The sequence below is a fragment of the Kogia breviceps genome, chromosome 14, assembly GCF_026419965.1.
Source record: "Kogia breviceps isolate mKogBre1 chromosome 14, mKogBre1 haplotype 1, whole genome shotgun sequence".
NCBI lineage: Eukaryota > Metazoa > Chordata > Mammalia > Artiodactyla > Physeteridae > Kogia > Kogia breviceps.
In genome coordinates this window covers 69,758,556-70,029,868 of record NC_081323.1, presented here as the reverse complement: position 1 = coordinate 70,029,868, position 271,313 = coordinate 69,758,556, and the positions used below count along the sequence as shown (strand labels likewise).

Below are 271,313 nucleotides of genomic sequence, written 5' to 3'. Positions count from 1 at the left end.
GGTTTTTAAAAATTCCCTTTATTGGCATTATAATGTTGATCTTGCTATAAATTTTTTTAAAGGGCTTCAGCAAAACAGAAATGCTTTAGCTCCCAAATGACGCTGCCTGTAAACACAGTTTATAAGCTTGTTTCCCGTAACATTCTTTGAATGAACTAGCTGAGTACTGCAGCCCAAATGAGCTGTTTGCACGTTCAGGTTTTCTTTGACACGGAGCATAGCATATCTGTGTGTGTGGAATGTACAGCTGTCACATGGAGGCTATGACAGAGAGCTACTTGGCATTGTTTCCTGTGTTAATCCACTTGTTAAATATTCATGCAGAACAAAACTGATCTTGGCTGGCTCCATGTTGTCCAAAGTTCAAAGTGTGGACTAAACGGCTTTTGCAACAGACCTAAAATCTTTCCTGTGTCCCTTCCTACAACTCCCATTTCCTCCATCACGCTCTCCTCCTGCACTCCAGCTCACTCTAGATCCTTGCCGCTCTGGACAGCAAGCACTTCCCAGCCTCCAGGACTTTGCCTATGCAGCCTCCTCTGCCTAGTGATCTCTTCTTTCAAGGACTAAGTAAAAAGCAGTGTCTACTGCTCAGCCGAGTGACACTGTCCCCAGCCCAAGCTGGTTCCCTGAGCTTTTCTTCTGTGGAGCTTTAGACTCTGTTACTGTCACCTGCCCCACTCCCTGAAGGCTGCCTGATGAATGGGAACCTCAGAGCTCTCCTTTTCTGTGCTGCCCCAAAGGTAAGCACTTACTCATTCATTCATTCATTTTGCAAATCTTCACCTATGGTTTCACAGGCACTGTGCTAAGCATTAGAAATACCACAGTGAGCAAGATGCTTGAGGCACAGTCTCATGGGAAACGTGGACCGCAAAACAAGAAAGGACAACAGTGTCATGGGTCCTTGAATAGAGGATGCACAATGTGCTGAGAGAGTATATGAAGATGACTAAATGGGCAGCAGAGAGAGTTGAAAGGAAGTGACATTTTCCTGGTACCTCAAGTGTGTCTCAGCAGAGAGAACAGCATGTGCAGGGGTCCAGGATGGTCGGGGGAGGGTGGGTGCATGGCTGGTGTGGCACAGGCGTGAAGGGCAGGGGACAGCAGAGGACAAAGAGGTAGGCAAAGCCAGCTCATCGAAGGCCTTGTAAATCTGCTTAGGGAATTTGGACTTGATTCTAAAGCAATAGGGAGCTATGGAAGGATTCTAAGCAGGGAAGTGATGTGATCAAAGTTGTGCTTTCTCATTATTACTATTTTAAGGGCTTTACTATAAATACCAAACGAAAATAGGAAACAAAAAAAGACAACATATATGAAGAGTTTAAAGTTGTAAAATCTTATAAAATGTTTCCAGAGATGTTTCCTGACCTGTATGCTTTTTCTGACATCCTTGTAGGTATTCATATTTAAATAATTTTCATTACAAAGTAACATGTAGATATAACATCATGTACATATAACAATACAATGTAGATATAATAGAATATAGATATAATAAACATGTAATGCAAATATAATAAATACAATGTAGATATAGTCACAGAAATTTTTATTAATTAAAAAAATTATTACATTAATTATAGTTATTATATATTTCTATATATTTATTATATATTTCTGTTATTATTATAACAGAAAATACAGAAAAAAAGCATATAAAAATCATCCCTAGGCTCACCGACTAGAGATAACCACTTTTTTTTCCTGTGCACAGACACAAAAACTGCTATAAACATGGTATCATTCCACATATAACCAATTTTACAACCTACTTTTTTCACGTAACAAATATCATCATCATTTTCTGTGTTATTCAGCATGTTATTCAAAACTTCATATTGGGAACATTCATACTGAATTATATTTATTGTGTTGTTTTTATTACTCAAGTAATAATTCTTCATGCAGACACCCCAGAAAGTGTAACCAGGTAAACATTTTAGTCAACGCCCTTGCAATCTTTTATTTTCTATACATCTGTTTATTTCTAAGAAAAACTCATTTTTGTAGAAAGGGAAAGAAAAACACATTTTTCTTATAAATAAACACTGTACATATCATTTTCTAGCCTGATTTTCATTTAGCAATATGTTGTGAACATTTTTCCACATTTGATAAATACTTCTATGTGGAGCTAGAAGCCCCTTTGGACTTCTGACCTTATTCATTTCAATAAAATGAAATTCTTTTCATTTTATTAAGAGTGGGACTTACCAGACTTCTCTCATTGTTATTACTTACCTCAAGAGCTCTTACTGTTAAGTACTTGGGCCTGAAATAAGTAGGAAAAAAATGCCCTTTAGTTTTAGCGTCTTAAGAACTTCAAAATAGTTACCTTTTCCCCTTGGTCCTGCCTAATGTTAAGGTTTTCTGTCCATCTCCCTGTGAAACCTTAATAATGCCCCTTCCAGGGCTTCCCTGGTGGCGCAGTGGTTGAGAGTCCGCCTGCCGATGCAGGGGTCACGGGTTCGTGCCCCGGTCTGGGAAGATCCCACGTGCCGCGGAGCGGCTGGGCCCGTGGGCCGCGGCCTCTGAGCCTGTGCGTCCGGAGCCTGTGCTCCGCAACGGGAGAGGCCACGGCAGTGAGAGGCCCGCGTACCACACACACACACCAAAAAAATGCCCCTTCCAGGAATAACCTATTTCTTCCTCCACCCTACATGCACTTAGATTCCTGCATTTCTCAAGTCTTATTATACTGTACAGAAGTTAGTTTTCTCTCTTTCCTTAGTTATCACTATTAAAATTTTTTTATTAACACCCTACTATCAACACTACTAAGACTACTGTGCAGGCTGATATAAAAGTAATCAAGTTATAGTCTCAGCACCCTACAGACACAAGGAGGATACAGAGAAGTGCAAACATGACATCACTGTCCATTCTGGAACCTGTGACATCTGGCCTCTGACAGGGCTTGTGTGATAACACTCCACAACCCTGGGGGTTGCCATTCACAGAGTCTACAATGTGAATGAGACCCTCTACCACTGAACAGTACACAACCTATACAACCGTACATGGCAGCTTCCACTGGACTCCATGTGGGGCTGAGAAAGTGATAGGCTGGAACTGACTGTCAGCCCTGATGGCTACCTTTGGTGGTTTCCCTGGTGGTCATTCTCTGTTTGGGTCAATGGGTTGGACATGCATTATATTTCCCCACTTTGACCATAGAGTCCTTTAGGAGCCAAGTTCTGAAAATACCAGTCTCCTCCCAATAAGAAAAGAGAAACAAAGACCCATAGTTTTGGGACCCAATACTTAATCTTCCTTCTTTTTGTGAGGGTCCCCAGTAGATGTAAATCACTGAGATAAAAGAATTTCTTCACTTCACAGTCTAGACCCACGGTTGCAAGCAGATGGGCTACAGCATTTATGTCCTGTGTGACCTGCAGAGGTATTGTGAATTCAGCTGCTAATTCCACATAAAAATCCAGATGTTCAGTCTCTTTTGAAAAAGCTGGAAGACTGGGCAACACTGAGCCCATATTCTGACGTGGCAGAAGTCAGCCAGAGGTGAGTAGCAGCAGCCCCCATAGATGGGGACCTGGTTTTCCAATTCTCCTCAGCCCCACCCCTGCCTATTGCCTCCCTGCCCTGGCTAGCCTCCTCCTGTCACCTGCCTGACCCCTTAGTCAGTCACATTAATTTCAATTTTAAAAACTCTTGGGACTTCCCTGGTGGCGCAGTGGTTAAGAATCTGCCTGTCAATGCAGGGGACACGGGTTCAAGCCCTGGTCCGGGAAGATCCCACATGCCCTGGAGCAACTAAGCCTGTGTGCCACAACTACTGAGCCTGCACTCTAGAGCCCAAGAGCCACAACTGCTGAAGCTCGCGCGCCTAGAGCCCGTGCTCCACAACAAAGAGTAGCCCCCGCCTGCCGCAACTAGAGAAAGCCCAAGGGCAGTAACGAAGACCCAATGCAGCCAAAAGTAAAGTAATTAACAAATTTTTAAAAATAAATAAAAACTCTTTTCATCCAGATGACCTACTAGTCATTTTACTGATTTGCAGAGTACATGCATTTATTGAATTTTCTAGTGATAACAAATCTTGGCTATAGAATAAATAATAAAAACCTAGAACAGATTCCAAGAGCTATTTTTCTCATTGCACACAAACAACCAATTAGTCCTGAGGAAGCACCATCCCCTCCCTCACTTCTCCCACAAAAGCCACGCAGCAATGAATACATTTTCAGAAATCATCTCTGATCTACCTTGAAATGAGCTCGGAGATCTCCCAGAGCCAGTGTAATTAGTTGTATCTCCAAGGTAGGGCTCCCCTCTGGGGGGGATCAGGCCATTTTAAATTAACCCTTTGTGACCTGAGCAGACATCAATGAAAGAGGAAATGCAAACCATAAGAGAGCTCACAAAAGACTAGCAAATCCTCACTGCATTTTCCTCCAAAAAAGTAGCAGACATTTTTTAAAATACCCAGTGAAGGAACAGTGAAGGCATGCTTGTTTCCTGTTTTGAGCCATGTAAACTGGTTTACCTTTTAGGAAAGGCTATTTAGAGGCGTGTTTCAAGAGGAATATTTTTTGTGTGTTCATAATTCTCAATGTTGTGAGCACAGATTTCCAGCACCTCCACTCACTGGTGCCTAAGAGAGGATACAGATGGGGTGCAACTGACATGTCAGGAGCTTCAAGAAATTTCTGCCCAGTGCAGCATGGACAGGACCAGATGAAAAGATGTCGTTGAAGTCTGATATGGTACTACCCTCCTTGGAGAGGTGCTCTGTTAGAGCAATCAAGAGGAGAACCTGGTAGAACCTCCCCACTGTGTCCCCTAAGTGAAAGGAGTGTGGTAGGTTGAGAGGCTGGGCTCCTGTTCCCTTCCTGGAGGCCCGGGGAGGCCCTGAAACAGCCTGCAGGACTGGCTTCCTTGGGCCATGACCAAGCCCGTGGACTCAACTCCATAGATTTCACCGGTGGAGGTCATCCTCCCACACGTTATGAAGGAAGGACAGATAAACAAGCCCAAATAAGTACCTAATTTTCCCCCATCTAGCCCCACACACACGCTGGGACAAACCACCCTACATAAGTAGCTGGTTTTCACACAGGAAAAACAAACACAAAAACCACCGTTCCCTTCAACAGCGGGCACACCTGCAGGTGAACAGTGGGGTCACCTCTCAGGTCCTGGTGGATCTTTAATCTATCCCTCCCCCTCCCCCTCCCCCTCCCCCTCCCCCTCCCCCAGCCTGGAGATTCTCTGCTTCCAGAGTTACTTTTCCAAAAGGCAAATCTGATCCTGCCATTACCTCTTCCAGCTCCGTCCTTTAAAGAAACACTCCCAGGGCTCCCCTTGCCCTTAACTGTGACCCAGCCAACTCTTCTGACCTCAGCTGGTACCACGCCCCAGTCCCCAGGCCCTCCACTCACACTCCAACCACAGAAGCGGTTTTCATTCAGCTTCCTCAGAGAGTCCAGGCTTCCTCCCACGCAAAGCTTTGCGCATGCTCCCCTCTGCCTGGCCTGCGCCTCCAGCTGCGCCCACTTTGCTTTGCTTCATCCCCATTCATCCTTCACAGCACAGCTCAAATGCCACTTCCTCCAGGAAACAGCCCCTGTTCCCCTCCCCATGCCCACGTACACGCTCTCAGTTTGTGATTACTCTCCCCTTGCATTTATTAGTAATGCCTGTTGGATTAACATATGTCTACCACCCTACAGCCCTAGAGGTTACAAATCCCATAAGAGCAAAGACTATGTCTGTTTTCCTCACCGTTGCAACCCAGCACCCAGAACAGTGTAACTGAACCTATTTTCAAGGTGTAAATCAAGGGAAGACTAAGTTTAGAAGCAGCCTCCCTAGTTAAGGTAGGGATGGGAGGGTATATTTAAAAACTCAAACTCAGAACTTCTTAGCCAAACCAACTCTCAACTGGTGATTGACAGAGTGAAACCTTTTACTTGCAGATAAATATTTGGTGAGATCGTACATTGGTGGAAATAACCTCTGCTTTCCAGCTGTATCGTACAGCTGAGTCCTAGGTGTGCCAGACAGTCCCTGGGTTTTGTTTCTAGTGTCTGTGACAAAGCCCCCAGGGGAGGCTACCAGAGACTCTGCTTCTCCCATTACACACACACACACACACACACACACACACAAGCTTCTGGATCCCTAAACTTGGCCATGACTGATAATCTTTCGGCTTTTCTTTACTTTTTCTCTTAAAGTGTGGACCTGTAAGTCCTTCTTTATAAAAATTTGGGCAAATAGGACAAGCAACACGAGGTGTATGCAAATCGTCTGCGGTTCAAAGGAAGGAGCCTCACTCCAGAGTCAGGGGAAATTTGTTTACAGCCAGACAAAAAAGAAGAAAAAGAAGGAAGAGGAAAAGGAGAAAGATGAGGGGGAGGAAGAAAGGGAGAAAAATGTTTCTAAAATACCTGATCTCTGATCTCAGCAAGATCCCCAAATTCTTTTTAATCTATAAAACGGGAACAAGTGGTCACAATAAGATATTAATTTTTTATTAAGAGGGATTATCTAAAGATGAAAAACACAATAATTAAATTAAAAGGCACTTTGGAGGTGGCACATAGGAGATAAGGCCACGCGGAGGAAAGAATTGCAAAGTGGAAGATAATCTTGGAAAAATTTGCTTCCCTCCCCCACCAAACTCAGAGGAAATGGTAAATGATTAAAAAAATCGTGAGAGGAAACAAAAACAAAGAGTAGAAATCTCCAAAGGAGCAGACACACTATTGAATAATAGAAGAAAAATTTTGGATCTAAATAAAGATACTTTAAAAATGGAGACTGGACTTTTGTTTAGACAAATAAGATCCACACATAGAAATACTGAGGCAAACTTTTTTAAAAAATTCCTGTAAGTATCTGGGGGAAATATCATGTTGGCTTCAGACTTTGCACTTTACAACACTAAATGATAGCAAACAGTAGAACATCATTTACAAAGCAGTAAGAGTCTACATCCAGCCAAGCTATCAGACAGATTTTCTCAAACACGCAAAGACCCATCCTGAATAAAATACTTGAAGACTCATGCCAGAAAAATGAAATAGCAATCAGAGGTCAATGCTCAAGAATAAGGGAACAGTGGCTAGTGATCATGTGTTTGTCTATTGAAGCCAGTTAAATAGAATAGAGATAATAACTCTAAAACATTGTTTTAGTATGGATACAAGGTTGATTGTACCCCCAAAGGTCTTTATCATTAAAAAATGATGGGGCTAAATTCACATGGAAAGAATCCCCAAATGAAATTCTCACCTTCCACAAAAAGGAGCACCCCAAAATTGCATTTCTGTGGTGGATTTTGATCATTTAATATAGATATAAGAACTTCTTTTAGGACATATATTTATATATGTATCTGAATCACTTAGCTGTACACGAGAAACTAACACAACATTGGAAATCAACTATCCTTCAATTTTTAAAAAGAATTTCCTTTAAAATCTTTAAGGTAGCTACTAATAGAATTTAAATCAAAGTGTCCGGGCTTCCCTGGTGGCGCAGTGGTTGAGAATCCGCCTGCGGATGCAGGGGACACAGGTTCGTGCCCCGGTCCGGGAAGATCCCACGTGCCGCGGAGCGGCTGGGCCCGTGAGCCATGGCCGCTGAGCCTGCACGTCCGGAGCCTGTGCTCCGCAAAGGGAGAGGCCACAGCGGTGAGAGGCCCGCGTACCACCAAAAAAAAAAAAAAAACCACAAAGTGCCTGCCTTCCCAGTTTTCACAAAAGATCCCAGAAATCCAAACTATTCGTAGAGGAAAAAATAAAATTAAAAAGAAAGGAAACAAAAGCAAGGTGACAAAAACCAAGCAGGATCACCAGTCAGAAAGTGGCTGCTACAATATCACAGAATCGTCTGAGGACGTCACTAGGGTGGTAGCAGCATGGAGGCAGCCAGGGCCATGTCTGAGGACCTTTTAAGAAATAGCACCTGATGACTTGATGGCCAGTTGGACATGAGTGTGGGGACTAAAAGAGGGAAGAAATGGAAGATCCCAGGTCCGTAGTCTGGGTGACCAGAAGGATGCTGGTGCCACTAACTGAAAAAGAAGACTCAGAAAAAGTATCAGTCTGGCTTTGGACATATTAATCTGATGTGCTTGAGACACCTCAGTGGCTCTATGAAGAAGTAGGCTGTTTAGATATACGGCCTGGGCAACAGAATTTTCACTGCAGTTACAGGGTAGACTTCACCCTGCAGGTTTTCTGCAATTACTACACCTAGAGGGACTTTTGAAGCTCAAGACTTTATGAAGACCACAAAAAGATTTATTTAGAATTATATAGCCCCCACCAAGGAATGGGAACTATATACATTTCACTCCAAATGGAGGAATAACTAGAATCAACAAAGCATGAATGATTTACACCTGCAGTTCTGATTTTAGTTTCTATCAAGGAGAGCAACAGTGGCATCCTCAGTCTCAGGCTTATTTCAGTTGTGACTCTGCCACCTATCAGCTATCGTGCTTCGGTTTCCTCGTTGATACGATGGGGACAACATTATACTTGTGTCGTTGGGTTGTTATGAGGCTGACAGGGCTCATACGTTAAAGGCTTATATGGTGCCTGGCTCTCAATATTACCTATTGTTGTTATAACTGAGGTCCAATCTAAATTCTGTTTGTTGCATGGTCCAGGTTTCCTGCATCCTCAACTTTGCTGTTTAAGGTGGGCGCCACTTTTGTTTTTAATTCAGGCTTTATTGCTATTTGCAACATTTTTGTTTCTTGTCCATGCACTTACTTAAAGATCTGATGAAGGACCAAGCTTATTAATGGTATTGTAATGAAGTGTTACCTCCCTCCCAAAGGATACCAGAAAGTTTTAACAAAATACTTAACATACTTGACTTAAAAACGTGTTGATCAAAATATCTAATTATAGCCTCTTGCAAGAGCACCGGAAACACAACTAACTGCTGAACAATCATTGACAGGAAGACACTGCAACTCACCAAAAAAGATACCCCACATCCAAAGACAGAGGAGAAGCCACAATGAGACGGTAGGAAGGGCACAATCACAATAAAATCAAATCCCATAACTGCTATCCAGAAGTTTGTCACCCACCCAGGTGACTCACAAACTGGAGAACACTTATACCACAGAAGTCCACCCACTGGAGTGAAGGTTCTGTTGCCGGACCCCCAACCTGGGGGTCTGGCAACAGGAGGAGGAATTCCCAGAGAATCAGACTTTGAAGGCTAGTGGGATTTGATTGCAGGACTTCAACAGGACTGGGGGAAACAGAGACTCCACTCTTGGAGGGCACACACAAAGCAGTGTGCACATTGGGACCCAGGGGAAGGAGCAGTGACCCCATAGGAGACTGAACCAGACCTACCTGCTAATGTTGGAGGGTCTCCTGCAGAGGCGGGGTGTGGCTGTGTCTCACCGTGAGGATAGGACACTGGCAGCAGAAGTTCTGGGAAGTACTCCTTGGCGTGAGCCCTCCCAGAGACTGCCATTAGCCCCACCAAAGAGCCAGGGTAGGCTCCAGTGTTGGGTCACCTCAGGCCAAACAACCAACAGGGAGGGAATCCAGCCCCACCCATCAGCAGACAATCGGATTAAAGTTTTACTGAGCTCCACCCACCAGAGCAATAGCCAACTCTACCCACCACCAGTCCCTCCCATCAGGAAACTTGCACAAGCCTCTGAGATAGCCTCCTCCACCAAAGGGCAGACAGCAGAAGCAAGAAGAACTACAATCCTGCAGCCTGTGGAACAAAAACCACATTCACAGAAAGACAGACAAGATGAAAAGGCAGAGGGCTATGTACCAGATGAAGGAACAAGATAAAACCCCAGAAAAACAACTAAATGAAGTAGAGATAGGCAACCTTGCAGAAAAAGAATTCAGAATAATGATAGTGAAGATAATTCAGAATCCTGGAAAAAGAACGGAGGCGAAGATTGAGAGGATGCAATCAATGTTTAACAAAGACCTAGAAGAATTAAAGAACAAACAAACAGAAATGAACAATAAAATAACTGAAAAGAAAAATACACTAGAAGGAATCAATAGCAGAATAACTGAGGGAGAAGAACAGATAAGTGACCTGGAAGACAGAATGGTGGAATTCACTGCCACAGAACACAATAAAGAAAAAAGAATGAAAAGAAATGAAGACAGCCTAAGAGACCTCTGGGACAACATTAAATGCAAGAACATTCGCATTATAGTGGTCCCAGAAAGAGAAGAGAGAGAGAAAGGACCCGAGAAAATATTTGAAGAGACTATAGTTGAAAACTTCCCTAACATGGGAAAGGAAATAGCCACCCAAGTCCAGGAAGTGCAGAGAGTTTATCCATACAGTATAAACCCAAGCAGAAACATGCCAAGATACATAGTAATCAAGTTGGCAAAAATTAAAGACAAAGAAAAATTATTGAAAGCAGCAAGGGAAAAACGACAAATAACATACAAGGGAACTCCCATAAGGTTAACAGCTGATTTCTCAGCAGAAACTCTACAAGCCAGAAGGGTGTGGCATGACATATTTAAAGTGATGAAAGGGAAGAACCTACAACCAAGATTATTCTAGCCGGCAAGGATCTCATTCAGATGCAATGGAGAAATCAAAAGCTTTACAGACAAGCAAAAGCTAAAAGAATTCAGCACCACCAAACCAGCTCTACAACAAATGCTAAAGGAACTTCTCTAAGTGGGAAACACAAGAGAAGAAAAGGACATACAAAAACAAACTCAAAACAATCAAGAAAATGGAAATAGGAACATACACATCAATAATTACCTGAAATGTGAGTGGATTAAAGGCTCCAACCAAAAGACACAGGCTTGCTGAATGGATACAAAAACAAGACCCATATATGTACTGGCTACAAGAGACCCACTTCAGACCTAGGGACACATACAGACTGAAAGTGAGGGGACGGAAAAAGATATTCCATGCAAATGGAAATCAAAAGAAAGCTGGAGCAGCAATACTTGTATCAGATAAAATAGACTTTAAAATAAAGACTGTTACAAGAGATAAGGAAGGACACTACTAATGATCAAGGGATCAATCCAAGAAGACATAACAATTATAAATGTTTATGCACCCAACATAGGAGCACCTCAATATATAAGGCAACTGCTAACAGCTATAAAAGAGGAAATCGACAGGAACACAATAATAGTGGGGGACTTTAACACCTCACTTACACCAATGGACAGATCATGCAAACAGAAAATTAATAAGGAAACAGAAGCTTTAAATGACACAATAGACCAGATAGATTTGATTGATATTTATAAGACATTCCATCCAAAAAGAGCAGATTACACTTTCTTCTCAAGTGCACACAGAACATTCTCCAGGATAGATCACATCTTGGGTCACAAATCAAGCCTCAGTAAATTTAAGAAAATTGAAATCATATCAAGCATCTTTTCTGACCACAACGCTATGAGATTAGAAATCAGTTACAGGGAAAAAGAACGTAAAAAACGCAAACACATGGAGGCTAAACAATAGGTTACTAAATAACCAAGAGATCACTGAAGAAATCAAAGAGGAAATCAAAAAATACCTAGAGACAAATGACAGTGAAAACACGATGATCCAAAACCTATGAGATGCAGCAAAAAGCAGTTCTAAGAGGGAAGTTTATAGCAATACAATCCTACCTCAAGAAACAACAAACATCTCAAAAAAACAATCTAACCTTACACCTAAAGGATCTAGAGAAAGAAGAACAAACAAAACCCAAAGTTAGTGGAAGGAAAGAAATCATAAAGATCAGAGCAGAAATAAATGAAATAGAAACAAAGAAAACAATTGCAAAGATCAATAAAACTTAAAGATGGTTCTTTGAGAAGATAAACAAAATTGATAAACCATTAGCCAGACTCATCAAGAAAAAGAGGGAGAGGACTCAAATCGATAAAATTGGAAATGAAAAAGGAGAAGTTACAACACACACTGCAGAAATACAAAGCATCCTAAGAGACTACTACAGCAACTCTATGCCAATAAAATGGACAACCTGGAGGAAATGGAGAAATTCTTAGAAAGGTATAACCTGCCAAGACTGAACCAGGAAGAAACAGAAAATATGAACAGACCGATCACAAGTAATGAAATTGAAACTGTGGTTAAAAATCTTCCAGCAAACAAAAGTCCAGGACCAGATGGCTTCACAGGTGAATTCTATCAAACATTTAGAGAAGAGCTAAAACCCATACGTCTCAAACTCTTCCAAAAAATTGCAGAGCAAGGAACACTCCCAAACTCTTTCTATGAGGCCACCATCACCCTGATACTGAAACCAGATAAAGATACTAGAAAAAAAGAAAATTACAGACCAATATCACTCATGAATATAGATGCAAAAATCCCCAACAAAATACCAGCAAACAGAATCCAAAAGCACATTAAAAGGATCATACACCATGATCAAGTGGGATTTATCCCAGGGATGCAAAGATTCTTCAATATATACAAATCAATCAATGTGATACACCATATTAACAAACTGAAGAAGAAAAACCATATGATCATCTCAATAGAGGCAGAAAAAGTTTTGAAAAAATTCAACACCCATTTATGATAAAAACTCTCCAGAAAGTGGGCATAGAGGGAAACTACCTCCACATAATAAAGGCCATATATGACAAACCCACAGCAAACATCATTCTCAATGGTGAAAACCTGAAAGCATTTCCTCTAAGATCAGGGACAAGACAAGGTTGCCCACTCTCACCACTGATATTCAACCTAGTTTTAGAAGTCCAAGCCATGGCAATCAGGGAAGAAAAAGAAATACAAATTGCAAAAGAAGAAGTAAAACTGTCACTGTTTGCAGATGACATGATACTACTATACAGAGAGAATCCTAAAGATGCCACCTGAAAACTACTAGAGCTAATCAATGAATTTGGTAAAGTAGCAGGATACAAAATTAATGCACAGAAATCTCTTGCATTCCTATACACGAATGATGAAAAATCTGAAAGGGAAATTAAGAAAACACTCACATTTACCACTGCAACAAAAAGAATAAAATACCTAGGAATAAACCTAGCTAAGGAGACAAAAGACCTGTATGCAGAAAACTATAAGACACTGATGAAAGAAATGAAAGATGATACAAACAAATGGAGAGATATACCATGTTCTTGGATTGGAAGAATCAATATTGTGAAAATGATTATACTACCCAAAACAATCTACAGATTCAATGCAATCCCTATCAAATTACCAATGGCATTTTTTATGGAACTAGAACAAAATAATCTTAAAATTTGTATGGAGACACAAAAGACCCCAAATAGCCAAAGCAGTCTTGAGGGGAAAAAAACGGAGCTGGAGGAATCAGACTCCCTGACTTCAGACTATACTACAAAGCTACAGTAATCAAGACAATATGGTACTGGCACAAAAACAGAAATATAGATCAATGGAACAGGATAGAAAGCCCAGAGATAAACCCACACACCTATGGTCAACTAACTTATGACAAAGGAGGCAAGGATATACAATGGAGAAAAGACAGTGTCTTCAATAAGTGGTGCTGGGAAAACTGGACAGCTACATGTAAAAGAATAAAATTAGAACACTCCCTAACACCATACACAAAAATAAACTCAAAATGGATTAGAGACCTAAATGTAAGACTGGACACTATAAAACTTTTAGAGGAAAACATAGGAAGAACATTCTTTGACATAAATCACAGCAAGATCTTTTATGATCCACCTCCTAAAGTAATGGAAATAAAAACAAAAATAAACAAATGGGACCTAATGAAACTTAAAAGTTTTTGCCCAGAAAAGGAAACTACAAACAAGACGAAAAGGCAGCCCTCAAAATGGGAGAAAATATTTGCAAACGAATCAACAAAGGATTGATCTCCAAAATATATAAACAGCTCATGCGGCTCAATATTAAAAAAACAAACAACCCAATCCAAAAATGGGCAGAAGACCTAAACAGACATTTCTCCAAAGAAGACATACAGATGACCAAGAGGCACGTGAAAAGATGCTCAACATCACTAATTATTAGAGAAATGCAAATCAAAACTACAGTGAGGTATCACCTTGCACCAGTTAGAACGGGCATCATCAGAAAATCTACAAACAACAAATGCTGGAGAGGGTGTGGAGAAAAGGGAACTCTCTTACTCTGTTGGTGGGAATGTAAATTGATACAGCCACTATGGTGAACAATATGGAGGTTCCTTAAAAAACTAAAAATAGAATTACCATATGACCCAGCAATCCCACTACTGGGCATATACCCAGAGAAAACCATAATTCAAAAAGACACATGCACCCCAATGTTCATTGAAGCACTATTTACAATAGCCAGGACATGGAAGCAACCTAAATGCCCATTGACAGATGAATGGTTAAAGAAAATGTGGTACATATATACAACGCAATATTACTCAATGGTAAAAAGGAACGAAATTGGGTCATTTGTAGAGATGTGGATGGATCTAGAGACTGTCATACAGAGTGAAGTAAGTCAGAAAGAGAAAAACAAATATCGTATATTAATGCATATATGTGGAACCTAGAAAAATGGTACAGGTGAACAACTTTCAGGGCAGAAACTGAGACACAGATGTAGAGGACAAACGTATGGACACCAAGGGGGGAATGTGGCGGGGGGCTGGTGGTGTTGTGATGACTTGGGAAATTGGGATTGACATATATACACTAATATGTATAAAATGGGTAACTAATAAGAACCTGCTGTATAAAAAAATAAATAAAATTCAAAAATTCAAAAAAAATCTAGTTACACATTTATGTATGTGTCTCTCTGTGTGTGTATATATTGGGTTGGCCCAAAAGTTCATTCGCATTTTTTCCATAAGATGGTACAAAAAATCAGAACGAAATATTTGGCCAACCCAATATGTGCATGTGTGTGTGTGTGTGTGTGTGTGTGTGTGTGTGTGTATAGACTCACAATATATGTGTGTATATATGTGTAAAAAATATATGTGTAAATATATGTAAAAAATATATGTGTAAAACCTGACACCAGTAAGGCTGCCCTCCAAGATATTCTACAGAATGCTACCACCTGCTTTATCCTTTAGTTTGCAAATGACTCTACCAGGTTACAGCTTCCAGACACCACTCCTAGCCTATAGGTTAAGTGTTCTTGTCAACTCTTTTGCTACACAGAAGCAGTGTCCACAGATTTGGGTTGGATGAGACACTTCCCAATGAAATCTGGGTAGATAATGAACTTCCCCCACTGGAATCCAATTCTGACACTAACTACCCAGAGTTAGTGCAGACCCCACAGGTCAAGGTCTTAGTCACACAAGTCTGCCCCCCACTTCACATGCCAATCACAAGTAGTGGGTTCCCACGTTACCCATATTTTTGTTCAATTTGGCTACAAATCAAGGTTTCCCGTGCCTCCCTCCTTGGGTTCAATATTCTGCTATAATGTTTCATTGAACCCAGGGAAACACTATTTACAGTTTATTATAAGGATATTACAAAGGATACAAATGAACAGCTAGATGAAGAGGTACACAGGACAAAGTCCAGAAGTCCTGATCCTGGTCCAAGCACAGGAGTTTCTGTTCCCATGGAATTAGGGTGCACCACGCTTCCAGCCTGTGGATGTGTTCACCAATCTGAAAGCCCATCAAGTGAAGTCAGTCAAAAGGAGAAAAACAAATACCGTATGCTAATACATATATATGGAATCTAAGAAAAAAAAATGTCATGATGAGCCTAGGCGCAGGACAGGAATAAAACACAGATCTACTAGAGCATGGCCTTGAGGATATGGGGAGGGGGGAAGGATAAGCTGTGACGAAGTGAAAGAGTGGCATGGACATATATGCACTACCAAACGTAGGGTGGATAGCTAGTGGGAAGCAGCTGCATGGCACAGGGAGATCAGCTCGGTGCTTTGTGACCACCTAGAGGGGTGGGATAGGGAGGGTGGGAGGGAGGGAGATGCAAGAGGGAAGAGATATGGGAACATATGTATATGTATAACTGATTCACTTTGCTGTAAAGCAGAAACTAACACACCATTGTAAAGCAATTATACTCCAATAAAGATGTTAAAAGAGTAAAAAAAAAAAAAGTTTTTATAGATCTGAATCTCTGGCCCCTCCCACATAGACACACATAGTCCTCTTCTCGGAGGTCAGTGGATGGAACGGAAAGTGCCAGCCTTCTAATCGCTTGGTCTTCTTGGTGACCAGCCCCTCCCTATGTCACCTCATTAGCGAAAGATCAGGGGCTATCTAAGGGGAATCCTTATGAATAACAAAAGACACTCTTCCCACTCGGGCAATTCCAAGGGTTTTAGGAGCTCTGTGCCAGGAGCCCGGGACAAAGACCAAATATATTTATTATACAACATTTATTATTTAGCATAAGCTAAATACTTCTTACATACGGATTATTGGCCCTAATAGAGTTCCCTCTTCTAATATTATAGATTTTCCTTCTGATCAATATACCCACGGGGTAGTCATGATACTTCCCGCAAAGCAGTCACCATGCCCTGGGCTGCAGAACCTCACGGGATTTCCTACTCCATCCCCATCCAGCAGCCTCTGATCCTTCCACTTCTCTCCATCTTCTCAGGGTGAAAATGAGATCCTGGATCCCTTTTTGTCGGTTTCCTTTTTTAGCTAAAATTCATCGAGCAAGAGCACATTGCCAGACACTTGCACTTCTAACGGTTTAATCTTCAATGACAACCCGCAAATTAGATGTTATTATTAAGCTCCATTTTCAAGTTGGTAAAACTAAGACAAGGGGGATCAAGTAACTTGTCCAAGGTCACACAGCGGTAATCAGTGGAGCCAGGATTCAAAGCCAGTTGGCCTGCTCCATCATCAATATCAGTATACTCACCCTCCACCCTCCCTGCCATCAGACCTGTAAACCCACCTCAACTTTTCAGAGGGCCCTCTTCCACCTTGCAAAACAAGATGCACATCGCACCCCTGACACAGTAACACTTAAGGAACCCAGCTAACACTGCCTGAGCTCTGCTGGCTTCCTCTGACATCCTGATTGATTGCAGTTAGGCATTCCTCAGTGGGCCTGTCTTACACACGGTTGGAATGATGGAGACTTTCTATTTAGGGTTTCTCCAGTGCCGAACCCAGGGCTCTTAATCATTTCCATAGTATTTGGAGGTGAGGACGAGTTCTAAATCAGCCCTGGTGTGAAGTTTGGGCTGGAGATCGTCTGGCAGGACGCTGAGGAGGAGTGGGGCTATGGATGCAGGTGTTCACACACTGGGAACGCACGTCGGGGCACCTGGCTACCTGACATGCCTGACTTATAGGGTCACTGAATCAGAGTCAACAGAGACCTTGCAGGCAAGGGCTCGCCCTTGCCACGAGCTCTGCTGGGAACCTCCCTGTTTACTAATCGCTGAACTGGAGGCCTTACCTGTAACTTATCTGAACCCTTCTGTGACAAGCGGTCACCAAAAGCAGGTGTTTGCCAAGCAGCAGTGTCCATCCTGCAGTCCCCTCACACGGGACAGAGACCCCTAGGCATCAAAACCAAAGCAGTTATTTTTCAATGTGTTCTTGGCTCTAACTGGGCATTGCACAACAGGGGCCCAGAGTGGCATCTTTAACAGATGACTCAAGTGCTCTGTTTCAATCTGTTCCAAGTTCTGCAGTGACAGTCGATTTTTTTAAGCCTTGTCATCTTTCAGAGCCATTAAGTCAGCCGGCACTGTTGTCTGGCACTGAGACTCAGCTACCGCTTCACAAGGTTTAGCAGACGATCCATAAAAGGCATTTTTCTCCACTTTGCACCCACCTACCTCCCACGCCCACTGCTTCACACACACAAAAAAGAAAAAACAGTATTGCCACCCAAAAAATAAAGAAAGAAAAAGTATGCCTTCGATGCCCTGAATGTGTTACTGCACAAAGAATCTGCAAAGATATCCAAGTTCTTCTTAGGGTTTTAATTCAAAGGAGCAGTAGATGGTAATGTTTCAGCGTGTGCACTGTGGTGTTAAATTGCCTGGGTCCAAGTCCCAGCCCTTCCTCCTGTAAGCAACGTGATCTCAGGAAGTTAGTTGGCTCCTGAGAGCCTCACTTTCCTCATCTGTGACATTCATGGTATCAGCAGTACCTACCTCTGTACATTTTCAATTAAATGAGTTGATGCATGTAGAGTGTCTGGCTGTTATTAGGGAAAAGCAGAGAGAGAGATTAACTGAATGAAAATCCTCAGCGGAAGTCCAAATTATCAAAAGGAAGAAAGTGGAGTCAAGGTTAAGGATCTGGAATAGAGTGAAGGGTGCAGCTTCTGACAGCTGGATTCCCCAAGGTTGCTGGGAAAACTTTGGTGTAATTTCGTGCATGTTTGAAAAAATAAAAATGAAAAGGGAGTGGGTTTCCTGCCTACTTCACAGCAAGGCGAGAAGATCAAACTCTTTGCTGTGGAGTTGAGTGAGTTCTCTAGAGAAAGGTATTGCCTAAAAAAAAAGTTACTTTTTAATCTTTTTATAGGCAGTGAAGGTGAAAGACTTTCTTTGAAATTAATTACAGAGTCAGAACTGGCCCTGTTTCCAAGTCCCTCTTTCGCCTTGTAAAAATGGAAGTCAGATTTCCCAGCAGGGCAGGAGAAAGAAATGTTTCTTTAGCAGGGGACCTCGGGCCATTTCTCATTCAGCTTCCTTTGGGCAAAAATCCCAGGTACTCAGACCTCCATTTAGAAAGCCTCAAAGGGGAAATAATAATAATATGTTCCTGTTCCTCCAAGATTTTTGAGTGTCATGCAGATATTAACTAATTAATTCTCCTAAATCAGCAGAGAAAATTGCTTCCAAAGATTTCTGAGCACTCTTGAAATGTAAATGAAGTCTCCACCCAGACTGTCCCTCCCAAGCTCAGAGCGGTCCAACAGCAACCGGGCACCTGGAGGAAGAGCTCTCCACAGGCTCTGGCTGCTACTCACTCTTCTCTCATCTGATTGCCTCCCAGCTCTTCCCACCTTGAGGCCTTTGCACCTGCCGTTCCCTCTACCTGGAACTCTCTTCCCCTACCTTTGTGCCTGCCTCTCCTCACCCTGCAGGTTCCATCTCAGATGCTGCATTCTCAGAGAGGCCTTCCCGACCACTCGAGCACACTTGCCCCATCTCTATTTTATTTTCCATTAAATTCTCTTATGTGTTTACTTGTTTATTTGTTTACCCCAGCTAGAATGTGAGCTCCAGGAGGACTTATGTTCCCTGCTGTGTTGCCAGTATCTTTCACCACGCATCACAAAATAGGCACTCAGTCATTTTCTGGTGAACAAATAAATGAAGGTAAGAGCAATCTGATTCATTTACCCGTGCCCAAATTTAGAGTAATAATATGCCATTTTATGAATAGAAGGCCCGTCCCTAAGATGCTTAAAACTCTTAAAGACATCATCCCAGTGTTGATTCTGCCCCCAAGCCTTCTTCCTTTGGCTTGACTAGACTCAGGATGTCAAATCCCTACCCTCTATCCACCCCCCAACACACACACACACACACAATGGAATAGTAGTCATAAAAAAGAACGAAATTCTGCCATTTGCAGCAACATGGATGTACCCTGAGAGTATTCTGCTTAGCGGTATCAGTCAGACAGAGAAAGACAAATGCTGTATGATATCCCTTATATGTGGAATCTAAAAAAGAATACAAATGAATGTATATGCAAAACAGAAAGAGACTCACAGATATAGAAAACACACTAGTGGTTACCAAAGGGTAGAAGGAGGAGGGCAGGGGCAAATTAGGGGTATGAGATTAAGCGATACAAACTACTATGTACAAAATAGATAAGCAACAAGGATACATTGTATAGCACAGGAAAATATAGCCATTATCTGTAATAACTTTTAATGGAGTATAATCTGTAAAACTACTGAATCACTGTGCTGTAGACCCGAAACTGAGATAATGTTGTCAATCAACTATACTTCAATTTTAAAAAGAAAGTTGGGGATGTGAAATCATGGGCTGCCAGGTTTTCAGGGCTGGAGACTTGGAGGTCTATTCCAACTCCCTTGATGGTGAAGAACCAAGGTAGCGGGTAGAAGGGGCTCACAAAAAGACAAATCCCAGGGAACCACAATTAGAGCCCATGTTCCTCTTATTCCATTGGTCCAAGAGACTCCCCAGGGAAGGAAACACAACAGCTACAGACCACCTAACTCCGTGCCATGCACCAAGCAAGGCACCACATACCTCACCTTGTTTAATCCTCTCCACACCCAAGCAAGGCATTATTGTGCCCATTTTACAAATGAATAAACCAAGGCTCAGAGAGTTTAAGTTCATTTATTCCACGTCACCGAGATGTCAAGAGACCGTATTTTGAATTCAAGTCTATCAACCTTTAAACATTCTGTGATTTCAACTCTTACGCCTCCTCCCTCTCTCAGTGATATGTTAACATTACCTTAAACATAGTGTGGGGCGAAATTGCTCTCACAAGCGAACATGTTTTCGACAATAATATTACACCAAAATATGATTACTTTATGTCAGACTCTGTGTTATATTATATATCACCTCCACTAACGTTCTCAACAGGAGGTTGTGGCAGAGGCTGGAGCGAGGCTGCCTGGATTTACATCAGAGGGTTTACAAGTTCAGTGAGCCTAGTCAGGCACTATGTTTCTCTCCCTCAGTTTCATCAGTAAAATGGGGGTAACAATCATAAGCGCGTTGTGAGGATAAATTAGTTACTATATATAAAGTACTTAGAGCCACGCCTGCCACATAGTAAGCATCAGTAAATGTTATCTATTATTACTCACCATCTTTAAGCAGAGAATGAACCTGAGAGGGCACGCAAGGTCTCCGTGTGGGTGACCTGGGGACCCTCAAACTCGGGACTTTGAAATGGAGTTCCTCATTCTTACTCCTTCTCAGCCCGCCCCCCGCCTGGGGGGCTGCACAGTTGCCCCAAATCGAAACCTCCAATATCCTCTCTTCCTCTTCCCTCTCACTCCTTACATTCCAGTGGTCACCTAGACCTTGGCATGTCCTTTGAACCCACCCCTTCTCTCCATCTCCACTGCCTTTGCCCGAGTTCAGATTCTCATCATGGACTCTTTAGGATCTCGTGGTAATTTCCTAATTGGCCTCCCTAACACCAGCCTGGCATTCCTCAACACTGATGCTACTGCAATCTTTCTAGAAAATAGATTTGGTCGTGTGGCCAATCATGTCCTGTTTGCCCACAGATCCATTCTTGAGCTTCTACAAGCTGTGTTTCTCAGGCTTCCTTGCCAGCTGACTTCTGATCAGGTCTGGCCAATGGGAGGCGCTGATGGGAGATCTAGGATGGGAAAGAAAGAAGTCAGGCATTTCTCTCTCAGCCCCTGCCTCAGGCAGTGACTCTGGCAGCATCTGCATCTCTCCTGTGGCTTGAGCTTGGCTGCACCGCATCCATGGTGGATCTGCTTCCTACAGGGCAGCTCCAGCTTCTGCATTATGGTACCACCACCTCCTCTCGATGTCCCCCAGCCCAGAGAGTGGAACTGGCTTCTGGTGTTGATAAGCTGTGAGATGCTGTATCATCCCTTGGTTGCTTTCTTAGCACTTCCCTGTGTTAAATTACTTCTGTTTGAAATACCTAGAAAGGTTTATGTTTTACTGGTTGGATCTCAACTGAAGCTTTCTATCATTCTCCTGCTTAAATATCTTTCCAGAATCTTTCTCCATGATAAAGTCTAAACACTCTGGAATGTGCTTTGGGCCTTCAGAATCTGGGACCCAGTCACATTTGCAGATGCTTCTTCCTCCAAGCACACTAGGTTCCCGTTACCCTGAAATTTTTCTCTTCCCCAAAACAAACTATGTTATTCCCAACTCAGGGCCCTTGGCTGCCACTTCCTCCCCGTGAAACGCCCTCTTTGCCTGGCATATTCTGTTCACATTTCCAATCTCGTCCCCTACAGATCATTCTCCATATAGTGGTTAAAGTGACCCTTTTATTTATTGATTTATTGATTTTTTGATTTTATTTTTTATTAAGATATAACTGACATATGGCATTTTATTACTTTTAGGTGTACAACAGAATAATTTTATATATGCACGTATTGTGAAATGATCACCACAATAAGTCTAGTTCACATCCATCACCACATAGAGTTACAAATTTGTTTTCTTGTGACGAGAACTTATACAATCTACTCTTAGCAACTTTCAAATATACAATACAGCATTGTTAACTATAGGCACCATGCTGTACATTACATCCCAGAACTTATTTGTCTTATAACTGGAAGTCTGTACTTTTTGACCACCTTCACCCATTTTGCCCTCCTCCCCACCCCACCTCCCACCTCTGGCAATGACAAATCTGTTCACTGTATCTATGAGTCTGGTTTTTATTTTTCTTGTTGTTTTCTTTTTTTATATATATATAGCTGAAAAATATTCCAGTGTGTGTGTGTGTGTGTGTGTGTGTGTGTGTGTGTGTGTGTGTGTGTCTTCTTTATGCATTCATCCATCAATAAACACTTAGGTTGTTTCCACATCTTGGCTATTGTAAATAATGCTGTAACACACATGAGGGTGTAGATATCTTTTCAAGGCAATGATTTCATTTTCTTTGGATAAACACCCAGAATTGCTAAATCATAAGAGAGTTCTATTTTTAATTTTTTGAGGAAACCCCATACTGCTTTCCATACAGTGACCCTTTCAAAATCAGATCAGTCCCTTCTTAAAATCCTCCAACAACTCTATTACTAGTACTATTATTATCCCCATTTCACAGAAGGTGAAACTGAGGCACAGAGAAGCAGGTGATGCATCCATGGCCACTCAGCTGGTGATTAGCAAACCTACAGGATTGTGAACATCCCAAGGATAGGGAACATGACCTCATTCCTTCCCTGTCAACTATTTTTTGAGTACCAGTAGTGTACTCTATGCTAAGCACAAGGGATACAGTGGCAAAAAACCCAGAATGGCCTCTGCTCACATGGAACTAGATTCTAAGAGGGGAACAGCCAGTAAGCCATAGTTACCTACATTATTTAATTACATTTGAGCTACATGCTGGGAAGAAGAGATACAGGGTGCCAAGGGGAAAGCCTGACTGAGGAAGAGGCCTGGATGAGGTAGGAGAAAGGAAAGGGCTTTCCAAGCAACGAGAACCTCTCCATGCAAAGGCCTTGGGAAAAAGGACCTAAGTGCTTGGAGGAACTCAAAGGAGGCCAATGTAACCCCAGAGGGAAGGGGTGGGAGACAGAAGGCTGAAGGGAAAAGTCATACGTGATTACAGGCCTGTCAAGAGCTCTGGGTTCAGCCATCTCTGTAACCCTAGCACATGGAACACAGTGAGCACTCCACAATGGTTTGTGTTGCTGTTACTGTTTTAAATGAACGAACAAACGATTGAAAGAATGAAGTGGTTCTGTATGTTCTGGCTGCCAGCAGGTGTTCTGCCTACCAATTTTCCAAGTCAGAAATATTTAAAAGAGAAAAAGACAGTTACCATTAGACTTGGTGAAGAAAAATCCCACTGGGGAGAAATCGGATTCTGAAGCAAAAGAGACTGGTCTCTTTGCACTGGGAAGGGTTTATACTTTCATTTTTGGTGTTTGGACAATGCTTATTAAAAGCATAGGAAGAGCTAGCATGAATCTATAGCTATGGGGCGTTTTATTTTTGCTTTTTACTGAGCCTAAGCTCAAGAGATTGACGTTCATTACAAGCAGGAGTCTACGGTTGGGGGGAATCTTTTATTTATCGTTATCTAATATCCAAAATAGGTTATGTGATTTGTGGGACAGTTGTTTAAAGAAATAATTGCATGGGTGCTAGAGAACAGACCAAATTGTATAGTTTGGGGCCCCAGAAAATGATGGGGATTAAGTACGACAGCATGTCTCCCAGTATAGGAAGCTCTATTTCTGGGATGCAGATGCAGGGCAGAAGCCCAGGTAGCCAGGGGACTCCCCACCCAGCAGGAACAGGGGAACCTCCACCCCAGATACCAGCCAAGTCCCCCTTGGCCACACATCTTACCCATCCCTATACCCTTCAGAGTCAAGCTACTGTCATTAGTACTCTCATCTATAGAAAGGAGAAGGCTCATAAATACAAAGATAATGCTAACATAAATAACATAATAGTTATCACTTAGTGAATGTTTTCCAAAGACCTAAACCAGCCTAAGTGTTATCATTTTCACAACCACCTGTAGGCAAGTGCTCATAACAACCCCCATTTCATGTAGACGAGAAAACTGAGGCACCACGAGGCGCCCAAGAACACACAACTGATAGAAGGGGATCTGAGATTCTGAACCCGGGTAGTCTGGTTCGGGAGCAGGGCTCTGGAACTCCAGAGCCCTGTTCTTAGGCAAGAATCATAAAACAAAAAGAAAATTTACATGAAATGGAGGACACACTCAGAAGTAACAAAATCCATCTAGTGGGAGTCCCAGAGGGGAGAAGAGAGAAATGACTGGAGGCCGTAATCAACATTATAGAAGGAAAGTTCCCAGACTGAATTCAGAGTCTTCAGATTGAAAGGGCCCACTGAATGATAAGCAGCATAAATTGTAAGGTGAATTTTCAGAATATCTGAATACCAAGGATAACCAGAAAAAACACAAAGGCCAGGGGAATGGGACGGGCAGAATAATGTCCCCCCTTACAAAAATGTTCACATCCTCATCCCCAGAACGTGTGAATATGTTATGTTACTCGGCAAAGGGCATTTAAGGTCACAGGTGGAATGAAGTCTGCTAATCAGCTGACCTTAAAGGAAAAAGCTCATCCTGGATTATCCAGGTGCATCGAGTGTAATCACAAGCATACTTTTAAAGAGGCAGAAAGAGATCTGACCAGAGAGGAAGAAGTTGAAGGGGTGCAGTAGAAGGAAGACTCATACTGCTGTCTTTGAAGACAAAGGAAGAGGGTCATGAGCCAAGGAATGTGGGCAGCCTCTAGAAGCTATTGTGAAGATTCATGAGTTTGTACATATAAAGTGCTTAGAACAACGGTTGGTACATAGCAGGCCCATGTGTATATGTTTGATATTATTACCTTTCTGAAATTAGAATCACCTTATTTAAATCTAATAAGGAAAACATAAAAGATAAAAGCAATGCACAAACTCACTTATAAATACAGATGCACAATTTTAAATGAATTATCAGAAAATCAGGACTTCCCTGTGGTCCAGTGGTTAAGAATCTGCACAGGTTCAATCCCTGGTCCGGGAAGATTCCCACATGCTGTGAAGCAACTAAGTCCGTGCGCCACAACGACTGAGCCTGCGCTCTAGAGCTCGCAAGCTGCACCTACTGAACCCACATGCTGCAACTACTGAAGACCGTGCGCCTAAAGCCCGTGCTCTGCAACAAGAGAAGCCTCCACAATGAGAAGCCTGCACACCGCAAGGAAGAGTAGCCCCCACTCGCCGTAACTAGAGAAAGCCCGCACACAGCAATGAAGACCCAATGCCGCCAAAAATAAATAAATAAATAAATATTTTTTAAAAAAAGAAAATTAAATCCATCGGTTTATCATAAGACTAATACACCCACATTAGGAACACAAGGATGGCTTAACAATATCTCTTACTGTCATCCATTACAACAACCAATTAAAGAGGAAACTGCATGTTGTGTGTTTATAAGATAAATCTACAAAAATCAAGAGGTTTTTTTTTCTGTACTGGTAATTACCAAGGATTACTTTAAATAATAATTTTTAAACCCTAGAAAAGTGAGTTTGGGGAATATGAGAAGATCATGGAATGCCAGAGTCCAAAAAATCTGGTATTTATTCGGTATACGGTAGAGAAAACTCAAACTGGAAAATAACATAAATGGGTCTATTTTTGTGGAGATGGGGAACAATGGGGCTACCAAAGGCAGAGAGACCTTACCAGTCAACAGGGGATGAGAAACTGAGCTGGAACAGGGGTCTTTCCAGAGGAATTAGCTATATTTTAGAGAAACCAATAGAATTTGGTAACAACTAATTTTGGTAACTAAAGTCCAGACTGGGTAGATGGTCCTTCTGCTAGGCTATGTAGTGAAGGATGATGGAAGTATTTCGGGAAACATGACATTGAGTTTAGTCAAGCTGATTTTGAAGTACCTCCCAAATGCCCAAGTGGTGGGAAATACGGATCAGAAGCTTCAAGTAAAAAGTAGAGCCTAGGGGCTTCCCTGGTGGCGCAGTGGTTGAGAGTCCGCCTGCCGATGCGAGGGACACGGGTTCGTGCCCCGGTCCGGGAAGATCCCACGTGCCGCGGAGCGGCTGGGCCCGTGAGCCATGGTCGCTGAGCCTGCGCGTCCGGAGCCTGTGCTCCGCAACGGGAGAGGCCACAACAGTGAGAGGCCCGCGTACCGCAAAAAAACAAAAACAAACAAAAACTAGAGTCTGAAACATTAATAGAGAAATCATTCGAAGAGGGAGGATAGTTGGAGCTACAAGAGTCAATGAGATCACCTAGGGGGAAGGAGGGCCAAGACAGAACTTTAGCAAATGCTGACATTTAAGGGACAGAATGAGGACAAGAATCCAGTAAGAAGCTTAAGTAGTTGTTGGAGAGCAAGGAGTGTGCAGAGCTACACAAGCCAGGGATGAGTTCTAAAAAGGATTACTTGCCTGCAGTCTGGGATGCTAGAAGGGTCACGTGGGAGGAGCATTCTGCAACAGGGCCTCCAATTCTTTGGGGGAAACAAGTTCAGTGAAGTGCTGGGGTTGAGAGGAGGCATCTCGCAGTCTACTGGTCACGCAGACATAAGGAGCAGGTAGAATCAAGAATCTAAACCACTTTTCAATGAAAGTGAGTAAAGATCTTAAACTTGGGGATCGGACTAACATGAACTCAAAGCCCAACTCTGTGCTTAACTTTTCTTATATGTTAAAAAGGGACAGTACTAGCACCAGCTTAATAGGAGTTATTGTGATACTTGAGACAATTGATTTCAGAGGCTTAAGCGGCACCTAGCCCATGATAAGTGGTCAATAAATTCGGGGTATTATTGTTATTTCAATAAAATAGATGAGACCATCTGCTGAGAAGAGTCAGGATGCAGGAGTAAAAGCAGAAACAACTATTATGTGTATTTAAATAGACCACTGCCCATACTTCCAGAAATAGAAAAAAATGACCAGGAGGCAGTAAGCGGCCAGTTGAATTAGGCTGAGATGAACTTGTAATAGACCCAACCAACCCACACAGTCAGGCCAGTCGTCCCTGCGACACTCCACATTGAACAATGGGGTGGGAGTGGAACAAATGAATTGTCAGGAGCATTGCAGTTCGAGGAACGGCAAAGGTTGAAACAGTCTAGTGTGGGAAAGGGATAAGATCTGAGCAAAGTAGGGAGGTCCCGCTAGACTTGGAGGATGGGGCAGAGTTATGGGAGTGGGAGGTCAGATTAGGACAAAGATTAAGTTAACTGGTAGTGAGGAGGGAAAAAGGTCTAGAAATAAGTAACTTAATTCAAAGGGAGAGATTCAGAGACCTGGGCATCTCACCAGCCAATTTCTTCTATTTTTATGTTGTTTCTTCTATTTCTCCTATGTTCCCTCCCTTACCTATGTACCTCTAGGACGTTCAATAATCATTTCTAAATAACAATGCTAATTATAACTAACATTTTTAGAGTCAGGCAGATGCTGTGTTAAGCACAGTTTCCAAAATACTTCTATGGATCAGAACGCCTTTGATGCCCATTCCTGTTGACTAAACTTGCTCAGAGTAAGTGGCAGAACTGGGATTTGAACCTGGATAATCTGAATCTCAAGGCTGAGCAAGTAAGCACAGCACATACTTCAACTTGAGCATCACACAGGCAGCCTCCACAACGATGGCCCCAGTAAGCCCTGCCTCCTGCTAGTCTCACCCTTGAATAATTCCCTCCCCTTGTATGTGGGCTGTATTTAGTGGCTGGCTTCTAGCAAATAGAATGCAGCAGAGGTGAGGAGAGGTCACTTCTGGGATCAGGTTACAAAGAGGCTGTCTTCTGTCTGGACCGCTCTCTCTCTCACTCACCGTGTTGTGAGCTGTCCATGAGAGACTCATGTGGCAAAGAACTGAGGAAGTCCTCTGGCCAACAGTCAGCAAGGAATTGAGACCCCCAGTTCCAGAAGCCTACAAATAACTGAATCCTGCCAACAACCACGTAAGTGAGCTTAGAAGCAGATTCTCCCATGAAGCCTTCACATGAGACCACAGCCCCAGCCTACACTCTGACCACAACTTCGTGAGAGACCTTGAGCCAGAGGCACTCAATTAAGCCATGCCCAGATTCCTGACCACAGAAATTAAGAGATAAAAAGTGGTCATTTTTACAAGCTGCTGAGTTTTGGAGTAAGTTATTATGCTACAATAGGTAACTAATGCAAGCATCTACTCTGTGCCTGACACTTCATAGATGTTGGGAATACAGAACTACATAAGATTCAGTCTCTGACATCTGAGCACTTATAGGGGAAACAAGGATATGAACAAGTGATTCCAACAGAACATGTTCCGGGCATGGGGGCAGGTAGACTAGAGCTCAGCTCTAATTGAGAGGAACCAGAAAACCTTCACAGAGGAGGCGAAGCTTGATTTGGGTCTTAGGATGATGCTAAATTAGTCAGATGGATAGTTAGGGAATGAATAGTTTTATACAGACAGAACAGATACGTACATGCCAAGTATTGACAATGAAACAGCAATTAACTACTTGTGGTTCAATGTGGCTGGCATTACAGACAACTAAATAATGGAAAGTCTTGTGTGCCTTGCAAGAATTTGCAAACATTCAAAAGACCATCATATATAATACATATTTGATTCATTCAAGAACCTGGACTATCTTGAAGTCATTTTTAGGTTAAAGGTCACAAATGGCATCCCATTAGGAATATGGCCTGCACACATGCCTGTCTGTCCCTCAACATTATTGTATTGGTTTGAATTCGTTGTTAATATTTAACAAATAGGAGGTTTCAGATAAATATCCGATGCCCAGCTTTGATTAACACGTCAGAGATCTTGCATTCCCATTTAACAACAATTGGCTGGACTGAGGTGGCAACTGCCCCCTTTAGACAGAGCACATACACTCCAGTTTACCACAGTTCCCACCTGGCCCACTGAAGACCTTTAACTTTGCGTCTCCTGCTCTGGGAAGATAAATGTGTACTCAGTATAAACATCACAGCCGTCAGGAAATGTATTGGTGAACCCCCATCACCTCATCAACTGAGCAACCACTCGGAAAGATCAAGCAGACAAAGTATTGATTTAAGACAGTGTTTCTTATACTTTAATGTGCACACGAATCACCTGAGTCTTGTTAAAATACAAATTCTGATTCAGTAGGTCTGTTGCGGAGCCTGAGATTCTGCATTTCTAACTCACAAGCTCCCAGATGATACTGATGCTGCTGGTCTAAGGACCACACTTTGAGTGGCAAGGGGCAAGGGGACCATGGCATTGCCCTTCTAGCCTTGAGAGTCAGAGTTCTACTGGGATTGTGGCTTGTCCTCTCTGCTGAAAGAGCCTCTTCTAATTGGAGACCTGGATTTGAGCTGGATTGGGGATGGAAGCTGAGAGAAAACAAAAAAATAAGTGTGTTGAAAAGATTTTTCCTTCCAGAGTTTTGTAGAACTTGTGGAAACTAAAGTAGCACTTATTGACATCTTCCATGTGCCCCAGGTTATCTCATTTAATCCTCACCCAAAACACCCACAACTACAAATTTTAAGGCATACGTGTAGGGTAGGGGGTAAGAAAGTAGGCTCTGGAGCCAGGCTGCCTAGGTTCATATCCCAGTTCTGCCACTTACTAGGTGTATGACTCTGGGCAAGTTACTAACCTCTCTCTGCGTCAGTTTCCCATCAGTAAAATCGGGGATTATAACAGTACTACCTCACAAGATGCTGTGAGGATTAAATGAGTGAATACATGGATTGTGCTCAAGACAGTGTGTGGCATATAGAATTATTTGCTATTATTAATGTCTCTTCTTTATAGATGAGGAAATGAAGGCTATACAAAGTTGATTTGGTCACAGACCAAATGATGGGCCCAGCTTTCTTTCCAATGACTTTAGGGAGTAAAGGAGGAGAAAAAGGCCCAGGTGAGTGAAGCCATGTCTGGGGAGAAAAATGGTCCATGCCCTCCCCCTTGGTCCTTTTCTATCCTACTCCACAGTTCATTCTTGTCCAGGAGACATAGACACATGGCAATAATAAGTAAAATGTACTGAATATGTACATCATCTCATTTAATCCTCATGACAATCTTATGATGTAGGTACCATTGCATTGTTATTCCTTCACTTTGCAGATGGATGTTAGGAGACTTGCCCAAGTTCACATACTTAGTAAGTTTTAGAACTAGGATTCAAACCAAGGCAGTCTGGCTTCAAAATCTAGAGCGTTATACTGACTGAATAAAAATTGCATATATAAATGGTCTCATGATGAATTCAAAAAACATCTTAGAAACACACAATACCAGTTTTGTATAAACTCTTTTGGAAAACAGAAAAGGGAGATACACTTCCCAATTGACTTTATAAGACCAACATTACCGTACTACCAAGATCAGAGGAAGATATTACAAGAAAACTGCAGACCAATATTCCTCATGATTATACATGCAAAAATGCGAAATAAAATATTAGCAGATTGAATCTAACAACATATAAAAAGGATAATATATTATGACATCTAAGGTTTTACCCCAGGCATGTAAGGTTGGTTTAACATTCAAAATAAACCAGGTAGGGAATTCCCTGGTGGTCCAGTGGTAAGGACTCGGCACTTTCACTGCCATGGGCCTGGGTTCAATCCCTGGTAGGGGAACTAAGATCCCACAAACCATGCTGTGTAGAAGGAAACACACACACACACACACACACACACACAAGATAAATCAGGTAATTCATCATATTAACAAACTAAAAAAGAAAAAAATATATGATCATCTCAATAGATGAAAAGAAAAAGCTCATTTATAAAAATGCAACAACATTCATTTCCAATAAATACTCCTAGCACTGTAGGACGAGAAGGGAATTTCTTCAACCTGGTAAAGAGCATATACAAATAAACTACAGCAAACTTCATGATGAAAGAATGAATGCTTTTCCCCTAGGATAAGAAACAAGACAAGAATGCCCTATCCAGATAGAAACAAAAGAAGTAAAACTGTTTATTTGCAGATGACATTATTGTCTATGCTGAAGATCTGATGGAATCAACAAAAAAGCTACTAGAACCAATAAACTAGTTCAGCAAAGTTGCAGGATACAATTTTAATATACAAAGATCAACTAGATGTCTATATAATAGCAGTGAACAATCAGAAATTTAAATTAATATGACAATACCATTCACAATAACATCAAAAATATGAAATACTTAGAGATAAATCTGACAAAAGATGTGAAAGACTTACAGGCTAAAAATAAAACATTGCTAAAAGAAGTCTTAAAAAGGCCTAAATAAAGGGAGAGATATACTATGTTCATGGGTTCATGAAGATTCAATATTATTAAGATGATGCAAATTCTCCCAACTTAATCCGTAGATCCCATGAAATCCAAATAGAAATCCCCAGCGGGCTTTTTTGTGGAAATTGAAAAACTGATTCTAAAATGTATGTGGAAATACAAAGGGCCAAAAATAGCCAAAATACCTTTGAAAGAAAAAGAACAAAGTAAACTACTAATACTATCTGATTTCAAGACTTATTATAAAGCTATAGTAACAGGACAGTGTGGATTGGCACAAAGACAGACAAATAGATCAATGAAACAGAATATAGAGTCTATAAATAGACCCACATATGTACAGATAAATGATTTTTAAGAAAGGCACGAAGGCAATTCAGTAGAGAAAAGATAATCCCTTCAATAAATGGTACTGAAACAATTAGACAGCCATCTGCAAAAAGAAAAATGAACTTCTATCCATACCTCACATCATATATAAAAATTAACTCAAAATGTATCATAGATCTAAATATAAAGCTTAAAACTATAAAACTTTTAGAACATAGGAGAAAACCTTTGTAACCTTGATCTAGACAAAGATTTTTTAGATTCCTCATCAAAAGCATGATCCAACAAAAACAACAAACTGATAAGCTGGACTTTATCAAATCAAAACCTTTTGCTCTTCAAAAGATATTGTTAAGAGAATGAAAAACAAGGTGCAGACTGAGAGAATCATGTAACTGACAAATCATATAGTTGATAAAGGACTTGTATCCTGAACATATTAAGAACTCTCAAAACTCAATAATATGAAAACAAAGAAGCCAATAAAAATGGTCAAAATATTTCATAGAACAGACCCACACTAAAGAAGGCATACAATTGGCAAATAAGCACATGAAAAAAGATTTAGTCATTAGTCTTTAGAGAAAGGTGAATTAAAATCACACCACTACAATACCTAATAGAATGGTTAAAACTTAAAAGGTTGGCTATACCAAGTGTTGATGAGGATGTGGTGAAAATAGAACCCTCATACACTGCTGGCGAGAATGTAAAATTGCACAATCACTTTGCAAAACAGTTTGTTAGTTTCTTAAAAAGTTTAAAATGTACCTACCATATGAACCTACCATTCTTCTCCTAGGGGTTTCCCCAAAACAAATAAAAGTATATATCCATACAAAAATATGTATGTGAATATTCATAGCAACTTTATTTTTAATAGCTAAAAACTGTAAATAACCCAAATATCCATCAACAGGTGAATTAAACTAACTGTGGTATGTCCATACAATGGAATACTACTCAGCAATAAGAAAGAATAAAATATTGATACATGCTACAACATGGATAAATCTCAAAATTATTATGCTGAGTGAAAGAAACCAGACCACTCCCCCAAAAGTGCTTACTGTATTATTCCATTTTTATAAAATTGTAGGAAATGCAAACTAATGTACACTGACAGAAGAAAGATCAGTGGCTGTCTGGGAAGGTGGATGGGAAGACCAACAAGGAGGCACAGAAAACTTTTGAGGGTGATGGACACGTCCATTATCTCAATTGTGATGATTTCACTGGTGTAATCCCAGGTCAAAACTTATCAAATTACACACTTTAAGTATGTGCAGTTTGTTGTATGTCAATTATATCTCAAAAGGTTAAGTATAATAACAATTTTTAACTGGATGGATAGATGGGTAGGCAGATGGGTAGATGGGGTCATCTTTTCTTCTTGAAGCCTAAGAAACAGGACATTTCCCACTGAATTTTTTTAACATGTTTTTCCTATCCCATTAGGGGCTTTATCTGTCTCCCTGTTCATACCACATTGCCTGTCCTAACTCCTGCCGCCTCTAAGGACCAAACCCTTGATCACTAATCACATAGTCGTTAGTCTCCCCTCTGGGACTGTACAAGCTTTATTAGTTCAGAGCTTTTATTTCCTCATCTCACCACAATCCCAGGACTGGCCTTAGCACACAAAAAAGGCACTCAAAGATTTTCTGGTTAGTTGATTTACTGATTAATTAATTGGAAAAACTATAAATTCTATAAGGTGTTAATTGTTTTCCAAATTCAATGAGATTTGAGAAATTGGGTTTTTACCAGACTGCTTACCTTCAAAAAAAAAAAAATTATGGGATCTTTGACATCCAAATTTTCCATAATTGCCACATAATGCTTTGATAATCAGAAAACTGACTCTAAAAATAACTAAATGAGTACACATACCACTTAAATTTTAAAAACAACAGGCCCATCAGATTCATTGGCAACTCTAGCCAAATTAGACTGGTCCTTTCACTGTCTGTGTTATGCTGGATTTGGCATCCCAACCTCCTCTCCTCTTTAAGCTTAAAGTGGTTCTGGAAGATTCCAGGAGAAACCACAGCTTGAACTGAAATAATGGATTCATGGAACAGGGTGATCAGAAAAGGAGCCAAGGCCAACCAAAGTGGTCTGCGTAGACAAAAGCCCTGATCTAGCAAATTTCTCCGAAAGAAGTATTTACAGCTTTGGAAAGCTTTGAGGAACACTGAACACTCAGGTTGGTGGAATCCTGGCTCTAAGAGGTAGAGGGAACAAAGCATTCCCTCCTGGCTTGGATTCAAGAGAGCCAGGCACTGGGTTTCTGAGTCCTTCCTGACCTCAGAGGAGACACCTGGCCTCTTTTTGCCTCTGTTTGTTCCTTTGTTTAGTGAAATTTATTTTGCCCTACTTGACTCATAGAGCACACAGTAATAACAGCCACCATTTACTTAGAACTTGTGTTTGAGGCACTGGACTAAGAGTCATTTCATTTTCATAAACAGCACTGTTTAAATGCCCATTCTACAGATGATGTAACTGAAGTACATGGAGTTTAAGTAATTTACCCAAGGTTCATACTGCCAGATAAGTGGTGGATCAAGGATTTGAACTTGGGTCTACCTGGCTCAAGAGCCCTAGGTCTCAACCTCTGAACTGATGTGGGGCTCAGATTAAATGTGATAAAGCATACACAGGAGATTGGAGGGAGCACTTACTGAGCCTCTATTATGAGCCAAGCACTTTACAGAAATCACAAATATGAATTGCTCTCAAGTTGAAGGGTGAAAGTAGTATTATGTTTCTTTGTCTAGACCCAATATAATTCCACTCAAATCCCACCCCACCCCCAAAGAATACAGGATTATCAAGAAGTTGAGTTCACAGCCACCCCTTAGGCCCTCCCCTCCATCACTTTTCCAGCCCCTCTTCTTTCTGGGGACCTGGAAAGCCCCAAGGCACAGCAGTGGCTGGCCTCCCACTGAGCATCCAGTGGTTCCATCTGCACTGCTTCCTGGAAGAGGGGGGGCACTGGCCACCACACACCACTTCCCACCTCACCCCTTGGAGCCTGGCCTCAGGGTATCCTCCCCACGACTCCCAGGCCCTGCCATAGTGCCAGCTCTTCAGAGACAACCTCCAGGCACTGCTTTTGAGCAAAGCTCTCTGAAGACCCACATTTTCTTCCCAGATAACTGAGATCTGACAGCCTAAGGAGCAGTACAGCAATACTTCAGAGGTATCATGGGTTCGGTCCAGACTGCCACAAGAAAGCAGATATCTCAATAAAGCGAGTCACACAATGTTTTTGGTTTCCCAGTGCATATAAAAATTATGTTTACACTATACTGAAGTCTATTAAGTGTGCCATAGCATTAGTCTAAAGAAACAATGTACATACCTAAAGTTAAAATGCTTTATTGGCTCTAGACTCCCAGCTTTGGGAAATTTTCACATCAATGACCATTTTAAAATTAAATAAAACTATTTTACCGGTATGGCCTAAAAAAATGCATTATCTCTAAAAATGCTAACCATCATCTGAGCCTTCTGCAAATTGGGGTCACTGATCACAGATTACCATGACAAACATAATAATAATGCAAAAGTTTCACATTTTGAGGGAATTACCAAAATGTGACACAGAGACACAAAGTGAGCAAATGTGTTGGGAAAATGGTGTCAATAGACCTGCTCAACACAGGGTCACCACAAACCTTCAATTTGCAAAAAGTGCACTATTTGCAAAAATTGCACTATCTGCAAAGTGCAATAAAGCGAAGCACAATAAAATGAGGTCTGCCTGTAGCCTGTATAAACTTAAACTTTAAGGACACAAAGACCCACTTATCCTCCAGGGCAAGAGAAGAAAAAAAATCCCAACCTTTTCTGATGAACCCCCAGGTGAGAAAAGAAGACACAATTCATTCTTGGACAGGCTATTCTGCCATATTAAATTCCTAATGAATTGCTCTGCTGCACCTACATCATCTCATGTAATCCTCACACCAGCTCCAGGGAGGTTTTTCTTTGGAGGTCTGAGTAGGGTCGCACCGCTTTGCTACACTCCATCCAAGAGGGCTCCTCCCCAGGGTGGGAATCGGTGTGGGAAGCTCATCAGCTAGGGGCAGCTACAGCTTTAAGAGGAAAATACATACAAGAGAGAAGAAGGAAGGGGAGTCTTTCCCCAGCACCATCCAGATCTACCTAAACCCCTCAGGTTATCAGGGGTGGTGAGAGGCCTCATATCTTAGGTAGGAGCTATGGTCACTGTTAATATTTATTAAGCACCTATTATATCCAGGTAAATGTGCTAAACCCCTTAAGCACACTATTCCATCCCTTCTCACAACAACCAAGAAATAGAAGTCTTGTTATTCCACTTTTGCAAGTAAGAAAACTAAAGCCAACAGACATTGTGGGTTTTTTTTCCCAAAAAAATCAGAGCCAGCAAGTGCTAGGGGTAAGATTTGAACCCAGGCAATCAGATTCCAGAGACTGTACTAGCTCTCATAGCACCTTTACAACTAAATCCACGAGGCAGCTGTTATTACCCTCTTTTTACAGCTGAGCAAGCAAAGAGTTGAAAAGGTGAAATAATATCCTCAAATTAGTAGGCAACAGAGGCAGAATCTCACCCTTTACCAAGGTCAGCTTGCTAGAATCTCTGCCCACACCAAAGGAGAGTACTTGAAAAGCTAAAGAAAACATGCAAACCTAAACCTCATTTTTCTCCAAACTTTGAGTTTATCCTCACCCCTAGGGTAGAGATAGTAAGTCTTTCCTTAGGCTGTTGTATCACGGGATCTGGAAAGAAAGAAAGGCTTGTGGTTCCTCAGGGGGCTCCACTCATACACCCTTTAATCTTTGCTAGAAATTTCTGTAAAAACCTATGAAAAAGTAATAGCAAAGTTTTATGTGGTGCTTACTATGTGCCAGGCCCTGTTCGAAGCAATTATAAACATATTAACTATTTAATCCTCCAAACAACTTTATTAGGTCAATACTAGTGGTGTGCTCTGAAAAGCTTAATAACCAGCTCCCAGGGGGAACATTTTGCCCACGTCCTCGGTATAAACATTCCCACTATGGCCAGTTGCAGGATACCAGTGTGATGTCGTGGACCTCGGCGTTGGGAAGAGATGCCCAGTAGCGCGTCCTATCATTGCCACCAACCAAATGAGACACACAGAAATAGCCTCAAGAGCATACATAACAGTAAAACGGAGTCAAATGATTAGGAACTGATGAGTTTTAAGGACTTATTACTTTGGTTTTACTGTAAGTTATTTACCTACAAGTTTATAAAATTTAATTTTTAATAGTGGCTGTTTTTAACAACCAGCTCACAACATTCCTGATTATTAAACAGTTGGCTTTCATGAGATTGCTCTGGCTTCAGCATGTATCTGGTCAGTATTATTACTGCTATTTGGGGGAAAGAGGCACAGAAAGGCTGGGTAATTTACAGAAGAGCGCACAGCTTGGAAATGCCAAAGCCAGAATTCAAACCCCGGGCAGTCTGCCTTCAGTATCTGGGCCCTTCACCTTCTCACCTACTGCTTCTCTTGCAAAACTGGGTGTCTTTCTATCCAGACCATCAGCCCATAGGCTTTCTTTTCTGCTTCTCGGTACAAACGTCCACTGCATTTAGCCGGCGACTCACAGAAGGGCTCTGGGTTGAAGTGCAGCTTCTTCCCAGCACCTCGGAAAAGGGCTAAGGCCTTCCTCTGCCTCCGCGGCGAAGGGTCTCGGGCGCGGCGATTGGCTGCGCAGGACCACACCTGGATGTGCTCGGCGTCCCGTCCCGCCGGGTGAGGCCCTGCCCTCGAGGCCCGACCGCGCCTGCGTCCAACCGCACAGCCATTAAGGAAAGGAGGGTCCCTTTTAATATAGCGCAAATTATAGCTGGAACACAAGCAAATTGCCGGCTTTTACAAGCGCATACATTGAGCGGAACCTTTGAGATGGATCCGCATAACCCTAAAGGCATCCATAATTCATACCTGCAGTAGAAATGCTTCCCAATCGGAGGCCCGGAGCCGATCTATTATTGATGGGCCCCTTAGAAGGCCGCGACAGAGCTTTTCTCCTGCTCCAGCCATCTAACGGCGTGGTCAATTCCTCAGGCGGCGGCAGCACATTTATTCATCAGAATCAACTCCCTATTAGTTTCCTAGCAGGACCCCCCCCGGGGGGGGGGACTTATTTGAGGAATCAAAGTGAGTGTTTCTAGAACAGTACCCCCATTCCGACCCCCGAGACGCTAATCAATACACACAGAACCAACGAACAGCAGGCAAGCTTTCGTTTTCACTCAGAAATGCTGCTGCCTTTGGAAATCACAGGGAGCAACACCAAGAAGCAATATTCCTTCCTTCCCGCGGAGGGATTGGATGGCTATGGGCTTCTTGCCGTCTATAGGGAGGTCCCTGATTGTCAGAGCATAGATATCTGGGTGATTTTTCCGTCACTCAGGCTATGAAGTGCCAATTATATTCTAGCCTCTTTGTAAAAGCTTTGTAACAACTCCATGAGATGGGTACTTATCCCCCACTCCCATTTTATTATAGACGGGGAAATTGAGGTTAAATAACTCGCCCAAGGTAAAGCAGCTAGTAGGTGGCAGTGCCAGGATTTGAGTCCAGAAAATCTGATTCCAAAATCCATGGGTTTAACCACTACTCCATGCTGCCACCTAGAGGAAGAGGGAAGGGAACCCACAAGCTGTTCCCCGTGGGTCACAAATCCCTACTGAAACTTGGTCATTTAGCTACAGTAACCCTACAATAGGCTGACAGAAACCAATCAACCAGTTGAGTAAGTAAATGCTGGGGTTTTTTATGTTCCTGCTAGTTCATGATGTGATTTATTGTTTTATTGAATGCCCCACTAATTTTTAAATGGCTAAATTAATTAATGGCTATTAATAAATAGATGGTTTAAAAAGACTAAATCTTTTAAGTGAGGATTGGGGAGGGGGTATGGAGGATGATCATGAAAGGGGCACCCAGAATATAAAAGGTTGAGATCCACTGGACAAAGATAAAACCATCAGGGTTTAGAGCTGAAAGGAAATATTCATCGAATACTCAGATCCATTAAACACCTGCCCAGGTACCAGGCTCTGTGTCTGGCTCTGGGGACACAAGAATCAATAAGATGTGTATTCTAATGTCCCCAACAGATTAGTCAGATAGAGAAGCAAGTAAATACCTGTAACATGTGGCAGAATAACACAGGGCTGGATATAAACAAGTCTCCCCACAACCATGCCTTGTCCTTCCCTCCCCAGGACAGGCTGAGCGTGGTGGAGGAAATCACACCACAGTGTGGACTGCTGAGACTCTATGTGCAAACCCTCCAACCTCTGCATGGCTCTCACCCTGCTAGGCTATCCTTTTAATTGTCCCTGATCAGCTCTCTCTTCCACATCTTCAAGGCCAGTTCCTAAAACCCCATGTCTTCCTTCTAGAAAATGGTGGCCAGCACTAGGAAGAGCTTAAAGTGTCTACCACTCCACCAGCAAACTTCTCTACATCTGTATCTCCCAACCTTTATGTCTCATCTCCATCCCTCTCCAAGAGGGGCAAAAACCACAGAGACAGTCCAGTTGGCGTAAAGTCCATGATGGGCCCAAGGCCACGGAGCTGCCCCTGAATAGAAACCAAGATGGCGTGCAGAGCTGAGAGTGGAAAAGGGGAGAATGTGGAGCCAACAGGAAGCTTTGCATAACTAAGGGAGGTCAACTGCAAGGTCCAAATCAGTTGCCCAAATCACAAGGCCTCCCAGCATATGGAACCAGGGGGAAAAACCAAAGACAGGGGAGCAGGATGGTAGGTCAAGCAGGCTAGTGACTGATTAGAATACTTCAATGCCCCTATCTCCCATGACCTATAGGAGAAAACCCAAAGTGGGAAAGAATGGTATGAAGGTGGGGACATAGAAAATGTTGGAAATATCCCAAGACCCCAAATATATATCCCTATATATTTCCCCACTGCTTTTTAACTGCCAGATCAATTATAAATAGCAGTGACTGCAGATGGTGAGAGGTAGTGAGAGTGAGGTGCTGCCATGTTGATTGTGTCTGGCCCGGCCTGCTCAGGAGGCCAGCACCCCATCATTCCCCAGCAAATCAGTAGGTCATTTTTCACTGAACTGAAGCTCAATACTCCCATCGTTTTCTCTCCTAACCAGCCCCGAGATTGCTCTGTGCTCTTTATTACCTTTCAATGACTTAAGCCCCTGAACTGAATAACTTCATCAAGGTGTCAACCTAAACAGATTTTCCCCATAATGGCCTAACTCTCACAGGTTCTTAATGAAAAATATTGATTCCCAAGGATTAGTTGCAGATTTATGTTTTGGGATGCTGATCTCTCTATCACCTGGCACCTTATCAGTAGATGAAAGGACCTAGTTTCCCTTCGTGGTTTCAAAAAAAGCAATCACTGGCTATGTCAAGGGGCAGCTTAGGTCCAGAAAAACAAATAAAATTCTGTGTCTGGATCCCATGGAATACTTAACAGATAGTGAAGGGAGTGGGAGAGGATGACGCCGACTCACCTGCCTGTTTTTCTTCATTTGGCATCTTCACTGGTTGGGTTCTGGGGAGACCAGGCACTCAGAAGCTGGGAGCAAACGTGACCAGCAGCCCTCCTGGTCTGACCGATCTGTGGGACACAGTCTGGGGAAAAGCATGCTGTGTACACCCTGTCTGGGTCTGGAGACACCAACTGGAAGGAATTCAGCAGCTGCAGGTGCTGACTGAAGTGGCATTCAATCAGCACCAACCAGCCTAAGTTGGCCCTGGCCAACTCACTCTGTTAAATACGGTTCTGCAGGGATGAAGTTGAGACTCTAGCACCTAAAACCTCAATAGGCTGCAGAGCAGAATCTCTCCCATCACCCAGAGGTGGCTGGGATGGAATAAGATTCATTCTTTATCTATCTGATAACAATTCATTGAGGATCTGCTATGTGCCAGGCACCCCCATGCAAGGCATTGGGGCCATTGGTCAGCGAGGTCAGATATGGGGTCCTCCTCTCGTGGAAAATGCAGACCCCTCCAAAAAAACCTCACACAGATAAATGTAGAGCTGCAGCTGTGACAGACAAGGTGCCACAGGGCGGTGGGGACAGGGCTGCAGGAGCCTGTTAATGAGGGGATCTACATAGTGAGAGAGGTCAAGGGAGATTCTCCGAGGAAGTGATGGTCAAGGTAACACCAGAAGAATGGAGAGTGTTTTGGAAAAGTATGGAGCACTTGGGCAGAGAAGTAGTGTCTGCAAAACCCGTGTTTTGGAGGGAGCACAGCTCCCCCTGTGTGGCCACATTGCAGAGAGAGTTGGGGAGCCAGGCTCCAGAGGGCTCCAGAGAGGCAGGCAGAGGCCAGACTGTGGATTTGGGTATTATCCTAAGAACGGTAGGAAGCCATTGCAGGATTTTAAGCAGGGGGGTGACCTGATCGGATCTTCACTTTACAAAGATCGCTTTGGCTGCTCTGTGATGAACAGATGGAAGCAGCTTTGGAGCAAAAACAGGAAGAAGATGAAGGCTTAGGAGGGTGGTCCAGGCAAGAGATGAAGCAATGATGCTGCTGGAGATGGAGAGAGTGGACAGAATGGAGGAAAAATCAACGGGCATGATGCTGAATTGAATGTGGGGCGGGGGTAGGCTGAGGGGAAGGGGGGACCAGGATGATGCCCACACTTCCTGAGCTGCTGCTTTTCTGAAGTGATGGCCTCTCACTGGAGGCACCGCGGGGTTCCCTCACCACTGAGAAGCACTGCAGGGCAGCATGCTCATGACCTTCTCAGCTCCTAGAGCAGGGCTGGCAAAAGCCTTCTGTAAAGAGCTAGAGAGAAAATATGTGTGGTTTTGAACAAATGACCAATAGGATTGGCCCTTCAGGCTGTAGTTTGCTGACCCCTGCCCAAGAGAACCTAGAGGAATGTGAAAACTAGACTGACCTCCTGGATTCCCCAGTCCCAGTGAGCTGGAGTATTCCGGTGAAACAAGATGTTCGGGTCAGGGGGAGACTCCCAGAGCTGAAGCTGGGCTGATAAGATAGACCTCCAGCTTCCCCAGGCCTCCTCAGGGCCCCAAATACCTTCCAGAAAGGAAACCTGGACAAGACCTTACTATAAATATTCATCTGTATTTGTAGCAGAATTTTTTTTTAAACACCAAAAGGGTACACAAGAAACTAGTAAGTGCTTATCTATAGGCCTGGGAGTGGGAATGAGACTTTCACATGTATACATTTTTATATCACTTTGGTTTGTGAACCATAGAAATATATTACTCAAGTATTAGCTACTTGAAAAAATTAGTAAACATATTTCTTCATAAAGCACCCTCTGTTTCTCTACAGATAGAAATGTATCTAGTTGCCTTCCATTAGGATTTTTTTTTTGTTATTTAAAAGTACCGATATTTATCCTAAAATCACAACCTAAAATTAGCCATGGGACAGATTTTAAGCACAGCTCCATTGCACAGAGAACTGCAGATTTATCTGGTGAAAAGTTCACAGAAGTACCCTTTTCTGGTTTGGTTCTCAGGCTTGCTCTCAGTCTGCTTCCAACTCCTCCTCAGGTGTTTTCAACAACTCCCCATCTTCGGGTAACAGCACTCACTTTTACTTGGGGACCCACCCCTGGTGCATTGGAGACCGTCAGCTGGGACTGTCAATCGAGAGGTCCCGCCCCACCATATGTTGGTCATGTGACCCAGGCTAAGCCAATCAGATTACTCCTCTCCAGAATGCGGCAGGAGCGGGTCCTGCAGACAAGGAAAAATAGTGAAGGTGCCTTGATCGGGTTTTCTGTTAGTACCTGTTGTCTAGCTTTTTGGGGCAACTCTTTCAAAGGTATGATTATTTGACCTCTGTTTCGATTTTAATTGATTTTTTTTACCCTAAGTTGGCCAGAATCCACTTTTGTGACTTGATACTGATGAAGGGATCCTGCTTAAACATCTCCACTATCTCCCTGTGGCCTACAATACAAAGAGCAGACAGGACATATAAGTCCCAACAACCTCTAGGCCGGCAACCCCTCACTCCCACCCTTCGTCCCCACCAGGCACTCTCTGCTTCAGCACCGCTAGAATTTCTGCTCTTTCTCCAAATGCATCCGTATACACCTCTGTGCTGTGTTCTCACCGTGTCACCTGAAAAAGTCCCTACTGATCATTTGGGGCAGCAGATTGTGGTGTATCAGGGTGCCAGTCCTGATGAAGACAGGCTCGTTATCCGGCAGTTGCTTTTAGATAAACCCTGCTCTCCAAGTGTGAGATTAGCCAGGCTCTTTGCCCTTGAGAAACACACCAGAATCTACCACAACTCTGGGATCCCCTGAGCCCATTTCAAAGATCCAAAATGATAATGTTGTGGATATGACAGCACTGAATTAAAGCGTTTCTGCCAGCTGACCTCTATTCCTTCAAGGTCTTGATTTTCTCATCTGTAAAGTGAGGATATGAATTCTGCCAGCATCACAGGGAGGATTTATTCATATATTTAACAAACACTCTAGACTGGACACTGTTCTAAATGCTTTACATATATTAATTCATTTAATTCTCATAATAACACTATAAGGCAAGTACTATTATTATCCCCATTTTGCAGATGAAGAAACTGAGGCATGGAGAGTTTAAGTTAGTCATCCAAGGTTGAAATGGTATGGGGATGAAATGAAAGACTGCATGGGAGTTACTTAGCACAGGGCCCAGGAGATAATACATGTTTTGTAAAATGGTAGCTATTTGTTATGGACTGAATTGTGCAACCATCCCCCCAATTCATATGTTGAAATCTTAGCCCCCAATGTGATTGTATCAATATTTGGAGTTAGGGCCTTAAAGAGGTAACTAAGGTTAAATGAGGTCATAAAGGAGGGGTCCTAATCCAATATGACTGGTGTCCTTATAAGGAGAAAGAGAGGCACCAGGGATGGGTACACTCAGAAAAAAGGCCAGGTGAGGGCACAGCAGGGTGGCCATCTGCAATCCAAGGAGAGAGACCTCAGGAGAAACCAAACCTGTCAACAACTTGGTCTTGGACTTCCAGTCTCCAGAACTGTGAGAGGTATATTTCTGTTGTTTAGGCCACCTCATCTGTGGTATTTTGTTATGGGAGACCTAGTGGACGAATACACTATTGAAGAAGACCCCACCTTGTGGTGGAAATCACAGCTGCTTTTTCAGTGCTCATGTGACAACATCACCCCAGGATGTAATCTCCTTTAGGGAGTCCCTGTCCCATTAGGATAGAGTCAAACATCCTTTGCAAGATATACTGGGCCCTCCAAAATAACACTCCAAATTCATCTTCTGTCACCCCATCCACTCTCACCCTCTGTCCAACCACAACAAACTTCACACTTCCCTAAACATGCCAGGCCTTTGTATATACTATTGCAACCACTTATGTCCTCCTCCTGCCATGCTCTCACCCATCCCACTTTGCTGGTGAACTCCTCTGCATGCTGCAAGACCCAGCCTTGGTATTTCCTCTGAAGCTTTCATTGAACTGCCCAGGCAGAGTTGGATATTTCCTTCCCTGTGCCACTACCACACCTTGTACACAGTTCTGTTATATTACATTCTAATTGTTTGCCCTCATGTCTCTCTCATTAGAATTTTGAACTCCTTGAGGTCAGACTATGTGCCTAATTTACTTAGGGGTCTCTAGCATAGTGCCTGACACAGGGTAGATGTTCAGTGGATGTTTAATGATGCAGTAAGTGAAAGAGCACCTGAATCCAGGTTAGTTTATTCTCCCTCCCATGAAAAACTATAAAGCCAATCTTGATCCATCTCAAATAAGATTACTGCTGGGAAGGCTCTAAGAAATTCTGCCAGATTAAAGAGAGTAGACATCTCTCTAAGGAATTCTACTCAAACTAATTCTCAAGCTCTTTCTTTTGGCTTCCTTGGGTGGTATATTCTCACCTAACTCTGGTTCCTGCAAGGCTGTCACTATGGCATATACAGCCTCTAAGAGAGCCCCCAGTGTTCCCCCCTCCCAGTAGTCATGACCTTCTTTAATCCCTTCCCTTTGAGTGTGGGCTGTATTTACTGATTCACTTCTTATGAACAGAATTGCATAAGTGATGCCATGTTGCTTCTGAGATTAAGTTATAGAAAGACTGAGGTTTCCATCTTGGGCATTCCCTCCTGCTCTCTCTTGGATCACTTGCCCTGGGGAAAGCCAACTGCCATGTCACACAGCATTCTGTGGAAAAGCCCAGGTGCCAAGGGCCTGAGGCTTGCCAACAGCCACATTAGTGAGTTTGGAAGCAGATCCATATTCCCTCCCAGTCTAGCCTTCAGATAAGACCAAAGCCCAAGTCAACAGTTTGACTTCAGGCTCATGAGAGACCTGGAGCCAGAGGCACCTACCCAAGCTGCACATGGATTCCTGACCCACAGATGCTGTGAGATAGATGTTTGTTCCATTAAGTTGATAATTTGGGGGATAATTTGTTGTATACCAATAGATAATGAATACAGCCACCAAATGGACCCTCCCACAAGGGCAAGTGCAAGTTAGACATCCTCTCTCTTGCTTTTCAGCCCTGGATTTGGATCCCTAGGCTTAGGGCTTGATGAGACATAGATTTTTATAGACATCATTTTCTCCATCATCATTGCCATCTTCATCATCATCGTCTCTAAGATCTATTGATGTGCTATGTCCCAGGTGCTGCACTTAGTGATTGACATGCATCATCTTCCTTAAATCCTCACAATGACCTTGTGAATTGAACTTATAAGGAATGGTACTTTGGTTGCAAGAAACAAAAACTGACTGTAGGTAACTTAAGCCACAGGGAATTTCCTGGAAGTAAATGGGGACCAGACCCTCTAAGGTAGACTCTAGACTATAACTAGGGCTGGAAGTAGGCAGGGACCAAGGTACCTCCACAGCCTAGGAAAGAGGAAGCACAACTAAGATAGTATAGCCTGATGTTTAAAAGCATGGGCTCTGGGGGCTTCCCTGGTGGCACAGTAGTTGAGAGTCCGCCTGCCGACACAGGGGACACGGGTTCGTGCCCCGGTCCGGGAAGATCCCACATGCCACGGAGCAGCTCGGCCCGTGAGCCATGGCCGCTGAGGCTGCGCGTCCGGAGCCTGCACTCCACAACGGGAGAGGCCACAACAGTGAGAGGCCCGTGAACTGCAAAAATAATAATAATAATAATAAATAAATAAAAGCATGGGCTCTGGAATCAGACTCACTGGGTTCAAATCATAGCCCTGCTGCTTACTACTTTTGAGTTTGGGCAATCTACTTAGAGTCTGCATGCTCTGGTTTTCCCGCCTGTAAAATGAGGATAATAATAGTATGTGTCTGATGGCTTTGTTGTATGTATTATATGAGTTCCTATAATTAGTGTTTAGCACAGTGCTGGGCACTTAGTAAGTGCTCCATGGGTGTTAGTTCTTTTTATTGAGAGTCTTGTGGAGTGAGTCTGGGTAGGAAACCACCATTATAACTAAATCTAACTCCACCCATTATCAGTCACTTTGTCTTGCTGCTCAGGATTCAAATCCTAGGTAGAAAGCATCAGAAGACCCCAGCTTGTTTCCTGTGCCCACTCTATTACTGTCCCATGAATATGCATTAAATGAGAGAAAGGTTAGTCCTCAAAAGAAAACTAAGAGAGTCTAGAAATAAATCCACATATAAATAGTCAAATGATTTTCAACAAGGGGCCAAAGTAATTCAATGAGGATAAGATAATTTTCCAATAAATGGTGCAAGAACAATTGGATATCCTTGTGTAAAAAAATGAACTTAGACCCTTACCTCATACCACACACAAATATTAACTCAAAATGGATCATGAGCTAAAATTTCTAGAAGAAAACATAAAAGATAGCTTTTGTGACCTTGGGTTAGGCAAATATTTCTTAGATATGACATTAAAAGTACAATCCATAAAAAAAAAATTAACAAATGACACTGCGTCAACATTTTAAACTTTTGCTCTTTAAAAGATACCACTATGAAAAATGAAAAGGTAAGCCACAGACTGGAAGAAAATATTTGCAAAACACATAACCGATAAAGGACCTGTATCCAGAATAATGAATGCCTATAACTCAGTAGGAAGAAGACAAGCCAATTTTTTTTAATTGGCAAAAGATCTGAATAAACACTTCACCAAAAAAAGATATACCAATGGATAATCAGAGTATGAAAAGGTGCTCAACACCTTTAGCCATAACAGAGATGCAAATTTAAACCACAACATACCCTTTAGAATGGCTAAATTAAAAAGTCTGACAAATCAAGTGTTAGTAAGAATATAAAGCAACCGCAATCCACATGTTGATGGTGGGAATGTAAAATGGTACAACCACTTTGGAAAATGATTTGGAAGTTTCTTTAAAAGTTACTTACCGTACAACCCAGCAATTCCACTCCTAGGTATCTACTCGAGAGAAATGAAAATATGTGCCCACACAAAGACATCCACACAATTGCTCACAGCAGTTCATAACAGCCCAAAACTAGACAATCCAAATTACTTATGAATAGGTAAACAAAATGTGCTATTTCCATACCAGCAATAAAAGGGAACAAACTATTGCTACATGCAACGACATAGACCTCAAAAAGAGTATGCTAAGTGAAAGAAGTCAGACACGTAGACTACATACTACATGATTCTATTTACATGAAATTGCTAGAATAGACAAACCACAGAGATGGAAAACATGTCGGTGGTTGCTAGAGCTGGAGGTAGCAACTGGGACCGACTATAAATGGGAATGAGGAAACTTAGGGGAGTGATGGAAGTATTCTGAAACCAGTTTGTGGAGATAATTGTGCAGTTATATAAATTTGCTAAAAACTCATTGAACTGTACATTTAAAATGGCTGAATTTTAATGTATGTAAATCATACCTCAATGAAGCCTTTAAAAAATTAGTGATAAACTCTGAAAAAAAGAAAGAAGATTAAACTAATGTGGGAAGAGAAGGACGCTTGGCTGGGAGAGAAAAACACACACGTATTATCCCATTAGGAAAATCAGGAACAGCAACTTGCCTGATGTCATACAGCTAGTAAGTGACAGAACCCACATGCAAACCTCAACTCTTTGACCCCAAACCATGCTCCTTACCCCTCCACTAAGCCAACCTTCTCGCCTTATCACACAACTTGTCTCCAGTCAGCTCCCACTCACATCCCCACGTGACCAGAATATTCGTCCAAATAGTTTGTAAGCAAGAGGCACTCCAAGGTCTGATGTCCTCAGACAGTTCATTTAAGTTGCAGTTGTTACTTTTCCATGAGCTTGGAGTGCTAGGGTTGATTTGGTGCTTTTTGTATATTGCTCATCTGGCAGAGAATTACTACTCTGCTCTACAAGTTCCCACAGATGGCTTTATTTTCCATTGCTATTAAATTGGTTTTGAACAAGACATAATTCTTCAAGTGCCTAGTGAGTTCTCTGGGTTTGCTCAGGCAAGATTCCATAAAAATGTAAATAATCAGAACACTTCTGGGATTATTTATCACAACTGACTCGTGGCTGTAAATTTATGTATTAATTTCAGCTGTGAGCTTCAGTGGGAAAAAGATGAACAGTTGAAAATAGACTCTCCCACCTAACACCCTCTTTATGTCCCCATTTCCCTTTGGCTTCCAGGGAACATACTGTAGAATGGGCCACAGATCTGAGTCTGAAAGATATTGGACAGAACTGAAAAGAAACCAGGTAGGAAAGAATCATCCATAGGCCACAGGCTCGTCTCTTACAACTCTCCCCCTTGCTCTTGGAACTCTTGTCACACTAGACTTTTTTCAGTTCCTCCTGCTGATTCCTGCCTCAGGACACTTGCACATGCTCCCTCGGCTTATAATGGTCTTTCCTCCCTTTTTTGCCTGGTTCAATCTTATCATCCTTCAGCTCTTAGCTTAGCATAACTTGTTCAGACAAGCCTTCCATGCCCACCCATTCACCAGACTTAAAGTCTGTCTCACCTACTCGACTGTAAACTTCTATAAACTTCATGAGAGTTGGGACCATGTCTTTATCACCTACATCCCCAGAGTCTGGCCCAGAGTGGAAGATGGATGAATATGAGTTGAATTAACTAATGGGTCCACTTGGAGTGGGAGAACATAGCAGTGCTCTCAGTGCCCTGCCCACATGCCATTTCTGCACATAAGCACAAGTGTGCAGCCCCAGATCCCTTCACCACTGTCTGCACACAAGCACAGGTGTGCAGCCCCAGGTGTGCTTTCACTTAGCCAAGACCTGCATCTCATTGTCAAGGACTGGTCTCACTTTGTCTGTGTGTGCCAAGAGCTTGCAGTGCCTAGGAATTTATGTTCCTTTTAGGGGAAAACCCTTAACCAATTAGTGATGGGTACAGGCTTATAAACTTGCCTGCTCTCTTGTCTTAATGGGACAACCATGAGGGGTAATCTTGCTGCCCCCAGGGCTCCCCTGTGGGACAGAGCCACACCGACCTTCCATGGGTCCTGGCTTGATGACACCACACTCTCCTGGCCTCTGCCTGTCCCCACCCCACTTACTCACTCTTACCAGTGTTCCCCGAGAACTCCTCCTAATAAATCACTTGTACACACAGCCTCATCTCAGGGTCTGCTTCTGGGAAACCCACCCTAAAACAGAGACCCTTCTGCTGGAAAAGTTTCTCGCTGAGCTGTGATTAATATCATAAATTTTAGCGCATGAAGCACTCCAAGCAGCCAGACCATTTGCTGATTCACATGAGGATAGGTCTTGCCAATAACTCTCTAACTGGCGAGGGGGAGTCATGTCCATAGAGGGGGGAATGCTAACCCCCTTCATGTTTGAACCTTCACCCCCATAACCCAGTACCCCATTGAAAAGGGATCAGGAAGCTGGACCCCTGGCATCCCAACCAATCTGGGCAGGGGAGCCTGTTGGCTAGACTGATTTCTGGGGAAACAAGATCATCTCTACCCGCTCCTTCTCCAGGATTTCAGCTGAGGCCAAGGCAGGGGGAGACCAGGCTTATATATGGGGAGGAGGGAGGGTCCCTCTGGCTAGAGGATCTTAGGGGGACGCGGGTACAGGCTGTTAAGGTCTATGCAGTAAGAATGCCTTCAGCTTTAAGGAACAGAATATCCAATTAAACGAGGCTTAAAAAATAGGGGCATATTTATTGAGGAATTTGCTACAAAGAGAAGTAAGAGGGTGTTATGAGAGAGAAAATTTGAGGAAACCTATATAGATGGGGTGGGCAGAAAGTCCTCTCTGAGGAGGTACATTAAATTCAAGGCCAGAGATGAAAAGAAGTCATCTCCATCAGGAGGAGTAGCATGGTTGGCTAGATATAACAAAGATGTCCATGTCCTAATCCCCAGACCCTCTGAATCTGTTACCTTGCATGGCAGAAGGCAGTTGTGATTAAGTCCGGGACAGTGAAGTGGGGAGATTATCCCGCACATTCACTGGACCCACTGTAATCACAGTCCTTATAAGGGAAAGTGGGAGGCAGTAGAACCAGAGAAGATGTGACAATGGAAGCAGAGGTCAGAGTGATCCGCCCATGAGCCAAGGAATGCAGGCAACCTCTACTTCTGGAAAAGGCAAGGAAACAGATTCTCCCCTGGAGCCTCCAGAAGGAATACACCTTGATTTTAGCCCTGTGAGACCTATTTTGGACTCATGGCCTCCAGAACTGTTAGATAAGAGATGTGTGTCATTTTAAGCCACTAAGTTTGTGTAATTTGTTACAGCAGCAAGAGGAAACTAATACAGACTTTGTCTTAGAGGGAAGTTGTGTACAAAATCCTGAGGCAGGAGGGATTTTAGTGTATTTGAGAAATATGAAGGTGACCAGTGTGGCTGAGCCCCGTAATAAGGTGAGAGAGGTGGGTGGAGCCTTGTAGACCACCAGAAGAAGTTTGCATTTTATTCTAAGATTGATGGGAAGCCTTGTAGACCACCAGAAGAAGCTTGCATTTTACTCTAAGATTGATGGGAAGTCATTAAAAAGTTGTATTATAATCTACTCTCCATTTTTCCGAGATCACTCTGGCTGATAAGTGTAGAAACAGGTGGGGGTGCTGCGGTGAGGACTGGTTAAGAGCAGAGGCATGGAGACCAGTCAGGAAGCGGTCCCGTAATCCAGGAGTGAGATGGTGATGGCCTCCACCAAGGCAGTAGGGTTGCAGATAGGAGATGGCTGCAAGATATATTTCAGACACTGATTTATGGGCTCTGAAAAAATCAAATAAAATAATTTGGACTTCTTAATGCCAGAGGTCCTCTGATCAAATTAAAGCCAGCTTTTCAGAGACCACATGTTGGCTCCTGACAGTGACAAAACAAGGTCGCCACAGAAGTAGTCCCCAGAGGAGGGACTCGAGGATGCTCTGATACAGCAGAAGGGTTAGAAAGAAAATGTATGTCTTCCTAAAGGTCCAGAGCAACAAATGACTACCTAGCGAGAAAGAAATTTAGCCAAAGTGCAAAAGGATGGTCTGGCCACATTATGGACACTTGCAAAGTCAGAATTCTATTCATGGGGACAATGACTTATTCTCCTAAACAATGAAAAAGTCCTGACCTGTCTGAGTTCCATGAAAACCTCTAGCTCACCCCCAATTTGAAGTTACAAAAATGAGCATGGATCCTTCAGGAATTCAGATTTGATGTGAAGTATTATATATCCAAAGACCTGCCAACAGATGTCACAGAGTTTTGGAAATGTTAAAGACTCATGCCTACTGACAGAAGTGTTAAGTAGAATCGGAATTCTGATTTTATTTTTAGGCCAGGAGGGAGACAGTGTTGTCCTGGGGTGACCTTCCTGAGTGACTTTTTCTCCTCACAAGAAACAATATTTATAATGATGGCTCTAACAACAAAGCAACAAGAAAGCTCACATTTCTGGGCTTCTCTGGTGGCACAGTGGTTGGGAATCCACCTGCCAATGCAGGGGACACGGGTTCGAGCCCTGGCCCGGGAAGATCCCACATGCTGCAGAGCAACTAAGCCCGTGCACAACTACTGAGGCTGTGCTCTAGAGCCCATGAGTCACAACTACTGAGCCCGCGTGCTGCAACTACTCAAGCCCACAGACCTAGGACCCGTGATCTGCAACAAGAGAAGCCACCACAATGAGAAGACAGCGCACCACAAGAAAGAGTAGCCCCTGCTTGCTTCAACTAGAGAAAGCCTGTGCGCAGCAATGAAGACCCAACGCAGCCAAAAATAAAGCTCACATTTCTTGAGCACTTACTATGTACAACAATCCTAGAGACCTATTATTACCCCCCATGTTAGACATCAGGAAACAATCCTAAGAAGTAACATAATTTGCCAATGTCATGCAAGAAGGCTGTGGAGATGGGTTTAACTACCAAATCAAGTTCTAAATCAGGGATCTGTGAACCAAGGCCTAAGGGCCAAACCTCGCCTGCCACTTGTTTTTGTAAATTAAGTTTTATTGGAACACACCCACACCCATTTGCTTCCCTATGGCTGCTTTTGCAGTCCAAAGGCAGAGCTGAGTAGTTGCAACCACATGTCCCACAGAGCCTAAAGTATTCACTATCTGTCCCCTTACAGAAAACGTTTTCCAGTCCCTATTCTAGATCCTGCATGACACTGGGAGCATTTCCTCATAACTCACCCTCTTCCACACCATCCACCCCACCCACAAGCTAGAGGCTGTTTCAGATCATTGAATGAGACAGCCGGCATCCTTCCACTTCCCGGCTGCCTCCCACTCCCACAGTTAGCCAGGTAAAATCCCTGCCATCCCTCCTCCTCAGCCTGCTCCGTGGTTTCAGGGACAGGAGAAGAGGTGGGGTGAGTGCCCTGCACCTCCAAGGCCAGTGCTACACCTGAGAGAATGAGCCAGAGACTCACTTGGGGGAACACACCCCCCGGACATGATTTACTCTTCCAGCCAACCATAAAGACCTGACCCGAGTAAGTTGGGTGAAACACCCATCCCAGGCATGATTTCTATTACATGAAGCCTTTCCACTGGGGGTCCTCATAGAAACTCCACACAGCCAGGGGGATGGGGAAACAAGGACAGGGTGACTAGCGTGATTCTGACCATCTTGCAGCCCTGCCCCAAAGCCAACAGGAAGAGATGCAAAGGAAAGATGGTGGTCCGAGTCAGGCAACTGTACTCACGCCCTGTTCTCGCCTTACTTGTTCCGTGTTGTTCCTTCACTCCAGCTTCCACACTCCTCTTTGATTTTTTAAAGATTATCTTTGCATCATTTGTTTTCCGCTTACCACTTTTGCTGACTGTTAAAGTTATACGTGGTTAAGTATCAGATCCACTTACCTGGTTCTGAATTCTTGTTCTGTTTTGTTCTGGTTTGGGTTTTTTGGGCCGCACAGCGTGGCAGTGTGCAGGATCTTAGCTCCCCGACCAGGGATTGAACCCAAGCCCCCTTCAGTGGAAACGCAGTCTTAACCACTGGACCGCCAGGGAAGTCCACCGGTTCTGAATTCTTGAGCCATGACATCCTGGTTCATTACTAGGGCTTTGTAATAAGTTATTTATATCTGGAGTTTCAAGTCCCCTGTTATGACTCTTTTCTCACACTGTCCTAATTGAACCATAGAATTATTTTATTAAGCTACTAAAAAATGTAAATTCCAGGGATTAAGTCTGTAAGCTAATTTTGGAGGAATTTAAATCTTTAAATGCTTTAGGTTCTCATTCAAGGAATTAATACAATTCTTTATTTTAACCATCTGTATTGCTCAGCACATTTTTACAGTTTTCTTCATGCCCAGCTCTGGTTACAAACAGTCTGGTTATTTTATATTTTGTTGCTACTGAAAGTAAGACATTTAATGATAGTTTTCTTACTGGTTATTGAGTTTTAGATGTTTATATGATATCAACTGTGCTCCTAAACTGTCCTATTGAAGTTGTTAAAGTTCTTATCTTATATCACTTATAAATGATACATTGGTCTCTTTCTTTCTCATAGCTGTGTCTCTTATTTCTCTGTACACCATATGGTCATTGGTCAAGTATGTCACAACACACTTGACCAATGCAGAGTTGAGTGTATTAGCTTGCTAGGACTGCCATAACAAAATACCACAGACTGGGTGGCTTAAACAACAGAAAATTGTTTTCTAACAATTCTGGAGGCTTAGAGTCCAAGATCCAGGTGTTCACAGAGTTGGTTTATTCTGAGGTCTCTCTCCTTGGCTTGTAGATAGCTGTCTTCTCCCTGTGTCTTCACATGGTCATTCCTCTGTGTCCTAATGTCCCCTTCTTATAAGAACATCAGTCATATTGGATTAGAGCCCATCCTAGTGACCTTATTTTAACTTAATTACCTCTTTAAAGACTGTATCTCCAGATACAGTCACATTCTGAGGTAATGGGGCTTAGGATGTCAACATATGAATTTGGGGGACACAATTCACCCCATAACAGTGAGCAACCTTATCTCTAATGGGAATGCATCTGATGTTTCAACAGCAAGTCTGATGTGCACCTTGTTTAAAACAGATACTTTTTGGTTTTTTTTTTTTTTTTTTTTTTTTGCGGTACGCGGGCCTCTCACTGTTGTGGCCTCTCCTGTTGCGGAGCACAGGCTCCGGACGCGCAGGCCTAACGGCCATGGCTCACGGGCTTAGTTGCTCCGCGGCATGTGGGATCTTCCCGGACCAGGGCACGAACCCGTGTCTCCTGCATCGGCAGGCGGATTCTCAACCACTGCGCCACCAGGGAAGGGAAGCCCCTAAAACAGATACTTTTATCATGCTTTTATTCCTAAATTTTCAAAGAGCTTTTTATCAGGAATGAATCTCAAATTCTATTGAAAATGTCTTTTTGGTATCTATTGACATGGGGTGTTTTTGACCTATTTCTGTGATGTAATGTGTTAATAGATTCCCTGTTATGAAATAGTTCTTGATCAGCATTCAGAATATATAAAGAAATCCTACAAATCAGTAGGAAAAGGATTCTTTAAATCTAGTATAAATTAGATAAAAGCATATAAACAGACAATTCAGAAAAAAGAATACACTTCTGATCAATGAACATTGAAAAATCTCCACCTCGCTAATAATCAGGGAGATGCAAATTCAAAGGGGAAAGAAATCCCATTCTACACAAGGGTTAGCAAGGATGCAGAAGACAGAACTCACACCCTGCTGATAGGAGAGGAGGCTGCTACAACAAGCAAGCGGCGAAAGGTACACAATGCTTGCTGTAATACTGTTTATATAACCACCAAAAAGAAGGAAATAACCTGAATGTCCATGTGTAAAAAATAATAGATAAATAAAATATGGTGCATTTATACAATGAATGAGCTAGATCTGCTTGTATCAACGTGAATAAATCTTAAGAAAGTAATGCCAAGAGAACAAAAGCAAGTTCTGGAAGGACACATTTAGAATAAAAGAAGTTATGGAATTTTGAGGACGTACAAAATAATGTGTAGCTAAATATTTATGGACACATAAAAGTTGTAGAGATACCAGATTCAGATTAGGAGGATAAATACCAACTTCAAATAGTTGTTATCACTGGTGTTTGCAAGGGGTGAGGAGGGATTCAAGAAGGACGGGAGGAAGGGAGGGAGAGGATGGAGTCCAGAAGCACAAAAAGGGCACCTCAACTAATCTATATGATTTTATTTTATTTCTTTTTAAATAAAATGATCTGAAAAACAAAAGTCTGTGCATTCTGGCTGAATCCGACTTGGTCATGGTGAATGATTCTATTAATGTATTATTGAATTCTGTTTGCTATTACTTTATTTATAGTTTTTCGTCTAGTTCCTTGGTCTGCTGTTCTCTCCTTTTTTTCTACTATATTCTTCAAGATTGGATTTCAGGGTTGTTTTATCCTCATAAAATGAATTAGAGAGTTTTCCATGCTTTTTAATAATCTGGAACCATTTGTCAATTATAGGTATAATCTGTTACCGGAAAGTGTGAAAAAAACACATTAGAAAAATTTCTGTTCAAGGAGGTTATTTTAGAGCTACCATTTAGTAACACTTTAACTTTTTTATTTTTATATGGTTATTTTTCTCTTTGGGCTTATTACTTTTTCATGAGTCAATTTTTGTAATTCATATTTCACAAAAGAATCTGCATCGAGATTTTTTTCATTTCTTTACAAAGAGTTGTACATAGTAATATCTTGGTTTTTAAATCTCTCACATGCCTTCTAGAGTTCCTCATCATTTTAAATTTTATTTGTTTTGGTTTTTTTCCCCTCTTCAGTCAGTTTGCCAGAGGTTTATCCATATTATTGGCTTTCTTCCAAGAGTCACCTCTTGGATGCATTTATCATAGCTTGAGCTGGTGTGTTTTCAAATCCATGGATTTCTGCTTTGTTCTTGAAAAGATTTATTTTTCTTTACTTCCTTAAGATTTGTTGCCAATTTTCATACTTCTTGATTTTAAAGCTAACTTTATTCATTTTTATTTTCAACAATAAAAGCAAATGAAGGGCTTTGGTTATATCCTATAAGTTTTCATATGTATTATTCACATTCTCATTATTCTCTAAATGGTCTTTGATTGTATATTTTATTTCTCCTTTGACTCAATAATTACTTAGGAGATTGTTCTTTTTTTCCCACATTGCCATATAGTAGTAGCTGTTCAGTATTAATGTGAAAAACACAGATCACAAGGCCAGTGACGTGCCTGGCACAGTGCCCGACATGCCAGGAATATTTGCTAGATGGATATGCTGACTGATCATGACACAAACATAAACCCCCAAAAAATGTCAACTCCCTAGTTATGTCTCAAAATGTTACTGTTATATTATTCTTTCAATAATAACAATGAAGCGAAAGGGAAAATAAGCAGAGTCAAAAGTCCTCTGCCCTTTAGTCCATTACACAGTTTGAATATTAGGCCTCCATGCATGATCTATAGACAACATTAACCAACAATAGGAGGCTTCACACAACCAAATGAAACCACAAGGCTCAGACCTAATGAACAACAAAGACCTTTTGGCAACCAGGGCCCAACCTCAGGCTCTAAAGCTCCACAAGAGAACCTACGAATTGCAGGCATGGCATATATCACATTTGCTGAAATGTAAGATGCAGGCCCCCCATGCATCCAATGTGTCCATTCTTCAGATGGAAGGTCCAGCATGACCAAGGTCAATGGATGACACATCCATAAGCCAAGAATGGCCAACTTTCCATGAAAAGACCCTTGACAAGACATGCATACGCCCATATGCCCACCCTAAGATTTAATGCCACTCTGTACCTGTCCTTTGTTGTAATGTGTTTCAGGGACATGGGAACACTTTGTCCTTTTTTGTATATACTTTAACGATTTTTTTCAAACTACAATAGTAATATATGCTCACAAGACCCCTTCCCTTCAAAGTAACTAATGTCAACTATTTGGTATGTATCTTTCCATATTTTTCCTGAGCTCATGCAAACATTCATACGTAAAAAGTCACTGGAATGGATTTTCTTCTTTTTTTTTTTTTTTTTTTTTTCAAAAATGGGATCATACTATACCAATTTGCTGTTTTTACTTAAAAAGAGATTATAGGTGTATCTCCATATACTGTTTTTTAGTAGCTGCATAAAACTCCAGAATATGAAATAATATAATTTTTTCAATAATTCCCTATTTTTGGACATTCAGATTGTTTCCAGATTTTTGCAAGTATCAGATATGTTGTAATAAACATTTTTCTACTGATCTGGTATTTTTATTTCTGTTTACACAAGTTAAATGGCTGGGTCAAAGAGTATGTATATTTTAAATTTCAGTAGCTCCTTCCAGATTTCTTTTGTGAATGGTTAAAGCAATCTTACTCATTCCAGCAAAGTATGAGAGCCCTTATTTACCCCACACAATCACAAGCCATGGATTATGAATCATAAGCCAAACTGATGAATTTCTAACATGATCTTATTGTCATTTTTATTTACATTTTCCTTCCCCCATAAGAATGAGCATAATTTAGTTTGCTTATTAGCCATCTGCATTTCCTCTTCTGAAAATTGCCTAATCCTATCCTTTGCCTATTTCTTTATTGGATTTTAAAAATCTTTTCAATTTGCAGAAGTTCTTTGTAGATTAGAAAAATTAACCCCAGAGCCCTCCTCAGCACTTTTCGTGGAACTATCAAAAAAGAGGCACAGTATTTTTGCTGGGATCATTGGCATAAGAGAAATGAAAGTCTAGAGGTGCTGATGCCATCTTTGTCACTATGTGAAAGAGTGATGAAAAGAAAATAAATACCGAGAAAGTAAGTCAGGGTGGGGCATGAGAAAGAGATAATGTCCTCATTTGAATACCCAGATACAGCCATACTTGAAGCTGGAGCATTTGGCCATTGCAATTTCTCAGTGAAGAGAGCCAGTAACTTTCCTTTTTGGTTTGTGCTGGGTTTCTGTCGCTTGCAGCCAAAACATTCCTGATTGTAGTGAGTTTGCACACACTGGGACCACAGTCTGATTCTGGAACAAGAACTTACCATCCAGAAGAACTGAACATTCTAAATTCTGGGTCCAGGTAATATTTGAAATGGTCTGATCATTGTTCCCGGGTGTCCCTCAGGTTTCCTACTACATGGCAACCTATAAAGGTTTTCTGGAACAATAGCATACCAAGCCCATGGGAAGAGTTCACAGTGCACACCTGTTTATTGGTCACCAATGGAATTCAAGTCTCTTGGTTTATATCTGTACATAGATTGGACACACTTAGATGAGACCCAGTCCAGAAAAGGTGCAGAAGAAATCACTAGTTACTCTTAGAACTGCTGGATATTTGTGGAAAAGGAGTCCTTGAATCAACAGATGTGTCAGAAGGCCTATGCAGGCTAGGTCTCCAGCTGCTCATTGAAAACACAGTGCCTCCCTAAATGTGCTGTCATCATAAGGTTGATTTTTTTTTTGTCCTTTCTTAAACTATATATTGTGGGATTACTAGAGAGTGATGCAGGGAGAAGAGGAAGTAAATAAGACCATGCCTTATAAGGCTTTCTCTACTCTGGAAACCATTTTAACAGAGGGGAATCAAGAGTACCTGATGTGGGAATTCTGATTAGGTGGGAGGGCAAGATACCAAAATGCTAATAGTTTAAATAAACTTTGAACATACTATCACAGTATCACAAATGGGGTCATTTAGGCATAATATATAGGCATCCCCAATTATAACAACAATAATAGCAAGCAGTGAGAAGCAGCCACATAGCACAGGGGGGTCAGCTCGGTGCTTTGTGTCCCCCTAGAGGGGTGGGATAGGGAGGATGGAAGGGAGACACAAGAAGGAGGGGATATATGTATACATATAGCTGATTCATTTTGTTATACAGCAGAAACTAACACACCATTGTAACGCAATTATGCTCCAATAAAGATGTTTAAAAAAATAATAATAGCAAGCACTGACATTTTTAAAGTACCTGCTGTGTGCCAGACATTGAGTGAAACACTTTTTGTGAATTACTCCATTTTTTTCCCCATATAACAACCCAGTGAGGTAGGCACCAAAGCTTAGAAGAAATCAAAGCTTAGAGAGGGTCTATCAGGCATGTTCGGCTAAAGCAGCGAAACTCATTCTCAGCGGTTAACAAAATAAAAGCTTACTTATTGCTCCTGCTACGTAACCAGTGCAGGTTGGCAGGGAGGACCCTGCCCATCTTGGGCTGGTGGATGCTCTATATGAACCATGTTTCCATGATTACTGCAGCAGGAGGCAGAAACCATGGCGAATTGTGTGCTACCTCTTACACGGAACAGATGCCCATCACTTCTCCTTGCATTTCATTGACCAAACAAGTCTCACGCCCTGATCCAAGGTGGAAGGAGAGGTGGACTGCAATCCTACTTGTGCTAAGAAAAAAGAGAACTTGAAATATATTATACTGCTTTGAACTGGTCTCACCGAATACAACCAGAGAGCACAGCTGGTCTGGCCTCTTCCAGGAGCAGAGATGATTCAATAACTGCGATGCCTTCTCCTTTCTTCTCTCTCTGCGACTGCTCCAGATTAACACTGTAAAGCTGAAAGTCTCTACCTCGACCACACACACCTGACTACATCTCTATTGCTTTTGTTGTTCTTATAGCTAATGGCACTTAGATCAATCTACATCCAGCCAGAGTTTCAGAAGGAAAATGTTTTGATGTGTTCCCACCAAGTATAATCATTCTACCAGTGCAGGTCCTTTACACCTACTTGGGGAGGAGTTTTGTAGAACTCATGGTTAGGGGTGGGAGAATGGATTACGCTTTAGATTGCCTGGCGTCTGAAGGACTCCTGGAGCTACAGCAAAATGTCTATTAGTAACAAAATGTTGCAATACATGTGGCTATGTGTTCACATATTTTCTAAAAGTGTGCAAATAGAAAATGCAAGTTTCTTGAAACTCCTCCCAGAGGTCAGCTTTATTCACAATTTGGGCTACCTCTCTTTCCCCTCACTATTCCCATTTTCTGTCTATAACACCTTTCTACAGGAATTCTCATCCTTTCACTTTATTTTAATAGAACTCTTAGCCTCTTGGGCATAAAACTCTTTAAAGTGCATATTCGGTTCAGCAGGGTTGTGGGGTTTTTTTTTCCAAAGGAAGTTTAAAAACCTTCATTTCGTATTCACGAATAAATGAGAAGTGGTGTTATTTATAATTGGCTCCCTCTAATTCAGACTAAATGTAGATTAATCCTAATTGATAACACCTAAAATTTAATTAAACCTTAATAAAGAACCTGGGAAAGAGTTCTCAATAGGTGATATCAATGGTAATGTTGCACGTCGCTGCAGTCCTTGAGATAAAAGCACAATTTGTAGAAGTATTTTCGGGACTTTGTGCAAGTCCAGATACTGGTCATTATTCAAATACGACATTCATTAAAGTTGTTGATAAATCTGAGAGATGTAGTACTCCCTACAGCTCACTGATGAGAAATTTGGACCACGAGAGCTCCCAGCGACCTCTTCAACCCTCCTTCTTCTCCCCAGCCTGTTGGTCAGATGGCTGCCCAGTTCCCTGACCATGAAGCCACCCCAAGTCATTGCCAGGAGCTGCTGTCACAACCCACATTTCATCAGATAGACCCCAACAAACAGAACATCTCACTGTAGAAATCCAATTAACAATGCTACATAAACATCACCCTTTCGATCGATGCTCCCAGCACAGTCACAGTTTTATTTCATGTCCTCACGATACTTTTTTAAAGATTTATTATTTATTTATTTTATTTATCTTTGGCTGCGTTGGGTCTTAGCTGTGGCACACGGGATCTTCATTGAGGCATGCAAGATCATTGGTTGCAGTGCACAGGCTTCTCTCTAGTTGTGGTGAGCAGGTTTTCTCTTCTATAGTTATGGTGCGCAGGTTCCAGGGCACGTGGGCTCTGTAACTTGCAGCACGCGGGCTCTAGTTGAGGTACGTGAGCTCAGTAGTTGTGGCACGTGGGTTTAGTTGCCCCGCCGCATGTGGAATCTTAGTTTTCTGACCAGGGAGCGAACCCGCATCCCCTGCATTGTAAGCTGGATTCTTTACCACTGGACCACCAGGGAAGTCCCTTCATGAATATTTTATGTGTTCAGGAGTGATTGAGAACTTGATCCAAGTGTTTAACAATTGAGGCTGTTAAGTCTGACCATACATCACTGTGACAGAATGTGGGCTTTTTCAAGGGCGAAGATACAAGTCTTAACCACAGTGTAACTTACAGTTTCCTTAAATAAAAAAAAAAAAAGTAAACCTGACAGCTATGGAATACGCTATGTGCATTTATAATAGCTATTTTATATATTGTAGGGTCAACATGTTTAAACTAAATGTTTTACATTCACATGTGGTAGGGAGTCTTGTCATTAAGGTGTGTGTGATATAGAGTCCGGTTGGTTTTCTCCTAACTAGACTGCACTTGTTTTTCATACGTAGTAAACTGCTTTGTGCATTATACCTTGCATAAGTCCTCATTCTACCACATGTTAACTAACCCTCTAGCTGATAATGCAGACACTTAACAGGGAGATTTATTTATAAGGGCTGTAGAATATAATACAAGTTATACACACCAGCATCATCTGTTACTAATATAGTAGTTAGTGCAGCTTTTCTTTGTGTTGTGCTTGGTCTCATATTTTTCTCTACCAAGAGGGAACAATACTGAACTTCTTTTCCTGGTGGAGTTTGTATTATAATAATCCTTAGGGTAAATTTGCTATGGTGGAGGGACACACAGCTTCAGCTCATGGAACCTCTGACAGTTAAAATGGTGTCATCTGGTATAAGGTCCTGGGAAAAAAATCACTTCATAGAGACGGCTTTCCAAGTGGTTTTAAAATTTATCCTTCGGGCTTCCCTGGTGGCGCAGTGGTTGAGAGTCCGCTTGCCGATACAAGGGACGTGGGTTCGTGCCCCGGTCCGGGAGGATCCCACATGCCGCGGAGCGGCTGGGCCCGTGAGCCATGGCCGCTGAGCCTGCGCGTCCGGAGCCTGTGCTCCGCAACGGGAGAGGCCACAGCAGTGAGAGGCCCGCGTACCACAAAAAAAAAAAAAAAAAAATCATCCTTCTATTGACGTTTTTAGGTCAATTATGTATGTTGATAAACTTGTTTATCCAACTAAGTGTCAAAAACCTAAAAAAAAAAAAAAAAAGAAAAAAAGAAAGCATAAGACACAGACTTTGCTCTTAGGGGGTGGGACTCCCCTGGGAAGATGACGGGTTGGTCACAGTCAGTTAATGTCATTATGTCTCAGGATGTGCATTCCTTCAGCAGGCAGTCCCCCTTCCTCTACCCACTCCCCAGTGTACAGCGGGCTCACTCCATGCCACACTCTTACTAGACACTGAGGATAGAAAAATGGACCAGAGGAAGCTCCTACAAAATCATCCATGGGCGATTAAGAATTTTTGAGGCATCTGCATTTCTGTAAATGATTTGCAAGGCTTATTTAAATACATCATAACTGCCACTGAGCCATCTATCCCCAGTTCTTTTCCTTAAATGTTAAAGTCGAAAGACAGCACTCACCATCTGCTATAGCTTGAGACCTGCTCCTTCTCCCAAGGTCTCCTGACATGGCAGGCCGTGCCTGGCAGCCCCATCTGACACCAGCAACATCTAGAAGCAGCCAGAACATCTGCTGGCCTTTCCTTTGCAATAGGCAGCTGTTGTAGACTTGTCACTCTCACCTCTTAGGTCACTTCAGCCTGTGGACAATCAGGATCCTGAGTCCTAGGACATTCAGCTCAGTTTTCATCCAGTCTGGGTCCTTTTCCTTCTGGTTGTTTATTCAGATGTTTACTAAGCACCTGCCATGTGCCAGGTGTGGTTATGGTGATACCATGGAGAACAGGAAAGATGTAGCTTCTTCCCTGTGAAATAAAATCTATAAGGGAAACAAACTTTTAGTAAGTTCAGTGGATATTGGGAAGATGTACAGAGTACTTCGGGAACATAAAATAGGTAGATCCTCTCCCTTTACTTACAGCGTGGAACCCAAACAGCGCAATCTTGAATTTAAAGTTTTCTACCCACCATCTGACTCCTGGGTGAGAGGCCACGAGACTGGCTATTGGAGAAAGAGGGGCAGGAGATCCAGGAGGATCTTTCCAGCATCTGGCAGGGTACTGAGGAAAGAACACTAGGACAAGGAAAGTATGAAGGGAGAGAAAAGTACAAGAAACTGACTAAGAAATTACACACACAATGGATCCTTCCAAAGACTAAAGTTCACTTAGGAGGTCAAGATAAGAGTGAGCCCTGCAGGGTATGGAATAAGAGAGATTAGAAAAACAACCGGGGAAGATAATGGGGGGAAAGTAGCTGCAGGAGGGGACCCTTGCTATGGCTTCCGCAACACCCACCAAGAACAATGCACACATAAAATGCTGCATGAGTTGAGCCTGCAGCTTGGGAGGGTCTCAAAACACTTCAAGAATGGTATTGATTTAGGTCAGCAACTTCTCATCAGGAGATAAAGAAAAAGCAAGAACATAGGTAATTCTTCATGTGATCACACAACACAGTGCTCACGATATATTCTTTTTAAAAAAAATTTATTTTATTATTTATTTTTATTTTGGGGTGCGTTGGGTCTTTGTTGCTGCATGTGGGTTTTTCTGTAGTTGCGGCCAGCAGGGGCTACTCTTCGGTGCAGTGCGCGGGCTTCTCATTGTGGCGGCTTCTCTTGTTGTGGGGCACAGGCTCCAGTAGTTGTGGCACACAGGGTCAGTAATTGTGGCTCGCGGGCGCTAGAGTGCAGGCTCAGTAGTTGTGGTGCACGGGCTCAGCCGCTCCGCAGCATGTGGGATCTTCCTGGACCAGGGCTCAAACCCGTGTCCCCTGCATTGGCAGGCAGATTCCCTACCACTGCGCCACTAGGGAAGCCCTATATTCTTTTTTTTGAGAGGGGAGAAAAGAACAGCTTGTGGTACAGAATGCATAGTATGATGTTGGATCCTCTTCCCTGGTTACTGCCAGAACTGTCTCTGCAGGGTTAGTGCAGTGGAAGATACAAAGCCTATTATCAGAGGTTTAAAACAGGATGAGGGTAGGAAATATGTTTCCATCTTAAGGGCAAAAATCTTTCATCTGCCTGCCTATCCCAATGGGTATCACTTTTACAGTCTTTTTCATCCTTAATATCTTTTTCTATTCATACCATTATCTGGTAACAAATATTCTCTTTTCTCTTAGAATGGTTGTCACAGAATAAAAATTCTTTACTGATCTCAGATGTTCCATGCTGGACATTAAAAGGAGTCATTGCTCTTATCAGCATTCCTGTGTTGGGAGGTCAACGTGCCTTCAACTAGTGAAGGTCTTCAGCACCCTGCTGATCAGTATAGTTAATGAGCAAACCTCAAACTCCAGTAGTTCAGCATACTGAGAACTTACTTCTCATTCACATGAAAGCCCAGTGATGGTATTTCTAGTCAGCAGGCAACTTTCTTCCATGCAGTGATTCAGGGATCGAGCCTCTTTCCATGTTATGATTCCACTCCCCCCCAAGACTTTGGAATTATCTGCACCCTGTTGGTAGAGAAAGAGAAATGGAAAAGGTGCCCACTTCTTTTTTTTTTTTTTTTTAAAGTGACACACATCACTTCTTTTTTTTTTTAATTTTTTTTAACATCCTTATTTGAGTATAACTGTTTTACAATAGTGTGTTCGTTTCTCCTTTACAACAAAGTGAATCAGTTATACGTATACATATGTTGCCATAACTCTTCCCTCTTGTGTCACCCTCCCTCCCACCCTCCCTATCCCACCCCTCTAGGTGGTCACAAAGCACAGAGGTGAACTCCCTGTGCTACGCTGCAGCTTCCCACTAGCTATCTAATTTACATTTGGTAGGACACACATCACTTCTGCTCATATCCATTGGTCAGGACTAAACAGAGAGACCACACACTGAGGCACAGGATGCTGCATCATGTGGTCCCTGGATGGGAAGTTGCCTCCCAGTAAAACTTCATGCTACAGAAAGGGGATCATGAGGTTTGGGTGGATAGCCGGCCATCTGCCATAACAAATGAATTTCAAAGGCTTAGAAGATCATCTAACGAGACTCTTAAAGAAAACCATCTCCAAATGGAGGCAAAGGAAACATTTTCAGGTTTATATCTCCCAAGGCTTTTAATAACACTCCTGCTACTTGTCACAGGATGTGAGTTTTTATAGTAATGGGGAAAGGTTTTGAATTGGGAGGGGATTACACAATGTGACAAGGGTACCAGCCACATAAACCCTCAAATGAGGCTTATCTCATTGCATGGCTACTTCCATAAAGCTTGTGGACATCAGGAACTCAATAAAACATCCTGTAATTCTTTGAGCCAAATTGGTCTCCATACTCTATATTACCACTGCCCTCCAGGGCATCCTGGTGCTGCACCCATCCACATTTCCTGTCCTCGAGGCAAGAATCAGGCTTGGGAGGAAAACCTGAAGTAAACTCACAAAACATGTGTCTAATAAAGCTATTTCTTTTAAAAATATAAGCAACTGCTACTGGTCCATATGAGTACTTTTATTTTTAAAGTATTTTCGTTCAGAGGGAAGAAATGTAATTCATTCTTTTCCCCAAAATAATAAAGAAAATTGCTACTGGGAACAGTTTGGCGTTTGAAACCTAGTAGGAGATTTCACCAGCAGATGGTTTAGTGGCAAAAAGCTTTTAAGAATTTCTGACTGCTAGAAAAAAAATATATGAGAGAGACACAGAGAGAGAGGTTGACTTAATGTGATAAAGAAAAGGTGTATCCAAAGAAAGCAATCCTTATTCAAGGTCTGATGACTCAAATGATCCATTCGACTAGATCACAGACTCCAATATCTGGCTGTGCATCAGAATAGCAAGGAAAGCTTGTTTAAAATACCTATGAAATCAGAATACCTGTGGGTGGTGACCAGACATGCTTATTTTTCAGAGCTCCATAGATGATTCTGTTGAAAACCAGCAGCCTGATTATTTTTCAGTTCTGTAGTAGTTATGGAGCTAGGCAGTATCATTAGCTTAACAAATATTCTGCAGTCTTGGTCACTTGGCTATCATTTGCTACACGCTCAAGTCCGCCAGCAGCCAGCTTTTCACCAGGCCCCTCATCTTTCCACACAAAGCATTTGGATGATGTTCTTGAGAACCCCACAGGCAAAGATGCCAGTGCATCTGATTAGTTTATTTGGAAGCAAGGCAGGCAGAGTTCACAGCCAATCCACACAGCACTATCTGCAGAGAATCAGAGCTATGTCACAGCCAGTGGCTCTGTCGAATACCATTGGCCACATCCTCTGGGAAGGCAGAGTGGTATCCTGAGAGCAGCACATGCTTTGGCAGATGAGATTTAACTCCCAGCACAGCCACCTGCCAGCTGGGAGCCCAGGACAAGTCCCTCCAACTCAGTTTGCTTTTTTGTAAAATAAGAATTGATAATCCTGACCTCATATTGTTATGCATTGCAAATGGGGAAAAGGGGGGGAAGCATCTGGAAAAGAACCTGCCATAGAAAAGGAGCTTGATTGATGGTACTTTCCTTACCACATTTCTTTTAACCTCCTTCCCCCTGGAAAAATGATCGAAGGCCAACAGAATGCATTCATGTTTTCCCAATACTCTATGAAGTGTCTACAGGCGGGTTATCCAAGATAGAATTACAGAGGGTTATCCAGGATAGAATGATAGAGGGTTATTCAGGATAGGATCACAGAGGATTATTCAGGATAGAATTTGGAGACAGGTGTCCCTCTCTACTCTTGTTTAAGTGAGATGGCTACCACTGAACGGGACTCTTACCCCTAGTCCCAGGTGTCACACCAACCAGAAATCATCTCCGAGAACCTGAGGCCAATAGCAGGAAATCCCAGATATGGTTTTTGCAGCTGTAACTTGGGTTATGAGCATGATCTCTGTGAGTCCCACACGGTCAAGTACTAAACTACATGAGATTCAAATTAATCACACTGTCGTAAAACACCAGACTCTATTATTTACCCAGCACCAAGCAGATGTTTGCTTCCAAAGCTACAATCTCCTCTAATTGGCTGACACTGTGCTGCATAAACTCCAACGCAAGCTTATGTTCTATAATGAATGGCAAATGCCTAGAAGAATTCTCTGTGAACTGGCAGCCTCCCCCTCCAGCATGCAAATTACGTCGAAATTCCATCGGCAGACGCAGATAAGCTCATCTGCATGATTGGGCGATGAGTGGATAAACACACCCATGAATTCATTGTCCAAATTCAATTTTGTTGGTTCGTCTCTGTTTTTAGTGATCACTTATCTGTTAATTTATTCATTCAGTCAACTTTTATTGAGCAACTATTCCACAACAGACACTGTCTTAGGCTTCAGGAATAAAAGATGAATGAAGATGTGGTCTCATCCTTCAAGAAGTCCACCACCAAGGAAGGGAGACAAGACTGGGAAAGAAAAAAAGTGAACAATGTGAGAAGTGCAAAAATAGAGATGTGGGCAAGTGTCCAAGAGAGGGAATGATCAACTCTACCACAGGGGTTTATAGCTTCACAGATTTTCAAGTCAAAACTTAGAGGAAGATTTTAGAGTCAGCTAGACTGACAAGGTGTAGAAAGGGAGGTTCCAACAAAGAGAATAGTAAGGACACACGACAAAACATGTCATGCTCTGGGAACTGCTGGAGCTTAAGGTACAAGCAAGTGTCTGCTCTGTTTTGGCTCCTTAAAAAGGGGCCCAGGTAGACGTGCAAACTGCACAGCCCCTTTAAAGGGCAACATGGCTACATCTATTGACACTTAAAATGTTCATGTCTTGTAGTCACAAAAGAAAGGAAAAAAGTGAGCCTCTATAAGGGACAAGTTAAATAAACTAGGGTACATCAATGGAGGGAAATACTACCCAGACCAAATGCTATATTAAAAAGGCATGAGCACACATTCTATATACTGATATGAGAAGATTTACAGTTATGGGAAGATCTCCAGAATATATTGTCAAGCGAGAAAATAGTGAAATAAAGAAGAATATATATAGTATGCTAACTTTTGGGTAAGAAAGAAGAGAAAATAGAAATACATATTCTTCTTTGCTTTGCTTTAATAAAGAAACCCTAAAACGATGTATAAGAAACTAATACTTATAGGGGTGGCAGATGGTGAAATCGATTAGAAAAGAGGGAGAAGTGAGGCTTTGCAATGTATATCTTGTATATCATTTTTAATTTTTGAATCACTTAAATACACAGCCTATTCAAAAAGTAGGACTAAATTTTAAAATGTATCTGCATCATAGCCCAGCAATTCCAGTATTAATCACAGAGAATCGCTCAAACACATGTGTAAGGAGGTGTATATAGGTATGTGTTGTAGCATTGTTTATTGTAGAAAAAGCTGGAAACAACCACAATATCCATTAATAAAATCATGGAATAAACCATGGTATGTCATACTTTGGAATATTATGCAGCAGTTAAAATAATGAACTATGTCTGCCAACGTGGACAAATCTCCAAGGCTTATTGTTGTCTGAAAAAGAAGGTACAGAAAGAGATGATACAATGACTGTAGCACACACACACACACACACACAAACACACACACACCGCAAATAATACAGTGCTATATAAGCAGAAAGAATTCACACCAACTAGTAATAGTGCTTATTTCTGGACATGGTCTAGAGCAGTGGTCAGCAGTATTGCTTTGTAAAGGCCAGACAATTGATATTTTAGGCCTATGAGGTCTTACTAATCAGCTCTTCTTATGGAGTACAAATGCAGACAATATATAAATGAATGAGCTGTGTTCCAATAAAACTTTATTTCAAAAACAGATAGAGAGCCAGATTGGGCCTATGGGCCATAGTTTGCAACTCCTGGTCTAGGGAATCAAGATGGGAGGTGTTGGTTAAAGACTCTTTAATGTTTAATTTTTTTTACAAGGAGAGTGGATGTATGCCTTACTTATAGAACTAAAATTAATTACAACAATATGGGTATGTTAGTCTGCTGAGGCTCCATAACAAAATACGATAGACTGGGGGGCTTAAACTACAAACATTTATTTTCTCATGGTTCTGGAGGTTAGAACTCCAAGATCAAGGTGCCAGGGTCAGTTTCTTGTGTGGACTCTCTTCCTGGCTTGCAGACAGCTGCCTCTTGCTCTGTTCTCACATGGCCCTTCCTCCATGGTCATGGAGAGAGAGAGAGAGTTCACTGGTGTCACATTTGAAGGGAAAATGAGGAAAAACTACCATTTATATTTTCTGGTACATGTGTACCTCTAGAAGGAGTCATAAGAGACCAGCAGTGATCTCTGATGAAGGAAGGAACTAGGCAGATGCAAGACCAAGAAGGAAGGAAGAATTTATACTGACTGTTTATACTGTCTCAGTTTTAACTACGAAAATGTAGAACCTGGTCATAAAGACTGTAAAGAACTGAGAAGGAAAGAACAAGTGTCAGGCACCTGGGAAGGTACAGTTTGGAATTATCAGCACACAGCCAGCCGCAAGTCAAAGCCACGAAGAAGGTGAGGTTGTCCAGGCAGGTGTGGAGAGAAGGAAATGGTGTGGAAGACAGACCCGGGGAACCGGGTGGGCGAAGGGGAGGAGGTGCAGTACAGTCAGGAAGAGAACAGGGGAAGCCAGTGGCCTCAGAGGGCATATACAGTCTCCCCCACTTGTCTGAAGTTTCACTGTCTGCAGTTTCAGTTACCAGCGATCAACTACAGTCCAAAAATATTAAATGGAAAATTCCAGAAATAAACAATTCATACGTTTTAAATTGTGGGCTGTTCTGAGTAGCGTGATGAAATCTCACGCCTTCCGGCTCCATCCCAAGAAAGTCCCTTCGCCCAGCGTATCCTGCCCGTTAATCACCTGGAAGCGCTCTTGGTTATCAGATTGCCTGTCTTGGTATCTCAGTGCTTGTGTTCCTGTAACCCTTACTTTACTTAATAACAGCCCCAAAGCACAAGAGTAGTGATGTTGGCAATTCGGATATGCCAAAGGGAACCTGTAAAGTGCTCCCTTTAAGTGAAAAGGTGAAAGTTCTTGACTTGACAAGGAAAAAAAATCATATACTAAGTTCGCTTATGGTAAGAACAAATCTTCTATCCTGAAACTGTGAGAAAGAAAAAGAAATCTACGCTGGTTTTCCTATTGCACCCCAACAGACTGCAAAAGGTGCGGCTACAAATAATGATACGTGCTTAGTTAAGAAAGGCATTAAATTTGTACAGTAAGATATTTTGAGAGAGACCACATTCACATAACTTTTATTATGGTATATTGTTATAATTGTATTTTATTATTAGTTATTATTGTTAATCTCTTACTGTGCCTAATTTATAAATTAAAATGTATCATAATACCTATGTATGTATGTATAGGAAAAAACAGTATATAGGGTTGGGTACCATCCACAGTTTCAGGCATCCACGGGGAGTCTTGGAACATATCCCCTGTGGCTAAGGGGGGGACCGCTTTAATGATCTCTCAGCAAGAAATACAAAGTGCAGACTTAAGCTTTCGGCAGTTGGATCGTTTCTGGGATGATATATTTAACCAGATAGTCTGTATCGTGTTTGCACTTTCTGTAGGAAATATATCATGTCGTTACATTTCTTCCCTGGAATTCCTTTCACTCCTTGTCAGCGCAACCTGATTTGAGATGTAAATAAACAGCAGAGATCATGCCCGGATCTCAGAAGTCTCCAGTTCTGCCACCAGCCCCGGACGACGGCCATGATGGATGGAGTGAGGGCCGCTGCATAATCGCTTCTGTTTTCATGTTCATTATCGTGCCCCTTATCTTCCCACAACCGAGACTCAACACATTAAAATCTCTTTGTTCCTTCCACAATGCTTGTATCTCCACTGCATCTCCAGCCTCCTTTAATATTGTTCATTATTGATATGAACACAGAAAACCAATTACCCAGGTGGCAGCAGGTCATGTGCCCACCCAGCCACACTGAGAGCCTGATTCCCTGTTGAGATAAACAAGAATCCCCACCAACTGCCAAGCCCCTCACCTGTCCTTGGGCTCCTGGGAGCCACCCGACACAGCCATGGGGCTTTCCACATGTTCAGCTAAATTCAGTGCGTGTTTGTTGTCACCAGATTCTGCAGGTGAGCTGAGTGTCTGAAGTGCCAGGTCGGGCAGCTCTGCAGGCAAAGCAGTTGTTGACACAGTGGTTCAGGGCACAGCCTCCCAGAATATCTGAGTTCAAATCCTGGCTCCGCTAATAAAGCTGTGTGACTTCGGATAGATTCTTAACCTCTCAGTACCTTGGACCCCCCCATATTGTGAAATGGAAATAATAATAGTACCTACCTGTTGTGGGTTGAATTGTATCCCTCAAAGTTGAAGTCCTAACCCCCCGGGGCCTGTGAATGTGACCTTTTTTGGAAATAAGGTCTTTGCAGATGTGATTAAGATGAGGCCCTCCCAGATTAGCGTGGCCCTAAACGCAATGACTGCTGTCCTTATGAGGAGAGAGAGAGAGAGAGAGAGAGAGAGAGAGAGAGAGAGAGATTCGGAGCCATGGAGACAGACTCACAGGGAGGAGTGCCGTGTGAAAGAGGCAAAGGAAGGATTCTCCCCTAGAGCCTTCGGAGGGAACGTGGCCCAGCTGACATCTTGATTTCAGATTTCTGGCCTCCAGAGCTATGAGAGAGTAAATTTCTGTTGTTTTAAGCCCCCTAGTTTGCAGCAATTTGTTATGGCAGCCCCAGGAATCTAACACACACCCTCAAAGCATCGTTATGGGGATTAATTAGATACACAAGCCATGCAAGGTACTCACAAGAGTGTCTAATGTCTAGCAAGTCATACAGAAGCATAGCATCATTCTCATTACTAATTATTATTATTACGATTATTATCGCTGTGGTTGCTTTTTCCCCTAAGCAGGCAAGCGTCCCTCACCATATTTGGGTAACAGCTGACACATGGGCAGACTGGGTACCGCCCATCTTCACAGAACCTGGAGCTTCCAGTTGGTAAGTCCTATGTCCACCTCTGGGGCAGGTGAAGAGACCCAGCTCTCCCATCCCCGTTGCCTGAGTCCCCTCTGCAGGGGGGATTGCGAGCAGGGGGACACCAAGGGCATTTGTGTACGTTGACAACTTTCCAAAGACTGGGCTGGTTTCTGTCACACAGAATCATCCGAGGGGAGGAACCAATTCCTTCATCTAGGTAATTGGGGCCTGGGTAGCATTGTGGTTAAGCACAAGGGTCTTGGAGTCAGACTGTCTGGTTCAAATCCCACTCCCTCCCCTTACCAGCTCTGTGACCTTCAGCAATCTTATAACCTCTCTGAACCTGTTTCCTCCTCTGTAAAATGGGCACAGGCTGGCATAAATTATTGAATAATGTATGAAGGAATAGTCTGGGGAAGAAGAGAAAGGGCAGTTTTTTCAGACCAACACAGCCCCTCTTCTTCCTCCTAAATACACACACACACACCCCTAGTGGCACTTCTGAGGTCACTCTCACAGCCTACTGTAACTATCTGTCCTTTTGTCTGTCTCTCTGTGTAGACTAAGCTCTTTAAAGAGAGGGGATGTGTGTCCCCAGCATTCTGAATGGACAGAGTAGTTGTGAAAAAGAACACATATTGAACAAAGTGACAGCTTAAACCAAAGTGTCTCAGTCTTAAGGCATTTACATGCCAGCTTTATGATTTCTACTGTATCTACTTACTCCCTGAATTCTTGTTTTCATAAAAATTTTCTTCCAATCAGGGGTCAGCAAACAAATCCTACAGGCCACACCCATTCGCAGGCACAATGTCTGTCAGTGGCTGCTTTCAAGCTACAACAGCAGACATGAGTAGTTGCAATGGAGATATTTGCCTGCAAAACTGAAAATATTTACTATTTGGCCCTTTACAGAAAAAGTGTGTTGACCTCTGCTTTCAATCAACTCATTTTTAATCTAAATGCATTTTAAAACAGGAAACGTCTTATAACTAATGTAACTGGAAACCAATATTCCTTGCCATAGATGGATGCCAACAATCAAATAAATATGTAACTATTAAAACAAACCACATACCACCACCTAAAAATACCTGCCACGCCTCAGGAAGCCAGGTTGTAGTGGAGAGAGCAGAAGGCTAGGTCCAGGCGGAGGTGAAGGATGGTGGAAACGTGGTAGCCGAATTCTCTACAGTAAAAATCGTAGAGAGATTAAAGCAAAAGGGTTAGCACTGAATCTTGAAGGATGCCCATGTAATCCTGTGGAAGGAAGGAGAATACGCCAGTAAATGAGTCAAAGCAGACACACTCTGGGCGGAAGGGGAACGGGCATTTATAAGAGCAGAGACTCAGAGGGGACACAGGTAGAGGGACCACTGGGAAATGCAGGGAAATCTCCTCACGAATGAACAGAATAAATTAAAGGCGTAAGGCAAAAAGGATTCTGGGAACCAAAACAATTCTTTTCTTTTCAACACCTCAAAGTAATGAGCATAACTTATAAACTAGATTAGAAAACATCTCAGCACTTTTATAATGAAAACAGTTGACGTTAATGAGAGTGATAACATTTAAATAGAAATCTGTTTACCTTTGGGAAATTCATGCATAACTTCAGTGATGTACTGATTGATTTAAGGTCCACAGACCGACCCCCGACTGATTAACCTTCCTGGTTTGTTTTCCGTGGTTTTTTTTTTTTAACATCTTTATTGGAGTATAATTGCTTTACAATGGTGCGTTAGTTTCCGCTGTATAACAAAGTGAATCAGCTATTCATATACATATATCCCCATATCCCTTCCCTCTTGCGTCTCCCTCCCTCCCACCCTCCCTATCCCACCCCTCTAGGTGGTCACAAAGCACCGAGCTGATCTCCCTGTGCTATGCGGCTGCTTCCCACTAGCTATCTATTTTACGTTTGGTAGTGTATACATGTCCATGTCACTCTCTCACTTCGTCACAGCTTACCCTTCCCCCTCCCCATATCCTCAAGTCCATTCTCTAGTAGGTCCTGGTTTGTTTTTAAAGGGTAGCTTGGCTGGGGTGCAAAGGCGTGCTGAGAATTCAACAGCCTGACCAATGATTGGGAGTAATGGAAACCAGGTGGAACAGAGGCCAGAGCTCCCAACCTGGCCGTATGCTACAGTGCTTTCCTTTCTGAGCGTACAGACTTCCTGGAAAAGCTGAAGAAAGCTATGCCCCTCCTTCGCAGAAAAATGCACGGAAATACATACACCAAAACTTTTGCATTTAAATTTTTTCTACATTGGAAATGTATTCCTACACGTGAAGAGAAGTTAAAAGCAATCTTTAAAAAAAAAGTCTTGGTCTCTTTTTTTTTATAACTTATGTTAAGATTCAGGGTCTATTTGAGTGGTATAGAGGGAATAGATCTAAAATTGCACATAAAACAGAAATTTTCAATTCTTCTCCAAATCACATGTATGAGATTGCTATGATTTCTTGGCTGGAATAAAAAGTTGGAATTGTGGAGTGGTCTTCGGTATCTATACCAAATCAATTCCAATTTTTCATTTAAGTGGCACCTGAATGATCAAACATCCTGAAACCAAAAAATCCATAAGAAAAGAAAAGATTAGGGACTTCCCTGGTGGTCCAGTGGTAAAGAATCCTCCTTACAATGCAAGGGACTCGGGTTTGATCCCTGTTCAGGGAACTAAGATTCCACTTGCCACGGGGCAACTAAGCCACACACCACAACTACTGACCTCGCCCGCCTCAACTAGAGCCCGCGTGCCGCAAACTACAGACCCCACGTGCCCTGGAACCCCCGCGCCACAAGTAGAGAGAGAAAACCCATACTCCACGACTAAAGAGAAACCCTCACGCCTCAACGAAGATCCCGCGTGCCGCAACTAAGACCCAATGTCGCCAAAAATAAAAAATATATATATAAATAAATAATAAATAAATCTTAAACAAAAAGAAAACATTAACATTTCTAAATGTTTCTCTGAGCTTTGTGAGCCACTCCAGCAAATTAATCCAACCCAAGGTGGGGGTCGTGGGAACCTCTGATTTATAGCCAGTCCGTTAGAAGCTTGGTGACAACCTGGACTTCAGAGGCCACTGGCCTCTGAAGTAACTGGGTGGGGAGCAGTCTTGTAGGACCGAGCCCTTACCCGGTGGAATCTGATACTGTCTCCAGGTGGACAGTGTCAGAATTGAGTTAACTGTAGGACACCCAGCTGGTATCTGGAGAATTGCGTTTTGATGTGGGGAACACCCCCTCCACATTGGAATTGGTACCAGAGTGTAATTAGTTCCTCCACGTCTTCAGGTTCTAACACACCAAGAAATGGATAAGGCTCTATCATTCTCAACTCTAGTCTGCGGAAGCTCTTTTCTTTCAACTTTGTTACGTTTGGAGAGTTGTCCACCTGCAGGGTAACTGACCAAAGAGCTCAGGGTTTTTCTGCAACATTCATCATGGTAGGACCTTGAATGGAAACATCTGCTTCATTCAGATGCCTAATAAGTTCCTCCAAGCAAGCCCAGTGGTGAAAGAATTTGCTGCCAAATTATTGTGCAAGGGGGCTTTTCCTTCCCTTTTAAAAGTGAAAATTCTGTCCAGTGTTCAATCAAGAGCTTGGGGGTTTGTTTTCTGCAAAGGCCACGCATTTGTGCTTAAATAAAAACGTAATCTTATGCATCCATATTGTGACAAAAACTCCTTCAAAGACCAGCTTTTATGCCACTGGACAAGACTCCTTTAAAGATTTTGTTGGAGTCTTTGATGTCAACGTAGACAGCAATGAAGCATGCAGCATCTCCACCCAAGCAAGGAAGCCATGGGTTGTCAAGCATGCCAGATGCTCCCTTCCATGCCCAGATGTTTTTTCCAGTTAAAGTCGTGCCACAAAAAAAATAGTTTCCAGCCATTAATGTTTCCAAAGGGACCCATTGAAAGAAAACCTTTCTTCTGATTACACTAGTATACACATAATGAAAGAAGCATCATAGATCCACACTGAAAAGTACAGGCAGTTTCGATCAATTGCAGACTGAAGGGAAGAGGAATAATTGTAATTCCTGCCGGAAGACGTCAAGAAGTAGTGTTCATCTCTTAGAGTAGGTGAGGTTATTTGATAGAGGCATTTGATTGGCATCTCTGCTCCAAGTCATAATGCAGCCTGGTCATTGCTAGGGCACAGGTCTTCTCTAAGACATCCCTTATTGCACAGATGCTCTGTTGTTTGGCAATGTGGGAGATAAAGTTGTGGGGTGTTCCAAGATACAACTTCAGGGCAGAGGCAAAGGCACATACAGGAGAAGTTCCATCCTTTCCAAATCTAACCTTCTCCTCAGGAAACACACCTGTACTGCAGGATGCTATGTGGGGTTGCTGGGCTGGAAGGTGCTCCTTCAGCGTTGTGTATTTTATGGGCCCCTTGACAAGAAATTCACATTCCAAGACATTGTGGCTTTGGTGACCGACCCATTATGTTCAGTAATGAAAGTGAAACCGAGGTATACATAAATTTCTCTGTGCTTTTATTTCTCAAAACTTCCCAAACTAGCTAAGCTGAAGATTTCCTTAAGCATTATAACAAGGTGTACCTTCTTTAATTTCTATCAATGAGAAATTAATCCAGGCATTGACATGTAACAAACATAAACTTTGTATATTGTCTTACGAAGCAAGCATCCCATTCCACAGCACAATTTTTTGGAATGAAACAGCAACTAAATTCGATAGCAATTTTTTTTTCAGAGATGTCTTCTATTACTTCAAAGTAACAGAAAGAAAGCTGGGAGAAAAGCATTGTGTGCATATGTGCGTGCGTGTGTGTGTGTGTGTATGTGTGTGTGTGTCTCATTCATAGAACACTTGACACTCATCCACTGGCCCCATATCTGTCCCCCTTCCCCACACCAGATTAAGAAGCTCTGCAGTTAATATTGACTAATCCACCTGTGCTTGTACGGTCTATGGGGACATGCACTTCAAGTGGGGATAATCAAATGGAGTTGCAGTGAGCTGTTCTGGGCAACCAGACTGAGGGACGGACATCTACAGTCGACATATATTTCAAGCCCAAACTGGTCCATATTTCCCACCATTTTATACTCTAGTATTGTCCAACTCCCTATTTATAGGTTTCTCCACTGATAACTGCGATTCCCTTTGGGATACTGAGGAGTCCGGGTCGTTAGAGCTGGAACTCTTCCCTTTCCTCCTGAGAGGCAGTGTTGCCTCATGGTCAAGTGAACAGGTTTGGAAGTCAGATGGGCTTGGGTTTGACTCCCATTTCCACTATATATTTTATTTCTTTAATAGTTATACGGCCCATTTAGTCCTTCTAAGGCTGTTACCTCATCTGTAAAATGGGAATTAAAGGAGACAATATATCTGTAATAAAGAGTCTGACTCCATTTTTTATTTTTGACCGCAAACAGCTTTCAAGCCCTGCTCCTTCCCCTCTCCCTTTGGCCCCACAGCTGAGCAAGCTGATAAGAAAGCCTGGGTGTTCTTTCTTTTGGGGATGGTAAGAAGTTGAAACCACACCAGCCCTGACGTATGGACAGGAACACGTAGCCCAGCCCTACCCTCAAACTACCATAAAAGCCAAAGCAGTCTCCTTTCCTTGCTGTCAAGGATCTCTTTGGGAAGGCTGCCCCTCTCCCCAGAAAGCCTCATCATATGAGTGATAAACCTTGTCAGACCTCTTGGGGTGTGTGTGACATATGCACCAAATTTGGGGTGATGGAGCTCATCCCACTTCTTCAGGGTGACACAGGATGTCTAGGCAGTGACCACCACTGCAGACACCACCAAAGCAGGGTCTATCTTCACCTGCTTTGGCTTGTTCACTGGCTTGGCTGCCTGCTGGAAGGCATGCTTTACGAACTGCTCCTGTGGCTAGCGTGCTCCTGAGTTGTGCTGCAGCCTACTGGCTAGCTCGTACTTGGAGCTGAGCTGCTTTGTGCCTCTTTGCTGAGTTGTTTCAAGCCTCTGTTATATTTAACCAACCTAAATCAGAAATTTCATTGGCATTTAGGAACAGGAGTATGGGATTGGGGCCCTTCCTAAAGCAGCCCTGGGTCATGTATCTTGGCCTGCACCCATCTGCATGTCTCAGGTTGAATTGTGTGTCTCAATCCCAGCATAAAACATGACTGCCACTAGGCCGCAAGGAATGGCTCTTACCCTGTGACCACTGTATATGTCTCCACCAGGCTTTAGTTCCCATTAAATGGAGGGCTCAGGGGAAAGATTGATACCCTATGCAATGTGTATGCTCATAGGGTGATCACTCATATGGAGTTACGGTCATACTCCTAAAAGTAAACAGCCCACTAGGACCCTCAAAATGCCTTTGCTGCTGTCTATGCCTTCATCATAACAAAAATTTTTATCCTCATAGTTATAGGAAAAAACACTCATGGCTCCCCATGCCACAGCCAAAGGGTTAATTCAAACATGACTTAAGCCATGGACCCTAAAACCCAATAAAGCAACCATTTCCATGGGGGAGACCCCTAAACCTGATGATACTAATTTGAGATTCTCTGGAGGAAGAAATTTCTAAATATGAGGAGGATAGAGAGGACCCCCTCCCAAAGTAGCTAGTAACCACCACCAAATAATAATAACAACAACACCTGGAGAGGAGGGAACAAAGAAACTAAAACAGAGATCCACAATTTGGCTCAATTGGAATTCCAAAATTCACTACAAGAATTTGTACAATGAAAAGATAAACGTGGGCAGGTTGGCTTTTGCAGCCCTACAGCATAGGTTCTGAATTAACTATAACACCTACTGAGATACGCTGGTCGGCAGACTTTCATGGCCTTAATCGATACTGAGACTCAAATTATAGTTATACCTGGGAATCCCACTTCATTGAAACAAGGTACCCCTATAATCTTAGGGTAGTTACTGAACATAAAATAGAAGACAAAATGGTGTGCCTCTCCTTAACCCATCAGAAATACTGCCTTGCCTAATTTCCTAATAAACAAAGTACCATCGCCCTAAAATATCCCATAGTGGACATGGACGCTCTGACTCAATGTGTAATAAAGTTAAACTAAGTCTTAAGCATACAATCAGCTTAACAAAAATGGAACCCCATGGACCTCTCTGCACCTGGTTTAAATATTTAATAAGACCCAGTATATATCAAAACAGGACATTTGAGACTGAAACCCATTATACAAGACCTATGTAGAGAAGGGGGTGATTATCCCCACTACTGCTCCATTTAATGGCCCAATTTGGCTTTTTCTTAACCCAGGAAGGAATGAGTGACACTTCACCATGGATACTGCAATCTTAATGCCATGATCCCACCCATTGAGGCCCCTACACCCAGTATTATTTCAATTACTGACTTCGTCCAATGAGCAGCTGGTAAATACTTTGCAGTCATAGATTTGGCTAAGTCGCTTCTATTCAGCGCCTGTTCTAACAGCCTCTCAGTCACAGTTTGTCAGCACCATCAAAGGAACGCAATACAGCTTTACCTGTCTACACGTGGGGTATCACAAAGCCCTGTCACTGTGCACAATCTTTGCAGGCAAGGTCATAATCACATGTGTGATGGAACATGCTAGAAAGCTGCTGGTCTCCATCCCTAACCAGGATATCCCTGAAAAAGAATGGGACCCAAGGTCAGTACAACTGGTTGAACTTCAGCACTGAAAGCCCCATCTGCACACTTCTACAGACTCGTGGACCACTGCCAATGGTCTGGCCCATCTGGTCTTACCCATGGCAGAAACAATGATTCCTTATCCATATTTGCCCCCTTTGGGGTAAAAAAACTCCGTGAATCTCTTGCCTCACAGATCCCCAAAATATAAGTCCCATATGTCTGTGTACCTACTAAAGCCAGAGTACAAGGCCTCAGCAAGAAACTTATTTCCTTCAGAATTTGACCAAAACTCTCATTTCACTTCTCAACATACACAATGCTGGGCTCTTTAATGAGTCATTCAATGTAAGTTTCATCTCCCTTACTGATCTCAAGATACAGGCTCATAGACAGCCACAATCGCTGAATTAAACTAGTTCAAATACAATTAAATGAAATATAACACATTTCAGTCATTAGTCAAACATCAAGGATGAACTATAATAAAGAATCTGCCTCCATTTTTTTTTTTTTTTTTTTTTTTTTTTGCAGTACGCGGGCCTCTCACTGTCTTGGCCTCTCCCGTTGCAGAGCGCAGGCTCCGGACGTGCAGGCTCAGCGGCCATGGCTCACGGGCGCAGCCGCTCTGCGGCATGTGGGATCTTCCCAGACTGGGGCATGAACCCGTGTCCCCTGCATCGTCAGGCGGACTCCCAACCACTGCGCCACCAGGGAAGCCCCTGCCTCCATTTTTGATGTCTGATTGCTGACGTCTTCCCAACCCACCCCTCCTTCTTCACCTTCGGCCCCATATCTGAGCAGGCTGATAAGAAAGCCTAGATGCTCTCTCCTTGGGAGCCGGCACAGGCTCAGCCCTCACGCAAGATCCCTCGCTCCAGTCCCAGCCCTGAACCACCATAAGCACTGTCAGTCTCCTTTCCTCGCTCTCAAGCCATTTTTGAACCTGCTTGGGAGTCTGCCCTGCTCTCCCTAGAAAGCCTCATTCTGTGTGAGCAATAAACTTTTTCATCAATCTTGATATCTGAACTAAATTGGGGGTGGGGGGAGTCCCTGTCCTCTTTACAGAGTGACCACAATAGTACCTGGCACGTTATGTGTTTAGTAAATGGAAATTAGTGTTACTTTTATTTCCCCATTTAAATGGATGGATATATGTAAACCTGATAGTTATCATAATTATGCTTGGCTACAAGAGAGGCAATGTATTAATCTAAGTGTTATCCTTGATGCCAAAGATGTTAGAGACTTCCCGTGCCAATGGCAGACACTTCATGTCACAGGATCCTGAGAACCCACAATAAAAAACACTGAATGAAAACTTAAAGGATAAACATCTCCAGATTGAGGGAAAAGGCTGCACATATTGAGTGTTCAATAAACATTTGTTGAGTGAATGGATGGCCCCAGTAAGCGGGATTTGAGAACTGATTAGACATAAGGCAGAGAAAAGGAACAAGTCAAAAATATTTCAGAAATCAGGAATGAGAAAGTTGCCCTGATGCTCTTTGTCCTTGCACTTGGCAAACTTTAGTGATTAAGAGAACAATGCTTTTTTAAAAAGCTTTGGTAGTGAGACATTCAGGAAAACCTATCAATAAATAGCAAGCCTGATCCTTTTTAAGACACTGTGTCTTAAAATGTGTAGAAATAATTCCAAAAAGATTAAAAGCAGTGCAGAAACCAAGGAACCATTTTTTTCTATATCATATTGATCATTCCAAGTGGAACCGTTAGCTATCTTAGAAAAATTGTGGTTCTGAATTGCTTTTACCTCTAACTCTGGACCTCTACTGCTAAAGGATTGTTTCCTAAAGGAAAACATTCAACCAGAAAATTTTAGCACATCAGAATCTCTCTAAAGATTAAGAAGTCACTGGAAAATACTGAATGTCTAAATTGAAAAGATTTTGCTGTCACATTCCGGTATAAGTGAAATAGTTCTTCATATCCCTTTCCCTTTCTGTCTGTAGTTCACCTATGACAACTTTCCTCTCAGAAGTGAAATAAAATTAAAGTCCCTGACACTGAGTGTCAGTCATGAAGGGACACGTGCCCACGTCTGCCTTTGCTGAAGTGTTTCCAGAGACACCTGTCTGACGTCAAGCCTCCACTGTGCTTCTTTTCTACTCACTTTCACATAATCCAAAAGTCACATTTCAGATACACAGTTTCCACTGCGGTGACCTCATTAGGCCTAGACACCTCTGTAATTCATTGAGAAGTCTCTTATTTAAAGGTTTATTCCCCGTCTCCAGACTGTGTGGGTTGAGTTTCTCTCCATCTGGGCTGCTTGGAACAAAAATAACTACCTCGACTCCTTGTCACTGAAGCAAGAGGAGATGGCATCAGTTTCTCAGAACAGGATGTCGTTCCCTTGTTAGCAGGTAGGACATTGGAGTGGCCCTCCTGCTGGCCTTGCTACACAGTGTTCCCACATCTGGCATTTGACCTCCAGAATGCCAGCAAAAAAGGGACTCTGAGTCCAGCAACTTCATGATGCTAGAACACAGGAATCTGAGGCCCAGCTTAAATGATTCCATTGGTTTGTTTAGTGCAGGTCTGCTTCCACATAACCAAGGGACGGCCTTTCCAACTGGCAGCCAAACTTCTCAATCATTGGTTGATCTGAATATGTAAACCTCATCCTCTAGACCCAACAAAAAGTCACCTATTGGCTGTACTTCAAGGGAAAGGTCAGGTTTGGCTGCTACCTTTGGAACCCAACACACATGGGACTGTTAAGAGATGCAGGAAATCTGACTTGATGGCTTTTCTAATCTTCCCTCTATCTTGATTCTTCTTTGGCACCAAGGTAATCTTTCTGCTTAAAGAGTTATTTTATTAGGGCAATGGGCATGGTGCACATGCCTTAACTCAGTGCTTTCAAACTTCCATTAAACCACCTTCACTATTTTGACTATGTATCCTTTACTCTATTATGTTCTTAGCCTTGTTTCTTAAGTCATTTGCAACTTATATTTTTAATCTTAAGCAATAATATCTAAGAGCTAATGAGTTTGGTGTGTTATATATTTCTTTTCCTAATATACAGTACACTAAAAACCCATTCAAATATTTTTTAAAAGTTCAACTTGGTACCATTTAAGATAATCTTACATACCATATGTAACAGTCAAGATTCAGGCAGGACAACAAAAACTGAACAAGTTTATTTTATCAGAATTTTTTAAGCAGAGAACTAAAAATGCAAAAAGGGAACACTTGAGTTAATACAGAAATAGTAACTGCATGAAGCAGCTACCATCCCAAAGGAACAGAGGGAAGTGTATGGGGTTATTAGTATCTAGAAGCTTGAGGGGCTTCCCTGGTGGTCCAGTGGCTAAGACTCTGCCCTCCCAATGCAGGGGGACTGGGTTCCATCCTTAGTCAAGGAACTAGATCCCACATGCCACAACTAAGAGTTCTCATGCCGCAACTAAAAGATCCTGCAGGCCGCAACTAAGACCTGGCGCAGCCGAATGAATGAATTAATTAAATTTTTTTAAAAAGAAGAAGAACCTAGAAGCTTGGGAGCAGAGACCCTGGGAGCTGAGACTCAGACCTCTGAGAAGGAGTTGATGCCCAGACAGTGCTGGTGTCTGTGAAGGGCCTCCCGAGGCTGGTTCTGGGAGCGTGGGTGACGAAACTGGAAACTGGAACACCTGCTAGTGTAATCAACTGCCACTGCCAAGGTATAGAATCATTACTGGAGTGATACTGGCGGGAAAAGGAAACAAATAAGAAGGAAGGCATCCTTTCTCCTTCCTCCTTCCTCCTTCCTCCTTCCTCCTTCCTTCCAGTTTCCCTATTCACAGAGCATCCAGCTGGCAAAGGAGAAATGTGGTTCCCAGATTCCCAGCCCCAGAATCGCTGAGTGGAGTCTAGAAGGAAGGGTTAATTGAGAGACAATAGCTTCACAACCAGCATGCCTCACTCGGCAAAATAAAATAATTCCATTACAAACGCTCAGAAGATAAATGCCTGTTTGGGCAAATGTGCTTGTGTGTTGTGAGAGAGAGAAGTTGGAACACGCTTTCCAGACCCCTTCAAGGCCCAACAAACAAATTATAATTTAGACAAGTCTGGGATTCTTGGCAGCTCAGCTTGTGGTGAGGGTATTAGCTTTGCAACTCCAAACAAGCTAAGCTGTCTGTACAAAACCCGGCAGCACTTTGCCGGAAAGCCTGGAGCTGCTGAGAACACAAAGCTTTTTATTCCTGTTTCCAGCCACGGGGGTTGAGCTGGCAGATGGGTGCTGTGTCCAGCCCTGGGAAAGGATACCACAGACCCTTTGCCTCCAAGGAACCCATCACCAATATGGTGAGGCAAGACAAACTCTCAAGTTTCCACAGCGCAGCACAAATCACCTTGGCCATGTGCCCTGTTATTGCTAGCTCCTGCTTTGAACTCTCCTGTGCCTTCCAATCACACAAATTCCGTACTTGGCTGCAAATATGCCCTTAATTGTGCTCCCCACCCTGTATCCCACCCTGTACAGTGTGGCTTTGGTGGCTTTGCAGCTCCTCCCATCAAGAGCCGATTTCCTCAGCCCTTGTTTGGGGGTGGCTGTGTGACTTGCTTTGGCCCACAGAATGTGGCAGAAATGGTGGAGTACCAGTTCTGAACATGGGTCTCAAGAGGTCTTGCATGCTTCCAACTTCTCTTAGAACCCTGCCACCTTGTGAACAAGCCTGCCCGAGCTAGCCTAGTGCAAGATGAGAGACCACATGGAGGAAAGCCCAGGTGTCCCAGGCAACAGCCAACCTACCCCTAGAAGCAGAGGCACCTACTGATACACAGCTGACCGCAGATGCAAAAGGGACCACAGCCTAGATCACAAAAACTACCCAGCTGAGTCCAGCCTAAATTTCCAAGCTGCTGAATCATGAACCATAAATTACTGCCATTTCAAGCCACTACATTTTGGAGTAGTTTGATATGCAGCATACGGCTACACATGGCCAACAAAGCTGTAGGAGAACTTTCTCTGCTCTCTCCAGCCACGTATTTCATTTCTCTCCCCCTCATTCACTATTCTAATCTCTCTACCTGATCACTCTTTCCCCTCCCTCATCCACCAGCCAACTCTAACACAACTATTTTTAGATCTCAGCTTAACTACTCCTTCCACCAAGACCTCCCTCAATCTCTAATATAAATTAGATCCATATCTTATACTCTTGCACAGAATATTCTACTTTTCCCTTCAAGGAATGCATCATAATTTGTCATTGTACATCTACCTGTGGGATTCTTTGTATAATGTCTACATCCTCCAGTCTCCAGGAAGCTCCATGAGGACCTCTCTGTACCCAGCACCTAGGCAATGCCTGGCACATAGCAGGTGCTCCACTAATTATCTGATGAATGACTGATGGCTTCCAAGTTCGACAACTGGGCATCCTTAATACCAGATCCTTAAGGAAAGAAATAAAAGCCTATTTGAAGGATCAAAGAAGAAAGTGGTGCCTCCTCTTCTTTCTTACTATTATTTTACCCATTCCTGGCACCAGTACAGGATGCTTGGAATGGACGTGACTGATGACAGATACAGAATTATTGCCTTCCCTGGACCATGATTCTGCCAGGCTCTGAACCCATGTAGCAGAGAAAGCTAACTGTCCACAAACATCTATCCCTCCTCCTTCCTTTTATATTCCCCCATGGGGTTTTAACAGGGTACCTGGCCACCCTTTTGGAATCTCACTTCTCAGCAACTGAGTATGACCACATGACTAAATTCTCACCCAGGAAATGTGAGTGCAAATGATGTAACAGCATCTTCATCACTTTCCTTAAAAGGAAATTACTGGTCCTCAATTTCCTCTCACCTTTCCTATGAGCTGGAACTAGGATGCGGTGCTGGTGAGTCAACTTTAATCACAAGGATAAAGGTGAACCCCCGGGGTTGCAGAGCAATAAGACAGAAGGAACTTGAGACCCTGGATGAGTTCATGGAACCAAGCTGCCTACTCAACCCTGGACCAACCTCGACCTGAACATGGAAAACAAATAAGCTTTAATCATGTTTTTGAGGCATTGTATTTTAGGGCTTCTTTGTTACAGCAGCTCAGCCTGTGGTCTAACCAATACACCTCACCAAGTCTCCTGTTCCTGGGAGAGTCAGGAAAGAGATGGATATAGAAGATCAACTCCAGCAGTCTTGGTCAGTGACCAGAGCGCAGAATCTTACAATGTTCCTTCTCCACATCCCCCCACCTATTTCCTGTCATCAGATGACAAATTTCCAGTGGTTCTTTTCCCTTGCAGCTTTTACATTAGAATGAGAGCTTAGCCTTTACTGCCCTGGGTCCTCCTAAAACTCACTCAAGAAAGTAGGACACATAATCATTTTTGGTATAACCCTTTATCTTGCTGAGGCTGACAGAGTTTACCAGTGGTAGGAATTAGAACATTCTAATCACCAACTCATGACGACTCATACCAAAAAAAATATTTAACTCATTATACATTTTAAATTGAAACATACTTAATGTCTTAACCCAAACAGAGTCTGTACCCGGGAGATTCCTTACACAGGTGGACAGCTGGTCTCCTGAACTTTAAGAAACGCTCTTTTTACACCAACGTGCAGGATTTCTCAAACTTTTCTAACACAGTTTCCTTAACTGGTCAGGAAAGAAAATTTGTTCCCAAAGATGGTTAGGGATTTAACACAGAGTAGCCCTCCACAAGCAGGGCATTTCTTTAAAGTGTTATATTTTATCTGTAAAATTCCAATGCAAATTGTTTACATAGTGTGCTTGTTTTAATGTGAAATAATGTTTTCATTTGTTTGCCATAATTTTTAAGCCATTAAAATATGTTCGGCCTCACTCATAAGAAGAAGAAAAGCAAATTAAAACTACGATGACATAATATTTTTCACCTATAAAATTGGGAACATTTTTAAACATGATCCTACACTCTGTTGACAAGGGTGTGAGAAAACAATTCTCTCCTCCCCGCCTGGTGGGACTGTAAGCTGGCACAGCCTGGTGGGAGGAGAGGGTGGTTAGACAATAGGTATCGAAAGTTTAAATGCAAAATTTAAATTCAACCTCTGGGAATTCGTTCTCCAGATATTCCTGGACATGCGTACAAAGACACGTGAGCAAGGATTGCATTCAGCGCTACCTGTAATAGCAAATGACTGGAAGCAGCCTCTGTGTCAATCAATAGAAGACCGGATACATGAGATGTACCGGATACATACTTGCCATCAGGAAAAACCAATAAAAAAATTCCCCACAAGATTATTATTAGCAAGACACCATTACACTGATCTTTCCATTTCAGAAAATGTGGCTCTGTCCAGGTGCAGGGCCATCACAGGTTCAGTGCTGTCCTTTCTCTCAGGGTCAGAGGACTCCAGGAACACAGACACAGTACATTTCTGAGCCACATGGCAAGTATCGATACTTGCTAGAAAAGGAGAAAAATTATATCTTGATGAAAAGTGTTCACCCACTGCTATCCCATTCAGCCTGAGCAAATTAGCATGTCGTCATGGACTTCATTATTTTAAAGATGGTGAAACGGCAGAGCCACTGACATTTCCCCTTTAATCACCATGTAAAGGACTGGTTGCCCCTGGGTCTCTCCACCAATTGCCCAAGTGTGTCTTTTGAACCCATTTGATGGTGTCACTCAATAAGGGCACTTTTTTCATCTTGGCTGCCTCTTTGACCCAAAATAATTTCAACCATCTCTACAGCTTCAGGCTCCACTAGGTTTTCTATTATTACATGTTCCTTTCACAGCAATTCCAAACTGACCTTGAATGAAGAGACAATTTTTTTTATCTGTTTGTTTGATTGTACTCCTCATTGTACTGCTCCAAGCCAAGACATTTCTTTTCCGTTACAAAAAAACACGAGTGCTTGCTTTGCCTCCAAAGTCACACAAGTGGTTTTTCAATGGCTCTGCTAGCGTTTTGTTTCATGCAATCAGTCCTCAGACTTTTCTCGATGGAGACATATGGTTTGGGCCCATTTTAGCAACTCCATAATATAACCAATTATAAAAATAAGCATCTAAGAATATCTCATGTTTCTAAGATTGACACCAGCGCCCACTACTCGATTGCTGATTGTGGCTGGCAGAGCACTCAGTGTCTTTGTGGTCAAGTTCACTGGCAAACTCAGAAGCAAAGTCATATCCCAGGTCAGAAACAAACTTTGGGTTGTGTGGACATCCATCCTTCCAAGTTACAAGTCACTGATTTTGAGATTTTGCTTCAAACTCTTATACCTTCTAGCTGAAAGTATAACTTTAAAATATTGCTGTTTAAGAAAGTAAATGAAAAATGACACTGAAATCCAAAAGCTAGAATTGTCAGCAATCCTACATATCTTTGTTCATTCATTCACTCATTTATTCAACAAATATTTATCGAGTGCCTCTTTACATGCCAGGCACTGCCTGGGGCCCTGGAAATAAATTCAATGCTGGGCAATAAGAACAAGGCCCTGATCCTATGGAGCTTATGATCTAATGGGGAGATACAGATGTTAAACAAATCATCACAAAAAACAAATAATTACATATTGTGAAAAGTGTTCTGAGAAAAATGTATCAGTCTTACATGAGAATAGGAGGCCTGCTTTAATTTGGCAAGTTAGAGAACTGATATTTTAAGGTGAGAGTGAGACCATGTCTTAGTCTGTTTGGGTTGATAAAAGACCAGACATTGGCTTATAAACAACAGAAATTTATTTCTCATAGTTCTGGAGGCTGGAAATCCAAGATCAGGGTACCAGCATGGTTGAATTCTCATGAGGGTCCTCTTCTGGGTTATGGATGGCTGACTTCTTGCTGTGTCCTCACACGGCAGAGAGCAGGGAGAAAGAGCAAGCTCTCTTGTGACACTTATAGGGGCACTAATGCCATTCATGATGACTCCACCCTCCTGACCTCATCTAATTCTAGTTACCTCCCAAAGGCCCCACCTCCTTATATCCTCACAGTGGAGGGTAAGGTCTCATATGAATTTGAGGGGGACACAGACATTTAGTCCACAACAGACTTGAAAGATAAGTCATTTCACTAGTCCAAAGTGGAAGGAAAAGTGTTGAAGCAGAAGGAAACACTTTTGAAAACACATGGTTGGCTGGGACCAGACCATGCTGGGCTTCATAGGCCACGATTAGAGTTTGGGATTTTACGGTAACGTTAAGGGAGCCTTTGATGGTTAAAATGAAGGGAATCACTTTAGCAGATACGTATTTGTTTGAGGTTTCTCTGGCTTTTGTTGAAAGAATAGCCCAGGCAGGAGACGAAATAGAAAGTGGAGGGATCAGCTGAGAGGCTGCTGCCATGGACAGTTGAGACATGATGGTAGCCTGGAGTGATGACAGAGGAGACAGAAAGAAGTGGGTGAATTAAAGGTAGGTTTTGAAGGGACAATAGACAATACTTGGAAAGACAGCGTTTGTTCGGAAGCAGAGGAGTGAGAGAGGCGGAGTGTCGTGAATGACAGCAGAGCATATGACGCATCCCCTTTGGAAACCAGTCTTCCAGACCCTCTCCAACATCATATCCAAGCCTCAGTTTCCTCCTCTATGAAACGAGGACACCACTACTTACCTCTTCAGGTGGTCGTGCTGATTGAAGAGGATAATGCATGGAGAGCATCAATGGGCAATGCTCGAAAATGGTCTTCTTATGATTATCCCCTTTTTGCCCCATATCGTCGACTTTGCCCTTTGTAATATTGCTATTCTTCAGGTGAGCTAGATTTTGTCCTCTCTTTGCCCGTTCAGTCACCTCCACCCAAGCCTCCTCTCTATATTCCATCTGTGCAATAATGAGGTTACCCCTTCTCGGTCCATAAGCGCCCCCATCATCAACATCCACGTCCAAGGCAATTTCTTCTGGGATGCTGAGCAAAGAGCTGGGTTCTCCTCTACCATCAGCAGGTCCTTTAGGTTCTATGCTCTATTTAACAGTCCCTCATCTTTCATTATTTTTTATGGCAAGTGGGTCAGCTAGACTTGTCCTATCATGGTTGCTAGGGCATTTACTCAAGAAAATGAAGAATAAAATATCCTCCAACAAGGTATTCTAGATATGCTCATGGCCCACACACAGTTCTCAAGGAAGAGTCCTCTCTTCCTCTTGATGAGGAAAATCATATCGGCTCCCTCACAACAAGGGGATGGCATCACGGAAATTTCTGACATGCAAGTTGTTGGCTGTTCTCATAGAGCTTAATTGCAACTCTTTGGGCCAGGAGTTACAGAGTTTGTGGTAGCTGCTTCTGGACAATACCCCAATTAAGTCAATTAAGCAATTAAGAAATAAATAAAGCTTAAAATCAATTGGAATAGCATTATGCCAACATCAATTTCTTGTTTTTGACAATGTAATCGGATTACATAAATATCGTTGGGGAAGCTGCGTGACGAGTATTCGGAACACCTGTAACTCTTGTACATCTTACATTATTTTAAAAGAAGAGGTTATCATTTTAAAAATCAAATGCAGCTTAAAAAATTAATTATCTCAATCTGGTTTTGAAACAATCTGCCATTGTACCTCTGTATGCTCTGAGGAGGAACAAAATGTGTCACAGATCCTCAAAGCTGCAAAAGCATAATGGAAAGTCACATAAAAAATCAGGCATTGGGCTTCCCTGGTGGCGCAGTGGTTGAGAGTCCGCCTGCGGATGCAGGGGACACGGGTTCGTGCCCCGGTCCGGGAGGATCCCACATGCCGCGGAGCGGCTGGGCCCGTGAGCCATGGCCACTGAGCCTGCGCGTCCGGAGCCTGTGCTCCGCAACGGGAGAGGCCACAGCAGTGAGAGGCCCGCGTACCGCAAAAAAAAAAAAAAGAAGAAAAATCAGGCAGACACAAGGCAACAAAAATACCTCATTGACAGAGTCTGAGTTTCAAGCCGATTATCACAGAAGGCTGCCACAGGTCTTGTGGCAAAGTTTATCTCCTATCCTGGGGCTCTCAGGACCCCAATGCAAGAGCCCTCCACCAAGCCAGCCAGCCCCAGCGCCGTCCCCACCTTCCTCAGCCTAAATCCTGAGAAGTTCACTGGGCTGAAATGTCCACCACAAATTCGTTCTCCCATAACCCTTGGTACAGATGTCCCCAGATATGCCTGGTAAACTCACATGAGGGACTGAGAATAAAAACAATAGCTAACACTGGGCACATCCATCATCTTAATTCCCATAACACAACCAAGAGTTAGATAAAGGAATCCACTGTTAAACCAGCAATCCTAAACCAGTGGCTCTTCCACATGGTTTCCAACTCCCTTGGTAATTAGGGCCTGTCTCCCCACCCCACCTTCATCTCTAACCCTTCTGGAAACCTTTGCCTCCTCCTCTGAGGTCAGAGAACTTGTAAGTTAAAAGGCCCCATCTTTTGAGATGTGGAGGGAGAGGAACAATCACTCTTTGCCTTAAACCAAGATTATGAAAAATAAACTCGAGAGAAATTTTAAATGCCTTTGAAAAGATTTACATATTAAATAGCATTTGTCCATCTCCCTGCTCTTTAAAATTATCACGCATGCACCTGAAGTTTAAGCAAAGAAATCCATTAAACAAACAAGCCCCAAATCATACAACACACATTTAGAGGTGTATCCCTTCACTCTAATGAATGTCCAATTCAGAAGACCATTTTGTCTTCAAAGAGCCCTGAAGGTTCTTATCTTTGCTATCTTTCTGTATTGTTAGCAGAAATATTACATCTTTGAAAAGAAGAAAAACATTATTCCCAGAGCTAAAACAGAAAAGGCTTTGAACTATTTAGGGATAAATCAACTCCTAGTTACCAATAAGCTGAAAAGAATGAAAGAGACTATTTCAAACCAAGTAGGCCCCTCTTACATATACAGTATTCAAGTGTTAATTTCCAAATCAGCCTTAGAATATGCACATGTACATTCAAATTCTGCTGAAATGTCACACAAGCCCTGGTTCAATCAGATAAACAATTTAATTCTTTCTCTAAGGAAGGAAAACTCAAGTAAATCTTCTAGACCCTGATGCAGGTAGATATTACCAATCCCATCTAACCTCGTTCACCAGGATGGCATTCCTTATAACTTATACACAAATTTACCTTAACTTCATTTAAATTTTAAAATTCTTTTCTCAGCTGAGTGGCTGAGTTTTGTAAACAGGAGGAATCGAAGGTACCCGCAAGGCCCTCAAGCACAGTTGCACTGTCTTCACAAAGGCACCTGACCAAGGTGATGAATGAGGTCAGAAATCTCCCTCGGATCACTTGTTAAGCCATCTGGCTTGGTCCAAAGAGTTTCAGCCAAAGGAAGGGATGCCTTTTGGTAATTGGTCCACTATCCCCAGAGGAGGAACTTCTTTTCATTCACCTGTACAGAAGTGGCACCTCTTTGTAATTCACCTAAAGAACCATAGGTGCCAGCTGTGGCCCTGGACTCCACACACCTGTAGTCTGCCACCCCCAGGTGATGCACGTTCCACTGCAGGGAGAACCAGGCCTCTGTCCACAGCCCTCCCCAGATCCAGCCCTTCCCTGCTATTGTCTCTCAGCCTTCACCCTTATTTTAAACTTTGAACTTCCAGTTCCATGTATTACAAGACCCATTCTTTCTGATTCTTATTTTACCTAGAAATTCAAGTACAGATATTTTCTGGAATACTCAGCCCTTGACATGTACAGACACAGTAAAGCACACCATACAATTATTTCAGAGATGAAGAAAATGTCACATTACAGATGAACACACAGAGTAGTCTGGTGCCCAGATGAACGCCAAAGAACCTCAGTATCTGGAATTTAAGTCTCTGTCTTATAGGAACATATGAAAATAGCTGGACAGATTGCCAGCAAAGTTAGGGGCTATGTTTGTGATAGGTTCGATTTAAAATATAGGACACAGGGCACATGGGGAATTCACCTCAGGGGCTGCTGGAGAATCTCAAAGAGATAGATTGTTATGCTCTAGAGTTTTATGACAGGCCTCTCTGATCAGGAGACACATGCATATGCATCAAGATGCTGTCAATACAGAAAATCAGCAGGGTTTCAAATAGAAGCCCCAATCTGTTGACTAGTCAGCCAGTCTTTTTTTTTTTTTTTTCCTTTTTTTGTAAAACTTCTTTCCAGCTTTATTAGGGTATAAATGGAAAATAAAAATTGTATGTATTTAAGGTGCACAATGTGATGTTTTCATAGATGTATACACTGTGAAATGGTTACCACAATCAAGCTACTTAACATAACCAGCTCCTCATATAGTCATCTCTTTTGTAGTGAAAACACTCAAGACCTACTCTCAGCAAATTTCAAATATACCATATAGTATTATTAACTGCAGCCACCATGCTGTCCATTAGATCCCCAGGACTTACTCATCGTACATAACTGAAACTTTGAACCCTTTGACTAACATCTCCCCATTTTCCCCAACCCTTAGCCCCTGGAAAACACATTTCTACTCTCTGGTTCTGTAAGTTCAACTTTTTCAGATTCCACATATGTGAGATCATACAGTATTTGTCTTTCTGTGTTTGGTTTACTTCACTTAGCATAATACCCTCCAGGTTCATCCATGTTGTTGCAAACAGCAGGATTTCCTTTATTGTTTAAATTGAATAATATTCCGTTGTATGTATATACCATATTTTCTTTTTTAAAATTTATTTATTTTATTTATTTTTGGCTACATTGGGTCTTCCTTGAGGTGTGCGGGCTTCTCATTGTGGTGGTTTCTCTTGTCGTGGAGCACAGGCTCTAGACACACGGACTTCAGTAGTCACGGCATGCAGGCTCAGTAGTTGTGGCACACGGGCGTAGTTGCTCCGCGGCATGTGAGATCTTCCCGGACCAGGACTCGAACCCGTGTCCCCTGCATTGGCAGGCAGATTCTTAACCACTGCACCACCAGGGAAGCCCTATATATACCATATTTTCTTTATCCATTCATCCATCAGTGGACACTTAGATTGTTTAGATTGTTAGATTGTTTCCATATCTTGCCTCTTGTAAATAATGCTGCAGTGAAAGTGGGAGTGCAGATCTCTTCAAGATACTGATTTCATTTCCTTTGGATATATATATACCCAGAAGTGGGATTGTTGGATCATATGGTCGTTCTATTTTTAACCTTTTGAGAAATATCCATACTGTTTTCCGTAGTAGCTGAACCAATTTCCATTCCCACCAACAGTGAACTAGGGTTCCCTTTTCTCCAGTCTCACCAGAATTTGTTATCTCTTGTCTTTTTGACAATAGCCATTCCGACAGATGTGAGATGATATTTCACTGTGGTTTTGATTTGCATTTCCCTAATGATCGGTGATGTTGAGCACCTTTTCATGTGCCTGTTGGTCATTTGTGTCTCCTTTCGAGAAATATCTTTCCAGGTCCTTAGGGCAGCCACTCTTAATTGCAGGTGCTGATTTGGGGTTTAGCTGCTTCTCACATGGGCAACTATTCCTGGGAGAAGAATAGCAAAGATTCACTTCTTAAATGATAGCTAATGATTCTCCAGGAAATTGCCTGAGAGGTAGAGTGAAAAATAAGGGGACTTGGAAGCAACCTAACTGTCCACCAACAGAGGACTGGATAAAGAAGATGTGGTACATATATACAATGGAATATTAACCATAAAAAAAGAACAAAATAATGCCATTTGCAGCAATATGGTTGGACCTAGAGATTGTCATACTGAGTGAAGTAAGTCAGACAGAGGAGGACAAATATCATATGGTATCACTTATCTGTGGAATCTAAAAAAAGGGTACAAGTGAACTTACCTACAAAACAGAAATGGAATTGCAGGTGTAGAAAACAAACTTATGGTTACCAGGGGGGAAAGCAGGGGAGGGATAAATTGGGAGATTGGGACTGACATATACACATTACTATATACAAAATAGACAACTAATAAGAACCTACTGTATAGCACAGGAAGCTCTATCCAATACTCTGTAATGACCTATATTGGAAAAGAATCTTAAAAAGAGTGGCTATATGTAACTGTATAAGTGATTCACTTTGCTGTACAGCAGAAGCTAACACACCATTGTAAAGCAATTATACTCCAATAAAGATGTTAAAAAAAAAGAAAAATAAGGAGAAATTGTACAAATAAGGGGATGTTTGCCTTTATATGTGTAAGTTACCCTCAAGAGTCTGCAATTTTAAAAGAACACTTGAACCAATTCAGCAACTTGTGTGGCATCTCCCTGTACTCTTTGTAGGATGCTGGGGTCTCCTTCCCAGCTGCTATTTTCCTATGAACATACAATGAGTTCTTGAACACATGGTAGCATTTCATCCCTTCATTCAACAAAATTTATTAAGTACCTACTACATGCCACACTCTGTTCAAGGTCCTGAGGATACTGCAGTTAGCAAAACAGACAAAAATCCCTGCCTTGGGCAATTCTCTGGTGGCCTAGTGGTTAGGACTCCGTGCTTCCACTGCACGGGGCACAGGCTTGATTTCTGGTAGGGAACTAAGATTCCGCATGCCACGCAGCGTGGCAAAAAAAAAAAAAAAAAATCCCTGTCCCATAGAGCTTAGATTCTGGAGTAGGCATGGGGAGACAGACAGCAAACCCAAACACGAGTAAACGTGTAATAGGTCAGATGTGCTACAGAGAAGAATGAAGCATGGAAGAGACACTGAAAATGTCAGCAGTGTGCTTTTATATGGGCTGGTCACGGAGGTAGCCAAGAGGTGACATTTAAGCAAGTGAACAAGCATAGAGGCAGTGGTGTAAGCCCCTTGCTGGTAGGAGAACAGCCAGTACAAAGCCTTCAGGCAGGAGCTGGTCTGGGAATTGGAGAGACCACGAGGAAGCTGGAGTGGACAAAGGAAGGACAGGGAGCTCAGACAAGTCGGGGATGGGAGACCGCCCTGTGCCTTGCAGACAATATTAAGAACTTTAGTTTTGCCTTACATGGAAAGACATTGGAAGGTTTTGAGCAGAGGAATGTCTTGATCTGACTTACTTTTTTTTTTCATCCCTCCCTGAAACAACCACCTTTTGACGCCATTAGGCTCTCTGTCTTTGGAAAAGCTATGATGCGTTGCTGGATGTTGAGAATTGTTCATTCTTCAATGTCCAGTCACCAAACTGAATTTATTCTTACTTAAGACTGGACAAGGCCAGGCTAATTAAGGACTCTCCAAATTCAAGTTTTTCTTACATGTCTTCTTCTTTCAACAACTGTCATGGAGACGTAATTCATACACAAGTTCTTTTTTTGTGATATCTTTTTTCTGGTTTTGGTATGAGGATGATGGTGGCTTCCTAGAATGAATTTGGGAGTGTTCCTCCCTCTGCAATTTTTTGGAAGAGTTTGAGAAGGGTGGGTGTTAGCTCCTCTCTAAGTGTTTGATAGAATTCGCCTGTGAAGCCATCTGGTCCTGGACTTTTGTTTGCTGGAAGATTTTTAAATACAGTTTCAGTTTCATTACTTGTGCTTGGTCTGTTTATATTTTCTAATTCTTCCTGGTTTAGTCTCGGAAAATTGTACCTTTCCAAGAATTTGTCCATTTCTTCATGGTTGTCCATTTTATTGGCATATAGTTGTTTGCGGTAGTCTCTTATAATCCTTTATATTTCTGCAGTGTCGGTTGTGTTTCTCCTTTTTCATATCCAATTTTATTGATTTGCATCCTCTCCCTTTTTTTCTTGTTGAGGCTAAGGGTTTATCAATTTTGTTTATCTTCTCAAAGAACCACCTTTTAGTTTTATTGATCTTTGCTATTGTTTTCTTTGTCTCTATTTCATTTATTTCTGCTCTGATCTTTATGATTTCTTTCCTTCTACAGACTTGGGGTTTTCTTTGTTCTTCTTTCTGTAGTTGCTTTAGGTGTAGGGTTAGATTGTTTATTTGAGATTTTTCTTGTTTCTTGAGGGGAGATTGTATTGCTATAAACTTCCCTCTTAGAACTGTTTTTGCTGCATCCCATAGGTTTTGAGTCGTCGTGTTTTTGTTGTCCTTTGTTTCTATATTTTTTTTTATTTCTTCTTTGATTTTTTCAGTGATCTCCTGGTTATTTAGTAGCACACTGTTTAGCCTCCATGTATTTGTGGGTTTTTTTCAGTTTTTTTCCTGTAGTTGATTTCCAATCTCATAGTGTTGCTGCCTCATAGCTTGATATGATTTCAATTTTCTTAAATTTTCTGAGGCTTGATTTGTGACCCAAGGTGTGATCTATCCTGGACAATGTTCCATGTGCACTTGAGAAGAAAGTGTATTCTGCCACATTTGGGTGAATTGTTCTATAAATATCAATTAAAGCTATCTGGTCTATTGTGTCATTTAAAGCTTGTGTTTCCTTATTTATTTTCTGTTTGGATGATCTGTCCATTGGCGTAAGTGGGGTGTTAAAGTCCCCTACTATTATTGTGTTACTGTCAATTTTTTCCCCTTTCATGGTTGTTAGCATTTGCCTTATGTATTGAGGAGCTCCTATGTTGGGTGCATAAACATTTATAATTGTTATATCTTCTTGGATTGATCCCTTGATCATTATGTAGTGTCCTTCCTTATCTCTGTAACAGTCCTTATTTTAAAGTCTATTTTATCTGATACAAGTATTGCTACTCCAGCTTTCTTTTGATTTCCATTTGCATGGAATATCTTTTTCCATCCCTTCACTTTCAGTCTGTATGTGTCCCTAGGTCTGAAGTGGGTCTCTTGTAGACAGCATATATATGGGTCTTGTTTTTGTATCCATTCAGCCAGTCTGTGTCTTTTGGTTGGGGCATTTAATCTGTTTACATTCAAGGTTATTATTGATATGTATGTTCCTATTACCATTTTCTTGATTGTTTTGAGTTTGTTTTTGTGTGTCTTTTTGTTCTCTTGTGTCTCCCACCTAGTTTCTTTAGCGTTTGTTGTAAAGCTGGTTTGATGGTGCTGAATTATCTTAGCTTTTGCTTGTCTGAAAAGCTTTTGATTACTCCGTCGAATCTGAATGAGATCCTTGCTGGGTAGAGTAATCTTTGTTGTAGGGTTTTCTCTTTCATCACTTTAAGTATATCCTGCTACTCCCTTCTGGCCTGCAGAGTCTCTGTTGAAAAATCAGCTGATAAACTTATGGGATTTCCTTTGTATGTTATTTTTTGTTTTTCCCTTGCTGCTTTTAATATTTTTCTTTGAATTTAATTTTAGTTAGTTTGATTAATACATGTCTTGGTGTGTTTCTCCTAGGGTTTATTCTGTATGGAACTCTCTGAGCTTCCAGGACTTGGGTGACTATTTCTTTTCCCATGTTGGGGAATTTTTCCACTATAATCTCTTCAAATATTTTCTCAGACCCTTTCTTTTTCTCTTCTTCTTCTGGGACCCCTATAATTCAAATATTGGTGCATTTAGTGTTGTCCCAGAGGTCTCAGAGATTGCCTTCAATTCTTTTCATTCTTTTTTCTTTATTCTGGTCCTTGGCAGTTTTTTCCACCATTTTGTCTTCCAGCTCACTTATTTGTCCTTCTGCCTCAGTTAATCTGTATTTGCTTCCTTCTAGTGTATTTTTCATTTCAGTTATTGTGTTGTTCATCTCTGTTTGTTTGTCCTTTAGTTCTTCTAGATATTTGTGAAACATTTCTTGTATTTTCTCAGTCCATGCCTCCATTCTATTTCTGAGATTCTGGATCATCTTTGCTAGCATTACTCTGAATTCTTTCTCAGGTAGCTTGCCTATTTCCTCTTCATTTATTTGGTCTTGTAGGTTTCTACCTTGCTCCTTCATCTGTGACATATTTTTTTGCCATCTCGTGTTTTTGTTGTTTTTTTGTTTTTTTGATGGTTGGGATTGTGTTCCTGTCTTACTGGTTGTTTGGCCTGAGGCTTCCAACACTGGAGTTTGTAGGCTATTGGGTAGAGCTGGGTCTTGGTGCTGAGATTAGGACTTCTGGGAGACCTCACTTTGATGAATATTGCCTGGGGTCTGAGGTTCTCTGTTAGTCCAGTGGTTCAGACTCAGAGCTCCCACCACAGGAGCTTCGGCCTGACCCCCAGCTCATGAACCAAGATCCCACAAGGTGCACGGGGTGGCAAAAAACAAAAGGAGAACAATAACAAAGAGTAATTAGACTAGGAAACTAACAGATATGTTAGAAAAAATATAAAAATAAAAATATAGATGAAACAACAACAGGAGGGTAAAACAAACCACAATAGTAAAAGAGAGGAGGAGAACAAAAAACTAGTGGAAAGGGCCTTGGTTGTGGAGGGCATGGCCTAAGCAGGGGTGGCGTTTGGGTGGTGGGCGTGGCCTATGCCTAGGACCCACAGGGCTGGAATAGGCCCTTGGGGGGTGGGGGGTGGGGCTTAGGCTCAACAGAACAGAAGGGGCCCAGGCAGTGCCTCTGGTCTCAGAGGGCTCCTCTGGTCCTCTCCTGTTCTTCCCCAGCCTCCCTCCTATGCCCCCAGGACCCATGTGGCCTGGATGGGGCTTTGGAGGGCAGGGGACCCAGCCTGGGAGCCCAGCAGATTTCCCGGGCTTCAGTGGGCAGGGCAAACGCCCCCTGCTCCTCTCCCGCTCCTCCAGTCATGGAGGCCCCCTCCCGCCTGCCTGTCCTGTTTTCCCCGGGCCTCCCTCCTACGCCTCCAGGACTAACACTGCCCAGAGGGGGCCTCTGAGGGCGTAGGACCCGCCTGAGAGCCGGGCAGACTTCCCCAGCCAATTGGGCAGGGGAAACGCTTGGATCGCTCCCCCTCAGTCCGAGACTCCGAGGGTCCCTTCAGGTATGGGAATCCCTCCCCGCTCTCAGCCACCCCTCAGGGGCGCCGATCCTGTCCAGCCTCTACTTCTCCCCCCTCTTCAGTCCCCCCACATCCTACTGGTTCGCTTGGGGGTTCCTCCCATCTCCTTGGGTGTTGAGATCCCCCACCAGCATCCAGCAGGAGCCCTAGCTGTGGAGAGACACGAACTCCATGTTTTCCCATGCTGCCACCTTCTACATTTATCTTTCTTGACTGAGTATGTGTTAGGTATTTAGCAAGGTCTTAACTGGCCCAGAGCTTGCCTGCATGAACCAACCAAATCAAAATCTGCACAATGGGAACTCTGCAGTGTGTCTACAGTTTCTCTGTAATGATTTCACAGCCTCAGCCTCTAAAACCATCTCGGGTTCAATGAATAGTGTTCTGGAATTCTTTTCTAGCCCATATTTTTCCAACAATGCTGCCAACTATATGTCTGTTGCAGCTTTCTTGTCTAACGTACTAGCTGAAATGTCAAAAAGCATAGGATTTATTTTTTTAATTAATTAATTAATTTGTTTTATTTTTGGCTGTCTTGGGTCTTTGTTGCTGCGCATGGGCTTTCTCTAGTTGTGGCAAGCCGGGGCTACTCTCCGTTGAAGTGTGCAGCCTTCTCATTGCGGTGGCTTCTCTTGTTGCGGAGCATGGGCTCTGGCCGTGCGGGCTTCAGTCATTGTGGCACATGGATTCAGTAGTTGTGGCTCACGGGTTCTAGAGCACAGGCTTAGTTGTGGCGCATGAGCTTAGTTGCTCCGCGGCATGTGGGATCTTCCCAGACCAGGGCTCAAACCTGTGTCCCCTGCATTGGCAGGCAGATACTTAACCACTGTACCACCAGGGAAGCCCCCAAAGCATAGAATTTAAAAGGCTTTTCTCCAGTGGCATGTACTTCTCCTTCACATGCAACATGAGAACATGATTTGAACACTGTCATAATGGCATTTTCTTTGTTAGATGAAAATTTTGTTTGCATGCATTTTTCAATGACTTTAAGCTGTTGAATAGCGATATATGCAAGAAAGAGCTGAGAGACTTATGTAACAGATATTTTCTAGATCTATAACCCACACTGCTCCCCAAGAAAGATGGGCTGTGTTGACAGAGAGGACATTGTTCTGCTGGACACCTGGAGGAGTTTGTCAACGAGTTTGGGAGTAGACGTTAGTAAGAACTAAAAGTCTCTGGGCTTCCCTGGTGGCGCAGTGGTTGAGAGTCCGCCTGCCGATGCAGGGGACACGGGTTCGTGCCCCGGTCCGGGAAGATCCCACATGCCGCGGAGCGGCTGGGCCCGTGAGCCATGGCCGCTGAGTCTGCGCGTCCGGAGCCTGCACTCCGCAACGGGAGAGGCCACAACAGTGAGAGGCCCGCGTACCGAAAAACAGAAAGAAAAAAAAAAGAACTAAAAGTCTCTACAAAGTGGACAGAGAAAGAATTGAAAACCCTAAGGAAGACAATAGTCAATGGAGCTGGACACTGCCAAGTTGAAGAGTGCTATCAAGAGAGCAAGACAGAGGAATCCATAGCACTGATGGGTCTGAGGATACAGAGAAATGCCTGCTGGATGGGTTAGTTAGTCATTCATTGCAAGATGTGCAATACAAATCCGACTTTGGTCTCTCTACTGCAATCATCAGTAAAGTTTAGATTACTGTATTAGCTACATATCACTGCACAACAAGTCACCCCAAGACTTAATAGCTTAAGACAACACATCTTTATTATCTCACAGTTTCTGCGGGTCAGGAATTTGAGCCTGGCTTAACGGGGCCCTCCGCTTCAGGGTCTCTCATATGTTGCAGTAAAGGTGTCAGCCAGGTTTCATCTTAAGGCTACACTAGGGAACACGTTGTTGGCTGAATGCAGCTTCTCATGAGCTGTTGGCAGAGGCTGCCCTCAGATCCTTGCCATGGGGCCACTTACAACATGGCGGCTGGACGTATCAGAGTGATCAAGAGAGAGCGTGTCAGAAAGAAGGAAGTCCCAGTCTTCTGTAACTTTATCTCAGGGACAACATCTTGCTACATGCTACTGATTAAAAACAAGTCACTGGACCTAGCCCACACTCAGGGAAAGGTGTTACACAAGGGTATGAATACCAGGAGGCAGGGATCATTGGGGGCCACCCTAGAAGCTGCCCACATTTACCCACTGGCGCTTTCTTGTGAATGGGTTATTTGAGATGACACAGCTGGGGCAATGAGGTGCATAAATAGTATACAGTTAGGAGGATCCCAGAGGCAGTGATTCACCAGAAATTCACAGAAACCCAAGTGGGGCTTTGGTTTTTCCTTGGTCATGAAATTGGGGGACTCCTATAGCTGATTCATGTTGTTATAAATCAGAAACTAACACACCACTGTAAAGCAATTATACTCCAATAAAGATGTTTAAAAAAAATTATTTTTAAAAAACTGGGGGGCTCCTCACAGGCTGGATAGATTCAGCTGACCCCAGATTAATTTGAGAATTGTATCCAGGGTCATTAACTACAGGTGCAGTGCCCAGCTAGCTATTCCTGAGCCAGAGTAAAAGGAATGCATCTTCATGACATCAATAACAAACTTGATCAGATAAAATAGGGCAGCATTGGGCTTCCCTGGTGGCGCAGCGGTTGAGGGTCCGCCTGCCGATGCAGGGGACATGGGTTCGTGCCCCGGTCCGGGAAGATCCCACGTGCCGCGGAGCGGCTGGGCCCGTGAGCCATGGCCGCTGAGCCTGAGCGTCCAGAGCCTGTGCTCCGCAACGGGAGAGGCCACAACAGTGAGAGGCCCGCGTACCACAAAAAAAAAAAAAAAAAAAAAAAAATTAGGGCAGCATTAATTGACCTGATTCATCCATGTTGGAGGTGGACAAGCACCCCACATCAGAGGGACATTGGAGAAACTTCTTTGGAACTCCCTTTGCAGCCTTTGGAGAGTGCATTCTTTGGCACTGGATGTTCTAAATGGATCAGGAAAAGGATGGTACACTCAAATAAGGTATTCGAAGAGAGTTTAATGAAAAGAGTATTGCAGAGGTACAGGCAGGGTTAAGAGAAAATAAGGAATGCAAATTACCCTGGAATGGTCAGCAGCGGCAAGCCCTTACCCCCAGGCTAAAAGAGAAAGGGATAGAGAGGCTTCTGGAACCCAGAGAGCATTGTAGCTGTCAGAAAGAGCTCCCCAAAGGAACTGTGACCTTCACGGAGGACGCAACCCTCAGGCTGGCTGAAAGGGAGTCAGGACCCTCCAGTCTCCTGCCTGGCCCCATTGCCCAATCCCCGCTGCAAGCCAGAGGCAATGATACGAGTGGAGAGTGGATCTGGAGGTACACCCAGAAAAATATCCAAACATAAACAAAACACCTGGCAGCTTGATCTGAGCTTCTAAAAAGTGCAGAAGTCATAGCAATTCTTCTAGGAAAGAGCAGACATCGGTAAGCTCTCCAAAGCTGCCATTCCAACCAGCATGGAGAAACACAAAATAGCTTTCAAAATAAAGCTACGACTGCCCAGGACTAGAGGCTTTATTGGGAAGTGTAATACAGGTTTTTGAGCCTGCCTCGGGATGCTGTAAGAGTGTCAGTCCTTGGGGAGGGTGGGAAGTGAAGAACTATAATATCATATTCACAGAGATCCAGGCAGCATTCTTGCATATCAAGCTCCGTTCTTTCATTGCTTTAGCCAAGTACTTGACAAGACTGGTATAGGTGTTTGACTATGGGAACAGTCATGAACCATACACAACAAAGAGAAAAAGCTCCCCACCCCTTCTGTGCAAAGACCAGGGAAGCCTTTACCAGAAGTCATACAAGATGCTGCTGGCTGCCAGATAGAAAATCGGACTTGCTAAGAGCAGGCTGCTGTGCCAGCAGACCCAGGCTGTCTGTACAGGAGAACTAAAGGCCCCTGCCCTGCACCCCAGAATTTGTGCCCTGCATGATGCTACATCAGGAGGGAAAAAAGCAGGAGATGGTATTGGCTGCCCTCGGGGGACACCATTGGACAAGCAGATCCAAACTTGAGTACTTGGAGTCAGCCAGCTATGACTAAGCCACCTGAGGCCAAATTCCCAACTAGGAAGGCCCCCAGAGGGTGAGAGGAGCAAATCTCCCACCTCCAATGAGTGTCATCTCCAGAAGAAGCCTAGGGCTCAAGGCAAAAACCTTGACCATTAAATAGCTATTTCATCATCTATGTAAAGATAGTTTTTAAAACCAGGGTCCCTGTAACCCATCAGACAGTCAGGTGCATCTGAGCCAAATTCAGGCAAAAACAGTGTTGTTAAGGGCCCTGGGAAGCCAAGATATCCATAAACTATTTGTTATAGAGAAAATGACACTTTGTGATCAGCTGCACCCACAGTAAAAAACAATCTGCAGACATCCAAAAATTAAGAAAAAGGAAGGCAAGAGAAGCCATTCCAACCAGTTGTAAGCATCAGAAAATCAAACCCAATTTTGTTCATGTAACTGAATGATCCACAGGCAGATCTGCAGGTATGGTTTGATCCAGGCTCCAAAAACTATTACCAGAACCTGGGTTTTCTCACATCATCCCTTAACTCCATTCTTCTCATTACATTTCTTAATTCCATTCCTTCATACAACTTCTCACTATTTCAAGATGGCTGAACAGTTCAAGTTCAGAAGGAAAGAGAATCTCTCTTGTTCTCACTCTCTCTTGTGCATGTACGCTCTCTCTCTCTCTCTCTCTCTCTCTCTCTGAACAGTTGAATAAAAATCCCAGGCCTGGCTCTCAATGACCCATCCCTGATCAATCACCGTGGACTGGGGAATGAGAAATGCTGACTGGTTTCAGTGAATCAGAGCCCAGCACTGGAGCTGAAGGTCGGATTGATCCCACCTAATCCACGTGAGCAGAAGTCCCAGAGGAATGTTCCCAAAGGAAATTCACAGTATTGTGGGGAAGGAGGAACTGATGCTAAGTCACTATAAATGACAAATGCAAAAGATAAATAAACATACCGGGCCTCCCTCCTGCCAAGAAGCAAAAGATCCTAGAGGGAGAGACAGAAAAGGAGTAGGATGCCCACCCAAGGAAACTTTGGTGGGGTGGAGGGAGGCGGCAGGGGGTGTTCATGCTCATGGACAGGTTTCCAGGCTAAGCTTAAATTCCAGAGCGAATCGATTTCAACCAAAAATGGCCACCCAGCTCTCAGCTCCGTGTACACCTCAGTCACCGCCTCCCCTGCGTTTGTTTCCCCTTATTCTGTGTCTTAGTTTTCTATTGCTGCATAACAAATGGACAGAAACGGAGCAGCTTAGATAACACACACTTATTATCTCACAGTTCTGTAGGTCAGAAAGCTCAGCATGGCTCAACTGGGTTCTCTGCTCAGAATCTCACTGGGCTGAAATCATGGTGTCACTGGAGCTGGGGTCTCATCCGGGGCTGGGGTCCTCCTCCAGGACGGCTGGTTGTCTGCAGACTTCAGTTCCTTCTGATTGTATGGCCGAGGTCTCTGTTTTCTTGCTGGCTGATCTCCTCCTAAAGTCCACCCTGGGTCCTTGCCATGTGGTACCCCCGTAGGCTGTCACATTCTGAACAGTTCTGTCATCAGGAAGGTCCTGGCTCCTTTTAAGGGTGCACTTGATCAAGTCAGGCGCACCCAGACAATTGCCCTTTTGATTAACTCAAAGTCAACTGATTAGTAACCCAGTCATGGGAGTGACATCCCCTCCCATGCCCAGGTTCTGCCTGCCCTTGGGGGGAAGAGGTTACACGGGCCAGCTTAGAATTCTGTCTACACAGTTTGGTAATTGAACTCTTCTGGAATCAGCCCTTTCCTGTTGAGTCAGTGTGATTTGGGGTAGGATTTGGGGTAATCTCCTAACCTAGCCTCAGCCACCTGGTGTGCTCCACCATCCTAGCCACAGTGGCCAGTTCAGAGATGTCACCTGCCCCAAGCAGGCCCAGTCAAAGTGAATCCAGGGACTTTTGCTGACATGACCGGGAAGGACCAAGTTCCCTCTCTCTCTCAATAATGCTCAAGTGTTAGGCTATGAGTCTAAAGCTGATGGTGGCCACCATGAAAGTAGAGCCTGCCTAGGAAAGAAGCCAAATCTAAAGTCAGAGTCAAAAGATTGCAAGAGAGAAGCCAACTCCTGGGGATGCTGTTGGAGCTCCTGGATCCAGCTAGGCCTGAATCCAGACCCTTGCCCAGCTCTCAGCAGGGATATAAGTCAAGAGGTTCCAGATACACCACCTACAGGTGACTTGGAGGGCCTCCTGCTAGGCTGACGGCTCACCCAGCCGTGTGGGGAGGAGGAGATGCCATCAGGAATCATGGAGGTGAGGGGAAGTTCTCCCCCACCATGTCTGGGAAACAGGGAGGGGCCTGGAAACAAAATCCTAAGTGAAATCTTCTAAGATAATGTTCACCAAACTGAACTGGTACAAAGGCCCCTTTTCAAGGAAGCAGCAGGACGGAAACCAAGGCAAGCCCAACGATACGTGGGAACATATTGTTGCAAGACGGAACCCAGAGGAGGTCTGGGAGCAAGAGCCACTTCAAAGTGGCCCTGGTGTCATGGGAAGAGGGGAAAGATCCGCGGGGTTCCACCTCCTGCCACTTCCGTTTCATTCAAAGCCGCGAGACGAAGCCCTGTGATGCCTGCGAGGCCCTGCCTGATCTGGCCCGTGACCTCTCCAACCTCATCTCCTGCCTCTCCCCGCCCCCACCCCTGTGTCCCCTTGCTGGTCCTCAGACTCCTGGAGCTTCAGTCCTGCCTCTGGGACTTTGCACTTGCTCATCCTTGCTATCCTGTCTGGATATAGATATAGATGTTGATGTAGACGTAAGTATAGGCATAGGTGTAGGTGTATGCACGCTGCCCCGTACCTCCTTCAAGTCTTCGCTCTGTCACCATCTTCTCCATGAGGTTTCCCCTGACCACCTGGTTTTTACCTAAAGCTTGTTCTCTGCTCCGACTCCCACCACCATCCGGAGTCCCCAATTCTTCCTCCAGATTTACTTCTCTCCATAGTATTTATCACTACCTGATTCGTGCGTGTGTGTTTATCAAGCACCTCTCCCAGCTCCCGGCAGAACGTGAGCTGCACGAGAACCGGCTTGTGTGTACTCTGCGTCTGTCTGCCCAGCACGGGGGCTGGCAAAAAGCGGGCTCTCAATACGTGTTTGTTAAATGAGTATATTCTTATCATATCTCCCCAGCTCCCCCGGAGCTGAAGTTTCCCAATATTTGCCTGATCAAAGGTCCTACTGAGTTCAGTCTGGTGTGAGGAGGAAAATGAAACATTTACATATTCAACAAATATGTCAAGAACACCAACCATGACCCAGCCTACTGGGGACTGCTGAACAGGAGGAATATGGCAGTGAACAAGACAGTCAAGGTTTCTGCCCACAGGGGCTAAATGCTGGTGAGTTATCACGCCCATTCCTCCAACCCCAAACCCTTCCCGGTGTGAGAGGTCCTGGAGCTGACTGGACGCCAGTGGGAACCCGCCAGCCCGCCCGTCAGTCTCAGGTTCCCTGACCCAAGATGTCATGGTGGAGAGTGGGGTCTCAATGGGCCTCACATGACAAGGAGCAGATGAAGATGATGGGGAGATCCGCAAGGGCGGGAGGCTCAAGGCCAGACTTGTTGACCTCAGTCACTTCAAAGTGTCTTCCAGCTTCCGGCGTGAATGGAGGAGATGACACACACCTGGGAGAGAGCCAGATGTCTTCTTCAACTGGGGCATTCTCCCCTGAGGATGGGCCGATATGTACCTACGCCATGTGCTATTACTTGACCTGAAAGTTCTTCTGGGAGACTCCAGCTTACAGAGTCTTGACAGTACCAGGGAGTGTAGCTAAGCTGTAGGTGGGAGGGAATGAGGTTGGATCAGTGAGTGCTCAAGGGGAAATAGTTCAATAAGTCATTAGATATGAAAGCTGCATGGCAGAGCAGGTAGAACCACCATGTTTGGGGCATAAGCTCTGACCCCTGAGCGTCTGGGACCTGATTTCTATGACCCCCTGATCTTGAAAATGGGAAATAAGTGGAAGTTAGGGGCCAAGACGATGTATCAAGTAGCACAGCGCTTGACAAAGAGCTTCACAAATGGGCATGGGTACGTGGTAAAGGATGGGAATGTGAAGAAAGGGACAGAGTGCATCACCTTCCTATCCCCAGCATGGGACCAGCACTATGCAAGGAAGGCATGTTGAAGACATGGGATATAAGTCAGCTTTGGCTGCAGTAACAAATAACCCCCAAATCTCAATGGCTTCCCTTAACAACTATTTATTTCTTACATATGAGTATTCAGGTTGGCTGTGGCTCTCCTGGGCTTGGCTGAGCTCACCTGGGTTCTGCTGATCTCAGCTTGGCTCCAAGCTGTGGGTTGGGCTCAGGTCTGCTCCTCATGTCTCCTCACCCACAGGTCTCCTCACATGAGGAAGCAATTGCCAAGAGGTCAAGCCAAATCACGGGTAAGACTGCTGCTGGTGGACTGTGTCATGTCTGCTCAACGCCCAAAGCCCAAAGTTAGCAGGTAGGGAATTAGACTCTACCTACTGAATTGCATGACACAGCCACACAGCAAAGGCTTGGATGTTCCATCCTAACAGAGGGAGTGAGCAGATTTGAGAACAATCCTCTAGTCCTCCCACCCACCCACCCTGCAGCCAACAGGAGTGTTCCGGAGGGTCTCAGAGACTGGAAGGAATTCCTCAGGGCCAGAGTTCTCCTGGGAAAGGACAGCCCCTCCCTCCAGATTTCATCAGCATGTATCTGATCTGGCTCATAAAAAGCCAGGATGAAAGTGAAGGCAAACAAGGTAGGTTGCAGATGTCTCCAAGGATCAGACAAGTTATGTCCCTTTCTGAAACAATCAGTACCTGGGGCAGTGGAGGCCGAGAAGTGTAAAATGACCCTCCTGTGGTGGCTGAGAATCCCAAGAATCGCTGGACGTCCTGGATGGGTTTGCAGAGAGGACACTCACTTCTAGAAGGCTTCAAGACATGCACTTTGTAGACGTCCCGCTTAGACACTGTGTGGTCTGGAATTTTGCCGGGCTTAACTGTTTATTATATACATGTTTTATAGGGAGGCAATATAGATGTTTTAAAGGACCTCAGGAGACAAGGGTGGGCAAAGAAATTTTAAGGACAAATAAATACGGAATATTTAATATTACGTTGTTGACTGTCTCTTCCATGACAGCAATTCTTCAGTAAAGCCAGGTAAACACACACACACACACATTTGCACACGCACCCACATACACAGCCACCTCTCCTTGGCAGTGGAGCCCAACCCAGCAGCTGTGGCTGGAGCCCTGGGTTCCAGGACTAGAGAGAACAGCTTAATTCTAAGCCCCACTGGATGGTAGACTGAAGTTGCAGAAAGACTCCCACTCCCGTCCAGCCTGAAGCTGGGGTTCTGTAAAAGGATATAGCTGAGAGATATTCAAACATTTTAATAACCAGTACAGCACAGGTCCTGACTGATCAGAGCCATGGCCAGCACACTGTGACCTGCACGCCAGTGTCCGTGATCTCTGCAAACAGCTGGGAGAAGTTGCAAAAGGTGGGGCTGGGCATCCAACGGTGCGGCTGACATTGAACGGGAGTGGCGCCTGTGCTGTGACCCGCTGCTTTCCCGAGTGCAGAGGACTGAGCATTTCCACCGTAGACCCCAGGGGTCCTGCAGGGCATAAGCTGGATTTGTCTTCCTGCCTGAGGCAATCACCAATTATATGTGCTGTGAGGCAAGCTGGCCTCCTGCCAGAGGAGGAGAGGACGGGATCTACAGAAGCTCTCTCTGATCTAACTCATTAGAGAAGTTCAAGAATACCCATCCAGGAGGCAGCACGGGGCAAGAAAAAGTCAGGATTTAAATCCTCACTACCTGAGAGGCCTCAGACAAGGGTTCCTTACCTCTCTCGGGCTCTGTCCCCTCATCTGGAAAAAGGGAACCAACAGCATCCACCTGGCAGGATCGTGATGACTATGACATAAGCTAATGACACAGCTAAAGCCCTCAGCTGCAGACTTAGCCTCCAAAACAGGAGCTGTTACTTAACGTCATCCACGATGAGAGAAACAATCCAGGAATTAAACCAAAAACAAATGATCAGAAGGGAAAGTGAGACGCACAGACTACGTGAGATTGGCAGCGTGATGTCCAACTCAAACGAGACTGTTGTTACTGTTCCTGCCCAGGATACTCCAAGGCTGGAAGAAAGTGGGACTAGTGAGCGAGGTCCAAGGCCCCTCTGATGGGAATCTGGGCAGACACATTCTCACCCAGCGTCCCTCTCCAAGCAGCTGGTCCGGCCCAGCTAAACTGGGGCTCAAGTTTGTAACAAGACAAACGATCCGTGCTAGAGAAGCAGCATTAGTTGCCACTTTCCTGCCAGGATGAAAGAAAACCAGATCAGACCCCCAGTAACACCCGCAGGGCCACACTCTCCACACCCTGGTCTTTCAGTTTTCTGTAATAATCACATGTGACATCTGAAAACACACCAGCCTCTATAACATCTACCTATGATGCTGTTTAAGACCCACCCACCTCTGACGGAACACCAGAGGTTTTTGGAAACTCAAGCAGGCTCTTCTTGTCTCCAGATGAGACGTCTACTGTGGATGTGACCAGGAAAAGGGCACAGAATGTGCTGAAGGCAGCACAGAAGTACTCAGGGTGCCTAAATTGCCACCTAAGTGATGTGTTGCGAAACAACGTTGTTGGCTGAATTTGAGAAGGCGTAACACCTGGGAGGCGGCAAAGCGCCCCTTCCTGAGCTCGGCCTTCCTGAGCCAAAGGCCAAGAGCATCCTGCAGGTTTTCAGAGGTAACTCCACCCCAGCCTCCAAAAGGATTGGGCCAGTGGATGCGTTTGTTTCGCTGTGCCATAATCACAGGAGTGACTGGCTTACACAGTTTATTTTCTTGTATTTCAACCCATCCCCAAAGCCCAGAGCAACTTAAAACAAGAAGAGCCACCACCTCCATCAAGAAAGGAATATTTCGAAAGTTTAACTGATAATTCCACAGCCATTCATTCAGCTGCCTCCCAAGGAAATGGAAGGCATCTGGAAAATGTATTTTTAAATTGATTTAACGTTGAGCCATGTTAACTGTTTTAATTTCCAAGCAAAGCAATGCCCACCAAAACATCAATTAGTCCGAGCAATCAGGCAGGAATATTGGCGTCTGTTGCGGGATTCATTTATTTCAGCTCTGCGAAGTATCTAAGAAGGAGAAATCCAATGTGCCCCGTAGCTCCAAGGAGGGGAAATTAAGCCAGAATTGAAGCCATATCAGGCCCTGGCAAAAACGGCACCTCTGCCTGCACCCACTGCTCTCCGGCATCGCCCTCTGGAGGGAGGGCAGTAACTTGTACTAAGGTCTTCACGCTTTGACAGGAAACACCCCTCCCTCCCCAGCTTCTCTGTCTCCAAGCTGGAAAACTAGGGAGACTGAAATGAGGCTGAGAATGCCTCCCTGCAGAGGACACAAGCCAGGTTAAGAACGTGCGAGATCATTTTCAACCATTATTCTTCCTTTTAGCGTCTCTTCAGTTCCAAGGCCCCGGGGTCTCCCTGCCCCCACTGAGGCTCTGAGTCGGCGTGCGGGACTCCCACCGTCTGCAGCGCCCTCGGTCTCCACATGCCCTAGGCAGCTGCCTGGGCCCCAGGGCAATGCGCAAATGCCGCTCACCACACGAGCCTGGGCGTCAGGACCAGCAGAGGGCAGCCCAGCCCAAGACCCTGCGAGACCCAGGCTCCTAAAAGGAAACAAGACAAGAGTGCACAGGAGGTCTCAGCAGCCCGCGGAGGGTGGACGCACCACGCCAGCCCCCTGCGCCTCTCCCTGAACCGCTCACTAGATCTCGCCCAACCTTGGTTTGCTCAACTCGTAAACAGGAATAATGACCCCAAATTGCAAGGGACGGAAAGGCGAATTAAATGAGGTTGTGTGAATCAGCGACTACCAGAGCTGCCTTAATCATAAGAGTCACCTGGTGAGAATGCTAAAAATGCAAATTCTGGGATCCTCCCCGGCAAATTCTGACTCAGCAAGTCTGGTACCAGGCCCAGGAATTTGGAGTTTTAAGTATCACTCCCAGATGATTCCGATAATGAAGCAAATTTACGAAACAAGAGATTAAGTGCCTGGCCCACTGGAAGGGTTCACCCAGCTGCCAGCACCAGCTCAGGCCTGTGGGGTGAACGGAAGGAGAAGGAATCTAGGCTTCTCCTGCCTGGCTGAGTATCCGTCAAAGTTACAAATGCACAAACCCTCTGACCCAGCAATCCCACTTGGAAGAGTTTACCCTGCAGATATACTTGAACAGATGCAAAGTATATAAGGTCATCCGCCGCAGCACTGTTCGTAACAATATAAAAATAGAAACAACTGAATTGTTGTCTACAGAGATCTAGTTAAATACAGTTACGCCGTAGCCAGAAAAACAACAATTGCACGGCTCCTAGGTATGGATATGGAGCTACCTCCGAGGTATACTGTCAGGTGAAAAATGCAAGGCACAGAACAAAGTGTATAACAAGTTTTGTAAAAGTGCAGGGATAAACTACGGATATGCATAGAGTATCTCTGGACAGATGCACAAGCTGGTGACATTGGTTGCCTCTGGGGAGGGGAACTGGGCAACTAAGGAACAGGGGATGGGAGAGATAGCTCACTGCACACCTTTTCAGACCTTTCGTATTTTAAACCAGGTGTATTGCCTACTGTGTGCATTATATGACATACACAAAACACTGTAACATTTTAAAATAACTTTTAAATGTATGCATATTATATTTCAATGAAAAGGCTTTAATAATAAGTCAAAGGGCGTGGCTCCAGCTTGCAGGTGCCATGTCTGGCCACTCGTGACTGCAGAAACTGGGAATCCCCCAATTTGCTATCCCCAAGGGAGGCTGGGGCAGACCTGGAGACAGCGAAGCACCAAGCTTCGCTCTCTGGGTTTTTGCACTCACTCTTCCCTCTACCTGGGACACTCTCCACCTGGCTGGGTCCATCTTCTCTTCTCTTGATCTGCAGCTTAGGAATCACTGTCTTCTGGAGGTTTCCATGGACACTCTCCGCTTTCCCACGCCTAGGTAGCTGCCTCTCCCGAGCATTCCCTGGGGGCCTGTGTTCCCCCTCACAGCACCCCTCGTACTGCCTCATGGTCGCCGGGGTGCAGCAGTTTCCCTCACCCCCATGCTGGACTGGGAGTTCCCAGAGGACAGAGGACACCGCCTGGCTGGTTCACAGTTGCCTCCCCAGAGCCCAGCACCAGCTTAGTCCAAAGGCGGTGCTCACTGAAGACAGGAGTCACAAAGAAGTGGGAGAGGGAGGGGAGGGGAGGGGGAGAGTAAGACAGGCAGGGAGGAAGGACGGGAAGGAAAGCCACACCCCCGGCCCCTCTGTCTCAGCTCAGCCCTTAGTCGCCACCACCACCCTCTGCTGCTTTCCTCCCCTGGTTTTACCAGATTTGAAATCTTCTTAGCCTTACCTGCCTTACTCACCTCTGTATTCCCTGCCCCTACCGCAGGCTTGGCACATCGTATTAATAGGTGCCCAGTATACGTCAACTGAATTTATTAATTAATACTGGACGGTGAGGAGGGAGGAGCAAAGGAACCACTGACAGGACTTAAGTCCTAAGAAATTCTGATTCAGTGGGCTCTGGGTTGGGTCCACGGGACAGGCAGTTTTTAAAAGCTCCCCGGTGGGGCTTCCCTGGGGCTTCCCTGGTGGCAGAGTGGTTAAGAATCCGCCTGCCAATGCAGGGGACACGGGTTCGAGCCCTGGTCCGGGAAGATCCCACAGGCAGCGAAGCAACTAAGCCCGAGCACCACAGCTACTGAATCCCGCGCTGTACAGCCCGCAAGCCACAACTACTGAGCCCACGTGCCACAACTACTGAAGCCCGCATGCCTAGAGCCCGCGCTCCGCAACAAGAGAAGCCACAGCAATAAGAAGCCAGCGCACGGCAACAAAGAGTAGCCCCGCTCGCCGCAACTAGACAAAGCCCATGCACAACAACGAAGACCCAAAGCAGCCAAAAATAAATAAGTTTTTTTAAAAAGGCTCCCCCCACCCCATGACTTTAAAGTGCTCTGGAGTTGAGAATCATTTACACGTGCTCGGTAGGGACTTTGGATTTTTCTGGGAATGCAGGATCTCCAAGGACTGTCAGAGAGCCCACCCTGAATTTTAGGAACCTTCCCGCTGCCCCAGGTCTGGCAGGGCGGACCAAGAGACTAGGAAAGGGATTAGGAGTGGGGGACCTGGCTGGGTCTGTCCGGCTCACCTGGAGGAGAAACAGAGGAGGGGGTCCGGGTGGGGCTGGCGCTCGGAGGCGCGTCCAGCCAGGAGCGTGTCTTGGCGCCATCTAGCGCCCGCTGGAGGCTCTGCAGCTGCAACATGCTGAGCTGCCGGCGCTGGGCTGGGGTCACGGCCGCGGCGTTTTCCGGGCCCAGGAAGGCGATCTGCTCCGCGGACAGCTCCTGCAGTGGAGACGGGACAGCGCCCTCAGAGGCGCCCCTTCGCGGCTTTCCCAAACCTCGGCCATCCGCCCAGGACCCGCACACCTTCGTCGTACCCATGTACCATTTGTGCTCCTCTTTAGGATTTTTACTTAAAATCAGATCACTCTTTCACTACTAAAATAAACTTATTTTAAAATGAAAACAATTTAATGGAAATTTCCAAAAATGGAAAATTGGAATGACTCGCAATAAGTACTCATTTAAAATATGCCATAATAAATAAAACGACACTGTTGAACTGTAGCTATATGTGTTAGCCAACAATGTCTGAACCTGAGGCCTCTTTAAAAACAGAAAAGAGGGGATTTTAAGTGTTATAGAGGTGTTAAATACATTTTAGCTCCAAATCGAGACTTCCTCCTTCAAGTAATCAGTAGTAAAGGAGAGGTGAAAAGGTGACAGTGTTGTTTAATGCAGTGCAAGGTTCCACCCCACCCCACCCCCAATGCTTCAAGTCCCCCACTTGAGAAACACTGATGTGGAGGAGAAAACACACACCTAAAAGGCAAAGACCTGAATCTGTGTCCCAGCTCTGTCACATAACAGCTATGTGACCTTGGGCAAGTTTCATAGCCTCTCTGGGCTTTTGGACTAGATGTGGGATGGCACAGATAACTCATCTCCTATGTGATTCTAAACCCTTGCTGGTGAGTCCTGTGAGGGCTCAGCGAAGGGAAAGTGCAGTAATCCATTAGTGATGTCTGCCATGGACGCTGGAAATGGGAAATTCTGCCGAGAGCATAAGTCCTTTGAGGGCCCTGAACAAGATGTTTTCTGAAGTCGCTTCCATCCTAGAGAGGACTTGGTGACTAGTTCCAGTAGGTGTAGAATGAGATGGGATGGGAGGGGCCTCTAAAGTCATCCTGCTTATTTTCTAAGGGCCCCAAAGATTCTGAGAAAGGGGGTTCTGCTCCTTCACCCCATCTTCTTCTCTCCTTCATCTTCTTCTTTCCCATCCAGGTTGATGCTTCTCTGGAATCATGTCATGCCCCTGCTTAGAACCCTTCCCTGCCACCTCTCCAGGCCACAGCTCAAGCTCCTGCACATGGTAATGAGGGCTTCAAGCTCTGGGTCCTGCCCACCTCTCCAGCGTCCTCTGCACTGGCACACTTCACTCCTGGAGAATGGAGGTCCATATCTGCAGCCCCCAGAAGGCAACACTTCCTTCTGCCTGGAACACTGTTCCTCTCTCTCCACCTAGCTAACCCATACTGCAAAATTCAGCATCACCTCCCCCCCTCACCACAAACACACACACACACACACACACACACACACACACACACACACATAGAGGACATGCTCTTCTGGCATACACCTTACATCTACCATTAATATAGAGTCTGCATTATAAAAATTATCTATTTTTCCAATGTTGCTGCTTGCAACCCACAGGCCAGATTGAATCTCTAGGCCTATTGCACTGTGTTTTAAAATATAGATTCAAAGTGGTTGCCAACATTTAATTATCAGGAGATTTCACATGAAAATGAGATTTCTGGATTCTGAAAAAAAAGGAAGATCCAGCAATACTTGGCCCACGTTGTCACACTGCATCAATGTGCCAGAGATGAGAAGCAGCTTCCCCAGATTTAGACAGGGCTCTCCAGTCCCTACCCAGGCCACTGCACTCCCTTATGTTACTTTTCAAGCCCCTGAAGACACTGGGTTACACCCCTTCACCAGTGCATCCCAGGTGCGCCAGCCTGGAGCCTACATCCTAGTGCCTAGGCTGGAGCCTACCACAATGTAAGTGGCCACTAGGAATTTCTGGAGTAGGTGAGCTACAGACTTCATTCCAAACAAGACCAGGAGAAAGTGCTCAGCAACATGCCAGCATCAAGAACCAAGCTGCCTACCCCACGCAGAGCCCCCAGAGGAGAAGCTCAATGGCGTTAAGGACTATGACTCACTTATTTCCCCCAACTGTCCTGGGTGCTGAAGAGGTTCAAGGTCCGCTCTCTTTCTCAAAATGAACCAATGATGTTGCATCATGGGAGTTTGTCTAGCCTCCTGTGTGTGCCTTATCCAGTTTTTATGGACAGAATGTGTTTCCAAGTTACACAGAAGGCAAGAACACCAGCGTCACTCCTCATCAGAGCAGACTGTCCCCACCAAACCCTCTCCTAATCTTGTACATGGACAGGAAGGAAGGACCTCTCACTGGATACCCTGCTTCCCTAACTTCAGTTGATCCAATTCAACCCTCTCAATTTTTTCCACAGCTGTTTGTCACCTCTCCTACTGTGGCTTCCTTAACACATTTCTTAAATTCAGTTAAAATATTTTACTTAAATTTATTTTAAAAGGAAATGTTATACACGAAATGTTATCCCTCATCTGCAATTCTGAAGTCCAAACAAGTCAGAAAACAAAGTTTTTTCCAAAGTTTAAGACAAACTTGGGCTTCCCTGGTGGCGCAGTGGTTGAGAATCCGCCTGCTGATGCAGGGGACATGGGTTCGTGCCCCGGTCTGGGAAGATCCCACGTGCCGCGGAGCGGCTGGGCCCGTGAGCCATGGCCGCTGAGCCTGTGCGTCCGGAGCCTGTGCTCCGCAACAGGAGAGGCCACAACAGTGAGAGGCCCACATACCACAAAAAAAAAAAAAAAAGACAAACTTATTTGCCAGCAAAATCTGACCTAAATTGATGTGAGACCATTTATAGTCTCTATTTATTCCAATTAATGTGATTTGTCACAGATCTCTTCACAGAAATATTAATGCATTTGCTTACAAGGTGCTTCCCCAGACGATGCTGAAGGTATTAAGTTACAATACTGTAGATTCACAGAGTGATCTTCCTAAAATCTGGAAAATTCCAAATTCTGAAATATATATATGCCCCCAAGGGTTTTGGATAAGGGAATATGCACCTGTCATACCATCATAAATAGAAAATCAGTACCAGTGGCTACGAAGAGAAGGAAACCGTAAAAATAGATACAATTAAAAGATAAATTTAAATTGAAGAAAAAAAATACTTAAAAAACAAAAACACCTAAAATTATCTTGTGATCCATCCGCTGTTGGCACACAGCTCTCCTCTGGCCCTATTAGCAGAAGGCTGGTTGCAGGTCCCTAGAATCCCAGGCTCACCATCTGCCTCCCTGTGTGATTTGAAATAGGGTCAAGCTCCCATTCTCCTTGAGGAACTGAGTACCTACTTTGAATATCTCATCAGGAAGGCATTTGATTGCTGACGGCTGGAAATAGGGCATCAAATCCTTGTCAAGCATTCGGAGCTCTTCCTTACTTAATCCAGCTGGGGAGAAAAGGGAATCATGAGGGTTTAGTTCAAGCCATCAGAACTCCATTTGTTTTATTAATGGTGCTGCATAACGTACAGATCTGCGTGTTCTAGGCAAACATCTTTCCTTACAAAAGTCCCTGAAAATCACACCGGGGAATCAGGTTCCTTAATCAACTCAGGAAAAAAAAAATGTGGGTCACATTAGCCCTGATTGGTCTCCTACAAGGAGATGTATGCCCAGAAGGAGCTTCACTTTACACAAATTTCAAATTGTGTATAAATCTATTTTGGAGCCAATTAAATAACATTCTAAACCACTTTAGCTAACAAAAAGTACCAAGAGAGCTTGTTTAAAAAGCAGACTTGCAGACCTCACTCTCTGCAACTTCAAGTCATGAAATCTAGGTTCTACCATAACTTTATAGATAGTCACTACATGTGGTCAAGGAATTCTTTTTGTTTTTTCAACACTGTATTATTTAACCTTTATTTTTTTAAACATCTTTATTAGGGTATAATTGCTTTACAATGTTGTGTTAGTTTCTGCTGTATAACAAAGTGAATCAGCTATACATATACATATATCCCCATAACTCCTCCCTCTTGCGTCTCCCTCTCACCCTCCCTACCCCACCCCTCTAGGTGGTCACAAAACCCCGAGCTGATCTCCCTGTGCTATGCGGCTGCTTCCCACTAGCTAGCTATTTTACATTTGGTAGTGTGTATATGTCCATGCCGCTCTCTCACTTCATCCCAGCTTACCCTTCCCCCTCCCCATGTCCTCAAGTCCATGCTCTACGTCTGCACCTTTATTTCTGTCCTGATTCTTTCATTATTTTGTTTGTTTTTGTCCCCAGATTTAAGGTTGGAAAGGGAGAGAAAGGCATGCTCAAGGTGTCTCTTACCTGCAATGGTCCCAAGCTCCTGCAGGACAGAGCTGGACCACTCGGTGGGCCCCCCAAACACAACTTCTGCCTTCCTCTTAAACTCTGCCAAGACGTGGGTGCTGCAGAGCAGGGTCCCAATTCTGGCCACCACCACCCTGGTTATGAGGGAGGATGTAGTGTGAGCCTGGGAGACTCTCCGGCCAAAAAAAAAGATATGCTGAAGGTTTCAGCACCAAAAAATGATCCAGCTAATCTCACTCCCTATTTTAGCCCAGAAAGGTTGCAAAGCATGAGGAAGCAGAGAACATCTTGCTGAATGAATGAATGAACAAACCAATCAATCATTTGCTAGTTTGCACACTAGCGTTTTGGTTACCTGAATTCTGAGATCTTTATAAGTGAGATTTCGGTGATGTTCATGGCACACAGGGTTGCACCAAGTCCTACTAAGTGGAAGCTCTTCAGATCCTGGACACTATAGCCTGAATCCTCCAGGAACCCTTGCAGAATGGATTTAGCCTATAAAAATGTGGGAGGATAGGAAATGAACTATCCAGGGATGATCAAGACCCCAAGGTCTGAGGGGATAATGGAGCCAGCCTCCTGACTGATCGCCCACCCGACTCCTCTGAACATACTCCCCACTCCAAATCATCCCCGAGACCCACCCAGGTTAACCTCCTGAAGGTGCTGCTCCTGCGGAGTATGTCCCCTGATCTATGGAAGCATCTTTAGGCCACGAAGCTCTTGTATCCTTCACCAGTATTAAAGACACCTATACCTTGTGTCTGTGTCTGTGTCTGCTAGCTTCTTCCCTTCATCACTCATGACCTTCACATAGTTGGGTCATTTAAGTTCTTCTGCATCAGGATCCAGACTTTTCCAGCAACTGTTTTCACAACTTTCTGACAAAACCTTGTCATTTTCTGCCTTTGCACCTTTACTCAAGTCAGTGCCTCCATTGAAATGCCCTTCCTGCATTCCCAACTGTTAAAATCCGACCACCCTTTTATTTGGGAGTTCAAGTCAAATGTTACCTTCATGAAATCTACCCTGAAATAGGTTTGCCTCTCACTCTTCAATTCCAGGGAGTAGTACGTTAAATCCTTTGGCATTAAAAAGCCACACAGGAATCTCTTCAATGAGCTTTGATTTAGGGGCTGATGTGTAGTGTAGGGTCCCTGTAATTTTAGTATAGTGACCATTCATTATTCATGACTTTCCCTGGAGAGCCAGACCTCCTACTCTCTCACTTCATGTGGTTCAACTAGAGCTAACTGCATTCTGAGTTCCAGAGGTGATGCTATGGCCTAGTCCTGGCCAGTCAGTTTGTCTCTTAGCCTGGCTGCAGTGACTCGTTCTAGATTAGGCATGTGATCCAGTCAAAACCAGCCAGGACTTTGGTTGGAGCAATTAGGAAGAGAAGAGCTTTCTTTACTGTGGACTGGACCTTGGAAGGACAAACACCTGAATCTGCTAGAACTCAACACATGGAAAGAAATCTGCCTCTGGGGACTTCCCTGGTGGCGCAGTGGTTAAGGATCTGCCTGCCAACGCAGGGGACACGGGTTCAATCCCTGGTCCGGGAAGATCCCACATGCCACGAAGCAACTAAGCCTGTGCGCCACAACTACTGAGCCCACGTGCCGCAACTACTGAAGCCCGTGCGCCTAGAGCCCGTGCTCCACAAGAAGAGAAGCCACCACAATGAGAAGCCCATGCACCGCAACGAAGAGCAGCCCCCGCTCACTGCAACTAGAGAAAGCCCACACGCAGCAACGAAGACCCAATGCAGCCAAAAATAAAATAAATAAATAAATTTATCTTTTTTAAAAAAAAGAAAAGAAAGAAACTGCCTCTGAACAAAGCCTACACAAAGGAAAGCAGGGTCAAAAATTGGTGAGAGATGGATTCCTGACAGTAGTGTTGAAGCCCCTGGATCCAGCCATACCTTAATTCCACCCTTGACCTTCTCAGTTATGGGAGTCAATTCTATTCTTGTTCAAGCCACTTTGAGTTGGGTTTTCTGTTACTTGTAACTGGATTAACCCTGATTAATTTGATCCAGATATGCTGGACCTGAGGAAGGACCCAAGTTAATCTCTTGAAGATGAGCTGTATAATTGTCTGGCTCCTCAGGTCTCATGGAGGGAGATGCAGAAGATTACAAAAGGGCCAGAGCTCACAAGGCAAAGATAGGGAGGAGACCTCCAAGGATGAACATCTCCTGAATGGAAGTGAGGATCAAAGGGATACAGTGAATCTTCCCACCTCCCTTTAATGTCAGTCCATCCCATCACACACTATAGATCACTCCAGTGTTAAGAAAAATATTGGCAAAGATTGGAAACGCTGCAATGGGATTCCGCTTTTCACGTGGCTGTTGTCTTTCTATCCCGCAGGTCTGTTTAAATGCTACCTGCTCAGGGCTTCCCTGGTGGCGCAGTGGTTGAGAATCCGCCTGCCGATGCAGGGGATACGGGTTCGTGCCCCGGTCCGGGAAGATCCCACATGCCGCGGAGCAGCTGGGCCCGTGAGCCATGGCCGCTGAGCCTGCGCGTCCGGAGCCTGTGCCCCGCAGCGGGAGAGGCCACGACAGTGAGAGGCCCGCGTACCACAAAAAAATAAATAAATAAATAAAATAAAATAAAATAAATGCTACCTGCTCAGAGAAGACTTCCTGGATTCCCCCATCCCAAGTAGCTTCTCTGCCCACTATTTCCATGAGCACCTTGTCCATTTTCTGCTTATCACTTATCAAAATTTATTAAATGTTTCACCTTGATCACTCAACTTTTTGTCTGCATCCCCCAGTAGAATCTCCAAAGACAAAGACCATATCCAGCTAGTTCACTCCTGCATCCCTAGTACCTGATACAACGCCTGGCCCATATTAGGGTACTTTTGGGATAATAAGTACTTTTTGAATGAATGAATGAACATCTGAGTGAGTGAGCTATAGAAGTTGTAGGCGATATATACTCCTTCGAAATGGCATCAGATTATGGCCGTCATGTGATGGACCGGCTTCAGAGAGATTTCCCACGTCTCTGCAAATTGGACAGGTCAGTGTCTTCATGAAGTTTCCCCTCAATGATTACAAAGCTCACAGGTACTGTAAGTGAATTTCAGTAACACAATGTTCAGATTTAAATGTCTTTGAATGGCAATGTGCATCCAAAATAATAATAGCTAATATTTATCGAGTGCTTACTGTATGCCAACACTGTTTTGACCATTTACACATACTATCTCATCTAATCCTCACAACAACCCAAGGAAGTAAATATTAATATTATCTCTATTTCACAGATGAGGAAACTGAGGCACAGAGAGGTTACGTAACTATGCCAAGGTTACACAGCTAGTAGATAATGGTTCTAGGATTACAACCTGGGCAGTCTGACTTCAGAGCCAGTGAAGATGTTTGGGGATGAAGGAAAGATGGAGATTCAAGTTAGCTTTTGAACTTTTCTTATTAAGTCTTCATAATCAGGTTTCACTCATTGACTCATAGCAATCTGTGCCCCCCAACCATCAGGCACGCCCACTTTAAAATGAAAGTGCAAAAACACAATTCAAATAAAATTACTTTGAAGATGTGATATTAAATTGTCCTTGCCACTGGAACCGGGGAAATGCAAGCTCAGCCTACAAGGTGATAAGCCAAAATATATTTCCTTGAGTGACTGGAGCACTGTATCTGTAATGATTCCAAGACAATTAATACCAACACTTTTAGGCAATTTTAACCACTGAAAAGTAAACAGCTGTAAGATTTCAATCTCTCTGGTCATCCCTCTGGCTTCTATAATAGTTTTTTTTTCCTTTATATTGGTTTTTAAGCTGAACTATCTGTTAATGTAGTTCCTCCAGGTCTGACTATTAATCTAGAAACATGCATTTAAGCGTTTGATTGGGAGCTAAAGTTGAGGAACTGACTGCCAATGATATTTGCAAATGTTGGTTTTCATATCCTCTTCAAACATATTGATAAATCTCACTGCCATCCCTGCGAATTGAAAATTGGTAAAAAGGGAAAGAGATACTCTAGTTTCTAAGTTGGATATCTTTTTCTGTTCTCTCCCAGACTGCAAATAGAATGATTTTAATATTGGAAGTGTGATGTGGCACTTCTCAACCCAGTCAAAACCAACCCCAGGATTGTAGAATGTCAGAGTAGAAGGAACTGCAGACTCGGGGGTCCAACCCCCTCACCTTGCAAACGACACACGCGTTCCCCATCCTCAGTTCAGATGGTCCTGGTGAGATGGATTCCACCCCCTGGTGCATGCCAGTCCAATCCACATATGCTAATCCTGACCAGACAGTTTAGGGCCAGGCAATTGCATGATTGGAGTCAATGCTGGGACTGTTTCAAAAATTAATGAGAAAGGGGCACTTTTTTCTGGGGTTGCTAATTACATGATACATAAGCCTAGTGCTGAAAACACCAGCTGAGGGAGAGCTGCCTGAGAATGAAGTGAACACAGAGCAGCTAAGACTCCCCTTTCTAGCAATACAGTGGATTAACTTCCCTCCCAATTGAAACAATTAAATTCTGGACAGAACTTCTTCTTTAGCCTGTGAAGAACAAACTGACACAGGAATCACCCTCTCACCATGAAGTGAACAAAGTATATGAAACAACTGTATTTAGACACTGGACAACAGGGAGCACAGGCCTATAATCCTGGAAGAAGGAAAACAAATCAGGTGAGCCCCACAATTGCCCTTGCTCTCTGCCCAGAGGCAGCTTCCAGGCTATGGAGAAGGAAAGGGAACCCAAAAAAGCCCAGTGGTCAGGCTGAGTTGAGGATACAGAGATCCAAGTTCAGATAGGCCAGGGATCCTATAATTTACTGGGCAAAGTACTGGAGAGGAAGAAACTGCACGGAGAGAGAGAGAGAGCTCCCGAAATCTGCAAAGAGGTCTTCTCAAGTCTGGCTGAGTGCTGATCACATGCAAGGAATGAAACTCCATATAAGTATCAAAAAAGGCATCAGAAAGCCCGTAGGCTGAACAATTCTCTGAGCTCACATGGAGCCGGAAAGAGTTCACATTCCCACCAGCCAGAGAGAAGAGCTCTTGAAATACACAGAGCATTGGATAGAGTCCTCAGAAGAATCATGTCTCAGTGATGGGGATAAATTAACCACAGAATAAAGCTCAGTCTAGACTCACCCTTATAATGCTCAAAGGGAAGCCTCAAAATGATCATACTGATCTAAAAGTAATTTAAGTGTATGCCAGAACAAAGCCCAATACTCTTTAATGGAGTACCACTAAATTGGGTGGGTGCTCAAAGATGTAAAATTTACAGTGCCCACCAGCCCGTCAAAATTACTAGACTTGCAAATAAGAAAATATGACCCATAACTACGGGAAAAATTAGCTAACAGAAAGAGTCTCAGAAATGACAATTATGGGGCTTCCCTGGTGGCGCAGCGGTTGAGAGTCCGCCTGCCGATGCAAGGGACACGGGTTCGTGCCCCGGTCCGGGAAGATCCCACATGCCACGGAGCGGCTGGGCCCGTGAGCCATGGCCGCTGAGCCTGCGCGTCCGGAGCCTGTGCTCCGCAACGGGAGAGGCCACAGCAGAGAGAGACCCACGTACCGCAAAAAAAAAAAAAAAAGAAAAAAAAAATAAGAAAAGAAATGACAATTATGACAGAATTAGCAGGAAAGGTTTTTAAAGCTACTATTATAAATACTAGTAAGTATGTTCTAGGCTGTAAAGGAAAATATACACAAAATCAAGACAGAAGTAGAATATTTGAAAGATCCAGCAACAGGTACTTACCTGCCCCGGGGTCCACTCTGTCTGCTGGCTGAGGGAAGCCACAGTGTCGATGGAGCTGAGATCCAGCTGCTGCAGCTCGCCCTCAGTAAGAGCCAGAACAATGCGCCCCAGGGAGGCGAGATGGTACTCTCTCCAGTACGAAGGCGCGTCCCAAACCTTCAGGTGAAAAGAAAAGCCAGGTTAGACTGACCATTACTGACAGTGTTTGAAACAGACACAGGGTCAATTTCTTTAATTTGTAAACCAAGAAAATGATGACTACATCTATTATTGTTTTTAATAGACAAAAGACATGAACAGGACATTCACAAAAGAAGAAATCAACATATGGGAAAAGTTCAGTCTCAGGCATAATGAAAGAAATGCATGTTAACAACAATCAAAGAATACTAAATTGGCTGAGCTTATGGACAAGGAGTAAAAAGAATTGGAAAGATATGGGGTACAGGATACCCTCATTTGTTGGTGTTGAGAAAGTAAATCGGTACATGCTTTTTAGAGGGGAATCTGGCTACATGCATCAAAAGGTTTTAAAATATTTATACTCTTTGACTCAGAAATTCCATCTCTGGGAATTTAGCCTAAGGACATAATAAGACAAGTGGCCAAAGAAATATGTATAAATATGCACCTTGAGGCCTTAAGAAAGGGTACAGGATACCCTCATTTGTTGGTGTTGAGAATGTAAATCGGTACATGCTTTTTAGAGGGGAATCTGGCTACATGCATCAAAAGGTTTTAAAATATTTATACTCTTTGACTCAGAAATTCCATCTCTGGGAATTTAGCCTAAGGACATAATAAGACAAGTGGCCAAAGAAATATGTATAAATATGCACCTTGAGGCCTTAAGAAAATAAACAATCTAAAAGTCTACCAAATGGTTAAATAAATAAAAACCAGCCATAAAGTGAAGAATTGTATAGCTATTTAAAATACTGATATAGATTTATATTTCTGATATATAAAAATATGCCCTATACACTGTTGGTGTGGACAGCAAGCTATTGAATAGTATGTGACTGTGATGCTATATTTTGTAGCATATATATGTATGTATGAAATATATAAATATATTTTATACACATACACAGAAGTTTGGGAAGCTTCATATGAACATACCAAAATATTAACAAATGCTTACCTCTGGGTAAGAGATTATGACTGATATTCTTCTTTATTATTTTCTGACTTTTCTACAATAAACTTGGATTACTCATATAAAAAAGTTATCATTTTAAGGAATTTAATGTCTTAACCCCACGAGGGTAACTATATAGTCCACAACCATCCTAATAGCTGAAACAAGCCACTCAAAGTGATCTTTATAAAGATGGCAAATTACTTCTAGTCCTCATTTTATTCCTTTCTGCTCTGTTTTCAGGTGAATTTGCAACAGATTCTGCGAAAACCTCCTGCAAGCAGCAGTGGGGTTCTCCGAGCGGAGAAAGAAAAGGCACAATTCCTGGAAACCACCTCAGAGGCACCAGAGCATCCGCGGAATTTGATTTACTGAGCGTATCTTAGATGCCAAGACACATCTCATTCCCGGCCAGAGCCCTAAGAGGGAGGAGCTAGAAATCTCTCCGCTGCGGTCACAACTATGGCTCTGAACTGACGCGGTGAGATTTCAACAAGATGACCCAAGTGAAAGTGAAAGAGAGGGGTCTGTGCACAGCAGGGCTGGGACCCTGTGCTGGGTTTCCCTCTGTGAGTGCTTCCTCCCTGAGATGGGCTTCACCTGTACTGCCTTCTCCTTCAGGGTCCTCAGCTGAGCTGGGCTGAAGCTCCTGACGGCCCCCAGCAGCTCCACGCTCCTGAGGAACGCATCCTCCCCCAGGCAGAGCAGGCCCTCCGGGGCCCAGCAGGCGTTGGCTTCGGCCAGCTTGATGATGTCATTGGAGGAAGGAGCCGAGACTCCACGGCAATCTGAGGAACGGGCGACATGGGGAAGGAACAGAGGAAAGAGAACTTCAGGAAATGTGAGTCTGTTTCTTTATGGACATCAGTAGTGTTGTTCTCCAGTTGGATTTATCCATGAGAAATAGTGCAGGGTAGAAACTGAGCTCAGGGACTCAGGGACCAGTTTGAATCCCACCTGTGCCATTTCTTCCTAACGATATCATGGAAATGCCAGCTTTTTGCAAAGCCACAAGCACACACACAGTAGGGGCTTTGCATCATTATGACTGGACTGCTAATTGCCTTGAGGGCAATAGGAGGTGGTGGTGAACAGCTCTGGCTTTAGAGTCAAATTCAAAGCTATTTAACCCCTCTGTGCCTCAGATTCCTAGTCTATAAAATGAATATAAAAATACCTCATAGAATTTTTGCGAGGACTAAATGTGTTATTATTTATAAAGCACTTCGAACAGTGCCAGGTATACAGTAAGTACTCAGTACGTGTTAGCCATTTTTATTCTATGGGCTACCTGCCATAGCCACCCCATGCATTTGAGTTTGCAACCCAGAGTTAAGGCTTCGAGAATTATAAGGAAGGGGCGCTCCTATCTAAGTGTGGAAAGGGAAGATGATTTGCTCTCCATAAAAATCTTGGTGGAGGCTATGGCCTTCCCATCCCAGGACAGAGGAGAAATGGGTCTGTTACATTTCCTTGGCAACAGGAGAAACCCATCCATATCCGTCCTGAGTAAGCTGAACCACACCTAGTCAAACCACTTTCTCAGCAACACGCAAACGAGATATTGTCTTTGCTGGCCCAGATGCGCCCAACCTGAGAGAAAACCTTTGCCTTAAGAGCAATCCCGGGTTTCTTATCTTAGGAGCTGACGACCCCTGATGCTGACAGACTCACCGGGGCCACCCGGGGCTGGGGATTTCCCAAGCCTTGTGGCCACGCCCCTTTCACTGCATCTTAAATGGAAATTCACTGGACTCTAATCAAGAGGCAAAACTGGACCAGGTCAAAGGTACACGTCTGGTCCTCAAACATCTTTATCGCAACCCACTTGGAGGAGACAAAAGACCCATCTCTCCTAGACCTCCTTTGCCCCACTTTCCAATGAAAGCAGGATTCAGTGAAAGGACAGAATTCGAGAACAGAATGGTTTAAAAGTACAGCAGGGACTTGGTCTTATCACTCTGTATTCCTGGGGCTTAGAATAGGGCCTCACACATAGTAGGTATTCAGGAAATATTCATTGAATGAATCAACACACACACAAATTAACTAAAATGAAACCAAGTAGTAATTCTGCTAATCCATTAATGACTATAAGCACAGCAGTAATTAATACCCAGAACCAACTAAAGAAAATTCCAATTAAGCACTGGAGCTAAGCGCATCCTCCCCCAGGGACGGAAAGTCTTACTTTCACGTAGCCACAGGCAGAGGGTAGGAGCACAGCAATATGACAACCGCACTGCTAGGCAGCGAGGACCGTATGGGCTGGTGGTGGAGATCACCTGCTTTGGGTTCAATTCCAAGAGCTGCCATTGACTAACTCTGAGACTTTGGCCAAATCTCTTAATCCTGCTGAACCTCACTCTCCTTTGTTCAATGGGAGAAAGCATACTGCCCACCCCATAGACAGAGGTGAGGACGAGACAATGCACGGAGAGGCGACGGCCCAAGGTGAACATCAGTCCGATCATGACATTTCCGTGCTCGATGCCGCCATGAAACCCCACCTTCGGGTCCCCTTTACAAGGAGGTAAGACCCCACTCCAGCCACACTGCCCCTCCTTCCTCCTTCCTCCCCCACTCCTGTCACACTCCTTCTGCCAGAAGACTCTAACTCCAGGTACCCACTGGGCCCACTCCCACACTGCCTTGGGTCTTTCCTCAAACATCACCTTAGGGAGCCCTTCCTTAACTGTGTTCTCCTTTCAAATTACAGCTCCACATCCCACACTCCCTGACTCCTGTCCTTTGCTTCATTTTCCTTCTTGATACTCATCACACAACATACTACGTACTTTACTTATGTCTGTAATTTATTGTCTGGCTACCCCCAACCCCATCTGAAAGTAAGCTCCATGAGGGCAGGGGTTTTTGTTTTGTTCACACAGTCAGTGCTCAAAAATTATTTGTTGCAGGAAAGAAAGTAAGCACAGATTACTTTTATTATTACAATTATTCTGGGGTCTGGTTAACTTTGTCCCCTCCTGCCTGGCACAAGTCTGCACTCAGTAGGTGCACAATAATACTTGTAATCATATCTAATACTTACTGAGCATTTCCTACGTGCCAGGCACTGTTGTGTACATGTTTATAGGTTTAAAACCCACCAACCTTCACGATAATCTAATGAGGTAGGGATTTTCATTATCCCCATTTTACGGAGGATAAAACCCAAGGCACAGAGAGGTTAAAGAGCTTACGCAAAGTCACACAGCCCATAAGTGGCAGCCCTGGGATCCAAATCCAGTCAGCCTGGCCCCAGCACGGCGATTTATAGCCACACAGCCATTTTGGTCCTTAAATCAATTGTTTTGAAATGTTTGTTGCACATGTTCACCCATTAAACCTATTGGCCTGGGTAAGGAGTGCAAGATGTGATTCCAAATCACTTTACAAAGATGTAATTCTGGCTTCCCTGGTGGCTCAGTGGTTAAGAATCCGCCTGCCAATGCAGGGCACATGGGTTTGATCCCTGGCCCCGGAAGATCCCGCATGTCCGGGAGCAACTAAGCCCCGTGCGCCACAACTACTGAGCCTGCGCTCTAGAGCCCGTGCTCTGCAGCAAGAGAAACCACGACAACGAGAAGCCCGCGCACCACAAGAAGAGTAGCCCCTGCTTGCCTCAACTAGAGAAAGCCCATGCGCAGCAATGAAGGCCCAACACAGCCAAAAAAGAAAAAGAAAAAGAATAAATAAATTTATTTTTTTTTTTAAAAAGATGTAATTCTATGCCCTGTGGATTTTTGCTACTCTACTACTTTGCAAACATTGCATCCAGTCCCCTGGACAAGGAGTCCTCTTGAAGCCAGGGACTTAGCCAAAACACTGCTGCCATGACACGGGCTCAGATACTCCCAGAAACACTCACCAGGGCTGCGGTCAGAGCTGGGGCTCTCCTCACTGCTGTTCCGAACAGATTCAAAGACAGCCTGGAGGAATTCTTTGGGGGGCAAAGTCCCAGCCATCTTGGAAGCTGTCTGTTGAAGGATGTCAGGAAACTGTACAGGGCAGCGAAGATGAGAGGAGGAATGAATAATAATTAAAGCTCATGAAACACAGACTTAAATCAGAGTGTAAACTGGAACACTGCTTCACTGCCTCCATTGCTTTTTTTTCTTTATACAGGCATACGTCATTGCATTGCACTTCACTTTACTGCACTTGCAGATACTGCATTTTTTAAATAGTGAAGGTTTGCGGCGACTCTGTATGGTAAGCAAATCTATCGGTACCATTTTGCCAACAACATTTGCTCATTTCATGTCTCTGTGTCACATTTTGGTAATTCTCACAATATTTCAAACTTTTTCATTATGGCTATATTTGTTATGGTGATCTGTGACCTGTGAGCCTTGATCCTTGACATTACTATTGTGATTGGAGCACCACAAACCTTGTCCATATAAGACAGTGAACTTGATCAATAAATGTAGTGTGTGTTCTGACTGCTCTACCAATAGGCTGTTCCCATCTCTCTCCCTCTCCTCATGGCTCACTATTCCGAGACACAGCTATATTAAAATTAGGTCAATTAATAACCCTACAATAGCCTTTAAGTGTTCAAGTGAAAGGAAGAGTCACAAGGCTCCCACTTAAAATGAAAATGATTAGGCTTAGTGAGGAAAGCTTGTCAAAAGCTGAGACAAGCTGAAAGCTAGGCCTCTTGCACCAAACAGTTAGCCAAACTCTGCATGCAAATGAAAAGTTTCTGAAGGAAATTAAAAGTGCTACTCCAGTGAACACACAAATGATAAGAAAGCAAAACAGCCTTATTGATGATATGGAGAAAGTTTTAGTGGTCTGGATGGAAGATCAAACCAATCACAACCTTAAGCCAAAGCCTAATCCAGAGCAAAACCCAACTCTTTGCAATTCTATGAAGGCTGAGAGAGATGAGAAAGCTGCAGGAAAAAAGTCTGAAGCTAGCAGAAGTTGTTTCGTGAGGCTTAAGAAAAGAAGCCATCTCTATAACATGAAAGTTCAAGATGAAGCAGCAAGTGCTGACGTAGAAGCTGCAGCAAGTTATCCAGAAGATATAACTCAGATAATTAACAAAGATGCCTACACTAAACAGCCTTATATTGGAAAAAGATACCATCTAGGACTTTCATAGCTAGAGAGAAGAAGAAGAAGTCAATGCCTGGCTTCAAAGCTTCAAAGGACTGGTTGATTCTCTCATTAGGGGCTAATTCAGTTGGTGACTTTAAGTTGAAGCCAATGCTCATTTACCATTCCAAAAATCCTAGGGTCTTTAAAAATTATGCTAAATCTACTCTGCCTGTGCTCTATAACTGGAACAGTAAAGCCTGGATGATAGCACATCTGTTTACAACATGGTTTACTGAATATTTTAAGCCCACTATTGAGACCTACTGCTCAGAAAAAAAAGATTCTTTTCAAAATATTACTGCTCATTGGCAATGCACCTGGTCACCCAAGAGCTCTGATGGAGATGTCCAATGAGACTGATGTTGTTTTCACGCCTTCTAACGCAACATCCATTCTGTAGCCCATGGATCAAGGAATAATTTTCACTTTCAAGTCTTATTATTTAAGAAATACATTTCTTAAGACTATAGCTGCCATACATAATGATTCCTCTGATGGATCTGGGCAAAGTGAATTGAAAACCTCTTGGGAAGGATTAACCATTCTAGATGCCGTTAAGAACATCTGTGATTCATGGGAAGAGGTCAAAACATCAATATTAACAGAAGTTTGGAAGAAGTTGATTTCAACCCCCATGGATGACTTTGAGGGGTTCAAGACATCAGTGGAGGAAGTAACTGCAGATGTGGTGGAAATAGCAAGAGAACTAGAAACAGAAGTGAAGCCTAAAGATGTGACTGAATTTCTGCAATCTCATAAACTTTAATGGGTAAGGAGTTGCTTCTTATGGATGAGCAAAGAAAGTGGTTTCCTGGGATGGAACTACTCCTGGTGAAGATTGTTGAAATGAGAACAAATAATTTAGAATATTACATAATCATAACTTAGTTGATAAAGCAGCAGCAGGGTTTGAGAGGATTGATTCCAGTTGTGAAAGCAGTTCTACTGTGGGTAAAATGCTATCAAACAGCATTGCATGCTGCAGAGGAATCATTAATGAAAGGAAGAGTCACTTGATGCATCAAACTTCCCTGTCCTGTCTTAGGAAATTGACACAGCCACCCCAGCAAGCACCATCCTGATCAATAATGCGTGTGCATATGGCGCTGGTGGGTATAAGCCCTCGAACAGGCATGCATGTGGGAAGCACACAGATAGCAGAGTGGCAGCTAAATGACAGATCCCAGCCTGTGCACATCTGCCTGGAAGCCAAGTGAAAGACCCTGAGCTCATTTAGTGGCTGCCTCACTCCCTTTCCCTGAACCTTGGGCATCCTGGAGTGGAGCTGGAAACACCTGAGCTCTTTGAGGCAGGCAGGAAGTTTGCAGAAAAACAAACTGGTGGCAAACCCAAGGGAATATAACTAACCACACTTTCTCTCCCCTTCAAACTCCCTCAACCTTCTAAAGATAGAACACAGAAGTACCTTTGTGGCAACAGAACTTAATTCCTCTCCTGAGAAAAGTACTAGAAAGGGTCCCAAATCCTTTGTAGTCTCAGCTGTCCAGTTCTGGGGGAGTCTAAGGAGAGATAATAAGCAGTAAATGGAAACATCACGAGCTTGTCCTTGTCCCCCAGCATCTTTTTCTTTTAGGAAAAGATTATCTTTATACCTGGAGAGGCTGTCAATCACTTGGTCCCACGTCCTTAACCAAGAAAATAGACATGTGATGCAAGCAGACCAATCAGAGTCATCCCTGGCAATTGTGATGGAACTACTAGAGAAGCTCTCTCTTTCTTCTGGCATCTCTAGCAGTAAAAAGGATATTGGAGGCCATTCCTCTCACCAAATGGAGAAAATAAAGGCCACAACCAAGAATACAGAGCTGAGAGGTGGGAGGAATATATTCCTGATGACATCATTTGAGTCCCTGGATCCAGCCATGCCTGAAGTCCCATCCGTTTCCGAACTCAGTAAACTCCCATGTTTTATTGTGAAATTGAGCTACTGAATTTCTGTCATTTGCATCAGAGTGTTTCCTTCCTCCCTTTTCTCAACAGAACAGTAAAGATATATTTGCTCCTTTTAAATTACCATAATGGTCTCCTCCTAGAGCAAGATGAAATTTCCTCTCGAGCCTGGCAGAATAATAACAGCACTGACCCAGGATCCACTGTTGTTCTTATGGAGACCTCAAATGTCTACAGGGAAGGGCCTCACACTAGGATATCTCTAAAGGAGGTCTGCCCAATTAGCAATGATAACCCTTCTCCTAGGACCCAGGCAAACCACCCCCGGCCAAAAAGCCTCCCCTTAACTCTTTGATTAACGATATTATCCCAATAGACTGTAAGTTCCATGAGGGCAGGAGCCACACTTAATAATAACCACTGTATCTTCATTCCTAGTCATAACGCTGCTGTCACATACTCAGTACTACATGCCAGGCACTGTTGTAAGTGCTTTAACGCTTAATGCATTAACTCAGCTAATCATCACAACAGCCCTATAGGGACTCTCACTGTCCCCATCCTACAGATGCAAAAATAAAATGCAAAAGACTGAGTATCTTTTCCCAGATCACACAGACAGTAGACAGTAGAAAACTTTAACCCAAGGAGTCAAGCTCCCAAGTCCCAGCTCTTAAACTCTATATAACAGTAAGCGTCTGGGACACAGTAATTACTCCAAAAACATTTGCTGTCTAACCGTTGACTGATATCTAGGCCCTACTCAAATATCTGACCTAACTTCAGAAAACTCTGCATGGGAAAGAACAGCTCTGTTTTCCCCCAGGGAGTTCTCACTCACCCAGAGCCTCGATTATTTGCATTATTATTACTGGTGGTGTTGTTTCACAAAAAAAAAGATAATACTAACACCTCCATGCATTTGTAAAGTGCCATCTTTTTGAAACTCTTTCCCTTTCCACAAGCCAGGATGTATTGGTGACAAGCACAGGAGGCCTGCAGAACCGCTAGCATTCTCACTTTACAGGGAATCTGAGGCCAAAAGAAAAAAGGTCATGTTTCCAGAATAAATCTAAGGGTCTAACCTCGTCCTAAGTGAGAGATTGCTCTGAGGCAGGAGAGCCAGGGCTGGGTGCCCCTTCGCCAGCACCCCTACCCCAGCCCTGGAGCCGAGCCGGGCCCTCCTCACCCGTGCTGTTCCAAGAGCCTGAGCCTCACCGCCACCTTCTGCTGGGGGCTGAGGTCCAGGCAGTCTCTGAGGCTGTGCAGGGCAGTGGCCCAGGCCCTGGGGGACACCCCACGGTGGATGACGGCCGCTGGCAAGTGACAGAGCAAGTTTCCCAGGATGTCCACGGTGTACTCATCAGCAACAGAGCCATTCTGAAACCAACAAGCAGAGCGGGTGGAAAGGTCCAGTGGGGTTCAAGATCGTGATCCCGTAAAACACTGCCTGACCCCAAACCTCGTAAAGGTTCCAGGATCTGAATCGTCTACCCTGCCATGGACTTGTAGAGAAGGCATGGGGCCTAATTTTACCCCAGGGGTGCCGGCCTCAGAAGTCTGGGGGACCCCACGGGGGGCGGGTGTGGGTGGAAGACTTGTACATCGTGAGCATTCACTCAGTGAGGCTGTGGTCAGCCTCACTGTGATTGCTCGGAGGATACCTCAGAGTTCAGGAACCATTATAATGACAGTACCACAATAATCAAAACAGCACTTCAAAGTTTGGACGGCCCTCGAAAGCCTCCAGAGCTCTTTCTCAAAATGACAAAAATAGCTAACATTTATCGAGTGCTTACTATGTGCCAGGCACTGTTCTAAGTGTTTCCATGCCTTAATCCATTCATCTTCAAAGTAACCTTAAGAGGTAAGTACTAAAAAAAAAAAAAAAAAAGAGGTAAGTACTAATATCATCCACTTTTTCAAGATAAAGAAACTGTCACCTCTGCCCTTTGGGCCTTTGCATTAAACAATATATTACCTATTTCATGTCCTCAATACTCCATGAATAAAGTGCTATAGCACCCATTTTACAGATGAGGAGACTGAGGCTCGGGAAGGGGAAGTGACCTGTCCAAAGCCACATAACCAAGCACTGGCAGAGATGTGTCTAGAACCCACACTCTGTGTACTGTGTTCCTTCCAGTCCTCCCGAGCGGCCTCCCAACATTCAGGCCCCGGAATGGCAGTCTCCAGAACCAGTAGCCAAGAGTGTTCCACCCAGTGGTTTCAGAGCCAGTTTTAAGACCCACAGGTCAGACTTCTGGCCATCACATCAGACTTGAGAGCCCAGCCAGATCTCCTGAGGGCTCCCCAGGATGGCCACAGATACCTGGAGGGGAAAGGGACACCAGTGAAAGTGTCACCCAGGAAGAGTTTCCTTACCAGGCACTGCTGTACTTTCTTGAGGACTGAATTCTTTTTGTGGGAATCTAAAACCAAGGAGTCCAACTGACTCTTCCCCAGGCTGATGAGAAAGGGCACACACTGGGAGGCTGGGACAGAAGCCAGGTAGCGAGCCCTGGAGAGAGATGGAGAGAATGAGGGAAGGAAAACAGTGGCTGCTCTGTATTTGCCCCTGAAATCACGGTCTGTAGGCCCAAGAGCTTATCACAGGGGTGTTCCTTAAATGCTGGTTCTCCCCAGAGATGTTCTGTCTCCTTTGGGCAGGTAGCAAGCCTCCCACCCATCATTTTCCTAATTTGTAGGTGGGAAACAAACTTCGCGTAATGCTCTTCTCCTACAGGTGGGAAACAAGCTTCCCATCATGCTCTTCTTCCAGGACCCAGCAGCACTGATCAGAGAATAGGATCTCCATAAACAGAGGTTGGCTGGTGGACTGGTTGAAGGGAGATGAGGAGAAAGGAAATGAAAAAGTAGAAGAATAAAAGAGACAAAGAGAAGAGAGAATAAAACAGAAAGTAGAGGGGAAAAGACGAGTAGGAGAGAGTAGAGAAAGTAAGCGAAATGACTCCCAGTTCTGTCAACCCCAGTCCAAGCTCTTGATCGTATATTCTCAACAGGAGCAATATCACCCCCATGGGGAGAAACTGGTTCAGGGAGAGGGAGGGATGGGGGCAGGGAATCTTAGTTATTACAATGATTTGTGATCCGCCAAAGCTCAACCCTACTCAACAAAATCTTACTCCTTGTAATTTCTCTCTTTAGGGAGAAACTGAGTTTTTCTCCTTTGGGAGGCAATAATGAAATAAAAGTTGAGAAAGACTGCTCTGGACCCATGTGGCATCATGGCCATCTGACTGTTCCCAAAGCAAATTCAACCTCCTCCCCCAAACATGTGCTGCCTCCTCTCTGCCATCCCAGAATCCTTTGTCTCTTTATCCCCAAATCTGTCCTTGCTAGCATCTTAATATTACTCAAATTTGTTCTCGCCTCCCCAGTCCCAGTTTCACCATCTTATTGATTTCTTCATTCATTCATTCGGCAGATATATACAGAGCATCTGTTGCATGCCAACCACTGTGCTGGGTACCAGCTACAACCAAGAACAAGACATGAGGGGAAGGTCCCTACCCTTGGAATGCTGTAGGAGGAAGAAACACATAAACCAGTTAATAAAACAGATCATTTCAGCTAGTGCTGAATGTAAGGAAGAAAATTAAATGGCTCTGTATGGAGAATGATATGGGAAGAGCCAGGAGAAGCCCCTTTGAAGGCAGTACTATTTGAGCTGAGACATGGATGTGTGGAAGAAGACAGCCATGCCAAGGTCAAGTTTACAGAAATAAGCTTCCACTGTCTCTCTCCTTCCAGCCAGGCCCCCTGCACTCCACCCTTTATATGGACAGTGGTGATGATCTCTCCCAGAATACAAGTAAAACACCCCAAGGCGTCACACAAGCCCTCCCTGACCTTTCTCCCCTTCTCATTTGAGCCCCTGGATCCAGCCATGCCTGAAGTCCATCCCTGGACTTTCCTGAATCCAAAATTACCTTTTATTGCCTAAGCCAGTTTGAGTCAAGGTTCTGTCACTTTCAACCAAATATCAACTTGATATTACAATTGGCTTCATGCTTGTCTGTTTTTCCTCCATGAGACTGTAAGATCTTATAAGGGGAAAATTTACTTATCTCTGAGAGCTTAGTATGTAGTAAGCACTCAATAAATATTTTTAATTCAATGAAGACAATGGCAGCAAGAGAAGGGAGAGGGAAATAAAGGGAAAAAGAGAGAAACAGTGTCCAGACCATATTTTAAAAGCAGGGCTGCCCCCCATGCCTGAACACCCACACATATCAGGAGAAGTCCCCACTGCCCCCATCAGCCCTGATTCCCCTGGAGCCTGGACACAGCTGTGAGGCCAGCCCAGATGTGACCTGCTTCACTGGCACTCACTCATTCAGGCTCAGGTTGCTTTGGCTTTGGTTTTTAGATAACAAGAAAAAGCAAGAGAGTCTGTCTAAAATATCAACATGAGGCTCAGAATTTAAATCCTGATTCTCAAGGACTTAACTGTTGAAGGCACTGTCCACTTGCCCCTGTTCTCTCACCAACACCCAGGGAGAGAGAATCACTTTGGCTTTGGTGACACCTGCCGATCTTAGTGCTGAGCCAAAAAGGGAGACTGATGTTCACTTACGGGAGTGTAGCCAAGAGGAAGGGTGGCATAGAGGACCTGGAAACTTCCCAGTATTTCCACGCCAAACAATTAATCTAAAAGATTAAAGCAGTTCCAGGAATTTAGTCCAATAATAACAAGGGCAAACACAGATTGTGCTTTCGGTGCATCAGGCACTGTTCTAAGGGCTTTACATACGTTCACTTATTAAACAGAACACCCTACAGTGTAGGTAACACTACTGCACCCAATCTATGGATGAGAAAACTGAGGCAATAACAAGATGCACACAAAAATTTAAGTCTGAGAATGCTCACCACAGTTTTATTTATAACTGCAAGCAAGTGAGATGTAACCTTAGTATACATCAGTAGGGGACTGGTTAAGTAAATTATGGTATAGCCATACAATGGAATACTATGCAACTGCTTTGTTTCCATACGGTAGATTTATGTGTGGGCGTGTGTGTGTGCACGCGCACGTTATATATATTTAAACAGAACATTGTGTATGGTATGAGCTCATTTGTGTTTCTTACATTACATGTAGATATGTTCTATATATACCAAAAATTCTGCAAGTCAATAGCAAACTTTCTCTGTAGTTACTTCTGGAGCAGGGATTCTCTGCCTCAGCACTACTGACATTTTGGACAGGATAATTCTACATTGCAGGAGCAGTCCTCTGCATTACGGGATGTTAAGTAGCATCCCTGGCCTCTACTTGCTAGGTGCCAGTAGCATCGCCCCCAGGTGTGACAACCAAAGGTGTCTCCAGATATGGCCAAATGGTCCCCTGTTGAAAACCATGCTCTAGGAGAAACTTTACTTTCTCCCTATTGTTTTGTTTTATAATAATGTGCTTTCAGCAAAAAGATAAACAACAAAGGAGAATTTTCTAATTAACCGGAATTTCAAGGTTCTGAGAACTGGGCAAAATCAGGTAAGGAGCTTTATTGGGACAACTCTTCCTGTTTGAACATGTAGGTCTTCCTCAAAGCTGGCCTGAACTCCATCCATTGCATCAGTTTGATGAGTGGAAGGAGACAGCCATGCTAAGGTTCAGGTTTCAGAAATAACCTGCTTCCCACCCTACCTGGGCAGGGCTTTTAATATAGTTCAGTGGTTCTCACCAGGGAAGCATTAGAAATGAAAAGTATCAGGCTTCACCCCAGAAACCCCAGGGAAACTCTGCAAGTGGGGCTCTGCAATCTCTGGTTTTTTAACAGTTTTACTGACGTATAATCAATAATACAAAGAACTGCACATATTTAATGCATACACTTTGATGAGTTGGGCATATGCAAACATCCGTGATACCACCACCACAATCAAGGTAATAGGCATGGCCAACAGCTCCCAAAGTGTCCTCCTGTCCCTTTGTTTTGGTTTTTGTGGACAGAGCACATAACTTGAGAGCAACCCTCTTAGCGAGTTGTGAAATGCAGATACCATATTGTTAACTGCAGGTGTTGTGTTGTACAGTACATCTCCACAGCTTATTCATCCACCAAAACTGAAATGTTATACCCAGTGGACAAGCCTTCCAGGCAATGCTGATGCAAGCTCGAGTTTGAGAACCACTGATAGAATGAACAATCTAAGGGAATGACAGGCTTCATTAAAAACCTGCATGTTCCTCTAATGATCTCAAAGGATTATACACCCGGCTTTTCCCTTCCTGGCTCTCCGGAAGAAAAGTCATTGTTTGGAAACTTTTCATTCACATTTGAAATGCACCAGGCCACCTGCTCACCCTCTCAGACTCTGTATAGCCCACCGTTTGCACTCCAAGTCCAAAGCTGCCCCCAAGGCCCGCTTTTACTTACTTAGATACAGTGAAAGCCAGTCACTGCCTCTGGTCTCCACAAAGGGTTAAAGAGCCTCCTTAACTATTTGGAAAATGAAGTTTTAAATGAAAAATTAAATTCTCTAGAGGACTATTTCCATTCTAGGCTACCTCTGGAAAGGGTATGAAAGTTAGATGAGGGTATGACCTGCAGGCCCAGGAAAGCATAATCGTGAACATGCAAAACGGTATCCCTTCCAACTGAATTTTGGGGTTCAAATCAGGGTATAGAATAGCCAATCTACTGAAATTCTGGCTGTAGGGACATAGGTATGTGGAGCTTTTAAAAAAGAAATTGGAGAAAAGCTGGCTCAGTATTTGGCCCCATATCATCACTTGCATCAGTATGATCCTGGCACAAGTATCTTAAGACGCCACAGTTAATCCACCCAGCGACCGGGTAGGGAGAGAGACTTAGAAACAAGGAAGTGCTTCGAGGGTACCTGATACGGTGAAAGCAGAGAGAAGTTGTTCTCAAAATACTGGAAATGAGCCAGAAAGGAGTCCACGCTCATGGCCTCAATGTGGGAGCACATCACACCTTTGACCAGCTGCCCTGCGCTACAGAACAAAACAGGGACCCAGGAGAAAAGGGGAGTAGGGAAGAGGAAAGAAGGAGCAAGCAAAGGCAGATCTGATCTGACACCAGCTGCAGGAAGGACTGTCCAACTCTCCCTCCTGGGAAATAGGCTCTTCAGGAGGGAGACTCCAGAGGGCTCGTCAGCCCCAGGCTTACCTCAAGAGCTCCTCGGGCCTCCTGGTTGTCTTTGACAGAAGCTCAAACAGGAACAAGGCCTGAGGGAAGAGAATGATTGCCATGGGGAAGGAGCACTCACCTACCGTGACGAGTCCTATGCTCCCATTTTACAGATGGGAAAATGGAGGCACTGTTACTTACCCAGAACCACACAATTGCTATGCGGCAGGGCTGGGACTTGAGCTGGTGTCAGGTAATTGCAGAGTCCATGCTCTCACACCCCAGGTGACCCGGTGCTCCAGGAGGTGAATGAGGAGCAAAGCCAGGGCAGCAAGCCTGGAAGTTTACTTCATGTGCTCTAAGAAGCCGCTGCCCAGTTGAGGACCCCCTAGGGCCCCTATTTTCCCGCCCACCTGCTGTTTCTGAACACAGGGCATCCCAGGAAACAAAACGGATGGATGAATAGACCAGGATGGGCTAGAAAGTTCCATCAGAAAAGTAAGTCCTCCTCCCAACAGCACCCCCTTCAAGCCCTCCCAGGTGGGCCCCCAGGAGAGCAAGGCCTAGTAGGCAGGGGGGGGGTCATTTGTTTCAAGGAATGTAATTTTACAGAACACCTAACGTGCATATACGATCAAATACGACATTCATCTATTTTATAGACTCTGAAACTTTGAACATAATTCCCTAAACAGAATAAATTATGAGCTAGCATTAGGCGGAGGCATCGGTGACATGACAGCTGAGCCCAGGAGAAAGGAAGGTAAGTTCCAGGCACTCTGTGTGTGGCCCCAGAGACTTCCCCAGGCATAGGATCAAGTTCCAGGGCCCCCCCCACCATCTCCACCATCTCCGCCATCTCAGGAAATGGCACCTCCATCAGCTCAGTTGCTGAGACAAAAATATTTTGAAAGCATCCGTGGCAGGACATATTTTCCAAAGTGATCACATATTTTCTGCCTAATATGCTCTTCTAGAAGCTTCTGGAGCCACCCCCCCCCCAATCAAGAGATGGAGTCGGCTTGTAGCTGGAGGTGGGTAGCATGGTGGGGGGCTTTGCGACAGCCTCAACAGACAGAGCACAGCACAAGTGATGCTATTTGACTTCCAAGGTCGCCAAAGATGACAGCTTCTCCCAGCTCTCTCTCAGGACACACACCTTGGGAGCCCTGAACCACCCCTATAAAGCCAGCTGCCCAAAGCCACCATTCTGGACAGTATTCGACACCTAGAAAGGCCATAACAGATTACCACAAACCTGGTGGCCTAAAACAATAGAAATTTATTCTCTGGAGGCCAGAGGTCCAAAATCAAAGTGTTGGCAGACTAGGTTTCTTCTGAAGGCGCTTGGGGAGAATCTTCCCCCACCTCTTCCAGCTTCTGGTGGCTTCTGCTTGGCTTGTGGCTACACACCTCCAGTCTCTGATTCCGTCTTCACGTGGCCTTCTCCTCTGTGTGTCTCAAGTCTGTCTTCTCTTCTGCTGTCTGCGTTTTCTGCTCTTATAAGGACACTTGTCATTGGATTTAGGGCCCATTCAGATAATCAAGGAGGATCTCATCTTCAGACCTTAATTAAATCTTCAAAGACCCTTTTTTCCAAATAAGGTCACATTCCCACCCACAGGTTTGGGGTGGACATAAATTTGCAGGGTACCGTTCCACCCACTACATGGAGAGACCACACCCAAACAGACAGAGACCCCCCCCCAGCTGTTTGAGTCTCCCCAGCCCAGATGTCAGACACATGAATGAGACGCCAGGCCCAGCCACCAGCTGAATCCTAAGCAAGAGCCTTGGGAACCATGGGAGTAAATAATAAAATAAATGCGACCCCACTGAACCTGGACCTGGTGGGTGACCAGCAACAGATCATGGGCACATAAGGCCTGACGCCTCCCCTCTGTCACACCCGCATCCAATCTGACAGCCAATTCTGTCACTGTTAACTTTCAAACTGTATCCAGAATCTGACCATTGGTCACCACCCGCATTGCCACCACCTGGTCCAGGCCACTGTATGCAGCAGCCTCTTAACTGGTCCCTTTGTTTCCTCCCTGCTCTCCTCAACTCAGTCCCCAAGCAGCAGCCGGAGTGATTCTTCGAAAACCAAAGTCAGATCCTGTCCCTTCTTAGACGCCTCTCAGCTCCCTTTCTTGCCCAGGGTAGAAGGCAGTCCTCACAGCGGCCACTCCACAACCTCTGTGAGCTCAGCGAGGTCACCTGTCTAAACAGCTCACTCCCCACCCCCTAAAAGGCCTGGCCCTCCCCCTGGTTTACGTCCTCCTTAGTGATCATCAGAATCATCTACCACCTAACAGGGCACACGTTTCATTGCTGACCTTCCGCACTGTCTCCCTCGCTAGGATGGAAGCCCCCCGAGGGCAGGGATTTCCCTCTGTCTTGTTCGCTTCTGTGTCCCCAGCACCACGCACAGCGCCTGGCACCTGGGGGGCAGGGGCTCCACAAACACTGACGAGTGAGGGAATGAAAAGCAAGTCAGGGGAAGTTCCGAGGCCACAAGTCGGCCTCCACAGCACAACCCCCCCCCACCAGGAGGCCCCAGTGATAACTGCTCTTATAGACAGTGCACTACCCAGCGCTATTCTCATGAGACATGATCCCCGCTTTGCACATGAGAAAACTGAGGCCGCGGGAGGAGAAGCAGTGACCCCCAAAGTTAATGAACAGCAGCCCCGGAATTCACACTCGGGTCCCGTCTAACTTAACACTGCGGTATTCTAGCTCCTGAGTTTAATCACAAGAAATAAGTTTCTTTTACCAAATTAACCTTAGAACAGACCTTTCCCACGAGACAGTCAGAAACGCAGGCACCACCTCTCGGAGTCACAGTCGTACCTGACTCCGCCGGAGCTCCTTCTCTTTCAGGACTGTGGAGTTGAATCCAGGTTCCCTCCATAAATCAAAGAGAGACACTTCCTTAAAGAAAGGCCCTTGTATTTCCACAATGCCTGAGGTGGTATCTCCTGCTTCCATCACCTGTCAAAAGTGAGAAGAAACATAATAACCAGCCTTGTAGAAGGTACATGGAGCATTGGGTGAGGGCCAGGCACTCTGTCTAGTGCTTCCCTGGCAATAAAATCCATCAGGTCTGCTCAGCAACCCAAGGAGGTGGAGATGATCCTTATCCCCATTTTACAGGTAAGAAAACTGAGGCTTAATAGTAAGGCTGAAAGTCGATACCTGAGATTTAAGCCCAAGTCTGTCTTATTCCAAAACCCACACTCTTTAATTTAACCATAGGCGTGACAGCTATCTGCAAGGTGTTGGTTAAAATTAGGCTGAACCCTTGGGGTTGGTTTCTTCACAGATTGTACAGTAGGACCCAGCAGGTCTGATAGAATAGGATACCCAGAAGACCCACTGCAAGTGAGAAAGAGGAATATGGACATGGCTTCCGAGCCTGAAAGGAGGAGCGTTCAGAAGCACTGGGGGGGATTCAGGATTCATTTTCACATTTGAAAACCAAACTCCTAAGACATTATTACAGCAAGAAATCTAATTGAAGAACAGTCTTCCAGATTCGACTGGCTGGGGAAAGCACCAGGGTCTGGAGAGAATAAGGCACAACCCCCAGAGGCTCCTTCTGGAAAGGAGAGAAGGTAGTCATCAGGAGAAGGCATCCTCCGGGTTCAGAACAACCCCACCTAAAGACACAGCCCGCTCGCAAAGCCCCAAAACCACACACTCTGTGAGCCCCGGGGCTGTGGAGCACACATTTTCCTCTCACCTTGCTCAAGACACCGTGCTGCTGGGCAGGTGACAAGTCGGACACGTGCAGGGAGATGGCGCTTCTCAGTAGCTGCACGAGGTCCCTGCGGTCCATGGCGTGGAAGGCCTGGGTGCCCACCCCAGCCAGCAGCACGCCCATCTGGCTGACGTTGTAGAAGGACAGCACCTAGGGGCACCGGCCAAGGAGGATGAGGCCCAGCTCCGGGCCTCCACCGCTCGGACGTTTACTAGGCCCTACTGCAGGCCAAGTATCCAGATGGGTGCTGGGGCACCACTGTGACCAAGACACAAGCTGCCCTCCCAGATCCTCCTTCCTTCTACCAGGAAAGAGAGTTAAGTATCAAAACACAAGACACCAGTAACTGTACCACTGGGGGAATTAAGATGCTACCTGAGGCCACAGCACAACTAGCAATGTGCCATCCATGTGCCACAGCTGACCAGGCAATGGGCTTTTCTGTGTGCAATCTGAACTAGCTGACAAGATTCAAATATTGGAGGAAACTTATAAAAATCCATATTAGAGTTTCTGCTTTATTTTTAAAAAAATCTGAACATCACGCGATACTGGGCCCACGTCGGCAACAGTGGGCAAGAACCTTCGGGTAGGTCGTGGGACTCTTAGTTTACCCAGCCCACCCCCTCTCATGGGACCTTGAGAAAGCCCACTGGCCTCAGTATTGGCCTCAGTATGTCACCGGCAGGCATCTGACACGGCAAAGCCCCACGCTTATCTACCTTCATGTGGAAGCTTTGAGTTGAAGTAAAGAAGTGTTTCAGGACAGATATTTTATGACAAAATTCAACTATAGCTGGCCACTCTAACAGGAATCACGCTTGGTTTTTCCCCCACTCCTTTGGAGTGAAGATGCTAGATGTAATATAATCAGAGACATTCCTCGGTTCTGCAAAAAACTGTTGAGTGGTTTCCTGTAGTTATTCCCTGTAGAATGGACAGTCTCTTACTGTCCCCAAAAAAGGCAAGACCTTTTGAGCTCTTGGCTTCTTAGCAGAAGTCACCTCACCCCTCTGGAGGAAGAGCTGGACACAGGAATGAGACAAGCCTCTTGGCCCAGGGCTGTGAGGAACAAGACAAGTCTCGCTCAGCTCCCTAAAATCAAATTCACAGAGTGGACCCATGCGGCCCCAGTCAAAACAGAAGGTCTGCAAAGCCTTCAAACGAAAGTCACCAGAAGTCCTGAAGGGACAAGATGAATGGTCTATCCTTGGTCTTGAGTCAGAAAGTAAGAATGGGTGGGCATTGGCCATGGTACCATGATGGAAGTAGTTAAGATGGGAGTGAAGCAAGCAGGATGTGAAGCCAGATGCCCTGGGTCCAGTCCCAGCTCTGTCCCTTTCATGTGGCCTTAGCAATTCCCTTTTACACTCTGTGCCTCGTATGAATGACCCGGAAAATGGAAGTTATAACTAGTGACCTCAGACGGTTGTTGGAAAGCTTAAATGATTAACTCAGAGATAGCTAACACTCATTGAGTTCATACTCTAGGTCATGTGTTGTTCTAATCTCTTCCTGTGTGCTGACTCACACAATCCTATGGAACAGGTGCTATCGTATCCCCGTCTTACAAATTGGGACACTGAGGCCAAGAGAAGTTAAGCCAATTCTCCAGTGTCACACAGCTAATAAGTGGCAGACCAAGGATTCGAACCCAGGTAGTCCCCCTTGGCACCATCTTCTTACTGATTGGCTGCCCCTGTTGTGTGTGTATAACTGGCCCTTGGGTCTCAGGGCATTAAAATAGAGTTCAAGCTCCAACTGACCTTCGCATGGGCCAGGTATTTGGCAGACAAGATGATGACCTGGCTCTTGGCCCAGCCCGAGACCTGGTTGAGGGTCGAGATGGCACTGTGCACAGCCTCAGGGCACAGGGAGTCCAGCTGACTGTGGGTCAAGCCCACGACTGCATCCGACAAAGAGCCCAGGGTCTCGTTGAGGGTCTGGTTCTCTGTGGCAATTTCCAGGAGGTCGGCTTTGAGCTAGAAGGGGAGCAAGCGGGGATGAGGGTCGATACCAAGCAAGACGGTGGTTTCTTCTGACGACACCCCAGGATGCACCCTCGACCCACCCTGCCCTGTCCAAAGGAGAGGGACTCCTGCTAAGCCCAGACCGTGAGTAGCCCCACTGAGAACACCACCTCCTCTGGCCTTGACTTTCGTATGCTGCAAATTCACTTTATGCTTCATTTAATTATTAATTTGTTATTAAATAAACCTGAAAGCATGGCAGAAGGAAATTTTGTTCACTTCACCGGTAACTCAGCCACACTCCCGTAGCAATTATTTTATTTTTATGACCTCGAACTCTATATCCTGTCTATATGGCTGCTTTTCTTCCATGAAGTAGCTGGGTAGGGGGAGGGTTCATAATAATATATAATCTCTGTAAAAATAATTCTCAGCAGTAACAAGAAAGTGAAAGTCTCCTGAAAATCTTACCTCAAAAAAAATTACTGATTAGCAATTAGGTGTATATATTTCCAAAACTTCTTATACCTTTATAAATAAACTGTGGCATGTAATCTTTAGTTGCAACATGAACACAAGTACAATTTTCTGCTCTATATTTTTCATTTAAAATTATGTGCTACAGGTTTTCATATTTCTGTGATCCCCTGCATTATTTTTTGTAACATGCCTGTCTAGTTATAGTCAAGTGTGTTTCCCAACTGCTTCCAGTACAGAAGGTGATAAACTCATCTACTGCAACGTGACCTCTGTACAGAAAAATGAGAACGGTTCACGTTTTAACACCTGAACTTGCACGAACCATACCTTCATGTCAGACGAATGTACGCAAGTGTTCTAGATGGCCACTTGGGGGCAGCAGAATAAAGTGAAAGAAACAGCTGTCACAGTTCCTGGCTTTCTCCAAATTCAGCAGCTCCCCTTCCCTAAAGCTCGGCTCCCACATCTGCAAAAGGCCTAAAGCAGTGGTTCTCAAAGTGTGGTATCAGCATCACCTGGGAAGTTGTTAGAAATGCAGGTTCTCAGGCTCCGCCCCAGGCTTCCTGAATCAGAGGCTCTGGATGAGGGTATGTTTTCAAGCTGCTTTTAACAAGCCCTCCAGGTGATTCTGATGCATCCTCAGGTTTGAGTACTGACCTAGATGATCCAAAGGGTTCTCTCCTATCTCACTGTATCTGACTTTCTTCTTGGTCACAGCTACCCCTGTGACCTTAAAATACATTTGTTTTCTTATTTTTGCCCAAGCTTGCTTGGGAAGGATGCTCTTCCTGGAAAACAAAAATATGCACCGACCAAGACAATGTCTGCTATGTAAAATGCCAAATGGGACCAAGGGTTTTGTGATGTGTGAGAAACTGCTGTGGAATTATTGACGATGTTATCAAATTTTCTTGAATACTGCTCTCACGGCATCTTTTCAATTAAAACAATGAGGAAGACAAGAAGAAGTGAGAGAAGCCAGGCAGAATTAAGACTTTAAGGGAAGAAAGGAGAGAGAGTTGCAGTGAGGAGGGAAATGAGACAGTCCCCATGTGCCTACTGGCCCATAAACCTTAGTCTAGGAACTCAGCAAATACATTCCATTCCAGTGCTCTCCACCTGGAATCATCTGAGGCCACAGCCCAGACCAATGACACAAGAATCTCTGGGGGGTAGAGCCTGGGGGAGGGGCGTGCCACTAACATAGAACCAGGTTCGAGAACGACTGCTGTATCTCCTCGCTACGCCACTCATGGTCACCAGCCCAGCAGCTTCAGCATCGCCTGGAAGCCTGTTAGAAATGCAGAGTCTCGGGCCCCACCCAGACCTTAAATCTGCGTTTAAGACCCCCAAGCAACCTTATGCACATTTAAGTTTGAAGTGGCCGCTCCGATTGAATTTTGATCTATTCAAGCTTTTCCTACCGTTTTTTGTTGTTTCTTCCCATTTTAAGCTCAGCCCAGTGTTTGAGATACCACCTGTGAGGCTGGACCTAGATCTTGATAAACCCTACACGTTTTCTCTCAAAGGCCAGGCAAGACTGTTCTTCCCATTTCTCTGGCTAGTGAAACTGAGGCTGAGGCTCCAGGGCCCTGTATGTAGCCCTTCTGCACCTTCTGAACTCCAGCCTGGAAGCCCCTCAGGTGGCTGCACTTGATCATCTGGTGAAGGAGGACTTGGGCCACAGCGGCGTCCAGCAGCTCCAGGTCATCATAGAAACAAACCAGCAGCCCCAGCCTGTATGAGAAGATAAGGGATGCTGGTGGAGGGCGCAGAGCTGGGGGCCACAGCCGCAGCCCCACCCCAGTTAGAACCGAGAGGTCACGATCAGAGCAGCTGCCGCGTACCAGGTACTGTGCTGAGCCCTTTTACCTGGATTATCTCATCACAGCCCTGCAGGGTAGGTGCTCTCATTAGCCCCATTTCACAGAAGGGTCAACTGAGACTCAGAGAGATCAAGTGACTTGACCAAGGCAAGTAGCGGTGCCTGGCCTTAAATCTAGATCCATCCAACCCTGCCATCTCTCCTCCTGAGGCAATAAGGGGCGCAAGGAAAGTATGTGCTCAATTAGCCACAGAAAAACCTCAATTTTCCACTCAGAGATAAGGGGTCTGTCCACCCTGGGGGATTCTCTGAGGCAGCGGTTTATTTCCAGGGTGCTTTATAACCAACATCACCAGATGATGGTGACTTCAAAAGGGAAAAAACACAAGAGGCACTTTGTTATAAAGCAGAAACACACCACTGTAAAGCAATTATACTCCAATAAAGATGTAAAAAAACTTTTTTTAATAAATAAATAAACTTCTTAATGAAAAAAATCTATTGAATTGAATAAAATAATTTAATGTTTGAAAAAAAACAGAGGCAGAACAAGGTAGGAGCAGAGATGGGATTTGAATCCTGGTCTAACGGGGAGCACTGCCTCTAGTGGTTAAGAACAAAGCTTCAGGCCAACTGGAGTTTGAAGCCCAGCTCTACGAGACATCTGACCTGTAGCAAGTTGCTTAACTTCTCTGAAAGCCTGCAGCACATGGTTGTGCAATGCATACTCTGTACTACCGTACAGGGTAGCCCTGCCTCTCTAAGCTTTTAATGGGGAGGTTTCCTTAAATATGATGAATGAAGGAATGAGGAATGCTGTGACAGTTAAATAAGAAAACGCATACCAACTAATTAGCATACTTCCTGGCAGATACTAAGCACTTCATCAGTGGATGCTCTTAGCATTAGTATGAAATCTACTTAACTTAGCATGGCTGGACCACCTGGTCGATCACGATCAGACACTGACACTCTCAGACATGTCCACCGGAAAGCAACCAGGCCAGGGAAAGGATCTGAAAGTGTGTCTGATGAAAAAAGAAGACTCAGAAGAAGTGAAGACTGACTATTAAAAACTATGTTAAGGATAACTAACATTTCTTGACCTCTTACTATTTGCAGATGTTCTCTTTTTTTAACATCTTTATTGGAGTATAATTGCTTTACAGTGGTGTGTTAGTTTCTGCTGTGTAACAAAGTGAATCAGCTATACATATACATATATGCCCATATTGTGCAGATGTTCTTAATCTTCTTTACAAGGGTCTTAATGAGGTGGGCAGCTTAGTAGCTCCCATTTTACAGATGGGAAAATGGAGGCACAGAGAGGTGCAGTAACATGGCCAAGATCACACAACTTGTAATTGGCAAGGCCAGGATTAAACCCAGGAAGTCTGGTTCCATATTCTTTTTTTTTTTTTTGCTGTACATGGGCCTCTCACTGCTGTGGCCTCTCCCGTTGCAGAGCACAGGCTCTGGACGCGCAGGCTCAGCGACCATGGCTCATGGGCCTAGCCACTCTGTGGTATGTGGGATCTTCCCGGACCGGGGCACGAACCCGTGTCCCCTGCATCATCATGAGGACTCTCAACCACTGTGCCACTGTGCCCATATTCTTAATCACTAAGCTATTTTTGGTGTAACTATAGAAAAAAATGGGAGCCATGCTAATGGTGAAAATTTCTAAGGATAGGGCATGAAGGTGTAAGAGTTTCCTATGAGAACATTCTCTGCAAGTGCTTTGAAAAATGTAAGGTCATGTGGTAATGTCAGAGGAAGCACTGTGACAGTAAGGCCCTGGGAGATGGAGAGAAGATGGGTGAACAGTGCCTGTCACCCCTCCCCACTGCACAGCCCCCCCAACATTCAAACCCTTTCTGGGGTCACCAGGTGTACAGCTCTTGGTCCTCCCCTGCTGGAAATGGTTCTGGGGGATCACGTTACAATCACTAAATTCTAGAGCTGATCTCATCCCAGGGCTCCCCACCTGAGAGTCTGGATAACAAGGGGTTCACAAATATGGGGACCCATAAGCTATTTCCAATACTCAACCCAACCTCTTGGAAATTACACATTTCCCTTGGAATGGATGGAGTACTATTTAAAATGTTCCATTTTCATGCCCAGAGCTGGAATCTTAGCCCTTGATAAGGTTGTATAAAATGTGTGGCACATAGGAGATGCTTAAAAAGCGTTTGTTTTCTTCCCCAGTTCACAACCTCTTGAAAGGGGTCTCTCTGGGGAAACACCTCCCTCACATGCACAAAGACATGGACCAGCCACCTCCCTTTCCTCCCCGGGTCTTTTGCTGCTCAGAGGAAGCTGATGCTTAGAGGGCATCTTGGCAAACAGCTCTAAGGGCCCAACGCCCAAGCCCCTTGCCTGTGGATGGTAGAGGTATTCCTCACATCAAAGTTGGAGGAGCTGATTCTCTCCAGAAATGCCTGGGCCAGTTCAGGTGTGATGTCATAAACCGTGTCCAGCTGCTTGGTGGCGTTGTCATAGCTGATAAACAGCCCAATCTGGTGGACAAGGACAGGAAGGTCAGTGTGGAGGTATGAAGTGGCCCCGTGCAGCCCCGCCCTGGTGGTCTGTGCTGTGCCCTACTCTTGGCACTTTGAGGTGCCCATTTCTCATTTTCATTGATTTCACTTTTTCCCTATAATAGTTTATTACAAGACATTGAATACAGTTCCCTGTGCTATACAGTAGGACCTTATGGTTTATCTATTTTATGTAGAGTAACTTGTATCTGCTAATCCCAAACTCCTAATTTATGCCTCCCTCACCTCTCCCCTTTGGTAACCATAAGTGTCATTGATTTCTTAATGGTCTGTAACTGCTGCTTTAGTTTCCTCTTCAATCCAACTGTTATTTAGGAAAGTTTTTTGTTTGTTTGTTTGTTTTTACTATCTGAGCAGTTGAACTATTTTAAAGCTAATATTTGCACATTTATTTCTAGATTTGCTTTACAGAGGTCAGAGAATATGGTCCATAAATTGTTTGCTTTGGGGAATCGGAATTTTCTTAATAGATGAGTCAGATTATAAATGACCCTCAGGTGATAAAAAAGAGTGTGTGTTCTCTTTGTAAGATACAAAGTTGAATATATGTATATAATATATATGTAAATGTATGTTTACACAATATCTAACACACCTATATTATGCAAATATATATAATATATTCAACTTTATTAAATATGTTATTCAGATTCTTTCTATTCTTGTTCACTTGTTCGCATTGAAGTCTCCAATATTTCAACGCATGGTTACTCTGCGCTTAAAGGTCTCCCAAAGTTGTCTCTCCCTTAAGAATTGTACTCTTCGTCCATATGAAATTCCCTCTTAGCCCTGGCACTCTGTGGCTTCACCTCCCTTCTCTACATTTTTAGAAGATGAAGAAATGGTGCAAATGGCATCTGGATCTCAGAAATTCCCTGCTAGGGGCCCAGTTTCCTAAGAATTTAACCTCTATCGACTTCCTGAAATTCACTCAACTTCTTTTGGAGAGTAAAATGGAAGTTTAATCCATTTTAATAACTGGGAATTATAAAATTGAGAGACATTTGAAATATTTCCAGCCTCCCAGGTAGAAAGAGAAACCTCGTCTGCCTCTGGTTTCACAATAACCAGATCTTGTTGGGTCCATCAGTCCTTGAACAAGTCAGTCATGTGATGCAAACACTTGCCTCACTGGCCAGCAGAAAGTTAGGGCACACAGGATAAAAACTGGTGGCAAGCCCCAAACTGCTTACGAATGCCTCCCTGTTGGCAGCATTCTTTGGAGGTTGCATTCTAAAATCATGCTACCCCAGGGATTTTAGTGTCATCGGGCCAACATCAGAAGGAGAAGGACACCTGACCTGTGAGTTAAGTAACCTCGAATATGTGTATTCCTCCACTGTAAACTCTAGAGTTAAAATCCAATCATCACACATGCTGAAGTAGCTATCAATAGAAGTAACCATAAATAGAAGTAGCTATTAATCCACGTTGCTTTTCATTTACATTCGTGCTTCCAAGGACCGGAAACTCTACAGTTATTGTCCTTGGCCTTTCTTGAGTACAAAAATACCCTTAAATGATTTCTGGTTCATAGCCAACATTTATAGATCATGTTTTTTCACATCAGAGCTATCTTAATTGTCCACAATTCTTTTTCTTTTCTTAGCTTTTCTACACTGGAACACAATCCAATGACTGACTGCTTGAGGTCTTATTCCAGGAATTTTCTTTAGATGCTCAAGTTATGTTGAGCTGAGGTGGGTGTTCATTTCCCAGGGCACCTTGACTGGCTGGCTGAATGTGAGAGGTTTAGAATACACCTTACCGCAGAAGTATTAGTGATGGGAACATGTAAATGCACTTTTCCAACTTACTTCTATAGGACTGATATTCATAATTTCTTCAAAGGATAGGTGAACCATATATCTGCCCAAAATCCATAAGTTTTCTGCACTGACCCATGAAACAGAGTCATCTGCAAAAAATAAATAAGTGGACAAATAAGTAAAAATTAATAAAAGACTGTGCACTGGTATATAATAGTCAACAGATCTTTGATGTCAGGACCTCCTCTTTGCATTTATTAATTCATTCCACAACCATCTTTTGAGAGCCCCCTACTTATGAGATGCTACACTACACACAGGCAATGACAGATGTCCACCACTTTGTTACTCAGTAGAGCGGCCCTTGAACCAGCAGCCTCAGTATCACCTGGGAACTTGTTAGAAATGCAGATTATTTTTGTAGTACTTAAGACCACAAAATACAGTTTTATTTTTAGTTAGTTACTAACTTGAAATATATTTGACTCTTTTATTACTACTAGTAACAATCCTTATCTTCCTGATTATCACCATGTACATGAGCCAAACCGTCCTCATATGCACCCCAAATGGTCTCCAAATCTTTACTCTCTTGGGCCCTTCTCATCAGCTAGAACGCCTTTCCCCTAACTCTTCAGCTTCCAAACCCAAACCCTACCTTAGAAAACAAGCTCAAGTGTTTCCTTTCTTAAAGCCTTCTCTCATATCCTCAGCCAGCTGCAGTGTTCTCCCGCCTCTGAATTCCCGGAGGACTCTATCATTCCGTTCAGGCATTTGAAATTCCCCATCAGCAAATGTCAGTGGGGCTTTAAGAACAATCGTGGCCAGCATCCAACTTCAAGTTTCAGTGAACTAGAATTGGCTGCCATTGCCCCTAATCCTCCAGTAAAAGATTTACACAGAACACCATTGCACTGGTAGCATTTTGGAGAAATGAAAAAAGCAGAGGAGCCGTTATAGGGTGCAGTGAATCAGTCATCAAGAGCTGCTGCAGCAAGCCGTGGGCAATGGCTGATGCCCAGAGGAGACGGTGAAGTCAGCTGATGCCTGGGCCAAGTCACAGGGACAAGAGGGTGCCCTCCCCCAGCCCAGGAATCAGAGCTGTTGTGCTGTTGTGGTGAGCACAGGTAAACACCTGTGATCCTCTCGGTGGGGACTTTGGACACTTGACTTGGTTATGAGAAGAAAGGGTAGCCCTGGAAGGCTAGAGAATTCTGGGGGGAAACCACTAAATTCACCAAGAACCAAGCTGTGTTGTTCATTTCTAATTAATTTTTTTTTTTTTTTTTTTTTTTTTTTGCTGCGTTGGGTCTTCGTTGCCACACGCGGGCTTTCTCTAGTTGCAGCGAGCCGGGGCTACTCTTTGCTGCGGTGCACAGGCTTCTCATTGCGGTGGCTTCTCTTGTTGCAGAGTACAGGCTCTAGGCACATGGGCTTCAGTAGTTGTGGCTCATTGGCTCAGTAGTTGCGGCACGCGGGCTCAGTAGCTCCGGGGCACGTGGCATCTTACCGGACCACGGCTCAAACCCATGTCCCCTGCATTGGCAGGCGGATTCTTAACCACTGCACCACCAGGGAAGTCCCTCTAATTATTTATTAAGCATGAACTGTATTTCTGCAGACCAAGGATCCCCAAACTTGGGATAGTTTTGACACCCAAAGTTATTTCCAGTTACCTCAAGGAACTTCATGAAAAAAACAGTTTAAAGTCCAAATAGAATTCATTTCAATTCACTTAGTTTAATAATGAAACGTATCATATAGGAATTTTAGGAGAGTCTGTCTCCAACTAAATTCTGGCAACAAGGACTTAATGGAGGTCTAGAGTCGGGAGGGTGAGTTGAGTGAATGTCTCAGGGTCACTGAGTGTGAGGTTCAGTTTTCTGGAGGCCACCATTATGCATCGGGCAGAGGGAACTCTGCTGCACATGGAAGACATGGACTATTCCATTGTTTAATGCTTCTTATATACAAATTTCAGAGCTGAATTCCAGGAAAAGGATTGATTGGCACTCCCTACACTTCACCACCACGGGCTTTCTCTGTTTCCCACACACACGCAGCTCATTCCCACCTCGGGGCCTTTGTATTTGCTGCTTCCCCTGCCTGGAATGCTCTTCCTCCAGAGCCTCGCATGTCTGATCCCATTTTTCTCATTTTGGTCTCAATCCAAATGTCACCTGCCCAGAAAGCTCTGCTCTGCCCCCTTAGTCCATCAGTCAGAAACTATAGCCCGTGGACCAAACCCAGCCCAACACCTGATTTGGTACAGCCTTCGAGCTTGGCTTTTTACATTTTTAAAAAATATTTATTTTATTTATTTATTTGGCTGTGCCGGGTCTTAGTGGCGGTTCGTGGGCTCCTTAGTTGAGGTTCGCCAGCTCCTCAGTTGCAGCATTCAAACTCCTAGCTGCGGCACGTATGTGGGATCCAGTTCCGCGATCAGGGATCAAACCTGAGCCCCCTGCATTGGGAGCGCAGAGTCCCGGCCACTGCGCCACCAGGGAAGTTCCCGGTTTTTACAGTTTTCAATGATTGAGGGAAAATCCAAAGAAGACGAATATTTTCTGACATATGAAAATCACAGGAAATTCAAATGTCAGCGTCCATAAATAAGGTTTTCTTGGGACACAGCCATGCCTATTTATCTGCTGTCTAGAGCTGCTTTTGTGCTACAACATCAGAGTCGGATAGTTGAGACAGAGACTGTAGGGCCACAAAGCCTATAAATCTACTCTGGCCCTTTACAGAAAACACTTGCTAAGCCCTGCTCTAGGCTAAAGCAGTAACCCTTTCCATGGCATTGATCCCTTTTATTTTCTGCAGAGCAGTTACCGGTGTTTGCGTCCTCTCTCTCTATCTCTCTTTACTTACTTGCTTACAAGTTTTCTCCACCTACTCTCCCACAATAAAATTATAGCTCCATGAGAACAAAGACTTGGTCTTCTTTTCCTTTGTATCTCCAGTGTCTGACACATAGTAGGCTCTTTTTAGGTGTTTAAAAATTTATTCTCTTTACATCACTAACATTATAGATTCAGCAAGTTGAAGCTACCTGTGAAATTGTTTGTGTTACTAATCTACATAGCCTTTCTCTCTCCTTTTTTTTTTCAATTGTAGTAAAATACACGTAACATAAAATTTACCATCTTAACTACTTTTAAGTATACAGTTCGGTGGCATTAAGTACATTCACTTTGCTGTGCAACCAGCACCACCATCCATTTCCAGAACTTTTTCATCTTGCAAAACTGGAATTCTGTACTCATTAAATAGTAATTCCCCACTCCTTCCTCCCTCTGGCCCCTGGCAACCACCACTCTACTTTCTGTCTCTATGAATTTCACTACTCTAGAAAATAGTAGGTTTTTAACAAACATCTGCCAAGTAAATTACTCCTGACCTATTGCTGCTTCGGTTGCAGGAAGCTTAGCACAAAATTTCTGTGCTTTATTGCCTATATTTTCTTTTAAAAAACCTGGGCTTCCCTGGTGGCGCAGTGGTTGAGAATCCGCCTGCCGATGCAGGAGACACGGGTTCGTGCCCTGGTCCGGGAGGATCCCACATGCCGCGGAGCGGCTGGGCCCGTGAGCCATGGCCGCTGGGCCTGCGTGTCCGGAGCCTGTGCTCCGCGACGGGAGGGGCCACAGCAGTGAGAGGCCCGCATACCGCAAAAAAAAAAATAAAATAAAAAAAAAAATAAAAAAATAAAAAACCCATTTTGTCCCACTTTGATGCAGATTTTTAACACAGATTTTGAACTTGTAACCTGATTCTAAACGTTTTCATTGAGGGACTTCCCTGGCCGTCCAGTGGTTAAGACTCCTCGCTTCCACTACAGGGTTCGATCCCTGGGAACTAAGATCCCTCATGCTGCGCAGGGCAGCAAAAGTTTTCATGGAATCTTAAGGTGCCATCATTATTTACGTTCCACTGTGAAACTGAACTTAGACACGGCGTTGATTGTAAGATACAGGTGATGCTGACTTCAGAGACTTCAGCATGTGAAAAATGCACAGATGAAATGGGGTATGTGGTTTTTCCATAAACCACATCAAACACTTTTTGGAAGCTGAGGGAGCTAAAAATCTTCAGTGGCAATGAAAGCAAATCCCTATCTTCAGAGATGAAACATCACTTTTAAGGATGGACTCCCCCTAAAAAGTGTTCCCGCCTCAAAGCCCGGGCTCACCAGTGCCATTGGAGGATGTCTGCAAAATCCCAGTCATCCAGGAGTAGAGAGCCCTCTGGGAATGGGCCGAGGTTTGGTCGTAGAGATCTTTGAACACCACAGACCTACAGGACGTAAACATGGGTGTCAATGAAGGAACAAATATGAAGGCCTTCAGGCAGGGTCCAAACAACAAAAGTATACAAAGCTATCTTTGGTTAAAAGCCCTTCCCACTCCCTTGCTGCTATATGTAGCTATTTTCCTGTTTTTCCTCTTCCCATCACAGTTAAATAGCTTCCAAAGACTGGTCTCCACTTCCTCACCACCAGGTCCTTTTTTTTTTTTTTTTTTTGGTAACAGTTTTATTCAGATATAACTTATACCATACAAAGTATACAACTCAGTGATTTTCAGTATATTCACAGACTTGTAAAACCATCACCACAACCAATTTTAGAACCCTTTAAGTACCTCAAAAAGAACCTCCTACCTTTTAGCTATCACCCCAGAACTTCTAGGCATCCCAACTCCTAGAAACTACTCATCTACTTTCTATCTTTATAGATATACATCTTCTGGATATTTCGGATAAATGCAATCACATAATATGTCACTTTTGTATCTGGCCTCTTTCACTTGGCATGATGTTTTCAAGGTTCATGCATGTTGGAACAGGTATCAGTAATTCATTTTTTATGGCCAAATTCTATTCCGTTGTACAAATATACCACATTTTGTTTATCTGTTCATCAGTTGATGGACACTTGGGTTGTTTCCCCCTTTTGTCTACTACACATAATGCTGCTGTAAGCATTCACGTATAAGTGCTTGTGTGACGCATTTCATTTTTCTTGGGAATAGACCCAGGAGTGGGTTAAATGGCAAATCCATGCTTAGACTTTTGAGGAACTCCAGACTATTTTCCAAAGTAGCTGTAGCACTTTACTTTCTCACCAACAGTGTCTGAGGGTTCTGATTTCTCCACGTCATTGTCAACACTTGTTATTATCTGACATTTTGATTACAGATATCCTGATGGCTGTAAAGTGTCTTGGTCACTTTTTAAGCCACTGACATCTGGTTTCTTCATCACCACACCACTCCTTGTGGCCCAAGTCCTGAATGACCTCCTTGTCACCATACCCAGCAGTCCCATTTGGTCCAAATATGACTTGACCTTTCACAGCATTTGGCACTGATCACCCCTCCAGTTCATACCTGCAAAATAGCTGAGTCTCCTCATCCTGGAAGACTTCCCTCACCTCCACCCACCACCACTGAAAATCAATTCACCAAATGACCAATCTGCCCTTTTCTAAGCTTAAAGTTTATTCTCACCACTCTCCCAGTCATTTCATATGTGAAGAGGCAAACTTTCCCTTAAATCTATCTTAATATCTCCTTGCTGTATCTTTCTTTTCTTCTTCTTCTCCTCTTCCTCCTCCTTCTCGGTTGGATTTTTTTCCTCTTTCTCCTCTTCTCCTTGTTGTTATCCTTCCTCTTCTTCTTTCTCTCTCTTTCTCTCTCTCTGTCTTTTTTGGGTTGTTGTTTTGTTTTTCAGAACAGCACAGTATGTGAAAGGGACAGGAGCTAGATATAATTCTGAAAAAAACGATGTTTACATTATTTAAGGGAAAGCTTGCCCATTTGTAAAAATGCTGGCTCTATCATTCCTTAGCAGTCTGACCTAGGGCAAGCTATACAATCTCTCTGTGCCTCAGTTTCCTCATTTGAAGAATGGGGGGTGGGCTTAATGACATCATCCTCACAAGGAGAAAGGGACAGGAGGGTAGAGTAGGAAAAGGTCAAAACTGAGGTTCAGAAGACCTGGCTAGAGCTCAAATTAAGTCAAGCCCCAGAGGGGTCACTTCAAGGGATGCTGTCCCCTCTCTGGGCTTCAGTTTCTTCATCTGCGAAAGAAGAGGTTGGATTAAATGATGCTTGTCAGGAAACGGGAAATGGGGTCATATTCTGGACTCCCACCTCATGATGAGAATCTGGTGTCAGGCAATGTTATCTCTGTATTGATCTGTTGCCTTTCTCTCGGTAAGGCTTGTAACCTTCTCCCAGGCTCTTGTCAGGGTTTACATAAAGTTTTGTGCTGGTCAGCTGTGACTTTTGACCGTCAAGTGTCCGCTCCTCTCTCTTGTCATAACACCGCCTCAGTTTTTCTTGGGGAAATGACATTATTCCCCCTCTTGATCTATGTCGCTTGGGTTGGACTATGACCCACATCTAAGCCATTCAGCATATAAGAGCCCATTGGCCACAGTGACTGGCTCAAGAATGGGCACATGAGGACTTCGCTGGCGGCCCAGTGGTTGGGACTCCATGCTTCCACTGCAGGGGGCGTGGGTTCGATCCCTCCCGGTTGAGGAACTAAGATCCCACATGCTGAGTGACGCAAGCAAAAAAAAAAAAAAAAGGAATGGGCACGTGACTCAGTGTGGACCAATGAGAATCAGGTCTAGGACTCTAGTTGGAACTGCTGGAAAAGTCCTCTGGGCCAAGCACTCTGAGGAGGGGACCTGGAACTGCCCATGCTCCGTCGCGGAGAGAGCCCACCTGGGAGTGAGGCCAACAGAGGAGGGCAGAGCCGAGAGACAAAGAGCCAGAGATGTTCCTGATGATGTAATCTGAGCTTCAGGATCCAACTATGTTCTGTCAGACCTGCTGACTCTCAAGGTGGAAGAGTCTCACTTTAGTACTAGAGAGTCTTCAACACACACTCAGCTCCTTTTTTAACCAAGGGACCAGGTCCTAGGCTCAGAACAACATATCTAGCTAGGATTGAATGACACTGGTTTGGTTTTCTTTATTGTATTTATTTTTATGATTACTTAAGACAAATGATACTGGTTTCCCATTTACAGTAATTATACCATATTTACTTTTTAAAATTTATTTACTTATTTTTTATGAAGTATAGTTGATTTACAATGTTGTGTTAGTTTCAGGTGTACAGCAAAGTGATTCAGTTATACATACATATGTACCTATTTTTTTCAGATTCTTTTCCCTTCTAGGTTGTTACAAAATATTGAGTAGAGTGCCCTGTGCTATACAGTAAGTCCTTGTTGGTTATCTTTTTTATAAACAGTAGTGTGTATCATATTTACTTTTTTAAAAATAAATTCATTTATTTATTTTTGACTGCGTTGGGTCTTTATTGCTGTGTGCGGGCTTTCTCTAGTTGCGGCGAGCGGGGGCTACTCCTTGCTGCGGTGCACAGGATTCTCATTGCAGTGGCTTCTCTTTTTTGCAGAGCACAGGCTCTAGGCACACGGGCTTCAGTAGTTGCAGCATGTGGGCTCAGTAGTTGTGGCTCGCAGGCTCTAGAGCCCAGGCCCAGTAGTTGTGGGACACAGGCTTAGCCGCTCCGCGGCACGTGGGATCTTCCAGGGCCAGGGATCGGTCCCATGTCCCCTGCATTGGCAGGCGGATTTTTAACCACTGCGCCACCAGGGAAGTCCCATATTTACTTTTAAAATAGATATTTTTAAGTAAATAGAATGAATCTATTTTTTAAAACATGCACTAATAATAATACAGGTGGTATATAGGTATGGAAAAATTGTGAGGATGATACCAGAATGACTAAAATTTGGGAGACTCTGTTTTGATCAAACCATCTCTAAACTGACCTCGAATATTAACCTGTCCCCACCTGCCTTCTCCCCTCCCTCATGCGTTACCTCCTTGACTTCTCAGGACAGACTCTCAGGGGCAGGGGGACACTCACAGGTTCTTGAAGGCGTCTTCACGCAGGTCGCGGGGAAGCCTCTCCGTGATATCCGGCTGGAGAAAGTGGCCTGCGGAGCCCCTTAGCACCCTGCCCAGGATCTCCACACACTCCAGGGGGTTCAGCACCTGGAAACACCTCTCCAGTGTGATGAGAAACAGGCTGCGGTTCACGCCCGGGCTCTGCAAGGCTTGTTTCCGAATCTCTCCCAAGTCAACAGTGATGTCATCCAGCTCCTACAGGAATGACAGAAGTTAGGCTTGTCTTGAGAGCTGCCTCTTGATTTGGAAACACTGGGAGAGACCACACTTAGCAGCAGTGGTGAAATTCAGGACCACTATTAAACACCATGCTGCTGTGTCAACCCTTCTAGACCTTTCCATCACCTAAAGAACAAAGCCAAGGCCTTCACCTGCTTCACCCACACTAGGCACTTTGTCATTCTCCAGATACACCACAACTGTCACACCTCAGGCCCTTGCTCTAGCTGGCATCCCCTCTCCACCTCCTTCTCCCAGAGAAATCCAACTGATCCTTTAAGGCCAAGCTCAGTTGTCATTTCATTGGTGAAGTCTTCTCTGATGTCCTACTTAAGTCAAATCAAATCTCCGTCCACTCTGGGCTCCCAACAGCATCTTGAACCAAACTCCATGATGCATTAGAGATGCTTATGGGCCTATCTTTCCTCCAAGCCAGTGGATCTCAATCTTGGCTGCACATCAGAATCACTAGGGAGGTGATCCCCAGAACCACTATATAGAGTCTGGTTTAACTGGTCTCTGGTGGAGCCCTGGCATCTGATTCCAGTGTGTAGCTGAGGTTGAGCCAGGAAAGTGCTGGGGCCCAAGCCACGTGCCTAGCGGGATGCCTGGTACCTAGAGGACATTGAGAAATAGCCTGTTAGAATGAATGAATGAATGAATGAATGAATCTTTTGAACCACACACCCCAGCAATGCTGACAGGGTGTAGGTACAATCAGACTGGACACGACTCTGTCCTTCACCCAATACACCCTCCAAAAATAACAACCACAATTTCCTGAGTATGGACTACAGTCCAGGCACTGTGTCAAGCACGGAGCAAGCAAGATTCACCTCCTGTAATTCTCACAACAGTCCTATAGGTTAAGCCTCATAGGTCTGCGGGTCAGACATTCCTAGGTTCAAATGCCAGGGCCTCCACTTACATGTGTGTGTCCTTGAGCAAATCAGTTATCTTTTTTAAGTCTCAGTTTCTTCCTCTTGAATGAAGATAAAATCAGTGCCTACCTCCTAGATTTGTATAAGAATTGAAGGAGATAATGAATGGAGTGCCCGGTACCTAGTGAACACTCAGCAAACATTACATGCTATAATTAACTCAATATTACAGGTGACGAGAACAAAAGAGAGACTAGTTAACCAGGCCAAACCTGCACGAAGCTGGGATCTGTAACAAGTGTACTGAGTCCAAGCCCACACCTCTCACCACACCCATGTGTTTCCGAACTTCCGTCATTCCTGGCTGGGGCCAAACAGTGCAGCGGCTAAGAGTGTAACTTAGGGGTTATTGGGCAGGGGTCTGCGGATAGTATTAGGGCATCTGTGAACACTGTGGGGAGGGGGGGAACTGCATCCCCCTTTTCACTGCCATGGAATTGGTCCCTGGCATCTCCTTCAGGGATGAATGTATGCAGCAAGCTAGCAAGGTGGCAGGAGAACCTTTGATGTGTCATCACTAGAAATCACAAACACTTTCCTAACTCACTACCGTTGTTGCAAATGTCTTGAAATCTCGCTTACACTCAACACTTCCTCAAAATTACAGAAGCTGTTAGACCCGCCACGAAATCTTGTTATTGGATGTGTTAAAGAAGAACATAAATTACTGTACCCTTAACTTTGTCTTTTGTATTTTGATAAATGTATTTCAATAGAATCGGCTTCCTTTGTCATCCACGGTATTTCAGTTTATACATTTTAACACATTATTCTGCGATGGAGCCCACGGGCTTCACCAGATGCCAGAGGGCTCACAGCTAGAGTCAGGAGCCCAGGTTCCCACCTCAGATTTGCCACTTTCAAGCTGTGTAACCCGAGGTTACTTACTCAACCTCTCCAAGCCTGTTTCCTCATCTGAATATTGAAATGGTAAGAGTCTATTTATCCTAATTTCAGGAGGTCCTGGAGACAATTCAATAGGTCCAGATTTGTTAAACCCTTAGAACGGTGTTGGCAAATATGGCCCACAGGTCCCCACTGCCTGTTTTTGCAAATAAAGTTTAATTGGAACACATCCACACCATGCATTGACCTGCCATCTACGGCTGCTTTGATGCTACAACAGCAGAGTTGAGTAGTTGTGACAGAGATTGTATGGCCTGCAAAGCCTAAAATATTTACTCTCCGGCCCTTTACAGAAACAGCTTGCTGATCATTCCCTCAGAATAATACCCGACACACAGTAAACATTGATCAGTATCATTTTCAAAGACCACCATCCTCATTTTTGCCATACCTTTGCATTGCCTTTACTATTATTTAGTTCATATTTTTACTTTAAACTGACTCTTTTTAAAACTTAAATTCATTTCAAAAGGAAACATTACATCTCCACCAAACTCACAGTTTTGATGTGCATTTTAATAACAGACATTAAAATAAGTTTATGATTATTAAAATGTTTAAATGGTTCAATTCCCTTTGCAAAACACTGCTCCACACTCAACTGTCTCTGAAAAAAAAAAAACACCTCTACACCTCACCTTTCTGATTCCAAGGGTTCTCTGGCTCTCAGAGGCCTTTTCTTTGCTCTTACATTACCAACCTCATTTTGTGGAAATTTTCTGTTCCTGTTTTTTGTCTCCCTGGACCATAAGCTCCTTGAGGGCAGAGACAGTCTTTCATCTCTGAATCCAGTGTCCCCTGGTGCACAGTAGTCATTCATGGATGTTTATGAAGCCAAACTACTGGGACGCTTCAGTACCCCTCATTTCTTAGTACTCATAAGAATATGACTGGGCTTCCCTGGTGGTGGCGCAGTGGTTGAGAGTCCGCCTGCCGATGCAGGGGACGCGGGTTCGTGCCCCGGTCCGGGAAGATCCCATGTGCCGCGGAGCGGCTGGGCCCGTGAGCCATGGCCGCTGAGCCTGCGCGTCCGGAGCCTGTGCTCCGCAACGGGAGAGGCCAAGACAGTGAGAGGCCCGCGTACCGCAAAAAAAAAAAAAAAAAATAGAAAGAAAGAAAGAATATGACTCATAAGGCTCTTCATTTGAACTCTGGAGAAAGTAAGAGAGGAAACCTAGGTCCCAGGGAGTTTGCAGAAGGAGAAGGAGGGAGGAAGAGATAAAGAAGGGCCCAGGCCTGAGTGAGGCTCAATTCCGTTCAACTCGACAAACACCAACTCGCCCTGGACTCCCTCTGCTCCCAGGATGCCAAGAGAGCCTCACCAAGCGGTCCTTCTTGTCTTCGAAGAGACATTTCATGGCAGTGCGGAATTGCTGAGCATCAGTTCCCCTCAGGTCCTCCAGCAGTTTCCAGGGCTGGTACAAACATTGTTCCAGGTGGTTTTCCATAGCTGCCTGGATATGGAACATTAGGAGAGTCAGTGAGGACAGGACAGGAGCACAGGGTCAGCACCACAGCCAGCAGCCCAGCCCAGCCACCTAATTCCCTGCAGCGACCGCAAGCTGGCAGCCTGCTCACGTTTTGGTTGAGTTGGCTCCAAAATTTTTTATGAGCTGCTAACATTTAAAATTCATGGAATTCCTCACGAAAATCCAAATTTCCAACTTCTCTTGGAGACCGCAAAGATGTGGCAACGCTGGGCATACATCCCCTTCTGTGTAATATAATCAACAGGCAGAGAGACAGCTGCTCACTGTAATTACTCTTCCTGCTCACCACCCTCGAGGTAGCTGATTTCCCCATGGCCTGCCTGGTCCCTGCAGGTGATTGAGGCTTCAAGTCCAGGGCAGCTGGCCTCTACCCGGAAAGTTTACTACTTCCAGATGGGCACTGCTCAAACCCTCTCCCATGCTCCAAGCCCACAGCACAGGAGCAAAATTCAGGCAGCATGAACTCCCCATGGCACCCCCCTCCAGGGTGAGGAACAGAGGCCAGCAGCCTCTCCTGAAAGAGATTTCCTCTGCTATCTGGGGAATTCGTTTCTAAATCTTCCTTAAATAGAGGTGCTCTAGAAAGGCAGCATAGTGTGACATCATGGACAAAAGGTGAGCTCTAGCACCAGATAACCTGTGTGCAAATCCCCACCTTTTGCCACTTACTAGTCGTTTGGCCTCGGGCAAGTTCCTTAACTAGGATTGTTAGATAAAATATAAGATGCCCAGTTAAATTTGACTTGCAGATAAACAAATACTCTTTTAGCATAAGTATATCCCTAATATTGCATGGGACATACTTACACTAAAAATTGTATTCGTTGATCATCTACAAGTCAAGTTTAACTGGGAAACCTGTATTTTTATTTGATAAATGGGCAACAGTATCTCTGGGTCTCAGTTTTCTCAGCTGAAAGGTAGGGACAATAGTCAAACTTACTATGTAAGTAAGAATTAATCCTAGGTCATGAGGAGTAAATGATTATGTAAAGTGTTCTCAATAAGTGCCAGCCATTATTCTCTGCCCTGAATGAGTTGAATAATTGTTTACTCAGTGTCTCTCCCATTAGAATCAAAGGCCCACGTGGGTAGTAATGTGACTGACTGCCTGTTCTCCTGAGTCTCCAGTGTCTAGAGCTGCGCCTGGCAGAGAATAGAGGCTGGATAAGTAGACAGTAAATGAATAAATGAATATACAAATGGGAAGAGAGGTAGTATAGCTCCTAATCAGGTTAAAATATACACATTTTATGAGAAACCCTACTGCTAGAGAGAAAGGAGCAGGCATCACTTCTCTTTAGATTGCATAGATGAACAGGGCGAAGAAAGCAGATGTCATGAGGCCACCAGCCACCTCCACCTAGTGGGTGTCCTGGTAAATGGATAACAACCAGGCTTCTGAGTGTCATTCTCACATGAATGTTGGTTGACAATTTCATCTTCACTATAAGGTAAGTAAAAACCGAAACAACAAAGATGTATGTCAGAACTTCATTCATCAATGACATGACTTCTTTGCTGAATCAAATAATAGTCTTTGAAATCTGAAAGAATTTTGTGTCAATTTTCTGTGCTATTCACAGTGCATTGGTAAAAGCAAAACAAAACGCCCTGGGCTACTGATTATGCTAATGAGGCACATGCTGGCCAATTCACCGCAGTCCCCACCATGCCCTATTGTTCCCCAAGGCAAATATCCACTGCCATCCATTTACATGTTTGTGCTACTGTTTTTCTTCTAGTAGAGTTAAAAGGGAAGAAAAATATTTCTTGGACCCATAATTGAGAGACTGATAATTATACCCAAAGGTCCACTCTCTTGTAATTATTTTAGGAACAGAATCTCGTAAGTTTTAGCTGGGTACATGGTCTCTCATCTTGCTCCTCTGCAGTAAGATGTGACTTTGGACGGTGAGCCAATGAAACGTGAGCAGGAAGAAGTGTGCAACTTGCAGGTCACATCCTGAAGGATGTGCAAAAACAGGCAGTGGGTCAGATTTGACCTGTGGGCCATATTCTCCTTAAAGAGAAGCTGTTCAGCCTTCACTTCCTCTTTCCCACCACACCCTCTCTGGGTTGGAGAACAGACGTGCTGTTTCAATCATGTGGGCAACCACTCCCTAGATGATGACAAAGCAACAAGACAGAAGGAACCCAGGCCCCTCGATGGCCTTTTGAAGTAGAGCTGTCTCTCCTCTCTGGACCTCCCACCTAGCCCTGGACTATTATATGAGATAGAAATAAACGAAATTGTTTGAGCTGCTGTAATCTATGGTCTCTTTGTTAGAGTAGCTCAGCCTATACTCTAATACCAGTCCGTGACCCTGGACAGCTACCGATCTGTGGCCTGACAGGAACCAAGCCGCGCAGCAGGAGGGGAGCAGCGGGCAAGCACGCAAAGCTTCACCTGTATTTACAGCCGCTCCCCATCACTTGCATTACCACCTGAGCTCCGCCTCCTGTCAGCATTATGGTGAGTTCTACACTTATTTCATTATATATTACAATGTACTAATAACAGAAATAAAGTGCACGATAAATGTCTTGCACTTGAATCATCCCAAAACCATCCCCCCGATCCCAGTCCATGGAAAAACTGTCTTCCATGAAACCGGTCCCTGGTGCCGAAACACTTGGGGACCACTGCTCCAATACACCATGTCTCCATCAGAAGTGGAAAAATGAAAGAGAGACAAAGGAGCTTATATCATGTTTCAAAAAACACTGGACAGAACACGTTTCTTTGTGGAAGTGAAGACTAGTTCTCCACCTAGCCCACTTCTCTGACTTCCCTGGCCCCTGAGTTTGCAACCCCTGAGCACTGAGAGGGGAACATAGGGACGGGTCTCAGATACACACCTGCAGGCTGGGGATGGTGAAGGGAACGTTCCGTGAATTCAGATAGGCCAGGACTCTGTGGGACAGGTCTGCAGTCCACACATGGGAGCTTCAGTTGAAGACAGACAGGAGAAGGTCATGGTGACAGGCTCGCCTAGGATGAGCAGTTCCCCTACTAGCTGAGCGCTCAGGGGACCGAGGTTCAGAAAGGACAATGAAGATGGGCCGGGATGCTAGGAACTCTGTGCTTAGAGGTAGGAGATGTGTTTCCTTGGCACAGTGAGGGGGAGTTTCCAGTTCTAGGAAATCAGCCTGCATATGCCAGTCTCTCAGAGACAATGACCAATTTGGAGCTGTGTGCTGTATTCTAAATCCCATAACAATCCACTCAGATGAATAATCCAAACCGCTTGACTTGGAATGGTGTCCTGACTATATTAAGTTTAAAAAACAGATGCTTTGTATACCATGAGAGGCTGGAATAGCATAGTTAGGACTATAGGCTCGAAACCTGGGTTTGAATCCTGGCTCTACCACTGAACTGTATGGCCTTAGGCAGTTCACTGAATTTTCCTGTGCCTCCGTTTCCCTTTCTATGTAATGCAGCTCACAACTGTGAGAATTAAATGTGTCCACACATGTAAAGTGCTTAAAACATTGCCCAACGCGTAGAAAATGCACAACTTCATTCATAACAGCCCAAAATTGGAAACAACTCAAATATCCAACAACAGGTGAAATGTTAAACACATGGTATACCCATTCAGTGGAAAGCCACTCATCCAGACAAAGGGAATGAGTTGGACTTTTGCTTTCAGCTGTGATGGAATAATTGGCGATAGATAAATCTTCCTGCCTTAAACAATTAGAAGGCCTTTTATAATCACATTTTTTTATAGATACATAGATAGATGAATAGACAGATAGGTAGGTAAAAAATTTTAGCCTGAAAGAATATATCCAAAACTATCAACTGGAGTTACCTTAGGGAGAAGACTGTTTACAGGGATCTTTTACTTTAATATAATTGAGTGCTCCTGTCATGGGGCCCCAAGGCTCCCATTTCTCCTTCATAGTACTTGTTATATTGGAATTATCTGTTAATATTTGTCTTTCCACAAGACTATCTAGTGCCCTGCTCCACATCCCTGGTATCTAACACCAGCCTGTACACAGAATATAAAGTGACAGTGAGTCCTGGAGCCAGGCTGCTGGATACACACCCCAGCTCCACCATTTCCCAGCTGTGTGACCTTGAATCACCTCCCTGGGCCTCAATTTCATTATTCTGTCCAATGGGGTAACAATAGGGCCTACTTGGGTGGGAGGAGGGGGAGGCTTGGGACGATTCCATGTGTTTCTATTCATAAGAGCACTTAGAATAGAACCTGCTACATAGTAAGCAGTCAGTAAATGTTAGCTCTTGTGCTAGAGCAGAGGGGGCCAAAATTGTGTCCAACAAATGTATCTATTCTAAAACACTTGTGCATTGGGTGATATTTTTTGTAATGAGTACATTTTACTTTTTATAGTTAAGAGACTTCCATTAAGAATTTTTATTAAAAATCTATTCCACCCCTTCCCCTCCCCTTTAGGATGAGTTACCTTTGAAACTGAATGAGATCCAGAAATGCTACAATGGAAATAAAATGAAAAGACAACTTAAAAAGGAATCATTCCAGAGAGATCATAGGCGCATTCTGTTTGAAATTCTTAGAAGCAACAAGCAGGGACAGCGGGGACATTACCATTCAGGTAGCTTCCATCTATTATTTCTTCCTAAAAGGCAAAGAGATAAGGAGGAGTATAACATCCAAAAGTTGGCAGCTCCAGAACAGAGGATGTTGTTTAAAATAAAATGGATACTCACGGCCATTTTTTGCAACAAAGGAGGCAAATCTGCAACAAAGCCATTGAATGTATAAATAGAATTGAACTGGATGACCCTCAAAAATACAAATATGTATTAAGAAAAGAGCCCCCAAAAAGGTTACTCGTGAAGGAAATTTTTAGTGAATTTTAATTATACTTGTGCGCATACGTGCCAGTGTGAAAAAACCTTGGTTTGAAAAACCTTTTCAGAATGATCCTGAAAATTCTACACTTACGTGGGTACACACACACACACACACACACAGGCACACACACATCCCAAAACACTCTGCAGCATCATGTACCTAAATTGATCTAACCCCACTCCACTCCCTAAGATGTGTGGAAACCATGACAGATGGTTCCGCCCTCAGGACTTACCCTGCCGGGAACCTGGAACTGCATGACTTGCCACTCCATGGCTCAGAAAAAGGAACAGCAAAAGAGAGTATGTCCTAGGTTCCTGAGGCATTCTCCTGTAGTTAATTCAAGCATAGAAAAATTCAGGTTTGATTCAGGTTGTATCTGTAAATATATTTAGGAACATTCAGAAGACAAAAGGGGAAAAAATAGACCCAGAATTCCTTGAGGTGTTTTTAATTTTAAATTCCATCCACTTTGCTCCATCTAAATCCTATGCTAGTAGAAGACACAATCATCTCTCTCCTCAATCTACAATGGCCTGTTTGTATTCTGACATCTACCTCTCCTTCCCCTCGATCAAACAAAGAGCAGCGGTTAAAAGCATGGATTCTGTTATATCTGACAAAGGACTTATAGCTAGAATATGAAAAGAACTCTAAAAAGTCAGTAAGTAGAAGATAAACAAGCCAATAGGGAAAACGTATAAACTTAAACTTCATTTAAAAAAAATACATTTATGGCCAATAAGCACATAAAGGCTTATCAACATCATTAGTTACCAGGAACATGCAAACTGAACACTTCCTTATGAGGTACTGTAACTGAGCTGGACTGTATGGAGCCTTCCCAGGACAGACCCACACTCCCCTCCGCCTGCCTCTTGTCTATACAAAGACTTTAGCCTCCTAGGCCTTCCCCAAGTTCCAAAGAACAAATTTAACCAGAGAAGTGAGAAAACGCACAAAAAGAAAAACAGTCAGGCAAGACAAAATAATAGTTCTTTAGCAATTAAAGTCAAGGACCTTTAGCTCCTCCTCCAGGACTGTGGATAATATGCTGAGCCACGCCCTTTGAGCTGTTTTGCAGATACTGAAACCCCCACCAGGTGGAAGAAGTAAACTTACACTGTCCACAAGCACATACGCCACAGACCTGTTATAACCAGAAGGTTAATGATGTCGACTCCCAATTACCACCAACCAATCAGAAGAACGTCCATGAGCTGATCACACACCCCAAACCCACCTCCTTCACACTGTCTTGAAAAAACTTTCCCTGAAAGACTTTGGGGATTGGGGGGCCTTTTGAGCACCAGCTCCCTGGACTCCTTGCTTGGTGCCCTGCAATAAATGCTGCGCTTTCCTTCACCAAAACCCAGGGTCAGTAGATTGGCTTTACTGTGTGCGGGCAAGCGGACCCCAGTTTGATGTGGTAACAGATTCACTACATACACACTAGAATGGCTACAAGTTAAAAAGACTAACAACACCAAGTGTTGACGATGATGCGGAGCAGCAGGAACTCTTATACACACTGCTGATAAAGCCACTCTGGAAAACTGTTCGCCGTGTCTTATAAAGTTAAGTCTACAGGGCTTCCCTGGTGGCGCAGTGGTTGAGAGTCCGCCTGCCGATGCGGGGGACATGGGTTCTTGCCCCGGTCCGGGAAGATCCCACATGCCGCGGAGCAACTAAGCCCGTGAGCCACAACTACTGAGCCTGCCCTCTAGAGCCCATGAGCCACAACTACTGAGCCCACGTGCCACAACTACTGAAGCCTGCGTGCCTAGAGCCCGTGCTCCACAGCAAGAGAAGCCACCGCAATGAGAAGCCCGCGCACCGCAAGGAAGAGTAGCCCCCGCTCGGCGCAACTAGAGAAAGCCCACGTGCAGCAACGAAGACCCAACACAGCCAAAAATAAATAAAATAAACAAATTTTTTTAAAAAAAACAGAAATAGAGTTACAGATGTAGAACATAAACTTATGGTTACCAGGGGATAAGGTGAGGGAGGGATAAATTGGAAGACTGGGACTGACAGGTACACACTACTACACATAAAATAGATAACTAATAAGGACCTACTATATAGCACAGGGAATTCTACTCAATACTCTGTAATGGCCTACATGGGAAAAGAATCTAAAAAAGAGTGGATATATGCATATGTATAACTGATTCACTTTGCTGTACACCTGGAACTAAGACAACATTATAAATTAACTATACCCCAATAAAAAATTTTTTTAAAGAGAGTACTAGGAGTATCTCTTGTTCTAATGAGGCAACTCTGGGTGGGCTCTTGGATGGAGACTGGTCACCAGAGAGACCAAGCCATGATTAGAAGCTTGGGATTTTCAGCCCCACCCTCCCATCTTCCAGAGAGGGGAGAGGGCTGAAAATGGAGTTAATATCTAATTATGCCTATGTGAGGAAGCCTCCAATAATAGGGGTTTCAGAGTGCTTACAGGTTGACGAACACATTCACATCAGGGAGGTGATACACCCCAACTCCTTGGGTGATCTGTCCCCAGCTCCTTGGGGACAGATGCTCCTGAGGCCTGAGACCCTCCCAGACCTCATCTTATGTGTCTCCTCATCTGGCTACTCATCTGCATCTTTTATCATATCCTTTAATAAACTGGTAAATGTAAGTAAGTGTTTCCCTGAGTTCTGTGAGCTGCTCTAGCAAATTGAACCTGAGGAGGTGGTCATGGGAACCTCTGATTTGTAGCCAAATCAGACAGAAGTTGTGGGTAACTTGGAGACCTGCTACTTGAGATTGGTGTCTGAAGTGGGATGGGAGAAGTCTTGAGGGACTGAGCCCTTAACCTGTGGGACCTGAGGCTACCTCCAGGTAGACAGTGTCAGAGTTGAGTTGAATTGTAGTACACCCAGCTGGTGTCACAGAATCACCTGGTGTAAAGGAAAATCCTCCACACGTTTGGTGACCAGCAGGGTCAGAAGTGATGTGTTCTGTGTTGAGTGTCTTGAGTGAGTAGTAAAGGAGACACACAGGTAAAAGAGAACAAAGAAGGAGGGGGAGAACTGGGGTTTTCCTTACTTAGGAGGGAAAGCTGAGGTTTTTCTCTAAGTGCCCCTGCTCACTGCCTGGGGTCTCCAGTCCACAGCACCAGAAGGAGAATCCCAACAGAGCTGAGGAGACAGAGTAGGAGTTTGGGGAAATCAAGGCAACTAGAATCCACAGAGAAGACTACTTGACGAGGGAGTTGCACAGAGAGAAAGTTCTAGAGATTTGAACAAGGGTCTCTTGAGTCTCTGGCTGCATATTGGTCTATGCCTGTACAGGTAAGAAACCATCTGAAGCTGAAGAAAGAACCACCAGTAATAAGCAGAGAAATCCCTGGAGTTCACACAGGGTGGAGAATTATTCCCAACTACCGGTGGAAAACCTCCAAATACATGGAGCATTAAGGACAGTTCTCAGTGAAGTATTGCCTCAGTAATAGGCTGAATTAGCCCTAAAGTCTGCCCTGGACCTACCCTAACAAAGCTTAAAAGCAAGCCTTGAAAGAATCAAGTTGATTCTAAATAACTAGACTGCATCCTAGAACAAAACTCAACAATATTTAAAGGAGTGTCACAAAATCCAGAAATGTAAATCCAAAATGTCCAGCATCCAATTAAAAATTGAATATATGGCTGGTCACCATAGAAAAAAACCCAGTCCACAGAAAGAGATCCAGAAATGACACAGAACATCAAATTAGTAGACTGGATGACTATTATAAATATATTCTGTAAGTTCAGGAAGGTGGAGAAAAGTATAAACATGTAAAGGAGAGACATGGAAGATAAAAACAGCTCAGGAAAAGGAATAAACTGATTTATGCAACAACATGAATGAACCTCAAAAACATTATGCCAAACAAAAGAAGCCAATCACAAAAGAGTGTATATTGCATGATTTCGTGTATATGAAACTCCATGATAGGCAAAATAATCTACAGTGACAGAAAACAAATAAGTTGCCTGGGACTCTACTGGGTGCAGCGGGAGGAATTTATTGCAAAAGAACACAAGGGCACTTTGGGGGCGACATTTCTATACCTTGATTTTGGTGGTTGTTACACAGGTACATATGTTTATTGAATCTCATCAAACTCTACACTTTAAATGGATGCATTTTATTGTAATATAAATTATACCTCACAGAAGTTGATTTCAAACGAGAAAAGAAAAGCATGGACTGTGGAGCAGGACTGCCTGGGTTGAATCTCATCTCTGCTACTTAGTAGCTGTGTGATGTTGGACAAGTTACTCAATCTCTCTGTGCTTCCATTTCCTCATCTGTAAGATGCGGTTAATAAATGGTACCTACCTCATAGTGTCATATGAGGATAAAATGAGTTAATGAGGTAAATCATTTAGAACAATGCTTGGCATGAAGAAAGCTCTACATATGGGTTTATTAAATAAACAAATAAGCCAGACTGATGTTTTCAAAATTCAACTCATGGGAAAGTCTGGAGAAAGAATGTTCCATAAAAAGGGAATCAGAAGTGCAAAGGCCTTGACATTAGGAATGCAATTTACATATGCAATAAATCACATGAGGATGAGAGCAGTAGATGAGGTTAGGTCATCATTAGCAACTTGACTTTTACTTGGAGGGAGATGGGAGCCACTGAAGTGATATCAGCACAAGAGTAAGAGCCGTGCTCTGACTTTTAAAAAACTGGCTCCATAACACCAGCTGCTGTGTTGAGAATAACCTGAAGGGGGGCAACAGCTAAAGCAGAGAGAGCAGTAAGAGATGATAATGATGACTTAGTCACTGATGGCAGTGAGGGTGGTGACATGTGGTCGGGGGTATTTTGAAGGTGCAGCCGAGAGACTGAATGTGAGGAATAAAAGAAAGAGAAGTCACAGACACCTCCAAGGATTTGGGCCTGAGCATCTAGAGAGGTGGGAAATGGGAAAAAACCGTAGGAGTTGCAGGTTTGGGGGAGAGGCCCTGGAGCTCAGATGTGGACAAGCTAAGCTTGAGAAGACTATTAATTGTCCGAGTGGAGGAAGTAAGTAGGCAGTTTGGTGTTTGAGCCTGCAGTTAGGGGAGAGCTCCAGACTGGAGCTATCTATGCAGAGCAGTCAGCATATACTTGAACCCAGGACACTGGATGAGATCACCAAGAAAGAGAGCGTAGGGAGACGTGGGTAAGTTTTAAGGACTGAGACCCAAGCATTCCTTTGTTAAAATGTTAGGTAGACCAGGTACAACCAGCAAACTCAAGACTGTAGGAAACTCCCCAGAATAAACAACCTAGTTTCTTCAGCAAATATACTGCAGACACACACACACACACACACACACACACACACACACACACACACACACACGGAGAAAGGAACTACAAACTTAAAAAACATAAGAGATAGAACAATTACTTGTAGCATACAGACTTTAGTTGGATCTTGATTCAAGCAAACCGTAAAAAACAAAGACGTGGGACAACTGGGGAAATTTGCACCTCGACTGGTAATCTGAAGATTTTAAAGAAATACTGTTGATAACAGAAATGTGGTTATATTTTTAAAGGAGTACTTATTTTTTAAAGGAGGGATGTTGGTTCACAAACTGGCCCCCATACAGGGGGTAAGGGGAGACTGAGGCAGATTGGTAGGTGACAGGTGTAATAAGCAAGGAAACCTACTTACAATGCCTGTCTTTTTTGTTGCTGTCGTTACATATTTTAATGAGGGATTTTTTGTTTTGTTTTGTTCATTTAATTTTTATTTTATATTGTAGAGTTGATTTACAATGTTGTGTCAGTTTCAGGTGTACAGCAAAGTGATTCAGTTATACATACACATATATCCACTCTTTTTCAGATTCTTTTCTCAAAAGGTTATTACAGAATACTGAGTAGAGCTCCCTGTGCTATGCAGTGAGCTTGTCTTAAGGGGCCGCAAGATCTCCACCCCCTGCCCCCCAGAATCTAGAAAGTTTATAGAGGCCTTGATGGAGCTCAGTCCTGTATACTGTCCAGACGGTCTCAACAACACACTGCTCTCTCAAGGCTGCATCCTTGAAAATGCTCCCACTGTGGGAACACTGGACAGAATGTATGTTCCAAGGACGGGGGAGGGGTGAGGAGGCTCTGATTCCCAAGTCCAGCTCCAGGGTCAACAGGCGGTCACGTCCTCTCCATGACCTCCTACAAGGGGCTAGCAAACTACAACCCAAGGGCCAAATTCAAAGGCTACCTGGTTTTGTGTGGCTCGTGAGCTAAAAATGGTTTTTACATTTTTAAACCGTTTCGCAAAATCAAAAGAACGGTATTTCTTGACACATGAAAATTTCATGTTTGAAATTTAGACGTTAGTGTCCATAAACACAGTTTTATTGGACTACAGCCATTTCATTCATTTAAGTATCGTCTATGGCTGCACGCACACTACAACGTCAGAGCTGGGAAGTTGCAACAGAGGCTGTGTGGAAGCCGAAAATATTTACTCTCTGTTCCTTTAATGAATAAGTTTGCCAAGCCCACTTTTAGAGCTACACTCTTATATATTTACGGAAGAAATGTGATGTTGGAGATGGCTTCAAAATAATACAGGAGGGAGGAAATAGGGAGGGATGAAACAAGTTGACAACTGAAGCTGAGTGATGGGTACATGAGGCCCATTATATTCTTGTGTGTTTACCTTTGTATGGGTTTGCCACATAAATGATTTTTTTTTTAAAGAAAAAGCAAAACAAAAAAGACTGTGTTTTGGGGGGCTTCCCTGGTGGCACAGTGGTTAAGAATCTGCCTGCCAATGCAGGGGACACGGGTTCGAGCCCTGGTCCAGGAAGATCCCACATGCTGCGGAGCAACTAAGCCCATGCACAACTACTGAGCCTGTGCTCTAGAACCCGTGAGCCACAACTACTTGAGCCCAAGTGCTGCCAACTACTGAAGCCTGTGTGCCTACAGCCCATGCTCCGCAACAAGAGAAGCCCCAGCAATGAGAAGCCCGCACGCTGCAACGAAGAATAGTCCCCGCGCGCAGCAATGAAGACCCAACACAGCCAAAAATAAATAAATTTTAAAAATTAAAAAAGAGAGAGAGAGACTGTTTTTTTCATAAAAGAAAGTGGAGAGATAAGGAGGAACTGGGAAAGGGGGCTGAGAGGAGTGGCCAGAGGACTGGTAGGAAAAGAGGTGAGGATGGTGCCTGACTGCCAGGCTCACTTCAGTCACAGGATGCCACCCTCTTGGGAACTTGAAGGGAACACCATAATGCACACCCATGGTTTCTTGAGATTATAGGCGCCCCAGAACCCTCTAATACAGATTCCCCTGTTATTGCCTGGCTTGTTATGCACATAGATTCTTTATCCCCCAAGGGGACTTCCCAACCGGCTTTGGAAACAGCTATGCTCATTTGACCGCCCAGGGCAAAAACAAACTGAAACTTCTGAAACCTCCAGACACCAAAAGCAGCGCATTCTAACAGGTTTTGAGAGAACCTGATCCCAGAGCACTTTGTAGACACATTCTGCTCCATCAATCCCACCCCGCAGGCTGGTATGTTCAACTCTCATAATAACTCTTACTGGTTTGGGGGCTTTGGGGAACCTTTGGCCCTTTTTTCTCCCTTCCCTTTGGTCAGCTGCCCTGGGGCATTGGCCTCATTCACAATTCTCCAGTTTCCCAGACAATGAGGCTTCTTGTGCTTATTGCTACAGTCTCCCTATTAACTAACTATACAAGGGGTTTACAATTACTGAAACAGATGCCCCACTTTCTGCTGCACATAAAGTCTTCGTTCCAAGGAAACCCCAGCCCATCGCCAGGATGGGATTTGGTTTTAATTAAAAGCCCTTCGGGTCACTCTCTTTCAGGAGCTCGGCCAAGAGGATTAAAAGGACTGAGCTGGGCAATGGCGATTTGGGGGTCGATAGTTTTCTCCACGCACCCCGTCCCTCTTCCCACCTAAAGGCCCTCTCCCAGCAGATGGGTGAAAATCAGGCAACCAAGGACTGCTCTGAAGGAACTCAAAATGAAACCAGCAACAATAACCACAAACCTGAAATGAACATGGTTTCCTAAAAAACTTCATGCTTTTGGATGAGCAGGGAGGATTCAGCTTTAAAACCCAGAAAGGTGCAGGCAAAACAGGATGAGCTGGTCACCCAAGGGATGAGAGACATTTCATCTTCCATGAAACTTGCAAAGATGCTGGGAGGTTCCCCCAATGCTGGGGCATCCCACCCCAGACACAAACCAACAATTCAAATGTACATGAAGTTTTACTGTCTGCAAACCAGCTCCATTTAAGGTCTATATCATGGATACATACATACGGACCTACAGATACTATCTTGGAGATTTTCTCCCAAAAACAAAAATCAAAAAAAAAACCACAAGACTATTTTCATTACTGTGAATACAAAGTGGGCTAACTTGTCTGGTTTGTAGAATACCAGGCTATTTGAACTGGATTTGGATTTTATTTCAAACCATGGCGTTAGAACTGCCCAGCTCACAAGGGTTGTAGAACTCAAGGGAATAGGAGCTCTCTGGACTAGAGACATCAGGCCTAAGTGCCGATCCCAGCTCTGTCCCTGATAGCGAGACTCTGGACAGTCATTCCCCTTCCTCTCTTTTAGTCTCAGGAGAGCAAAATGGAAGGCTTGGGATTCTGTGATAAAAGAAGAGACAGGGGCTTCCCTGGTGGCGCAGTGGTTGAGAGTCCGCCTGCCGATGCAGGGGACACGGGTTCGTGCCCCGGTCCGGGAAGATCCCACATGCCGCGGAGCGGCTGGGCCCGTGAGCCATGGCCGCTGAGCCTGCGCGTCCGGAGCCTGTGCTCCGCAACGGGAGAGGCCACAGCAGTGAGAGGCCCGCGTACCGCAAAAAAAAAAAAAAAAAAAAAAAAAAAAGAAGAGACAGGAGGATGCTGGTCTCACTGGGCACCTCCATCTGCCAGACCAATTCATTTACTCAATCCACCAGCCCTGAAGGTTTACTTTACTTGGTCTCATAGATGAGTTCAGTGGACATGCAGAGGTCACAGAGCAAGCAAATGGCAGGAGTCCCTAGTAATCATAATTGTAGCAACCGTTGAATGAGAGAGAACAAAGCACGTGCCCCTCTATACACATTGCCCCTCTTAGTCCTTGCAGAATCTTTGAGGCAAATGTTACTGTTATTTCTATTTCACAGACGAGGAAACGGGTTCTAAAAGGTCCAGTGACCTGCCCGAGGTCACACAGCTAGTAGGTGGCAGGGCCAGGTCCCAAACCCAGAGCTAAATGATTCCAAACACATACTAGCTCGGCTCTCCAGCCTCTGCTCAGTAACCCTGAACCTAAAACTCCAGGTGGCAGGTGCCACCTCAGGGATAACAGCTCCCGTTTTCATTTTAATCACCCATTACTAGCTGTGTGCTCTTCAACAAATCCCTTGACCTCTCTGTGCTTGCAATTCCTCCTCTGTCCCATGCGGGTGCCAACAGTACCTCCCTCCGAAAGACTGTATAAACATTTTTAAAGTTCATCAATTTATGCAATGCAGAGTCAGTACTATGCTCTTCCTGAATACTCTCATTTCTTGCTCGCAACAGCCATGAGATAAAATATGTAAACTATGCAAAGAACTTTACCTATATGTAAAATATATTAAAAAAAAAAAAAAAAAAACTGAGCCCAGCGTGGGACATATAAACACTCGATGAATAGTAGCTATTATTATTATTACTGATGCTATTGTTGTTGCTCCTGGTATTATGACAAACTTGTTGCCGTCACTGCTGTTCTTTTTTTGTTCTTCTTACTATTATTAAGCGGCTTCGGATCCCTTTCTTGGAAATTTCCTCCCCACCCGCTCCCATGACGCCCTTGGCCCCGCGAGCCCTTAAAGCCGCTGAATCCGCCATTTGTCCCCTCTCCTTTGTCTGTCACCCGCCGTCCCACGCAAACCTTGTGCCCCTTCCCTGCACCGGCCCCGCGGCGAGCTCCCGGCCCCCGCGCGACCCCAGCACCTGAACTGCGCCCGCCCGCGTCCCTGCGCCTGGCCCCGCGGGGTCCTCCCCGGCCGCCCGAGCCTCACCTGCGGTGCGCGGCTTGGCTGCTCTGAGTCCAGCGCGCGGGCGGTGGGAACCGCGCCCACCTCCAGGCCGCGGCGGCCCGAGTGGAAACCCGGGCACCAAGCGCAGCGGGGGTCACAATCCCGAAGCGTGCAAGACGTAGGCGAAAACGCGCTCTCCCTCGCCCCTCTGCGAGACAGCAGCGAGGAAAGAGGCTGAAGGGCTCTCCAAACACATCCACCAATTACAATGTAGCGACTTTATTTGGATCTGAATTCAAACAAACTATTTTAAAAATGATAGGACAACTGGAGCAATGTAGTCGCTGGATGTTTAATGGTTAGGTTTTTTAGGTGTGACAATGGCAGTATGGCTCTTTTTAAAGAGTCCTTATCTTTTGCAGATATATATTTGCAAACCTGAAATATGATGTCTGGGATTTACGTGGAAATAACGGGGACCAAGGAGTGGCAGGAATCTGGGTGAAACAAACTAGTCATGTGTTGATACTTGCTGCAGCCTGAACAGGGGTTATTATTATGTTTTCTTCTTTTTCGTGAGCTTAGAATTTTCAGTAATAAAAAGGTTTTTAAAAGAAGAAGATGAAAAGGGAGAAGAGGAAGAGAAAGGGGAAGAGAACTGTAAAGATATTCAGACCCCTAGGTCAATAAACGTGGCCAAATTTATATAAGGAGAAAAAAATCCTCAGAAGTAAAAAAGTTTGTGCACCAAAATAGTTACTGCAGCAGCATTACATATAAATACAGAAAGAAGGAGGGGCGGTAGGAAAAGATCCAATTTGAGTTCACCATTAAGGAAATGGTTACATGAACTATGCTACATCAATTTCGTGGGTTATACAGCTATTTAAATGGGTATTAATAAAGACTGTACAATAGAAACACAAGGAAATCATTTTATATCCAAAAAAAAGCCAAATATGAAGTAATATATGTATATGCACTTGTATTAAAACAGAAAGGAAATACATTGAAGTGTTAGATTTTCATGGTGAAATTATGAATAACTTGTCTTTTCTAATGAAAATATAATTGTGAACTCTAGAGATTTCCTTGCAATCCTTTACATTTAATGAAATACATCTCAATGCCTGAAATTTTTTTAAAAAATAACTTTTGTTAAATGTGTAATGCAAAATTACTTTGTGTAATGCAAAGTTACTTTGTCAGTGGCAAAATTAGACATTCTCTTCAGAAATGGCCAACTGTACCGCTCTGTTGCTCATCTGATGGTTTTAATATAATATTTATATTATTTATAAATAATTGTGGGACTTCCCTGGTGGCGCAGTGCTTAAGAATCTGCGTGCCAATGCAGGGGACACAGGTTCGATCCCTGATCGGGGAAGATCCCACATGCCGCGGGGCAACTAAGCCCGTGTGCCACAACTACTGAGCCTGCACTCTAGAGCCGGAGAGCCACAACTACTGAAGCCTGCATGCCTAGAGCCCGTGCTCCGCAACAAGAGAAGCCACCGCCATGAAAAGCCCGCACACCGCGACGAAAAGTAGACCCCGCTTGCCACAACTAGAGAAAGCCCGCGCACGGCAACGGAGACTCAAGGCAGCCAAAAATGATAAAATAAATAAATTTATTTTAAAAATAGTTATAATATTTATCAGCACCCTCAAAAACATCCGTTTATCCCCAGGATCCTGGTTTAATCCTTTAAACAAGAATCTTACTCTCAAGCACTAAATGATAGAAAATGTCTTCCATCCTTTGTCAATTTCTGATTTAGAAAATAGGTGTCTATGAGTTTCACATGATTTATCTTGGAAGAATAAAAGTATCTTTTTATTGTCAAAAATTTTAATGTTAATTTGTAAATGTGTATGTGTGGGTACATATATGGATGTAAAAAAGTCTAGAAGGGCATATACCAAAATGTTAATAGTGGTGCTCTAAGATTATGATACAGGTAAAACCTACTTGCATTTTCTTCTTTACACCTGTCTGCATTTTCTACTTTTTCTATAACAAACATGCCAAAACCAGTAGGGCTTTATGATCAGTCACAGCCACCTTATAAATAATAAATAATAAAAACAAGGAGGCAAAATCAAGTGCAGGGAAAACTTTTTTGTTCTGCTGAGTATAAAAAGGACTGCCAATGTATTCTCAAACACCACAACTCTACCATTTGAAAAGCGTTGAGGGTTCAAATGCATTTAAAACCCATATTCTGTGTTGACTCCTGAACAGGATATAAGAAAACAGAATTTGGGCATTCTACACTGTTCTTAATTATTTTCCAGAATTTAAGAAATGCAGGTCTGTAAGACATTCCAATTTCACATGGTCATTTATTTGGGGGTGGAGAAAGGGGATCTTTACTTTTCATTTTACACTTATTGAAAGTAATTTTTTAATGGCTTTGCATCAAAAATACACTCGTTTTTAATTCATGTGAATACAGCATATTGACTCTAAAATCCAGAGGGAAATCTTAAGTTCTAGTTATGTAATAATATTCTCCTAATTTTCCAAAAGTATGAAATTTCATAACTAAAAAGAAGTACTTTGGTATCAGTGGACACTGATTCCAATTCATTGATATCAATATAGATAGCAAGCTATAAAGTGCAAGTTACTAGTAAATGAAACCCAATGCTGTACAAATTGTACTATAAAAACAAATCATCAAGGAAATGCAAAACCACTAGATACCACCTCATATCCACTGAATGGCTACTATCAAGACAAATACAAAATTACAAGTGTTAGGGAGGATATGGAGAAATTGGAACCCTTGTGCACTGTTGGTGGGAATGTAAAATGGTGCAGCCACTGTGGAAAACAATACGGCAATTCCTCAAAAAATAAACATAGAATTACCATCTGATCCAGCAACTCCACTTCTGGGTATATACCCGAAAGAAGTGAAAACAGTGACTCAAACAGATTATTTGTACACCCATGTTCATAGCAGCATTTTGTTATTATTCTCAATAACAAAAAGGGGGAAGTAACCCAGGTGTCCATTGACAGATGAATGGATAAGCAAAATACATACAATGGAATATTATTCAACTTTAAAAAGGGAAGGGGGACTTCCCTGGTGGTCCAGCAGTTAATACTCCATGCTTCCACTGCAGGCACTGTGGGTTTGATCCCTGGTTGGGGAACTAAGATCCCACATGCCGTGCAGCACAGCCCCCCCCCCAAAAAAGGGAAGAAATTCTGACACATGCTACCATATGGATGAACCTTGAGGTCATTGTGCTAAGTGAAATATGCCAGTCACAAAAGGATAAATGTTGTATGATTCTACTTATATGAGTTACCTAGAATAGCCAAATTCATAGAAAGTAGAACAGTGATGGCCAGGGGCTGGGGGCAAAGAGGGAATGGGGAGTTAGTGTTTAATGGGTACAGAGTTTCGGTTTTGCAAAATGAAAAGATTAAAAATGGATAGTGGTGATGGTTGCACAAAATGAATGTACGGAATACCACTGAACTGAACACCTAAAAATGGTTAAGATGGTAAATTTCATGTGATTTTTACAATAAAAAATTGGAAGGAAAAGATAAATAATGGTAGTGTCAGTAAACACTAACAATTTAAAAAGTAAGCAACTAAATGTGATGCTGAATTGGCTCCTAGAACAGAAAAAAGGTCATTAATGGAAAAATGGGCAAAAGTGCAATAGTCAGTCGCTTACTTAATAGCACTGTACCGATGTTAATTTCTTAGTTTAGACAAACATACCGTGGTTGCTACGCAAGATAACGTTAGGGGGTTAAGGGTATACAGGAACTCTCGAACATAATTCCAAAATAAAAGTTCATTTTAAAATAAAATTTTAAAAAGCAAGTGACAACTAAAAAGAAGTTAGAATCAACTCCTACATAGAAGACAAAGACAATACAAATATATTAGAATTGATAAAGGTAAGCAGCAAAACATATGAACGCCTATATAGATAGCTACGGTAGATATGAAATTGTTTTTCTTGTGCTGTTCACTGTTGCCCAGCTATTGTCTCATCATCCACTAATTGCAAAAAGGCAGGCTGTTGAATTTTATATTGCAGTAATATTTCCTTAATGACCCTGGGTGCATTTTTTCACTTAGATCTTAGCATGGACACAGTGTGAACTTCCTTCTGCCAATTCATGATTTTCTATCTTTGGTAAGTTGTGACTTAGCAGCGAGCATCCTGGCTGTTTCAAGTCAACTACGAGCTCAGTGTTGTGCTCAGTGGACTCCCAGGCAGCACAACTCAGCCTGGACAACCCTGGCTCAGTCCACCAGCTTCCGGCGGCAACATGGGTGCATTGGGTACAGGCTCATTTGGGGGGTACTTAGGCATCTGCACAAACATAGTAGGTTACTTTAGCCACTAGAAGCCCCTGTTGAAGGTGCTGTAGCTTTTAGAGAAAAAAGATCATGAAATACTTTTATCAGTAACCAAGCAGCGGGAAGCAACTGATGAAAGCATCTTGCTTCATTATGAGTCTATTTAAATACTGTACTCAGAACTAAGTAAAACAAAGCTTTACTCAGAAAGACAACTTGAAAACGGCTAAGTTTTACTTTATTTCCCCGCCCAGCTTCTTTTCTGTTAAAGGTCAACTGTGTAAAAACTGATGTGACACTGAGAAGGGTAGAAAATATACTGTCTCTCTTAACAACTCTTCACAAGGGAGAAATGACTAAGGCTATTGTGTCTTCTTCCCTTCCCTTCCCTGAAATCAGTAGTCTAAACACTCAAGGGGCTTACAACTGCAGGTGCAAAGAGCTTTGACTCACAGGTGCAGCTTGCATTTCCTTTCTCTGTGACCTTTAAGGTCAACTGGTTAGCTTGCTTTGACCACAAATAGAGCTCTTCTTAATTCCTCTAGTACAACCTTAACTTGATATGAAGCACTTACACAGGAATGGTGTAGACAAGAAGGCAGTTTATTGTACTTTGGGGAGAAAAAAAGAAAAAACATGACTCCATTTAGGGAAAAAAACAGCCATTGACACTCAGTAAGCAACACTGCCATCTAGTGGAATGGTGACACACCATCAAGACTTTCAAGACCAGGCATGAAATGTGAGCGGATTTGCTGGTTTAAATTTTCACCAAAAAAACCCACACTTTTGAGAAGCTGGCTTTCAGAGAACCTCAGATTTTGAGAAAGTATTTTTACCTTTGAAATAAATTAATGTATGTGCTTTCTCTGATCTGGGGGCTAAAGAATGAGGTGTGTGTTTTTCAAACAGACTCTCAAATTCATTCTGGATTTCCAGGTTATGAAACACTTTGGAGCAGCCTGCCTCTTTGAACATCCATCACTCTTGCACTCTTGTTTGGCAGTCTAAATAGCAACCCGTGATGATGACAGTTTATAAAGAAGCAAAACTCAACTATACAAGAACTACATTAAGTTTACTCATTTCCTCTATTTTTACAATCTAAGGTGCTAAGTATTTGCACTTCACTTATTTGAATTCCTGGAAAAAAGCATTAGAACACACCAATAACACTTTCGCATAAATCACATAACCCAACTCTTATGACTACACAATAACAGTGGAAGATATTGGTGTGAGGACGTGGGAATGCTGTTCTCAATGAATAATAAAGCCATTCTTCTCAAGGATTTAATTCTCCTTTATACCCAGGTGTTGCAGTAAATGTGTTGATCTGATAACTTCTATGAGCATATAAATGAGAATATTTAATGAAACACCTGGTTGACAAAAGAAATAAAGTTGTGAGAATGACATATTGTTAATAGCCACGATCTCAAATTGGCATCTCTGTTATTACTGAGATTTTAGATTCTGGGTTAAGTGCTCTGCTCTTTGTAACATCCATAATGGTTATTGATCTTGCTAATGAGTTCCTCATTGCAACATTTCTGGATATATAGTTGGAGGCACTTGCTGATTCTAGAATGCATGAGTCTGACACGATTTCCTCAAACCACACTCTTGGCAAACTCTAAACTCAGTTAAGGATTTCGATAAACTCAGTTAAGGATTTTGAAAGAGCCGAGTTCTGGGAAAGAGGTATACAAGTACAGAGTAAGAAGCTGAATTAAAACATTTTTAGGTTGCACTTTTGTCAGAAGACAAAACTGAATGTTTCAATGCTGAGAACCTGAGACTGTCCAGAAAAAACAAAATTCTGAATGTACGACAGAAGCTACCACAAAGTCAGAATCCAGTGCTCCGCATTTCCAAAAACAACATGAGTTAGGGAGAGAGAGTGGTCCCCGAAGTACTGTATCTGAATGAGGTTGTTCTGAGGGTTCGTCTGGGTTGCCTGTGTTCACCACACCTTGCAGTAAGCACCCCACCTCCGTCTCAAGCCTTCCTTCCCCGCACATTCCAGTCGACTGCATCCTTCACAAACTGCCACTATTTGGGTACCCCTGAAGCCAAAGCAATGAAAGATGCTAGGGAAGCCTTATATTAACTCAAACATGATGCCAAAGTCATCTCCAAAAAAGTTTATTAGCATGATTAAAAACATTTTCTTGAATAATGATAGAATTTCTAAACATGAAAGAGTATCAGTGGCTATATCCTATAACCAATATTTGCAACTGGATGGACAGCTTTATTGCCAGTCTTCATTTTATTAAAAACAATCCATATTTATTGGTTCCATGTGAAGTCATGACTATTGCTTTGCCTGGGAATGAGCCCCTACTGCAATTAAGTATAAAAAATATCTTCCATAATCGGAGTGTGACCTGCATTACTGAGTAAAGAGTTAATAAAAATCCTCAAAGAGTTGGGTTTTTGTTTTTTAAAAACATTCCTTTTACACACTACAAAGAAATAATTAGTATTTTGGCTTTTAAAGTTCCTACATGATATTTAGAATGGCAGTCCCCAAAGGTCCTCCCTTCACATAATTGAGAACGCAGACCCTCTTCCGGAGCATACATTCCTGGGGTGGACGGTGAAGAGGTCAACCTCCACGTGTTTATACTGGTTTGAGAACAAAGACAGCGTCATCCAGAACGTAGTAGTCATTATACATGTCACCTTCACACAGGTATGGCAGTCTAGTGAAAGCTTCGATAACAAAACCAGCTTTTCTGAAAACTTCAGGCAGACTATTCACTTGTTCTTCCCAATTCTGTCCCTTGATTTCCAAAATTTCTGATGGTTTATCCCACTTGCCACCTACTAAAACAAATAAAAACATTAAGTTAAATTCTTGAACAAACAAGTTAAAGAGGGAAGAGGGGAAGAACAATATTTGCTAAGGACTTGGTATGTGCCAAGCACTGGGTGCTTTGATGAATTATCTCCCAGGTGACCCAGCAGTAGGACAAAGAGAGGAAGTGCAGACTTAGGAGAACTGAAGAACATGCCCCAGCCTACAAGGTTAATGAACACTGGGGCAGAAACGTAATCCCTGGTTTAACTGGACCCAAAGCCCACGCTACTATTTTCTCTGACAGTTTTGGACGTCACCCTCCCTCAGACTGACTGGTGTGTAATGATTAATAGGCTTGGAAAACTGCTGATTAAATACTGGAATATTGAAGCAGAGAGTAACACTTAAAATTTGAAAGACGGTTTTGGATAAATGCTAGAAAATGCCGCTAGTGTAGTAAAATTATGCAACATATTAACTAGAGAGGTTTATCAGGCTGAAAATAAAAAGAGCCTAATGAGGGGTTTTAATTTATAAAAACAGGTCATTCCATATTTTTTTTTTTTTTTTTTTTTTTTTTGCGGGCCTCTCACTGTTGTGGCCTCTCCCATTGCGGAGCACAGGCTCCGGACACGCAGGCTCAGCGGCCATGGCTCACGGGCCCAGCCGCTCCGCGGCATGTGGGATCTTCCCGGACCGGGGCACGAACCCGTGTCCCCTGCATCGGCAGGCGGATTCTCAACCACTGCGCCACCAGGGAAGCCCAATTCTATATGTTTTTCAAGGGAGGTCAATCCACTCTCTAACTTTTCAGAACAATTTCATAAAAGTTAAGCTCCAAAACCAGAGAGGTTAACACACTAGAATGGATGAATCAATCCAGCACTTCTTGGAATAGTGACTGAAGTCTATGTTATGTTAGTCATTTCCAAACCCATGAGCATCAGATGCCCAGGTACTGGGGGGCTAGAAAAGGTCTTCAAGTTCACACACATACCAAGCACTGACTACAGACACAGACACAGACAGACAGACAGACAGACACACACACACACACACACACACACACACACACAGAGTAGTATATATAAATGTGGGGGTGCTTTTAGGTGCTATGATGATGGAAAAAACACACACTAATACTAAAAGTGTTACTAAATTCAGACTGAGAATAACTTTCCGTAAATGACAAAATATAATCAACAGGTGCCAAGAGTACACACAGCCCAGTGGGAAGAGTCTTCGCTCTTTCCGGGGGCCCAGCGCCCTCTTCCTGGTGGCAGACAAAGCCTGGGGAAGCAGCTTTCCCTGCCTTTCTTGCAGCTAAGGCACTGGCACACGACCTCAGCTCAGAAACACTCGCCTGAGACCTGGAAGGAGGAGCTGGTGACCCAGAGAAGCGGGGACATGGGGCTGGTTCTCTGGGGAGGCAGCGCAGTGGCCTGAGACCAAGCGCAGGCAGCTGGGGCAGTGCTGAGCAGCACTACAGACAGGCTTTGGTCCAGCCGCAGCATCTAGCGCTTGGCGGCACCAGTGTGCTCTTTGGATCCGTTTTATAGTATGTTTGGGGGCATGTGTCTTGTGTGTAGACCCCCATACACGATTCTCCAGTCCTCCCAGTGACTCGCTGAGCTACCCCAAATTCTTTCAATAAATTTCCCTTTGCTTAAGTCAGCCCAAGTCATTTTCTGTTGCTTACAAAGAGCCTGACTGACGGAGCCCCCAAGGGGCCAGGGATGACAGAGATTCCACACATTCGTTTCACAGCACAATAAAAGGGGTCACACAAAACTGGGGCACAACTAGTTAATGGCACGCGACTTATTTCTTCGCTGTACTCTGATGTACTGTTCACTAATTTTTCTCTCGTCTCTATGTGAAGACACTTCCTTCCGCTTCTCCTCCATTTCCAGAAGTTACTGGCCCAGCGCTAAGCACAAATTAGATGCCCCAAGACCAGAGACTGAACTGCTCTAGAAATTTAAAGTACGAATTATCCGTCAAACAATACATCCTGGGAATATGCACCACATGTAAATCAAAATCTCACTCAAAACATCTAACACTTTCGAGGATTTGTAAAATCCAAGAAAAATGTGAACGTGTGAACATTTAGAAATGTACTCTAAGCTAAAATCTCAACTTTAAATGGTGAAACTGGATTACAAACAAGCTTTACACAATTTTTAAAAGTTCCCGATTATGGTTCCTTAATAAGAGTTCCTCTCTTTGGTTCTTCCTTTCTTTAAAAAAAAAAAAAAAAGCCAACTCTCTTCAAATATACAATCCTACCAACCACGTCACACATACACACAGAAATGGAGACTGTGAACAGAGGCAAAATCATTCTCGGTCTGGAACTCAATCTGATTCTATTTCATGTCGGTAAGGTTCTTTTATTTTTCCCTCCATTTTATTTAAATCAATTGCTACTTTTCGCCTAATTCATTTATATTTTAAGCCCCTACAGATTAATTTTTAAATGTATAACATTATGGAAATTGGTGATAAACTTCCTTTTTTTCTCAGAGAAACAGGTAATAAAAGAATAGCTGAGAAAAAATTTCATATTAACACTGAAAATTTCCTTTGCTATTATGCAGCTTTAGAGAAAAGCACCTCACCAAACAAAGGGTTGAAAATATTCATAAAATCACAAGTTAGTAATCAACAATTCAGTTCCCATACAGGCGAACTCACTCTGCACTAAACAATCCTTGAATATTTTTAAAGAACAGTGCTTCAGAAAAGCTCAATTTCTATAAAGTACTTGTCATTTAAAAAAACTGCAATGGCTCCTTCCTTGAAGAATCATCATCTTATAATATATGGATGCCTACACCTGTCTTTTTCTCTATGAAAGAGTTTCCTACATCACAGTTCTAATAATCTCACCATAGTTCTAATAAATCTAATAATCTCAGATTTGCCCACAAAGTTTGGGTCATAGGGCAGGAAAGGGAGCAAAAGCTCTTAAAATTATTTTTTTCTCATCTGTCAAGAAATATATTAAAATGGTAACAGTGATTTTGGTGGGGGTGGTGAAAGGACTATGGGTGATTTTTTTGCTTCTACTTTCAGTAATAGTCTTTTTGTCCCTAATATGTATATATTAGTTTTAATATATTTTAATTAGTATTATTTTAAAGAAGAATGCTTATCTTTTAAAGATATATTTTGAAAGATGTGCAGATAAATATCTGGAATTTGCCTTAAAATAACACAGGGGTGAAGGAGCAAGCAGGCAGAAGAGCTGAAACAACATTGGGTTGAAGTCAGGTGATGGCACAGAAGTTACTGTGCTGGTCGACTACTTCTGCATATGTTCGAAATTTTCCAAAAAGGCTTTTTTAAGAAAGTGTCAAAAAATTAATTTTCTACGTATTTTCTAGAGTGGTCTTCAAAAATAGTAATCTTTTTTTATTCCCTCCACTAAGAAGATAAATTTTCAACCTTTTCAGAGGGTACTGTATTTTTAAAAAAAAAACCCTACAGAATGTGGGAGTGCTTAAAGAGAAGTTTTTCACAGGAGTGGGCTGCAGTGTGACATATCATCCAAACTTCCCTTTTCTCACTACAATTGCTTCGCAGGCGTGGGGGAGGGGGCAGCAGTGTCCTCACAGTCTGCGCCCTCACAGGAAACCACTGCAACTGGTTTTCTCCCTTCTCAGGCAGTAGTCGGAAATGAGCGGAGATACGAAACTCCAGAGTTGAAAATATTTATTTTACCCTGGAGCACTAGCTCTCCAAGAAAAATGTTAAAAGGCAGCTTCCCTGTTAAAAACTCTATGTGACAGAGGACCTGACGCTGGGACACTGCTGGGTAACTTTGTGGCTCTGGTAGGCCCACTTCCATTTCAAGTTTCCATACACAATGATCACTATACCTCGTAAAGCGTTTCTTTATTTCTAAGGTGACTGAGTCTAGGTAGGAGACCTGTGCTTATAGTTATCAGACTTAGGAGTGAAGCTAAGTCCCTCAGCTGAAGAAGTAGGAAGCCTGGTCTTCTCCAAGTGACTTTACCCTCTCATCTGGTTTACGTTTATCAGGTTGCTAAAAAGCTCCCAGCTCATCTTCAATTGTACAAATACTAAAATTAAAACATGGTGAGGGGCTTCCCTGGTGGCGCAGTGGTTGGGAGTCCACCTGCCGATGCAGGGGACACGGGTTCGTGCCCCGGTCCGGGAAGATCCCACATGCCGCGGAGCGGCTGGGCCCGTTAGCCATGGCCGCTGAGCCTGCACGTCCGGAGCCTGTGCTCCGCAACGGGAGAGGCCACGACAGTGAGAGGCCCGCGTACCAACAAAAACAAAAACAAACAAACAAAAAAAACATGGTGAGAACAGATTTGCATCACAGATACCATGATTCTAGTTTTAATTCTTCTGTTATGGGTCAGGACCTATAACAAAAGTGTTAGGTGTCAAAAAGCTCGTCTCAAACTTACATCAGACCACTTGGATTACTTTTCAATTTCGTTTACAGTAGCAAAGGACAAAGTCAGACAAATAAGACCACATGGAAACATATAACCAGGCAAAGTCAGACTAAAAACATGCAAAAATTCCAATTTGTCTCAACCAATACTATTTCACATAGAGCCTCCCCCTTGATCCCAAAAGGGTTGAGGGGAGGTCTTCCCATTTATAAACACCAGACGGCTTTCCAGCTTCACATGCCTGGGATTAGACAGAAGGCTAAAGTAGGGACCCAACCTCTATGACATGAAAGCAGCAGGACGTGGTGGAGAGAGCACTGGACTGGGTATCTAATCCCGGCCCTGCTAACACACTGCTGAGATGTCCACAATTATCTCTAAAATGGGCATATGACACTGCCCATTAATGGAATAATGGTGGCAGCAGAAGTAGCTACCTTTTATTAAATACTTACTAAGACTTAGGTAAGTAAATACTCCTTATGCATCGATGGCCTCACTTAAACTTCCCGCTAAACTCATGAGGTGCACAATACTATCCCCATTTTGCTAATGAGGAAACAGACCAGAGAACTAGGAACTGGCAGAGCTAGGATTTGACCTAAAGTGTGTGCTCCATGAGCTATACTCTCATCAAATAGACGAAAGCTACAAGAGACTACAAAGCAATGTACAAGTGCCAGGAGGAAATCCAATTTGCTGGGCTGTGGCACGGCCCGCTCATTAGGCCTCTCTGCTCAGTAATCAAAGACATTGTAGGCTAAGCCAGGGCTACATTTTCCCAGATGTACATCTTACCTTTTATAATATTTCCCACTGGGACAACTAGACTCATAAAAGAACAATTGTAAATTGTCATGAATTCCTAGCAATCACAACTGCCACAAGGCCCCCCCCAAAATCCCTACTGCCCATGTGCTCAATCAGTGGGCGTGACATTTGCATGAAGAGCTTTGATGCCTATTTACCACATTGAATACAACACTCCTGTGAGGCCAGGGATTACAGATGAGGAAACGGGCCCTGAGAGAGTACGTGATCTGCATAGGGAGGTCAAAGGAAAGCTTGTACACACACCACAAGTGTACATGTGGACCCCGAACTTCTGACTCTGGATCTGCTGTCACCTCCACTCATGATAATGCAGATTCCCGGGACCTCTCTGGGGCTGCCCTCAAGTACCAGACATCACTGCACAACAGCAGGCTGAGGTTAGGAAACTCGGAGAGTTAGGAAAAGTGAGGAATACCAGTGTCTACTTTTTTTTTTTTTTGTCTCAAATTTTTTTTTTAAAGATGTTGGGGGTAGGAGTTTATTAATTTTTTATTTATTTATTTTTGCTGTGTTGGGTCTTTGTTTCTGTGCGAGGGCTTTCTCTAGCTGTGGCAAGCGGGGGGCCACTCTTCATCGCGGTGCGCGGGCCTCTCACTATTGCAGCCTCTCTTGTCGCGGAGCACAGGCTCCAGACGCGCAGGCTCAGTAGTTGTGGCTCACGGGGCTAGTTGCTCCGCGGCATGTGGGATCCTCCCAGACCAGGGCTCGAACCCGTGTCCCCTGCATTGGCAGGCAGATTCTCAACCACTGCACCACCAGGGAAGCCCCGAATTTTTTTAATTGAAGTAAAGTTGATGTACAATGTTATATAAGTTACAGGTGTACAACCTCACAATTTTTAAAGGTTATACCCCATTTATATTTATTATAAAATACTGGCACCAGTGTCTACTTTTACAGTCTTGTCTGTGCTTGGAGTGAGGGAAGAAAAAGAAAGCAATGGCTTTCAATGATTCTTCACCCCAAAATGTCAATAAAACCGAAGCACGAAGGGAGGTGAGAGGCCCACTAAGCAGGCTCACCTGCTTCCTCCTGCAGGTGCTGTGAGCAACTGTACCGTCTCAGTGGTTCAACTACCTTCCCTTGAAGTGGACTACACTCAAAAGGCTGTGACCATGCAGTGCTCCTTCTCCACAGAGGGGTGCCCTGCAGAGCAACCAACAAGCCTGTGGTTTCGCTATGGCGCTCTCCAGCCCGAGAACCTGTGCTTGGATGGATGCAGAAATGAGACAGACAAATTCACACTTGTGAATCTGGCACAAAACCAAGTTTCCCTCACTGTAAACAGGCTGACTTCCAATGACAGTGCAATCTACATCTGTGGAATAGCCTTTCCCAGTTCAAAGGAACCGAAAGCTAAGCGGACGGGAGGAGGGACTGTGCTGGTGGTAAGAGGTTAGTCGAGACTTTATTCCCAAACACTGCATTCTGCTCTACCCCCGAAATGCATCACAACACTTATTTGCAGAGATTATGAGGTAAATTTGATAACTTAGTACCCGAGCCAGTGAAGAGCGTGACATGCACACAAGCTAACGTGAAGTTTGGATTCAAGAACTCCTCCGACACCATCTCCCGGCCTCCGCAGACACAGAGTCAGGGTTATGTGGGCGCTATATTCTCTTTCCATGTCCAGACTTCACTGGCAAAGGCTGACCAACTATGTCCTCCTTTTGTATGTTACGCTGATTGAAATGGGATGATTAACTGACAGCCTTGTCAGTATCTAGTCTGGTATTGCACCATCTAGAACAAAACACTGGAGAAGTGTTAAGCGATCAATAAATTGGACCCAGAAAAAAAAATATGCATTATGGAGAATAAACACATTTTAGGTGAAGCCACTGGGGGATCCCTGACCCTACCCCTTCTGCATAGATAATGAACAGAAAAAAGGTCGGTGTGGCTCTGGCTTCTTGAGATTTACTAAAATCCATGACAACTTCCTCATGCAAGTGAGGACACTGAGCCTAGCTAACTTCTATAAATTAAGAAATTAAGAAATTTCACAGGAAAAGCTTCACATGATTCTGGGGGAAGGAAGAGAAGGGCAGTTAACTCCGTGCTTTTTTTCAGACCTCTCCCCTTTAAAGAAACTCTGGTACGATGAGCACTGAGATCATTAAAACGTAAAGTCAAACTAACCAGCCTTTTGGTTTATAACTGGACTTTGAGAGCCCAGATCGGCCTGTATTTTAATCCCTGCTTTGGTGCTCTAATGGACTGTTGATATTCCACTGTCATTTAACCTTAGTTTATTCTCACCTGTAAGGTAAATTATAAATGCGTTAATGCACATAAAGCACTTTTAATGGTGCCTGGCTCATAGCAAGTGCTCAATAAATATTAGCTATAGATATTAAAACAAACACACAACAGCTCTGGAGATCTGTATATCTCACTGCATGCATTCGTCTTCTATAAACAATATTAGGCAGAAGAAAAATGGTTTGTAAAGACATGAAGGTTTCAAACCTGCAAGCTTATGCGAAGAAACATTCTTCTTGAGGAGCAGGAATCAAAGTACCACTAAGATAGACATGGCAATTTCCTTTTCTACAGAGCTCCTCATTTCACACTTGAAACTTTTTTTTTTTTAAGTTTTACAGATATGGCTGATTTGTTAGTTTCATAAGAAAAATGTATGTTGTATAAACTGAGTTCACAGGATAAGCATCTATGGGATATTTAGTTGAAAAGTACAAGCTATTCAGATAACAATTGTAAATCTAAATGGATTTTGTATTTCAAATACTCAGGTACTTGAAGACATGGTGTGTTACTTCATCACTACCTAGGGCACAGGACACTTCCTGCAAGGAGGGAGAAATTCAGAATGTGCAAACGGATTCAATAATTCCACTTCCAGAACTTTACTAGAAATAAGGGGCACATATAACAATGCCTGTCTTTTAAGCATGCAGTGAGCACTAAAATCTCAATGTACGGCCTTCTCAGGTTCTTAGAGAACTGCACTGTTCAGCTATGAGTACTAAACAGTTCAAGGTTATAAATACACGTGGGAAAGTATCTTAACTCCATAAACAGAGTCTTGGTGACACTTATACATCATATCTACTAAAAGAAACTTTAAACACCCTTGAACAAACCCTTAATGTTTATCTAACTTTAAGCAAAACTTTATATAAAAAGTGATTCTTAGCATTATGACAAGTAATTAATTGAATTTTTAAAAATTTTAAGTTTTAAAAATGAATAACATGTTGGGCATAATACATTTAAATAACTAATGAACTGGCTTTAATATAATATCATATACTTGAGTACTTTCTGAATCAAGAGACCCTGAATAGATTTTTATACGAATAACCAAATAGAATAAGTTCATGTTTCACCTCTAACATGTAGTTTCGATTATACTTTATACATATATTTGCAATAATATGCTCGAATAGTGACTGTGGTTCTTCCGGTATCTGTAATTAACAAAGAGACGAAGGTTCTCAGCAAGGAACTGTGGAGTCTCCTGACGGCCCTCTTATCACTGCTCTCTATCTACTTGACTGGTGTATTCGTGTTCTTCATCGTCCTCACCAAAGTAAGTCAGATTTCTTGCATTAGGTGTCGCTATGGCCTTGAATGTTATCATAAGGAAATAATTTCCATCTCTCCACATGTTGGGAGCCTCAGAAATAGCTCATCTAATTAATATCTTCCTTTGCATTTGCAGGAAATACCACCTGCAGAAGAGGTCTATAGAAGAAAGCAAAAATTTTCATCCCTGAAATTATTAACCAGAGTACACAATTTACAGGGTTTTCTTTTTAAAACCCAGTAATATGGGAATAAGAGACCCTTCTTTATAACCATCATACACATGCTACTTTCTGCTGGTGGGGGAGGTATGAAAGGTCTAAGAACAATCTTTAAGAGCAAAAAAAGGTTAAAAGAGATTAGAAACTGCCTTTAAATATCTTTAAAAGGCCTAAAGATTTTGAGAAAGACTATCTTCTGGTTATTCACATGCTACAAGAGGGGGTACGTATATGTTATATTAGGATTACTATAAATCCTACAATCAATATCATTTTGAGCTATTTTATTAATAAAGCATCTCAGAAATGACATGAAAATTATTAACTCTTACTGCATTACTATTTAAATATTAAGTTAGTTTAACCTTATTATGGTATAAGATGTCTGCCACAACTGTTTTGAGTACATAAAGTGTCTTATAAGATTCTCCTTTTCTTCTTGACAGTCAAAATCTAACACTCTAAGAAAGAAAGAAACAGAAGATTCACAAAAGGTAGACCAATGCTTGTAAAATATCTTTTGAATTGTGGTTGTAACTACTTCAAATCCAAAATAATTTAAGAAACTCAGAACATCATCACAGAACAACTTGCAACCACAGATACTGTTTCCTGTTGTTGAGAAAAATGATAATCTCAAGTTGTAACATATGTGCTAAATTGATAGTTCTCAGTCATAAATTCTACTTACTATACTCAAAATACAAGAGTTAACTGTAGCTATAGATGTGTTGGGTGGGGTAGCTTCTGAGACTGGTGGCAAAAAAGAAAGAAAAGGCTCAGATGACGTGCAATAATCATTGCTTTTAGTCATGAGAGAGATACATTTTTTTCTTATTTGTATTTTTAGAAAAAGAGTGTTCGGCGTATTTTTCAGGAAATTGCTCAAGAACTATATAATAAGAGACACATGGAAACAAGCCAACAACCTGTAAGTGTAAAATATCAAAAAAGATATAAAGCATGTTTAACTAAAAAAAACTAGGCTGCCAACAACCTATCGATAATCAAGTTTTCCTTTACAAACGTCTGAAAGAGGACTTTCACAAAAGGCATTTTTATATAGAACTTGTTTCGATAAATACATAACAAAGGTCATCTGATACAATATTCAATAGACACCAGGCTGGCATCTTAGTGACATGAAATCTTTCAGAAACACATTGGATACAGGCAATGTTTTCAGTACAGGCAAGGATGCTTTTGTGGGTTGAAAGCTACTTTGTACTGTATCTTGCACGCAGTAGTAAGCATTAAGTAGATGCTGCAAACATTTGTGGATCAAATTATACAGAAAACTTACTTGTTCACATTAAAAAAGATACAGCTAATAAAAATAAGAAATGAGGTTTTTTTTCAGTCTTTGGGGCTGTAGTCATAGGAAGAATATATCTATATTGACTACAATACATTCTGATAGTTTCTTTACAGTCCTATATAAACAGGTTTTTCAAACAAGACATTGTTTTAGAGCCAGTAGAGCAGATCGTTTCCATGATGCATGATCAAACTGCTCAGATTTAATGTATACAAAATAATGAACTTATATACTAGTAAAGATATTTTCCTCTTAAACAGCAGCCATGAGGTCAAATGAAACAGAATTTTGATATGAGGTGTGGTGGGGTTTTTTGCTTTGTTTTGCTTTTAATTTATTTATTTTTGGCTGCACGGGGTCTGTTGCTGCGCGGGGTCTTTGTTGCTGCACACGGGCTTTCTCTAGCTGCGGCGAGCGGGGGCTACTCTTCGTGGTGATGCACGGGCTTCTCATTGGGTGGCTTCTCTTGTTGCGGAGCATGGGCTCTAGGCACACAGGCTTCAGTAGTTGCGGCACGCAGGCTCTGTAGTTGTGGTTCGTGGGCTCTAGAGTGCAGGCTCAGTAGTTACGGCGCACGGGCTTAGTTGCTCCGCGACATGTGGGATCTTCCCAGACCAAGGCTCGAACCTGTGTCCCCTGCATTGGCAGGAGGATTCTTGACCACTCCACCACCAGGGAAGCCCCCTGAGGTGCGTTTTTTAAAATCCGATTTCTGAAAAGGATTTTCATCCAGGAAAGAATATCATCTACGTAGTCACTTCATCCTTCAATGTATATACAAATACATAAAGAAGTGGTCTAATTACCTATGATGTCACTCTGAATAATTATAAATGCCTGCTCATACTCTTTTCTTACTGATGCTGGGGCATCTTTTTCAGCAAAGAGACCAAGTTAAATGTCCTGAAGACAGGCCTGGAAGTAGGAATTTTAAAGCTCTAAGCCAGGGCTTTGACAATGGCATCTGAACAAGAAAATTATTCTTCAGTTCCCACATCTTACTCCAAATAAAGGGAAAATGGTAACTGGACCTTTAAGGTTACTGGAAGGGTATTTAGGACCCAGAATGCAAGATGGCACTGTAATTTATATGTTGCTTGTAGTGTGGCGTTATCGGTTACATAACTTAAAATATGGCTTATTATTTACTATTGCAGCAGGAGTAAGACAACACTTATGAAAATAGAAGAGCACTTTCTAACTATGAAAGACCACAGAAATCTTCTGATTTTCAATTAAGTCACTGAAAATCCAACTCCAGAAGTTATGGAAGTGTTAATGGACATACACTGATCAGGGTTTTTTAAAAAAACAATTTATAGTAAACAGAAAAGTCAACTGGCTACAAGAAGGATGCCAGAGTACAAGGAAACTATTACTAAGAGTAATTATCACAATACTAAAACCCAACAAAATGCAACTGAAAAATACTTTCCTAATTTGCTAGGAGAATTCTAAGCAGTCAAACATCTTCAAAAACTCTCAATTATAGCATATATCCTATATTTGTTTCATTCAACATATGAGGTGCACCACATGATGACTGTTACCCTGAAGAAGATTTGAAGTCACACCATGTGCCTCAGTCTTGTGTGGAAGAATTGTCTTTACGGTGTGTAGAAGTGATGGGCCAATTAGACTAAGTTGGCAGGGAAGGAGGATGGAGGGAGGAAGGAGAGTGGCAAAATTTGAGTTAGAAAAAATCATCTTGAAAAGTATTTTGTAGCAAAAAATATTTCCTCTGGTATTGCAATGGGGCAACGGTATAGTGCACATTTTCCTACCAGGGTATGCAAAATAACTTACATCATGCTACCAACAAAAAGTGAGACCAGAACAGAATACAGAGTAAGAATACAATAACTAAAATACAGAAAATCCAGGGCAGAAGGTTCAACCAGAAAAAAACTCAGAACAAATAAGCCACATCGGACTCTAGATGTCAGTCTCGTGCCAAACAACAGCACCAGGGAAGGATTCGGCAATGCACTGTTCCTGACAATGCCCTTGCAATACTGATTTTTTTTCTCTTTTAATAAGTCATTGTATTACACACACAAACACACAAATGTACATATGTGCACACACATACACACCTATACTTTATACATAGCTGGGATCATACTAAGTATATAGTTTTGTATTGTACATTGCATTGTTGATTTTTAACCAACTTAGGAGGGAAATGTTAGGTAAGGGACTGGGTATAGAGCAAGGATGTTTATGGCACTCATTACCATCTCACTAAGAAAACACGTTATGAATTGTTCTCTGAAAGTTACGTCTGTGTAAAAAAAATCTATTTAAAGTACCTACAAGTATATGTTCATTACTAAACATGAATTACAATCTATTATGTTTATTTCATTAAAGTGCTTCTCTTAAGCTGGTATAAAATGAGATGTATTCTTATTTTTAAAACCCAGATCAAATTTTAGAATATTTTAAGATCCCTTGAAAGCGTTTTGTACTAATGGTTTAAATCAGTAATCTCTAACCTTTCTAATCACATGTGCCAGGAAAAATGGAAAGGGGAGAGAGGGGAGCACATAACCTCATTTTATTTGTGTGTAGGATGTATATACAAGTGAGTGCATGTGTGTGATTTATATAGTGTATGCATATACACTTATGTGTGTATATGTGTATACACAAAAATAGAAATTAAACAATGGGCATTAAAAGTAATATAAATAAAAATGTTAATATTTTCTTCCTATATCCCAAAATAAATTGTCTTGTGTACTGCCACCACTTTGAGACCACTGGCCTGGCTGAAATAAAGGAACTTCTAAACCAGATGGCAAAAAAGGCAACCACTAACACCATCTAGGTGAATAGAAGAAGTGTTGGATTCGATCATTTCCTTTTCATTTCTGAGAGTCATTACTTGGTACTTTCAGGGCTGAAAATATGCTGTTCTTTGTGTAACTAACAAGGAAACAAAATCCCTAAGACAAATTCATATCTGATTCAGATTAAATCTTTGTCAATACAAACAAAGACTGTGTTTCAAAGACTGATTTTTAAGCTAAAATTTGGAATACACTTTTCCAAGTAGTTATATTCCCTGAGGTCATATATGAGCACCTGATGTATATATAATATTCATTCTTTTTTCCATCCATGTAGCCAACAATATCTATTGAGTGCTATACTATTATGCAACCAAAGGCCTCTTTTGCATGCTGTCCTTGGGTCTCACTGAACTTGTCCTCACCTGTGAACCCCACCTTGTTCACATCTTCATGCTTCTTTCTGCACATGCCATTCCCTCTGCCTGGTAAAATGCTCCACAGATACAAACAGGTCAAATGTTACCTACACGAAAACTTCCCTAGCAGTTAATGGATCTTTCCTTCTCTAAATCGATAGTACTTTGTCATGTCTCTTAACAGACTATCCTGCCATTGTCTGTTTACATCTTCTGAACTATTCTGTAAGTATTTTAAAACTAGAAGCACATGTCTCATTTCTTTTTATTTCTACTGCCTAGCACTGCCTGGTACATAGTAGGCTCTTAAATGCCTTTATATGAATGCAACTGAATGATGTTTCTATAGAAAAATATTTTTTCAGCATTTCAACTGAGATATGAAGCAGACTTCACTCCCTAGCCACGGATCCTCACCCCTCTTCATAAGGACTGTTCACTGAATCCCTAACATTAATTTTCCTGCTATCTGAGCATCCAGAATTTTCACTGGAAAGGATTAAGCTATAGCTTTGTTTATGTAACATTGTTTTTTGTTTTTGTTTTGGGGTACGCGGGCCTCTCACTGTTGTGGCCTCTCCCGTTGCGGAGCACAGGCTCCGGACTCGCAGGCTCAGCGGCCATGGCTCACGCGCCCAGCCGCTCCGCAGCACGTGGGATCCTTCCGGACCGGGGGGTACGAACCTGCGTTCCCTGCATCGGCAGGCGGACTCTCAACCACTGCGCCACCAGGGGAGCCCTAGCTTTCTGTTTCGATTTATATTTCCCAAGACAATGAAAAGAAAATAATATTAAAACAACTTGAAGATGAAAATGGACAGACATGGTTCTAGTGTCTACACACCCTACCCTCTAGACAAGAGCACTTAAACCCATATACCAAAAGGTGTAAACGAGATTTTCAGAGTAAGTCATTTCTTTCTCTCTACTATATAAGACCTGAGAGAGTTTGAAGCCCTGGGCTAATAGGCATATAGTTAAGTGTCTGTGGAGTCGAGTCACATAAACCAATGTAAAAGGTACGGATTCTGAGACCAAGTTAAAATGCAAAAACATTGACAAATACTTCAAAGTGAAGAACTGTGAACAAATCTGATCAATGAAGCTACAAATAAAAGCAAAGTAACGGAATAGGATGGAATGAAAAAAATCTAACATGTATCAAATACCAACACTGAGATAGACAAGGTCGGGCACTATCCTGTAAATTATGTTATTTAATCTTCACAACAAACCTCAAGGTAGGTATTAGCCCCATTTTTACAGATGAAACACTAAGCTTAATGAGAGGCTCAGGTAATAAGCGCTGACCCCTATTTCAAAACAGGTCGGCCCTCAAAGCCCATGCTCTTTCAACAAAGCAGTCTGGCCAGAGTCTTGCTTATTTCTATTTAGACTGATGGGAACTTTAAGACTTAACATGTCTAATTTAATCTGAACAATATGACCCTGAAAGAAAGTGAGAAAGTTGCCAGTGGCTACCTCTCAAAACCCACAGGCTTAGCTGGTTTCACAGGAGAATTCTACCAAATTTCCAAAAGCGGATAACCAGAACGCTATTTAAACTGTTCCAGAGCATTAGAAAGAACTTAGAAATTATTTTTTACAAAACCAGCAGAACATTGATACCAAAACATGACAAAGATAACATCCTCCAAATAAAAGATCAGATCAGACCATCATTTTTCAATAATATTAATGCTAATATTTTTATTTAGAGTTTTTGTAAATACAATCTAGTGGTGCATACAAGACTATTCTGCCTCAGCCCAGAGATGCAAGAGTGGATATGTATTAGAAAAGTACTATTAATTTAATAAGTCAATGGAGAAAAAACCCTATCTCTATAGATGTTGAAAACACAGGTGGCAAATTCAACATTGATTCCTGATTTTTTTTTAAGCTCTTAATAAAATAGGATTTTTTAAAAAATATGTATCTCAAGCCAAACAGCAATCTCAAGCCAAAAGACAGAATCATATTTAAAGTATTTTTTCATTAAGGTAAAAAACAAAGCAAAAATTTCCACCATTTTTTTCTTTAACATTTTCTGGAAATAACGACAAATTCACTTGCACCAAAAAAAAAAAAGTCTAAAAATGAGAAGGAAGTATTAAAACCAGCTGCAGATGCTATAAATGTATTTTAAAAACCCCAAGAGAATCAATGCTGAAAACTATTGGACACACTAAAATAATCCAATAAGGTAAATGGTTACAAAACTGGTACACACACACACACACACACACACACACAAAACAATTGCTTGTCTGTGTATGCACAATACCCGCTCTAAAATATGATGGGAGAGCCATCTGAGACAACATGGATGCACCTGTAGGACATTATGCCAAGTGAAATAAACTAGACACAGAAGGACAAATACTATATGATCTCACTTATATGTGGAATTGAAACAAGTCAAACTTGCAGAACCAGAGAAGAGAGTGTTGGCTGCCAAGAGCTGGTGGGTGGGGGAAATAAGAAGATGTTGGTCAGAAGATAAAAACTTTCAGTTATAAGATGAGTAAGTTCTGGGGACCTAAGGTACCGCCTGGTGACTACAGTTGATAATACTGAACTGTATACTTTAAATTTGCTAAAAGAATAGATCTTAAGTGTTCTCATCACACACACACACACAATGTAACTATGTGAGGTAATGGATATGCTAATTAACTTGACTGCAGTAATCATTTCACAATGTATACGTATACTAAATCATGTTGAACACCTTAAATACAAAAAATGTTTGTCAATTATATAAAGCTGGAAAAATTTTTTATTTTTTTAACCATGAAGGAAGAAAAATTCCTATTTATAAAATCTCACACACACACCATTAGAATAAATCTAACAAAACTTGTGCAGAACCTTTATGAAGAAAATTTTGTTACTAATGAACATAACTGAATAAATTGAAAGACATCCTATTATTAGCTAAGAAGACTCAATACTCCCTAAATTAACCGATAAATATAATATAGGGGAACTAGGCAAGTTAGTGCTAAAGTTGATCTGTTAAATAAATAGGCCAAGAAAAATCTAAGAGAAACTGATTAAGAAAGACTAGTGCTATGATACTAACAAGTATGGTAAAGCTACAGTAATTAAAGTAGTTTGGTATTGGCACACATATAGAAGGATAAATCTTAAGAGAACAGAACCAAACACATTATAGGACTTTAGTCTATGATTTTAGGTGGCATTTCAAAGCATTGGGGAAAAGATGATTACTCAATAAATGGTGTTAGGATCACAGTGTAGCTATTTGGAAGCACACCCTTTAACAAGCAGTTCCACTCCTAGAAATGTATCATCCAGATAACCATAAACCTTACTTCCTTCAGCCTTTTCCCTACATCACCCTTGAAGAGAGGCCCTTCCCTGAGCACCCTCTTTAAAATTATAGCGCCCAAACCCAACCCCCAATTCCAAGAAGCCCCTGTTTTGCTTCAATGTTTATTTTTCTCCATAACATTTATCACCAACAACATGCCATTTGTTTACGGTCTGTCTTCCTCATTAGAACATAAGCTCCATGAGGACAAGGATATTTCTATGTTTTTCGCTCATTTATCTCCAGCATCACTCAGTAAACACATTTTAAATGATAAAGATATTCTGTGGCATAAGAGTATCCCTCCCACCTTCACTGCAAGCTCAGTCTCACAGTGTAAATGTGCTCAGGGTAGACTCCCTCCCCAGACCTGCATCACAGCTGTCCTAACCTGCCTGCCAGTTGCTGGTTGGGCAGGGCACGTGCCCCCATCCTTGCCGATGGGAAAAAGTGTGATGTGCCAGGGAGATTTCTGGAAAAGGTTTCCATCACTTTAGAAAAAAAAAAAAAGTATGGGAGAAAATGCCTCTTTCTTTCCAAGACTCTGTCATGCCTACACATGATGCTTGGCGCTGCATCAGCCATTTTGTAATTGCAGAGGGAATGTCAACACACCGAAGATGAAGAAATGAAAGCAAGTTCTGAACTTCGGTGGACACTTTGATCACTGAATTAACCAACCTTGGAATCACTTTTCCAAAATAAACTCTTCAGTTTTAAAAGCTACTTTTAGTTGCTCCTTCTGTTTCTTAAAGCAGAAAACATCCTGATACCTACTTACAGGTGTGCGAAAGAATTGCCTAAGAATGTTCATTTCACTTGTAAATATTTATAAAGCAAACTGCTGGTATCTAAAAGTAATAAGTCAACAGAGGCCTCCTCTAGTAAAGTTACCAAATGCCCAGCAGTGTGCTGGTGAAGGTTTACCAATCAGCTAGGAGAAGGGAGAGACTATTTGTAAGAGTTTGCCAATTTCCATGGTGTAAGTACTCCCATTGAGGTAAATTTCAATAATGGCTGAGTTTGACAACCAGTTCACTAAATTCCTTCCAAGATAACAATCAGCTCTCCTGAGCCAGTAAAACCAGCTCCAGCACACCACTGCTTACAGGTAGACAAGGATGTAGATACTTACGTGCTAGTAAGGAATAATTTCCTAGACATACTTAAGTGGAAAAGGGCAATGAGACTATTTATAATGAGCTTTAATTATAGAATCAATTTTTTCGTGTTCACACATATTTGCATAGACTATCTTTAGAAAACTATTCAAGAAACCTGAACAAGATTGTGTAATGAGTGGATAAGAAACCTCATTTTATACTCTCTTGCAAGCTGCTTGAACTTTTTTTTACCATGAATTACCTTTTCATAAAAATTACAATTTTGAAAAGTTAAACATCACTAAATTTTCATTTTTGCAAAATAAGTCTCCTTTTCTTGATTACATACTTTGCCCCTTTTTGATGTTTAAAACAATTCTCACTAGATTTAATAACCCACAACCAGAATTGGGTCAGTAAACCAAACAAACTGAAATTAGAAAGATACATTTTGCCTTTTTTCCCTAAATTAACCTAAGCAACAAAATTGCTGTGGTTCAACTTCAAGACAAATCAAAAAAATTACACAAGTAATCATTTCATCTAAAACTGCTTTTGTTAAAAAATAAGTTGAGCCAAGTGTGAAAAGTACACTCACATATCCTTAAACCAGCCCCATATACATGAACTCACAGCAAGATCACTTTGCACCTCCCGGGTCTTCACACAGTGTCACATGGAAATCATCAGGATCTGATTAGTGACTTAGAGAAAGGAAGCAATAATAGAGTGCCACGAGCAGTCTACAAAACTTATAGGTCACTAAAGGTCACCCACAGCAACAAGGCTCTGCGTCTCAGGTTTGCTATGTGTCACACACCAGACTCCTTGGATTCAACAGGCAACTGTGCAACCACAATCAAGGAGCTTGTTTTCAGGCCTTACTAGAGACTGCTCTCTTGTCCAGTCTAACTTCTTTTCAATTTTTAGTGTCAGAAACACAAGGAAATAAAATTCATGGTTAGATTGATGTTTTTTTCCCTTGCTCTTCCACCTCCTGCTATGCCAGGAAGTAGCACTGAAGTTCCATCGTGTGGTTGCCCAACAGGACACAGGAAGCCTGGACCTTACAACCTGATGACTAGTGACCGCAATGCAGTGAGATGGAGCCGAGGTTTAGTTACACAGGGCACAGCCCTGAAACAAGGTCAGGCTGCTACATTATCAAGGACAACATTTACCAGGTTTTCCCCTATACAACACATATACGCGCTATATGGGCACTCACACATTAAAGCAGTTTTTTTTCTTTACCATGACAAAAGGATTCAACACAGGAATGTGAAAATGGAGAAGTTAGATGGGGGAGGGGACATCTATTCTATCTATTCTCCTTCCCACCCTCCTATGTCTAATGAATTCTCCATTTTCCCCACCATCAACACAAACCTAAAACCATTTGGCAAACGTTAAGACAAGCATTAAATCAGAAGGGACTAAGACCTGAGGGAGAAAAAATAAGAACAAGAAGAAAAGAAGGAGCAAGTGAATGGAAACACAAATCCAGTTATAAGCAAACTTCAGTGTTATTCCTTAAGACACAGATTTTCACAGGTATTTGATAACTATGATGCTTACAAAACACTAATGGATTTCTTAAAAATGTCTACAAGCTCTTAGAGTTTTTGAACCCAAAGCCGAACAAGGCAGTAAAAGAGAAAAAGTAAAGATTTAAAAATATTAACATGTATTACTTATATAATAAATAATTTTTACATTACTGTAAAATAACTTATGAAAAGTTCAAAAGAGGTTTAAAGTCATAACTTTCAACATGATCTAAAATGCAAACCACATAAGCTAAAACCAAGTATGAATGAATGTCTCTGGCCAAAAGTAAATATGAAGCAATATGAAATCAAACCATTTCTTCTGAGATATTCTTCATTCAGTATGGCTGAAGAGGAAGACCATGCAATCAAAAAACCAAAGGTCAAAGAAATGATACATGCCGGGACACAAATGGTCTTCAAAAGGAAAAAATGGATAACAACAGCATTTATCATTATTAGAGTCTGGGACAAGAGATGTAAAAGACGAAACAGCTGTAACATTTGGCAGGTATATTCAGGTAGATTAAAAGGCATCATTTATTGCTTGACTCAGCTCACAAGCTAATAAATTAGTCGTTAAGGCTCCATTTAAAAGCATTTTAGGCTTTCAATCTTGAGCAGGCAGATCCATCTGAGTATTAATTCTTACCACTGCAAAGGGAGTACTAGGGTTCTATAAAATCCACATTACGACGAACATTAACCAAGGTGGTATTTTACATGCGTTAACTGTACTCTGTTAAATTCCAGGCTATTCTGAGAAATACCAGTCCATGTCTAATTGTGCACAGCACAGAATCACAAATACCAATAAACACCAATTCTGGATAACAGGCTGGTAAGTGGGTGACCACACTTACCGTTTTCCACATAGGGATGAAAAGGTAAGACCAGAGCAAGGATGACCCTGCCTCTAGTTGGCTCCAAGACACTTCTGATATCTTTTAACAAAGTCAGGGGCTGATCACAGCGGTCCAGCAAATTCAAGCAGCTGATGACATCATACTGGAACCCTGTATTCTGCCATTCATTTATACCCAGCACTCTGGAAAAATCAGAAAGATACAAACCCTCTTAAAGACATCTTTAAAAATACTTAGATGCCAGTAAAGACTTTAATTTTGTCTTCTAAATCAAAGTATATTTGCAATAATAAAATGGCCATACAAAAGTAAACAACCATATTTCTTTAAATTGAGCAATTCTCCTATTTCCAAATCTCAAAACATGCAAAATTTCCTTTATAAGAACTAGTATGTTTAATAAGTATGAAGATATAAGATGATAAAAATGGTTATGAAACTGGGGCATCCAATTCTTGAACACCAGTTAATGAACAAAGAATCCTACTTTTACATTCACTGGAATGTAATTGTAGAATACATCATATATTCATGTTTTCTATTCCTAGGGTCCCTCCTATTTTTAAGAATGGCTAGGAGTGGTATAAGATAATTTCCATTTACATCTTTTGAGCACATCTCCATTCCCAGGAGAGAGATACTATTTCATACTCTAGAATCTTCATATCTAAATAACTATATAGAAAAAGATAAAGCACAGGACATCCTATTAAAACAGCAAGTGAAGAACACAGTTAACACACCACTCTCAGCCCTCACTATCTCATGAACACACAGTCAGTCTCTCCCTCCCTCTCTCTCCTCCCTGTCTTCTCTCCCCCTGAGAACATTTCTAGTCCTTTACAATGTTTTACTCACAGAGAGGAGGAGTCCTTATATCAAGAGGCTTTGTTAGCCACACCATTAAGGCAATTCTATAAATTACTCACTCCTGCTTGGTTATACCAATCAGAATGTGGTAGGTGAGGCATGTTATGATAGAGACAAGAGGAAAAGGAAACAGGAAAAAGGACCTTTGGTAAACAAGTCTTTGATCACGCTCAGCAGATAGATCTTAGAAAATTCTAGAAGCATAATGAGGACTGTTTAGGAAAACTCATAGTATAATGACATTTTAGAGCATTTTTGTATAGCAGAATAAAGAGAAACACTAACTACTCAGGTGCATCTTCTTTTCAATCTAGATTTTTTTAAAAAAAAAAACTAAAGCCTCCTCCAAAACAAGATTGACAAACTTCAAGGAGCTAGGCAGATTTCTTTGTTGCTTGAAATTAGGGCATTAGAGCTCCAAAATCACTTTGTTGTACTGAAACTGTGACCACAATGATGATTTTAGGGGCTGTATTTAGCTCATTTAAACTAGAGAGAAGACTACTTTCAGGGTAAAAATGTCATCAATTCCCATTTTAAAAGCGGAAATGAACAATTAAAAAGAAAGACTATTTATATATTAATACCTTAGCCAAACAGCCAATTTAAATTCATAAACTTGCAAAAGACAAATTATATATTTGATTTAAAAAACCAAAAAAAAAAAAAAAATTTAGGCCTGATCTAAAACGAAGCAGAACCCAACATCATCAGCATGTTTTAATCTAGAATAATCTGGGCTTCCCTTGTGGTGCAGTGGTTAAGAATCCACCTGCCAATGCAGCGGACGTGGGTTTGAGCCCTGGTCTGGGAAGATCCCACGTGCCACAGACAAACTGGGCCCCGTGCGTCACGGCTGCTGGGCCTGCGCTCTGGAGCCGGCGAGGCACAACTACTGAAGCCCGAGCACCTAGAGCTCATGCTCCGCAATGGGAGAAACCACTGCAATGAGAGGCCAGCGCACCACAACGAGGAGGGGCCTCTGCTCGCCACAACTGGAGAGGGCAGCGCGCATCAGCGAAGACCCAATGCAGCCAAAAATAAATAATAAATAAATTTATTTTTTTTTAAATCTAGAATAATCTCACTAATTCCATCTCAGAATTATTTGAGGACAGGTAGTTTCCATGTTGGTAATTTTGAAAGACAGAAGCACATGCTCATAACAGAAAATTATAGCCTTAATACCGGGACAGTTAAAACTATACCTATAGAGGTCCAACTTCATCTTTACTTCTGTTTTGTGATTTCTTCTTGTAAACTCAGTTCCACTGATGAAGACAAATTTATCAGCCCCACTCAAACTGCATATTAGCCCAGGAATCCTAACAAGTTGTTAGAATTTTCCTCTTCTTATGAGAAAAATGAAAGAAGTGACTTGTCCAAAGTCACACTGTAAATCTCTAGCAGAGTAGAAATTACAGCTTGGAAATTCTCCTAGTATGTTATTCAGGTCAATGAACCTGCTCTTTCCATATAAGGTGAGAAAGAACCTAACAATCAGTCCTTGAATAAATGCTTCCAGGGTGGTGGGTTGAGAGTGAATGGCCATCCCTTCAGTCTCCAGTATCTTTTTGTTAAAAAAAGAAAATAAAGAGGATATGAACACGAGAAACAGAATTAACCACAATATTTTCTTTTCCTTTCAAGAAAGATCCCTATCCTATAGATAATGGATTAAAGTCAAGCATCTTTCAAATTTACATTAAAGATCTTTGTTCTTTGGTGTCAAAAATGTATACACAACTCCTTCTGAACTACCCACACGTGAACTGCGGACTTAATTCCAAACCCGTCCACATTACCAGTCCACATCTTGCCACACACTTGTTTCCTCCACCATCTACAAACCACCGTTCAGATCATGTCAACCAATTTTCACGTTAACTTTTGGTAAAGCGGACTGAGGAAGGTAACCATGCTGCCAAAATTTTCTTCCTGCCAAACAAGTTTTTATTTATTGTCATTTGAATTGTGGAATTGTTCATTAGTACACACAATCAAAAAGTAATTGTGTAATCCCTTCCTAAATGTCTATGGCTCTTCCAAAACAGCATTTCTAATCCTAGAAGAAAGGCGTCCGTTCAGGGGGTTATTATTTTCAAGGAAGTGAGTTACGTAATAGTTTACCTTCTGGAGGATTTAAAATACATTTTCCTTAGAGAAGTAACAAAGCAATCAGTATTTTGATAAATCCTAAATAAAAAACAAAATACCAGCAATGTAGAGAAAATTTATTGTTTTGTTTTAAAAATCAAAGCCACATCCTTAAATTTTACAATCAGGTTTTCTGGCATAAACAATAATATCTTGGCAAAACAGAGGGAAAACCTGGCCATTTTCTGTTTTATGGGTTTATTTCAAAAATGACATCCAGAACCTTTATTAAAAAGCCAGTTTTTCATGAACCCAGATATTAAAGAGAAACAAAAAACAGCTACCTCCCAAAAAGAAGCAAAAAATAACCATGGAAGCTAAAAGTCTGCCCTGCCATCATGGATTAGGCGAACCCTAAACTTAGTAAGATATCACTTGCCCGTTAAAATGTCAAACTGTACCAAAAGTTGCCACTTTTGTGAATATGTTTCTATTTCATACTAATAATATTATGAAGGGAGTGTCAACCAGTATAAATTCTCTATCTAGGTCAAACTGCAAACAGATTTTGGCGTATGAAATATTTATTAGGGAAAAAGAAATAAGTTGTTTTGTTTTGTTTTGGCCGCTCCACACAGCTTCCAGAATCTTAGTTCCCCGACCAGGGACTGAACCTGGGCCACAGCAGTGAAAGTGTCAATTCCTAAGCACTGGACTGCCAGGGAATTCCCAATAACTAAGTGTTTTTTATATGGTGTACAAGTTTATCAGGTAACATAACATGTAAACTCTACATATATTGAATCACTAATTCAAACATCTGAAGTCTCACTGAAAATTCCTTTTGGGCACTTAGTCTTAGAAGGGTTTGAATGTCAGGCAAACAAGCAAGGCCATGGCCCAGGGTAGGTGGGCCTCCTTCCACATAAATCCCTTTAAATACCCATTTACAGTAATCTTTCCTTCCCCTCCTTCCTATTTGGTCTTCTCTTCCCCAGACTAAAAATGTCCATGTTTTGCCAAAGTTTAAATCTAATCCTGCTCCAAGAGCTATGCTAATGCTCTGTCTCTAGGGTTAGTCTGTTCCTAAGATAGTCTCCTACTTAGGAACTTAGGTGGGTAGGAAAGTGAGGGAGTACATAATTCTCTCCTTTCTTTCCAAGCCTAAGCCCAGCTTCAAAAATATCAGAGAAGGAAGCAGGTTCTACCTCCACCTCCCCCATTCTATACTCAGCACCATCTTCTCCCATTCAATAGAATCCATACTGAATAAAGAATAACCTTCTTCATAAGTCTCTCAAGCAGCAGATGGTCTAAAAACCAAGATTTGACACTTCACATCCATTTGGATGGATATTATCAAAAAAACAGAAAACAACAGTATTGGCGAAGATGTAGAGAAACTGGAACACTTGTGCATTGCAAATGGGATGTAAAATGGTGCAGCTGCTGTGGAAAAGGTATGGTAATGCATCAAAAAATTAAACACAGACTTACCATTTGATCCAGCAATTCCACTTCCGGGTATATACCCCAAAGAAGGGAAAGCAGTGACTCAAACAGATATCTGTACACCCATGTTCATAGCAGCATTATTCACAATAGCTAAAAGGTAGAAGCAACCCAAGTGTCCATCGACAAATGAATGGATAAACAAAATGTGGCATATACATACAATGGAACATTACTCAGCCTTAAAAAGAAAGGAGATTTTGACACATGCTACCACGTGGATGAACCTTAAAGACATTATGCTAAATGAAATAAGTCCATCACAAAAGGACAAATATTGTACAATTCCTCTTATTCGAGGTTCCTAGAATAGTCAAATTCACAAAGACAGCAAGTGGAATGGCGGCTGCCAGGGGGACAGAGGACTGGGGAATCAGTGTTTAATGGGTACAAAGTTTTAGTTGGGAAAGATAAAAAGGTTCCGGAGATGAACGGTGATGATGGTTACACCACAATGCAAATATACTTAATACTACTGAACTGTACACCTAAGAACGGTTACAGTGGTAAATTTTATGTTACATATTTTTACCACAATTTTTTTAAAGTTTTTTTTAATTAAAACAAACAAACAAACAAAAAACAAGATTTAAGAATGCCAGATTCAAATTAGGGAACAAGTCCCTACATCTGATCTCTGTTCTCCAAGCTGTCTCTCACCCACCCTTTTCCTTCTTACAGTGCCAAAGCCTCTAGTTCAGAATAATACTGCCAAGGAAAGATTATTTCTCTCTCAGTTTCCACTTACTTGTACAGTTGACCCTTGAACAATGCAGGTCTGAACTGCCTGGGTCCACTTATACACTGCCCATATTTTTCAAAGGTAAATACTACAATACTACACAGTCCATGGTTGGTTAAATCCACAGATGTGCAGGAACTGCAGACACAGAGGGCTGACTATACTTATACGTGAATTAACCCCTGCATTGTTCAAGGGTTGACTATAATATGGAAAGGTTTTTTTTTTAATTCCTCATTATGGAAATTGTTTCTGATTTATATTCTTTAAATAATATAATCTCAAGAAGAAATACATCTAAAACCAAGAAATATACTCTAAACCATGTCTAAAAATTATACCTGTATTTCTTCTTCTGAAGCTGCCATATCATAGTTTCAGACAGCTCCGTGGCATAAATTTCTTCAAAATGAGGGCTCATTATTTTTGTGACTTCTCCATCTCCAGCACCTAAATCAAGAAGTCTATGCGTTTTCCAGTCTGGATTAATTTTAAGCAATCTCTGAAATTGATCTGGTGAAAAGACAAACATTGAGCCTCTTCCTAGCAACCTGGAAAAGAAAAAAGGACAAAAATGGATGACTCTATACAAAGTAAGCACCTCCACCCAACATCCACACAAAGTAGTGACTCAACACCAACAGCCTTCTGAACTTACAAAATGTTTATTTTATAAAATTATACGATTAAAATACATATATTTTATATGATTTATGATTAAAAAGCAAAGTTAATAAAATAAGAAAACACCTCTAGATATCATTGTCTGCCTTTGAGGCTGCAAACAATACACCAAAAAGAGTGGGGAAAGGAGAGGAATAAAAGGTGGGAAGGAAAGAAGAAATATATAAGAAATTAAAAGATGAATGTGAAGAATTTAAGTCAAAATAGGAAGGAAAGATGGAAGCAGTAATAGAAAACATGTATATCGGTTTAAAAAATTGACAGGGCAAAAGGATCAGACCACAATACTAGCCAATGACACTAAGCAGAAAAAGCAAATACGGGAAAAAAGCCATTTAGAATATGAAACTGAACAATGAGTATAAAAAATAGCTCTAGATATTAGATTTTTAAGAGACACTAGAGAAAAGAGGAAGAGTGGTCCTTGTGATATCAGTTAATTTGCATTTTAAAAGTAGATTCATACTGTGTCAGTTTGTATGTTATACAATTGGCTGGGTCCTATTATTTCTAAAAATCCTAAAAAACATCTAAAACATAGTAATGCCTTTGAAAAAAGAGGAGTTAAAATGGAGATCAAAGAGAGCTCTCATAAAAGCAGCTACAGATCAAACCAAGTCTTGAGCAAGCATCATCTTGGGAAATAAAATGCACTCCCTATTTAGAACTTGCTTTCTAGCTCTCAAATCCCAGTCTGTCTAGGGCAGGGATTCTCAAACTTCCTTTAAGCAGCAGAACCCTTTCTTTAAATGAAGCAGACATTACTCATGGACAGTGTAAAATGTAACAGGAGAACTGCTGCTGAAATGAGGTTGAGAGCCTCAGCGCTGCTGCCAGCCCACTTCTAGGCCTTTCTCTGCAGCCTGAAGCAGCTCCTGAGGCGCTTCCTCTTCAGACCCTGGAAAAGTCTGAAAACCACTGGTCTAGGAAATGGCAGGGAAATCTGTACCATACTGCTGCTTTCTGGAAATAATCCTAAAGTGCAATATGTTTGTTACACAGTGACTGGAAGGACGTGTGCAACTGGGTGTTCCTGGTAAGACCAGTTTCAGGAAAAAATTAAAATTATGGAGCTCATATAACAAACTCCTCCTCCCCTTTCTCTTAGAAGAGGTCAACCAAATCTAACAATATATTTGCAGTAAATCTCTGCCCTACAGAAATGCTAAAAAATGGGGGGGGGGGTACCCTCAGAGACTTTCACCCAATACAACTAGCTCCCAGAGAAAACATGTCCTAAAGGACAAGTTGTTTTTAATCCTCAATTGTTCCTATCTTCTAGTGGGAAAACAGGCTGAAAAAGAAATCTGAGAAAAGGAGCTGAACTTACTGAAACAGTTATACAAAATTTTACACGGGAGCCAGAGTCAGAACAACAAGAGCTAAGAGAGGTCACAGGCTTGGGGGCACATGTTTCAAATGCTGGTGCTAACTTGCCATAGGACCAAAAGTAAGTTGCAAAATAGTTACATGGCTTAAACTTTCCCAATTTTAAAATAACATGCTTCCCTAGTCATCACTTTGGAATCTAAGGACCCTTGACATGATAATCATAAAATTCTAGAGCTAGAGGTCATCTGAGGTTAGAGCTCAGGTTGAAAGGCAGCAGAGAGAGAAGCATTGTCCTATTTCCAAAGATCATGAGCAACAGAGGCTACACAAAAAGATTTAAACTGCCAAAAGAAAAAAGAAAATCTAAACTCATCGAGCCCAGATGAATTTTGGCCTCTAGGGAGCCCTGGGAGTAGGTGGGAAGAGTTTTGGGTGGTCACAATTACTTGAGGGTGCTACTGTCACTTAGAGGGCAAGGTCAGAGAAGTCAGACTTCCTGCAATGTGTGGGACAGTCCCACACAATGAAGAATTATCCCACTTAAAATACCAAGACACTGACTTTGCTCAATACAAGGTTTCCAGCAAACACATACCACGGAGAGGTATGGCTCTCTAATTTGTCTTTAACTCCCAAAGTTAGTGATGTCGATGTGTTTTTTTGGTGTGTGTGCGTGTGTGTGTGTGTGTGTGTAAACCATCCTACGTTCTCTGGCCTAAGTTCTCTCTAGATTTAGAGTCTACAGAGGAGATTTACCTCCTTACAAATATCTTCCTTATAAAATAAACTCTGAAAACAGCTATCAAGTCTCTCCTTACTTGGTCTTTCCCTTCCCAATAAAGGACGTCCGATAAGTACCTTATCTTTTTAATTCAAGAAGGTTACCATAGGGACTTCCCCGGTGGTCCAGTGGTAAAGAATCTGCCTTCCAATGCAGGGGACACGGCTTGATCCTTGGTCGGGGAACTAAGATCCCGCATGCCGCAGGGCAACAAAGCCCACAAGCCACAACTACTGGACTCGCACACCTTAACGAGAGAGCCTGGGTGCCACAAACTACAGTGCCCACGGCCTCTGGAGCCTACGTGCCACGACCAGAGAAAGAAAACTCGCATGCCATAACTAGAGAAGCCCACAAGCCTCAACAAAGAGCCCACGCGCCGCATGGAAAAGATCTCGCATTCCGCAACAAAGATCCCACATGCCGCAACTAAGACCCAACGCAGCCAAAAAAAAACCACAAAATAAATGAAATAAATAAATTAAATAAATAAATATTTTTTTAAAAGAAAGGTTACCATAGTAATTATTTCTATAAGAGACAGCCACTGGTGGTAATAAGCTTCCATTGCCATAGATGGAAATTCCCAATGGGCTCAAAGTTAAGCTTCCAGCTGAGAATAGGACACAGGGCAAGAGATGTTTTTGCTTTGTTGGGGGAGAGGGGTGCCAAGGGGGGATGGAGGGGTGGGTATGAGGGTTACTTAAAAAAGAAAAGCAGAAGAGCTGTGGATAAGATAAGCCAAAACTGATTTATTAATCTTATTGCCCCTTTGACCAAATTGTGACATCCCAGAGCAGAGAATTTTAGCCAGGGGCAAACAGTGTAAAGGTAGGGGGAAGTGGTTTAGAGTTTGAAATCTCCCTAAATTATATGCAAAATGCTGAATATAAGGACTATCTGAAGAGAGAATTTCTGCTTTGTATCACTTTCAAAGAGGTACAGGGCCCCCAAAAGGTTAAAAATCACTGCTGCGGTGACTTGCCTGCTTTCCCAACGAAAAAATAAATGGTACAGAACAGAAATTCAATGCCCTGAATTTTAAAAACAAAATGTCAGACCAAGTTGTTTAAACTCAACTACCAATACAAAAATAACAACTGTTTGCTAAAGCAAATTTAAGGCAATTTCATATAAACAATGAAGAAAATCAAGTAAGAAATCTCGAGAAACGGCTCACGGTTCCTGAAAACATATTTAAGGACCAGATGATAGACTGGGGATCCAGACATTCAGTAGAAGCTGGCTCCAAACCTCAAGGGAAGAAAAAGTGGGCACAGCCAGTGGCTTCAAGTGGTCCAACAGGCTTTTCAAGCACTGAGCCCTGCTGCTTTTCTCTTTGGAGTTCTAGATTCTTAGGCTTTGCGGTGTCTGAAAATTTGGCCAAGAAAGGATAAAAATATTCCTAAAGCTTTTTCCATGGACTTATATGAGAGAACCACTCTAGGTATAGAGAATTCCACAATGTTTACAAAATTTTGGTGAGTCTAAACATTATGTAAGATTAGATGGAGGGACTTCCCTGATGGCGCAATAGTTAAAACTCCAACCTCGCAATGCAGGGGGCCTAGGTTCGATCCCTGGTCAAGGAACTAGATTCCACATGCATGCCGCAACTAAGAGCCCACATGCTACAACTAAGAAGCCCATGTGCCACGACTAAGGAGCCCGCCTGCCGCAACTAAGACCCAGCACAACCAAATAAATAAATAAACATTTTTTAAAATAAAGAAATAAAAAACAGATGGAGAACCCTTCACTCGAACAAGCCACCATCCACTGCTGGGCTGAATTAGATCCTTCCCAAAAAACTTGCTCCTGGGAAGTGTGCTTAAGGCAAAGATCTTACTTTTCAGCCTATGTTAAGGGCCTGGTTCCAACCATCTTGCTCCTCTCACCTGGAACATGTTAAAAATGCAGAATCTCTGGTCCCACCCGAGACCTACTGACTCAGACTCTGCATTTTAACCAGATACCCAGGTGATTCCTGTGCACATCAAAGTGGGAAGCACTGTGATTCCCATCACAGAAATGCAGACCAATGAGGCTGTTTATCAAGTTACAGTGAATTTTAAAAGCATAATTGCAGAGGCTGAGACACTGGGCCAAGGATTCTGACCAGAAGTGTTGCAGCTGTAGAGGTGGTCAACATCTCAACAAGGTAACTTTTCTTTTTCCTTTTCTTTTTTTAGACCTAAGGATAAAGAAAAAAGTATCCAAGATTCACTTACCCATTGATAGATGTTCTAGACATAAACAGGCTAAAAACAGATGACACAAAAGAGTGATATAATTGGATAAATAGCCAGCCCGATTTCTCAATGCTGTTGTTTAAGAAGATCTGTGTTCCTTGATCAAGGTAACTCTGAACAAAGACAGCCTGGAGTGATTCGCATAATTTCTCTCTGTTGCACGCATACCACTAAAAAGAAAGAAGAAAAAAAATGAAAACATACAACTGAAGCGTCATCTAAGAAGTCCAAAAACAAAAACTAGAAGACTAAATTAAATCTAAGATTTCCAAATGTTATAATCTCATGGCACTTTAAGAATAATCATCATCTCTTATATGACCTATAAGGTATAAAGTATTTCCTCATACATAATTTCTGGTTTAATTCTCATTCCCTTCAGGGTACGTAGAGAGAGTGGGGGAAGGGTGAAGAGGCTTCTGAGTCATGCAGCTCAGTAAGTGACAGAGCCAGGCCACCGTCCAAGTGCTCTGACACCTGGCCCAAAACTTCTGTCACTATACCCCCCTGTACCCCAAGATTAGGAAAACTGTTGGCCTCTCCTTCACTGAGATTCAACATAAGGCAATAACTACCAACATTAACCTTGTTTTTAGATAAGAAAACAGTCACTCAATGCAATGATTTAACTCGAAACCACCAGACAAATCAAGTAAGCAGAGTAAGCAGCAGAATTTAATATTCCAGTGACCAGATTAAGCTGCGCTTCTTCTTGTGGGCTAAATAGGGACCTTTAGAAACACTGATGTGCGCTTTACCAGGTCATATAACATTCTAATAGATAGGAGCCAAGTATGCTTGAGAAAGATTAAGAAGTTACTTAAGGTCACATGCAACCAATGAGAAGAGAAAGTAATAACATGCTAACAACCAGATTTCTAGGAGTAGGCTCTAACCAGAACACACTTTTAGAACAAAATTCAAGAACCTCAACTGTGGATGAAATGTAATCTTCCGTAATAACTGCGTCCCATTTTCATTTAGAGTTAGTATACCAGAGAAGGGGGTAAGCAGCCTGTAGGGCGCAGCAGCTTTACAGTGAGCCCATCATCAAGTCCTGGCTCAGCCATTCCTGTGTATGAGCTCACACAAGTCACTTAATCTCTGAGCCTCTGTAAATTCATCTGTAGACTAGAGATGGCACTGGTTTCTATCTATCCTGGTAGGTTATTTAGAGGATTAAGCAAGTTAATGCAGGCCAATCCTCAATATAGGACCAAACACATGAGACTACTGTAATAATAATAGCAATGAGATAAAGTCCTCTGACATGGCCTGATAAATAAAAGTCCATTAAGTACCATGATGAAACTGCAGAGTAGACCAGTTACTACTAATCCGTTATCCACTAAGAAACAATCAATTTCTCTCAATGAGTAGCCAAAAGTAACCTGCTTCCCCCTGACAAATGCAACCATTCATCAGCAGTAGGTGTCCCGTAAATGCCTGCACAATTGATGGACCAAGTTTACAGTCATCCTAAGCGTGCTAAATATTGAATGAAATCTTGGGTAATATTCCCAACACTAACATTGAAAGGAACCAGTTATAAACCAATACAAAGAAACAGACAGGCACATTAAGATTTCAAAGATTAACTAATCTTTTTACAAACTCTGTGCCCTGACTTGATAAACCAAATCGTTCGAATTGTTGACTGATTTGTGTTAATTTACCATTAAACACTTTTACCAAAACTGCTTCAGCTTGATACTATTTTTATTTTTCTCACTCTACATGACAAGCTATGAAGCTTCTTACATTCACTGCCTACACGTTTTTCCTTGGTGTGAAAATGTTCATGCTTAATCATTAACTAATTCTTAATACTCATTGTGTCTGAAGTTATGCCCCAGTGCAGGTCATAAACCATTTTTTTTTAATATGCCTGACCTTCTGGTTCACATTCTGAACTCTGTAATACTGAGGACATTCTAACTTTTATTTTCTCTTAATTCTCTGAAATGACTAATCAAGATGAAAGCCATCACCTTGGTAACAGGCAATCAGGTACATTCTATTAATGTACAAGAAGTCATTCAAGTGGGACAGAGGAGCTAAGAATTCTTTGGCATCCACTTGTAAATGGACAACCAGAACAATAACAGACTCTGACTTCCAGAACTAAGCAAGAATTGGCACCATTAACTGCAAATAATGCTTTCAAGTGCCCCCCAAAACTCAAGTTTTAATAGCATTTCTCTCAATTCATCAATATTAACACATTAACACATGTGGTTGAACCTTTACTGCCATACAAATCTTTCAGAAAAGAAAATGCTTACTGAAAAGAATGTGCTACAGAATAAAAAGGAGTAATGTCCTTCTCTTTAAAGATGAAGGTTGGGGCTTCCCTGGTGGCGCAGTGGTTGAGAGTGACTGCCTGCCGATGCAGGAGACACAGGTTCGTGCCCCGGTCCGGGAGGATCCCACATGCCGCGGAGCGGCTGGGCCGGTGAACCACGGCCGCTGAGCCTGCGCGTCCGGAGCCTGTGCTCCGCAGCGGGAGAGGCCACAACAGTGAGAGGCCCGCGTACAGCAATAAAAAAAAAAAAAAAAAGATGAAGGTTGAATTCCATGTTCCTCCTGACCATTTGTATGATACTAATGTCAACTCCATAGCTGCATTATTCATAACTACCAAAAAGTGGAAACAACCCCAATGTCCATCAACTGATGAATGGACAAACAACATGTAATTGATCCATACAACAGAATATTATTTCAGCCATAAAAAGGAATGAGGTACTGATTCATGAGACAACATGAACTATGAATATTATGCTAAGTGAAATAAGCCAGTCACAAAAGACCACAAATTACATGATTTCATTTACACGAATTGTCCAGAATAGGCAGGTCCAGTGACAGAAAGTAGAAAGGAGATCACGGTTACCAAGGGTTTGGAGAGAGGAGGCAATGGGGAATGTCTGCTAATGAATATGGGGTTTCTTTATCGAGTGATGAAATGTTCTAAAATTAGAGAATGGGGATGGTTCGTACCCGGGTCCCGGAGGATCCCACGTGCCGTGGAACGGCTGGGCCCATGAGCCGTGGCCACTGAGCCTGTGCGTCCGGAGCCTGTGCTCCGCAACGGGAAAGGCCACAACAGTGAGAGGCCCGCGTACCGCAAAAAAAAAAAAAAAAAAAAAAAAAAGCAAATTTCAAATGCAAATCTAATCATGTCAATACCCTGCTTCAGAGAAGTCTTAAGATAATACCCAAAATACTTAATATGGGGCTTCCCTGGTGGCACAGTGGTTGGGGGTCCGCCTGATGATGCAGGGGACACGGGTTCGTGCCCCGGTCCGGGAGGATCCCACGTGCCGCAGAGCGGCTGGGCCCGTGGGCCATGGCCGCTGGGCCTGCGCGTCCGGAGCCTGTGCTCTGCAGCGGGAGAGCCCACAGCGGTGAGAGGCCCGTGTACAGCAAAAAAAAAAAAAAAAAAACTTAATAACAAAATACTTAATATGGCTTACAAGGCCCTACAGGATTTGTCCATTCTGTGTCCACAGCCTCACCTCACGACACTCCCTACCAATCCATAACACCCAGCCACTCACTATGTCACAAGACTGTACCCTTCTTTCTTTTTCTGGAAGGCTCCTTTCCCAAGGCTGTTTCGCATGGTATTTGCTGTCTCCTACATTTCCCACCACCCCAACTGACCTAAGCCTAAATATTTCTTCAAGTAAGTTTACCTTGAACTTCCAGACTAGGATGGATCGATCCCCTGTTCTAGTACTCCCTCACATCTCCCAAGTCTCCTCAGTAACATTTATAACCACTGAACTGAATACCTGTATATAATTGCATGTCCAGTGTCTATCTTCCCAGGTAGACAGAAAGCTCCATAAAAGGTCAGGGACAATGACTGACTTCAGTGACTGGCACAGATACAGATGAACAATAAATGTTCATCTGTTTAACAATTATTGTTAAAAATCACAGGTCGTCTAACAGATAAAATTTAGAGTTTCTAGTAAAATCCTGGAGACAACACAAGGATAACCATGGAGACAGGTGTCACTGGGTTTCATCAATTTCTAAAACTTCAAGGTTTTTGCAAGGCCTTGCTTAAAAACTCAATTCTGTAAATAGTGGTTAAGCTACCCACACACCACAAAACTGCATTAGCAGAGCAAGCAATGAAGGAACACACTGAGTGCCTACCTTGTACCAGGCACCTGGCAAAGCACTTCACATTTCATTTCCCACCTTATAGCTCCCGAATAAATAGGAAGCCTGGGGTTTCTGAGCACTCCCAGCTGATTCAAGCTCCTGTTCTAGGTGCATGTGGTTTTTTAATGAATTTCTTTCAAAGAAGCTTCTCTTTGCTTCAGTCTACCCAGTGTATCTGTCTGAGAAAGCAGAACTATTCTGCCCAGTTAGACTGACTAAATGTGTCTAAAGATAATCTAATCTAGATAGCAACTAAATTACACTAGGCCAGGGTTTCTCAACCTCAGCACTATTGACATTTGGAGCTGGACAATCCTTGCTATCGGGGCTGCCTCGTGCACTGTAGGATGTATAGCAGCATCCTTAGCCAGTACCCTTTAGATGCCAGTAGCACCCTCCAGTCATGACAACCCAAAATGTCCTAGACATTGCCAAGTGTCCCTGAAGGTACAAAATCACCACTGCTTAAGAACCCCTAAATGGGCTTACCCAGAAAATTTCATTAGCATTTCCTAACCATCCCAGCTCAAAAGTGGTCTAGGGAAAATTAAAGATGGACTCACTCGCCTCCAGGAACTTACATTCCAGAGGAGGGAAAAAAATCAGAAACCCAGAGGAACAAGTAATGTCATCGTGATCTTGGCCAGGACCTTCAGGCCTTAAATACGTAGTCACCTTGCCCTTAAGATGTTGACAGAAAGTCAGCGCAGGAGCCCATGCAACCATGTGGCAGTCCCCCTGGAGTTACCTCTCTCCAGACAACCCAGCATAAACGAAAAGCTGTAATGAGCTCTCACTAAGTGGCCTGTCTGTAGGCTTCTGCACATGTTCAAGCAGGTGGGTTCTTTGAACGTGTGCTCCTCAAAGACTACAGAGACAAATGTGCACAGGCAAGAACAAAGTATCATGCCCGTTAAAGGTTCACATTGGAAAGACTGTGTGCCAGTCCTACTGTAGGGCTGTACTCCTCAGCTGGAGACCACAGAGTCTGAAAAAGCATCTTATGAGCTAGCATCTTCCTGTAAAGTTTGCTTGAATTTTGTTCAACGGAAATAAGTAAGGAAATCTTTGAAATAACAAAGTCTAATCAAGCCAGAGTTATTCCATGCAGTCATCTGCTGATGCCAAGTGTGAAATAGGATGTGATAACTAAACATAAAAGAGGTTACAGTAAATAGCAATGTTCTCCCTACTAGCAACAAGACTGTAGAGATACTAATAATCAGCCAAACAATAAATAGCCAAATCAGGTAGACAGGACACAGTATCAGCTAATCAACATAATGAAGTATTAAGTCATGTCTTAAAGATTTCATTAAGGCCATGGAAATCTCCTCATCTTTATATAATCTTGTTTGATGAATCATTCCTTTAAAGTAGAAATGCAATTTTCCTATAGAATTATATCTGCTTATCAGACTGAGGGATACAGTTAAAAGTTTTTCTGAAATTATTTTTTTGAGTTCCTCAACTAGTCAAACACGTGGGATATGATATAATAGTCTTTTCTTCCAAAATACAAAGGACTTGAGCACATTAGTAAAATTAGAATTAGAAAGTTATTTTTAAAAACCAACTTCCTGATTTTAATAAAAAATAAATATTTGGTCTTTATCGCCAGTTCCCAGCACAGAGCTCCTAAAAACCTTAGAGAAACGCAGGAGTAATAAAACACCTTTTGTACGCTCATGAGATGACCGGGAGGGCAGGATGGAACTTGCAGCCCCACCACTAACATACAGGGAGGGGAGGGAAGCTAGAGATGGAGTTCAATCACCAAAGGCCAAAGATTTCATCAGTCATGCCTTGGTAATGAAACCTCCATAAAACTCCTAAAAGACAGGGTTCTGGGTGCTTCCAGGTGGCTGAACACATTGATATGCTGGGAGGGTGGCTTACCTGGACAGGGCACGGGAGGCTCTGTGCCGCCCTCTCCAACCCCCTAACCCCTTACCCTATGCATCTGTTCCACCTGGCTGTTCCTGAGTTGTATCCTCTATAATAAACCATAAGCAGAAGTAAAGTGTTTTCCTGAGCTCTGTGAGTCATTCCAGCAAGTTATCTAACCTGATGGGGGTTGTGGAAACCACAGAATTTATAAACAAGTCAGACAGAAGCATGGGTAGACTGTGGACCCTCAACTTGTAGCTGGCATGTGAAGTGAGGGCAGTCTTGCAGGAAGGAGCCTTAAGTCTCTGGGCCATTAACTCCGGGTAGTGTCAAACAGAAGTGAATTGTAGAACACCTAGTTAGTGTCAGAGAATTGGCTGGTGTCACAAGAAAGACACCACAGGTAAGACTTTTTTTTTTTTTCAATGTTAAACTTGACCTAAGCATGCACAAACTGGATGAAAGCCAGAACTTCAAGCACTTGTCCCATCTTTATCTAACTCACAAACTGCAAGAACAACTTGTGTTTTTGCACTCAGCTACATAATTTCAATGTCTACACAGACGTCCACTAGAATGCGGACAGTCTGCCGTTAAGAAGGCAGTCTACTTTCACAGCCTCTCAGACAGCAAGGATTCCTAGGAGAGACACCATGAAACAGTGGGAAAAGCCTGGGCCTTGAAACCAGACAGAGCGGCGTTTCAAAATCCAACTCTGCCATCTATTAACTGTGCTCTGGGGCAAGTTTCATTGCTCAGCCTCAATCTTCTGTCTGTAAAATGGGGATATACCACATCTAAGAGTTGTTATAAGGATTAGAGAGGATAACATATTTAAAGTACCTGACACTTAATAGAAGCACAATAACTTGATTTTCTTTCCCTTCCTGTCCAAGGTCCGCAAAAGCCAGTCAGAGAACTGAAGTTCAAGGGAATGCCCAAAAACCACACTGTAGGTCTGGGCACCCAGCCATTCTCAAAAGAAATGAGTAACCAAAGACCTGAGATATTCAGTACCACTAAAAACCAGAAAGGCTCCACTGACAGGGTCCAGCAGAATCTTTTCTACTACAGCAGGTGGTAAGACCAAGCCTGACGACATTGACCTTGACAGCTAAGGATTCAAAAATCACATTCTCAGTTCTACAATGCAATCATGTCAGTCCAGGCATTTAATCATTGACATCTTGTGTATAAGTACAACTTAGGAGGAGATATTCAAATCATTCATTCTTTTTCTACAAAGGACACAAACCTAAACCAACAACCTCTTTATGCGAGATTTCAAAGTGCAGAGTAACAAGGCACCTTCACGTCCATGGAGGGAAACAACTTATACAGATTAGATTAAATTGCTTCAGCTCTGATTTAATGAATAAATTACTGGCAATCTTTATTTCAAATACTCACTCACTGTTTGTATTTTACACTTCTAAGATTTTAACAATGCTTCAGAGGGTCTAAAAAACTCTTTTACTGAAAGTACCAGGGCCCCCTAGGGCACCTTCAGAGGGGAACATAAAGGCCTCTGGTATATCCAGAAGAACAGAGCATCCCCGTGTTCTGTAAAACTGAAGCAAACACTTGTTTAGGGTTTCAACACAGGTTATAAGGAAGGAAAGAAACCCTTTTCAAAATTTCTTTGGTATTCGGCTGCAAAGGCCTCCAGACTTTCAAAGGCAGATCAGAGGAGGACACGAACCTATCCATCAGTGTCTGGCTGGCTAGCTGACTGACCCCTCTGAGCACTGATAACTCATGCCTGACTCGGGTCCACCTCCATAAGGTAACTAGGGAGCGAGGGGCAGCAGACAGAATCTGTCCTTTAGCATAACCTTTGATCTTTGGCTGTGATGTCCAAGTGTTTATTCATTTGGAAAAAAATCCAAATCATTTCAATTCTATCTTAAATCCACCACTGCTTATGGCAAAGCACAGTTCAAGTTTATATAAGAAGGTGAAAAAATAAAATGTCAGATATACATATTTGCAATTTTAAGTTACACCTTATTAACTCCAGATAATGTTATCTGTGCTTTTAAAAAAAACCTTGCAGTATGTCACCTGCAGAAATAGTCCTGGCCTGGTTCCAGGGAGTTCGATAAAAATTCTTTTTTCACTCCATCAATTGAGAAGCTGCTGGATAACTGTTATTATCAAGAACCTAGTTAGTGGGGCCTGAGAGTCCTTTAAGAGTTTCACTAGCTCTTTAATAGTTGCATTAACTTTAAGTACTAGGTGCAATGCCTCAAAAAGACTAGATCCAAAGTTTTTGTTGTTATCTTCTTTGTAAGTTCCGGGTCAGCCAATATTGAAAAGTCACATATCTAGTTTCTCACTGTCTGCCTCAATTTCTTCCCAGTAAGTCAAACTACCCACCTTGCAATCTGTGATTAACAATGTGCTGCTTAAAAAAAAAAAGAATGTGCTGCTGATTAAGGAAGCTGGAAATTTTCTCTGGAGGAAACTCTTTTTTCTGTAAAGGGCCAGACAGTAAATATTCTAGGCTTGCAGGTCATAAAGTTGCAACCATGCAACTGTGCCATTGTATCTGGAAGCTCTCACAGATGATAGGTAAACAAATTTGGTGGCTCTGTTCTAACACAACTTTATTTGTGGATACTGAAATTTGAATTTCATGTAAGAAGATTTTCACACATTACAAAAGATAATGTATTTTTTGCAACCATTTAAAAGTATAAAACTACTCTTACTTCACAGTCTGTACAAAAAAGTCAGTGAGCCCAATTTGGCATGCAAGCCATATCCATCCCTGCTCTGAGAAGCCCTCCCTTGCTTCTTGATTTCCCAAAGTGAAACATAAATCCCAGTTTTGAAGCTAGCACACCAAACCGAGTTATTAAAATGGTGCTGCGACTATAGTTTTAGAGCTGCTTTAGCTCAAAGGAGCCTGCCTCTCAAGGCTATAGTAACCAAATAGCTATTTTTAAAGAACAAACATTGCCCAAGGTCTCTCTTAAACACAGAATCTACCACCATAACTTCTTAATCAAAATAACCATAAGGAAAACTTGTGCTAAGTATGGCTCAATCAAATCCATAACCCCACTTTCATGCAACTGCAGAAGAACCAGATGTGGCTGGCTATGGAAGCCACATACCCAAATGAACACCAGAAGACCCAGTATGAACTATTAATTTGAAGGGAGAAAAAGCATTTAGGGTTAAGTTACTTCACAACAACTAAGTTTATAAGGCAAACCCAGGATCCTGGAATATAAAGCAGATAACAAATCATCAACTCTGCCACGTTGCAGAGAGAACAGTCTCCTACTTCACTGTGGTTTCTACACGTTTCTTTTGTTCATTTTAATCTTTATTCATGGACAATATTTTCATAATGTGAATGTATCAACTCAAAATAATGTCTGGATTGATTGTTCTAAGGAAAAAAGTCAATCTCCCCCTGTCCACCTAATATTCAGAAACCACCAGATTAGTCTTCACTTCAGAGAAATTAGCTGCCAAGCTGTCAGGTGCAACTGTTTAGAACACAGACATGTACACATGTACACACATACTTTAGTATCTCAGAAGCCCAATGAAGTAAATGAAGTATTACTTTTCCTTAGAACCTGGCAGATTCAACTTGATAAAGGTACACAATTAGAAGACATTCGGAGACATCTTGTTAGGACATATTCTGAGGCTATGTCTACAGCTATAATTCTACCTAGGCCCCATAAAAATCAAGTTACTTAAACAGTTTTTCAGTTTTATAATATGTCTATTTCTTTTATGAGCACTGAAAACATCAAGTGTACTGCAGTAGAGGTAATCACAAGTGTAATAAACACCTACAGCCAAGAGACTCTACCATAATTCCATGTCAATGGAAATAAGCCTCCTTTTTATCCTACCCAGAAACTTATTTCTACCAACTGTTAAAAACGACATTTCTATTCATTGTTTTACACCATTATCCATGTTCCTTACGGATATATAACATTTTGGTAACTACATTATCACTACAGTACAACTCAAAAAATGACTGATCAATCCGTAGCAAACAACGTGGTTTTACAAGTTAAGATCACCTACTAACTTTATGTGCACGCCTAACAATATCATAGGAGTGATTACCTAACAAAGTACAATAGCTGTGGGATTATAAATTTAAAAAATTTTTACGGAAATTTATGATTTCTTTTAATAGAAAAAGCCACTATAAATATTTTTTAAATAAAAGCTAAATACTACTTCTCTGAATGAATAGCTTTATCTCCTTAGATAATTCTTTAGTTTCATTAGAACGCATGAAATCAACTTCGGTGTAAACTCTGAACACCTGGCATAACAAGAAAAATAACATAGGAAAATGAGAAAATTATGAGACACAAGATGGGGAGGAATTAGCTACTGCTCTCTGGGAAGGCAAAATGTACTATAAATGCTAGCTATTATAAACGAACACTCTGGCAGAGCTCAAAAGCCTCCTTGCAATCAACGTCATGTTAACCGCCAACTACATTATGGTCAAATATGAAATATCTCACTCTTAATTCTACAAATGCACATATTTAAGTGCCATAAAACTAAGCTAATGAAAAGACTACCCAACGAGCCACACCACCATCGTTCACAGTACACAACTACAACTTTTTAAAGAATTCACTCCTGCCCAGTTCTAATAACCCTTCCAGTAGAAGCTTGCATCATCTTTCTTATTATCACATCTCTGCGGTCAGATACCAAAATCAAAGTTTAAAGGCGATCTCTCTTTAGTAGCAGGGGAAGGTTCGACAGGATGGGAGTGACGACCTGTCAAACACATTTTTAAGTGCTTAGGGAAAATGTCACCGGAACGAGCCCAGAGAGTTAAATGGCTCACGAAGCACGGTTAAATTCCTTTATGACCTTTTGTACGTTCAGAAATTCAACCAGGCAAAAAGAGGCACCGGCTTTTCGGTGTGATTCTCGGAGCTGATGAAGGTTGTCCGGGTAATGGGTTTGGTCCGGTCATCTAGCTCTCAGGCCCCGGTGTCAGATGGGTCCCCGTCGCCACGCGTCGACCCCAAAGTTCCTCCGTCCCGCCGCCGGGAGCGGACGCCGAGGTGGCCGAGCGCCTGCAATCACCACCGGGCACCCAGGAACAATGCGGGGCTCCAGGCCGCCCACGCCGGGGAGGGATAGGGGAGGCCGTCCGCCGCCCTCGCCGCGGAACAAAAGGAGTCGCCGGGCCGGGACCGAGCGCCCGGCCGGGAAGACGGGGGGAAACTTTGTGAGGGGCCGCGGCGGCGGGGCGAGGCCCGGGGGGTCCTCTCGCCGCGACGCCCCGCACAATAGACAGGCTGAGCGCGGGAAGGTCGGCGCCACGGCCCCGCCCCGCCGGGCCCGGGTTCGGCCCAGTACCTGGTGGTTCTCCTTCCTGCCGCCCGCGGCGGCCGCCGCCGGCCCGCCGGGGCCGCTCGTCATGTTCACGTACAGGGAGCGGGTGAGCGGGCTCCGCAGGGTCCACATCCTCCGCGCCAGCCACACGGACGCCAGGCTCAGACACAGCCAGCCCGCGAGCAGTCTCATTGGGGGCCGCGGCCACTCGCTCGGATCACCGCCGGCGCCGGGGCAAGGAGGAGGACGCGCCACCACCTCCAGCCGCCGCCGCCGCCGCCGCCGCCCAGGATCGAGCCATCGCGCCCAACTCGCCCATCCAGCCCCTTCAGGGCCGAGGCGGGGGGTGGGGAGGAGCGGGCGGCGCGCAGCCTTCCCGCCTCCCCCGTCCTCTCCGCCCCCGGAACGCCGCCGCCGCCGGCTCCAGTTTCCACCCGGAGCACATACGCACGGCTGCGGCACATTCTCTCCGAAGCGCGCTCCCTCCTCCCAATGAGCGGGCCGGCCAGGAGGTGGGACAAAGCGAGCGCGCATCCGCGTGGCGCGCGTCCCCGCCTCCCGTTTGGTCGCGGCTCCTTATAATGGCGGAAACGATTTTAAGACTTTTGGGCCAGTGGAGATAATTTCCAAGGCGGTACCTGAAGCCTCCCCGTCCCTCCAAGGTAGTGTCCGCGGTTCTTCTGGTCTTTCCTCGCCTTATTCTTTGCCTCTGGGCCCCTCATTCACCCTCCCGGAGGGACTTTCACCAGGTTGTGCAGATTGACCCGCGGGTGACCCTCATCCCTTTCGTACCTTCGGACACTTGGACCAAGTCCTTGCCAGAGATGGAGACTGCCATTTCTTAACTGTTACTTGCTGAGCTGCGTGGCTTCCTATTTACATTTAGAGCCGACCAGCCAGACCCCCACCCCGAGGACCTCCAACCCTGCTTCACAGGAACTGCAAAGCGGACAGGAATCTAGGGGGGAAGAGTTACTACCAACCCCTCCTCACCTGCCCGTCCAGTTCCCCAAGCCTGGCAGGTTGCTGGCTCCCTGTTTCTAAGAGGCATCGGTGAAAGCTCTGCCTTTGTTGGAAGTTGCTGCAGCTGGGGCACCTGCAAGTAATGTTTTGGTGTGTTGATGACCCTGTCCAAGAATGAAGACCCCAAATTAGAGTCCCTGGCTGCTTGTTTCCTTGAACTAACAAACGGAAGTTGGACCCAGCACTCTTAAAGCCAACTAAGATTTGGGAGCAGTATTTACCCAAATGTTTCTTTGATCATTTATAGAACGGGAAGACCTAGCAGCGTTTCAAAACTGAAAGGTTACACTGTGTTCCTGTGTCTGAAGTTCTTCCTGCTGCCACCAAAGCTACAACTAAGGAGTAACATATTTCATGGGTCCTCTAGCTTCACACCTTCCTAGGCTTGTTTAGAAAATGCTTTTAACTTCACTAGAAATAATGTAATACATTGTATTTTAGTTCAAAACAAAAGAAACCTTTCCGTTAACTCCATTAGTGCACTTCAGAGACTGTTATTTAATAGTGTGGTGATCCACTGCTGAGGAACAAAAGCGTTGTTTATCCACAAACATTTTTATTAGCTTCTAAGACTCTCAGCTTGGCACCTTTCGCTAACAGGGCCATCTTGTTGCCTAATGTAACACAGGCTATAACAAACAAACAAGGAAGGGAGGGGAAAGGGGAAGGGTACTTTGTGTTCTGTTTCCAGTATATTCCTTGACTGCTTCCTGCCAAACCCCAAAGAGCCTGCATTTTACTAAATCTAGTTCAAACCTCTAGTGGTCCTCACCCAAATCATCAAAAAGGAACTATAGTAACAAGCTCAGATAATTCAGTTTGTTTGCCATGTCACCTCTCTCCACTGTCTCTTGGGATCAGTGTCACAGATAAAGCAGCTCTGTGCCAAAGAAAGCCTTCATGTTTTTAGAGGGGGTGAGTGGGGTGGGGGAGTGTAAAAGCAGCATGAACATATAAAATTACATATTTCATTTCTGCAAAGAAAGGAGACCAAAAAATAAGCCCAGCAACTATAGAGTAAGCCTGATGAGCTGAGAAGAAGCAACTAGGTGGCTGCTGTCGTCTAAAGGATTTGAGGTCAGTTGACCACCACGAAGCCTAGCATCTCAAAGGAGCAGATTTTCACTTTAGACCTGAGCAGGCGGCCTGGAAAAATAAATCACTCACGCATTTAAAATACTCCATAATCATCACAAAATATTCAAGTACATGTTATTTACTCTTAGCAAGCACAGGAAGAAACCAAAGCACAGCGTGAACAAATGATGTGCCCAAAGGTAGCAGAACAAATTCAATAGCAGACCTTTTCATAGAACCCAGTATCCCAGCTTGTCGTCCTTTGATCCATCTAAGAAGCCTTGCTGTCTCTCTCTTCTCAGAGAGCCTCCTGAATTACAAATGAGGAGGAAGGAAAACAGCAAGAGTAAATATACTAAGCAGAAGTTCAGATTGCCCTTGGGGACTGCCCCCTTCCTTCATCTACTAGAATGTCACTACTGTATATTAAAACCTCAGTTATCCATCACGGAGAGGGGAAGAGGCACAGATAACACAAAAAGCCAAATAGCAGCCAATATTCTTTCTAATGTGGCTTTGAAATGCAGTGATATTCAAAAGCTGGGCTCTGCTCAATGCCCTTCTGACCAGGGCTCAGGTGTGTAGCTTGGGTCACAGCTCTGTGCACAGGCCCAAAATCTTGACTGGATGGATCACTTTCCTATCTAGAACTCTAGGCAGGGCACTTTTTGTTGTAATTGTTCTTATCAGCTACAAATTACGACACTGTCATGTTCTCTTTTCAGTTACAAAGAGAACCTATATAGAGAGAGCTGGATCTGTAGAGGACACAGGATGTGCCATCACTGTTGTTCATTGTCATCTCTTTGAAGAGGTAATGGACTAAAAAGAACTCATATAATCACATATTTTCACGGACTTAGATTCTTTTTATGCTTCTTAATATTTTGTAGAGTGTCCGAGAAAGGTGCACGTTTTCCCCAATGTATTCAATAGATGTTCCTTGTGGTTATTAAGCAATGAGCACCTCTAAAAAATAAAATTAGTAAATATATTCAACAATTATTTTTAATTAATGAATGTAAGGGATTTTTATCTGAACTTGGTTGACATAATCTACCGCATATGCAATGACATCACTATGGTCACTGATAAAGTCTAAGCTAAGGTGAAACTGCAAACAGGTTTAAAAAAAAATGGCAGCATAAAGTAGCAGAATTGAACCAAGAGTCTGAAGACCTGGTTAGAAAATACAAATAACACAATGTACTCTACTGGAAATCTCCTAATGCTACTCATTAGCATAGTGGTTTATCCTCTGAGCTCTGAAGGAGACCACCTGGGTTTGAATCCTGGCTCTACATTTCTTGATTTTGCACTTTGAGGCAAACAACTTGACCTCTCTAGGTCTTGGTCTCCTCATCTGTAAAATAGAGGTAATAATAATGGTTACCTATCACATCATGGGGATGTGGTGAGGATTAAATTGTATATTCTAAATATAGAGGGCTTAGCATAGTGCCTCAACACATAGTAAGTTCTCAAAAAATCTTAATTTGCTCTTTCACTGTAACTTGGATAACTCAACCTCTTCTGAACCTCCCTTTTCTCATCTATAAACTGTGGGCCACTATTCTGAGTCGCTTAGTTCACAATATGTCTGTGAGAATCAGATGATCTGAAAGCTTCATAAACTGTAAAAACTCAACCAAGATTATCATAACAATGCTCATTCCTAATGCGACTGGTCTCTGCAAAGCTAACCTCCATAAAACATTGCCTTAGAGTCCACGATTATAGCTCCTCCTCATAATGTGTCTGTCTATTCCCACACCCCTTCCTGAGACTTTGAACTAGGAAGTGAGAATGAAAGTGGCTAAAAGGAACATGAAACACAAAACTATTTACATAATATTCAAGCCTAGAATCACAAAATCAGGCAGCAAATTCAAGTTTATGTACTTGTCAGAGATGCCTGTCTTCTTAGTAGGAAAACCTTTCCATCTCTCATGTATGAAACTCTTCCTGGCTGGCTCATCTGCATACCTCTGGGCCAGCCCCAACATTTCACCTGCTTAGAACCTTCTGAACCCCACAGCTTCCCTCCCGTGGCAATCTCATACCTGTTTCAATTTATGTCAGAAATAATATTGGAAAGACAAAGAACTACCACTTTCACCTAGGCAATAAAGATTTATTGAGTACATGCAGGACATCAGGCACTGGACTAAATGGAGAGGAAAGCACGATGACGTACACAATGACTTACCCTCATAGAGCTTACTGTTTAGTAGGGAGGCAGACCTGTCCAAGTAATCACAAAATGAATAGTTAATTAGAGTTTGCTGAGTGCTAGAAAAGAAGTGTACGTTGTTAGGAGAACTTACAGCAGAGACCTGACCTCGGTGGGGGGCAGGGGCAGGGGGGCGGTTCAGGAAAAGCTGTCCTGAGGAAGTGTTGCTTTGTGGGTCTCATTTTGACATCTCCTTGCTAAGCTTGAGAGCTTCCAAGTTGCCCAAGTTCCTCTGGACTACAGGTGCACCTAGTAATTATGGGAGAAAATATGGGGTACCCCTGAGAGCCTTCTGGGCTGTGAGGAATCACAGTGGGCCACCTATGTACTTTGTTGTCCGTGTACGCAGCTGCTTCTAGGATCTCTAAAAGAAATTTGCACATATGATAGTTTGATCCACTTAAAGGAATATATGGTTTTTAATGTATATTTCTATACATATATTCTATATTTCAAGGTCTTCCTAGTAGCAGGTCTGAGTCAGAGCTCTGATAAAAGAGAAGGCTGTTGTTTTCACTCACTTTCTAGGGCATTTTCAAAGGTCCAATATCTTTCATCTTGTTTTAAGTATATTTTCAAAACATCCCTATCCTTGGCCTCTTAATTGCTGTCTCCTGCATGTATGTGGGTTTGGTCCTGTGAATGGCTGCTTCTTCTCCACCCCAGCTCACCATTTAAGTTCGTGGCACTGTGTTTTCATATACTTATTTTGAAACTATAAAACCTTCTTATTTTGTGACTCTACAACTTTCAAATGTATGGTTTATATGAAGTACATGAAAAAAAATTGCATGGTATGATGAGAAAGCTTTTTTTTTTTTCCAGCTCAGCTTTTTAAAATTTATTTATTTTTGTCTGTGTTGGGTCTAAGTTTCTGTGCGAGGGCTTTCTCTAGTTGCAGCAAGCGGGGGCCACTCTTCATTGGCGGTGCGCAGGCCTCTCACTATCGCGGCCTCTCTTGTTGCGGAGCACAGGCTCCAGACGCATAGGCTCACTAGTTGTGGCTCACGGGCCTAGTTGCTCCACGGCATGTGGAATCTTCGCAGACCAGGGCTCGAACCCGTGTCCCCCGCATTGGCAGGCAGAGTCTCAACCACTGAGCCACGAGGGAAGCCCCGAGAAAGCTTTTAACACTTAAAATCTAAATATTTTATGGTAGACAAAGCATGTATGTGTGTACATAAACATAAGTATCTTAAATAGTTTGTATAACATAGCACAAAACCACATCTCTGCTGGCATGAGAGAAGACCACTATTTTATCTTTGCACAACCACAAACCTGGTCTGAAAATGAGGAAGAATACTTTTATGAAAGAGAATACTTGAGCAATCAATCAGCCTGAAAATCAGACAGAATTAACTCCCTTCTCTGCTGAAAACTGATCAATTTTTTAATAGCCACAACTAATGTGAGTTTGTTTTGCAACTTAGCCTGGGATCTTCCTTAAACTTACTGTGTGCATGAATCATTAAATCCAGGGGAAATGCATTTGGTTATTAGATAACCAGAACCTTAGATTGTGAGAACCCTGCAGTTGTTCCATACAGTTTCCTAAAATTGACAAAGTAAATACTGAAACCAGCTAGTAAGCCCTTTTACAATAGAAGCTATATTTCTATTTCATTAGATTTCTATGCTCAAGTCTTTACAAAAAAGTTTTAGATATGACGGGGCAGGCACCAGCGGCCAGAAGCCTTTCCTCCACCACAGAGACTTTTGTTCTTAGCCAACAGAACTCAGATCCCACCTTCCCCTCATGCCTCCCACTCCAGCCCTGGGGACGTGGGTCAGGGAAGCCAGCTTTGCTCAGGAACCTCACTAAAGTGAAGTTTGGTATTTGTGAATGTAGAACAGCCTGTTCTGCCTCCAGGAATGGTCCATTTTATAATCAACTATAAATGATACTGGAGCCAAATTTGATGCTTTTCAGAGATCTTATAATTTAAACAAATCGTCTTAGGTTAGTTATATGCACTTTTTTTGCTTTCATAAGGAGACATATTTACAGATCATTTTCACCACATCTACAGTGCTCATCATAGTTATTCAATAGAATAAGTCTCGGGAAAATAAATCTAAGTTGCTCCTATAGGGTTTGATAGTACAATGGATTCATTTTTAGAACCTTCAACCCCCTGTTTGATTCATGGACTGGAATTTCTCCACTATTGTCTATAAATAGCAGCCCATGTCTATAAATACATGGGCGTATTTTCATCTGGTAACACATCATATTGGAGGACATCTAATATGTGTTAGCTCTTTATCCAGTTTGGAACATATGTCTGTTTGGACACAAGCATCAGGAATAAATTATATTTTTGACATATATATTTAAGGATGTTTCAAGAAAAAAACTTTGTCAGGTTTTCTTGACATGGTAGGTGGCACATGGAGTCAATCATAAAATTGCCTTCAAAAAAATTCTGGAACTAGGGAAATAAAATTGCTGAGAACCACACTTTTTGAAGCATGCACAGAATGGATTAGAGCAAAGAGATGAAAAGTCATCTTTAAAATAAGGCAGGTCCCCAAGCCAAGACTTGACTACAAATTGACTGAAGGAAGGTAATAACATATTTTAGAATTAACAGCTTGTTGTGAGTGGAGGGTGGGGAGGATTGGGTCAGCTGTAGTAAATGGAAAGGCAGACTGATTTCACAGTGGATCTCCACCACGAGCCCAGGATACCAAAGCCTGGTCCATTTTGCTCAATGCAGCAGGTGCCTCTCTGTGTGGATGGAGATGGGTGCATCCATTTTATCAAGTGCCATGACATCATCCATTAACGTTGTCCTGAATCGCCATGTCCCTCATTCTATGCCCACCATATCCCTTATATAGGATAAGGGATAGGGGGGAACACAACCATTTGTCCCATGGATAGTTTAGTGTCTCAGTATAGATTAAGATAGGTTTGGCGGCTTTTTTTTTTTTTTTTTTTTTGCCTCGGTCTGTGAGTTTGATCCATGCTACTGTGCCTGTGAGAGATGATCCCATTCTCAATGTACCAACATATTGTTTCTATACCAAAAAAACCTCAGACTGTGATTAATTTACCTACATTATACTCCTATGGGAATGGTGATGACCAGCCAGCCTTCCCTCATCCAACAGGTGTCAGACCTCACTTGCCTGAAACATGCAGTGTATAGGAATGAGGCTTTCTCATATGCCTGTGGTTCTTATTCAAGGTCTCTTCTGTCCCACCACACACTCCCAGTCCCTGGTCCCCATATCAGTTTATCCAGCCCTCATCTTTATCATCAAAAACAGTGAACATTTACACCAGGAGGCAGGAAACTCAAATTCTAGTTACAATCCTGATATTTTCCATGTGACCTTGGAAAATCACATAACCTTAATCATTTTGTCTGCAAAAATGGAAATTAATAAAGACCACCTGTACATAAAGTCATAGACCTGGATCAGAGACTCAAAGTCTCTTCCAGTTACAGGGTCTGTTCCTTTACCTGCTTACTTTCTTTTGTGAATTATAAATTCTGTGGATTTTTCCCAAAGGCTAATATAAACATATCTGTACTTACATAGTATACAAGAGAAGTGGTATAATTTTCTGTGTTTTCCCGCACACTTTAAAAACATCTCATAAATTCAGAGTTCATAACACTCCATAAGATAAATGGGAAACGATTTACTGCAAAATAGTACATACCTGCAACAAAGTGTATAAGTGGAGACATTGTTTTGAGAGTTATGTGCTTGACAAATTGTCAGCTCCTGAAACCCAAATCCTTGCATTTCTTACTCCCCCGGCCCATATTCATCACCCTCTCCTTTACCTTCCCCTGCTATTTCATTGTGTGAGGCTTGCCTAGTCCCCTGAGAAATACCTGGAGGAAAAGTACTCTAAAAATGAAAATAGGTATATTTCTACCACATGAAGTTCTCAATCTGGACCACAGCTTCACTCTTCAAGAAAAAGAGCCTTCCAATGAGGGAAGAATTATCAGTATGTCAACCAAATGAAGATATTTCTGAAACATCATAATAAAGTTCAAAAGATAAAACCAAAAAAGAAAAAAGAAAAAAAGAAAGAAAAAGAGTTCCTACAACAGCACTGCAAGAGTATCACACATGCCACTAACAACAAGGCCAGCATGTACTAGGTGCCAGACATTGTGCTAACACTGTTAATCCTCAGTACAATCTAACAAGGTTGATAATAATGTCATCTTTTTTTTTTTTTTTTTTTTTTTTTTTTACAGAGAAAGAGTCTAAGGCACAGAAAGCTTCCACTGCACAGCAGATGAGTGGTTGAAGCATAACTTTAGACCAGGCAGTCTGATTTCAGAACCCATATTCTTCACACAAAGCTCTACTGCCTCCTGGTGTTTATTAACAGTCCTTGGACCAGAAGCCTAGAATCCCCAGTGATGTTGGTTAAATGCAGTTCTTTGGGCCATCTCATGTGGGCTGATTCAGAATCCTGCTGTAAATAGGGAGTTTTCAACATAGCTCACCAGGGAGAAGACAGAGAAAAGGTCCTCAGCAGAAGCAATATGTACTTTAATTAAAAGCATTCAAAAGTCATGAAATTATTTTTTAATGAACCAATTAATTTTTAAGTGTGCAGATAACCTAAAAGAGGAAAATGACATTTCTAAATAGCAAGTCAAATGGCATTTGTATAGTCACTTCAGGACAGCCTTCCAAAAATAAAATGAAAGCAAATTCTATGGCCTGTAAATTTTTTCAAGTCAGGTAATCCACCCTATGTAGTGTACAATTTATGAGTTTTGACAAATGCATACAACTGTGTAACCACCACTACAATTAAAATGCAGCATATTTCCATTAACTAAAAAAAAAAATCCCTATGTCCCCATACAGACTGAAAGTGAGGGGATGGAAAAAGATATTCCATGCAAATGGAAATCAAAAGAAAGCTGGAGTAGCAATACTCATATCAGATAAAATAGACTTTAAAATAAAGAATGTTACAAGAGACAAGGAAGGACACTACATAGTGATCAAGGGATCAATCCAAGAAGAAGATATAACAATTATAAATATATATGCACCCAACATAGGAGCACCTCAATACATAAGGCATATGCTAACAGCTATAAAAGAGGAAATTGACAGTAATGCAATGATAGTGGGGGGCTTTAACACCTCTTTTACACCAATGGACAGACCATCCAGACAGAAAATAAGGAAGCACAAGCTTTAAATGACACAATAGACCAGATAGATTTAATTGATATTTATAGGACATTCCATCCAAAAACAGCAGATTACACTTTCTTCTCAAGTGCACACAGAACATTCTCCAGGATAGATCACATCTTGGGTCACAAATCCAGCCTCAGTAAATTTATGAAAATTGAAATATCAAGCATCTTTTCCAACAACAACACTATGAGATTAGAAATCAATTACAGAGGAAAAAAACGTAAAAAACAAACACATGGAGGCTAAACAATGCATTACTAAATAACCAGGAAATCACTGAAAAAAATCAAAGAGGAAATCAAAAACTACCTAGAGACAAATGACAACAAAAACACCACGATCCAAAACCTATGGGATGCAACAAAAGCAGTTCTAAGAGGGAAGTTTATAGCAATACAATCCTACCTCAAGACACAAGAAAAATCCCAAATAAACAATCTAACCTTACACCTAAAGGAACTAGAGAAAGAAGAACAAACAAAACCCAAAGTTAGTAGAAGGAAAGAAATCATAAAGATCAGAGCAGAAGTAAATGAAATAGAAACAAAGAAAATCATAGCAAAGATCCATAAAACTAAAAGGTGGTTCTTTAAGAAGATAAAAAATATTGATAACTTTAGCCAGATTTATCAAGAAAAATAAGGAGAGGACTCAATAAAATTAGAAATGAAAAAGGAGAAGTTACAACAGACACCACAGAAATACAAAGCATCCTAAGAGACTACTACAAGCAATGCTATGCCAATAAAATGGACAATCTGGAAGAAAGGGACAAATTCTTAGAAAGGTGTAACCTTCCAAGACTGAACCAGGAAGAAATAGAAAATATGAACAGACCAATCAAAAGTAATGAAGTTGAAACTGATTAAAAATCTTCCAACAAACAAAAGTCCAGGACCAGATGGCTTCACAGGTGAATTCTATCAAACATTTAGAGAAGAGCTAACAGCCATCCTTCTCGAACTCTTCCAAAAAAATGCAGAGGAAGGAACACTCCCAAACGCATTCTATGAGGCCACCATCACCCTGATACCAAAACCAGACAGAGATAATACAAAAAAAGAAAATTACAGACCAATATTACTGATGAATATAGATGCAAAAATCCTCAACAAAATACTAGCAAACAGAATCCAACAACACATTAAAAGGATCATACACCATGATCAAGTGGGATTTATCCCAGGGATGCAAGGATTCATCAATATATGCAAATCAATCAATGTGATACACCATATTAACAATTTAAGGGATAAAAACCATATGATCATCTCAATAGAGGCAGAAAAAGCTTTTGACAAAATTCAACACCGATTTATGATAAAAACTCTCAGAAAGTGGGCATAGAGGGGACCTACCTAAACATAATAAAAGGCATATGCAATAAACCCACAGTGAACATCATTCTCAATGGTGAAAAACTGAAAGCATTTCCACTAAGATCAGGAACAAGACAAGGATGTCCACTCTTGCCACTCTTATTCAACATAGTTTTGGAAGTCCTAACCATGGCAATCAGAGAAGAAAAAGAAATAAAAGGAATACAAATTGGAAAAGAAGAAGTAAAACTGTCACTGTTTACAGATGACATAATACTATACATAGATAATCCTAAAGATGCCACCAGAAAAATACTACAGCTAATCAATGAATTTGGTAAAGTTGCAGGATGCAAAATTAATGCACAGAAATCTCTTGCATTCCTATACACTAACAACAAAAGAACAGAAGGAGAAATTAAGGAAACAATCCCATTCACCACTGCAACAAAAAGTATAAAATACCTAGGAATAAACCTATCTAAGGAGGTAAAAGACCTATACTCAGAAAACTATAAGACACTGTTGAAAGAAATTAAAGATGACACAAACAGATGGAGAGAGACACCATGTTCGTGGATTGAAGAATCAATATTGTGAAAATGACTATACTACCCAAAGCAATCTACAGATTCAATGCAATCCCTATTAAATTACCAATGGCATTTTTTACAGAACTAGAACAAAAAAAATCTTAAAATTTGTATGGAGACACAAAAGACCCCAAATAGCCAAACCAATCTTGAGGGGAGAAAACGGAGCTGGAAGAATCAGACTCCTTGACTTCAGACTATACTACAAAGCTACAGTAATCAAGACAATATGGTACTGGCACAAAAACAGAAATATAGATCAATGGAACAGGAGGAAAGCCTAGATATAAACCCACGCACCTATGGTCCACTAATCTATGACAAAGGAGACAAGGAGATACAATGGAGAAAGACAGTCTCTTCAATAAGTGGTGCTGGGAAAACTGGACAGCTACATGTAAAAGAATGAAATTAGAGCACTCCCTAACACCATACACAAAAATAAACTCAAAATGGATTAAAGACCTAGATGTAAGACCAGACACTATAAAACTCTTAGAGGAAAACATAGGAAGAACACCCTTTGACATAAGTCACAGCAAGATCTTTTTTGCCCCACCTCCTAGAGTAATAGAAATAAAAACAAAAATAAATAAATGGAACCTAATAAAACTTAAAAGCTTTTGCACAACAAAGGAAACTATAAACAAGACGAAAAGACAACCCTCAGAATGGGAGAAAATATTTACAAATGAATCAAAGGACAAAGGAGTAATCTCCAAAATATGTAAATATCTCATGCAGCTCAATATTAAAAAGACAAGCAACACAATCAAAAAATGGGCAGAAGACCTAAATAGACATTTCTCCAAAGAAGACATACAGATGGACAAGAGGCACATGAAAAGTTGCTCAACATCACTAATTATTAGAGAAATGCAAATCAAAACTACAATGAGGTATCATCTCACACTGGTTAGAATGCCCATCATCAAAAAAATCTACAAACAATAAATGCTGGAGAGGGTGTGGAGAAAAGGGAACCCTCTTGTACTGTCGGTGGGAATGTAAATTGATAACAGCCACTATGGAGAACAGTATGGAGGTTCCTTAAAAAACTAAAAATAGAATTGCCATATGACCCAGCAATCCCACGACTGGGCATATACCCAGAGAAAACCATAATTCAAAAAAACACACACACTCCAATGTTCATTGCAACAGTATTTACAATAGCCAGGTCATGGAAGAAACCTAAGTGTCCATCAACAGACGAATGGATAAAGAAGATGTGGTACATATATACAATGGAATATTACTCAGCCATAAAAAGGAATGAAATTGGGTCATTTGTAGAGACGTGGATGGACCTAGAGACTGTCATACAGAGTGAAGTAGGTCAGAAGAGAAAAACAAATATCATATATTAATGCATATATGTGGAATCTAGAAAAATGGTACCAATGAACTGGTTTGCAAGGCAGATATAGAGACACAGATGTAGAGAACAAACGTATGGACACAAAGAGGGGAAAGCAGGGTGGGTGTGGTGATGGTGGGATGAACTGGGAGATTGGGATTGACATGTATACACTAATATGTATAACATAGATAACTAATAAGAACCTGCTGTATAAAAATAAATTAATTTAATTAAATTTTTTAAAAAAATCCCTGTGTCCCTTTGTAGTCAACCCGTCTCCCCAACCTTCAGGCCCTAGCAACCACTAATGTGTTTGCTGCCCTGATAGTTTTGCCTTTTCTGGAATATCAGATAAATGGAATCATACAGTAGATAATCTTTGTCTGGCTTCTTTCACTTAGCATAATGCATTGGCCATTCATTCATGCTGTTGTTGGTATTAGTAGTATCTCTTTTTTATTGACGTGCAGCATTCCACAGTGTAGATGTACCACACTTTGCATACCAGTTAACCAACTGAAGGACATTTGAGTTGTTTCCAGTTGGGGGTGGGGTAATTATGAATAAAGCCACAATCAAATGTGTACATATTTGGGGTGAACATAGTTTTTGTTTCTCCTGGGCAAACGGCTAGCAGTGGGAATTCTGCATTTTATGTCAAGTGTATATTTAACTTTATAGGAAGCTGCTTAAACTGTTTTCCAAGGCAGCTGTACCATTTTAATTCTTACCAGAAAGGCACGAGAGTTCTGGGTGCTCCACAACCCTGTCAGCATGTGTATAGTATTATTCACTTTAAAAAAAAAAATTTTATTCATTGGTGGGTTTTTTTGGCCACACCATACAGCTTGCAGGATCTTAGTTCCTTGGAATGCTGGGCCCACAGCAATGAAAGGGTGGAGTCCTAACCACTGGACTGCCAGGGAATTCCTGTATTATTAGGTTTTATTTTAGCCATTCTAATGGTTATGTAGCGATATCTCATTGGTTTTTTTTTTTTTAAGATTTATTTTTTCTTTATTTTCTTTATTTTTGGCTGCCTCAGGTCTTAGTTGCAGCACACGGGATCTTCGTTGTGGTGCACGGGCTTCTCTCTAGTTTTGGCGTGTGGGTTTTCTCTCTCTAGTTGTGGCACACAGGCTCCAGGGCACGTGGGTTCTGTAGTTTGTGGTACGTGGGCTCTCTAGTTGAGACACATGAGCTCAGTAGTTGTGGCACGTGGGCTTAGTTGCCCCGCGGCATGTGGGATCTTAGTTCCCTGACCAGGGATCAAACCCGCATCCCCTGAATTGGAAGGCGGATTCTTTACCACTGGACCACCAGGGAAGTCCCTATCTCATTGGTTTTTAATTTGGATTTTCCTAATGACCAAAAATGTTAAACATCTTTTCATGTACTTTTATACCATCTGTATATCTTCTTTGGTGGAATGTCCAAGTATATGTTCATTTTTTTAATTAGGTTGCTTGTTATCTTTTCATTAGTTGTGAGAGTTCTTTATTATTCTACCTACAAGTCCTTTATCAAAATTGAATTTTGCAAGTAATTTTTTCCCAGTCTGTGGCCTTACCTTTTCATTTTCTTAACAGTGTCTTTCAATGATAAGAGGTTGTAATTTTTTTTTTCGGATTTGTTGAGGTATGATGACCAAGTAAAAATTGTATATATTTTGGGTTGTACAATGTGATTTTTTTAAAGTATACAATGAGATGATTTAATATACACATACATTGTGAAATAATTACCATAATCAAGTTAAATAACACATCACCTCACATTGTTACCAATACAGTATTATTAACTACAGTCACCATGCTGTACATTAGATCCCCAGAACTTATTCATCTTATAATTGAAAGTTTGTATCCAACCCTCCCCACCCCTATCCCCTGGCAACCACTGTTCCAACCTCTGGTTCTATGAGTTCAACTTTTTTAGATTCCACATACAGTTGAGATCATAGAGTGTTTGTCTTTCCGTTTCTGGCTTACTTCACTTAGTATAATGTCCTCCAGGCTCATCTGTGTTGTCACAAATGGCAGGATTTCCTTCTTTTTTATAGCTGAATAATATTCCTCTGTGTGTGTGTGCATGTGTGTAAAATCACATTTACTTTTTTTCTTCCCATTTTATTGTGGTATAATTGACATACAGCATTGTATACGTTTAAGGTATACAGCATAATGATTTGACTTACATATATCATGAAATGATGACCACAATAAGTTTAGTGAACATCCATCACCTTGTATAGATACAAAATTAAAGAAATGGAAAAAACTTTTTTCCTTGTGATGAGAACTCTTACAGTTTACTCTCAACTTTCATATATAATGTACAGGAGTGTTATGATTATCATGTTATACGTTACTTCCCTTGTATTTTTTTATCTTACAACTAGAAGTTTGTACATTTTGACCACCTTCATCCAATTCCTCCTCCCCCCACACCCCACCTCTGATAACCACAAATTGATCACATTTTCTCTGACGTTGTTTGCTGTTTTTGAAGTATACTTGATATACAACACTATGTTAGTTCCTGGTACATAACATAGTGATTTGATATTTCTGTACATTTCAAAATGATCACCATGATAAGTCTAGTTACCATCTGTCACTATACAAAGATGTTACATAATTATTGACTTACATTCCAAAACACTGTACATTTCCCACTCATGACTCATTTATTTTGTAACTGAAAGTTTATACCTTTTAATCTCTTTCACCTATTTTTCTCCTCCCCCACCCCCACAAACTGTGTATTCTCTGTATCTATGACTCTGTTTTTGTTTAGTTATGTTTGTTTACTTGTTTTTTTTAGATTCCACATCTAAGTTAAGTCATACAGTATTTGTCTTTCTCTGTCTGACTTATTTCACTTAGCCTAATACCCTCTAGGTCCATTCATGTTGTCACAAATGGCAAGATTTCATTCTTTCTATGGCTGATTAATATTCCATTAGACACATACACATGCACACACCACATCTTCTTTATCCATTCATCTATTTATGGGCCCTTAGGGTGCTTCCATATCATAGCTATTGTAAATAATGCTGCAATGAACATTGGGGTGCATATATCTTTTCTAATTCGTGTTTTAGTTTTCTTTAGATAAATACCCAGGAGTGAACTCGCTGGATCGTATGGTAGTTCATTTTTAATTTTTTGAGGAATCTCCATACCATTTTCCATAGTGGCTGCACCAGTTTACATTCCCTCCAACAGTGCACAAGTGTTCCCTTTTCTCCACATCCTTGCCAACACTTGTTATTTATCTTCTTTTTTTCTTGTCCCCAAACAAGATTCCAAGTGGAATGTACAAGGTGAAGGTGGCCCCAAAGCCATCTGGTCTGAAGAGCTAAGGTGGGGTTGACAGAGCAAGAGGACACCACACCAAGGACACACCTTCCTCTGCAGAAGTGCTCGGAACTTGTTTTGAACTAGAAATGCCTGTGGAAAACTGGGCATGTAACTGAGGAGGACCCTATGAAGCCTGCCCAGAATAGACCCCCCACCCATGTCCTCTGCCTGCCTTTTGTCTGCAGAAAAACTTTAGTCAAAGAATAAATTTAATCAGAGAAATGAGAAAAAAAATGAGAAACAGTCAAGCAAGGCAAAATAATAATACTTTAGCCATTAAACAAAGTCTGGAAATATGAGAGAAGAACAGATTTGGGGGTAAGGGGAAGTATTAGGTTTGGATGTCCAGTATGAAGCAATTGTGGGACATCCAGGAGAGGACTTCCTATAGGCAGCTAGGGGACTCACAGTCTATATGTTAGCTGGGAGCTACAGAGTTGGGTGTCTTCAAAAGAGATGAAGTGATCAAGGCCACGAAAAAGAAGAGGGCACACAGGACAGAACCTGAAGGCAGAGGGGACAGGGAGAAGAGGAAAAAGACATCTACAGAGTAAAACCTAAAGACAAGTTTTAATAAGAGGGCAGGTCAACAGTGGATGTGGCTGAGAGGACACAAAATGACTGTTCCCTGGGTCTGCAGTTGGGATGTCTTGGGGTTTTGCCAAAGTGGGTTCGGTGGAGGTGGCGTAGGGGCCAGATGCAGGGGCTTGTGAGGGAATAGAGCAGAGAATATCAGGTACAAGTTGTCATCAAAGAGTAAACAGGAAAGAGAAAGCAATAAATAGCTAAAAATTAGATTCACAGGGCCATTCTTAGGAGTCCACGTGAATGTAGTGTTCTACATTGTCAGTTAGGTAATGTAGTTTCTTATCAGTTTCTACTCTTAAAAGGGAAAAACGAGAATGCACAAGGACACACAGACAAGGATATTCACCACAGCGCTGTTTTTCCTTATAAATTGGAAACATCCTAAATGATATTCAGTAGGAGAAGGGCTGAACCTCTATACATCATATGGCATTACATACAACAATTAAACAAGAAATGATTTATGTACCAAGATGAGAGGTTCATTCAAAATACACGGGCAAGTGACAATGTGATAGTCATTATGCAAATAAGTTATAATCAATACTTTTTATGGATACATACTTATGTGGATGCATAGATGCATCTGGAAGTGTATGCCCTGAATGGATGATGGTAGATACCTCTGGGGAAGGAGAGTGGATATTGGTGGAAGTCAGAGAGGACTTTACAGCCTTATGAATGCATTCTTTACAATGAAAAGTGTACACAAGTAAGCCTTCAAGGCCAGAAAAGGATGGAAGAGGCAGAACATGTTTACTGGCCAAGAGAAAGGCACCAGTAACTGAGAAATTAAAGACAGGAGAGAGAAGCTCTAGGTGGGGATAAGATCTCAGAGATAGAAGGATGCATCTTCCTGGGTCCACGGATGGAGGGGAAACTCCTAGAGGCTCCAACAGGTAGAAAGGAGATAAGCGTAGGTGTAAAGTAAGGGAAGGGGACACAGACCCAGATCCCTCCAGATGGCTTCAATTTCTAACTAAGTAGGTGACCAAGTTGTCACTAAATATGATAAATATTTAGAGGCATGCAGGAAAAAAAAAAAAAAGGAGAGAAGGCTGGTTGGGAAGGAAGAGAACTAGTGAGCAGGGCTTGGGTTGGAATGAACCACTTACCCCACTAGCTACTTATAACACTGTTGGGGTGGATCTGCCCTGGGTGTGAGGACAGAAAGGTCAGGTGGAGGTAATACCAATCCAGGACCGGGTTTGGGTGCAGGTCCAGCACATGCAGAATGTGTTAAAATGACGAGGTTCAGCTGGGGTAGGGAGAGACCAGGAAGAGAATCTGAGGGATAGGAGAGAAGATGGGATTCAAAAGCCTGGAGGCAACATGACAACAGAGGAGGACTAGGAAGGGGAGACTGATGGTTAAGGAGGAGCTGGGTTTAATTTCAGAGGCGGGGCAACAAGGACCTACTGCATAGCACAGGGAACTATACTCAACATTTTGTAATAACCTATAAGGAAGAAGAATCTGTAAAAGAGTAGCTATATATGTATGTACAACTGAACCACTGTGCTGTACACCTGAAACACACAACATTGTAAATCAACTATACTTCAATAAAAAAGAAAATATAAATATTTTAGCTAAAAAAAATTTCTTTCAGAGGTGGGCAGGTGGGGGAATAACCAACCAAGTCCAGAGTGGACATGGCACTGGGCAGGGTTGAAGCAGAGCACAAGAGGCACGGGTCAGAGTTGAGGTTAAGAAGGCTAAGATGTTGACCCGGTCGTTGCATGGACATTAGTGAGCCTCCCAGGAGAGCAGGAGGGTGGGGGAAGGCAGGCCCGAGCCAGGTGCCACCTCAGTGAAGGGAAAGGAACTGATGCGCATAGAAGCCAGTGCCTTGAAGGAGGGTGAGTGCCCACTTTCCGGTAGAAAAGCAACATCCTGGTGGCATTGGGCTCTGAGGAAGGGAAGGCCCAGCCCTCCTGGCCTGGAGCACGAGAGGTCTGAGAATGAGCTGCTGTGAGCTGGGGCTGCCGGAGAAGCAGAGGTTAAAGAGGCAGCGATGAGGAAAGCTCTCTCTCCACCCTAGGGAGTGTTTAAATGCTGGTGCCCGACCACCCACCACAGCTCCCCCCAAGAGAGGGATTTAGTATGTCTAAGGTAGAACCTGGATATGGGTGATTTTTAACTTGTGACAATTTGAGACTTCCATAAAATTTGCAAGAATGGTACAAAGAATTCCCCTACACCCTTCTCTCAGATTCCTTAAGGGTTAACATCCGAATCACTCTTCATTACTTTACTATCTCCACACAAATTTTCCCAAAGTGTCTGCATTTAAGTGGACGGGAATGCCTCAAACCTCCCGGGTCATGCGCTTATGCTTCCAGGATCAAGAAACATTGCTTAATAGAGGAACCTGGAGTGAACAGTGTAAAATGGCAAGGAGGTGAAGGTAAAGAAATGTTACAGAAATGAAGGTGGGGTGCCCTCTCACTCAGGCCCAGGGTCTGAGGGCAACATGGACGAGCGCCTGGCTGGCACTGCAGGTCTGCAATGACTTCCTGTAGAACGACCACAGGCATCTGAGCCTGGGCCTCACCTGGTCCACCACTGCTGTCACTGCCCATCAATGTATGGCACTATCCAGAACCTCCCCTGTGTACAGGGGGATGGGGTCCTGGGTCAGCCAGATCTCTAAGTCAGTGTGGCGGAGCCGTACTTGTCCCGTGACATTGAAGAGCATGGAGCCCTGGGCATCCCGGAACACTGGGTTGCCACTGTGCAGTAATGGCATGGAGGAACAGTCACTGTGCATGTGGGCAAACAGGACCCTCTCATTTTCCTGCCAGATGTAAGTCTTTGGCCCAATTTCCACACAGGACACATGGCTGTTCTGGTCCAGCACATCATGGATGTAGTGGTATGGCTGGATGTGCATGATGGACTCTTCAGTTGCCATGGTGACTCATCCAGAAGTGTGGCTGGCTGCAACAGACTCATCAGATCGGGAAACTCCTTCACCCAGCCCTAGGGATCAGTTCCTGGCAGAGCAGGGCCTATTTGTTGTCTTTTTTGATAATAGCCATTCTAAAAGGTGTGAGGTGATATGTGACATGGCTTTGATTCACATTTCCCTGATGATTAGTGATGTTGAGCCTCTCTTCATTTGCCTGTTGGCCATCTGCGTGTCTTCTCTGAAAAAATGTCCATTCAGTTCCTCTGCCTATTTTTTAACTGGGTTGTTTGTTTTTTTGATGTTGAGTTGTATGAGTTCTTTGTATATTTTAGATTTTAACCCCTTATTGGATATATCATTTGCAAGTATTTTCTCCCATTCAGTAGGCAGCCTTTTCATTTGTTGATAGTTTCCTTCACTGTGCAAAAGCTTTTTAGTTTGTTGTAATTCCATTTGTTTATTTTTGCTTTTGTTTCCCTTGCCTAGGGAAAGGAAACAAAAAATATATATTTATATATATATTTTTATATATAAATATATAATAGTTATATATATTTATATATAAATATATAATAGTTGTATATATTATATATATAAATATATAATAGTTATATATTTATATATATATATTGCTATATATATTATAGCAATATATATCCAAAAATATATATTACTAAGACTGATGTCAAAGAGCCTTCTGCCTATGTTTTCTTCTGGAATTTTTATGGTTTCAGGTCTTACATTTAAGTCTTTAATCCAATTTGTTTATTTTTGCATCTGGCGTGAGAAAGTAGTCCAGTTTGAGTCTTTTGCATGTAGCTGCCTGGTTTTCCCAACACCATTTATTGAAGAGGCTGTTTTTTTCCCCATTGTGTCTTCTTTACACCTTTGTCAAAGATTAATTGCCCATATAAGTGTGGTTCATTTCTGGACTCTCTATTCTGTTCCATTGATCTATGTGTCTGTTTTTGTGCCAGTACCATACTGTTTGATTACTGTAACTTTGTAGTATAGTCTGAAGTCAGGGAGCATGATACCTCCAGTTTTGTTTTTCTTTCTTAAGATTGTTTTGACTATTCGGGGTCTTTTGTATTTCCATAAATATTTTAACATTATTTGTTCTAATTCTGTGAAAAATACCATTGGCACTTTGATAGGGATTGAATTGATCTGTAAATTGCCTTGGGTAGTATGGTCACTTTAACAATATTAATTCTTCTAATCTATGAGAAGGGTATATCTTTCCATCTGTTTGTGTCATCTTCAATTTCTTTCATCAGTGTTTTATAGTTTTCCTAGTACAGTATAGTTTTACTCCTTAGATTTATTCCCAGGTATTTTATTCTTTTTGATGCAATGGTAAATGGGATTGTTTTCTCAGTTTCTCTTTCTGATAGCTCATTGTTAGTATATAGAAACTCAACATATTTTTGTATATTAATTTTGTATCCTGCAACTTTACCAAATTCATTGATAAGTTTTAGCAATTTTTTGGTGGAGTCTTTAGGATTTTCTATGTATAGTATCATGTCATCTATAGTGACAGTTTTACTTCTTCCTTTCCAATTTGGATTCCTTTTATTTCTTTTTCTTACCTGATTGCTGTGGCCAGGACTTCCAATACTATGTTGAATAAAAGTGGTGGGAGTGGACATCTTTGTCTTGTTCCTGATATTAGAGGAAATGAAGATAATTTCAGCTTTTCACTGTTGAGTATGATGTTAGCTCTAGACTTTTCATTTATGACCTTTATTATGTTGAGGTATGTTCCCTCTATACCTGCTTTGTTGAGAGTTTTGATCATGAATGGATGTTGAATTTTGTCAAAAAGCATTCTATGCATCTACTGAGGTAATCATGTGATTTTTATTCTTCAATTTGTTAATGTGGTGTATCACATTGATTTGCAGATATTGAACTATCCTTGCATTTCTGGGATAAATCCTACTTGATCATGGGTGTACAATCTTTTTAATATATTATTGAATTTGGTTTGCTAATATGTTATTGAGGATATTTGCATCTATGTTCATCAAGTGATATTGGCCTATTTTTCTTTTTTTGTGTGATATGTTTGGTTTTGGTATCAGGGTGATGCTGGCCTCTTAGAATGAGTTCAAAAGTGTTCCTTCCTCTGCAATTTTTTGGAATAGTTTGAGAAGGGTAAGTGTAAACTCTTCTCTAAATGTTTGATAGAATTCACCTGTGAAGCTGCACTGGTCCTGCACTCTTGTTTGCTGGGAATTTTTTAAATTTCTGATTCAATTTCATTACTGGTAATTGGTCTATTCACATTTTTTATTTCTTCATGATTAAGTCTTGGGAGATTGTACATTTCTAGGATTTTGTCCATTTTTTTCTGTTGTCCATTATATTGGCATATAGTTGCTCATAGTAAATCTTATGATCCTTTGTATTTCTGTGCTGTCAGTTTTAATTTTTCCATTTTCATTTCTGATTTTATTGATTTGGGTCCTCCTCTTTTTTTCTTGATGAGTCTGGCTAAAGGTTTATCTTTTCAAAGAACCAGCTCTTAGTTTCATTGATGTTTTCTATTGTTTTTGTCTTTATTTCATTTATTTCTGCTCTGATCTTTAAGATGTCTTTCCTTCTACTAACTTTGAGTTTTGTTTGTTCTTCTTTTTCCAGTTCCTTTAGGTTAGTGTTAGGTTGTTTATTTGACATTTTTCTTGTTTCCTACATAGGCTTGTATCACTATAAGCTTTCTTCTTAGAACTGCTTTTGTTGTACCCATAGATTTTGGATCATTGTGATTTTGTTTTCATTTCAGGTGTTTTTAATTTCCTCTTAGATTTCTTCAGTGACCCATTGGTTGTTTAGGAGCATATTGAAGAGCCTCCATGTGTTTGTGTTTTTTGCAGTTTTTTTCTTGGAGTTGATTTCTAGTCTTATAGCATTGTGGTTGGAAAAGATGCTTTTACATGTGTTGTTTCTTTTATTGCCCAGAAGTGGAATTGGTGGATCATATGGTAATCTTTTTTTGAGTTTCTTGTGGAAACTCCATAATGTTTTCCATAGTGGCTGTACCACTTTACATTCCCACCAGTGGTGAACTGGTGTTTCCTCTCCACATCCTCACCAGCATTTGTTATCTCTTGTCTTTTTGATGATGTCCATTCTAACAGGCATCTGTTTTCAATTTTATCAGTTTCTGATCTTTATTGTTTCCTTCTTCTATTTAATTTGGATTTAATTTGCTCTTCTTTTTCTAGTTTCTTAAGGTGGAAGCATAAATTATTGATTTTAGACCCTTCTTCTTTTAAAATATAAGCATTTAATGCCATAGATTTCCTTCTGTGCACTGCTTTTGTTGCACTCCACAAAATTTAATGATGTGTTTTCATCTTTGTTCAATTCAAAATATTTTCTAATTTCCCTTGTGACTTCCTCTTTGTCCCATGAGTTATTTAAAAGTGTGTTCTTAACTTCTCGATATTTGGGATTTCACAGGTATGTATGCTATTGGTGTCTAATTTAATACCATTGTGATCAGAAGATACTTTATATGATTTCTATTCTTTTACATATCTTTTGTTTCTTTCTTGACAAATGTTCCATGTGCACTTGAAGTGAATGTGTATTCTTCTGTTGTTGGGCAGTGTTCTATAAGTGTCAACTGGGTCAAATATCTTGATAGTATTGCTCACTTTTTCTATAGCCTTCTTGATTTTCTACTTGTCCTATTGATCTAAGAGAGAAGTGAAGTCTTCACCTATAATTCTGGATTTGTCTGTTTCTCCATTCACTCCTATCAGTTTTTGCTTCATGCATTTTGAAGCTCTGTTGTTAGGTGCATACACATTTAGGACTGTTATATCTTGTTGGTAAAATGACTCATTTATCATTGTTTGATCTCCCTCTTTATTCCTCATAATATCCCTTCTTTTGAAGCCACCTTTGATATTAATATAGCCACTCCAACTTTCCTTCAACTAATGTTTGATTGTTACTCTTTTTTATTCTTTTTCTTTTAATATGTTTACGCCTTTATATTTAAAATGGGGTTTTGGTATATATCATGTAGTTGGATCTTGCTTTTTTATCCAATAAAACAATTTCTGTCTTTTAATTAGTGTGTTTAGACCATTTGTATTTAATGTAATATTTATATAATTGAATTTAAATCTACCATCTGGCTAGTTGCTTTCTATCTGTTTCCATTTTGGGTGCATTTTCCTCTTTTTCTGCCTACTTTTGGATTGAATAATTCTTATTATTTTATCTTATCTTCACTATTGGCTTATTATTTGTGCCTCATTTTAAAGACATATATTTGATGGTTGTCCTAGAGTTTAAAACTTAATCTTTTTTTTTTTTTTGGATGCATCTTAGTTGTAGCATGCAGGATCTTTTGTTGTGTGGTGTGCGGTCTCTTTGTTGCAGCACGTGGGCTTCTCTCTAGTTGTGACACGCAGGTTTTCTCATTCTAGTTGTGGCTCACAGGCTCCAGAGTGTGTGGGCTCTGTAGTTATGGCACATGGGCTTCAGAACGCATGAGCTCTGTAGTTTGTGGTATGCAGCCTATCTAGTTGAGGTGCACGGGCTCAGTAGTTGTGGCACGCGGGCTTAGTTGCCCCACAGCATGTGGGATCTTTGTTCCCTGACCAGGGATCGAACCTGCTTCCCCTGCATTGAGAGGTAGATTCTTTACCACTGGGCCACTAGGGAAGTCCCTAAAATTTAATCTTTAATTAGTCACATTTTACCTTAAAATATTATACTTCCTCCTACCTAACATAAGAATCTTATAACAGTATACACCCAATTCCTCCCTGCCAACTTTTAGGCTATTGTTGTTCTACATTTTATTTTTGCATATTCTATAATTCTACAATAGATTGCTGCTATTTTTACTTTAGATGATCAATCATCTTTTATTGAAAATTTTATTGAGATAATTGTAGATTCACATGCTGTGGTAAGAAATAATACAGAAAGATTCATGTAATTTTAATCCATTTTACACTAACTGTAACATCTTGCAAACTATAGTGCAATATCACAACCAGAATCGAAACTGCTACAATCTACTGGTCTTATTCAGATTTCCAGTTTTATTTGTATGTCTGTGTGTCTGTGTTTAGTTCTATACAATTTTGTTACATGTAGGTTCATGTGTTTGCTACCACAGTCAAGATACAGAGCAGTTCCATCATCACAAGGATTGCTCATTTTATAACCACACCTATTCCTATACCTTCCCATCCCCATCCCTAACCCCTGGCAACCATAAATCTGTTCTTAATTTCTAAAATTTTGTTATTTCAAAGACTTTCATATAAATTAAGTCACACAGTATGCAACCTTTTGTGACTGGATTTTTTCACTCCACATAATTCCCTGGTCATACAAGTTGTTGTGTGTATCAATAGTTTGTTCATTTTTACTGCTGAATAGTATTCCATGGTTTATATTATCACAGTTTATTTAACCATTTACCTGTTGGAGGACATCACAGCTGTTCAGTTTGGGGCTATTGTGAATAAAGCTGCTATGAATAGTCATTTACAGGTTTTTGTCCAAACGTAAGCTTTTTGTTTCTCTGGGATAAATGCCCAAGAGTGCAATTGCTGGTGTACATGGTAATTGCATGTTTAGTTTTATAAGAAACTGCAAAACTGTATTCCAGACTGGCAGTACCACTTTACATTCCTACCAGAAATGTGTGAGGGATCCTCAATTATCTTTTGAAGTTATTGAAAATAAGAAAAAATAAGTCTTTTATATTTATCTTCATTTTAATCATTGTCAGAGATCTTCATTTCTTGGTAGAGATCCAAGTTTCTATCTGGTAATTTTCTTGAACACTTCATGTAATGCAGTTCTGTTGGTACTCTCAGCTTTTGTTTGTCTGAAAGGTCTTTATTTACCTTAACTTTTAAAGACATTTGCACTGTGTATAACATTCTAGGTTGACAGGTTTTTTCTTTCAAAATTTTCAAGATGTCATTCCATTGTGTTATGTCTTGTGTAGTTTCTGACAGAGTCTGCTGTTATTAATTCTGATTTTTGTTTCTCTCTATGTAATGTGTCTTATTTCTCTGGCTGCCTTCAATAATTTATCCTTATCTTTGGCTTTTATCAGTTTGAATAGGATGTGTCCCTCATATTAATGTGCCCATCATATGATATGGTTTTGTTTTGTATGTTTGTTTGTTTTGATATTTATCCTGGTATTTATCCTGGTTCTCTGAGCTACTTGAATCTTGAGATTCTTGGTTTGATGTCTTTCATTTTTTTTAAAAAAACCTCTTGGCTATTGTCTCTTTAAATATTTCTTGCATCCTGTTCTCTTTTTCTTATTATTATTTTTTTGGAATTTCATTAAAATGTGTGTTTGTTCCATATTGTCCCAAATCTCTTGGGTGCTCTATTCTCTCTCTCCCTCTCTCTCTCTTCTTCTCTCTCTCTCTCTCTCAGTGTGTGTGTGTGTGTGTGTGTGTGTGTGTGTGTGTGTGTGTGTGTGTGTTTCAGCTTGAATACAGGTATACCTTGGAGATCTTGTGGGTTTGGTTCCAGACCACCATGATAATGTGAATATCACAATAAAGTGAGTCACATGAATTTTTTAGTTTCCCAGTGAATATAAAAGTTATGTTTACACTATACTGTAGTCTATTAAGTATGCAATAACATTATGTCAACAAAAATCCTGATGTACACACTACTATGTATAAAATAGATAACCAATAAGGACCTACTCTACAGCACAGAGAACTGTATTCAATACTCTGTAATGACCTAATGGGAAAAGAATCTAAAAAAGAGTGGATATATGTATATGTATAGCTGATTCATTTTGCTGCACACCTGAAACTAACACAACATTGTAAATCAGCTATACTCCAATAAAATTTTTTTACTTCAATGTACATAATTTTAAAATACTTTATTACTAAAATATGCTAATCATCATCTGAGCCTTCAGAGAGTTGTAATCTTTTTGCAATAGTAACATCAAAGATCACTGATCACAGATCACTATAACAAATACAACAATAAAAAGTTAGAAATATTGCAGGAGTTACCAAAACATAACACAGAGATATGAAGTGAGCAAATGCTATTGGGAAAATGATGCTAATAGACTTACTTGACACAGAGTTGTAACAAACCTTCAATCTGTAAAAACAGCAATATCTGTGAAATGCAATAAAGTGAAGCACTGTAGAATGAGGTATGCCTATAATTTCTATTGACCTATCTTCAAGTTCACTGATTCCTCACGGGACACTGCACATTACAGTTTGCACAAAGCCAAACTTCTTTACAATCTTTAGCTTCCCTTTCAAGATTAAGTGTGCATTTATAATAAATAGACCTCACTGGAAGATAATGCAGTCAATATCTCCATCCCTGGCCTTCCCCATCTCCAGGACCTGATAGAACTTCGCTGATTTCAGGGAAAGCAAAAAGAAAACAAATTCAGGACTATACCATTTTGCACTCTCTTACTTCAATGTCCTGGCTTGAATCAGAGAACTCAGAATATGAATCAGGTCTACTCCACCTACACTCCTTACACTTCTTATTGAACATGCCTACCCACCAACCAAGTAGCAGAGACACAGAGTATGCTTGTGAAGTATACCCAGTGGTAAGCTGGCTGGTGAGAGCCATTGCTAACTTTTCAGGAACTTCTCAAACTGGTTTTTAAACATGGCCATTATTTTAAAATTTTATATTCCATATATAAAATTTATATATATATAATCAAATAAATTATATTAAAAACAAAGGTGATAAATACTCAAGATATTGCTTTCTAACTACTTTACTACATTTTACTATTTTTATTCTTTAATGTTATTAATGTTTATTCTACCTGTATGGTGATATGACATGTGTATATGGTGTTATGATTATTTATTTCATCTTCCAATTTTATAATGGTATGCTACTGAGCACTTCTTCCCAAATCTGTGTTCACTGCTATCACATTTGTAGCTTGAAATTCGCCATGTTGGATGTATTTACACCATGGAAATCAGTAGAAATTGCTGCTTCGTTTTGTTGATTGTCTAGTCCAGGGGTTAGCAAATTTTTTCAGTAAAGAGCCGTATAATATTTTAGGCTTTGTAAACCACATGCAGTTTTTGTTGCATAGTTTTGTTTGTATTATAAGCCTTTAAAAATGTAAAAATTATGCTTAGATCTCATACTGTAAAAAATAGGCCACAGGTTGGATTTAGCCCAGCAGTGATAGTTTGCTAACCTGTGGACTAGACTTAAGAAAGTAATAAAATATTAATAATGCAGATTAGGGCTTCCCTGGTGGCGCAGTGGTTGAGAGTCCGCCTGCCGATGCAGAGGACGTGGGTTCGTGCCCTGGTCCGGGAAGATCCCACATGCCGTGGAGCGGCTGGGCCCGTGAGCCATGGCCGCTGAGCCTGCGCGTCCAGAGCCTGTGCTCCGCAACGGGAGAGGCCACAACAGTGAGGGGCCCGCGTACCGCAAAATAATAATAATAATGCAGATTAAACTCAAAACTTTCATGTCTATAGCTGTTACACTATGAAAAACACAAGAAATTCAGAACATATTCTTTCCAGTATCCAAACCCTATCATTCAATTAATCAAAGAGGTTGCTCACATCACGGCTGACTGAGTGCCGTTCTGAAGTGTGTCTTCATTGTTTCCGTTTTGTCTTACTCGTTAACATAAACGAAAATATAAAACAATATTTAGGTTGGAACTACACTCCTTGGTCATGACATGAGTGACTTCTTTGTGGAACTGGATAGTAGTCAAGCATTCATTCATAGTCTTGATTTCATGGCTATTGTTGCCAATTATAAAAACTTCTAACTGAATATGGAATTTCTAAGAAATAGCAAGTCATGGGACTTCCCTGGCGGTGCAGTGGTTAAGACTCAGTGCTTCCACTGCAGGGGTGCAAGTTCAATCCCTGGTCAGGGAACTGAGATCCCACATGCCGCACCATACAGCCAAAAAAAAAAAAAAAAAAAAGAAAGAAAAAGAAATATCAAGTCACACTGAAATTATAGGTATACAGAATTTTTTTTAAAAAAAGGAGGTATATTTTATTATGATTTGTAAGTCATATGCTATACACCTTTCTTTTCAGTAAAAGTTATAATAAAATTACGTGTGTATATATGCATACTTTTTTTTTCAGAGAGCCAATCATTAAGCATTTCTATCACACCAGTGTGTACCAGTGTCTCATGCTGGGCCACTTATCACTCCTGGGTAAGAGAATCTGGACAAGCACACAGAATCTGAGTCAGATGAAGGTGGGCGACTGAACTGAAAGGTCCAGTTCTTAGCCAGTTGAGCGAGAGAGAGAGAGAATGAGAGAGAAAACAATGAAGGTGACAGAAACAGAGAAAGCTGCCTCAGCCACCCTGCCTCTCCCACTCTAGTCCTATTTCCTGTCCCTGATGCCTATGAATTTGCCTACTGCATCCTTACAAGAAACCTCTCTTTATTTAAGAGAGCTGAAGATGAATTCCTGTTTCTTTACAACCAAAAGCTCTGCAACCAAGACAGTGAACCACAGAAATCTGGACTCTATGAGTCCTCTTATCAAGGTCCCTGAATTTCCAAGTCTGACAACCGTTAATCACAGGCAATGTACAGATGATGGTGATGAAGTATTACTTAGTGAAAAGGGGGGAATAAAGGATGTATCACTAATAAAATCAGTCAAAGAAGCAATATGAGGCTTTAAAAAAATAAAAGGAAGTGGCACACACAGTCAGGGGGGCTCTGGGCAACACAGAGCAACTCACATAGCAGTTCAAGGGTGAGGAGTGACAGGTTGTGTCCAGGCTATGAGACCACTTGGAAACAGCCCACTTAATTCATATTTAACTTTCTTATTATGGAGTCAAAAACCCCTAAATTGTGCTGGATTTTTTTTTGTTTGTTTTCTGAACAAATTAGAGGTTATAAAGAACAGTTTTACCCTCTGGCATAATGTAAACTCTATAAGAACAAACAACTGAAGTTTCATTTGACTCCCATGATGGCTGATGTTGCCCTTAGAGAGCCCCTGTGTAGTCTGTCTTGGTCCTGATGGAGAATGGGCTCCAAACAAGAATCTGAATTCCTGCAATGCCCAGTAGGACCAAGCAAATCAAATTAAACATGGCGTCATGAAGATCTAAGATTGCACTGGGAGGAAAAAAAGATTTAAAACATGTTTAGTTTCTCCAGTGGCTTCTTTTCTTATGAATTCAAAGCTATACAACAAAGTTTCAGAAAAGTTTTGGTATATATTGAACCCATTTAAAAGGTAACTGAAATTTTATCAAATAACTTTGATTCTTTCAAATAACTGAATAAGTCAGTAAACCCTACCTTCCGGTTGGTTATACCAGAGGAGCTGACATGTAAACCCTTGATCACAATGCCTGGGGAGAAATGCTGAGGCCACAGCGAAGGACCACACACTGGGCACAGGAGGACAGAGGTGGAGGTGGGTGCAATGAATAGGCATATGCATCTATATACTCATAACATTTTAGTCTTGAAATTACCATCCAATGGGTTTCAAACAAAGTGGCAGGAGCTGGGCATTCATTTTTATTACTAAACTTACTTCCATTCTACAAAATTTGAGGCTACAAGAGGAAACCAGGGTTAATGATAATATTCAGAAATGACACAACCTTATTTACTGCCAAGAACTTCAATTAAGCCCAAAGATGCCTACGGTTCTCCATTATATTTGATAGATCATATTTTTGCATTTAAATCATACACAGTAAAAGAGGCCGCCTAATTATCTGAGGGCTGGTTATCTAGCCTGCAGCTTCTTTTGGGTTACTTGGGCTATTTAAAACAGCACCTCGTTAATTCAGCCGATTGTGGAGATAAGTGGAAAGATCAAATTATATGCTACAAGAAAAGGAGGCAGTTTGTTACATTTTCATACTAAAACCAGTTGCAATAACCAGAACCCATGTATGATTCACTCATCTAAAAACTAGGCACTGTGTGATGATTAACGCGCGAGGTCCTGGGTTGGGGACTGGTTATCCAATGGTGGCCAAACTGACAGAATTCCTACTCTCATTGAGGTTACCTCCCAGTGCTGGAGATAGACCTTAATCAAGTAATCGTAAATCAGATCGACTTACACATGACTACAAAAGAAGAAAAAGTGCTGAGGTGGAAAAAACAAAGCATCAGATAGGAGCACATAACCAGGGCATCTGGTCTACTCTTGGCAGGTGAAGCCCAGAGAAGACTCCCCCAGGGGATTCAAGCTGAGTCCGGAAGGATAAGTAGATGTTTACTAGAAGGCCTCTGCCTAGAATCATGGGCAGAACGTCCAACCATCACTACCTCCTCCTCTAAAGGCCACAGGTGGGAAAGTCCTTGGTGCTCTGGGCTGGATTGCATTTGCTTAGGTATGACCACCCCCTTCCAACTACTGCTCCACAAAACCACCCTTCATCCTGAGTCCTGCTCAATCCAAGAATTGCTGATTATGACCAACCCAGGCTTTGCTCCCTTGTTGCTCCTTTCTATGCCCTGAGACAACCACAAAGGCTTGGGTCATCAATTGCACTACCCAACACACGCTGACTGTAGCCTCTAGAAGTAACAGAGGAGCAAGAATGCTGTCAGGATCCGGTTACACTTCTGCCCCACCCAAACTATCTATGGAGAGCTTCATTTCTGGGTGCACATAGTGTTTTGTCTTCCTAGCATTCCTTCCCTTAAGAAAAATCCTCTGCCCTCTTCCACAGTAACCCTGTCTTAGTTCTGAAGATGCAGTGGAGGCTGACTACCTGCTCACACCCCCAAGGTCAGGCACACCCCCAGACCTGGTCAGAGGACTCCAGCCTCAGGCTACAGCTACTGCCTCAGGAATGAACACGTGACTCATGCAAAGCCTTTCAAGGTCCACCTGTGAACTTTTGCTGTGCTCCTGGGACAAATGTACATGTTTCCTCTAGGATCTGAGGCGCTTAGCCCCATGTAAACCTGGAGTTATCTTGCTGCCATGTGGTAAAAGTTTGCACTCAACGCAGAGGGAAAGTCAGAGATAAACAGGTTCCTGACATCATCTGAGTACTAGCTACATAGATCCAGCTCTGCCTGACTTTTCAGTTTTATGAGCTGGTAAGTTCCTTTTTTATTTGAGCTAGCCTGCGTTGGGTTTCTGTCACTTGCAGCCGAAGTGGCCTGAATGGTGTAACTTTACCATTGGCACTCATGTCCATATTAGCATAACTTGGCTGCCTCTGACCACTATAGGGAAAGGATTCAGTGATTTCTAATTGGCCATTACTAACAAGGACTAACAGGAGGTTTGAAACAGCTGAGCACAGATTTCGAGAATGAGAAGACAAGGTCATGACTATACTTTTGAACTTGATGTTGTAGGTGTGCATAAGCATGATGCTTCTCTCCCCACCTTTGACTGTTCACTGATTGGAACCACAAGACAGGCCACATGGGAGGACTGGACCAATAATGGGTGCAAGACGCCAACAAGGTAAGGGAAACCCAAATCCCACTTTGCAGCAGCCTAAATCACACATTTCTTAAACACAATAAAAGAAAGGAAGCAGCCTAATCAAGACCTTTAAAGGGGAAAAAACCCACAGAGCCATGACCATGAGCTGCTAGTCAAGGAATTAGGACAGTATGTACTCAAAGCCCAGTGTTTTATGAAAAGACTGGTTTCTGCTTGGCTAGGCACCTGTGTGCCTTTTATCTGAGTGTTTAACAGCAGGAGCCCATTATCCTTTGGCATTCTCTAGTTATAGCAGATTCCAATTTCAGAAACAACAAGAAATTGGATTCCAGCTGCCAAGGGTTCTCTCTGGGAGATTTCCTATCTCTAAGACAGAATTGTCTTTTTCTCTTTTTTTCATGGTGAGAGGAGGCATGCGGAACACCTGTGATTATCTGCAGAGGCAAAGCCTCATGCGAGCGTGCTGACAACACTACAGGGAGAAAGCCTTAGGCTGGAAGTTCAAGGGAAGGCAGGGGAATGAACGTTTCAATGATTAAGGCAGTTTGATAACGATCATGTTGTGGTCTAACCCCCAATGCTTTCAGGCTGACACCATTATTACCAAAGCTGCAACAATTTTCATTACCCTACTACTTCACTGAATCACTTGGGGCTCTTCAAAAATTTCCTTGATCTTTCTGCTCCTTTCTTAAGACTTCCTCTTTCTTTTAAGATGTTATTCTAATCTGAGAGATATACCCATGATTTAGAGAATTTCTTTTCCTCTCTCACATTACATCCCCTCTACTGGGATGTGGATGAACCTAGTGACCAGTTGGCCTTTTATGCTTTCAGAATGTCAATTTCATCCTTAACAACATTTTTAAATGAATCTCTGGTAGAAAATAATACCTAAGCTCTGCTTATAATTTAGTTCACTCAAATATTTATTGCACACTTACTGTTTTAGGTGCTTGCAATACAGAGTAAATAAATCAACAATGATCCTTACCCTCAACAAAGTTTACATTCTAGTGGAGGCAAAGAGACAATAAATATATTTAATTTTATCATATAAATAGAACCTCTGGGCTTCCCTGGTGGTGCAGTGGTTAAGAATCTGCCTGCCAATGCAGGGGACACAGGTTCGAGCCCTGGTCCAGGAAGATCCCACATGCCGCAAAGCAACTAAGCCCATGCGCCACAACTACTGAGCCTGTGCTCTAGAGCCCAGGAGCCACAACTACTGAGCCCACGTGCCACAACTACTGAAGCCCACGCGCCTAGAGCCTGTGCTCTGCGACAAGAGAAACCATGACAATGAGAAGCCCATGCACCGCAACAAAGAGTAGCCCCTGGCTCGCCGCAACTAGAGAAAGTCCATGCACAGCAATGAAGATGGAACACAGCCAAAAACAAATAAATGAATGAATGAATGAATGAAATGTAAAGAACCTCTGCTTATGGAAAAAATTTGCACCCAATTTTCTCTCACAATGCTCTACTTTTAAAAGAAAAATATCTACCTGCAGGTTATTACGTTCTGAAATATTACTGTCTGGTATCTTATCCCTCATTTTCTTAGTTTAGCTTACTTACTTGTCTTAGCTTAGCTTTCCTTGCTAAACCATCTGTAAATTCAGCTCTGTGAGGTAAAGGGGGCCACATAAATCACTGTCCTCTCACCTCCAGTCCTATCATACTGGGGCTCTTCCACATCTCAACACTAAAGCAAAGTCGGCCTCCTTTCCACTCTCCTTTTCTGCTATCAAAATAAGCTCAAAAACATATAAAATTAATAAAGTTGCTTCCTGATGGGATTGGTGAAATATGTTTACAGTCATTAGTATAAAAATAGACAAATCCTGTCAAAGAAGTTGCTGCCAAAATCGGTATCAGTGAGAACTCCTGCAGAGAAAGAGGAGCGCAGGTTGGAAAAGGCCAAAGAGACCCAAATATGGTTTCTGTGGCCATCATTGCTACTGATTTTCACAATAACCCTGAAGAAGACACTAAGCCTTAGCCAGGTTAATTAAATCATCCAGCATTCCACAGCTGGTAAGTATGGAGCTGAGATTTTTACCTAGATCTAAACTAAAAATCTCTGCAAGAAAGAAATGGTATTTATAATATAAATTTATCAGAAGGAAAAAACCCTCATTTTCAAAGGAGAAGTCATATGCTCTCTGCAGAAATGAATTCAGAAACTCTCAAGGAAAGGCAATTGTCTACAACAAATATCAAGAACAAGAAGAGCTTGACAGATCACATTGCTGACGTCAAAATGTAAGGATTTAACTCCTGATATACCTGTTTTTCTTTGCCAGAGATTGGGAGCTATTGTTAATGTTACCAACTATAAAGACTAAATGGAAAAAAGTAAGATCATAATATTTCTGCAAAAACAAAATCCCTAATGTTGATTATCTCCTTCTTTGGACATAATCTTGTCCTCAGGCGGTCCCTTTGCAATGAAACATTACGACCCTTATTTACAGAGGAAGAGAAGTGAGCTATAGGGAAGAAATCAACACATCATTGATAATTCTGTGGCAAAACACAGGGTCTATATTATTGCGGTCCTATGAAATTCCAGATAGAATTTCCTACACAAAATTTCACGTCACAGCTCCATTTCTGACACTATTAGTAAACTGATTTAGCTTCAGGCAGAATATTTGGGGCTAAATTTTTTTTTTTTTTTTTTTTTTTTTTTTTTTGTGCTACGCGGGCCTCACTGTTGTGGCCTCTCCCTTGCGGAGCACAGGCTCCGGACGCGCAGGCTCAGCGGCCATGGCTCACGGGCCCAGCCGCTCCGTGGCATGTGGGATCTTCCCGGACCGGGGCACGAACCCGTGTCCCCTGCATCGGCAGGCGGATTCTCAACCACTGCGCCACCAGGGAAGCCCCGCTAAATATTCTTAATAATTTAGAATGCTACAAGTGCTCATGTTCATCATAGTTGGCAAATGGACTTATTATAAGAATCTTGAATCAGGGATTAACTGATTATCCCAATATTCATTCTAGCAACCCCAATGAATGTATATGCTTATATGTACACAGTTCATATACACAGCTGTAAGATTTTAAATTTGTTTTTAATCCTTCATCCCCAAATAGACAGCGATGGAGAAGGGGAAAGTCATGTCTCACCAAAGTACAAAATTTGAGGCTCTGAATATGTGGCGTGCTCTAACTGCTGACTACCTCTAGCTCTCCTAGTGATCCTATAGTAGGATACATGAGCTCCTCAGAGGAAGGGCTTTTTTTTTTTTTTTCCTTTTCAATCCTCTATGCTTCATCAGTCACCTCATAAAGCAAGAATATGGAAAACATTAATAAAGAAATTCACAATAAGCATTTCATAACTACAGCAGAATCAACAGTATGACATAGAATGGATACTTTGAAAGAACAAAATCCACCAGCACCAAGTATAATACATAAGACTAGCTCGTTTCTAGTCTAGGTAACTTAATCTTTAACAATGAATAAAACCACTGATTTCATCCTAATATGAAACAGAAGTCATTAAAAAAAGCAGGAGAGATGCTTGCCTAAGGATTTCCAGGCTGTTGTTATAGTAAATCTCTATGGAAAGTACTTGTTTTCAAAAAAACAGTTTTAAAATTGATTTTAATGATTAACTACATGTAGTTAAATACCAAGATTGTTTTCTTATTTGATTATTTAAAAGACAAAGGCCTGAGGTTATTTTTTGTCAATTATTCACCCTGAAGCAACTCACTTTGGATCTGTTTCTTTGCTGGAGTTAAAGACAGTATTGTTTACTCTGCTATTAAGAGAAAAGTCATTTCCTAAACTTTCGTTGCAAGTATAATTTGCAAAGTATCTATTGTGAGGATTCCAGACAAAAGACAAGAAAAAGGAAAGCTGCATATACAGTATTTAACAACACACTTATATATATATATATAGCAGATTGATCTAGAAGACTATTTTGTGTGTGTGTGATGGATTTTATTTAGGTTTCCTGCAAAGTCTTTACAGATGACACTGTAATTCAACAAATAAATTGGCAGACTTTGACCATTGGGAAAATGTATCTCTCTATTGCAGACTGTGCAGCAAGCAGCAGGGATCTGGCCAGGGCTAAAGGACAGTACTACCACGTCAGTGCAGTGCCAAGCCACCGAGGGCCAAGTCTGTGCTCCTCCTGCACTATGTGCTTATCACAACCCTGCACTTGGCTCATTGCACTGGACTTTGCCGTCTTCCTCAACCACTAGGGCCACGTGAGCTCCCAAAGGCAAAAAGGCAGCATGTCTTACGACAGTTTTACCTCAGCTCTCAGCACAGTGCTCACACCCAGTAGGTACTCAACAAATGTTTGCGGATAAAAGCATGCAAGCGGGATTCCCTGGTGGCGCAGTGGTTGAGAGTCCGCCTGCCGATGCGGGGGACGCGGCTTCGTGCCCCGGTCCGGGAGGATCCCACATGCCGCGGAGCGGCTGGGCCCGTGAGCCATGGCCACTGAGCCTGCGCGTCCGGAGCCTGTGCTCCGCAACGGGAGAGGCCACAACAGTGAGAGGCCCGCGTACTGCAAAAAAAAAGAAAAAAAAAAAAAAAAAAAGCATGCAAGCATGCTTAATTGACCAAATGGACAGAGTAGCCCTTTATCTATAATATACTACTAGAATTTCATCGTCATTGTTTGTTTTGTGTGAAAAGTATGGACTTTGTTGCAATTTTTGATAGAAGCTACGTGTATAAACTAATTAGGTAATCAATTTCTCATATTACGACATGAAATGCCTTATCACCTATAATTAGGAGAGGTTACACGTTGGTTTTCTTGCCCAAGTACCTCCCTTATGAATCTCCATTAGCAATAAGTTTAACAATTACACTTACAGGCTGCCAAATAGATCTATTAAACTTAGAAAAATAATCTACCCTGAAGAACAAACATTTCTCTAACTATATCAAGGAACCACAGACCATCTTTCAAAAATCACAGAGGGGAGAATAATACCCCTGAACCATACAGTTCTGTATATTGTAATAGTAAAATATTAATCAGATATTAGAAAACTCACTTGCAAGTATGAAATTTATTTCAAATAGATATTTTTGCTAAATTTGTCATACTGCTGACTCAAAGCACTCTCTGATCATCAAACCATATCCTGCTAAGTGTAGAGTTAGCCTCTGGACTTCAGTCAGACACTTTCAGATTGGCACTAGCTATGTGAGGCCACAAGATGCCAAACGTTAAATTATCAAAGATAAATGATACTTGAATGCCCTAAATAAGTTTATAACTCTAAAAATGCTTACAGCAGCACGAGATGACATAGCCAACATGTCTGGTTGTAAACATATCTATGCCTGAGTCAACAAGAATTAGTCTCCAGAGCCTCTTATTTCCAAGGAAGTAAATCTCCAGGTTCTCCACATCAGCTGCACACTAGAATAAGCTAGGGAACTTTAAAAAATACTGATGCCTGGATCTCACCTGAGAGATTCTGATTTAACTGGCCGAGGGTATGGCCTGAATATCAGGACTTTTTCAAGCTCCAAGTGATTCCAATGTGCAACATGGTTGAGAACCATTACTTTAGAGCTTCTGTTTCTCAAAGAAAATTTGGAGGGGCACAAGCTAAGCACACCGTTTCTTCTTCCATTGCTCTCATATCTACCAGCAAATGAACTTCGAGTCAGTTCTACTCCAGAGTCTCTTCCTCTCCCGCTTCTGTCACCATGGTTTTCTTCTACAACATTGCTTGAGGCATTTAACGCTACTTGGATTTCGAGCAACTTCCCTAACGCAGGCGGAAAACGTTCAATTTGTGGATGGAGAAGCTAAGACTGAGAAAGAGTTTCTTAAAGTTCTACAGAAAAATGTGTTCCAAAACAGTCCACATTCACTTCTCTCACACATTCAACTCACTTTTCAACACACAGTTACCCAATTGTAAGTCATGCCTCCAAATCCAAGTATCACTAAATTCTAATGATTCTAATGCCCTAATCTCTCTTGTGTCAATCTCCTCTTGACCTTCCATGTTACACTGCTTTAGCTCAGGCCCCCACCAGCGTTTCTCATGTAAAACCAACTCTGGTCTTCAAACTGTTCTTTCTCTGTGATTTGGCTAACATCCCTTCAAACCATTCTCTACACTGCAGGGTGATGTATTCAAAGTTGAGTATGATATTATTACCCCTTGGTTTAACAACAATAATATTCCATTCCTTTCAGGATCAAATCCACACTTCTCAAACTCTGCTAAACCATGAACAGTTCCTCCAAGCATGTCACATGATCTCATGCCTCTCTGTACTTGCATAGACTCCTACTGCATTTTCACAATTCATCTGAGAGATCATTTCTTTGCTACTGAGTCTGAATTATATGCTCAGACAGTATATACTTTCATAGCATCCCACACTTACATCAGTAACACCTAACACAGCACTATGATTTTCACTATAATTGACTATGAGCTTATTCAGAGTTGGGACTGCATCTCTTGTCTCTTTGTTCTCTGGACTCAGCACAGGAGCTGGTATATAGTTAAGTGTTCAGTAAATATTTGTTGAATGAATGCCCCATCATTTCACATGTCCATGCTTTGCCATACTGTTTCTCTTCCCCAGGTACCTCCAATCTTCATTCATAGTATTAATGCCTCCACTGAAATGACTAAAGCATCTTTTCCTGTGTACAGCCTTCCTGCACTTGGTTTCTGAGGCAGTGTCTATCATGCCCACCTTTTAGCCTCTGTTACATATTGCATATACTTCGAGTCATAGCACCTACCATTTTGTGCTGCAATTACCTGTCCTAATGTCTGTGACCCTTACTAGACTGTAGGCTCCTTACTGGCAGCAAACTATTTTATCTATCTTTGTATTCTGAGCACTTTTTCTACAGTAGGTGACTAGCAACTAGGCTTTAATTCCATCCCCTGACCCCAATCCTTGTTTTATACCACTGCCAGAATACTCTAAAACAAAATTCAGGTTATGTCTTTCCCAAGTTTAAAAATCTTCAGTGAGGGGTGGAGTCAAGATGGCAGAGTGGGAGTAAACGGAGTTCAGGTCTCCCCACAACTAGGGCACCTACCAGATGCTGGTGGGGGACCTTGACACCCAAGGGGATGGGAGGAACCCCCAAGTGACCAGGTAGGATGTCGGGGGACTGAGGGTGTGGAGAAGTGGAGGCCAGATGGCACTGCCACCCATGAGGGGTGGCTGGGGGAGGGGAGGGGTTCCCACGCCTGGAGGGACCCTCGGGGGTTTGGAGGATCAGCGGGGGAATGTGGCTAGGGTTTCCCCTGCCCAATCAGGCCCCGGGAAGCCTGCTGGGGTACCAGGCCGGGTCCTCCGCCCTCCGGGGCTCCCTCTGGCCATGTGGATCCTGAGGGTGTGCGAGGGAGGTGGGATGAAGGGGAGGGGAGGGGAGGGAAGAAGAGGAGAGTTGAACTGGGAGGGGTCCCCCGGACCAGGGAGAGAATGCAGCTTGCATTTCCCCTGCAAACACAGGTCCCAGGAAGCCTGCTGGGCTCCCGGGCCTGGTCCTCCAGCTTCTGGGGTCCCCTCTGGCCACATGAGTCCTAGGGGTGTAGGGGTAGGGGGAAGAAGAGGAGAGGCAGACAGGGAGGGACCCTCCAGGATCAGAGGATCATGGGGAATGCACCTAGGGTTTCCCCTACCCACTTGGGTCTGGTGAGCCTGCTGGGGTCCCAGGCCTGGTCTTGCACCCTCAAAGGCCCCATCCAGTCACGTGGGTCCTAGGGGTGTGGGGGGGGCAAGAAGAGTAGAGGAGAACGGGCAGGGACCCTCTGGGATCAGAGGATTGTGGGGGAGGCGTGGCTAGCGTTTCCCTCACCCACTTGGGCCCAGGGAGCCTGCTGAGGTCCTGGGCCTAATCATCCACACTCCAAGGCCAGAGGCACTCCAGGGTCCTTCCGGCAGTGCTGAGCCTAGACACCACCTCTGCCTAAACCCCACCCCTGCCTAAGCCACGCCCCTGCCTAAGCCACGCCCCCCACAGCCAAGGCCTCTGCCGGCCTTTTTTTTTTCCTTTTTTGCTACTGTGGTTCTGTTTTACCTTCCAGTTGTTGTTTCATCTACATTTTTATTTTTTCTAATATATCTGTTAGTTTTATAATCTTATTTTATTTTTTACCTTTTGTTCTTGCTCTTCTCCTTTTTTTCTTTTCTTTTCTTTCTTTTTGGCTACCCCACATGACTTGAAAGATCTTGGTTCATGGGCCGGGGGTCAGGCCTGAGCTCCTGTGGTGGGAGGTCCAAGTCCAAACAACTGGACTAACGGAGAACCTCAGACCCCAGGGAATATTAATCAGAGTGAGGTCTCCCGGACGTCCTCATCTCAGCACCAGGACCCAGCTCTACCCAACAACCTACAAATTCCAGTGCTGGAAGCCTTAGGCCAAACAACCACTAAGACAGGAATACAGTCCCATGCATCAAAAAAAAAAAGAGATTACAAAAAAATACATTACAGATGAAGGAGCAAGGTTAAAACCTACAAGACCAAATAAATGAAGAGGAAATAGGCAAACTACCGGAAAAAGAATTCAGAGTGGGGCTTCCCGGGTGGTGCAGTGGTTAAGAATCCACCTACTAGTGCAGGGGACACGGGTTCGAGCCTGGGTCTGGGAAGATCCTACATGCAGAGCAACTAAGCCCATGTGCCACGACTACTAAGCCTGTGCTCTAGAGCCCGTGATCCACAACTACTGAGCCCATGTGCCACAACTACTGAAGCCCATGTGCCTAGAGCCCATGCTCTGCGACAAGAGAAGCCACCAAAATGAGAAGCCTGCACACTGCAACGAAATAGTAGCCCCCACTTGCTGCAACTAGAGAAAGCCCACACACAGCAATGAAGACCCAACACAGCCAAAAATAAATAAATAAACCAACCAACAAATAAATAAATAATTTTTAAAAAATTCAGAGTAATGATAGTAAAGATGATCCAAAATCTTAGAAATAGAATGGAGGCACAGATCAAGAAAATACAAGAAATGTTTAACAAAGACCTAGAAGAACTAAAGAACAAACAGAGATGAACAACACAATAACTGAAATGAAAAACACACTAGAAGGAATCAACAGCAGAATAACTGAGGTAGAAGAACAAATAAGTGAACTGGAAGACAGAATGGTGGAAAAAAGAATAAATCCTAACCCTAATCCTAAAAATCTTCTAACAAACAAAAAGTCCAGGACCAGATGGCTTCATGGGGGAATTCTATCAGACATTTAGAGAAGAGCTAACATCTATCTTCTCAAACTCTTCCAAAAAGATGCAGAAGGAGCAACACTCCCAAATTCATTCTACGAGGCCACCATCACCCTGATACCAAAACCAGACAAAGGTATCACAAAAAAAGAAAATTACAGACCAAGATCACTGATGAACATAGATGCAAAAATCCTCAACCATATAATAGCAAACAGAATCCAACAACACATTAAAAGGATCATACACCATAATCAAGTGGGATTTGTCCCAGTAGTGCAAAGATACTTCAATATATGCAAATCAATCCATGTGATACACCATATTAACAAATTAAGGAATAAAAAGTCTATGATCATCTCAATAGATGCTGGAAAAGATTTTGACAAAATTCAACACCAATTTGTGATAAAAACTCTCCAGAAAATGGGCAAAAAGGGGACCTACCTCAACATAATAAAGGCCATATATGACAAATCCACAGCAAACATCATTCTCAATGGTGAAAAACTGAAAGCATTTCCACTAAGATCAGGAACAAGACAAGGATGTCCACTTTCACCACTCTTATTCAACATAGTTTTGGAAGTCCTAGCCACAGCAATCAGAGAAGAAAGATAAATAAAAGGAATACAAATTGGAAAAGAAGAAGTAAAACTGTCACTGTTTGCAGATGATCCGATGCTATACATAGAAAATCCTAAAGATGCCACCAGAAAACCACTAGAACTAATTAAGGAATTTGGTAAGGTTGCAGGATACAAAATTAATGCACAGAAATCTCTTGCATTCCTATACACTAACAACAAAAGATCAGAAAGAGAAATTAAAGAAACAACCCCATTTGCCATTGCAATATAAAGAGTAAAATACCAAGGAATAAACCTACCTAAGGAGGCAAAAGACCTGTACTCAGAAAACTATAAAACACTGATGAAAGAAGTCAAAGATGACATAAACAGATGGAGAAATATACCATATTCTTGGATTGGAAGAATCAATATTGTGAAAATGAGTATACACCCAAAGCAATCTACAGATTCAATGCAATCCCTATCAAACTACCAATGGCATTCTTCATAGGATTAGAACAAAAAATTTTGCAATTTGTATGGAAACAAAAAGACCCTGAATAGTCAAAGGAATCTTGAGAAAGAAAAATGGAGCTGGAGGAATCAGGCTCCCTGACTTCAGACTATACTACAAAGCTACAGTAATCAAGACAGTATGTTACTGGCACAAAAACAGAAATATAGATCAATGGTACAGGATAGAAAGCCAGAGATAAACCCACACACATATGGTCACCTAATTTATGACAGAGGAGGCAAGAACATACAATGCAGAAAAGAAAGTCTCTTGAATAAGTGGTGCTGGGAAAACTTGACAGCTACATGTAAAAGAATGAAATTAGAACACTCCCTACCACCATACACAAAAATAAACTCAAAATGGATTAAAGACCTAAATGTAAGACTGGACACTATAAAACTCTTAGAGGAAAGCATAGGAAAAACATTCTTTGACATAAACCACAGCAAGATCTTTTTTGACCCACCTCCTACAGTAATGAAAATGAAAACAAAAATAAACAAATGGTACCTAAAGAAAAGCTTTTGCACAGCAAAGGAAACCATAAACAAGATGAAAAGACACAATCCTCAGAATGGGAGAAAATATTTGCAAACAAAGCAATAGACAAAGGATTAATCTCCAGAATATACAAACAGCTCATGGAACTCAATATCAAGAAACAAACAACCCAACCAAAAAATGGGCAGAAGACCTAAACAGACATTTCTCCAAAGAAGACATACAGATGGCCAAGGGGCACATGAAAAGCTGCTCAATATCACTAATTATTAGAGAAATGCAAATCAAAAGTACAATGAGGTATCACCTCACAACAGTCAGAATGGCCATCACCAAAAAAATCTACAAACAATAAATGCTGGAGAGAGTGTGGAGAAAAGGGAACCCTCTTGCACTGTTGGTGGGAATGTAAACTGACACAGCCACTGTGGAGAACAGTATGGAGGTTCCTTAAAAAACTAAGAATAGAACCACTGTCTGATGCAGCAATCCCACTACTGGACATATACCCTGAGAAAACCATAATTCAAAAGGACACATGTACCCTGATGTTCACTGCAGCACTATTTACAATAGCCAGGACATGGAAACAATGTAAATGTCCAATGACAGATGAATGGATAAAGAAGATGTGGTATATGTACATATATACAATGGAATATTACTCAGCCATAAAAAGGAACAAAATTGGGTCATTTGTAGAGATGTGGTTGGACCTAGAGTCTGTCATACAGAGTGAAGTAAGCCAGAAAGAGAAAAAGAAATATCGTATATTAATGCATATATGTGGAATCTAGAAAAATGGTACAGATGTACCTATTTGCAGGGCAGGAATAGAGATGTAGACATAGAGAATGAACACTTGGACACAGACGGGGGAAGGGGAGGGTGGGACAAATTGGGAGATTAGAATTGCCATATATACACTACCATGCATAAAACA

The 271,313-nt window shown here is 42.5% G+C and overlaps 3 protein-coding genes across 12 annotated transcripts; 1 reads left to right on the top strand and 2 right to left on the bottom strand.

Moving 5' to 3' along the window:
* Window positions 1–64,724: 64,724 nt before the first annotated feature.
* Window positions 64,725–178,326, bottom strand: OTOA (otoancorin). 7 transcript variants are annotated; one of them, XM_067013969.1, is made up of 30 exons: window positions 178,155–178,326; window positions 168,330–168,424; window positions 167,947–167,975; window positions 167,825–167,855; window positions 167,682–167,709; window positions 166,098–166,185; window positions 163,068–163,199; window positions 159,639–159,874; window positions 155,917–156,020; window positions 151,773–151,873; window positions 149,774–149,913; window positions 147,180–147,303; window positions 144,883–145,098; window positions 143,099–143,266; window positions 142,207–142,347; window positions 139,390–139,448; window positions 139,097–139,214; window positions 136,827–136,900; window positions 134,612–134,747; window positions 133,416–133,606; window positions 131,742–131,835; window positions 129,075–129,204; window positions 125,804–125,991; window positions 124,063–124,218; window positions 118,636–118,778; window positions 118,278–118,414; window positions 117,287–117,384; window positions 113,884–114,079; window positions 73,330–73,424; window positions 64,725–64,803 (listed from the first exon to the last, which is right to left on the bottom strand). In XM_067013969.1, exons 2-29 carry the CDS (start codon window positions 168,418–168,420, stop codon window positions 73,375–73,377), a joined length of 3,399 nt encoding a protein of 1,132 aa, XP_066870070.1. In that variant the 5' UTR covers window positions 168,421–168,424; window positions 178,155–178,326; the 3' UTR covers window positions 64,725–64,803; window positions 73,330–73,374. The 7 variants fall into 7 exon arrangements, with proteins under 7 accessions (XP_066870070.1, XP_066870073.1, XP_066870071.1 ...); XM_067013972.1 differs by lacking the exons at window positions 64,725–64,803; window positions 73,330–73,424 and adding an exon at window positions 110,481–111,342 and having other exon boundaries at window positions 178,155–178,307; XM_067013970.1 differs by lacking the exons at window positions 64,725–64,803; window positions 73,330–73,424; window positions 136,827–136,900; window positions 139,097–139,214 and adding an exon at window positions 110,481–111,342.
* A 4,711-nt stretch (window positions 178,327–183,037) lies between these two features.
* Window positions 183,038–229,818, bottom strand: METTL9 (methyltransferase 9, His-X-His N1(pi)-histidine). 4 transcript variants are annotated; one of them, XM_067014074.1, is made up of 5 exons: window positions 229,722–229,818; window positions 215,954–216,144; window positions 211,267–211,476; window positions 205,702–205,886; window positions 183,038–185,290 (listed from the first exon to the last, which is right to left on the bottom strand). In XM_067014074.1, exons 1-5 carry the CDS (start codon window positions 229,764–229,766, stop codon window positions 185,085–185,087), a joined length of 837 nt encoding a protein of 278 aa, XP_066870175.1. In that variant the 5' UTR covers window positions 229,767–229,818; the 3' UTR covers window positions 183,038–185,084. The 4 variants fall into 4 exon arrangements, with proteins under 4 accessions (XP_066870175.1, XP_066870176.1, XP_058893005.1 ...); XM_067014075.1 differs by having other exon boundaries at window positions 183,038–185,287; XM_059037022.2 differs by lacking the exon at window positions 229,722–229,818 and adding an exon at window positions 227,420–228,879.
* Window positions 187,572–198,631, top strand: IGSF6 (immunoglobulin superfamily member 6). Its single transcript, XM_067014076.1, has 6 exons — window positions 187,572–187,649; window positions 191,576–191,932; window positions 193,990–194,096; window positions 194,760–194,807; window positions 195,164–195,244; window positions 196,789–198,631. Exons 1-6 carry the CDS (start codon window positions 187,583–187,585, stop codon window positions 196,795–196,797), a joined length of 669 nt encoding a protein of 222 aa, XP_066870177.1. The 5' UTR covers window positions 187,572–187,582; the 3' UTR covers window positions 196,798–198,631.
* Window positions 229,819–271,313: the final 41,495 nt, after the last annotated feature.

What these genes read in the sequence shown, in the direction of transcription:
- IGSF6 (XM_067014076.1), top strand. Translation starts at nt 187,583, where the DNA reads ATGGAGACTGTGAACAGAGGCAAAATCATTCTCGGTCTGGAACTCAAT. An exon ending in TCTTCATCGTCCTCACCAAA is followed by an intron (nt 194,097 to 194,759) that starts GTAAGTCAGATT and finishes TCTTCTTGACAG; the next exon opens with TCAAAATCTAACACTCTAAG. An exon ending in AAACAGAAGATTCACAAAAG is followed by an intron (nt 194,808 to 195,163) that starts GTAGACCAATGC and finishes TTGTATTTTTAG; the next exon opens with AAAAAGAGTGTTCGGCGTAT.
- OTOA (XM_067013972.1), bottom strand. Translation starts at nt 168,420, where the DNA reads ATGCCTCAGGAACCTAGGACATACTCTCTTTTGCTGTTCCTTTTTCTG. An exon ending in TCACCATCCCCAGCCTGCAG is followed by an intron (nt 163,200 to 166,097) that starts GTGTGTATCTGA and finishes TTCCATATCCAG; the next exon opens with GCAGCTATGGAAAACCACCT. An exon ending in TCCAGGCTGGAGTTCAGAAG is followed by an intron (nt 145,099 to 147,179) that starts GTGCAGAAGGGC and finishes CTCCCCTTCTAG; the next exon opens with CTCAAAGCCGACCTCCTGGA.
- METTL9 (XM_059037022.2), bottom strand. Translation starts at nt 227,929, where the DNA reads ATGCGCGCTCGCTTTGTCCCACCTCCTGGCCGGCCCGCTCATTGGGAG. An exon ending in GCAGGAAGGAGAACCACCAG is followed by an intron (nt 216,145 to 227,419) that starts GTACTGGGCCGA and finishes CTTTCTTTTTAG; the next exon opens with TGGTATGCGTGCAACAGAGA. An exon ending in CTTCAGAAGAAGAAATACAG is followed by an intron (nt 205,887 to 211,266) that starts GTATAATTTTTA and finishes TGATTTTTCCAG; the next exon opens with AGTGCTGGGTATAAATGAAT.